The 288,358-nt window shown below is 40.4% G+C and overlaps 5 protein-coding genes and 4 pseudogenes across 21 annotated transcripts; 5 read left to right on the top strand and 4 right to left on the bottom strand.

Annotated features, from left to right (window-relative positions):
* Positions 1-28,516: 28,516 nt before the first annotated feature.
* CCDC112 (coiled-coil domain containing 112) lies at positions 28,517-59,850 on the top strand. The gene is made up of 11 exons (XM_055436034.2): positions 28,517-28,566; positions 29,831-30,155; positions 40,464-40,585; positions 44,059-44,180; positions 48,359-48,448; positions 50,870-50,945; positions 51,436-51,826; positions 55,586-55,996; positions 57,415-57,510; positions 58,688-58,806; positions 59,035-59,850. Exons 1-11 carry the CDS (start codon positions 28,517-28,519, stop codon positions 59,063-59,065), a joined length of 1,833 nt encoding a protein of 610 aa, XP_055292009.2. The 3' UTR covers positions 59,066-59,850.
* LOC148776593 (small ribosomal subunit protein eS27-like pseudogene) lies at positions 44,518-44,759 on the top strand (annotated as a pseudogene).
* Positions 59,851-63,594: 3,744 nt separating the features above from the next.
* PGGT1B (protein geranylgeranyltransferase type I subunit beta) lies at positions 63,595-119,255 on the top strand. Of its 4 annotated transcripts, none has more exons than XM_088839858.1 (10): positions 63,595-63,763; positions 74,013-74,153; positions 76,107-76,225; positions 88,513-88,580; positions 92,505-92,656; positions 94,031-94,163; positions 101,735-101,780; positions 110,626-110,810; positions 115,386-115,494; positions 118,957-119,255. In XM_088839858.1, the coding sequence occupies exons 1-10, from the start codon at positions 63,624-63,626 to the stop codon at positions 119,136-119,138; spliced, it is 1,275 nt and encodes a 424-aa protein (XP_088695984.1). In that variant the 5' UTR covers positions 63,595-63,623; the 3' UTR covers positions 119,139-119,255. The 4 variants fall into 4 exon arrangements, with proteins under 4 accessions (XP_088695984.1, XP_055292010.1, XP_055292011.1 ...); XM_055436036.2 differs by lacking the exon at positions 74,013-74,153 and adding an exon at positions 65,250-65,380 and having other exon boundaries at positions 63,628-63,763; XM_055436035.2 differs by lacking the exon at positions 74,013-74,153 and having other exon boundaries at positions 63,599-63,763.
* Positions 88,569-177,866, bottom strand: LOC129562658 (MAM domain-containing glycosylphosphatidylinositol anchor protein 2-like). Of its 8 annotated transcripts, XR_016038252.1 has the most exons (6): positions 177,519-177,866; positions 166,373-166,500; positions 157,100-157,185; positions 156,175-156,251; positions 154,934-155,039; positions 151,514-152,028 (listed from the first exon to the last, which is right to left on the bottom strand). XR_016038252.1 is itself a non-coding variant. In XM_055436040.2 (5 exons), the coding sequence occupies exons 2-5, from the start codon at positions 166,392-166,394 to the stop codon at positions 151,943-151,945; spliced, it is 300 nt and encodes a 99-aa protein (XP_055292015.2). In that variant the 5' UTR covers positions 166,395-166,500; positions 177,519-177,657; the 3' UTR covers positions 151,514-151,942. The 8 variants fall into 8 exon arrangements, 1 of the variants encoding a protein (XP_055292015.2); XR_016038251.1 differs by lacking the exons at positions 151,514-152,028; positions 156,175-156,251; positions 157,100-157,185 and adding exons at positions 88,569-89,178; positions 102,165-102,372; XR_016038253.1 differs by lacking the exon at positions 156,175-156,251.
* LOC129562655 (transmembrane protein 62-like) lies at positions 177,753-239,973 on the top strand. 7 transcript variants are annotated; one of them, XM_088839860.1, is made up of 12 exons: positions 177,753-177,873; positions 203,770-203,884; positions 205,174-205,311; positions 214,098-214,222; positions 214,365-214,484; positions 219,124-219,279; positions 223,074-223,233; positions 227,419-227,532; positions 230,205-230,289; positions 236,287-236,347; positions 238,391-238,437; positions 238,683-239,973. In XM_088839860.1, the coding sequence occupies exons 3-10, from the start codon at positions 205,309-205,311 to the stop codon at positions 236,304-236,306; spliced, it is 783 nt and encodes a 260-aa protein (XP_088695986.1). In that variant the 5' UTR covers positions 177,753-177,873; positions 203,770-203,884; positions 205,174-205,308; the 3' UTR covers positions 236,307-236,347; positions 238,391-238,437; positions 238,683-239,973. The 7 variants fall into 7 exon arrangements, with proteins under 7 accessions (XP_088695986.1, XP_088695990.1, XP_088695989.1 ...); XM_088839864.1 differs by having other exon boundaries at positions 177,759-177,873; positions 203,773-203,884; positions 219,229-219,279; XM_088839863.1 differs by having other exon boundaries at positions 177,759-177,873; positions 203,773-203,884; positions 219,160-219,279.
* A 7,551-nt stretch (positions 239,974-247,524) lies between these two features.
* On the bottom strand, positions 247,525-251,533 carry LOC148776592 (protein 4.2-like; annotated as a pseudogene).
* A 2,674-nt stretch (positions 251,534-254,207) lies between these two features.
* On the bottom strand, positions 254,208-257,402 carry LOC148776591 (uncharacterized). Its single transcript, XM_088840205.1, has 3 exons — positions 255,315-257,402; positions 254,767-255,212; positions 254,208-254,505 (listed from the first exon to the last, which is right to left on the bottom strand). The coding sequence occupies exons 1-3, from the start codon at positions 257,400-257,402 to the stop codon at positions 254,208-254,210; spliced, it is 2,832 nt and encodes a 943-aa protein (XP_088696331.1).
* A 24,935-nt stretch (positions 257,403-282,337) lies between these two features.
* Positions 282,338-283,294, top strand: LOC148776590 (olfactory receptor 11G2-like; annotated as a pseudogene).
* Positions 283,295-283,840: 546 nt separating this feature from the next.
* Positions 283,841-285,149, bottom strand: LOC148776589 (GTP-binding protein 10 pseudogene; annotated as a pseudogene).
* Between the last annotated feature and the right edge of the window lie 3,209 nt (positions 285,150-288,358).

Below are 288,358 nucleotides of genomic sequence, written 5' to 3'. Positions count from 1 at the left end.
CAGCCCAGCATTTCGCATGATGTACTCTGCATATAAGTTAAATAAGCAGGGTGACAGTATACAGCCTTGACGTACTCTTTTCCCAATTTTGAACCAGTCCATTGTTCCATGTGGCTGCTAATATTATAGTTCTTCCATGAACTGCCCAGATGTTCACACATACCCAGGCACAAGTGCCCCCAATAGCCTGGAGACCACAGGTACACCTCAAATATCACATAAAGGACACAGTGTGTAGTGACTTGACAGGTCCTCCAAAGCACTGTGCTGATACAAGCATAGTGCTGTTTGCTTCATCACATTCCCCAACACTTTGTTCTCTGACAGTCCTGTGAGGTAGGCATCTTATAAAGAATCCAGATAACCTGTAAAACTTGTTGATGGAGTCTGTAGATGGCTAAGCCCAGGGCAGGTCCTGGCCATGCCACACTTGAGGTGACGCTATGCTCAGTGCCTAACGTCATGCTGTGTGGGTGTGAACTTCAGCTCTAGGGTATGAGCTGTGCCATCTATATGACCTCTCTGTGCCACAGTTTATCTGTAAATTAAAGGGTATGATCGTAGTGCTTTGAAGATCAAGTAAGTTAATACAAGTAAGTCATTTAGATCGGGGGCCATCAAGCTGTGTCCTGTGAACCTCATCCAGCCCCACCCCTGTTTGGGAAAATTCAGTGTCGCTAGAACACAGCAGTACCCGTTCCTTCCCTCTTACCTCTGGCTGCCTTCTCACTGCAACAGCAGAATTGAGCTCTGCTTGCAACAAGACCATCTGGCCCACAGACTGAAAACATTTTGTGTTTGGCCCTTTACAAAAGTTTGCCAACACCTGAGTTGGATGAATGCTTGGCAAAAACTCAGGGTTCCAGAAGTGGTGACTGTTGTCACTTACTAAACTTGACACAGAAGTCTTGGAGCACAGTCTCTCGCCATCCATTGAGGGCCTAGTGCAGTTCAGACTTCAATAGTTTATCCTTCAGTCATCATTCTGAAGCCTCAAACACTACCGAAACCCGTACAGCTGGCCATGTTTTAGGCCTCTGTTACAGGCCTGTGTCATGAAGGCAGTAACCTGATAGAACTGGTTCCTACTTTCAGAGAAAACTGCAGTCACTCTGATTAATTGAGTATTAGCTGACCTGTCAAAAATCCCTGGGTCTTGGCAGAGATGCAGCATGGCTTTCCCAGGTCAGAAAAACAGATGTGTTTGCTAGGAAAGCATGAGGCAGCGGACTGCTTCTCTCCTGTTAGATGCTGATGGTCGTGTCCTCTGGGGATGGGAAAGGTTATCACCTAGAAGGCCCTGCTATTTCTGGAGGTCAAGCCTAAAGATAAGGAGAAAGAGAAACGAATCCGGATTTGCCAAAAACAGAAAATAAAATGAACAGCCCTTTCACTGACCCCAGGAGAACTCCTACATGAATTGGTATCCGTCCAAATCACAAAGCTAACATAGATCCATTTGTCACACAGCATGCTGCTCCATCTGTGAAGACACAGACCAGATTATGTCCCTCCTTTGACTAAAATCTTCCACCAGCTTCTCATTTTAACCTAAAATCAGAATTCTGCGACCCCGCTCTGCGACTTCTCTGACCTCAGGTTGCCACCCTCCTCCCGCCTGCTCACTGGGATCCGTCACGTAAGCCTCCTTTCCTTCCTGGCATGTCAGGCTCTCCTGCCCAGCTCTGTGCCTGCTCCTCTCGCCCTTCTGCCCGTCTGGCACACCGTGTCCCCGCATCTCCATGGGCTGCCGCGTCCTGCCCTTGTGTCGGATCTCAGGTCAGACGGCACTCCTCCAACCTGTGTTCTCTCTAGATCTCCCACTCGGGTTCTCCGTTGCATCTTCCTATTCCATTCTGTGCAGAGCCCTCACTACTAACTGAAATTATCTTATTTGCTTATTTGATAGCCATCTTCCTCCATGAGTACATGAACTCTGTGAGAACCTAGAATTTCCCTGGTACGTGATTGGTCTTTAATAAGTAGTTGTTTGATGAAGAATGAATGAGTCAGCAAGGTTTTTACCTCACAATTTAGCAAAAGTCTGAGGTGAACGGTAAAACAGAAAACAAAACAAAAAAACCCACATAAATAAAAAATAAGAACTTTCTAGGGAAAATTAATTTGGGTCAAAGAGCAAGGTATAGTTGGAGTGTTGTTAGTATAAGGTGGCAGAGACTGTGTCAGGCAGAGGTCTCCCGGATGTACTTCCAAAAGATGATCTTCGGATAGGCTCATCCTGTCTCCTGCCGCTTAGGCTGGACTTTCCTACTTGAAAAGTGTATGGAAGTGTGTTTTAAACTAGCAGTTTCGTTCCTCCTTGTTAATCTTCATCAAAGTGCCATTAAGGCCAGCAAACAAATGAAATTTCTCTGAGTGCTGAGTTCACCAAAATGTCTGTATGTAATTTTTTCCTTCCAGGTAGTTTTTCCACTAGCAGCGTGGTCAAAAGGTCAGTCAAGTCCCTCTTTCAGAAAAGAACAAAAATCACTTATAAACACTTTTGAACTTTTGGTTAATGGTTCCATTTCCAGTTTAAAAACAAAAACAAAACCGTAAAGTGTTATTAACATATAAAAGCCCATTAAGGAAAATCATGTTGTATGTGAGAATGCATGCCCATTCGCTCAGTCATGTCTGACTCTTTGTGACCCCATGGACTGTAGGCCCCTCCGTCCATGGAATTTTCCTGACAAGAATACCGGAGTGCGTTGTCATTTCCTACTCCAGAGGATCATCCTAACCCAGGTATCAAACCCACATCTCTTACATCTATATTGACAGGCAGATTCTTTACCACTATGCCAGCTAGGAAGCAACCTACATATGTGAGAGTAGTTCTCTCATATTTTCACAAAAACTGAAACTGGGTTTGTCATATGGAAGAAATCATGTCATTAACTCTTGGAAAGAACTCAACCATAAGTTCTTTTGCCATTATTACCAAAATTAGACAAATATTCCACACAGAATGTGAGATCTAAACAGCCCCTTAAATTATCTATACTGCCAAACTAAGACTACCACGAAAGCAGGCATCTGTTCTTCAGGAATGTCTCTTAGGACCAAACATGTCTAATTCATCTGTCAGTAGTACATGGATATTGTCATTGAAAATGTATTTAAATCTGCATACTAGGTAAAATATACACAGTTCATACATGTGAAAAGTTCTAGATAAACTTTAGAAATGAAAAACAAGGAAGAGTTTAAAATAATTTAATGAAAAGAAAAACTGCATGTGATATTCTGTGAATATGAAAGAAGCTTAGCCTAGTACAGATCTTATTTTCTAACCCAGATACGATTTATTCAGTTGTGTGGCATAAAGCTTACTGGTTCATTCAACATTCATTCATTCACTCAGCAGTGATTTATTAAGCTCCTACTATGTACCAGGTGAGATTTTAGAATAGAACTTATATACTAGTGAAGAAAGACAGACAATTATCCAAAAAAAAAAACAACACAGAACTTACATACTAGACAATTATAAAAAAAAAAATTCAATTCCATATTTAAATCCAGAAGTTTTAAATGTCAAGCAAATGATCTGAAAATGTTATAGTCTTGACCAAGCTTTAATATTCTTCATGTAAATTATTGAATGTTGGTCTGAACGGACTTAAGGAATATTAACTCTAGAAAGAATTCTGAATTTCTCATAGACACAGGTTTGAGTGAGAATTTCAAAGTGGGACCGATGAGAAGTGTGTCTTCTAGTAGGATTTTATTTTTAATGAACTGAAAGAGGATTGGCCCCTGATTTTACTGAAGCAAATTAAATATTGGGCATTTGCTCTAATCATGTAACAAAATGCATTTTCTAAATAGAGTTTATAAAATGAAAAAAGGTTTTCATCTGTTCGGTGGCTTAGAAAGGCCAGTCTTTCCTGGAACCACACATTTTGCTTTCTCCACAGAGTGCTCCTCTGAGAGAGGTTTAGAGGGAAGCAAGTGTGTGTAGGAAAACAGGGCCTGGGGCTCTTGCTGGGCTCTGCCAGGGTGCAGACAGCTCTACAACCTTATTTAAACCATCACCTTATTTAAACCTCACAAACAACCCACCCAGACACACAAAGAAAATGACCCGAAACAGTTAAGTTTGCCCAAGGTCACAGCTAGTGGGTCAATGGGAGAATGTAGGTTTGAATTTAGGTCTGACTCAGGACTCAATCCTGGAGGAGGGCACGGCAACCCACTCCAGTGTTCTTGCCTGGAAAATCCCATGGATAGAGGAGCCTGGTGGGCTACAGTCCATAGAGTCCCACAGAGTTGGTTATGACAGAAGTGACTTAGCATGCACGCACGTAGGCAAGAGTCCATAAACCCTCAACTACTTCACTGGGACCTCTCAGTTGAGAAATATCTGGTGAACTAGAATTTGAATCGAGACTGCCTTGTGGGCCATTTGACTATTTCCCTAAAGTGACCTGCTCAAGGCCCCTGGATAAACTCCTGGCATTTGACAGGCTTGTTTTCATGATGCTGGTCAAAGATATTTTGTCCCAGTGCTTCTGTTTTTCCCTGTGGATCTTCACAGTGGGTTTTGCCTTAAATTTTTGATTCTTAAGTTTGTTAATAAACCTTATCAAAAGGAAATTCATGACATAGTTAAATGCTAAGAGACCAGGGGACAAACTTAGGGCTGAAAATAGTGACCTGGTTTCTCTAGATATTACAGTAAAATTACTGATTTATAGGTCACTGTTTTTTTTTTTTCTACCAGAAGTGTTTGACTAAATTAGGTTACAGCCTGTAGGCCCTTCACCTGTCTCTCACATAAATAAAATTTCCCAAGAGTGGCCTCTCAGCCCTGCTCATTGGATGGCTGACACAAAAACATTTAAACTAGTAAAAATTACCTTTTGTTTGTTTGTTTCAGGAGAAACTCATTTCCCTCAAATGAGTGTGGTTATGATATGAAGATCTGCTCAAAGTCAAAGGTAAGTGATAAAATGTCTCTGAAAGGATCATTCTATGCCTAAGACTCTTCAATTATAGGATATGGAATTGAAATTAATGAGGCATGTTTCACATAAATGAGCAGATCTAAGATTAGAAGTATGTCATGATTTAAAGACAACTCCAAATTTGTTTTTAGGCTACATGAATCTTTCAAGGTTCCTGAGTTAAAAAAACACATACTCTAGTTAGTTTAAGCAAAAAAAAAATTTTATTAAAGGTTTTAAGAAGTTCTCAGAATCTTGGTGAGAACAAGCAAATCAACCATGGATGCTCTGAGACCAGGAGCTATGTGCCAGTTACATAGGAGGATGGCTCTAGAGGACAAGCCACTGTCCCTCTCTCCCTAGGTCCAGACAGCCCATCTCCCACCCCCAGTGCTAGAAACTAAAGGCTCCTGCTAGGACCTCTGGCCATGGTCTCTTAGAAGGTGCTGCTTCTCCGTCTGCCTGTCATGATGGATTCTGTAAGGTACTGTGCTCACTTCCCCATGGAGTTCTCAGTCAGGTGGGTCTGATAAGGTGCCAAAAGAGTTTATGACTTCTCTGGAGAGCAGACTCTTAAATTAGTACATTCTCCAAATACGAAATGAGCCCAAAGGTAATGAGTAGCCAAATAACATGACAAATACCCACTTCAGTGAAGCAGTATGACCTCAGCTTCCCCTCCATGCCTGGGGAGACTGAGTCATGCCTTACCAGGGTAGTTAATGCTCCACAGGGCAGACTCATAACCAGTGGGAAAATGAAGAGTGGGAAAGAGCTAACAGATAAATTCCTTCCCTTTCCCTTCCCCTGATTGGCTGCCTTGAGATGCAGTAGCTTATCTGGTCTTACTGAACACATCCCATGAGATGGAGCTTAACTCTGCTTGTTACCAACCACAGGCTCACTCCAGCCTCCCTCACTGCATGTCCCTTCACTGTTGCTTTCCTGACGTGGCATCTCCTTAGAAAGTGGCAGCTCATCAGCTTTTCCTGTAGGCTTCTTGCAACCCAGACTACAAGAGCATCTCTTGCAGATGTAATATATTCTCACTAGAGTCAATTATTTTCTCTAGAAAACTGGTAATAGCAGCTTGTGCTGATTTGTAAACCTGTGTTTCCTGTAACTGCCACTCATTTTGAAACTTTTCTATTATCTCTATTTTTTCTCATGTGCAAAAAAAATTTAAAAAAGGAATTATTCACTGGGTGGGATTGGGTTGTGAGAGTGGCAGTGGAGGAATAAACTAGCTTCTAGTTAACTGTCTTCTAGTTCCCTAAATAAGCCATTGTGTCTCATTTCTCTGTGCCCTCTCTCCGATTATTTTCTCTTCTAAAAAGTTGTTTGCCCTTTCTTTGTCCTTGAAAACTAAGCTTGGGTGTCTCCTCTTTAAGAAAACTGTCTTGAGGACCTCTGATCCCAAATATAATTTACACTGGGTTGGGTATTCGCATAATATAGTGTACATCATATTTATGTGGGCCATGCTGGACTTCACTTGTTGGTTTTCCTTGAACATCTGTCTTCCCTAAAGGATCATAAGCATTTTAGGGGCAAGGACATGTCTCATTTGGCTTTGCAGCCCCAGCTTAAATCAGTGTAACTGGCACTTAATGATTATTCAATGAAGCAGCTGCTGAATATGTGATTAATACTTATGGGATGACTCATGGGATAACTCCATCCATGATCCCTATGCCACGTTGTGGCAGTGCTTGGGAAAGTCCCCCATCCAAGCTCTTTCCTGGCTGGAAGAGCTGTTCTACCCTTGCACCCAGCTAAGAGGTGGTAATTGCACTGCAGTGTCCTACTTGACAAACCCCAGTAATTTCTGCAGGAAAGAAGAAAACCCTATGAAAGGATTTAGTGTCGTATCTGTACTTGATTCCTGAGTGAGTGAATGAGGGTGATAAATTCCTACTGAAAAAAATATAAGTGTAATTTCACCTAAGAGTTGCTTCATAAATGACCAGTGGTTTTGTTATCCACATACCACTTGGCCAGTGGACAAAAATAGTTGTTTAAAAAAAGACATTTAATTGCTCTCCTATTTGGTAACTGTGTCTGAAGTTAGTCCTCATTTTGTATATGTGTCCAAATACGTTCTGATTTTCTGTTTAGAAGAAGAGGGAAACAGGAAGATGGACAGGGCCACAAAATGCAGGGTTTGTAGGTCATTTAAGGAGTCTGGTCACACACAATGGGGAATAATAGATGATCAAAGAAGAATGAAATTATTGGTAAACATTAACTTGTGAATGTCAAAGTTATAAGTCTCGAGTCTTTTGGTTTATATTCTGAAATAAGTAGTTGAGTTTTTAACTGTTTATTTCATATAGAAATTAGTAGTATTAAAAACTATTCTAATAATTTTCACTAAAAAGATGACTTAGATTTAGTATAAAATTTGGAAAAGTGAAATCTGTTTGAGAGACTGAATGTCAGTTGAGAATCTGAAGATGAGAGTAAATGTTTTTATTCTCCTGCCTGGATTTTAACTGGTATGTGCCTTCATACCCTAAATGCTGATATAGCCTAAGAAGAACATTCTAATTTTCATGCATAAAAGATGAAAATTCTTTCCTTTTGTTAAGAATCGGTCTCTCTACTGTTGTTTCTTGTTTCTCGGGTACCATCTGGTGGATAAAAACTAAAATGCAGTTTTCTGTTTAGGAATGAGAAAGATGAGGTTCTGAAATTTCACTGGAAATCATTAAAGAATATGAACTGAATTGGTTGAAGATTAATTTTGCTTACACTTTTGGTGTTCGATTTTCTACATTAAATAGGCATTCTGGGGTCAGATGTAATGGAGAGAACATGCTCGTGCTCTCCTGGATTTGGTAGGCTTTGAGTTCTGCTCAGATTTCTGACAGTAAATAGCAAGATGATTTGCTTTTGTTTTTGCTTTTCTAAAGCGCTTCCAAGTTAAAGGACGAGATTAACTATAGATGGAAGAGAATCAGATTGTTCCTGGACTTCTCAGGGGCAATACTGAGTAGAATAGAAAAGAGAACAGGATCTTCAGTGTTTCTGAGGGAGAATTTCTTTCTTTCTCTCCAGTACTCTACTGAGCCAGGCTCTCTCCTTCAGGTACATGCAAAATAAAAGCACTTTCAGACATACATGGGTAAGAAAGTTATCCTTTCATATAAGTTCTCTCTAAAAGAGTTACTAATTTCAATGTCATCTTTGTTAGGCCCTGTGTTTCAGTTTAACTTTAGATATTTTCCTTTTTTGCTATTGCAATTTTGCTGTTTATTTCTTTTCTTTTTTAAATTGGCATATCCATGATGTCTTCTGACTGGTTGTATAAATGAAGGCAATTCATTCTTGCACACTAATCTGGTATCCATCCATATCATAAGTTCTCATATTGTTTACAACAGATTTTTAACTGAGTTTATTGGGTTTTGCAGGTATACAGTTATCTATGAATAATAATAATGTACCACTCTTCCAGTGTTTTTACCTCTTATATATTTCTCTTGTCTAATTGCATTGGTTAAGCCTCTAGAGTTATGCTAAATAATAGCGGTGACTGTGGACATAATTGTCTTGTTGTTGATTTTAATGGGAATACTTCTGGTGTTTCCTCACTAAACATAAATATTGGCTTTTAATATGGATCTTTCCTATGTTGTGAAGATTTAAAAAATTAATTATGGATGTTGAAATTCATCAAATGCCTTTCCAGCATATTTGAAGAAAATTGTGTACTTTTTCTCCCTTTCAACCTATTTTATCAGCCTGAGTTCACTTGTAGAAAAGTGAAAGGGATTTAATACAGGGAATAAACTGCTTATGAATCAGTGGAGGGCTAGAGGTGCAAGCTTCTCCGGGAATATCGCCCAAATCCATACTGTAGACCTGGCCCACCAGGAGACCTGCTCCCCCTGCCACAGTGGGAAGTCACGCCTGCACGCTTAGCTCCAAGAGCACACTGTCTTCATGTGGTCTGGGAACAAGAAGTTGCTACCAGAATTCTTACCTGCAGGAACGTACCTTCTTCTCTCTCATACCTCTGAATAAGGAAACTAATGCTAGAATTGGCAGCTGCAGGGTGTTACTACGTCTGTCGTGACGTGCTCTGGAAAAATGTGCCTCACCACTGTGTCTTCCCCTGCTCAGTTGAGTTCTGAAATGGAATTTCACACAAATGCATCTGATTAGCAAAATAGATTTTACTTTGCGAACCCTAACTACAAGGGAGCCTGGGAAATGAGGATTCTGAGCTTTTCTGTCTCTGCAGTATAGATGACACACCAAAAAGAAGCTGAAATAGATGCTGGGTGAGCCAATGGATGGTACCCAACCACTTCGTAACATAGGAAATAATACTGAAACATTCTTACGATACTGGGTAGGGGCAAAGTAGTTTTCTTTTAATTCTTCCAATATGTTACTGGATTCTGTTTGCTGAAACTTGGTAAACATTTTCTGCATCAATATTCGTAACTAATTTCTTTTTTGTGCTATTGCTGTCAGTTTTTGGTAACAAACATATGCTGCTATTAGAATTTGGAAGTTTTCCACTCTTTATCTCTGCTCTGGAATAATTTAAAATGCATCAGAGGCTGTTTGTTCTGTTAAGTTTCATGATATTAGTCTATGAAGTCCTCTGGGCCTGGTGTTCTTTGGGAGCCTACCATTTTATTATTTTTTCCTTTGTCTTAGGTTTTTAATATTTAATTTAGATTTTTAATTTTCCAACTGTAGTGAATTATATTTTCTTAGAGAAATGATCCATTTCATCTGGATTTTCAAATTTATTTGCAGACAGTTGTGAGCAAAGTTGCCTCCTGTGATTCTTTTTTTTTTTTTTTCATTTTTCTTATGTATGTTTAGTGGGGCTTTCTTGATTTTAATTCTTGATCAGGTTAGCCAGTGATTTATCTGTCTTAACTGGTTAAATTTATTCATTAGAATTGTCATTTCCCTGTTTTTTATTTTATTTTTTTTATATTTCTTAATTCATTTCTCCTTTTTTCCTGTTTTGATTATTGATTTTTTCCCCATCTTCTTGAGTTGAGTGGTTAGTTCATTTATTTTTATTCTTTCTTATTTACTAATATAACTACTGAAATTGCTTATTTTCTTCTGAGGATGGATTTAGCTGTATTCCATGGGTGTTGGTTTGTAGTGTTACCAATGTATTTTAATTGGATTGCAGTTTTAGTTTTCATATTTTCTTTGACTTGGGAGTCTTAAATATTTATGTAATAGAGTCTTTATGTCTTTTCAGTTTTGTGTATGAGGGTGTGTGATCAGAGGATCATATCTGCATTGTTTCTGCTTTTTGACACTTATTGAGGTTTTGGTGGCCAAAATATATGGTCGTTTTTGTGACAAAAGTGACCCACTTCATGAGTGTTTTTAAAAAATTATAATCTATGTTTTCAATGAATACATTTCAGGATATGTCAATTGGAATTATCTTATCAATCTATCATCTAATCTACTCCACATTGAAAGCTCCTGTCTGTGCCCTTCTTCATATAGTCTCCCCATGGCCTGACAGCCTTAAGGAAGGAAAACAATTCTGCAATAGATGTCTGATAGCTACAATCCCAAGCTCTGCCAAGTAAGTGATCATCCCTGCCTCCCAAGCTAAGGACTAGCCTTTGCAGAAATATTGACAGACAGAGGAAGCAAATCTTATTCATTTACTCTGACAAATAGCCAAGTCAATCACACACTTGGCTGTTCATATTTGTTCAAAACGAAAACCTTTCCTTTTTTTCTTCTTTCTCATTTGATTCCACTAAGGTTTCCACCAAGCACTTCCTGCAGACAGATTTATATCACCCTCTGAGCAATCTTTCAGTGCTGCCTACTTCCTTGCCCAAGTCAGGGTGGGCTGTCCACTTCCTTGTATTTTCCTGTCCTTGGAAACCTAGTTTGATATCTATAGTCTTTCACTGATAATGGCCCTAACACTTATTGTTTTTCCTTCCAATGTGAGCAAGTCATATAGTATCTTTGTGTTCCAAATTATGTCTATCAATAGACATTTCCTTTCTGTTATATGTTATAAGCACTGGAGAAGGAAATGTCAACCCACTCCAGTAGTCTTGCCTGAAGACTCCCATGGACAGAGGAGCCTGACAGTCCATGGGGTCGCAAAGAGTCCGACACCACTGATCATGCATGAATGCTTAAGCACCATCTGGGGCTTCCCCTGTGGCTCAGCAGTAAAGAATTCACCTGCAGTGCAGGAGACAGAAGACACGGATTCAATCCCTGGGTCAGGAAGATCCCCTGGAGGAGGGCATGGCAACTCACTCCAGTATTCTTGCCAGGAAAATTCCATAGCCAGAGGAGCCTGGTTGGCTATGGTCCATGGAATTGCAGAGTCAGACATAACTGAAGCGACATAAGCACCAGCTAGTATTAAAATGTTAAGATTATCTCAGTCTATGTGTAACAAAAATTCAAAAAACACTGGTTTAAAAAATAGTTCTTTTTCTCACAGAAAAAGAAGCCCAGAGGTAGCCAGTATATAGCTGCTCAAATTAATATATGTAATTGTAAATAGACCTCAAACATTACAGAAGTCCCAACCATTCAGTAATATTTTCTGTATCATTTTCATGATGTACAATTTCTTAACTTCCACATTTATATGAAGAAATGTTTTTGATTTAAAATTCTTGAGTAAGAGTAAATACGTCATTGAAAATTTATTGTGTACCTATGAGCTAGGAGTTCCTGACATTTTTTTGTATAAATCCAAGGGAATATATATATATATATATATATATATATGATACATGAGTTTAATTTTCTATCCAACTGTAGAAGAATGATCCTGTGACAACTTCTGAAATTAATTTTTAATGGTAAGTTCATGTTCATCAGATGGGTTTAAATTTTCAGGGAAAAGTGCTCTATTGGGATTAAGGGGTGAAGTCATAAAACTGTCAACCATACTAAAGATTTTTCATTTCCTAAGGCTGATTTGAAAGATGTAAACCTAGGACCACCCGAAAAAGAATAATCAATATCCATTCAAACACAAGTGATTATCTTTATTTTTACTTGTCTCCCAGGAAAAAAATAATTTTCAAAAGAAGAAAAGAGACTTAGAAGTTTTTTGTTTGTTTTTGTTTTTGGTTTAGGAAAATAAGTTTTAAATATTAAGTCAGATCCAAGTCAGATCCAGGCTTGATGCTTGGCTCTGCTATATTCTATCTATATTATCTTAGAAAGTTTATTGACTGAGATTCTCAAACTTCATTTATTTATAGCAAAGAGTAGTTATGTGTGTTTTTTTTTTATTTTTGAAATTTTAATTGGAGGCTAATTACTGTACAATATTGTATTGGTTTTGTCATACATTGACATGAATCCGCCCCAGGTATACATGTGTTCCCCATCCAGAACCCCGCTCCCACCTCCCTCCCCATATCATCCCTCTGGGTCATCCCAGTGCACCAGCCCCGAGCATCCTATATCATGCATCGAACCTGGACTGACGATTCATTTCAAATATGATAATATACATGTTTCAATGCCATTCTCCCAAATTGTCCCACCCTCGCCCTCTCCCACAGAGTCCAAAAGACTGTTCTATACATCTGTGTCTCTTTTGCTGTCTCGCATACAGGGTTATCATTACCATCTTTCTAAATTCTATATATATGCGTTAGTATACTGTATTGGTGTTTTTCTTTCTGGCTTACTTCACTCTGTATAATAGGCTCCAGTTTCATCCACCTCATTAGAACTGATTCAAATGTACTCTTTTTAATGGCTGGATAATACTCCATTGTGTATATGTACCAAAGCTTTCTTATCCATTCGTCTGCTGATGGACATCTAGGTTGCTTCCATGTCCTGGCTATTATAAACAGTGCTGCGATGAACATTGGGGTACACATGTCTCTTTCAATTCTGGTTTCTTCGGTGTGTATGCCCAGAAGTGGGATTGCTGGGTCATATGACAGTTCTATTTCGTTTTTTAAGGAATCTCCACACTGTTCTCCATAGTGGCTGTAATAGTTTGCATTCCCACCAACAGTGTAAGAGGGTTTCCTTTTCTCCACACCCTCTCCAGCATTTATTGCTTGTAGACTTTTGGATAGCAGCCATTCTGACTGGTGTGAAATGATACCTCATTGTGGTTTTGATTTGCATTTCTCTGATTATGAGTGATGTGGAGCATCTTTTCACGTGTCTGTTAGCCATCTTTATGTCTTCTTTGGAGAAATATCTGTTTAGTTCTTTGGCCCATTTTTTGACTGGGTCGTTTATTTTTCTGGGATTGAGCTGCAGGAGTTGCTTGTATATTTTTGAAATTAATTCTTTGTCCATTGCTTCATTTGCTATTATTTTCTCCCATTCTGCAGGCTGTCTTTTCACCTTGCTTATAGTTTCCTTTGTTGTGCAGAAGCTTTTAACTTTAATTAGGTCCCATTTGTTTATTTTTGCTTTTATTTCCAATATTCTGGGAGGTGGGTCATGGAGGATTCTGCTGTGATTTATGTTGGAGAGTGTTTTGCTATGTTCTCCTCTAGGAGTTTTATAGTTCCTGGTCTTATATTTAGATCTTTAATCCATTTTGAGTTTATTTTTGTGTATGGTGTTAGGAAGTGTTCTAGTTTCATTCTTTTACAAGTGGTTGACCAATTTTCCCAGCACCACTTGTTAAAGAAATCGTTTTTTCTCCACTGAGCCTCCTTTGTCAAAGATAAGGTGTCTATAGGTGTGTGGATTTATCTCTGGGCTTTCTATTTTGTTCCATTGATCTATATTTCTGTCTTTATGCCAGTACCATACTGTCTTGATGACTGTGACTTTGTAGTAGAGCCTGAAGTCCAGCAGGTTAGTTCCTCCAGTTCCATTCTTCTTTCTCTAGATTGCTTTGGCTATTCGAGGTTTTTTGTATTTCCATACAAATTGTGAAATTATTTGTTCTAGCTCTGTGAAAAATACCGTTGGTAGCTTGATAGGGATTGCATTGAATCTGTAGATTACTTTGGGTAGTATACTCATTTTCACTATATTGATTCTTCCAATCCACGAACACAGTATATTTCTCCATCTATTAGTGTCCTCTTTGATTTCTTTCATCAGTGTCTTATAGTTGTCTATATATAGGTCTTTTTTTTCCTTCCGTTTCGTTCCGTTCAGTCGCTCAGTCGTCTCTGACTCTTTGCGACCCCATGAACTGTAGCCTACCAGGCTTCTCCGTCCATGGGATTCTCCAGGCAAGAATATTGGAGTGGGTTACCATCTCCTTCTCCAGGGGATCTTCCCGACCCAGGGATCGAACCCGGGTTAGGTAGATATATTCCTAAGTACTTTATTCTTTTCGTTGCAATGGTGAATGGAATTGTTTCCTTGATTTCTCTATTTTCTCGTTATTAGTGTATAGGAATGCAAGGGATTTCTGTGTGTTGATTTTATATCCTGCAACTTTACTATATTCATTGATTAGCTCTAGTAATTTTCTGGTGGAATCTTTAGGGTTTTCTATGTAGAGAATCATGTCATCCACAAACAGTGAGAGTTTTACTTCTTCTTTTCCAATTTGGATTCCTTTTATTTCTTTTTCTGCTCTGATTGCTGTGGCCAAAACTTCTAAAACTATGTTGAATAGTAGTAGTGAGAGTGGGCACCTTTGTCTTGTTCCTGACTTTAGGGGAAATGCTTTCAGTTTTTTACCATTGAGGATAATGTTTGCTGTGGGTTTGTCATATATAGCTTTTATTATGTTGAGGTATGTTCCTTCAATTCCTGCTTTCTGGAGGGTTTTTTTAATCATAAATGGATGTTGAATTTTCTCAAAGGCTTTCTCTGCATCTATTGAGATAATTATATGGCTTTTATTTTTCAATTTGTTAATGTGGTATATTACATTGATTGATTTGTGGATATTGAAGAATCCTTGCATTCCTGGGATAAAGCCCACTTGGGCATGATGTATGATCTTCTTCATGTGTTGTTGGATTCTGATTGCTAGAATTTTGTTAAGGGTTTTTGCATCTATATTCATCAGTGATATTGGCCTGTAGTTTTCTTTTTTGTGTCATCTTTGTCAGGTTTTGGTATTAGGGTGATGGTGGCCTCATAGAATGAGTTTGGAAGTTTCCCTTCCTCAGCAATTTTCTGGAAGAGTTTTAGTAGGATAGGTGTTAGCTCTTCTCTAAATTTTTGGTAGAATTCAGCTGTGAAGCCTTCTGGACCTGGGCTTTTGTTTGTTGGAAGATTTCTGATTACAGTTTCAATTTCTGTGCTTGTAATGGGTCTGTTAAGATTTTCTAATTTCTTCCTGGTTCAGTTTTGGAAAGTTGTACTTTTCTAAGAATTTGTCCATTTCTTCCAAGTTGTCCATTTTATTGGCATATAATTGCTGATGGTAGTCTCTTATGATCCTTTGTATTTCTGTGTTGTCTGTTGTGATCTCTCCATTTTCATTTCTAATTTTATTGATTTGTTTTTTCTCCCTTTGTTTCTTGATGAGTCTGGCTAGTGGTTTGTCAATTTTATTTATCCTCTCAAAGAACCAGCTTTTGGCTTTGTTGATTTTTGCTATGGTCTCTTTTGTTTCTTTTGCATTTATTGCTGCCATGATTTTTAAGATTTCTTTCCTTCTACTAATCCTGGGGTTCTTCATTTCTTTCTTTTCTAGTTGCTTTAGGTGTAGAGTTAGGTTATTTAGTTGACTTTTTTCTTGTTCCTTGAGGTATGCCTGTATTGCTATGAACCTTCCCCTTAGCACTGCCTTTACAGTGTCCCAGAGGTTTTGGGTTGTTGTGTTTACATTTTCATTCGTCTCTATGCATATTTTGATTTCTTATTTTATTTCTTCTATGATTTGTTGGTTATTCAGCAGCGTGTTGTTCAGCCTCCATATGTTAGCATTTTTAATAGTTTTTCTCCTGTAATTGAGATCTAGTCTTACTGCATTGTGGTCAGAAAAGATGCTTGGAATGATTTCAATTTTTTTTAATTTACCAAGGCTAGATTTATGGCCCAGGATGTGATCTATCCTGGATAAAGTTCTGTGTGCGCTTGAGAAAAAGGTGGAATTCATTGTTTTGGGGTGAAATGTCCTATAGATATCAATTAGATCTAAATGTTCTATTGTATCATTTAAAGTTTATGTTTCCTTGTTAATTTTCTCTTTAGTTGATCTATCCATAGGTGTGAGTGGGGTATTAAAGTCTCCCACTATTATTGTGTTATTGTTGATTTCCCCTTTCATACTTATTAGCAATTGTCTTACATATTGTGGTGCTCCTACGTTGGGTGCATATATATTTATAATTGTTATATCTTATTCTTGGATTGATCCTTTGATCATTATGTAGTGTCCTTCCTTGTCTCTTTTCACAGCCTTTGTTTTAAAGTCTATTTTATTTGATATGAGTATTGCTACTCCTGCTTTCTTTTGGTCTCTCTTTGCGTGGAATATCTTTTCCCAGCCCTTCACTTTCAGTCTGTATGTGTCCCTTGTTTGAGGTGGGTCTCTTGTAGACAACATGTATAGGGGTCTTGCTTTTGTATCCATTCAGCCAGTCTTTGTCTTTTGTTTGGAGCATTCAGTCAATTTACATTTAAGGCAATTATTGATAAGCATGATCCCATTGCCATTTACTTTATTGTTTTGGGTTCGAGTTTATACACCCTTTCTGTGTTTCTGTCTAGAGAAGGTCCTTTAGCATTTGTTGGAGAGCTGGTTTGGTGATGCTGAATTCCCTCAGCTTTTGCTTGTCTGTAAAGCTTTTGATTTCTCCTTCATATTTGAATGAGATCCTTGCTGGGTACAGTAATCTGGGCTGTAGGGTATTTTCTTTCATCACTTTAAGTATGTCCTGCCATTCCCTCCTGGCCTGAAGAGTTTCTATTGAAAGATCAGCTGTTATCCTATGGGAATCCACTTGTGTGTTATTTGTTGTTTTTCCCTTGCTGCTTTTAATATTTGTTCTTTGTGTTTGATCTTTGTTAATTTGATTAATATGTGTCTTGGAGTATTTTACCTTGGGTTTATCCTGTTTGGGACTCTCTGGGTTTCTTGGAGTTGGGTGATTATTTTCTTCCCCATTTTAGGGAAGTTTTCAACTATTATCTCTTCAAGTATTTTCTCATGGTGTTTCTTTTTGTCTTCTTCTGGGACTCCTATGATTCGAATATTGGGGCATTTAACGTTGTCCCAGAGGTCTCTGAGATTGTCCTCATTTCTTTTAATTCGTTTTTCTTTTTTCCTCTCTGTTTCATTTATTTCTACCATTCTAACTTCTATCTCACTTATCCTATCTTCTGCCTCCATTATTCTTCTGTTGGTTCCCTCTGGAGTGTTTTTTATCTCATTCATTGCATTATTCATTATATATTGACTCTTTTTTTATTTCTTCTAGGTCCTTGTTAAACATTTCTTGCATCTTCTCAATCCTTGTCTCCAGGCTATTTATCTGTAATTCCATTTTGTTTTCAAGATTTTGGATCATTTTTACTATCATTATTCAGAATTCTTTATCAGGTAGATTCCCTATCTCTTCGTCTTTTGTTTGGGTTGTTGGGCATTTATCCTGTTCCTTTACCTGCTGGGTATTTCTCTGCCTCTTCATCTTGGTTATATTGCTGTGTTTGGGGTGGCCTTTCCGTATTCTGGCAGTTTGTGAAGTTCTCTTTATTGTGGAGTTTCCTCGCTGTGGAAGTTGGACGGGTGGCTTGTCAAGGTTTCCTGGTTAGGGAAGCTTGTGTCAGTGCTATGGTGGGTGGAGCTGGATTTCTTCTCTCTGGAGTGCAATGAAGTGTCCAGTAATGAGTTATGAGATATCAGTGGGTTTGGAGTGACTTTGGGCAGCCTGTATATTGAAGCTCAGGGCTGTGTTACTGCATTGCTGGAGAATTTGCATGGTATGTCTTGCTCTGGAACTTGTTGGCCCTTGGGTGGTGCTTGTTTTCAGTGTAGGTATGGAGGCATTTGATGAACTCCTATTGATTAATGTTCCCTGGAGTCAGGAGTTCTCTGGTGTTCTCAGGATTTGGACTTAAGCCTCCTGCCTCTGGTTTTCAGTCTTATTCTTGCAGTAGGCTCAAGTCTTCTCCATCTGTCACTTCCAAGGCGGTTCCCTCTGTTTTGGCTTCTTCTGTTTGCTGGTCTCTTCAGTGTCTAATTTCTGCCCTGACACAAGGGGGCGGTGGTGGTCACTTTTTTAGGCTCACTTGTTCAGTCGTGCTGTGGGGAGGAAGGAATGCTGCAAACAAATATCACTGGCGTCTGTGGGGAGTGCTTGCAGTGTCTCGGCCACACTGGGTTTGCCCCCGCTCATGGCGTGTGTACTTTCCTTGTCTATACTGCTCAGGCTCTAGGTTGCTCTGCCAGGAACTGTCTGAGGTGGGCCCTGGGTTGTGTGCACTTCCTAGGTCTAAGCCACTCAGGTTCACATTCTCAGGTACTCCACAAAGGTTCAGACTTGGTTGGGCCTGCGTTTTGTGCCCTTCCCCAGTCTGAGCCGCTCAGGTGACCAGGTGTTTGGCAAGCGCGGTTGCTGCGACTTATCACTTCCCCTGTCCCTGCCACTCAGTTTTCTGGGTGTACAACCAGTGCACCTTCTCAGGCGGATTTCGACCGGCCAGAATCCCAAGAAGTCTTGGTTAGCAATGAAGCCTATTTGCAGTTTGGTATCGGATGCCTCTCTGGGGCCACGATTGCCCCCTTCAGACTCTGGCTGCCCTCCCCTGCCTGTCTCGGTTGGGGATGGGCTGTCCGCAGCTGGCTAGCTCTAGTCAGTCCTTTGCTCTGTGAGTGGGCCTAGTGGTGTCTTCAGTTCAGTTCAGTCACTCAGTCGTGTCCGACTCTCTGTGACCCCATGAATCACAGCACGCCAGGCCTCCCTGTCCATCACCAACTCCCGGAGTTCACTCAAACTCATGTCCAGAGTCGGTGATGCCATACAGCCATCTAATTCTCGGTCGTCCCCTTCTCCTAGGGCTTTTCATAGGGTAGCTACCCTACAGTCTGCTTTGCTATCTCAAGTTAGCTCCCTCAGATTGCCCTTGGGGCATTCAGGCCCAGTCCTTACTCTAAGTAATGCAGCCAGTGCCTCCCTGCCCAGTCCCTGCTTGCTAGTGATGGATGCGGGCTTCCACGCTGCTTCTCTGCTGGGAGTTACTATTGGGCGAGTAGTCTGTGGGTTTTAATTATTTTATTTATTTTTCCTCCCAGTTATGTTTTCCTCTGAGGTTCCAAGGCTTGCCACAGACTCGCCAGTGAGAGTGTTTCCTGGTGTTTGGAAACTTCTCTCTTTTTTAAGATTCCCTTCCCGGGACAGATCTCCATCCCTACCTCTTTTGTCTCTCTTTTTATCTTTTATATTTTTTCCTACCTCCTTTTGAAGACAATGGGCTACTTTTATGGGTGTCTGATGTCCTCTGCTGGCATTCAGAAGTTGTTTTGTGGAATTTACTCAGCGTTCAAATGTTCTCTTGATGAATTTGTGGGGGAGAAAGTGGTCTCCCCGTCCTGTTCCTCCGCCATCTTAGGACCGCTCTCCAGTTATGTGTGTTAATAAGAGTGTTTGGCACCAATAGGCCATCAAAAGTGAGGATTATTATTTTTAAAGTAAATATTCACGTTTTTCCCTTTTATATAGAACTACTTTCAAATTGTCTTAACAGTTTCATTTGATGTAAAGATCCACTGTTGTTGCTTTGGCTGTTGTTGTTTTTTTCAACAGTAAATAGTTTTGGCCCATCCCTAGGGAACTGACAGCCTGTTGAAGAGTATATGGTTAAGGAACTCTAACATTACCAAGGAACTATAAAAAAAAAAAAAAGCTGAAAGACTGGGAACTCTCTAAATCACTTTCTCTTTTCAGTTTCTAGAAATATAACTGTTTAAACAATCAGAAAACAAAGATCATGGCATCTGGTCCCATCACTTCATGGTAAATAGATGGAAAAACAGTGGAAACAGTGTCAGACTTTATTTTTTGGGGCTCTAAAATCACTGCGGATGCTGATTGCAGCCATGAAATTAAAAGACGCTTGCTCCTTGGAAGGAAAGTTATGACCAACGTTGATGATATATTAAAAAGCAGAGACATTACTTTGCCAACCAAGGTCCGTCTAGTCAAGGCTATGGTTTTTCCCATGGTCATGTATAGATGTGAGAGTTGGACTGTGAAGAAAACTGATCGCCGAAGAATTGATACTTTTGAACTGTGGTGTTGGAGAAGACTCTTGAGAGTCCCTTGTACCGCAAGGAGATCCAACCAGTCCATTCTAAGGGAGATCAATCCTGGGTGTTCATTGGAAGGACTGATGCTAAAGCTGAAACTGCAATACTTTGGCCACCTCATGAGACGAGTTGACTCACTGGAAAAGACTCTGATGCTGGGAAAGGTTGGGGGCGGGAGGAGAAGGGGACGACGGAGAATGAGATGGCTGGATGGCATCACCGACTCTGTGGACATGAGTTTGAGTGAACTCCAGGAGTTGGTGATGGACAGGGAGGCCTGGTGTACTGTGATTCATGGGGTCGCGGAGAGTCGGACACGACTGAGCAACTGAACTGAACTGAAACAATTGAACATTTTGCATGGGGATAGTCATTTAAAAGTTAGTGAAGGAGTTCAGCTGTTTTTACTTGAGAATGAAATGAAAATTGTGGAGAAGTTATCATCTCTTACATAGGTAATAGGGCTTGCCTGGTGGCTTAATAGTAAAGAATCTGCCTGGAGTGCAGAAGACCCAGGTTCAATCCCTGGGTTGGGAAGATCCCCTGGAGAAGGAAATGGCAACCCACTCCAGTATTCTTGCCTGGGAAATCCCATGGACAGAGGAGCCTGGTGGGCTACAGTCCACTGGGTCACGACTGAGTGACTAACACTACAAGGGTAATATCTGTTAGCTTGTATTCTAATTTCTGAAGTCAATATGAGACAACCTTATTCTAGCCCTTCAGTTTATACTGATGAATTCTATAGCCCACCATACAATTATCCATTTGTTAGTGTTTAAGAAGATAATACAAATATTTTGTTATTAATTAAGTCTTATATAAAAGAATAAATCTGGTGCCCAGGCATAAGAGTATATGTGATTTTGCTTAATTGTCTGGAGCAGTTCCACACATTTTCAGCATATTATTCTGTGACTTTGGAATGGATCATAACTGTTTCATCATGCAATAGTGATCTCTACATAATTTTTAAGACAAAACACTTGCCTCTTCTAAGTCCTTGTTTCTTATCTCTTCTTGCTATTCTTTGGAACTCTGCATTCAGATGCTTATGTCTTTCCTTTTCTCCTTTGCTTTTCGTTTCTATTCTTTTCACAAAGGAGAAAAGGAAACATATAAGCATCTGAATGCAGAGTTCCAAAGAATAGCAAGGAGAGATAAGAAAGCCTTCCTCAGCAATCAATCCAAAGAAATAGAGGAAAACATCAGAATAGGAAAGATTAGAGATCTCTTCAAGAAAATTAGTGATACCAAGGGAACATTTCATGCAAAGATGGGCTCGATATAGGACAGAAATGGTATGGACCTAACAGAAGCAGAAGATATTAAGAAGAGGTGGCAAGAATACATAGAACTGTACAAAAAAGTTCTTCATGACCAAGATAATCACAATGGTGTGATCACTGACCTAGAGCCAGACATCTTGGAATATGAAGTCAAGTGGGCCTTAGAAAGAATCACTACGAACAAAGCTAGTGGAGGTGATGGAATTCCAGTTGAGCTGTTTCAAATCCTAAAAGATGATGCTGTGAAAGTGCTACATTCAATATGCCAGCAAATTTGTAAAACTCAGCAGTGGCCACAGGACTGGAAAAGGTCAGTTTTCATTCCAATCCCAAAGAAAGGCAGTGCCAAAGAATGCTCAAACTACCGCACAGTTGCACTCATCTCACACGCTAGTAAAGTCATGCTCAGAATTCTCCAAGCCAGGCTTCAGCAGTATGTGAACCGTGAACTCCCAGATGTTCAAGCAGGTTTTAGAAAAGGCAGAGGCACCAGAGATCAAATTGCCAACATCTGCTGGATCATGGAGAAAGCAAGAGAGTTCCAGAAAAACATCTATTTCTGCTTCATTGACTATGCCAAAGCCTTTGACTGTGTGGATCACAATAAACTGGAAAATTCTGAAAGAGATGGGAATACCAGACCACCTGACCTGCCTCTTGAGAAACCTATATGCAGGTCAGGAAGCAACAGTTAGAACTGGATATGGAACAACAGACTGGTTCCAAATAGGGAAAGGAGTACGTCAAGGCTGTATATTATCACCCTGCTTATTTAACTTATATGCAGAATACATCATGAGGAATGCTGGGCTGGAAGAAGCACAAGCTGAAATCAAGATTGCCGGGAGAAATATCAATAACCTCAGATATGCAGATGACACCACCCTTATGGCAGAAAGTGAAGAGGAACTAAAGAGTCTCTTGATGAAAGTGAAAGAGGAGAGTGAAAAAGTTGGCTTAAAGCTCAACATTCAGAAAACAAAGATCATGGCATCTGGTCCCATCACTTCATGGGAAGTAGATGGGGAAACAGTGGAAACAGTGTCAGACTTTATTTTGGGGGGCTCCAAAATCACTGTGGATGCTGATTGCAGCCATGAAATTAAAAGACGCTTGTTCCTTGGAAGGAAAGTTATGACCAACCTAGATAGCATATTGAAAAGCAAAGACATTACTTTGCCTACAAAGGTCCGTCTAGCAACTAGTCAAGGTTATGGTTTTTCCAGTGGTCATGTATGGATGTGAGAGTTGGACTATGAAGAAAGCTGAGCACCGAAGAATTGATGCTTTTGAACTGTGGTGTTGGAGAAGACTCTTGAGAGTCCCTTGGACAGCAAGGAGATCCAACCAGTCCACTCTAAAGGAGATCAGTCCTGGGTGTTAGTTGGAAGGACTAATGCTAAAGCTGAAACTCCAATATTTTGGCCGCCTCATGCGAAGAGTTGACTCACTGGAAAAGACTCTGATGCTGGGAGGGATTGGGAGCAGGAGGAGAAAGGAACGACAGAGAATGAGATGGCTGGATGGCATCACCGACTCGATGGACATGAGTTTGAGTGAACTCCGGGAGTTGGTGATGGACCGAGAGGCCTGGCATGCTGTGATTCATGGGGTCGCAAAGAGTCGGACACGTCTGAGCAACTGAACTGAACTGAAGTCCTTGTTTCATGATCTAACTTCGTGCTAGTTGCTTCAGTTGTGTCCGATTCTGTGCGACCCCATGGACTGTAGCCCACCGTGCTCCTCTCTCCATGGGATTCTCCAGGCAACAATACTGGAGTGGGTAACCATGCCTTCCTCCAGGGGATCTTCCTGACCCAGGGATCAAACCCAGGTCTCTTTTGTCTATTTCTTTGGCAGGTAGGTTCCTTACCACTATCCCCACCTGGGAAGGGGTACCCAAATTGACAGCCTTCTTCTGTCTTCCTGTCTGGAGTAAGTGTGAGAAGTAGAAAGAAATGGATAACATTATCTCTATTTTCAGCTAATGTAATTGTATAAAGAGAAACCCTAATGTAAAAATATAAAATTAGGAAGTAATTCTTAATTGTACAACCAAAATTAACAGAATTGATTAAAGTAGCAATATAAAAACTAACAAAGAAAAATCAATAGTGTTTATATATCTAAAGAATAACACTAGAGGGTAAATCACACCTGTAGTTGCAATAGAAAATTCTTAAAACCTAGGAATAAGCTTAAAATATTCATTCTTCAAAGGTGCAAAAGTGGACTTGAACAAATGAAAGGCATACGTTTGTTCACGGGTAGGGCAGCTCTACATCATACTTATGTAAATTCTTCCCAAGTTAAGAAAAAATTTAATGTAATTCCATTAAGAATATTGAGATTCTTCTCTTAAGGTAGACTCTTGATTCTAAAGTTCTTTTGGGATCAGGATAAGGCAGAAAAAGTCTATAAAGAAGAACAATGAGAGGAACTAGCCCTGTATGATACTAAAACATTTTATTGTTGCCCTATAAATTAAAAAAGGCATGTTCATTGATACATAACTAGATATACAGAATGACAGACTAGAATAAAAAATTTAACGTAGAACAATTATATGGCAAAAGTGATACCTCAAGTCACTGGTGAAAATATACTGTTTTTAATAAATGTTTTTGGCATAATTAGAAAATATACTGTTTTTAATAAATGTTTTTGGCATAACTAGCCATTTGGGAAAAGTAAAATTGAATCCATATTTCACCCTGGATACCGGAATGAAATCCAAATAATCCAGATAGTTAAATGTAAAAAATAAAACTTCATGAGAAAACAATGATTCATTTCTTTACAAACTGGAAGTGAGAAAAGCCTTTCCAACTATGATTATCAATCCAGAAGCACCAAAGAAAATACTAAAACACCGACAGACTTGACTCCATAAAAATAAAGTTTTTCAAAGCAAAGGGGGGAAAAAGCAAAAGTCACTAATCAAATTAAAATCCAGAAGAAAATATTTGCAATTTATATCAAATAATTAAATCACAGTCACTTAAGTGATAAAGAGCTCTTAAAAATGGAAAGAGAAAGACCAAATACTGCCGGGAGCCAGCGAGGGAAATTCTACCCGTGGCAAAGGTCAACGGGGGAAGAGGCGTGACGGGCAAAGGCTAATCAGGACTCGAGGAGCCCCCTGGACTTACCTGAGCATCTACCCCAAAGAAAACCGGAATCTGACTGCTTTACTGTCTTACGCCTCTTACCAAGTCCTCTAATACTTACGGGGGCTTCCCCCCAACCACCTTTCTCTGAAAACATTAATTCAGAGCTGTAGTTTAAAAGTTCTCCTCGGCTTAATAGGAGTGTTCCAATCCAAGCCCCTCTGATAGCTTTCTAACTTACATGACAAGTTTGTCCGGGCTCTTACAACTATGAGTGTGACTGTTTATAGCCTCCCAGCCATGAAGGACAGAAAGCCTAATATTCTAAAATACAGGAATCTGTTGAAGAAGTTAAAATCATTAGAGTAGTACTAGAAAAGATTTCATTGTTGAATCAATGCTTGCTGCCGTTTCCTCTATCTATTGTATCCTTGGAAATATATTAATCACATATAGAGAATATAAGTAGTAGCCTTTGATTTAACCACATCAGATCTTAAGTTAATAAATTCCTTTCTTGCAGCTCACTACACCGGTGCCTTATAGGAATGTAACTTTGTTATGTGTCTACCACCTAACTTTAGGAAAGTCACCTTAAAAGAAAAGTCTTTTACTTGCTAACTAACCTATTGTCAGGAGAGAGGGCCATAAAACTGTTAGCAGGCCCCCTGGCCAGAAGAGGATGTAAACCACCTAAAACTTTTATCACGAGATACACAAAAATAAGCCCTGATCCTGATAAGGGTCAAGACTGCTGACCCCACATGATTTTGGTGTGAACCTATACCTCCCTTTCTCTGTTTCTTATGCGCATAACTTAGGGTATAAAAGCAGCACTGGAAAATAAAGTTTTGGGCCTTGCTCACTGAAGCTTGGTCTCCCCGTGTCGTTCTTTCTCTTTTTCCATCCTTTTCTCTATTCTCCTTTTTCTGGTTGAGATCCTTGGAGCGCTGGGCCCTCTGAGTTTACTTATCTGCCTGGGCTTCTAAGACTCACTCGAGGGGGTGCCCTGGTGGGGTGCCTCCAGTGATTCGAGAGGGCGCCTGCGGCCTACGTAAACAGAGCAAGCCCCGTGCTGGGGTTTTATTGGTTTCCAGCGTAAACCAAGGAATCATCAGCCCCTGTCTCTCTCTGTTTCTCTCTCTCTCTCTGACGCCGACGCCGTTCATCCCGAGGATACCCTGGGTCTTATTGGGGCTGGTCCCCGATAAAATACCATTGAGGAAAGATATGAACAGAATTTAAAGAAAAAGTCGATGTCCTTCAACTTGCAAAAAAGAGCTTCATTCATACCAAGAGAAAGGCATTTTAACATTACTTACACATACTATTTCTCACCTATTGAGACTGTCTAAAATACAAAAATTTGAAGAACTGTGATGGCAAATAATAAGGGAACAGGCACCCTTAGGCAATGCTAGTGGGAGTGCAAAATGGTACAACTTTCTATGGAAGGGAATTTAGCAATATCTAACTACATTGCCTTTGCATTTATCATTTGACTCAGCAATTCCACTGAAGGTACACTTCCCCAAATATGAAAAACTAATGATCATTCCTTGTGATGGAGTTCAGGGCAGGCCAACCCAAAGTATGCTACTTTGACATATTGATTGTTTTGAATTCAAGTTGAGAAACAGCCAGTGCAAGAAGGACATTCTGACCCTGCCCTCTTCCCCCTGAAATCAGGATGTAAATCTCCCACCCAAAAGGCAGCCTCTGAGCACCAGGGCATGGGACATCTTTATGTCCAGGGATAGAAAATCCAAGACAGAGACAACTCTGCTTTGTTTCTTCATCATTAATACCCAAGCCTAAGTGTCCTTGTCAGTTCTTCACAAAGAAATCTATTGTTTCTTTGTCTAAACAATATAAAAGCTGCCTGCTTTAGTCATTTCTTTGAGTCTCATATTTCTGTGAACTCCCATAATGTGTGGAGTTAAAATTCGACCATTTTCTGTTAATCTGTTTCATGTCAATTTAATTATTAGACTACAAGAAGAACCTAAAAAGGCAGAGGAAAAAAATTTCTTCCCCAACACTGTAACTGCAAAAGACTGGAAATAACCTATCCTCAGTTTGTCAATAGATGACTGAAAGTGAAAGTGTAGTTCCTCAGTTGTGTTCAACTCTTTCCATTCCATGGACTGTACCCCATCAGGCTCCTCTGTCCATGGGATTCTCCAGGCAAGAATACTGAAGTGAGTTGCCATTTGTTTCTCCAGGGGATCTTCCCAACCCAGGGATCAAACCCAGGTCTCCTGCATTGAAGGCAGATTCTTTACTGTCTGAGCCACCAAGGAAGCCAGATAGATGACTAGCTGAGTAAAATACGAGCATTGTGGTGGTTGTTCCGTCACTAAGTCGTGTCCGACTCTTTGTGACCCCATGCTTAAATTCATGTCCATTGAGTTGGCGATGCTATCTAACCATCTCTTCCTCTGCCACCCCCTTCTCCTTTTGCCTTCAGTCTTTTCTAGAATAAGAGTATTATGCATTCATTTTTTAAAAATAAGGACTATTTCTGTGAACTTACTTCAAGGAGTTACAGAATCAGTTTAGTCTTTCAGTCATGTCCAACTCTTTGTGACCCCATGGACTGCAGCACGCCAGGCTTCTCTGTCAATCACCAAGTCCCAGAGCTTACTCAAACTCATGTCCAATCGAGTCGGTGATGCCATCCAACCATCTCATCCTCTGTCATCCCTTTCTCCTCCTGCCTTCAGTCTTTCCCAGAATCAGGGTCTTTTCCAGTCCAGGAGACTCTCAAGAGTCTTCTCCAGCACCACAGTTCAAATGCATCAATTCTTTGGCGCTCAGCTTTTTTATAGAGTTACAGGATATATTAAGTTAAAAAGTGTAAGGTGTAGAGTATTATATGTGTGCTATGAATTGAATTGTGTCCTCTAAAGAGATATGCTGAAGTCCTAATGCCCAGTATCTCTGAATGTGACCTTATTTAGAAACCAAGTCTTTGCAGATGTAATCAAGTTAACATTAGGTCATATGGGATTAGAAAGAACCATAATCCAATGACTGGTGCCCTTATAAGAAGAGGGAAATTTGGACACAGAGACACAGACACACAGGAGAGAAGGCCATGCAGCCATACAGGCGATGACTGGAGTAATGTTTCCACAAGCCAAGGAATAATACTTCAGGTGACCAGAGATGCTAGGAGAGAGGCATGGAACAGATTAACCCACTCTGAGTAGGGAGGAACTGAGGAACCAGGATCAAAGCCTGGCTCAGATGGTGGAGGAGATAATGAAGGTTATGAGATTCTTAATTGTCTTGTTTTGGGGAATTTTGCATCCTAACAAAACAAGAAAAATCTTAAAGCAGGTATTTTGCTTATTGTTACGGGGACGACAGAGAATGAGATGGCTGGATGGCATCACCGACTCGATGGACATGAGTTTGAGTGAACTCTGGGAGTTAGTGATGGACAAGGAGGCCTGGCGTGCTGTGATTCATGGGGTCGCAAAGAGTCGGACACTACTGAGCGACTGAACTGAACTGAACTGAACCATAGTCCCTTAAGAGTATCCAGTGGCCTCCCCATTGTCAAATCTAACCATCAGTTCTGTTTTCATGTCACTCAGCCTCTGGGCAGCAGAGCACAGTTGATCATCCTTTCCTTCTTGAAACACTGCCTCCCACAGGATTGCGGACCTCCCCCCTTCTTACAGACCTCTCCCATGTCATCTATGTTGGAGAGTTCTAGGCCTCACTTTCCAGACTCCAGTTTGTACTCTTCCTGAGCGGTCTTGTTAGGTCTTTTAAGATATTTTCTACATGGAGATGAAGACCAAATTCATATCTTTAGCTCCAGTCTTTGTCCAGGGCTCCAGAAGCATTTATCCATCTGCCTGTTTAACATTTCTACCCGGATGGTCTCTGGAGTCAGGCCACCCAAGCTTGTATTCTAGTTCCCACTTGTATGATCTTGTGTTACTTAACTATATCCGTGCGATGAAAATGATTATAGTACCTACTTCTCTAGATTATTTAGAACAGTGCTGGTACAAGGTAAATGTTCAGTAAATACGCCGTTTACTTGTTTGAAGTCACTGCTAGAAGTTTGGAAAGAAGGAACCTTGTGTGTTCACCTGATTCAACAGTTAATTTTCCAGGGCTGGCAGCAGGATATTGATTGCATGAATGATTTGATGAATGGATGAATCCATTCCTTTAAAGAAAGAAAATGCAAGGTATTCGCAAACTAGCTGAATTGCGACTTGTTGTCCATGCCTTGACTGGAGAAGTCATCTCTGCCTTTTCCCCCACCTTCCCAAAACTGTATCTTTGGAATTTCTCTTCTCTTTGGCCAAGTCCTTGGAGTGGGCCATTCCTGCTTCTGATATATGACGGTGTGGGGCATGCTCTATTTTATTTGAAAATGTGAAATATCATTTATTGTTCAGACTCATCAATCATGTTTTTTCATTTCATACTCCGTTTCACCATAACTTAGTAGAAACCTAGAAAAAAGGTCTATTATGAAAAGTATCTATCTTTGTTTTTTGGTGATGTTGCTCAGTCGTGTCCGACTCTTTGCGATCCCGTGGACTGTAGCCTACCAGGCTCCTCTGTCCATGGAATTTTCCAGGCAAGAGTACTGGAGTTGGTTGCCATTTCCTTCTCCAGGGGAATCCTCCTGACCCAGGGATCGAACCCAAGTCTCCCGCATTGCAGGCAGACGCTTTACTGTCTGAGCCACCAGGGAAGCCCGAAGTACCTGTGTCTATGAATATAAAGATACCTATATATATATATATAATATATAATATATATATATGACATGAATAAATTTAAGTATGACAATGAAAGTGAATTTTCCTGGCAGTTAGGGAAACGGGGGCGGGGAGAAATATCTTCGCCAAGTAAAAGTAGATACATGGACGGTGATATCAATACCTCCCCGCCACACAGCACGGCACACCCAACCGCCCCCGCGCCCCGCCCCGCCTCCGCCGCCGCCCCCGCCCCTGCCCCGTGCCGCCCCCGCCCCTGCCCCGCGCCGCCCCCGCCCCTGCCCCGCGCAGCCCCCGCCCCTGCCCCGCGCAGCCCAGGTTCCGCCCCGCGCCCCGGCCCCGCCCCGCGCCCCGGCCCCGCCCCGCGCCCCGGCCCCGCCCCGCGCCGCCCCCAGGTTCCGCTCCCGCACGCCCCGCGCCGCGCCCGCGCCCCGCCCCCAGCCCCGCCCCGGCCCCGCCCCGCGCTCCAGCCCCGCCCCTGCCCCGCGCCCCGCCCTGGTTCCGCCCCCGCCCCGGCCCCGCCCCGCCCCAGCCTACGTCCCGCGCTCCGGCCCCGCCCCGCCCTGGTTCCGACCCCGCCCCGCCTCGCCCCGCGGCCCGGCTCCGCCCCGCATCTCGGTCGCGCTCTGCATCTTGGTGGAAGAGCTCCGCCGCCCCGGCAGAGCCCGGGTCTCCGCACGCCCGAAGCCCTCCACCCCAGACCCGGGTGGCCGCCGCTGGAGAGCGCGGCGCGGCGTGAAAAGATGGCCGCCCTGACGACGGTCGTGGTGGCGGCGGCGGCCACCGCCGTAGCCGGGGCTGTGGCGGGGGCGGGCGCGGCCCCGGGAACCGGCGTGGGAGCCGCGGTGCCGCAACAGGTAAATAAATGGAGGAGGCAGAGGTGGGCCTGAGGGGGCTGCGGGCGCAGGAGGCGCGGGACGGGTCCCGGGCTGAACAGGTGTCCTCTGCAGCGCGGCCGGGAGGCGGGAGCCGCGGCCGTTAGCCTCCCTTCGCTCGGGGCCTGGCGCTTGCCAGCCTTGTGCTTTGTTCGCCCGTGCATTTTCAGCTGCTGTTACGGAGCCCCCTCCCTGGTGGTTTGGGAGTGGAAGAAGGTCTGGGTGGAAACCCTGGCTCTGCGTCTGTGATAGGAACACACTTAACCTCCCGTGATTCCGTTTCTTCTCTAAGCGTTGGATCTGATCATACGCACCTTCCTGAGCCGTGCACCTTGTCTGGGAAGCCCCTGGTACAGTGCTTTTTTAGAGAGAGTCAGTGCCCAGTGACTGATGGCTGCTCTATTATTGTGTCAGCGCTGGGGACACAAGGAGGAATCAAACTGGGATGGTCTCCGAGGCAGATGCGTTTCCAAAGATCTCCTTGGGACCCCTTTCTCTGCAGTAAGGAGTAGGGCATTCCCGGAGGAGAAGCGTTGGAGCCAACAGCTCTTGTCAAAGATCGCGACTCCTCCGCATTCTCTCACAGCCCACACCCAAAGCACAGGCAATTCCTGTCTGCCCTGCCTTCAGAATAAGTCAAGAATCTCACTTCAAGCACTATTACCCGTGTCCACACCATCATTTCTCCCTTAGCAGAAACACTTTCCTAGTTGGTTTCTCTTCACCCACTCTTGACTTCCTGACATATTCACAACAACCAGACCCTTCAGGAATGACACTTGTCTGCCCAGATCCCTCAGAGTGAAAGCAAACGTTTTCACCATGTTCTACACCTTAGACTCTACAGGGCCTCTGAGCTGCCCCCAAGATCTCCCTGTCATGTCATCTCCAGTCCCCTGTTCGGGGTCTGCTGCAGCCATACTGGCTTCTTGTGGTCCTTCAGACAGGTGAGCACACTCTAACCTCAGGAGCTTTGCGATTGTTGTTCCCTCTGCTTGGAATGCTCTTCCTTCCTGGTCTCATGGCCAGTTACATCTTCACCTTCAGATATCTCTGTTCAAATGCAGTCAGCTCAGTGATCCTTTCCTTGACCTCCCCAAACTGACTCCCTTTACCTAGCACACCGTTCTCTTTTTAGGTTTTTTCTATAGCACATATTACCCTATAATACACTACATATTTTATATTCATTTTATTGTGTTGTCTTTCTCCACTCCATCTGGGAATGTAAACCCTGCCCTCTATGAGGGAAGAAACTTTTGAAAATTTTATTCACTGTTACATCCCCAGCACCAAAAACTGTGCTGCTTTAGTCCAGAAACGTAGTAGACACTCCCTAAATATTTGTGGATTAGTCCAAACCTGAAGGATGGCTGTTATGAGCTGAGGATAGCTTCCATCGTTTTCTTCCTCTAACGAGATACAGCGTCTTTACATATTTCCAGAAATTCCACTTCATCCTGGTTTGCATTTCTCACAAGTTGCTTAATATTGTTACTGACTCACACTCTTGCCCACTACAGTGATTCTCAGAGGTTTGCCTTCCTCAGTGTTGGATCAGAATCACCTATGGAGCTGTTTCAACTGTTCCATCAGCCCCTCACATTTAGCAATGTTTTGAGACAGTTTGGGTTGTCACAGCTGCAGGTGGACTGTGGAGAAGGCTGTGTGTGCTACTGGCATCTAGCCGGTACAGGCTGAGGGACAGCCCCCCACAACAAAAAGTTCCCTGGTTCAAAATATCAGTAGGGATGAGGTTGAGACACCTGATTTTATATGCTCTCACCAATTTAGAGAAGGCAGAGCCTCATGGTTGACTATCCTGGCAGTAGTGAGGTAGAAGTTCTAAAGGGTGTTTGGGTTTTAAAAAGAATTAGAATCTCTAGCATACTGTGCGGAGAAGGCAATGGCAAGCCACTCCAGTACTATTGCCTAGAAAATCCCATGGATGGAGGAGCCTGGTAGGCTGCAGTCCGTGGGGTCTCTAAGGGTCGGACATGACTGAGCGACTTCACTTTCACTTTTCACTTTCTACTTTCACACATTGGAGAAGGAAATGGCAACCCACTCCAGTGTTCTTGCCTGGAGAATCCCAGGGACGGGGGAGCCTGGTGGGCTTCCGTCTATGGGGTCACACAGAGTCGGACACGACTGAAGTGACTTAGCAGCAGCAGCAGCAGCAGCAGCAGCATACTGTGACTTTTCAGGAGTTTTGTGTTATCCCTCTTTGTACCCCCCCAAATACCACATATATATAAATATATATACACACACACACATATATACAAACACATGCACATTATAGACTCAGATTCTGTCGCCCAGCCCTGGACTTGAATACTTGTCATAGGATTTCATGAATCTATGACCCTGACAGTGAAACAGCTAACGTTTTCCTGAGAAGAGGTCATTTTTCTCATGACGGCCTCCTTATATTGGAGGTATCTGCCAAAATAGCTAAGGTTCCTAGATTAGCCTGCCCGGGCTTCCATAACAAAATACCACAGACTGAGTTATTTAGATTACAGAAATATATATATTTTTTTACACTTTGGGAGGCTGAAAAGATCCAGCCGAGATCTTGTCCAAGGTGAGGGAGCCGTCGGGGGTTGGTTTTTGGCTTGCAGACAGTTGCCTTCTTGCTGTGTCCTCACGTGGCCTTTCGTCTGTGCACGTGCAGAGAGAGAGTTCTCTGGTATTCTCTTCTTATAAGGACACCAGTCCTGATGGATTAGGACCCTATCCTTATGAGCTTATTTAACCTTAATTCCTTCCTTAAAGGCACCACCTCCAAATCTAGGGCCTCCACATGTGAATTAGGGGAGTGGTAATTCAGTCTATAACAGTTCCCTTAAATTATTTTGAAACAATTATCTTTGAAGTTTTAGAACTATTTTATATTGTATTTTATTTTATTTTATAGCCTCCAGAGAGTGTGAAATCTTCTCATTCATCATTAGGAAAAGTAATAATGTACCCTATATATGTATTTTAATGTTTGTATATTATTTGTTCATAATTCCTCTCAGCCATTGCTTTTCAAGGCCAAAGACTACAAATTTCTTGATTCTCCTCTTAGATGCCATCCCTCTTGATCTTTTTAGCACGTTGAATTACGACTTTTTTGAAGTATCTCTGGCTGTATCACACGAGTGTATGTCCCAGTTTTGCTCCAGAGTAGGGCTGTGTCCTCTCTTTGCCTCTAGTGCCCTCTCTGTGATGACCTATATTTAATGGCATTCGGCTGACTGGAGTGGTCCTTCAGTAATAACCACATTACTTTTCTGACTTTACATAATTGATCAAAATGGATTTCCTCTAGGAGATCACACAATTGAATAGGGCTGTGTATATATCCAGGTGTGGCAGAGTGAAGAATTCCCCCCCACACACACCTTTTTTTGGTCTTCTTTTGATATTTCCTTTAATGTTGTTATACAACAAACACAAATAATACACAATAAACACAAATAAGGGAGGGGGAAATCCTTTGTTATTAATATGTTTTTACAAGCAAGCCTGTCCCAGACAGCTGCTTGAACAATCTTCTACCCCATGTCAGTCATTTATTTCCATCTGCCTCAGACACAGCAGATTCTAAGCTAGTGTGCATCCTTCATATCACTATGTTCCCTCAAGGATAGTCACATCCTAACCCCCAGCACCTGTGAATGTGTGACCTCATGTGATAAAAGGAACTTTGCAAATGTGATTAAGTTGAGGCTCTTGAGGTGGGGAGTTTATGTGGGATTATCTGGGTGGGCCAGTGTATTCACAAGAGTTCTTGTAAGAGGGAAGCAGGAGGATTAGAACCAAGAGGGGATGTAACAGTGAAAGCACGAGGGTGATGCGATGTGAGGAGGCGGTCATGAGCCAAGGAATGAAGGTGGCCACTAAAAGCTGAAAAAAGGGAAGGGGGTGAATTCTCTGCATCTCCAGAAAGAATGCAGTCTTTTCAACACCTTAATTTTAGACTTGACATCCACAACAGTAAAAGAATAGATTTGTGTTGTTTCAGTTCAGTTCAATCGCTCAGTTGTGTCCGACACTTTGCGACCCCATGAATCACAGCACGCCAGGCCTCCTTGTCCATCACCAACTCTCGGAGTTCACTCAAACTCATGTCCACAGAGTTGGTGATGCCATCCAGCCATCTCATTCTCTGTCGTCCCCTTCTCCTCCTGCCCCCAACCTTTCCCAGCATCAGAGTCTTTTCCAGTGAGTCAAGTCTCTTAAATTTGTGGTAAATTGATTTTTTTGGTAAGTTTGTTATAGTAGTGATAGGAAATGAATGCAACCAGAGAAAGCCAAGAAGGCCTGATTTCTCATCTTTGGCTGACCTTGAAACTGTGCAACAGGAAGTGAAGGCTAAAGTGGAGTTGTCAACTGCTTGCCCCAGTACTGATGCCATGTTCCAGCTTGCACACAGACCCCTCCTCAGCAAAATGTGGGGACTTACAGGTTTAAGACCTGTAAAAAAAAAAGAAAAAAAAAAGAAAATCTTTGACCAACCAATCATTCACTGACAACTAAGCTAACAAAGCAGAGATTTCAGTGCCACACAAAGAATCCAGACTTTACCTAATTAGTTCAGAAAAATGACTGAAAAAAAACGAGCAATAACAGCAGACCATGGAAAGAGGGAAAAACATCTCATTTTTAGTGTTGCCACATTATATATTATTTAAAGTGTTAAGTTGCTGACAAATTATGAGACACGCAAAGAAATAAGAAAATATGGTCCACACGCAGAAGAATTAAAAAAAATAGTAAAAAGAAACTGTCACTTAAGATGATGAAATGTTGGACATAATAGACAAAGATTTTAAATTATTGATTTAAACATTGTCAAATAGCTAAAGAAAACCATTTCTAAAGAAATAAAAGTATGAGAATGGTGTCTCACCAAATAGGAACTATCTATAAAGACACTGGAAAAGGTGAATTTTCAATCCAATCCCAAAGAAAGGCAATGCCAAAGAATGCTCAAACTACTGTACAATTGCACTCATCTCACACTCTCGCAAAGTAATGCTCAAAATTCGCCAAGCCAAGCCAAGCCAGGCTTCAACAGTATGTGAACCGTGAACTTCCAGATGTTCAAGCTGGTTTTAGAAAAAGCAGAGGAACCAGAGATCAAATTGCCAACATCTGCTGGATCATTGAAAAAGCAAGAAAGTTCCAGAAAAACATCTGCTTCATTGACTATGCCAAGCCTTTGACTGTGTGAATCACAACACACTGTGGAAAATTCTTAAAGAGATGAGAATACCAGACTACCTGACCTGCCTTCTGAGAAATTTGTATTCAGGTCAAGAAGCAGCAGTTAGAACTGGACATGGAACAACAGGCTGGTTCCAAATCGGGAAAGGAGTACATCAAGGCTGTATATTGTCACCCTGCTTATTTAACTTATATGCTGAGTACATCATGAGGAAAGCTGGGCTGGATGAAGCACATGCTGGAATCAAGATTGCCGGGAGAAATATCAATAACCTCAGATATGCAGATGAAACCACCCTTATGGCAGAAAGTGAAGAACTAAAGAGCCTCTTGAAGAAAGTGAAAGAGGAGAGTGAAAAGTTGGCTTAAAACTCAACATTCAGAAAACAAAGATCATGGCATCTGGTCCCATCACTTCATGGCAAATAGATGGGGAAACAGTGAGAGACTTTTATTTTGGGGGGGCTCCAAAATCACTGCAGATGGTGACTACAGCCGTGAAATTAAAAGACGCTTGCTCCTTGGAAGAAAAGCTATAACCAACCTAGACAGCATATTCAAAAGCAGAGACATTGCTTTGCCAACAAAGGTCCGTCTAATCAAGGCTATGGTTTTCCCAGTAGTCATGTATGGATGTGAAAGTTGGACTATAAAGAAAGCTGAGCGCCGAAGAATTGATGCTTTTGAACTGTGGTGTTGGAGAAGACTCTTGAGAGTCCCTTGGACAGCAAGGAGATCCAACCATCCCATCCCAAAGGAAATCAGGCCTGAATATTCATTGAAAGGACTGATGCTGAAGCAGAAACTCCAATACTTTGGCCACCTGATGCGAAGAACTGACTCATTTGAAAAGACCCTGATGCTGGGAAAGATTGAAGGTGGGAGGAGAAGGGGACGACAGAGGATTAGATGGTTGGATGGCATCACTGACTCAATAGACATGAGTTTGAATAAACTCTGGGAGTTGGTGATGGACAGGGAAGCCTGGAGTGCTGCAGTGTATGGGGTGGCAAAGAGCCATATACGACTGAGCGACTGAACTGAACCGAACTGATAAAGAGAAAAGTTATAGCAGAAGAATGGAATAGAAATTTTGGAGTTAAGAAGTACAAAAATGCAAATGAAAAATTCGCTAGAGAGACTCAGCACTACGTATGGGCTGGCAAAAGAAGGTCGGTCAATTTAGATGGTCCAGAATGAGGGATCTAAAGAAAAAAAGGAAGAAAAGTGAACAGAGTGTTAAAGACCCGTGAGACACCATCAGATGCCACAGCTAATGAGAGTCCCAGAAGGAGAGAGAGGGAAAAGTGGGGAAAGAAGGTTTGAAGAAATGACGGCTGTGGTATTGAGCTACACATTATTAGAATTCAGTGGACTTCAAGATCCATACCTAGACATGTCATAATCAAACTGTAAAAAAGAGACAAAGAAAATTCTGAAAGCACCAACAGGGAAATCAATTCAACACATATTAGGCATTCTCAATAAGATTAACAACTGATTTCTGAAAGAAACCTTGGACTTCAAAAGTATGGGATAATACGCGTGCATGCTAAATTGTTTCAGTTGTGCCTGACTTTTTGCAACACTATGGACTGTAGCCTACCAGGCTCCTTTGTCCATGGGATTCTCCAGGCAGGAATACTGTAGTTGGTTGCTGTGCCCTCTTCCAGGGGATCTTCCGGACCCAGGAAGCGAACCCATGTCTATTTCTCCTGCATTGGCAGGTGGATTCTTTACCACTAGCAATGGCAAACCACTCCAGTACTCTCGCCTGGAGAATCCCATGGACGGAGGAGCCTGGTAGGCTGCAGTCCGTGGGGTCGCTAAGGGTTGGACACAACTGAGCGACTTCACTTGCACTTTTCACTTTCACACATTGGCGAAGGAAATGGCAACCCACTCCAGTGTTCTTGCCTGGAGAATCCCAGGGACAGGGGAGCCTGGTGGCCTTCCGTCTATGGGGTCACACAGAGTCGGACACGACTGAAGTGACTTAGCAGTAGCAGCAGCAGCATCTCCTGGGAAGCCCCATGGGATAACAGACATAGTCAAAATGCTGAAAGAAAAGGACTGTTGACCAAGAATTCTGTGTCTAGCAAAATAATTATCTAAAAATGAAGTAGGCTACATCAAACTGAAAAAATTCTGCCCAGTAAAGGGAGAATCTTTTCAGTTTGATGTAGCTTCCTTAGGTAGGCTGCAGTCCATGGGATCGCTATGAGTCGGACATGACTGAGCGACTTCACTTTCGCTTTTCACTTTCACACATTGGAGAAGGAAATGGCAACCCACTCCAGTGTTCTTGCCTGGAGAATCCCTGGTGGGCTGCCGTCTGTGGGGTCGCACAGAATCAGACACGACTGAAGCGACTTAGCAGCAGCATCTGTAAAGGGAATATCAGCAAAATGAAAAGATGACCTACGGAATGAGAGAAAAACATTTGCAAATCATATTTTTATATGGATATATCTAAAAATATAAAACTCTTAAAACTCAAAAAGACAACCCAGTTTTTAAAATTGGAAAAGATATAAGTATTCCTTCAAAGAAATAGCCAATAAGTATATGAAAAGATGCTCAGCATCATTAGTCGTTATGGTCTAATCAAAGCCACTGTGAGATACTACTTCACATCCAGTAGGATGATTATAGTAAAAGAGACAGACAATAACAAATGTTGGTGAGGATGTGAAGAAACTGGAACTCCCATATCATGCTGATGGCAATATAAAATTATACAATGATGCAGCCACTGTGGAAAACAGTTGGATAGTTCTTCAAAAGTTCAAAACTTCTGTGCTTCAAAGGATATTATCAGGAAAGTGAAAAGAACTCAGAATTGGAGAAAATACTTGCAGGTCATTTATCTGATAAAGGACTTACAGGAATGCTTCCATGGTAACAATAAAAAAAAACACAAATGGGAAAGTAAAGAATTACCTGTGATTCAGAAATTCCACTGCTAGAAATACCCAAGAAAATTGAATTCATACTAAAATTTGTATATAAATGTTCTTAGTAACATTATTCATGGTGACCAAATAGTGAAAGTAGCCCAATTGTCTGTCAGCTGATGAGTAGATAAACAAAAGTATGTTAGAGTCTTGTGGAATATTACTTAGCTATGAAAAGGAATGAAGTACAGATTCATGGTACAACATGAATGAATCTTTAAAATATTAAACTCAGTGAAAGAAACCAGACATGGAAGGTTGTATATTGTATGATCCTGTTTAAGTTAATTGTCCAGAAAAAGCAAATCCATATAATCAGAACATAGATTAGTGATTACCAGGAATTGGGTGGGAAAAGGGTTTGGGAAGTGACTGCTTAATGAGTGCGAGCTTTCATTTGGGTATAATGGAAATATTCGGGTACTAGATAGTGTTGACGATTGTACAATTTTGTGAATATAGTAAAAAACACTGAATTGTAAACTTTTTGTGCACATTCTATGGTATGTGAAGTAAATCTCAATTTTAGAAGTGTTAACTGAAAATCATTACTTTATTCTTGCTTGCTCGTTCCTCGAAATTTGAAGGCTTGGTTCCTTTATTTTTTTTTTTTAATGTCTCAGGCTGTCAGCACTTCCTCTTGGTTATACCTTCAAGATACACTTAGGCTTCTTACTTTTAGTCTCCACCATCATGCTGGTAGAGCTGAATACCGTCATTCCTCGCCTTTGTTGCTGCATCGCCTGTCTCATTGATTCTCCTGCTTCCAGCCTGGCCTCACCTCTTCCTCCACCTCCCCGAATTTGTTCTTTAAAAAACAGAAAGATTTTCTTTAAAAATTAAATGTATCATGGCATTCTTCTACTCTAAACCCTTCAGTAAAATTCAGACTCCTGTAGTGACTTAAAATGCTGGTGTGATATGCCACTTGCCTGGCTCTATACCCTCATCTCCTACAAAGCTCTGCACTTCTCTCATCTTATGTCACAATTGCCTTTGCTCTACTTGAAACAGCCAAGCTTTTTTCCTGCTAGAGGGCTTTTGGACATGCTGGTCCCTCTGCCTGGCACACCTTTACCTGCAGCTTTTGGCCTGGCTGGCTGCGTTCTTCCTTAAACATCATCCCCTCAAATAGACCTCTGTGGCCATTTTAACTGAAAAGAAAAAAAAAAAAAACCCTTGGCCCCCTTATCTTCATTTCAGCACTGTTTATTTCCTTAATAGCCCTTATAAATGTATCGCTTATTTACTCTTTTCTTCTTAAGTCTGTTTCCCTTTCTAGATTTTAAGGCAGAGGCCCTATTATCATGGGGGCTTCTACAGTGGCACTAGTGGTAAAGAACTCGCCTACCAATGCAGGAGACGTAAGAAACATGGGCTCGATTCCTCAATCTTCTGGGTTCAGAAGATCCCCTGGAGGAGGGCATGGCAACCCACTCCAGTATCCTTACCTGGAGAATTCCATGCACAGAGGAGCCTGGCAGGCTGTGGTCCCTAGGGTCACAAAGAGTTGGACACAACTGAAGCAACTTAGCATGCAGTGCACATGCTATCATGGACCATCTTTGTTTCCCTGGTGTCTAGGCCAGCACCTGTCACAGCATAAGTGTTCAATGCATATTGGTTAAGTGACTGAATGAATGAAAGAATTAGAGATTTTTCTAAAACTCCCTGAAGACTTTACATTTCTCACTAATTTAGCATTTTAAAACACATATTCCTTCTTCCACAAGCTGTATTTTTAAAAATTAAATAAGATTGGCCCCAAAATTATCCCCTGAGAAACTCCATTATTGATGTTTTATCTCTGAAAAAAGGGCTTCCCTGGTGGCTCAGACAGTAAAGAATAGAATCCACCTGCAATACAGGAGCCCTGGGTTCGATACCTCGGTTGGGAAGATGCCGTGGAGGAGGCATGGCAACCCACTGCAGTATTCTTGCCTGGAGAATCCTCATGAACAGAGGAGCCTGGCGAGCTCCAGTCCATGCGGTCGCAAAGAGTTGGACACCACTGAACAACTAAGGACAGAACACACTCTGAAAAAAAGTCCACGTTCTTCTCCCACCATTTTTATTATTGAGGATAAATTTGTTTTTGTTTTCTCTTCAGAATGATGGCTGTCTTGGTACTTCAGGTGGAATTCGTCCTTTTCAGCTTCAAAACTGGAAGCAGAAAGTTAGTCGAACTAAGAAAGCAGAATTCATACGTACAGCTGAAAAATTTAAAAATCAGTAAGTATAAGAACATTATCTTCAAGGAACATTACTCATCATTTTATTATGAACAATATAAAGTTGATTCTCCTCCGCTCTATCTAATCCTGTACCAAAGACTAGTCACTAGTCTTTCAAATGTAAAACAAGGGACCCGTGAGAAATGTGAAATATACAAATGATAGTAAACTATTTAATATAAAGTTAATTTTAAGTAGAGTTCTTTAAATTTTAATTTCACTATTTTGAATCAGTGTATATCAAGGAGAAAAAGATTTCTTTAGATTACATATATCAAGTAACAGATTGAATACATCTTGACTTAGCAAAGTAAGCACTTGGTAAATATATTTGAGTGAATAATTTTAATGAAGAGTCCTACTGTATTCTTGAGGTATTTTTTTTATTGGCCTTTTAATTGGTCTCCCTTCCTTGATCTCTACCTCTTTCAGATCCACCCTGTACATTATGACTGGAAAAGTTGAGAGGTGGCATTTAAGTTTTAGTGTTTATGTATTTTTTAAATAACCAGTGGTATTTACTGAATGTTCAACATTGTTAGTAGCACCATATGATTTAATAAATATAGTGAGTAAGAGTAAAAGAACTAGAGCTCAGAGCAGCTAACCCTCTCCTATAGTTGGAGGCTTTATAAAACACTGCTCTGAATTTATGCAGTATCAATTTGCTGAAGAACCAAGAGAAAAGGAGGCTTTTGTAAGAAATGATCTCTGGACCAGAATTAGTGGCAGTTGTCTGTTTAGAAATTCTACCAATAAATAGTGTACTGTTTGAATTTTAACAAGTTATACCATAGTGCAGCCTTGTGAGACTGAATTCTGACTGTATTGGTTTAATTCTTTTATTTTTAATACTCAGAATTTGATAAACTACAGTTTTTTTAAAATTTATAAAATGCATTATCTTAGATAGAAGTGGACTCTAGGTTAAGATTTCTGGTTTATGTTTCTTTCTAGATAAAATAATCTACCAGATGATTAATGTACATAAATATAGCAAGCCAGTTAGATTATGCCAGTATAGATAGGTACCTCATCTATGTATAGGTTTTATAAGTCTGATTAGGCTTTCTTCATCTGTTAAAAGGTTTTGGAAAAATTCATTGAAAGAGTATTAGAAAAATCCATTGAAATTGAATCCAACAATTTTTATTGACTATAAAGGGAAGAACACCATTTGTAATATTTTTATTTTCAGAATAGGTTATATATTCACATAATTCAAGAATTAATTCATATCAAAGGATCCACAGTGGAAGGTCTTTGTTTCACCTGTGACCTGTATCACCCTTTTCCCCATACAACCACTATTTTTAGTTTCTTGTGTATCCTTCCACAGGTATTTTATATGCTTTTTTAAGTACATAAAAATGCTTATTCAGATGGTTCCTTTTTTTTTTAATAAATGGTAGTATACTGTATACATTGTTGTGCATCTTGTTTTGTATTTTTAACTTAAGAGTATATCCTAGATACCAGGAAGTTATTGACTTTGTTCAGGCATGATAATAGTATTATAATTATACAAATCAAATACTCGTAATCTCTAGAATGCACACTGAAGTATGTTGGGGTGGAAGTACATAATGTATTGGATTTCCTTTAGAGTACTTAAGCAAAAACAGAAGAGGAAAGAGAAGAAAAGGTAGATGAAAGAGAGGAAAAAGACAGGTAAAACCACTGAGTTAGAGTGATACGAGGTATACATCATATGAAACGATATGAGGGGAATCAGCTTACCATTCTCTAGTATGTCTTAACATTTTCATATAAAACTTTTGTTAAAAATGAGTGTATCTTGGCGATCTTTCCTTATCAGTACATAGAACATGGTACTGCATTGTATTCCAGTGTATGCATGTACCATCACTTATTTAATCTGCCCCTTAGTGATAAACACTAGATTACAGAAAACGTTAAGTTATAGTAAATAAATGCTTAATTAATTGGAGCATCCATGGAGGTTCATATCATTTTGCACATCTATGAGTGTATCTTTAGGAAAAATTCCTACAAGTAGAAATGCTGGATCAAAGGTATATGAATTTGCGATTGTAATGAATAATTTCTGATTATTCATGATTGTGATGAATAATGAATAATTTCTGAATTGTCCTTGATAGGCCATTTATGATTTCACCAACAATATATGAGAGGACCCATTTTATCATCAGAATATATTAAACTTGTGTTTTCTCTTTCCCGAGTCTGATAGATGTACCATGTTACCATGGTATAGTTTCAATTTTGATATCTCATGTTATGAGAGAGTTTGAGCGTCTTTTTTTGTTTGGCAGTTTACCTCCATTATTACATTTTGAATATCTTTATGGGTTAATATTTCTAATCCAGGAGTAGCAAAGCATAACTTACTGTCATAGCATAGCCTGTATCCTGATGGGCATTTCTGTTTGATTTTAGTACCTTTCCCCACACCAGCTAGAGTCGAGATGGGCTGGAGCTCTCAGTGCAGGACTCCAGGAGCTGCCCTCAGTCTGTTAGATTGAGCTGCAGACTAAAATCTTTTTGATGTCTCTGTTCTCCCCCTTCCTTCCTCCCAACATAGGTTGAAGTTACGACTCCCTGAAGCTTGGGGCAGCCAGGTGGGGCCTGTGGCATTCTCATCTATTTACCTCAATGTGCCTTATGCTTTAAATTCTTTTCTTGGTATGGCAAGCGAAAAAGATTGGGAAACTCTGCCTTATATAGTTGCCCCTCAGAGTAGAGGAAAGGAAATCAGTGACCAGAGATACTCCACTACTCATTAAATTCAGGATTAGTGGAGAAGTATTTGTATTAATTTCCACCTTGTGAGAGAAAGAAAATAGATATTGAGAAAATAAATTTCTTTGTCCAACCGAAAAAGTTTCTTGATGGTAAATTGTGTTGTTTTACCCCGGGGTTCAAGCTAACATTAGAAGTCCTTACTGGTAGATGGATTAAAGCCAAGGAGCAGGGATGAGATGAAGAAGCTCTGAAGTAAATGTAGACCATATCCCATAAAAACACTAAAATCCCTGCCTTCTTAGATTGTTTGCCTTTTGAAGTTTTAATTTTACTGGTATTAATAACTTGCATTTGTATAGTGTATTTTGCTTCCCTGGTGGCTCAGATGGTAAAGAATCTGCCTGTAATGCCAGAGACCCAGGTTCGATCCCTGGTTGGGAAGATTCCCTGGAGAAGGGAATGGCAACCCACTCCACTATTCTTGCCTGGAGAATTCCATGAACAGAGGGGAGCCTGGCAGGCTACAGTCCGTAGGGTCACAGAGTCGGACATGACTGAACGACTAGTATACACACACACAACACTTTCCTAACTACTGTTTTGATTCCATAGCCTTATTGATCCAAGTTATTTTATTTTGAATCCTTCAGTGAATTAATACAAAGTACGGATTGTAAGTATATTCATATTTTAAACAAAAATGTAGTTAAATCATATTTATACTATTTGTTTCTTTCCGTGAAGGGTTATTAATCTAGAAAAAGACAAACACAGTCATTTCTACAACCAAAAAAGTGACTTCAGAATTGAACATAGTATGCTGGAAGAATTGGAAAATAAACTGATTAACAGCAGGAAAACAGAAAGTAAGTTGAGTTCATGATGAACAAAACCCACTGAGAGATGTAAAGTCATAGTTTTGCCCTGTGCTTTGTCCTTGCACGCTGACTGTTACAGTCTCTATCGAGATACGTTCTAGTGGGTGTAATGAGTTTACCTTTTAAGGATATGTATTTATTTTGGGGGGTCACTATTTAGTCTGGATATTTATAACTGGATTGTTTCCTGTGTATCTTTCATCTTAATAGGGAAAAGAGGGTTTTGTTTTCTGGTTGTCAGATCAGTTAATGATACTACATTATTTTAAAGTAAAGAAAGGGTGCTTTAAAGATCTGCACAGGATGGGCTTGCAAAAGGATCAGCATGCCTTTAGCTGGAGATGTACTGTAGCCTTCCTTGGAAGAGGAGCAGAAAAAACATAAAAAGACACAGGTGGTTCAGAGTCCAAATTCTTACTTTATGTATGTAAAATGGCGAGGTAGCTGCAAGATTACTTACAACCAGGCTTACACAGTGTTTGGTGTAGGTTGTTCAACTGTTGTGCCAGCCAGTAGGAGAAAAGGCCAGACTCAGAAGGATGTTCATTTAGAAGAAAGCAATACTAATGATCCACACAGTTTCCTGAATCTGTGTCCTATCTCAGAAAGCCTTTTCAGTTCAGTGATTCCAGTTAATCTACCAAGATAATGTGATTATGTTTAATTTTGCAAGGTTTGCAACAGTGCTCTCATATTTTGGTGTCAGTTTTTAAATAAAGCTTTGATTATGGGCAACAAACTTAAAAAATAAAGGAAAACTGATTACTGGGTGTCTGATCCTAGCTCATCACCAGGATCCTATTGACTGAATCCCAGACTCAGTAGGGATCAACAGATTCAGAACCTGTATGACTGTTAAAGTGCTCAAGTCATATAGTTGCTTAAACCTGAGTTTACTTGTCTGTGATATATTAATAAAACCTGCCATTTCTACCATAGGAGAGCTGTCTGTGCATCTGATGAAATAGTACTGGGTAGGCTCAAAGCTTTGTTCGGGTCTTTCTGTAAGATGTTATGGAAAAACCCAAACGAACCTTTTGGCCAACCTAATATATAAGAAAATGTTAGAGATTGTACAGTGAATATGTTCTACTGCTTGTTATGAATATTAATAATTATTAACTGTACTAAATGTTGGCCTTAAAAAAGAATTTTACAAGAATATCTAGTTTCCTTGTACAGTAAATTTTTTAAACTGCAAAGTCCTTATTTTATAGTAAAAACACTTCTTAACTTTGATTAAAGGAAAAGTAATGGTTTTCAGGGGCTTCCCAGGTGGTGCTAGTGGTAAAGAACCTACCTGTCAATACAGGAGACATAAGAGATGTGGATTTGATCCCTGGGTCAGAAAGACTCCCCTGGAACAGGGTATGACAACCCACACCAGTATTCTTGCCTGGAGAATCCCGCGGACAGAGGAGCCTGGCAGGTTATGGTCCATAGGGTCGCAAAGAGTCAGACACAACTGGATTGACTTAGCACAGCACAGCAATGGTTATCAACCAACTGAGCTTTATAAAATATTAAGATTTATTACACAGAGATTATACTGCTCATGAGACACCTTTATAGTTAATTAAAAGAAATTTTTAGTAAGTTTTTCCTTTCAGAATATAAGATTGCACTATTTTAAAAAGTCATCTTTTGTCAGACGGTGGCAAGAATCATTCTCTCTCTTCTGTTGGATTGGTGAGACCTAACATAAATGCCAGATTTCCAGTTCTCCTCTTTGATTCATAGAAGGATCTGAGCATCCCTTGTTTAATATTGATGTTTCTTAATAGCCCTCAGTTCTTTTACAGACAAAAAGGCTGATCTTTCTGTCTCTCCATCATGCCATTAAGTAGAGTATCTCCATTCTGTGCATTTTAAGTCACTTGATTTTCTCCCTTTTAAGGCACTTTATTTTTGTTTTCTAATTTCCCTTTGTCTACAGTTTTGCTTCTCTTTGTTCACACTTTGTGTTTATCTTATCTTGGAGAAGAAGGAATGCATTGCATTAGTATAGGATATAGAAACTTCCCTTTCACATGTTTCAGCTCAGAAGCATTAAATAGCTATGCTTTACCTCAAATATTGTGTCACATTTTAGCATGCATTTATGTAATGTTGTACTTGAATACTTTGCCTATAGTGCAGAATGTCAGTTCCAAATGAATTAATAAAAGATCATTTTTCCTATAGTGGTATCATTGAAGCTGTTCAAACTATGGCAAATGTGAAACAACAGAAAACACTTTCCTGATTACTAGGAAAGTTTCTTGACCTAAAATTCCAAAAATGAGTAAGACCCTATAAAATACATTGGGTAAAGTTTCTACTTTTATAGAACTCTGGGATTTTAATAAAAAATGGAAAAAGCCAAAGTCATATATGCATATTTGGGTTTGTTTTGAATATTAGCACTGGCTTCCAGCCTAAAGATAAACTTTTTAAAAAATAATTGTTTTTAAGGACTTTTGAACAGATCCTTTTGGTGTTTCATGTTCATTTGTGGAAGAGTTGCAAAAAAAAATAAGGGGGAGGTACATAAGTAAAATACCCAAAGATGATGATCAAATGTTATTATATAAATTTATAAATATGAATATTTGACTTTATCCTCATAATTTAAGTAAATATGACAGTAAGGTTACTAGTTCAGAAGGGAAGTATGAAAGAAGAATCCAGTCTTCCTGCTGATGGTCCAGAGCATCTGCAAATGGAATTGAGACCCTTTGCTCCTTGGGCTTTTATTGTGGGCCTAGCACCTCACTTTAGACTGGCCCTGTGGCTGCGCTTGGCAACCTGTAGCACAGCATGGCAGTGCCAGTCTCAGCCGTGTCCGAATCTCTGCGCGCCCACAGACTGTAGCCCACCAGGCTTCTCCGTCTGTGGGATTCTCCAAGCAAGAATACTGGAATGGGCTGCCATTTCCTTCTCCAGAGGATCTTCCTGACCCAGGGATCGAGTCCAGGTCTCCTGCACTGCAGGCAGACTCTTTACCCTCTGAGCTACAGGGAAGCGTCTAGCATAGACACCAGTAAATGGTGCCTGAGCCATCTCCTCAAGGCCATGACTATGACACCAGTGGGTGTCACCAGGCTGTCTTAGGTGGTGTGGTTAGATAAAGTTAATTCTCAATGGGCAGTTTGTCAGTATTCATAGCATTAATATTGGCTATACAGTTTTAATATTCTAACAATAGTTCAGATCAACTCTATGTCCATTCAGTTCAGTTCAGTCGCTCAGTCGTGTCTGACTCTTTGTGATCCCATGAATCACAGCACACCAGGCCTCCCTGTCCATCACCAACTCCTGGAGTTCACTCAAACTCATGTCCATTGAGTCGGTGATGCCATCCAGCCATCTCATTCTCTGTCGTCTCCTTCTCCTCCTGCCCCCAATCCCTCCCAGCATTTGAGTCTTTTCCAGTGAGTCAACTCTTCGCATGAGGTGGCCAAAGTATTGGAGTTTCAGCTTTAGCATCAGTCCTTCCAATGAACACCCAGGGCTGGTCTCCTTTAGAATGGACTGGTTGGATCTCCTTGCAGTCCAAGGGACTCTCAAGAGTCTTCTCCAGCACCACAGTTCAAAAGCATCAATTCTTTGGCGATCAGCTTTCTTCACAGTCCAACTCTCACATCCATACATGACCACTGGAAAAACCATAGCCTTGACTAGACAGACCTTGGTTGGCAAAGTAATGTCTCTGCTTTTTAATATGTCCATAAATTACAGCAAAAAGGAAAAAACTGTTAAAGAATAAAACATGACTAAAATTATGCTACTGATCCATGTATTGGAGTGTCCAATAACTCAGTTTCCAGAGTTAAAAAAATATTTCTAAGGCTATTTCCCTGGCACAGGTTATAATAAGACTTAACCTATTGTGCCTTAAAATATTAGAGGAAATTAGATGCTTTGTTTAGAGCAAGAGTTGGTTCAGCATTTTACCACTCATGCTGCTGCTAAGTCACTTCAGTCGTGTCCAACTCTGTGTGACCCCATAGACGGCAGCCCACCAGGCTCCCCTGTCCCTGGGATTCTCATAAACCATCTTTTGTTCTTTAATTGTTCTTCACGTAATTTACTAGGTGAGGGTGATCAGTCTTGTATGAAGAATCCTGAATTGGTAACCACATTTGTCATAGAGTTATTTTAAAGTACATCCTTCTTCCTTACAGGAGCAAAAATCCAGCAACAATTGGCCAAAATATACAACAATGTAAAGAAACTTCAGCATCAGTTAAAAGATGCAAAGCCTACACCTGATTGTAAGTAAATTTACATTTTCTATTTTTTCTTATGTATTAGTTTTTTCTATTGTTCATTAGAAAAATATATACTTTTTAAATAAATTTTTCTATTTGGCATTAATGGAGGAGCTTAACCCTACTTTTTGTTAGGGATTAATAAGGAAACCTTGGAAAACTGTAATATCTGCTGTTTATGTATTTTTTTAATCTTTAAAATGCTATCAAACTCTTATAAATTATGAAGTAGAACGGATATTAATGTCATGTATAGGATGAATAGGGCTTCCCAGGTGGCACTAGTGGTAAAGAACCCGCCTGCCAATACAGGAGACATAAGAGATACAGGTTCGATCCCTGAGTTGAGAAGATCCCTTGGGGGAGGGTATGGCAACCCACTCCAGTATTCTTGCCTGGAGTATCCCATGGACAGAGGAGCCTGGTGGACTAGAGTCCCTGGGGTTGCACAGAGTCAGACACGACTGAGGGACTTAACAGCAGCAGCAGCTTCAGATAAAGAATCTGTGGTATGCAAAGATTCAGGTTCAGCTGATAAAGAGGAAAAGATTCTTGATTCTTTGCCTACTATTTTCCCATCATTTGCTTTTTGAAATTACTGCCTTTCAGAGACATTTCAAATACTTGAGGGAATGCCTAAGTAGTATTAGGGCAAATTTTAGTCATTTGTGAAAGACAAAATCGTGTCCTTACCTCTTTCCTTATACCAACATTCATTCCTGAGAGATCAAAGCAGTATAGTGAGGCTCTTAAAGCGGTACAAAGCACTCAAGATGTATGGACTTAAGAATCTGACATGCTGAGTCAAATCTTTGAATTGTCGGGTAAGTGGCTTTAGGCAAGCTACTCAATCTGTTTGAACTTTCACTTCCTGAGCTCTGAGATAGACACAGTCATGCAGCCTAACTCAGAGCTATGGGAATGAAGTCAGACTGCATGTAGAGCACTTCTGTACTCCTTATAGCATGCTGCTGCTAAGTCGCTTCAGTCGTGTCCGACTCTGTGTGACCCCATAGACGGCAGCCCACCAGGCTGTCCCATCCCTGGGATTCTCCAGGCAAGAACACTGGAGTGGGTTGCCATTTCCTTCTCCAATAATAAGCACTAAAATTAGTCAATATCCGAGACCATTAAAAATGTTAGAAAAGAACATGGGTTAATATTTTTATGATTATATTATAATTTATAAGAACGACAAAAGTCCGAAATCATAAAGAAAAAAGTGGACATAATTGACTATTCAAAAATACCGCAAACCTATCAGAAAAGTTGAAATACAAATTAGGATAATATCAGCAATATATATGTAACTTAAAAAGCTAATATCCATAATGTGTAAAGAGTGACTACAAATTCAAGCAACAAAGGTAACAAATTAAGAGAATGGGCAAAGATTATAAGTTGCATATTATAGCCAAACAAACACAAAACACATATGGGAAAGTACTCAGGCTTATTAATTATTATAAAAATGTCAGTTAAATCAATGATAATACATTTTTTATTATTTTGGAAATGGCTGGAATTACATGAGAAGGAGCACTCTCAGGAGCTGTAAATAGGTCGAGCCTCTTTGAAGGACAGTGTGACAGTATTTTACATACTGTAAAGTGGGAATACTTTTTATAGCAATCAGTTACCCTCCAAAAATACTTATTTGAGGGGGGAGGGATAGATTGGGAGTTGGGCATTGACATGTATGTACTGAAAAATAAATAGGCAACAGGGACCTACTGTATAGCACAGGGAACTCTGCTTGATATTATATAATAATCTGAATATGAAAAGAATTTGAAAAAGAATAGATACATGTATATTTGTAACTGAATCACTTTGTTGTACACCTGAAACTAGCACAACAGTGTTAATTGAGGATACTGTAATATAAAATGAAAATTAAAAAATAAAAATACTTATTTGAGCATCCAAAAATATGCAAAGATAGTTACTACAGCATTGCATCTATTTAAAGGTTCATCAGTTGGAGAATTAATGATTTAGGGTAGCGTTCAGTTCAGTCGCTCAGTCGTGTCCGACTCTGTGACCCGGTGAGTCACAGCATGCCTGAGCATTAGACAACGAAATGCCATGTAGCCATACAAAGAATGAAGTACCATATGTATGTGATATGGAAAGTTAATTACAACATATTGTTAAAGAAAAAGTGCTAGTCACAGAAAACATATGTGATATAGAAGTTTTTTTGGAAAAAAATAATTTTTAAGGTATGTATGCTTAGGAAAAAAATCTGTGATCAAAAAACTGGAATCATAAAAATTTACTTTTTAAAAGTACATTTTTTTCTTATCCTTTAGGCTGAGAAATGTTTTGTAATTAAGAGAACATTCTAATTTTCTTCCTAATTTTTAATTCTTAGTCATAATAAAATATGACATAATTTTTCCTTTTTTTTTGTTTTTACAGTTGTTGAAAAGCTCAGAGAAATGATGGAGGAAATTGAAAATGCAATTAATACTTTTAAGGAAGAGCAGAGGTTGATGTATGTTTTAAACACATTTTAATTTAAAATTATTTACCTTTATTTTTTAATAACTCTTTACTAGGTGGTTGTATGTAAAATATTTTATTGTTACAAATTTAATACTAGTCTTACACAAAAGCAGTATAATACCTCTCTTCTGCTTTAGGTTTTAGACTGCTTTTCATGTTTAAAGTGAATTTTCATTTATATTTGGAGTCTATAAACTCTCAAGAAAAAGCAGTATAATACCTCTCTTCTGCTTTAGGTTTTAGACTGCTTTTCATGTTTAAAATGAATTTTCATTTATATTTGGAGTCTATAAACTCTCAAGAGTTTGAAAGATTGTTTTTTCCTCTGAGGAAACTCTTTGAAGGCTTAGATTTATAAATGTTAATAATGTGAAGTGGAGAAGATATCAAAAGAGTTTGGAATAATAAAATTTGAAGGAAAACAAATGGTTATATGGATTTTTTTGTATCTTTTCAAACTTTTATTTTTAAAATTTTAGATATGAAGAGCTTGTTAAAGAAGAGAAAACAACTAATAATGAGTTGAGTGCCATATCAAGAAAAATTGACACATGGGCTTTGGGTAATTCAGAAACAGAGAAGGCTTTCAGAGCAGCATTGAGCAAAGTTCCTGTGGACAGAGTCACACCAAGTGCTCTTCCAGAAGAAGTGGTAGAGTTTGAAACGTTCCTTCAGCAAACAGGAGGGCGCCAGGGGGGCTGGGACGATTACGACCACCAGAACTTTGTGAAGGCGAGAAGCAAGCATAAAGGGAGGCCAGCGTTCATGGGAGAAGTTTTGGAGCACCTTCCTGGAAGAACGCAGGATGATGTTCAACAGCATGAGAAATGGTATCAAAAATTTCTGGCCCTAGAAGAAAGAAAAAAAGAGGTAATAAGAATTGTAATAGCTAATATTTACTGTATATTTCTGTGTTCTAGGACTGTGCTACACTCTTTAACATATATTATTAACTTTAGTGCAACCCTATGAGATATGTTAACAGTTTTCCCCAGTCTCATAGTAGCTGAAACTGAGGCATTGAGAAGTTATTTTAGTGGAACTATAGTTGACATACTCAACATCCAGCGTAATCTACGCTAAGAAAGAATACAGTGAGTCAGAAATCATCTGAGAATGGTCAACATCCTGTGTCCACTGGAAATGGGAAATTCAGATTTAACCAGGCTTTTGATAAAAGTCATCTTACTAGTGAAGTCCACGTTATTTTCAACAGAAAATAAAGAGGGCAGTAGGAAAAAAAAATTCTTTGACTCAAAAGTTTCTAAATAGTTTTGGAACTTTGGTTGTATTCAGTTCAGTTCAGTTCAGTCGCTCAGTCGTGTCCGACTCTCCACGACCCCATGAATCACAGCATGCCAGGCCTCCCTGTCCATCACCAACTCCCGGAGTACACTCAAACTCATGTCCACAGAGTCGGTGATGCCATCCAGCCATCTCATTCTCCGTCGTCCCCTTCTCCTCCCGCCCCCAACCTTTCCCAGCATCAGAGTCTTTTCCAGTGAGTCAACTCGTCGCATGAGGTGGCCAGAGTATTGGAGTTTCAGCTTTAGCATCAGTCCCTCCAATGAATATCCAGGATTGATCTCCTTTAGAATGGACTGGTTGGATCTCCTTGCAGTATAATTACTTACTTTAAAAGACTCAAAGTTTTGGCAACCCCAGAGTAAAGAGTAACTCTTAATTGTAGCAAATACCTAAAAGGTCCCATTTTCACAAAACTATTATTCTGGCTCTGGTTTAGGTTAGGATTTCTCAGCACTGGCATTGTTGGCTGTTTGGACTGGATGATTCTCTTCTGTGAGGGCTGTCCTGCACACTGTAGGATGGTGAGCAGCGTGCTTGACCTCCACCTGGTAGATGCTAGCAGCCCCACCTGAAATGTGAGGATCACAAATATCTCCAGATGTTACCATATGTCATCTGGAGGGTAAAAACTGCCCCTGGTCAAGAACCATAGGCTTAGATAGTCCTAAGTTTGTTTGTTTGTTTTTTTTGTAGACTTGAGCGCAATAAACTTTAATTCAATTTGGTTTGACAAGAAAGATATGACGGTTCAGCAGGCAACATACCCAAGAAGGAGCATTAAAGAAATACTTGATTCTACATGTAAAGTATTAGAGGAAATAGATGGTGGTTTGTTGTTGCTATTGTTTCTCTCCAAAATAAGTTGAATGTTCATAAGGTCGACACTTAAAACATTAAGAAAAAAATTTGAAACATAAGTCACTTTTAAAAACTCAAAATAACAATCTAGTAAGAATTATTTGGACTTCCCTGGTGGCTCAGACAGTAAAGTGTCTGCCTACAATGCAGGAGACCCGGGTTCAGTCCCTGGGTCGGGAAGATCTCCTGGAGAAGGAAGTGGCTACCCAGTCCAGTATTCTTGCCTGGAAAATCCCATGGATGGAGGAACCTGGTAGGCTACAGTCCATGGGGTCACAAAGAATCAGACACGACTGAGTGACTTCACACACAAGAATTATTTGGGATTTTTTTCCAGGGGCCAGCAAAGTGGTCTGGGGACCAGCAAAGTCAGCATCACCTGGGAACTTGTTAGAATTTAGCAGGGTCCAACCCCAGACCTAGTCTGAACTCAGGGGGTGGGGCCCCAAAATCCGAGTTTAAATAAAGCCTCTAGGTTATTCTGTTAACAAGCTCGAGTTTCAGAACCACCTGTTTAGGGTGAAGGAACAGACTGTGCTCCTTGACTGTGCTTCTTCTAATAAAGGTAAACCACCTAAACTCTCTCTGTGTTCCCAGCCACTCTGTTTACTGATCCCTGAAGATTGACTGAATGTCGGGGTGATATAGGAAAGAGTGTGAAAGAGGAGGTGCCATTCACTGAAGCAGGACATGTTTGAGGAGAAGTGGGAAGTTTGGGCGTATAGCATCAGGAATGCAGTTTTGTATTTTGGGGTTTTTTTGGTTGCACTCTGTGGCATGCAGGATATTAAGTTCCCTGAGCAGGGATCAAACCCATGCCCCCTGCGGTGAAAGCATGGAGTCTTAACCACTGGGTGGCCAGGCAAGTCCAGAAATGCATTTTAAATCTGTTGAGTTGAGAAGATTGAGTAGAAAATTTACCATTCTTATCTCCCACTTCCTTTAATATATCCTATGTTTTGCCTAAATGAACATACTTCTTTTCAGACGTTCCAGGAACTTTCTGGTCCACGTCCCCTTGCTTATCTTGTTCTCACTTTCCTGAACCTCCTTCTTTCTTTCACCCTCCACTGCTAACTTACCTACATCTGCCCAGATCATATGCCGCTTCCTTTTGCCTACTCACCCCTCAGAATTTCACTAGCACTTGTTTATATGTCTTGTGTGCTATGCAACAGCATGTTCTAAAATATGTTCTAGTATTTATGCACATGTCTTATGTCACCTAGAGCAGTGCTGGTCAAACTTGGTCCGTGGACTAGATGTTAGTTTGCAAACTATTTCTGGTCTTCAGTGAGTTATTGTGATTATACAAGAATCAGCTACCCAGTAAGTATTCTATTTAGTTCAAGTGACTGTTTTTTTGTAGAAACCTTCCTGGTTGGAAGAAGCAGTACATTGGTTTACCTTCTGGCATGAATCCCTGATACTGTTGTGGACTGGCACTTAAGAGTAGCGCTGGGCGAGATGGCATTTCGCATTGTTTGAGTCACCTGTGGCTCCTACTCTCATTGTCTCGCGTGTAGTACACACAGCATAAGAATGTATTTCCTGAAAATTGATGACATGCCATGAGGAACTTCAGGGGAAAGTAATTCAGTTTCCTTTACGGCATAGAAAAGGCTGCTAGAATTTTAAATAATCTTTACATACCCACATATAAACATATGAAGCTATTTTACTTTTTTTTTTTTACAATTTTGAAGCACTATGTGCCAGGCACTGACTCATTTAAACTTCAGAACAACCATATTTGAGAAATGCTACCTACCACTTACAGATGAGCAAAATGAGGCCAGAAACATGTAACAACTCATCCAAGGTTACATCCAGTAAATGGCAAAGCCAGGATTTGGTCCCAGGTACCTGGCTTCGGGGCACATATCCTCACCTACCTCACTTTTAACTCCTTTTCTGAATTTGACCAGAGATGGGTCACTCAGAAAGGATTCTAAGCCTAGAACGAGAATTGGAAGCAGAAGTGAAATGATGGGAGGAAAGGACTGTTTCCCCCGAACATGAAGGAAGGCGGTAAAGGGGAGGAGGAGCCTTCCTGAGGCGCAGTCCTTGTGTGCCTGGTGATTCGAAGAGGGAGAGAAAGGCCAATGGAATGGCCGTTATTTAGTGCTTTAAAAGATACATTAAATTTTTTACAAAGAGAAGTAGAAAAAAATTGCATTGGTTTAAAAAACCACTTTTCAAACCTAAGCAACAAGCATACTGCAGTCACTATGTAGAAAGAGATACGGATTTGAGGTTGTATTTTTAAATGCTTTTGGCGGGAATTTCCTGGCAATCCAGTGGTGAAGACTTGGTGCTTTCACTGTCGAGGCCCAGGTTCGGTCCAGGTTGGGGAACTAAGATGCCACATGCTTCACAGTGCAGCCAAATAAAAATAAAAAATAAAATGCTTTTGGTTATTAAATTTTTTTTTCTTGCTATCATTGTTTTTTAACCACATAGTCTATTCAGCATTGGAAAACCAAAAAGCAGCAAAAAAAGGAGGAAATTTTCAAATTAAAGGAAAAAGACAGCATACAAGTACTTTCTCATAATAAACAGGAAGATAATCAAAAACAAAAAGAAGAACAAAGAAAGAAGCAAAAATTGGCCATTGAAGCTTGGAAAAAGCAGAGAAGTATAGAAATGTCAATGAAAAACGCTTCCCAGTTAAAAGAGGAGGAAGAGAAAGAGAAAAAGCAGCAGAGCGAGCGCCAGCGCCAGTGTAAACTAAAATTGCTGCTAGAGACTCACACCCAACAGAAGAGAGAGCAGGAAGAGTTTTTGAGACTTGAAAAGGAGGTACGGGAGAAGACAGAAAAGGCAGAAAGGAGGAAAACTGCTGCTGCTGAAATTTCCAGGTTTCAAGAAAGAGTGAGTAATATACTTCCTGAATAATTTCTCAGTGATACACGTGGAGGCATTACTTCCAGGCTCAATTCAGCAAAAATTAACTGAGTGCTGTTCATGTGTCTGGCCCGGAGCTAGCATTAGCATGCCAAAGTAAGGCTGTGCGCCCTGCTTTCCAGTAGGCTATAGTCTGTCTAGTGGGGTGACTGGTGTGCAAATAGGGGACTTCAGTGTGATATGGTAAATAGTTTGGTGCTTGAGGTGCGGACAGACAACTTTGGGAGGTGGATTGCATGGAGGGAAGCTTACCACAGCTGTGCGAGACAGAACGTGATCCTTCAGTCTTGAAAGAGAAGAGAGGGAAGCAAAGGGGAGATCCTTCCTAGCAGAGGGAACAGCATGAATGGGCAGCTTGGAGGAGCGTAACACTAGCTTATGGGGGAAACTGTAAACACTTCAGTATTCTTCGGGGGAGACGGAAGCCAGCAGAAGACAGACTGAAAAGGCGCCACAGTCCAGGCCATGAAGGTCTTGTCTGCTCTGCCAGACTGGCTGGGTTTGCCCCGTAGGCGATTTGCTTATTTGGTCACTGTCCAGCTTCCTACCATAGTGTAAGCTCTATGAAGGCAGAGATTTTGTCCTTTTTGTTCATGCTTTACCCTAGGGTCTAGCACATTATACTCAAGTGTATACTTAAAGGAATCAAGGTTATTGCTGGGAGATAGGATTATAGTGATTTTAAAACAAATGTATACAAGAAAAATCCTAATCAAAGAAAGAAGTTGCAGTCTCATCAGATAGGGAGGAATTCAAATACATTAAAAAAAAGACAAGGAAGGGTACTTTAAAATGAAAAAGTACAAATGAGAGAAAACTTATGAATTGCATCAAAATATACATGCAAATATGGGCAACACTCATAAAGCAAAAAATAAGGGAAGTACAAAGAAAAATAATAAAAAAAAATAGGCAAAAACACATTACTAATGGTATTTCTTTTGGCTCATACATAAAAATAAAAATCTCCCTAAACGACCAAAGATCCATTCCCCAAAAGGCAAGAAAGTCACATAATAAAAGACTTAGAAAAAAAGAAAACCTTGTATTATACAGGGAGTATAATGCAAGAGATCTAAAACCAGACATCTCTGTATTGATAACTGAAAATTTTACCCATTAAAAGAAAGGAAGTTTTAGACTGACCCATAAAATAAAACAAGAAACAGTTGAAAGAAAGTGATTCAGAAAGGAAGTGCATGTGTTACATTGATATTCAGAGAAAATAAAGCTCTTAGGTTTTCTTTTTTTGGAAAAAGTTGATATTAAAGGTGTATTGCTATTTAAAGTAATTTAATTTTACATGCAAGCAACTAAACTTTGAAACAAATTCTAGTTAATTTTACTTCTTAATGTTATCTTTTTTGTTGGTATATGTCTTTTAGGATTTACATAAACTTGAATTGAAAATTCTGAATAGACAATTAAAGGAAGATGAGAAGGCAGAAAAACAAAGAAAACTGGCAAAATTAAAAGAAAAGGTACTGTACACTGAGATTAATTTATTTTCATTGTTCATTATCATAATTCTTTGATTTGTAAGGATACAAACATAAAGTCCAGTTCTCTTTTATCTCCATCTCCTTTATTTCATACTTATTTACAAATTACAAAGCAGCTGTTTTAATTCTACCATTTCACATTATAAGCATCTTGTTTTCTTTTACCCTAAATTCCTTCTCTCTTCCTGCTCTTTGTTCTTTTCTTCATTCTTCCAATGTGAAAAAAAGTGAAAGTGTTAATTGCTCATTTATGTATAACTCTTTGCATCCCCATGGGCTGTAGCTCACAAGGCTCCTCTGTTCATGGAATTCTCCAAGCAAGAATACTGGAGTCGATCACCTTTCCCTTCTCCCAGCCCAGAGATCGAACCCGGGTCTTCTGCATTGCAGGCGGATACTTTATTGTCTGAGCCACCAGAGAAGCCCCCATTCTTCCTATATGAGCCTGTATTTTAGATCTATAGCAGCTATAAGCATTGTTTAATTTCATTGGTGATAGAGATACTAGTGACTCTCACAGATGAAACAAAGGACTACTTACTGGTGGTTATTTATCTTAAATTTATTGTCCGTCATAGTTTGCTGCATTACATTTCCTTTATGCTGCTGCTGCTAAGTCGTTTCAGTTGTGTCTGACTCTGCGACCCCACAGACGGCAGCCCACCAGGCTTCCCCGTCCCTGGGATTCTCCAGGCAAGAACACAAGTGGGTTGCCATTTCCTTCTCCAGTGCATGAAAGTGAAAAGTGAAAGTGAAGTCACTCAGTTGTGTCCGGCTCTTAGCGACCCCATGGACTGCAGCCCACCAGGCTCCTCCATCCATGGGATTTTCCAGGCAAGAGTACTGGAGTGGGATGCCATTGCCTTCTCCGATTTCTCTCATGAGAGAAATACAAAAAAATACAACAGCGGAGGTAGAATAAAGTAACTAGAAAAAATAAGTTAACATTTTATTAGTAGATTGATATAATCCAAATTTTATGTTAGCTGTATGAGCACAATTAGAAGTTTACTGAAGAGGTTATTAACAGTTTTATTTCTGTCTGGGGAATATTAGATATTTTTCTTAAACCTGCTTTCTGTTACTAAGGATCTTAGAAGTACAAACTGAATCGTTCATATAAATTAACTGGCACTCATTTTACTTCTGATTACAGGTTGAAAACAATGTTAGTAGAGATCCCTCTAGACTTTATAAACCTACCAAAGGTTGGGAAGAACGGACCAAAAAGATAGGACCAACAGGCTCTGGGCCACTTCTACACATCCCACACAGGTAAAGAAGGACTTAGAATGGGCGTGTGCTCTATAATGATCTAATAAACTGTAAATGAGCTGTATATATTTTATGTAATTTATATATATTTTATAATAAAGTTTATTATAAACTTTTTAAAGAGTGTATAGATAAAACAAATTTATATACTTTTTAAAAGTTAACATTTAATCAAGACTTTAAAAAACTACCCTATATATTTATACGCTCTTTTCTTCTTCTCCTTAGGGCTATTCCAACCTGGAGACAAGGAGTTTAGAAAATATGGGATCATGAAATTGGCATTCAGTTGATGAGAATGCTAGCATATGGAGTTATCGGAGGAGAGAATGACCATGTCCTTAAAATTTTATTAGCCTCTTCAGATTGATTATTGTGTTGCATGTGAATTGGCAGGTATTAAGTTCTACAACGCATTGTCATTAGTATTTCCTGTTTATACTAAGAGGGTAATTAATATATGTTGGCCTACTGATGTAACAGTTCTTTGAATAAGTTTATGTTAGAAACAGTATTTATTATTTAAATACTTAAAACATTTGAAAGATTTTTTTTTTGTCATGGCATGGCAAAATGAATTGAGACAATCATAGAATGACATTTTTAAACCAAGATTTTGTACCATTTATAACTTGGAACTAAATTAACTTGAGTAACAAAAATTTAAAGTTTTTTCTTTTGAGTTATGAAATAAGTTAGAACTTTTTCTAAGTTTAACAAATTGATAATTTGTCAGTTACTACATTTTTGTGTAACAAATATTTTGTATTTGTTTGAAGCATGCTTTGTTTTATAAGGAAAATATTTATTTTAAAAATATACCTCTCACCTCATACATATTCTGTTATTTGCATTATTGATACATAATCTTACTGGTCTCCTTTAGCTATTCCACGTCTCCGTTCAGCCTTCCTGGGCCCCACACGTTTATAAACCTGTGTCCTTCACATCTTCTTCCTGGACCAACACGTTTATAAACCTGTGTCCTTCACATCTTCTTCCTGGACCAACACGTTTATAAACCTGTGTCTTTTACATATTCTCGGCTGATGCAGTTTTCTTTGTGCTTTGTTTGCCTCAAGATATGAAAGTTTTGTTTTGTAACAGCATCTGAAGTAAGCTGACTTTAATGTACTGTGATATTTCTTAATGGTATTTAAAATGTTTTTAAATTGCTAGACTAATATGTTTGGTCAAAAGAGTCAGTTTTAAAATTTCCAAACTTTTATAAATGAAAACACAATTTAACTTCATTCAACTCAATTTTATGAAAAAAATTTTTTTAAATCTTAGTTCCTAACTTTAAGTAGTGCCCATCTTACAGAAAAGGCATCACATACATGATAAAATAAGAAACTTCATCTCTTATAACTTTTATCTCAGAGTATTTTAATTATAATTTGATCATTTAGGTCAAATGATTTAGATACAAATTTACTAGGAGTAGTGTTTGAAACCTTTTCTTATTCTGTAGTTAATATTCAAAGTAAATGGCTTCCAGATTTTCGAAGCTGAATTCTATTTATACAATTCTTGGTGCAAAAAGAGAGAATTAATATAAAACAGTTACTCAGGAATGCCCATTTTATCTGTTGCACTTGTTCTCCTTAACTTTTTAAAATGATTTGAGGTGGTTTAGAAATAAAATACAAAGAATAGGACAAGAGAATTTAAAAACAGAATTGAATAACAGCAAGCTAGAGCAACATAAAGGTTTCTTATGCATTGCTTTCTAACATGTTGCTTTTTTGTTGTACACAAATACAGCTTTCTGTTTCCCACATTTAAGGTAAGCCTATTGTAATGGGTGAGGTGATTCTTACAGTTTTTGTTTATTTTTGTTTTTTTTTTTTATAAAAGAAAGCACAGTATTTTGAAGAAACTTGTCCTTCTAGTTGTATCTGAAATAAATAAGGAATCTATCATACAGATCCTTTGTATAAAGGATGTAGAGTCAACATAATAATTAGTCTTCAGTTACAGACTCATGGAGATGTCACATAAACATTTCTTATACTGGATTAAGAAACTGAGGAAAAAAGACTAAAGGAAAAATGTTATGAAGCACCCACAATTCTACTACTCTAAAGGTAACTTCTTCTGAAAATATACCTGCTGCTGCTGCTGCTAAGTCGCTTCAGTCGTGTCCGACTCTGTGCGACCCCATAGACGGCAGCCCACCAGGCTCCTCTGTCCATGGGATTTTCCAGGCAAGAGTACTGGAGTGGGGTGCCATTGCCTTCTAAGCTAGTCTTAGAATATATTTTAGATACTACACTATCATCACTTTGCATTACATCACGTACATTTTTCTGTGTTTCTATATAATTCAAACATTATCATTTGATAGCTAAATAATATTCAGTTTGATAGATACTCTGTTATTCCTATACTTTGAAGTATACATTTTTTAGCTAATAAAAGTGACATTCTATGTGAAGGGTTAGATTCTGTCACGTGTATGTCAGAATTCTTGTCAGAATCACCTATGAAAAGGTGGGTGATTACTTACCTAGGAAGTATATTCTCTCTCAGTGAGTCCACCATAGAAATATTTTCTCCATTTGGATCATATTAGTGGTTCTTGAGCTGAGAATCAGATGAAATATTTGGCTTCCCTCGAAGAGCCAGCTTGAATAGATTGTCTTTCTGTCTGAGCTTTGAATAGCTTCAGCCATTTGGTGCTGTATATGTGCAAGTGAGAAAAATCTTCATTGTAATAATGGAATGAAAACTCCTCTAGACTGGGCATACCTATGGACAATGACTCTTGGCCTCCATATTTGTACAGAGGCACCAAGGCCAGCCCTCTGCCCATACCTGGCAGTTTGTTAATGCAGTATTTGTTAAAGACATGTAGGAATACCTGGAATAATTAGTTACTACTCTTGCCTAGAAAATCCCATGGATGGAGGAGCCTGGTAGGCTGCAGTCCCTGGGGTCGCTAAGGGTCGGATACGACTGAGCGACTTCACTTTCACTTTTCACTTTCACACATTGGAGAAGGAAATGGCAACCCACTCCAGTGTTCTTGCCTGGAGAATCCCAGGGACAGGGGAGCCTGATGGGCTTCCGTCTATGGGGTCACACAGAGTCGGACACGACTGAAGTGACTTAGCAGCAGCAGCAGCAGCAGCAGTACCTAACATTCGGACAGGGAAATGGCAACCCACTCCAGTACTCTTGCCTGGGGACTCCCATGGACAGAGGAGCCTGGTGGGCTGCAGTCCATGGGGTCACTAAAGGTTGGACATGACTGAGCGACTTCACTTTCACTTTTCACTTTCATGCACTGGAGAAGGAAATGGCAACCCACTCCAGTGTTCTTGCCTGGAGAGTCCCAGAGATGGGGGAGCCTGCTGGGCTGCCTCTGTGGGGTCGCACAGAGTCGGACACGACTGAGGCAACTTAGCAGCAGCAGCAGTACCTAACATTATGCAGGGTGCCTGGGATTGGTGAAAACTCCAGCCCACATGGTGCTTTTTAAGAAATACATTTTCTAAGAAGGCTAACAAAATTATGCCCAAACGAATTAGCTGACTGTAAAAACTGAGTTCAGACCAGATCCTTGCGTGGATATTTTCCCCTAAGATTACCTCATAAACTTTTAAAGGGAAGAATGTATGGCTGAAGCAACTGAAATCCCTCTTTTTGAAGAAAATTAAAAAGAAGCTTATGCTATTTCATTTTCTAGCATATGCATATTTGGAGAACACCTAGCATTTATTTGCTGTTGCAAACTGATACATTACTGATGCTGGATGGCACACTGACTTAAAGAGCAAAATCTCTGGTCTCCAAAAGAAAATGATACAAACCCTCGTATGCAGATCAGCAGTGGGGTGTGTGATACAAACCCTTGTGTGGGAATCGACTGTCGTGCGTGTGTGTGTGTGTGTGCGCGCGGATGCACGCACATGCAATTCCTGGACTAGAGGACTAGAAACATCTCTTGTGTAGCGTCGATAATGATTTAATGAGCATTTAGTTATCTCCGTATTAGTTTTGCAGATTTTCTCCATTCAGCTTAAAACTGTGGCCCTCCAAAGATGAATCTGTTGGCAACTTTATACTGACCTTTTGAACTGTGGTGCTGGAGAAGACTCTTGAGTGTCCTGCAAGGAGATCCAACCAGTCCATTCTAAAGGAGATCAGTCCTGGGTGTTCATTGGAAGGTCTGATGCTGAAGCTGAAGCTCCAATACTTCGGCCACCTCATGCGAAAAGTTGACTCACTGGAAAAGACTGATGCTGGGAGGGGTTAGGGGCAGGAGGAGAAGGGGACGACAGAGAATGAGACGGCTGGATGGCATCACCGACTCAATAGACATGAGCTTGAGTGAACTCCGGGAGTTGGTGATGGACAGGGAGGCCTGGCGTGCTATGATTCATGGGGTCGCAAAGAGTCGGACACGACTGAGCGACTGAAATGAATTGATTTCGGTTTTCGTAATACCATCTTCATGTTGTTTAGGGCCCTAATTTTTTCAAAACGACCTTGAAGCTGTTGACCTTGCACTTCTTCCTAAATATCGAACGAAGATAAAAATTCTGGAAGGATTTGTGGGCTGAATTTTACAGGGTTTGAGAGGTGTTTCCAAAGCTTTGGGCTTAGAGTACAAAAGGGCAAGATCGTGCCCCACCAACAGGGAAATCTGAGGGAGAAATTGCCGCTTAAGGCCTTCGGCTGAGAGCGTGTAGTTTCGATCGCCAACTGGGGCGGGCGCGCGCGCGCCGGCCGGGTGTCGCCCCTCGGGTTTCTTTCGAACCGCGCGCCAACTGCTTCCGGGTCGCCGCGGACGTCGTTTCCGTAGCACTATGGCGGCCACGGAGGATGAGCGGCAGGCGGGGAGCGGAGAAGGAGAGCGGTTGGATTTCCTGCGAGACCGGCACGTGCGGTTCTTCCAGCGCTGCCTCCAGGTTTTGCCTGAGCGCTACTCTTCGCTCGAGACCAGCAGGTAATTGGTAGCTCACAGTCAGCGGGGCCGACACGGGGCCCGGCCCCTCGAAAGGCGCTGCGGAGCTTTACGGCTTAGGGGGCGCCCGCAGGGGGCTGCGCCGCCGCCCGCTGGGCACTGCCTCCGCTCCCGGGCCGTGCTGCGGTCCCCATTGCTCCCGCGAGCTGAGGCCAGAGGGCTGGGACGAGCTGAAGTCGTGGGCTTTTGGAATCTTCAGGTTCCGCCCTGTTTCACTTCCCAAACATTTTTTTCGTATCAACTCGGAGTTGCTTCCGCGAGCCTGTGAGTCACTTGGCCTCACTTCTGAGTATAAAAAGAGCATTTGTCGTCGTATTTTAACTAATAATCTCTCTAGTGCTTTCCTTGCCTCCCTAAGGTCATTAACTCTTCATTGAATGTCTGTATGACATGTCTGTATGACATTCAATGTATAGGAGCGGCAAAGAGCCTCTTTGGTTTCCGTAGATAAGAACTTTCCAGGAATTATAAATCTAATGATAGGACTGGCGTAAAAGATGCAGTGTTGGTTGGAGTAGCCTGTTAAAGTTTTATTTGCAGTAGCTTTGTGAGTTGGGGTTGTCTGAGGACTGTGATCTGGCAGAGGCTAAGAAACTGAATTAGCTTCAGAGTAGAAGTCTGGGTATGAGAAGAACGAGAGGAGGAGGCGATCTTTGCTCTGCATTGCTGTATTTCAAAGTGAGATTCCAAAGATGCCTTGGACTGGCTTGGAAGAGAAAGCAGATTGGTTTTGCCTAATCTCTTTCCGTATTTTCTTAACTGCTGCTGCTGCTGCTGCTAAGTCACTTCAGTCGTGTCCAACTCTGCGTGACCCCATAGACGGAAGCCCACCAGGCTCCCCCGTCCCTGGGATTCTCCAGGCAAGAACACTGGAGTGGGTTGCCATTTCCTTCTCCAATGTGTGAAAGTGAAAAGTCAAAGTGAAGTCGCTCAGCCACATTAGACTCGTAGCGACCCCATGGACTGCAAGCCACCGGGCTCCCCCGTCCATGGGATTTTCTAGGCAAGAGTACTGGAGTGGCTTGCCATTGCCTTCTCCGTTTCTTAACTGAGCCTGCTGTTAAACGGTTTGGCCGTTTCATGACTGGGTCAGTTTTGGAAGTTTTATAGATTACTTCTGCATACACGGTCAAGAAATATTATATAGGTGCTGGAGGACAGCTGAACAAGACATGCAAGTAGTTTCAAAAGAGCTTTCAATAGGTTCCTAAACCAGATTTCCTTAGACTTTCCCTAATCACCCTTTTCCTAAAGAGACTACTTCCAGTCACCACCTGAAATTATGTATTGATTGATTGGTTTAATATCTTTCACATAGGATTGTAGACTTCAGGAAGGCACAGTTTTTGTCTTTCTTGTTTACTTCTATAATACCTGGACTGCTACATCCAAATTGGTGGCCATATTTAGATATTTAAATTTTAATTAAAGTTAAATAAAATTTAAAAATCACTTCCTCTGTTTGCAGTAGCTACCACACTTCAAGTGCTCAGTCACCACATTGGCCTGTGGCTTTTGTTTGTGTTTCAACATTTCCGACATCTCAAAAAGTCCTACTGGACAGCACTGCACTAGATCCTTGACTAATCTGGCATAAAGGTAGGCAATAAGTACATAATTTGTTGAGTAATCATTCTGAGCTTAGCCCTGAAAGATGAGCAGATTTTTGCTAAAGAAGGAGTGAAGCATCATTTATATTCCTTTCTCCATCCATGTGTATTGATGGACTAGTAGAGCCCATGTCTTGACCTAAATTAAATTAGCATTTCCAAAACTCAGTCAGTTCATTGTGATGGTATGGGATGTTTAGAAATATACTGGTAAATCCCATTTATAGTTTATAATGATTAATTTTATGTGACTTTAAGGCATTTGAATTAAAAATATCCTGTTTTGACTGTTTAAGCAGTTGAACTTTGCCTGTAGCTATCACAGGTCTGTGGTTGCCTTTTCAAAATTCCACTATGTTTGATCTCTCTAAAATTCAGCAAGTACAAAACCATATAGACTATGTTGGCGGTAAACTTTAATGTTGCTCATAGCAAAAGTAAAGCAGCAAAAATTCTCTGATTAAATAATTAACAATTGATTTGATAGCCATATAATCTTAGAATTTACACCAGGCATTGTATATTAGATAACAGATGTGTAGTATCACTGCACTAGTAAAGAAGCATTAATTATATTCTTTTTATGCTTCATGTTTGTTACCTAATCATTTTGGATTCTTTTAAATAGCTCAGTTAATAACCACATTTAAGATACTCTGCACATACTGGTTTTTGTAGTGATTTTTTAGAAGTTTTTCAGTATTTCTTGATTCAAACTTTTTCCTTCCCTTCAGTTCAGTTCAGTCGCTTAGTCGTGTCCGACTCTTTGTGACCCCATGAACCACAGCATGCCAGGCCTCCCTGTCCATCACCAGCTCCCGGAGTTCACTCAAACTCATGTCCATCGAGTCGGTGATGCCATCCAGCCATCTCATTCTCGGTCGTCCCCTTCTCCTCTCGCCCCCAATCCTTCCCAGCATTAGAGTCTTTTCCAGTGAGTCAACTCATCGCATGAGGTGGCCAAAGTATTGCAGTTTCAGCTTTAGCATCAGTCCTTCCAATGAACACCCAGGATTGATCTCCTTTAGAATGGACTGGTTGGATCTCCTTGCAGTCCAAGGGACTCTCAAGCATCTTCTCCAGCACCACAGTTCAAAAGCATCAATTCTTCGGCGATCAGTTTTCTTCACAGTCCAACTCTCACATCTGTACATGACCACGGGAAAAACCGTAGCCTTGACTAGACGGACCTTGGTTGGCAAAGTAATGTCTGTGCTTTTTAATATGCTATCTAGGCTGGTCATAACTTTCCTTCTAAGGAGTAAGCGTCTTTTAATTTCATGGCTGCAATCAGCATCCGCAGTGATTTTGGAGCCCAAAAAAATAAAGTCTGACACTGTTTCCACTGTTTCCCCATCTATTTCCCATGAAGTGATGGGACCAGATGCCATGATCTTCGTTTTCTGAATGTTGAGCTTCAAGCCAACCTTTTCACTCTCCTCTTTCACTTTCATCAAGAGGCTTTTTAGTTCCTCTTCACTTTCTGCCATAAGGGTGGTGTCATCTGCATATCTGAGGTTATTGATATTTCTCCCAGCAATCTTGATTCCAGCTTGTGCTTCTTCTAGCCCAGCGTTCCTCATGATGTGCTCTGCATATAAGTTAAATAAGCAGGGTGACAATATACAACCTTGATGTACTCCTTTTCCTATTTGGAACCAGTCTGTTGTTCCATGTCCAGTTCTAACTATTGCTTCCTGACCTGCATACAGGTTTCTCAAGAGGCAGGTCAGGTGGTCTGGTATTCCCATCTCTTTCAGAATGTTCCACAGTTTATTGTGATCCACACAGTCAAAGACTTTGGCATAGTCAATGAAGCAGAAATAGATGTTTTTCTGGAACTCTCTTGCTTTCCCCATGATCCAGTGGATGTTGGCAATTTGATCTCTGGTGCCTCTGCCTTTTCTAAAACCTGCTTGAACATCTGGAAGTTCACGATTCACATATTGCTGAAGCCTAGCTTGGAGAATTTTGAGCATGACTTTACTAGCATGTGAGATGAGTGCAATTGTGCGGTAGTTTGAGCATTCTTTGGCATTCCCTCTCTTTGGGATTGTAATGAAGACTGACCTTTTCCAGTCCTGTGGCCATTGCTGAGTTTTCCAAATTTCCAAATTTACTTTCCTTAGTTCAGCATTAAATCCTTTTGTGGTGTATGTGATTCATAATTGACTTTAAGATGCTTGTGAAAGAAGCTTCAACTTTTTAAGCAAAGGTGACCAGTCACAAAATTTTTACTTAAGATAAAAAGCATGTTAACTAAGTCATAACTGTTAGCTGGTATTGTAGTTAAATTCCACAAGCATTTATTGAGGGGCTGCCATGTGTCTGGGTTTGAGGATATAGTATAAAGCAGCAGTACCCAGCCTATTTGTCACCAAGGACCAGATTCGTGGAAGATGATTTTCCACGGACGGAGAGGAGAGGGGAGGGTTTCGGTGCTGGATTCAAGCACATTACGTTTATTGTGCAGTTTATTCCTATTATGACATCAGCTTCAACTCACATCATCAGGCATTAGATCCTAGAGGTTGGGGACCCCCAGAAAGTAGTGATTCAGGTGTTCCTGTGTTCATTTCTTTTTACTGATAGATATGAAGCAGCTGACTCCTAGGAAGGCTACTCCTAGGAAGGCTACTCCTACTCCTAGGAAGTAATTGAACTAGACATGTAGACTCTTATTTTTAACACATCATTTTGGCAAAATCATCTCTCTCTCTCTCTTAGACTGACCAATAGAATAATTTTTCTAATAGTGGCTTTATGAAATCAAAAGGTTCACTCAAGGGTTTCCTTTTATCTTCTGAAAGATGGTGGTTATTAGGCAACTCAGGTGAATATAAACCTTGGGTTGTGAGCTTTATCAGTGAGCAGGTTTCCTTTCATGAATGGTTTAGAGAGTGGTTATGTGACATTGTTGCCATTTGTGTTTGGGCAGTGAGCATTAGCATAGGCCTTTTTAAATGGAGAAGCAAAATATTGACCATTTTCTGTTATTTTTACAGACCCAGCTCTTCTAGAAGGGTTTAGACAATTTGTTCTGTTTCCAAGACATTTGCAAAGTCTTTCTAGTCTGGCGTCCTCCATATCTCCTGTGTATCCTGTGATGTAACCACTGAGCGACCTACCAGCTGGCAGCGTCTCTGTCCTTTGGTTCCCTCCCTTATCTGAAGCACATCACAGTCTGACATTGTGTCTCTCTCAATCAGTGATAATGGGGTGCTTATAAAAGTACATATACCTGAGGCCCTCCCCAGATCTGCATCAGACTTTCTTATGGGCTTGGGAGTCTAGCAGCACAGTGAGCATCCCAGGTGGTTCTCGTGCCCACTAAAATTTGAGACAGTTTGCCTGATAGAAACAAAAGTACAAACAGATGATTACAGCAGTGCGCCCCAACTTGAACATGCATGTGGCTCACTGGGAGTCTTGTCAAAATTCAGGTTCTCAGGGTGTAGGTCTTGGCGGGGTCTGAGATGCTGCGGTTGCGACAGGCTCCCAGGTGAGGCTGAGGCTGCCGACCCCCCTTGCTGCCCTACTGTGAGTGTGTTTGCACAAAGGTTGTGATCGTCACCGGGCATTCTGGAAGCACCTGTGTAATTACACCCAAAGAGAGACTCAGAGAAGAGTCTAGTCTGAGGCTTCTTGGAAAAAGGTAACCCTGGAGCTAAATATTAAACAGTGTGTTGCGTTTTCAGGTAGGTGGGTGGATAATAGGCAAAGGACGATAAAGACAGTAAAGATAGGTAGGCGAGTGTCGAGCAGAGCGTCGTCAGTCAGTTCTCTCAATAGTGGTTCAAAGTGTAAGGCAGGTGTGATCAGAATTTAGTATGCAGGGGTAGGCGTGGACTTTGCCATGTCAAGAAGCTGGGAACTAAATATTATACGAGTGATGGGAAGTTGCCCAGCAGTGGGTCTTCCTGGTTAGATAAGCTTTTCAGAGTGATCATTAGACTTTAAATAGATCATTTTCTTAAGTGGGACAAGACCAGAACCAGAGTCATCCATAGTGACTGAAGCTGTTGCAGTCATCCAGGAGCCAGGTCTTGGGATAGCTGAAATAGGAATAGAAAGGAGAGGATGAAGAAGGAAGGAGGAATCCCAGAATTCTAGGGTTGAAACTGCCAACTAGAGAACACGAGGCAGAAGTAGCAGGTTTAGAAAGGAATTAGATGATTTCTATAGTAGCACTTATACCGTATAGCTCCTTTGTAATCCCCGCAGATTTAACCTGCTTAAGTTTAGGATGTTTGTCTTACTTATTTTTGTCATGACATCTAGTCTGTAGTTGTAAAGAATCTACCTGCAATGCGGGAGACCTGGGTTCGATCCCTGGGTTGGGAAGATCCCCCTGGAGAAGGGAACGACTACCTATTTCAGTATTCTGACCTGGAGAATTTCATGAACTGTATCTATAGTCCTTGGAGTCACAAAGAGTCAGACACGAATTTCACTTCTAGTCTATAGTGGATATTCAGTAAACATTTCTTATTAAAAATTAGTTCGCAGGAGAAATTTTATTTTGCATGTTAAATAATTCCAAAAATGTGTGACTCTTCTTGAAAATATTTATAGGCTGAGTCAGCTGTTTCAAGATATTGTGAATAAAGAATAGGCTTAAAATTCTGGAAATCATGAATCTTTCCACCATTCATTCTAAGTTATTTATTGGTGCTTCTATGTACTATGTATTTTAAGTTCATGATTCTTTCTAATGTATACTATAAGACTCTCCATTTCCACATTTAATTTTATCCAGCAGCTGTACTTCTATATCTTAATGTAACTATTTGTTTATAATTTTAGAACTCTTTTGCAGTATGATTTTGGCCATGTTGTTGTCGTTGCTAAGTTGTGTCTGACTCTTTTGCGATCCCATGGACTCCTGCCTGCTAGGCTCCTCTGTCCATGGGGTTTCCCAGGTAAGAACACTGGAATGTGTTGCCATTTCCTTCTCCAAGGGATCTTCCTGACCCAGGGATCGGACCCTAGTCTCCTGCATTGGCAGGCAGGTTCTTTACCACTGAGCCACCAGGAAAGCCCTGGTTTGGCCATAGCCCCACCTTAGATCTAGGCAGGAATGCAGTCTATCGTTGAAGATGCTGGTAGATGTCAGTAAAGAAATTTGTACTAAAAAGTAGCAGAGCAAGTGAGCCAAAATTTGAGAATCTAGTCAATTCCCATGAATAGAAAGTGAAAGTTGCTCAGTCGTGTCCAACTCTTTGCGAACCTGTAGACTATATAGTCCATGAGATTCTCCAGGCCAGAATACTGGAGTGGGTAGCCTTTCCCTCCTCCGGGGGATCTTTCCCAACCCAGGGATCAAACCCAGGTCTCCCACATTGCAGTCAGATTCTTTACCAGCTGAGCCACAAGGGAAGCTCAGGAATACTGGAGTGGATAGCCTATCCCTTCTCCAGCAGATCTTCCTGACTGAGGAATAGAACCGGGTTCTCCTGCATTGCAGGCGGATTCTTTCCCAGCTGACTTACTAGGGAAGCCCTGATCCCTCACTCCCATAAGTCAGTGTTCCTGATATACTCCCAAATGATCATTCACTTGCTCTGACCTGATGGTTCAATATTCAGATAGTAGCATAGGAAAATCATATCACAGCTGATCCTTGAGCAACTTGGGGCTTGGGGCCCAGGGTGTGCAGTGGAATATCAGAGGTCAGGCTCCCCTTACCAGAGGTTCCACAACTTCAGATTGTGTGTAGTACACTGTAGTACATATTTACTGGAAGAAAAATCAGCATATACGTGGACCCATGCAGTTCAAGCTTGTATTCAAGAGTCAAACTGTAGTATGGCTAGATTTTTTTTCCCCCCACTGCACAGAATGTTTTTCCTTTTTTCTTTTGGTTCTATTCAATTCTTATTTCTTTTGTGTTGTTTTCTAACCCTGAAAACAGTTTTTTTTAAGTTTAAAAAATTTGAGGCCTTTTGGAAGCATCATTTAGCTTATGTCTCTTACCTGCAAATTGATCTGCTGGTGAAGGAACTTGATCGGGATCAGGGGGAGTGGGGTGGAGATGTGACTTTTTCATCCATGTAAGATAAAGTTTTTATATGTAATGTTCAGAGTAGGAGAAGGGGCAGGAAGACATCACTCACTTTGGTTTTTCAGGCTGCAGACTCAGAGTTCAAGTCTAGGGCAAAGAAGAAAGGAAGAAAGCAGACAGATGCACTCTGAAGAAGTAATAGAGTAAAAATCACTTCACTGGCCTCACCTCAGGCTCATGGACAGTCACCACTCTCGATGCCTGCGCCAAGTCAGGCTGCCTGGCGGTCTGTGCCCCAGGCACCATAAAACCTCACATTATTTCTCCCAGAGGCCCCCAGCCCAGAATTCCTTTTTATTCCTTAGGAATTATTTAATTCTCTCACTCTCAGAGTTTTAAGACTGCTTGAGAACTCTGCAGCTGCTGCTGCTAAGTCACTTCAGTCGTGTCCGACACTGTGTGACCCCACAGATGGCAGCCCACCAGGCTCCCCCGTCCCTGGGATTCTCCAGGCAAGAACACTGGAGTGGGTTGCCATTTCCTTCTCCAATGCGTGAAAGTGAAAAGTGAAAGTGAAGTCGCTCAGTCGTGTCCGACTCGTAGCAACCCCATGGACAGCAGCCTACCAGGCTCCTCCATCCATGGGATTTTCTAGGCAAGAGTACTGGAGTGGCTTGCCATTGCCTTCTCCGCTTGAGAACTCTAGCATGGTCCAAAAAAGAATATTTTCTTATTATCTTATCTTAGTGGAAGGTTGGATGTTTGCTCCAAAGAGCAAACTTGCTTCTTAGTTCTCTTCTGCCAGCCACTGCTGGATGCTAAGTTTGATAAACAATTATCCTATTAACCTTAGTCAAAACTGCTATGGGTTGAAAATGCTGGACTTTGAGAAGCCTTTAATAATTAAGTATATAAAGTTTTAAAATAGTTTACTGTCAGATGACTGATTTCCATACCATAGTACAATTTTAAAAAAGATCATTCGGTTAACACTTGCATACAGATAATAGTATGACTTGAGAGCAGAGTTTCTAGACCTCAGCACTTTTGACATTTTGGTCCAGATACTTCTTTGTTGAATGGTGCTTTCTTGTGCATCATAGCAGCATACCTCGCTTTTACCAACTAGATAGCAAAGAGCACCCTTCTCTAATGATGAAAACCAACATTGTCTTCAGAATGGCCGCTTGGGCGCAGTATTGCCCCAGTGGAACACCACTGTGCTTCTATAAGCCTTGCTGCCCACTAGAATCACCTGGGAAGCTCACTGCTTCCCATCGCAGCTCACCCAAACCCCAGGTTCCAGACCCTACCTTCCATCTAGAATTTCTGATTTCTTTGCTGTGCGTGAGGTCTTGGCCTCCAGGTTTTGCTGGTGGTGTATTGTCTTTAAGCCGATTCTAATTGCACCATACTTGAGAAATACCCCTTTGACTCAGAGCCACTTCAGTAGTTTTCCGTTGGTTATCTATCATTGAAATCTGATGTAAGTTACTTGAGTTCTTTGGATTTTATTATCTTGAGCTAGAAAACTAAAGAGATGGAGTGGATGACTAATGCTTTTAATTTAAAAAATAATACCTACTTATTTTTACAGCCCCTTGTTTATGTTTTTCTGTAACATATTTTAGTAATGGAAAGATCATTGTTTTATCAACATTTTCATGTTGTCTCTCACTTATATCTCTCTTCATCTTGCTTAAAGACTCCGCCAGCAATGCGGTCTAGGCGGGATGAGTCCCTGCATGGGGAAGATCCCCTGGAGGAGAGCGTGGCAACCCACTCCAGTATTGTTGCCTGGAGAATCGCATGGACAGAGGAGCCTGGCGGGTTGTATAGTCCTTGGGGTCACAAAGAGTCGGACACGACTGAGTGACTGAGCACATAGCAATGATTTAATAAACTAAATTATTAGATGTCTTATTTTACCCAACTGTAGTCATTCGCTTTATAGATTTTAGCACAACTGAACCCGTGATAGCTCTCCAGGAAGGTTAGATGTAATATTACATGTCCTTTGTTAGTTAATTCTGTACATTATTTGACTACATACCATGCACAAGGCAGACCTTATCTCATGAAACATAATTTTCACCAAGAGAAGTGACTTTCAGATGTGGGTACTGTTAAGTAGAAATTTTCCCCATGTCTAAAGCATTTTGTTTTAGAGAAGAGTGGTTGGGGGTGGGGGGATGGTGGAGATTGCCAACCAGTGAAAAGGCCTGTAGTGTTAAGACTGTGAACGTTATGCTGTCCCTTCAAATCAGGAAATAGCAGTAGTAATTGCTTCTATTTATCCAGCGCTCGCTTGTGAGCAGGTGAGCACAGTAACTGTGTGAAGTGAAGGATTCACAGGCGAGGGAGCTGACTTAGGAGAGACTTAGAAAGCGCTCAGCGACTTAGCCAGGTCACCGACGGACGGAATTGGCCACCTGAGGATCTGACTCCAGCTGGTTTCACTGCGGATCTGAGCTCTCACCCATTGCTTCCCCCATAAAGGGGTTCCACTCCCCTGCATTTAGTCCTGATCTCACGCAGGTCATTCACCTCTCTAGTTCAGGTGGGTTTCAGTGACTTGTTGGAATTAAACTGAGATAATAAATGAGATATTTTCTAGGTCAGTGCCTGCTGCTGCTGCTAAGTTGCTTCAGTCGTGTCCGACTCTGTGCGACCCCATAGATGGCAGCCCACCAGGTTCCTCCATCCCTGGGATTCTCCAGGCAAGAACACTGGAGTGGGTTGCCATTTCCTTCTCCAGGTCAGTGCCTAATACATAGTAATAATATCTCAATGGGCTTCCCATTTGGCTCAGCTGGTGAAAAATCCACTCGCAATGTGGGAAACCTGGGTTCAATTCTGGGTTGGGATGATCCCCTGGAGAAGGGATAAACTACCCACTCCAGTATTCTGGCCTGGAGAATTCCATGGACTGTATAGTCCACAGGTTCACAAAGAGACGCGACTGAGCGATGTTCACTTTCCACTTTCCAGTCTCTCGATTATGTAAGTCTCCCAGGATGTCTTCTTGAGTATACCAGTATCTCACTAGTTTTAATTTTTGCCTTTAAGCTTTGGTTGAAATTAAACTGCTGATTTCTCCTCCTGTTATCTAATGGATGCCAGCCTTTTCAACCAGGGATTAGAGAGAGATTTATACCCTTTAAAAAAAATGAGTGACTGTTTTTCCATTTCTCCTAAAGTTGGTAATACCATTCTAAATGCAGAGAAGAGAAATTAATTATATATAGTGATTGCCTTAGTGTATTAAGGCTTAATTTTCTCTTGGGATCTCTATTTAAAAGGTTATAGAATGCATTGAGTGGCTCTGCTAGCAGACTTTAGGCCAGGTAATTTGAGGTACTAGTTTGTCAGTATTAGTCACAGGAATTATTAGAATATGGAAATGAGATATCCATGTTCAATCAGGCAACACCGGAGAAGGCATCTCAACAGGAAAGGAACTGTATATCTAACAAACTCTTCATGTGGAAAGCAACCACTGCGGGGACCAGTTATATATGAGAGCCCAAGCTTAGCTTTCTGAGTCAGTGCAGTCTTGGAGGGGAAGGGTTTGTTTTAGAGTGTTCCATTTCGTCAAAGACTGTTCATTTCTAGGAAATGGGAGTTAAAATGCATTTGCATTTTTATTGTTCCTTGTTCCCCCTTTTTTCCCAAGGGGTCACATTATTTATAAACAAATTTGAATAATGATAGATTTATTCTAACATCCTTAAAGATTAAGCACCACGTATAAGCATAACTGCAGATGGTGACTGCAACCATGAAATTAAAATGCTTGCTTCTTGGAAGAAAAGCTATGACCAACCTGGTTAGCATATTAAAAAGCAGAGACATTACTTTGCGGACAAAGGTCCGTCTAGTCAAGGCTATGGTTTTTCCTTCAGTAGTCATGTATGGATGTGAGAGCTGGACTGTAAAGAAAGCTCAGCACTGAAGAATTGATGCTTTTGAACTGTGGTGTTGGAGAAGACTCTCCTGAGAGTCCTTTGGACTTCAAGGAGATCAAACCAGTCAATCCTAAAGGAAATCAGTCCTGAATATTCATTGGAAGGACTGATGCTGAAGCTGAAACTCCAATACTTTGGCCACCTGATGCGAAGAACTGACTCTTTGGCAAAGACCCTGATGCTGGGTAAGATTGAAGGCAGGAGGAGAAGGGGACAACAGAGGATGAGGTGGTTGTATGGCATCACCAACTCAATGGACAGGCGTTTGGGTGGACTCCGGGAGTTGGTGACGGACAGGGAAGCCTGGTGTGCTACAGTCCATGGGTTGGCAAAGAGTTGACTGAACTGATAAATTGCTCTTGGCGAATCAGTGAAAATTGGGATTTCTATATATTTTCCATTTTCCATCCTTTTGGCTTTATATATTACTGATTAGGTGCATGGAATTCTTTCTCAAATCTACTTTTAGCCTTTAGGTTGCTTTTAACCTTGCTTCAGTGAATTCATGTATACTTCAAATGAGTAGGATTGAGTTCTTAAGCCTTAAACGTCCCTTTATTAGAAATTAAAACAAAAGTTTGATTGATATTATTAAATTATAAGAATAAATTGGGTTTTTCTGTTTTTACAAGTTGGGGCTATTGTTTAAATTATTGTAAAGTTAGAATGAGTTTGTTATTTTTCTGAAAGAGAAAGACTTCATTGGTTTGATAAGATGGAATTTTATATTTTTTTCTTTTTAGGTTGACTATTGCATTTTTCGCACTCTCTGGGCTGGATATGTTGGACTCCTTAGATGTGGTGAACAAGGATGATATAATAGAGTGGATTTACTCCCTGCAGGTCCTTCCCACAGAAGACAGTGAGTGAGTTTTTAGCATTTTATTTTTAGTGTGACTAGTTGTACCTAGCGTAACACGTGTGTTGGACTCGGAAATCTTCGTGTATTCACAAGCCATTAGCATATTGGGTTGGCTGAAAAGTTCGTTCGGGTTTTTCGTAACATCTTACAGAAAAACACGAACAAACTTTTCGGCCAACCCAGTATTTTATTCATCTGCGTTTTCCTTGAAATGCGACTCTCCCTTTCGTTGTGAGCAAGGTGCTGACCAAGGTAGGCATCGTTCCTGGAGAAGACTGCTCTGAGGTTGAGCGGGATTCACAGTTGTGCAGCATGCTGCTGGGCACGTCCACCCTGACGGCTGCTGCTTGACGACTTGTATCCACGTTTATATTTGATCGGTTTTGTAGCATTCACTCTGTTTTTCATTCTTAGCCATTCCTCTTGTCTCTTCACTGAAAAACTCCTTGCCGTCAAAAAGTTTCATTCCAGCCTCCTAACTATTTTCCCCGCTACATGTTCCATTAGTGTTTCTTTAATGGTTTCTTAGAACTCTTGGTTATACTTCAGTCATTTTTATGGTTCTTAAAACTTTATATATTTTGATCAATTAAATAAATTCTCAGAATTCACAAATTACTGATCAGCTAAATTCGCACAAGTTTTATAAACTCTGTTGTTCACTCCATTAAGTTTAAAATATTGAATATTGATTTAACTTATAAATGTTAGAAATTCTAACATTGAGTTGAATTAGATCAAGCCCAAATAAACTCCCAGAAACTCATGCACTTGTTATATGTGATCACTGCTTACCTTTATTTTATGAGTCAGCATTTATAATTTAATAATGTGGTTCATTGGTTGGAGTAATCTCACCCAGGTAAGCTTTGGGGAAATAATAAACCAAAACTTTATTTAGAAAGAAAGCTTTAATCTATTAGCAGATACCATTGGACATAGTTTGAACTTTCTACTGTATTATTCTTGAAGTTTGTAGCATTTGTTTGTAATTTTAAAGTCTTTGCCTGTTAATGAATTCTTGTTAAAAAATGACTAGGCAGTTTTAGATCTTTCAGAATTCTAATATAAATAACCATGTTTCACCAATGACATGAAGCAGCGTATGTGATATACTGATGAGTAGTTGTTGATTCTAACATGTTGCTGAGTAGTATTTATTGAATGTTCTGCTGCTAAACTTGTATAGAGGGACTGCTGTAAATTATGAGATATGGTTCTCATTCTCTACGAGCTCGTGGCTGAGATGAGGTCAAGTTCTAGTCACCTGCAAAATGGAAGTAATTTGTATTTTCCTTTTTAATCAGAATTTTTTTTCACTAGTCTGAAAGTCTGGAAGTTTTTAAAAAGTTAGATATTAATATTAAACAAATGTAAGGTAGTTTTGTTACAGATTATGTGTAATTTTTATTTCTTTACTAATAATACATGTCCTAATTATAAATTGTTGTTTCCTAAATATATTTCATATAGTACGGATAAGAAATTATACACTGTGGTAAGTAGCAAAGCTATTCTATAAGAAGTTTTTGCTAAAATATATTAATTTTAGACATTACTTATGATACTCATTTCCTTGGAATAAAATAGCTATGGTCTCTCTAGAAATGTAGGAAACCCATGCAATAGCTTGCAATTATCAGAGCACTAGCCATTTTTTTCATTGTGCTTCCTACTTTCTTTTATATTTTTATCTGCCTTTAAGGACTGTTTGCTGGCTTCATGATTGAGCTAATTAATACCGTATTCTTTTTGAAGGCTTCTTTCTTTTCTCACTATTTGATCTTTTGTTGTGAGAGCCTTGCCAGCTGTCATCTGAAACTGTCACATCATCCCTGATAATTGTGTTAGCTGTGCACTCACTAGACTGACCAGGATGAGAGAGGTGGAGAATAACAGATGTTGACGAGAATGTTGCACATCTGTAACACTATTTTATAGCTACTGTTTGGCAGTATTTACTAAAACCGAACAAATATACTTTCTGTGACAGCAATTCTGCTCCCTAATATGTACCCAACCAGAAACAAAAATATGCATCCTCCAGAAGATATGTGCTAGAATGGTCATTCATCGCAGTATTTTCATAGCCCGGAGTAGGAATATGCAAACTACCCATCATTGGTGGTGTAGATCAGTGATGTATCGGAATTCACACACTGGATCACTCTACAGTAATGGGAAAGGACAGTTTAGACCTACATACAAAAATTTGGATGAATGTCACAAACATATTCTGTGATAAAGAAATATATAGTATATTATTCTATTAATGCAAAGTAAAAATGTCAGTAAAGCCAATCTGAGCCTTTGGGGAGTGCCAAGAAGGAGCAGGACGGGCGTCTTGGGTGCTGGTCATGTACTTTTTCCTGAGCAGAGAGCTGGTTATACAGGTAAGTTTACTTTGAAGAAGTTCATTAAGCTGTTTACTACACTTTGATGAAAGTTAAAATTTTTTTTGAATTTGGATGTACTTACCATCTCTTTTGGAGAAGGCAATGGCAAGCCACTCCAGTACTCTTGCCTAGAAAATCCCATGGATGGAGGAGCCTGGAGTCCGTGGGGTCACTAAGGGTCGGACACGACTGAGCAACTTCACTTTCACTTTTCACTTTCATGCATTGGAGAAGGAAATGGCAACCCACTCCAGTGTTCTTGCCTGGAGAATCCCAGGGACGGGGGAGCCTGGTGGGCTTCCGTCTATGGGGTCACACAGAGTCGGACACGACTGAAGTGACTTAGCAGCAATAGCAGCAGCACCATCTCTTTTGATCCATCAAAATTCTCTTTCCCATTGTACTTTCAACTCCGTGTACTGCATAGATTGAAGCCCATTGCTAATTTTTTACTTTTTCAGTCATTGCTGCTTAACTGTTGCTTAAGGTATTTTTGCTTACGTTTGAAATGTAGACTTCTGGAGGGCATTGAATGAACCTGTCTTAGATTTTTTTTTTCTCATTTCACGTGTAGTGAATCATTGCGTATCAGCAGTTGTTGGACTGTAAATGACTTATACCTTTTCTTATTTTTTTTCTTTTCTATATTTTTACATTTAGCCTACAGCATCCTCTGGCTCCTCAAATACTTTCACATTTATATGGCATTTGCAAGCTGAATAGAATGCTTTCTGTAACTCATAACTCTCTGTTTGTCCTACTTTGTGATATCACATAAAATCCTAGTGGACTTAAAAATCTTAAAAGTGTTAAACAGAACCCAGAGACCATAAAGGAAAAATCTGGCAGATTTGATTAAATAAATATTTTTAAATGTGACATAGGGAAAGATAAAGTTGGATAAATAACAGACTTGGAGGAAATTGTGGCACTGTATATACTAGACAAAATATTAATATCAAAACTGTAAGAAGTTGTTAAAAGATTGAGGAAAAGATGACACATTGCCATTTAGAAAATGACAAAATTTGTGAATAGATACTTCACAAAAGAAGTACATATACTCATTAAATACATGAAAAGAGGATCAACTGATATTAGAAATTAGGGAGATGCAGTACAGACAAGAATATTAACATTATTTTTTACCTAACACATCAATTTACCAAAAAGTTTTTTAAAGTTGGTAAGAATGTGGGGAAAGGAGCACTTTAATACTCTATTGGTGGAAGTAAAAATTGTAACCTTTGGAAGGACATGTTAGAAGTGTGGCTTTTTGCCCTCACCTATCCTTGTGTGTGTTGTATCTAGTTAAATAATGGTCCCCCAAAGGCATGTGCACCCTGAATATCAGAGGGTGACTACATTGGGAAGGAGGGTCTTGGCAAGCATAACTAGGGTAAAGATCTCAAGAAGAGTGACTGGTGTCCTTTAGGGAGAATGGAAGGGAGTTACTTTCCGGAGGACAGGCCCTGTGAAGACAGACGCAGGGCTCAGGGGTGGGTCTGCGTGGTAAAGAGCATCAGGAGTGCCCACCAGAAACTGAGAGGGGGTATACACTGGGCTTTTCCCTCAGAGCCCTTGAAAGGATCCAGCCTACCGACAACTTGATTTTGAACTCCTGGGCTCTACAGCTATGAGAGAATACATTTCTGTTGTTTAAAGCCGCCAGGTTAGTGGTAAGTTGTTGCTAACCTCAGGAAACTAATGTGCACAGAACTCTGTGTAGAGGGATGTGTTGGCATTGTTTGTTACAGTAATACGTCAGAAACAGTTACATATCCACCAAAAGCGAAACAGTTAAATAAGCTGTAGGCCAGTAAAGAGTACTACCTGGTAGTAAGGTGATTGAGGGAGATCTGCATATGTACTTACATGAAACTTCATCAAATGCAGTTAAATGATAAATACCAACATGTATGGTGGTGTTTTGTTTTAATAATCTATTAACATCAATGTATAGGAAAAGCTCCAAAGCATGCATAGACAGCCTTTGTGGAGGAGGAGGTAGATGAGAACAGAGGTAGGGGATGGCTGGATAAGGTACTTTAGTTTTATTCTATATTTCTGCCTTGTTTGAATGCTGACAATAAATATTCTGTATTTTAAAATTTTAAGTTAAAAAATCTTTATCTCAGCCTCTCTTCAAAACACAACACAAATAAACAAAAACTAAGCCAATTTATATGATTATACACAAATATTGACATTTTGCGACTGGTGGGAACAATTCAGTGCCTTATAATATTTTGTAGTTTTCAAATGCGTCATTACATTGTTCTTCCCTCAGTCTGCCTTTCCCAGAAGCAGGGCAGACGTTGAGAGGAAGAGTGAGTGAGAGGCCTGCCCGAGGCCACACACAGATATCAGTGACAGAGTCGTACTGGTACCCCTGGCTTCTGAACCCAGGTCCCCATGCTGCTGTGCTAGTACATATAGTCCCTTGTGGAAACGGTCCTGTGTGGCAATTAAATGCATTGTGAATATTTAATCACAGTTATCCCTGGCCTTCCATTTAACCCTAGGGTTGTAAATACCCCCATGGTATCCTAGAAATAAGCGTGCGGTCAGACCATTGGAGGGTTGGGACCCTTCTCATCAGTGTCAGGAAGTATTTGGGAAACCCCAGGGATCAGCCTAGGGACTTCATTACCCTCTCTGACCAGGGGCACAACCAGACAATTTTGGAGCTAGAACAAAACAAGGAGTATTCTAGTCCATCAGTTTACAGGTGGACGTTAAGATCCAGAGAGAGTAATGATCTGTGCACAATAATATAACTAGTTAATGCTAGAGGCAGAGTTAGAATACAGCTTTCTGTTTCTCATTTTCAGCTCTCCCTGGATTGACCCCATGCATCGAGTGCGCTTTTTATCACGTGTATTTTTCTGTGAGATGCAGATTTTTTCATGAGAACTCTGAGGCTGTCTTATGTGTCTAAAGGAAAATAAATCTGGTATCACTTCCTTTAATAGAGCTCATAAAAATTAGAAATAAGTGTTTGGAAATGTAGATAAAGTGGTTTAACATTAAAAGGTAAAATGTTCAACAATTTCAATTTTTTAGTAGACTTTCAGTGAGTTTGCTTCCTTTTTTAATTTTAAACAACATGCTGGAAATGTAAGTATAGTTTCATGTGGCTAAACTGAGCGTTAAAAATCTTAGAAATTATAGAACACTTGTTTGGGAGGCATTGAAGATCAAGAATTTTGTGTAAAGATAGTGTCCCAGTCATGGGTTGGTTTCTGTCCCCAGCGGCCCTTAGTCACTTATCTGGTATGCTATGCCACAAGTCTTTTCACAGCCCACCTGCAGTTCCAAATTCTCAACTTACTGTTTTGTTGGATGAAATGCTGTTAAATATCAAATCTCTATGAAAGAAAATCCCCCACCTGCCTTCTCTTTAACTGGTCTAGGTCCTATTCTAAAACTAATCTGTGGAATTTAGGAAATAGATATAAAAAATTTTTTAAGCTATATTTTATTTACCTTGTGTGGATCTTTCTTGACATCCTGAAACAGGAGTCATATAAGATATGTTCTTTTACTAAGAAGCCTTGTGTTTCTTGAGACCTGTGAAAAGTTATTTCTATAGCCATAAAATGTAAATATCTACTTTTACATTAACAATATCACCACATTCACTTAAATTCTTTTTGCATAGTACAATAACATAACTTTGAAAATGAAAATTAGAAAGTTAAGAACATAACCAAAACAAGGTTTGGATTATGTTTAAGCAGTGCAAAACCACTAGTAATGTGGTGATATTTTAGCTCGAGTTATCTTTTATTGGGAACATTTAAATATAATATTTTATGTATTTTTATTTTGTCTCAATAAAATTTTCTCTTAAAAGAGGGCAAATGCATTTTCTTGTGAAAAGCAAAGTAACTCTGCTTACTAAAATAAATCTTTTTAAACTCTCATTAAAGTTTTATATTTTGTGAGTTCCTTTGCTTTTTAGAGAATATCTAAGTACATTGTTTTTATGATGCTTGGCATATGGCTGGTGTTTCTATGAGTTTAGTAGTCAAATCCTAAGTTGTAATTCAGATATGACCCAGTCATCAAGCAGAAGTCAGCTTTGTAGCTTAATACTTATCTTTAATGTGCAAGCATGCAGATAAAGGGATTGTCTTTCTTTATGGATGATAGCTAAACATGTTTTATTCTTTAATATATCTCTCTACATAGTTGGCCTTCCTTGGTGACGGAATGATAAAGAACCTACCTGCCAATGCAGGAGACATGGGTTTGATCCCTGACTCAGGAAGATTCCCTGAAGGAAGAAATGGCAGCCCACTCCAGTATTCTCACCAGAAGAATCCCAGGGACAGAGGAGCCTGGTGGGCTACAACCCATGGGGTTGCAAAAGAGTTGGACATGACTTAGTGACTAGACAACAGCTGCATATTCACACATAAATACCCATATGTATATTGCACCCCTTCGTGTGCCCATTTTTGCTGATGCTCCTTTTTCTTTCTGTTGACCCAGTTTCATTTTTTAAGTAATCTGGGTTTTTATGATGCATGGCTGTCTAAGCTACTTCCATGTAACAAGGTAAACTAGTTTGACTTTATGGATATATTCACCAAGTCAGTGGTTCTCAATTCTGGCTGTGTAATAAGGCAGGGATTATTTTTCTTTCTTATATGTATTAATTCAGGCCCTACTCTGAGGGTTTTGATGTGGGCCGAGGTTACAACTCAAAAGCATCTACATTTTTCCGAACTAGCCTTGATAATGTTCATCAGCCAGACCACATTTTATTTGCTAGTACTGAATAGGAACACTGGAGGGCGCTATCTAAAACCCTCCAAAGAAGTTTAAACTTTATCCTGAATATGCATTCAGTTGTAAGTTTGGAATAAATTGCATGTTTATACTTGAATAGTTATCATAAATAGGATTATAAAAGAATTCACAGTAGCAGACAAATCTTGACAGGAACCAGAAAGAATGGCCTGATGAATTTTTTAAGATGATGTGTACTCCCTTTTGAAAATGGAAGAAAAGATATATTTATTTTAAAGAAACTTTCCTTTATTAAGCCCATACTATATATCAGCCTCATTATGAAATTGACTTAGTGGGGGCCCCAGAAGGTTTCTTAAGGAAAGTATAAACTCAGACCTGAAACATGGAATCAGAGCTTTCTTTCATCAAAAGTAGAAATAGGATTTGATTTTCATAGAGAACTGTCAGCTTGAAAGGACAACTTTTAAAAAGGCAATCCAAAGGGAAAAAAGAAAAAGCTGATTGCAAAAGTTTAAGTAATAATAGTAAAGCATTTTAGGGTTCAGATAAAATATAGGATCTAGGAAAATATATTGTTTAACATTGCCCCTCACCCAATTCAAGATGGATTAAAACAAATGACACTACAAGGATAAAGGCACTCTTAGCTTGGTAAGGAAGGGATAATTTATTTTTAATTCAAAAAACACAATGTTACTTCCAGTTTGGAGTATGGAAAGAGTATTAGGCAGAATTCTGAATATGTCACCTCCTCTCCTCCCGTAATTCCTGTTCCCTGGTTTTCCAGTCAAGCGCTGATCTGGGTACTACAGATGCTGCAGATGAAGTTAAGGTTGGTAACTAGTTAATCTTAAAACATGGAGGTTGTCTATGGCTGTTATACATACAGTCACAGTATAATCACATAAGCCCTTATTACAGAAGACAAAAGAGAAAACTGCGGGGAAGGAGGACAAGAGAGATGCTGCAGAAGGGGAAACCAGAGAGAGTCTAAGCATGAGAAGGATTTGGGCCCATTGCTGTATTCTGAGATACAGGGGCCCAGATGCAGGAAATGGCAAGAGTGCCCTCTGCGGGGTAAGGGCGTGCCCTAGCTGACACCTGGCAAGGGAATAGAGACCTTGGTCTTACAACTGCAAGGAACTTGGTTCTGCCAAACAACCTTAAATGAACTCAGAGGCAAATTGTTCCCCAGAACGTCCAATAAGGAATGTAGCCCTACAACATAAAATAGTTATTTTAGCCTGGGGAGACCTACCTTGGACTTCTGACCTTACAGAACTGTGGGACAATAAATGAGTGTTGTTTTAAGTTGCTAAACTTGTGGTAATTTGTGATTACAACAATGACAAATAAAGACAAAATTCATCTTTATTCATATCCCACAAAATATTTATTCCCTTTGAAGCTTTGATGATAAGTACACTTCACCTAATTATAAGCATAATACACTTATATTTTTGTATCCTGCTTTTCTCTTAACTTGATCATGTATATTTCTCTGTGTTACTATGCAGTTTTCCCAAATCATTGCTTTTAATAGAGTAAATACATTGCTTTTCTTTGAGTAGATACAATATGTTATATATTTAACCCACTGGACTTTTGTGTCACTTCAAAATTTTTACCATCAAAATAATACCCTGAGTGTTTCTGTGCATATGGTCATCTCATATTTGAAGTTACTGGAGTGGATATTCATCTGCATCATTACCAAGTCAAAGGGTATGAGCCTTTTTATGCCTCACAGTGTATTAACAAGTCTTCAATGGCTTACCAGTTTAAAAGTCTTTAGCAAAAGTAAGAGAACCATGTTGATCAAAATCATTATCAGCGTTAGATAGTATTCGTTTTTAAGTGATTTTTGTTGTTGTTAATAGGGGAAGATTCTTGGTGCAGAGTTTTAAATTTAGGGAAGAAGTTTCCTAAATTGCTTAGAGAATTGATGTATAAGCTACTGATGTAAGTGTTTCAGGAGACATAAAACTGAAGAGTGTGAAAGGGAGAGTCACTCAGTCGTGTTTGACTCCTTTCGACCCCGTGGACTGTACAGTCCATGGAATTCTCCAGGCCAGAATACCGGAGTGGGTAGCCTTTCCCTTCTCCAGGGGTTCGAACCCAGGTCTCCCACATTGCAGGTGGATCCTTTACCCTCTGAGCCACGAGGGAAGCCCAAGAATACTGGAGTGGACAGCCTATCCCTTCTCCAGCGGATCTTCCCGACCCAGGGATCGAACCAGGGTCTCCTGCATTGCAGGCGGATCCTTTACCAGCTGAGCCACGAGGGAAGCCCTGTTATAGTGTCTAGGACCTGAAACCAATTATGATTAGTCGTGCATCAGTCAGAAGGGATGTGAAACTAGTTCCTCACCTCAGAACCAGTTTTTAAGTCAGCTTGATTTTTTTCCCCAAACTTATTTTTTTTTAACTTACTTGTTTTTAATTGAAGGAAAATTGCTTTACAATATTGTGTTGGTTTCTGCCATACATGAACATGAATCAGCCATAGGTATGCATGTGTCCCCTCCCTCTGGAGCCTCCCTCCTGCTTCCCCCTATCCCCCCGGTGTCACAGAGCCCAGTTTGAGTTCCCTGAGTCATACAGCTCGTTCCCATTGGTTATCCACTTTACACACGGTAGTGTCCATGTTTCCATGTTACTCTCTCCATTCGTCCCTCCCTCTCCTCCTCCCTCCCGCCCACATCCATAAGTCTCTTCTGTATGTCTGCATCTCCATCGTTGCCCAGTAAATAGGTTCATCAGTACCATCTTTCTAGACTCCATATATATTCATTAATATACGATATTTGTTTTTCTGACTTACTTCACTCTGTATAATAGACTCCAGGTTCATCCACCTCATTAGAACTGACTCAGATGTGTTCCTTTTTATGGCTGAGTAATATTCCATTGTGTATATGTACCACAACTTCTTTATCCATTCATCTGTCGATGGACATCTAGGTTGCTTCCGTGTTCTAGCTATTGTAAATAGTTTGTCGGCTTGATTTTTTTTTTTTAAATAACAATGCATATACAGTCTGTCGGTATGACATTCCTACCTTCTATCTTGCCGATTTTCTATTAGTTCTTAAAACCACACTTATCTTTTTAATGTGGTTATGACCATTTTTTTCGTTTATATTTTTAAATTTCTTTCCAATATTCTGGAGATATTACTGACATATATGTAAGTTTAAGGTGTATAGCATGATTATTTGATGTACGTGTATACTGTGAAATGATTACCGCAATAAGGTTAGTTAACAGCTCCATTCCCCTCACAAAATTACCTTTTTGTGTGTGTGGTGATAAAATTTAAGTTCTGCTATTTAAGGTCTTATTAACTTGCAAGGATACAGTAGAGTATTGTTCAGTACAATCACCATGCTGTATGTACATTAGATCCCCAGAACCTATTCACCTTACAGTTCAAAGTTTGTATCTCTTGGCCAACATCTTCCCTGCCAGCCCTGGCAACTGCTGTTCTCTTCTCTCTGAGCCCAGCTTGTTTGGATCACTGCGTGTAAGTAAGAGCACGCACTGTGTGTCTTTCTCTGCCTGGTTTATTTCACTTAGTGTGATGCCCTTTTCATGCTGTCCATGAGGTTCTCAAGGCATCACTTTGCCAGCAAGGTTCGTCTAGTCAAGGCTATGGTTTTTCCAGTGGTTACGTATGGATGTGAGAGTTGGACTATAAAGAAAGCTGAGCGCTAAATGCTTTTGAACTGTGGTGTTGAAGTCTCTTGAGAGTCCCTTGGACTGCAAGGAGATCCAACCAGTCCATCCTAAAGGAAATCAGTCCTGGATATTTATTGGAAGGACTGATGCTGAAGCTGAAACTCCAGTACTTTGGCCACCTGATGTGAAAAGCTGACTCCTTTGAAAAGACCCTGATGCTGGGAAAGATTGAAGGTGGGAGGAGAAGGGGACAAAAGAGGATGAGATGGTTGGATGGCATCACTGACTCAATGGGCATGAATTTGAGTAAACTCTGGGAGTTGGTGATGGACAGGGAAGCCTGGCATGCTGCAGTCCATGGGGTCACAAAGAGTCAGACACGACTGAGCAACTGAACTGAACTGAATGCCTTTTAGGCTCATCCATATTGTTGCAAGAAAAACTTCCATCTTTTGATGACTGAGTCATACTCCCTTGTGTGTGTGTGTGTGACATATATATATATATATGACATATATATTTGTCTATAGATACCTCACATTTTTTCCTATCCATTCCTCCATAGTTGGACATTTATGTTGTTTCCATGTCTGGGGTATTGTGAATAATGCAGTGAACATGGGAGTACAGATAATCTGTTTGATATAATGATGCCATTTTAATATATATACCCAAAAATGAAATTGCTGGATCACATGGTGGTTCTAGTCTTAATTTTTTGGGTGGCTACAACAATTTACATTCCCATCAGTAGTGCACAAGAATTCCTTTTCATGGTAGCTATTTTCTTTCTTAGGTTCCCAGTTATATTCCATTGATATCTTGAAAAATAAAACATTTTAGGTAGGAAAAATATCTGTGTGATTAAACATGCTCTGAATAAGCAGATACCAAGTTCTAACTTCAGTCTTGTTTTGTACAAAGCATTGTACTTAGAATGAAGGACTATCTAATCCTAAAATGTAAAGTACATTTATTTTCCGCAGCTGTAGAACAGTTTATGCCTAAACCTTTCTCCCCTGTAAAGAAGCTGTGAGTTAAAGTTAAAAGACGTTGGTTGGGACTATTTGTGTTGCTAACCAGCTAGTACTCTGAACGTGTCACTTATTATCAGTGCGTCTGCTTTCGGTTCTGTAGCATGAGAGGTTGAATATGTTGATCACATGAAAAATCGTCATTCAGAAAAGGTAGGAAAACATTTTGGACTCAGTGACATAGGCTGAAATTAAAAGTATCTGGTGGGAAGTCATATTTTGGTTTGGACTGGTTTGGAAATTAAATGAAGAAATCCGCGTAAACCTCTGAGAGCAGACATTCAGCATTACTAGTATGAAAATGGAGATCGTGACAAAGCTTTGGAACTAAAATATGCTTTTTCTGAGAGATTGTATAATTGAACTGCATTAGAATCTGTGTGAAAATAAGGTACATGTTTTTATTTTCCAGGATCAAATCTAGATCGCTGTGGTTTCCGAGGCTCTTCATACCTGGGTATTCCATTCAATCCATCAAAGGTTAGTTCTGTTTGGATTAGGAGGAAAGAGAGGGGGAGTGTAGAGATTTTAGTAAGAAAACTAAGAAAGTAATAGAGCCAGGTTTCCAAGTTTTAGTGTAGCTGAATCAATGTGTTTTATGAACTGTAACTTTTTAACGGAAAGCTATACCCACCTTACTTCCTGAGATAATGCACAGTATATAAACCCACAGGAATTCCTATTTTTAAAAAAATTATGTTTTTGTTGCTATTGCACCTGCATGTGTGTACAGATTATTAGTGATTTCCTGGAGAAAATGGAACTAAAGTACTCGAGTACATTTGTTCTCTGAGAAACCTTCCATGTGTTACAGTGGGACTTTATATGTGGTTCACACTTCTTAGGAATGAAGGAAAACATTCTTGCTAAGGCACTGATTCGAGGCCCACATAGGGATGAATTATGATGACCTTCATGACAAAGGCAGGTTGTCTCCAAGGTTTCCGGCAGGACTTTGGTACTAGTACAGGCAGGTGCAGAAAATCTGTGAGTCCTGACAGAAGCTTTTTTTCTTCTTCAAAGAGGTAGACCCCAAACAAGCTTTTGTAGGTATTTCTTCTGTGTACAAAGTATTTTTCTACAATAGAAAGCAGAGAAAAGCTTCGTCATTTTGTGGAAGAAGACCTCACAAAATAGAAACTTTTTCCTCGATGGGATCAGCCTGCTATATAATGGTTACAAGCCAATATCTGGCTACACTGAGTACATCAAGATTTGTATCTGGTTCCAAACTGAAGGTAAATGGCATGCTACCAGTTTTTCCATACTCTGCTTCAAAATTTTGGAATAAATAGCAGTGATTTTGGAGGAGGTGACATGATTTGACAGAGGCACCACTTCTGCTTTCTTCCTTTGCCTTAAGCTGTAGACAAGCATGCCTATGTGAAAGTCATATGACTTTGCTTAAGTATCTTCAATCATGTATGCTCATTGCTTTTATTAGAGAATCTAGGAAAAAAGATCCATAAAAATTGTTCTTTTTATCTGATGCATAAAATACTTTGCAACTTAAGCCAGTGCTAAATAGAGATAACTGTGCATTTAGTCATAATGGACAGGATATCTGTAAGTCATGGCCCTGATAATAATGACCGTTATACAGGACTATACCCTGTACAGATGTATGCCTACACTTACTGGAGTAAAACAGTTCTTTGATAACATTACTTTAAGGAAACAATTTCCTTTCCTCACCCCACTCCCAAAGCATATTTGAAATAACAAGAATAAAGTTTAAGAAGAAACCTTTTTTGCCTTTGGTTCACAGAGTCTCCTAACACCCATTTATGGCCCTAATTCATCAAGACCTAGGCATTTTCTCGGGAAGCTGGGTCCCACTCCATTCTGTGTTGCATTAATCTGAATGTTAAATGACAGAAGCAGCTAGAGGCTCTGGTGGAATCATACGGGCCCGCGAGTTGTCTGTTAGGGTGGTGGCTGAGGATCCAGGAGAGGGGTGAAACCAGAGAGCCTGAGAGAGCAATGAAATTTCCTAATATAGTCTATAAATAAAATAATAGCATCAATGTTTCTTCTAAAACCACCTGTAGGCCATTGGCTTACCTGAAAAATGACCAGGGCCGCTGGTGGCCATAGAACACGTTTTAAGAAACACTGATGGAGCCTCTCAACCCTCTTTTCTCACTGTTTTTCTTCCAACAAATCCCATATTCTCTTTGAAACTGTGTACTGTCCTTAACACATACTGCATAGCCAGGATTTTTCCTTCTCTGCTTTATTTTTACTTTTCCTCCTACCTAAAGCCCCCTCTTCATCTGTACCTGACCACGCTTCTCTCATCCTGCAGAAAAAAATCTTTTATCCATATATTATTGCATTTCCATCATGACACTTATTGCATCCTGTTTTGTACTGTACTTATTCAAATAGACCTCTCTTCTGCCTTCAAGATTAAGGTGTATGTTTGATTTATGTTTGGATTCGCCACAGAGCTTTTAATGTAGCAGATACTTAGTTTAAGCAAGCTCCAATACTTTGGCCAACTGATGCAAAGAGCCGGTTCATTGGAAAAGACCCTGATGCTGGGAAAGATTGAGGGCAAGAGGAGAAGGGGGCGACAGGATGAGATGGCATCACTGACTCCTGGGCATGAGTTTGAGCAAACTCCGGGAGATGGTGAAGGACAGGGAAGCCTGGCATTGTGCAGTTCGTGGGGTCTCAGAGAGTCAGACATGACTTGGCAGCTGAACAACAGCAACATCCAAAAAAGAATTCTGAGAAGTCATTTATAAATGTGGAATGGAATATTCAGGCATATTAGAGCTTAAGTTCTAAGGAGGAACTCAGAATGAAAGAGATACCACAACGAAGATTTGCTTGTCGCATTTGTGAGACCATGTAAGGAATTGTGTAAGTAAGACTGGATAGGTGGGGCGAGCACAGGTTTAGAGCGTACTTGAACACCTTGCAAACTTATTCTGTAAAGAACTGCAGAAGGTCAGTGTGCAGGTAAGTGTTCTGACTAAGTCACTGGTGGTTCTAAGACCCTTGGGTTCTGACTCTGAAGAAGTAGTGGCCCTTTTGATATTTGCCTTGCACTTGCATCATCAGTAAGATAACTAGCATCTGTATAGACAGTAACGTTATTTAATCTTCACAGTAACCCTGTGAAGTGGATACTAATATCTCCATTTTTCAGAATGAGGCAAGCCAGGGAATAATAGAGCCAGGATTTGATGCCTTTCAGTAGTGTAGAGGTTAACATTTATTGTAGAAAGCAGTGGAGTCTATTTTAACCAAAATCTTTGTATAAGATTCATTTTAACTTTGTAGTATTTTGAGCAGTTATTCAGGTATTTGAAGCAGTTATTGATGAGCCCAACTAAAACAGAAGGAAAGCCTATGAGAAAGATGAATTTAAAATGTGCTCTTAGTCTGTCAAAACTTTCTTAACAGAGATAAATTAATACAACGTGAAATTTTGCATTTTTAAAGTGAAATTAGCTTTCTAAAATAACTAGTTAATAGGATTGACTATTTGAAAATAATTATAAAACTTTAAGTGCTTTGTGTATTGTGCTATCTTAAGTTACTTGGCTTTACATTTTTACTTTTATTTTAATAAGTTTTTAAGTTAATTTTATCTATGTCTGTGCCCACTGGAGTCTACAAGGTTTCCTACAAGGAGTCACATATTTCATAAACCTTAAGAGATTTTTGATAACTTTTGTAGTTTTGTTGGAACCATCAAATCAGTGAAACTAATTCAGTATTTTGGTAATATGAGTTTCCTAGTTTGACTCCCCAGCTCTGCCTGGGCAATTACTAGTCTAACAGTCTTCACAAAACACTTTACAGTCAATACTCATTTGGGATCTAAACTTTAAAAGTTAGATTATTTTATTCTAGAGAATTTTTCAATGTTACTATCTTAAGCCTTTGCATTTTTTTGTTATTTGCTATTCTAAGTGTTAATGTTATTAGAAAGTCAAATAATTCAACTGTATGAGAATAGGAAAAAATTTTTCAACTATATTGTTTTGTATTATTTTTAAATGGTAATTACTACTGTGGTACTCAATTTGAATTTGCATGGCATAAAATAATTATTTCTACATGCTTTTCTAACTTTATAAGGTTTAAATTATAATTGATCTGGTTGATCAAATGGAATGTTTAAATAATAGTTTGGTTTATTTGAATATCAGATCTACTTCCATAAATCTTGAGGATAAATTTTAAAATTACGTGCCTGGATAGTATGCAGTAATACTTATGTTGAGACATACATGAAATTGAGTTTTATTTTTCTCTACCAGATGTCTATACAAGTCAGTAAAAACGTTTGATTTTACTGTTTACTGAAACTTCTTGTCAAATTGTATAATGGAGTAAGATTTCATTTCAGTTTTCTAATTAACATTATATTAATTTTGAATCTAGAATCCCGGAACTGCTCATCCTTACGATAGTGGCCACATAGCAATGACCTACACTGGCCTTTCATGCCTAATTATTCTTGGAGACGACCTAAGCCGGGTAAATAAAGAAGCTTGCTTAGCAGGCTTGAGAGCCCTTCAGCTAGAAGATGGAAGGTACAGGTCATTTTTGGTTACTTGTCTCTCTCTCTCTCTCTCCTGTTTTGTTTTTTTTTTTTTTAAAAGAAAAACCTTTTGAAACTAAAAATGAATATAGTACTATAGTAGACCTATAGAATTTGTCATAAATTCTTATTCCAGCCACCTAAAAGTTCACTGTATAATACGGTTTAAATGCCTGATCAATGAAATATTTCTTATGTGAATGAAAATAAAAATAATCACAATAATAGAACTCCATTTTTATTTCTTTTTTTTTTTTAAGAAGACAGTAAGTGATCCATAAATAAGTGGTTTAATAGTTTCAGGATTAGGATCTACTTTAATTTACCTTCTGGGTAAAAAATTAACATTTTGAAGCAGACATACATTTAGTCTCAATGTTTTAAAAGTTTGCTTAGTCTAAACTTTTATGCCTTAAGGTGGTTATAGAGGGAAATAGGGATGAATGTTGAATATTATATTATAGTGTAGGTAGTTTCTGTGATATTTTTAAAGGTTAGAAAAAGAAGTGAGTTCATTAATATTTGATGATTTGAGTCATGGGTCTAACAAAAAAGTTTTAATGTGAAGCATTTTTTTAAATCTTGGAAGTAATAAAGCAGTAGTGATTCTGTCGAAAGAAAAAACTTGGCACACAAATCCTGCCATATTATATCTGTGTTATGTCTACTATTGTCTCTGTTTTCCTGTCATTATTTTAAAAACACTGCTCTTGATGAGGGGAAAATTAATGGAAACATGTAAGATAAATTGATGTTAATTGGAAATACTATAAAACTAAATACTTAACTCAGCAAGTACATGTCACTAATTTCTCAGTATTTCAGTATAGTCTTTGGTTACTGCTATCTTACACTTGTTTATAAATAAAAGAATAGATATGAAACACTATTATATACTTCTCTAAAACTAATTATAGGTAAAAGTTAAAACAATATGATCAGTTATCATATTGGTTATCTATGTATACAGTGAGAAGAAATTTTACATAGGCAAAACTAACAGTTCCCAGGTATCACCTGCTCCTGTTTCTCTCATGAATTCTCAGACCACTGTGCCACAGCTTTCCATGGCTGAGAGCAGATTAACTTACTCTGAAGTGGTGGCGTCTGGAGAGGAGTAGCTGCGATCGTGGGTTAAGCTACCCAGACACCAGAACTTTGGAGCAGAGTGATGATTTAGGGGTCGTTTTATATCATTCAAGTTAATAGTCCTATTCTTTACTGATCAATACAAGTAGTATGTGATTTTTAAATCCATTATTAGAGATAGGTTTTTCTGTGAGTGAAAACATGAAGTGGTTGTCTCTAAACAGCCCCCTGTACAAATAAACAAATTACAGTATAGTAAATCATATTGTTCTTTCAGTTTCTGTGCAGTACCTGAAGGCAGTGAAAATGACATGCGATTTGTATACTGTGCTTCCTGTATCTGCTATATGCTCAACAACTGGTCTGGCATGGATATGAAAAAGGCTATCAACTATATTAGAAGAAGTATGGTGAGTTATGTTGATAGTGAATCTCTCCTTTAGTTTTTATTGCTGATATAGGAAAGCTGGGAGGAGAAGGGGATGACAGAGGATGAGATGGATGGCATCACTGGCTCAATGGACATGAGTTTGAGTAAGCTCCGGGAGTTGATGGGACAGGGAAGCCTGGCATGCTGCAGTCCATGGGGTCACAAAGAGTCGAACACGACTGATGAGAGCTGGGGCATGCCTCATCTCTTCTATTAATAGCAATAATTTGGAAATAGGGTATAAGATTGCTTTCTAGGTACATCATATATCAGAATCAGTTCAGTTCAGTTCAGTCGCTCAGTAGTGTGCGACCCCTTGAATCGCAGCATGCCTGGGCCTCCCTGTCTATCACCAACTCCCGGAGTTTACCCAAACTCATGTCCATCGAGTCGGTGATGCCTTCCATCCATCTCGTCCTCTGTTGTCCCCTTCTCCTCCTGCCCCCAATCCCTCCCAGCATCAGGGTCTTTTCCAATGAGTTAACTCTTCGCATGAGGTGTAGCCATGTAAAAATAATCTTCAAGGACAGATTGACTCTTCAGCCATTAAAATTTAAATATAATCTGATTATATCCAAAGAAACAGTGGAAAGAAATTGGTCAGCCTTGGAAGCAAAAAACAGTAAAATCTCAAAGTAAATGTTGATAGCCTATCCTAGTAGGGGTCCTTGAAAAGTCGCAGTCAAACATAAAGAAGAATTATGGTGCCCTTGGTGAGATTATTCTTATATATTGGGTGTGAGATGTGGGTTCCTTAAGCCATTTTAAGTAGCATGATTGGGCTGACAATAGATTTTTGGGGCACTTTTGGTTTCTAAATAGTTTTATGTGTGGGTTTGTTTGTTTTTTTTTTTAATCTAAGGTTTAAGGAGAGTATCCACTAGAAATGTTATTCTTTCACACAATATAGTTTTTTTTTTTATCAACAATAGTAAGGAAACCTTAGTCTCAGCCGGAAATATCATTTGCTCTACTTTTTAGTCTTTTGTATAAAATTAAGAGTAATAGAAGTGCTGCTTCCCAGGTTTATTTTACTTACTAAATATGAAATTTTTATTTTATAGATTAAAATATTTTAGGCTGTTAATTCAGCTTTTATTAGTCCATATTTCAGAGCAGAAATGTAAGTTCTTAGAGGAATAGAGTTATTTTTAATTAAATATGTAAGTCATAATATACAGAATATGCAATAGCACAAATTTTTAAAAGCCTTGGGAGGCAGAAAGAACAAACCTTTAAAGAAGTTTTAAGACAAAAGGAGTTCGATGTTATAGACAAAGATGGGTGATTGTTTTGCCAAAAGTTTTTTACTTTTGTTTTCAATTCAAAGGATTCGTTAGCCAAAGAAACCATTGTTACACACATAAACAATTTCAATATTTTATAGAGGAAAGATAATTTGGAAAGAAATATAAACAATAGAGAGAAGTAACAGTGTATACATCACCAAATTGGGCTGAGCTACATCCAGACTTGAACAGTGCTAGAAAGTCCCTTGTTAACAGCAACCTGGAGGCCCAATTAGGAAAGGGTCCAGGGGAGCATGGTGCGTCCACCCACCAGTGAGACTTCAAATCGCAGTTTCGGGGCTCCTGCTTATAATCCTAGGCCACAGCTGATATCATTATCATTTTGTATCAGTTTGTGTGCATAAATGCGGTATGGTTCTACTTTAATCTTTCTACAATGTGGAAAGATTGGTTTCACCTTATGAGTTACAGAATTTCTTTAAATCCTCCAGAGAGGGGACGGGGGTTGCCCAGACCATCAGGGGCTCAAGAATTTCACAACGAACTCCCTTTCCCTTTCTAATCTGAAGTGCGCTGTGCTTGCCAGCAGGCATGGAATCCAGGTAGTATCCACACAGGTCAGAGGGCTGCTCTCCTGCTTCTGAAGCCTGAACAAGACTTTCCCCTATTTCCCTAACAGTGATAAGCATTGTGGCATGATTATTGCAGAAATAATACCACGTTCTTCTTAGTACTTTGTATTTGGAGGTACAACTTGTTGATACACCTAATTATTGGTGATGTTAACTTTGATCACTTGGTTAAGGTGGTGTATGCCAGATGTTTCTCTGTAAAGTTAGCATTTTTTCCCTTTGTGATTATATTTAGTATCTCATAGTGAGATACTTGGAGACTATGTAAATTTCCTGTCCTTCATCAAACTTTTATCCTCTAGTATTAGTATGCATTGATGATTTTCCAGCTCTACCATTCATTCTATAATTGTCAGTTAAAATTCTGCTGTTCCAAAAGGTTTCCTTTCACCTTTATCTATTTATTTATTTATTTAATTTCAACAGGAACTCTAGATTCTTGTTAGATTCAATGGGTTATTATCTGTAACTGTCACTCATTTGAAAAGACCCTGATGCTGGGAAAGACTGAGGGCAGGAGGAGAAGGGGACGACAGAGGATGAGATGGTTGGAGGGCATCACCGACTCAATGGACGTGCGTTTGGGTGGACTCTGGGAGCTGGTGATGGACAGGGAGGCCTGGCGTGCTGCAGTTCATGGGGTTGCAAAGAGTCGGACATGACTGAGCAACTGAACTGAACTGAACTGATCATTTATTTTGATGCTGTCCCAGATTCAGCCAGCAAAAACCCCTTCATGCAGGCTCTTATGCCCTTTTGACGTGTCCCATTCATTTTTGAGCACGTCCTTTTTCTCTGTCACAAAATATTCCGGGTTCATAGTTTAATTTCACAGCCTCAGTTCTAAAATTGGTCATTTCCTCAAGTTCTTGTTCTTCTTTTTTTTGAAGGGTGGTGGGTGGTGTTTAGAAACCAGGATTTGGGCACAAAATGTGCTCATTGGTACTAGGATGTCATTGCTTCTAGCCCCTCTCTCAGAGGTAGGAAAGGTATGTATGTATACACAGACATCCCCCTTACATTCACACATTTTTATCTATTTATCAAAAACTGTGAAACGATGAAAGTCGCTTAGTCATGTCTGACTCTTTGTGACCCCATGGTCTGTAGCCCGCCAGGCTCCTCAGTCCATGGAATTCTCCAGGCAAGAATACAGGAGTGGGTAGCCATTCCCTTCTCCAGGAGATCTTTCCCACCCAGGACTTGAACCCAAGTCCCCTGCATTGCAGGCAGATTCTTTACCATCTGAGCCACCAGGGAAGCCCGAGTTCATACTAATACCTCATTTTATTTATTTATTTTTTGATTGATTTTTTTTTTAATTGGAGGTTAATTATTTTACAATATTGGTTGGTTTTGCCATACATTGACATGAATCCGCCCCGGGTGTACATGAGTTCCCCTTCCTGAACCCCCCTCCCACCCTAATACCTCATTTTAATCCAACACCATTTGTTCAGTCGCTAAGACTCTTTGCGACCCCATGGACTGTACATGCCAGGTTCCTCTGTCCTCTGGTATCACCCAGAATTTGCTCAAATTCCTATTCATTGAGCCAGTGATGCTATCGAACCATCTCATCCTCTGCTGCCCTCTTCTTCTGCCTTCAGTCTTTCCCAGCATCAGAATCTTTTCCAGTGAGTCCACTTTTCTCATCAGGTGGCCAAAGTAATGGAGCTTCAGCTTCAACATGAGTCTTGTCGACAAATATTCCTTGCATTCTAAGGGACTCTCAAGAGTCTTCTCCAGCACCACAGTTCAAAAGCATCAATTCCTTGGCATTCAGCCTTGTTTATGGTCCAACTCTCACATCCATACATGATTCCTGGAAAAAACATAGCTTTGATTATACAGACCTTTGTAGGCAAAGTGATGTCTCTGCTCTTTGACATACTTATCTAGCTTTGTCATTAGCTTTTCTTCCAAGGATCAAGCGTGTTTTAATTTCATGGCTGCAGTAAACATCCTCAGTGATTCTTGTGGGCCCAAGAAAAGAAAATGTGTCACAGCTTTCACTTTCCCCCTTTCACTTTTCCCCTTTCACTTTTCCCCCTTTTCTGGTCCCCATGAAGTGATGGACCGGATACCGGATGCCATGATCTTTGTTTTTTTAACTCCATTCAGTTCATTTAATCTTCCTCTTTTCATTTGTAACTTCCTTCTTGGACAGTGACAAACCTGACTCCTGTTATCCAGAATGCATTGGTTCTTTTTGCTTAGAGCCCACGGGTATATTGTCAGAATGTTATATTTAAAAAACACTTGGGTTTTTTTTTCATTCCCTCCACCACCACCTTACCCCCAACCTTTAGTATGTTTATGTTATTTATTTGAAATAGAGTTGTTTGTTTGGATTCTACGTTAGGATCACCCCCCAACTTTGTTGATTTTATTTCCTTAATATATGATGTATGTATTACCTTGCTTCTGAAAGTCATAATTTAGGCTCAGAACTGTGTAGCTCCCAAGGGCTCCCATACTTCCGTCTCCCTCCTCTGCCGAACTCCCGTGCTTGCCGCCAGGTTCCCGTTCACTCTGCAGGTGAATGTTCTCATTAGTTTCTGGTTCATCCTCCTCTCTCACTCAAAAGAGTACTGTTTTGCATTTTGCTTTTTTCACTTAACAGTATAGCTTGAAAACTGCCCTGCATCAGATCAAAACAATTTTCCTCATTCTTTGTTTTTTTTTTTGCAGTTTTGTAGTACTCCATTATGTGCACATCATAGTTTTTCCCGACTATTCTATGTATAGGGTATGTATTTTCCTAAGGCAAACAGTGTTGAAACTAATCCTTTCTGCATGTATGCTTATGTATTGTTGGGAATATATTTTCAACATAAATTCCTAGAAGTGGAATTGCTTGATCAAAAAGTAAATGCATACATAAATTTTCATTTTCACTCCAAAATTATGAAGCAGTTTATATTCCCACCAGTGTGTGAGAGTGCCTCTGTCTGCACAGACTCACCAATAGAATGTTGTTGCAGTATTTTTACCAATCTGGTGGGTGAAAAATGATACCTTGGTGTGTTTCCAAGTTTGCGTTTATTTTATTAGGATTGAGATTGGCTGTTTCCTTAACTTCAGGGCTATACAAAACAAGCCTCAGGCCAGGTTCAGCCTGCAGGCTCCAGATGACTGACCCCTACTTGTAGTCCATTATGTTTTCTTTTTCTTTAGGCATTTCAGTTTTGTGTAATTTTCTTTCTTTGCTCATCTTTCTTTTCAGCCACTTTCTCTTCAACTCTTTTTACCTACTTCTTTATCTCATTTTTATTCTCTTGGTTGTTTTCAGCCTTTCTTACATGCCCCTTAACGTCTTCCTGAAATCATTTAATTTTCTTTATTTCTTCCTACTGTTTATCCTTTTCATTTTTTAACTTTAAATCTCTTTTCATTTCCCAAGTGCTATTTGAGGATGTACAATTGAGTTTGGGGTGCTTTACTGTAGTTTTCTTTTGCTTTTCACCACACTTTAGAGGTGAAGGCAGATTTTCCTATACGGAGATGTTTTCATTCTGATCACCGTGTTTCCATCTCAGAGACTGAGAGTTCCTTTGTGTAGATTTGTCTTTTTCTGTTTAGTCGTTAGTGGATTTTTTTTTCTTACAAGAATTCCTAGTTTAGTAAGAGTGCCGTCTTTCCAGTGCAGAGAAACAAAGTATGATTTTTTAATTTAGAGTGTGTTTTTGTTTGTGTAGTGATTGGGGAAGGGTAGTGAGTTCTATGATTTTCTGCTGGGAGAGAGTTCTATTTTTGTGTCCTGGGTTTTTAAAGTTTGCTCCTTAGTTTCCCTTTATTATCTGACCTTCAAAGGGCCCTTCTTTCTTCCTTTTCCTTCTGCCTTCGCCAGAGTTAAGCCCTTTGAACGCTGCCGCCTTGACTCGCATGCCCTCCTCAGCCTCTTTCCTGTGGCGGGTGCTGAGGACTACCAGAGCTCCTGCAGTCCAGACATCTTCACTTTGACTGGTAGCCCCAGACTACAGTGATGACTGTGCTGGCTGAAACCATGCAAAGTGATCTTAATCATCAGTGGGAAAATGACACTTGTTCTGTGACCTTTATAAATTTTTTGCCAAAACATTTAAAACTATTAATGTTACTATCAGTTATAAATGTATAGAGAAATTTTAATGGTAAACCATTTGTTAGTACACTGTAATTTAAAACGTTAGCAATATTGAAAAAGTGTAGGAAATTCATAAGGAGTCATTTGAACAGCATTCTGTGTCTTCTCATTACATAGCTTACAGTATGGAGCAAGCATCTTTTCTGTCTTGGTAAACGATTATACTCCTTTCTGAGTTTGTATCAGCTTCCGGCATTTCGTCCTTGGCAGTGTCATTGTTGTGAAATACCTGAGAGTTCCTTTTATGTGAAGGGTTTGCCGGCATCACTTCTCTGGAGCAGCTTCCTGTTCGTGACAGCGACTTTCTTCATTCGTGTGGACATCTCACCTTCACCTGGTGTCTCTGCCTGCGTGTCTAGCCGCAAACAGCCGGCACTGTCGTGAGGACTCTTCCTCGGTTACTCTGTTGGATCTCAGTCTCACTTTCCGTGCTGCTGCTTTTCGTTTCTTTACCGCACTGTTATCTTTGGTGGCCAGTCTCTTCCTGGGTTATGACTTTTTGCAAACATCACGTTGGTTATTCATTACAGTACAGAGAAGCAGCACAACCACATACGTTGCTGTGCTGAGTATCATGCAGTGACCAGTTACAGACAGACTGTGAGAAAGGTGATGTGCGTGAGTGTTCATAGCTCGTGATGCACATGTTATTCATGTAGTCGTCTGTGGACTGAGGGACTAGCAGCAAGTGTGCACTTGCTCAGTTACTGTACTGATGTCACTGAAATGTGAGGCGTGCTGTGCTGTGGGAATTTGTGTAGATTGGAAGAGTGCAGAGCAAGGCTTTCCTGTGATTTCACACTTAAGGAGGCCCTTCTGCGCCAGTGATTGTAGGTAATCTTAGACAGCCCCCCTCCTCGCTCTTCCTCGCGATTTTCCATGCATTGCCCCTGCTCTCTGCAAAAGTGTATTCGGGGTGTGAGACTGGATGTTTCTTTTTCTGTAGACAGGTAATTTGAAGCTTCAGCATGTCTTCTAGCTTTAATAGAGTTTCAGTTCTATGTAGTTGTATTATTCTTTTTAAAAAAATATTTATTTATTTTTAATTTAAGGATAATTACTTAGTTGTATTATTCTTATTCTGTTTTGATTTTGTGGGATATGTGGGGAAATTAAAATTTTAGGTAGGACACCATTATCCTCTACCAACCAAAAGCCTCAAAACAGATTTGTTTTGTATATATAACGTTATATATATGAGTATGAAATCCTTACATTTTCCTTAAACTCGTACCTCTTGCAAGTGGGAGAGGAATAAAGGTTGAGCGTTTTTATTGGGTAAAGATTAAATATAGTAAGTGCCATCTTTGAACAGTATTCACAGAATGTGCCTAGTGTATACAGTCACTGATTCAGCTTGGTGAATAAGACAAGATCAGGTATTTGAAAATGCCTAGACGTATTTTACTGTGGGAAAGAATACATATTTTGAAAGATAAAAGGGAGAGATAAAGTTAGATCAAGAAGAAAAATTAGCACCATGACAGCATATTTATTTATTATTATTTCAGTATTAACTGAATATGTTTTTCTTTTTCAGTCCTATGACAATGGGTTGGCACAGGGAGCAGGACTTGAATCTCATGGTAAGGCATCTTAAAATAAGTGGATGTGTGCTTTCTTTCGTTTCTCTAAATAACATCATGGCATCTTCAACATGTAGGACCTCAGAAGTTTGTCTCAACCCTTGATGCAGCCTGATTATCTTCTTTCCTACTTCTCCCTGTTGACACTGTCGTGCCAACTTGAGCCTCTTCTAGGTCAGTAATCATTCAGAGATTATTCAGACCAGAATGTTCAAACAGTATTTTCTAGTAATCTTTTCAACTGTTAGCTGCATGAAAACATCTTGGGAGGATTTAAGAAACTGTTAGAAAACAGCAGGTTTCTTTTTTGGAGAAATACTAAAAAACTAGATACAGAATATTGAACATGAATCAATGAATTTGTGAAGAAAAGTTTTATTTTACCTTTAATGTAATTGTACTAAGTCGTAGTGATGAGACAGTTTTCTGCACGGCATAAGTTCTCTGCGGACACTCATACAGTCTCTCTCACATGTCTCCTCAATTTTGGCAGAGCCAGAAGAGTGAGCAGTAGTCAGTCTGTCAGCACATCAATAGCCTGAACTCTTCAAGTGGAAAATTTTCATGTAGAAGAAAATACACTTCCATGCTCCTTAAAAAAAAAAAGAGCTCAGATCAGGGAGGCTTTCTGAATGAACTGCTTATTTCCTCTTTCCCATGGCTGTGCTTTTGTGCTCACTCGGCTGTCCACCCCTCTGCTAGCACGATGGAGTGGACAGAACACATCCATATTCAGGTCTCAGCCCTGACGCTAGCTGTGCAACTTAGGCTTCTCACTGAAGGGCTCAGAAGGTTGCATCTTTCTTTGTTAGCGATATGAGGGAAACTGGTTTGTAAACCATAGAACAGGTATGAAAGTGTTTTAAATGTAATGCTTGTGCTTCCCCTGGGACCCGGCCTCCCGGGTCTCTCCTCCTCTCTCAGGTTTTCATGCCATCGTTCAGTGGCGTGTCCCTGAGGGGCATATAGAGCACTGTCTGGGATTTTCCTCTGAAGCCATCCTGTAATTCAGTTCAGTTCAGTTACTCAGTCGACTCTTTGCGACCCCATGAATCGCAGCACGCCAGGCCTCCCTGTCCATCACCAACTCCCGGAGTTCACCCAAACTCATGTCCATTGAGTCGGTGATGCCATCCAGCCATCTCATTCTCTGTCGTCTCCTTCTCCTCCCGCCACCAATCCTTCCCAGCATCAAAGTCTTTTCCAGTGAGTCAACTTGTCGCATGACGTGGCCAAAGTATTGGAGTTTCAGCTTTAGCATCAGTCCTTCCAACGAACACCCAGGACTGATCTCCTTTAGAATGGACTGGTTGGATCTCCTTGCGGTCCAAGGGACTCTCAAGAGTCTTCTCCAACACCACAGTTCAAAAGCATCAATTCTTCGGCGCTCAGCTTTCTTCACAGTCCAACTCTCACATCCATACATGACGACTGGAAAAACCATAGCCTTGACTAGACGGACCTTGGTTGGCAAAGTAATGTCTCTGCTTTTTAATATGCTGTCTAGGTCGGTCATAATTTTCCTTCCAAGGAGTAAGCGTCTTTTAATCTCATGGCTGCAGTCAGCATCTGCAGTGATTTTAGAGCCCAGAAAAATAAAGTCTGACACTGTTTCCACTGTTTCCCCATCTATTTCTCATGAAGTGATGGGACCAGATGGCATGATCTTCGTTTTCTGAATGTTGAGCTTTAAGCCAACTTTTTCACTCTCCCCATTCACTTCCATCAAGGACATCTTAATTCTTATGTGTGCCTGAGTCTCTATGAGACTGGGGTGGCAGCTGCAATTGTGTCGCTGGTCATCACCCCTTGGTAAGGAGGAATATGCTTACAGTTGCACAAAGAGGAAACCTGGCATCTGTAAAAATGTCTCAGGAGACGGGTCTGAGCTCTCTACTAAAGGATGTTAGTAGGCATCCTGGCTGAGGAGATAGTCAGCAGTGCAGGAGACCTGTGGAACAGACACCAGAAAATGGTATTATGTTCTCTGAGATGTGAAGCAGAGATGGCTGCTCAAACCTGATACTCTCTGATGGAAATAAAAGATCTTGCTGAGTCACACAAGTAGTGATTTTGAGTCCATTTGACTCAAGTAGGCTCTCAACCAACAAGACTATCACTGATGGACTGTGGTTCATGCCTAAAAGCTTACATCGTCCTTTTCCCTCTTTTTGGGTTGGTAGTTTTCAGGACTAAATCTGTAGAGGGGAGGGCTTCCTTCTCAGGGTGCCAAGGTACAGGATACGCTGCAGAAGGGTTATAGACCTGCCAAGCTATTGCTCACTTGCTCCTTCTCACTCAGCTTTTGGGCCAGCCAAGACATGGGTGTCTAGAGCTCCTCAGGGCACCACTGAGTGTCCTACAAATGTGAGATGACTTAATGTTCCTGTGTGCTGTGAGGCTATACGGGCTGAGAAGCACTGTTCTGGAAGGCTGTGGTATAGCCTCCCTTCCTTGTCTTATCCCTGTCTACCTATACTGGCAGGAGAGACCTCTTTCTGAAAGCTGGCACTGCAGTTTGGGCTCTCTGTGAAGTCGTTGTGTGTGTTCTCCTTTCTTTCCATCAGAGAGTATCAGGTTTGGCGGCCCTCTCTGCTTCACATCCCAGAGAATGTCATCTCCTTTTCTGGTGTCTGTTCCACAGGTCTCCTGCACTGACTATCTCCTCAGCCAGGGTGCCTACTAACATCCTTTAGTAGAGAGCTCAGACCCGTCTCCTCAGACATCTTACAGATGCCAGGCTTCCTCTTTGTGCAACTGTAAGTGTATTCCACTTACTAAGCGCTGATGACCAGCTACACAGTTGCTGTTGCCACCCCAGTCTTCACTTCACACTCTCCAGGTATTGGCTCAAACGCTGTTTTTGGGTAAGCCCCTATTTAAAATCGCAAACCAACGACAAACACAGCTCACTTTGAGAATTGCAAACCAGCCGTATCTACATATCCTGTTCTCTATCTGGAGATCTTTCTCTCATTTGTGTGCGCTTTAATATTCTCTTACTCTTACTCTTACTGCCTTCAATAAAGAAGGTTATTTACTTACATAACCTTCTTCAACTCAGGCATAAGGAACAAAGGTTAGAATGTGGATCATTATTATGAGAAGCAGTTCTTAAATTGTACTTTAATATAATGATGGGATGTTTTCAAAATTTTTTGAAGCTTGCAGGAATCATTGCCCTAATCCTTTTGATATTTAGCCTTAAAAGCATATTGTAGTTGAGTTCTCGTGCCTGCTCTTTTAGTATTGTTTCTTAATATACTTACTGTCAGAATGTTATCTGTCTTTTGCTGTTTTTATGTCTGCTTCTTATATTCTTCTAACATGCTACTTTTAATCCAGGTTTTTAGAACTGGTTTTTTGGAATTGTTTAGACAGGAACCTCTTAGGAATAAATGTTGATAAGTGAGTTTTAGCTTAAAACATAGACTTTGTAATAACTGTTTGGCTCTTCAGAGTCCAAACTTACTTCAGAAGTTGTTGTTTTCAAAATCTGGTTGTTTGGGCAAAGTAAAGAGTATTTTTATTTTGAATTGTTCCGGTTTGCTTTAAGAAATTCCAACAGTTATTTTGGAGAGTAGCAATTAAATACCTCTTTATTTCTTGGTGTAGTTAGTTTTAAAAATTATGTACTTTCTGTTAGAGGCTTTATATTTAATGATGTGTAATACTTGAAGTCATGGGCCGCTTCATAAAAGAGAAATTGAAACTAGTAGGTCATTGAAGGAGGAATAAGATTGATAGTTGCTGAATAGAAATTAATCTAAAAGGTTATGATATATTTGTTTTACTTTTGTTTTAATACACTCATTGCTAACATAGATCTTCCTCTTTTTTTTTTCCATTGGGAAAAAAATCTGAAGACTAAATAGTTCTTACAGTTGCTGCTGCTGCTAAGTCACTTCAGTCGTGTCCGACTCTGTGTGACCCCATAGACGGAAGCCCACCAGGCTCCCCCGTCCCTGGGATTCTCCAGGCAAGAACACTGGAGTGGGTTGCCATTTCCTTCTCCAATGTGTGAAAGTGGAAAGTGAAAAGTGAAAGTGAAGTCGCTCAGTCATGTCCGACCCTTAGCGACCCCACGGACTGCAGCCTACCAGGCTCCTCCATCCATGGGATTTTCTAGGCAAGAGTACTGGAGTGGCTTGCCATTGCCTTCTCCGACAGTTACCCTTTATTTATTTATCTGTTTGTTTTTATTTTTTGACAGTGACCATTTTTTTGACCTTACATTTTCTAGAGCTAATGCTCACTTTTCCTTTGCCAGAGAATATAACCAAGATTTGTAACACCAAAAAGAGAATTGCAAAATGAGGCATGTTAGGAACAATCTTATTTAAAGAGCTAGAATTAGTAAAAATCTGTAGATGAAGCTGTAATAAATTGGAAATATGGAGTATTTTCAGATTGTTTGGAGTTGACAACAGATAGTGCCAATGGAAAGTGGTAGAGTTTGTTGTTTGTTGTTTCCTATGTGGAAAAATATTGACTTTTCATTTCCCAAGGAAAGTAGTTACCCTTGTGACTGTATTGGTTCTTGTGACGCTATGACATTTTAATCAACTTTGCGGTGTAAGACAATGCAGATTTGTTCTCAGAGCTCCAGAGGCCAGAAGTCTGAACTGCATCTTACAGGGCTTCAGATCGGGCTTCAGATCAAGCTGTCAGCAGGGCGGGTTCTTTCTGGAGGCGCCTCTTTCAGCTTCTGAGGACTGCTGACATTCTTTGGTTTGCCGTCACATCGCTTGAGTCTCTGCTTCCATTTCCTCCTTTTTCATTGTAGTTTAGTCTCTCTGTGTCCCTCTCTTATAGGGAGTCTCCCACCCAGGATAATGTCCCCATCTCAGATCCTTAACTTCCATCATGTTTTCATATCCCTTTTGCCATATAAGGAAACACACCCGTGTCCCAGGGATCAGGACCTGGGTGTCACTGGGCAGTGGTGGAAGGTGGGGTTGGGCGTTTTTCAGTCTAGCATAGTGAGCATGGATATGTATTGTACATCTACTTCCAGATACAGTTTTCTTCTCCACCCCCAACACACACACACTCTTTCCCTTTCCCTTTTCTATTCCTTTGTTTAAGGAACTTTTCTCAAAAGCTGGTTCTTTGAGAAGGTAAATAAAATTGACAAACCACTAGCCAGACTTATCAAGAAACAAAGGGAGAAGAACCAAATCAATAAAATTAGAAATGAAAATGGAGAGATCACAACTGACAACACAGAAATACAAAGGATTATTAGAGAATACTATCAGCAATTATATGGCAATAAAATGAATAACCTGGAAGAAATGGACAAATTCCTAAAAAAGTACAACTTTCCAAAACCGAACCAGGAAGAAATAGAAAATCTGAACAGACCCATCACAAGCACTGAACTAGAGGCTGTAATCAGGAATCTTCCAGCAAACAAAAGTCCAGGTCCAGACGGCTTCACAGCTGAATTCTACCAAAAATTTAGAGAAGAGCTAACACCTGTTCTACTCAAACTCTTCCAGAAAATTGCTGAGGAAGGGAAACTTGCAAACTCATTCTATGAGGCCACCATCACCCTAATCCCAAAACCTGGTAAAGACCCCACAAAAAAAGAAAACTACAGGCCAATATCACTGATGAACATAGATGCAAAAATCCTTAACAAAATTCTAGCAATCAGAATCCAACAACATATTAAGAAGATCATACATCATGACCAAGTGGGTTTTATCCCAGGAATGCAAGGATTCTTCAATATCCGCAAATCAATCAATGTAATACACCACATTAACAAACTGAAAAATAAAAATCATATGATTATCTCAATAGATGCAGAGAAAGCCTTCGACAAAATTCAACATCCATTTATGATAAAAACCCTCCAGAAAGTGGGAATAGAAGGGACATACCTCAACATAATAAAAGCTATATATGACAAACCCACAGCAAACATTATCCTCAATGGTGAAAAACTGAAAGCATTTCCCCTAAAGTCAGGAACAAGACAAGGGTGCCCACTCTCACCACTACTCTTCAACATAGTTCTGGAAGTTTTGGCTACAGCAATCAGAGCAGAAAAAGACATAAAAGGAATCCATATTGGAAAAGAAGAAGTAAAACTTTCACTGTTCGCTGATGACATGATCCTCTACACAGAAAACCCTAAAGACTCTACCAGAAAACTACTAGAGCTAATCAATGATTACAGTAACGTTGCAGGATATAAAAACACTACTGAAAGTAATCAAAGAGGACACTAATAGATGGAGAAATATACCATGTTCATGGATTGGAAGAATAAATATTGTAAAAATGAGTACACTACCCAAAGTAATTTATACATTCAGTGCAATCCCTATCAAGCTACCAACGATATTTTTCACAGAACTAGAACAAATAATCTCACAATTTGTATGGAAATACAAAAAACCTCGAATAGCCAAAGCAATCTTGAGGAAGAAAAATGGAACTGGGGGAATTAGCCTGCCGGACTTCAGGCTCTACTACAAAGCCACAGTCATCAAGACAGTATGGTACTGGCATAAAGACAGAAATATAGATCAATGGAACAAAATAGAAAGCTCAGAGATAAATCCACGCACCTATGGACACCTTATCTTTGACAAAGGAGGCAAGAATATAAAATGGAGAAAAGACAGTCTCTTTAACAAGTGGTGCTGGGAAAACTGGTCAGCCACTTGTAAAAGAATGAAACTAGAACACTTCCTAACACCATACACAAAAATAAACTCAAAATGGATTAGAGAGCTAAACATAAGACCAGACACTATAAAACTCCTAGAGGAGAACGTAGGCAAAACACTCTCCGACATAAATCACAGCAGGATCCTCCAAGACCCACCTCCCAGAATATTGGAAATAAAAGCAAAAATAAACAAATGGGACCTAATTAAAATCAAAAGCTTCTGCACAGCAAAGGAAACTATAAGCAAGGTGAAAAGACAGCCTTCAGAATGGGAGAAAATAATAGCAAATGAAGCAACTGATAAAGGATTAATCTCCAAAATAGACAAGCAGCTCCTGCAGCTCAATTCCAGAAAAATAAATGACCCAATCAAAAAATGGGCCAAAGAACTAAACAGACATTTCTCCAAAGAAGACATAAGGATGGCTAACAAACACATGAAAAAATGCTCAACATACCTCATAATCAGAGAGATGCAAATCAAAACCACAATGAGATACCATTTCACACCAGTCAGAATGGCTGCTATCCAAAAGTCTACATGCAATAAATGCTGGAGAGGATGTGGAGAGAAAGGAACCCTCTCACACTGTTGGTGGGAATGCAAACTAGTATAGCCACTATGGAGAACAGTGTGGAGATTCCTCAAAAAACTGGAAATAGAACTGCCATATGATCCAGCAATCGCACTCCTGGGCATGCACACCGAGGAAACCAGAATTGAAAGAGACACATGTACTCCAGTGTTCATTGCAGCACTGTTTATAATAGCCAGGACATGGAAGCAACCTAGATGTCCATCTGCAGACGAATGGATAAGAAAGCTGTGGTACATATACACAATGGAGTATTACTCAGCCATTAAAAAGAATGCATTTGAATCAGTTCTAATGAGGTGGATGAAACTGGAGCCTATTATACAGAGTGAAGTAAGCCAGAAAGAAAAACACCAATACAGTATACTAATGCATATATATGGAATTTAGAAAGATGCAAATGATAACCCTGTATACGAGACAGCAAAAGATACACAGATGTATAGAACAGTCTTTGGGACTCTGTGGGAGAGGGTGAGGGTGGGATGATTTGGGAGAATGTCTTTGAAACATGTATGTTGCCATATGTGAAATGAATCACCAGTTCAGGGTTGATGCATGTTATAGGATGCTCAGAGCTGGTGTGCGGGGATGACCCAGAGGGAGGATAAAGGGAGGAGGGAGGTGGGAGGGGGGTTCAGGAGGGGGAACTTATGTACACCCAGGGCGAATTCATGTCAATGTATGGCAAAACCAACCAATATAATATTGTAAAAAATTTGCCTCCAATAAAAATAAATTAATTAAAAAAAAATAAAGTAATACTTGATAGGCAAAAAAAAAAAAAAAGGTACTTTTCTTCCTTAAGATAACTTAAGGCTTCTCTTAAGATAAACTTTAAGGGTTTCCCTGGTGGCTCAGCTGGTAAGGAATCTGCCTGCAATGTGGGAGACCTGGGTTTGATCCCTGGGTTGGGAAGATCCTCTGAAGAAGAGAAAGGATACCCACTCCGGTATTCTGGCCTGGAGAATTTCATGGACTATATATATAGTTCATGGGGTTGCAAAGAGTCAAACACGACTGAGTGACTTTCACTTTGACTTTTTCTTCCTTAAATTTCTGAAGCTGACTGCATATAAGCCTCTAGTTTATGTTATATGTAAAGGTTAGCCTATAGCTTAGGTAGATGGGACCTTAGTTCATAAACAGTACACTGTCATTTTTAAGGGAATTAAAATCAGACTCAGGTGTTTAAGAGTGGTAGACAGGAAATAGTAGTCCTAGACTTTAGTTTCAGCTCTCCCATTAACCACAAAATTTTGAACTACTTTCTAAATCTTACATTTTTCATTTAAAAAAATGATTCTTATACTTTTAAATTATTTAAATTTTTTTTCTGTTTCATCAAGTTCATATTGAAGACTTCAGTGCCTAGTGGTTATTTTAAATAGTGAAATTTAAGTAAATAAAATAGTAATATAAAAGTAAAATTATCTTTTAATTTTACTTTTCTTTCACTGCTTTCTAGAATTACTTAACCATTTTTTTTTCTTCAATCATTTTCATATTACTTTCCTAGACATCTAATAAGTTTAAAGTACTGTGTGGTTTTAATTAACAGGAGGATCAACTTTTTGTGGCATTGCATCACTGTGCCTGATGGGTAAACTAGAAGAAGTTTTTTCAGAAAAAGAATTAAACAGGATAAAAAGGTGGTGTATAATGAGACAACAGAATGGTTATCATGGAAGGCCTAATAAGCCTGTTGACACCTGTTACTCTTTCTGGGTGGGAGCAACTCTAAAGGTAAGAGAAATAATAAAAATGAGAAACTTTTACTCTTTGTTAATAAAAACTGGGTTTAAAGGGTTTGATCTTTTTAATGTTCATTAAATATTGTTAGGTTAAAGCCAAAAAGTTTTTCCTGTTGCTCTGGCAAAACTGGTCTCTGTATGGTTTTTCCACAGAATTCAGTTATCTGTTCTACTACTTAAAAATGTTTTTTCTTATAAAACTCTAGTGTCCAGAACCTATGTAAGAAACTAGGTATAGTGTTATAAAAAGCTTCTAACTGAAACTTACCAGTAGTCCACCTGGATGGAAGATCTGTCTGAAAATACCAGTAAATGATTTATGGGAAAATACCTTAAAAGATAAACCATGGGTAATTCCTTTAAAAACCATTTAAAGTTTTTGGTTTTTATTCATTTATTTGTATAAGCCTTCTGAAATATATTCATTAATATGATCATATATTTTCCCCATCTCTGCTACCTTTTGATATATATAAATCCAGAAGATTATTAGCCATTGAGTACCCACAAGTTTTCTGTATCCTAAAATTGCAAGTATCACCTAGGCCTGATATTCTGGAATCTAACAAAAGTATATTCATCATCTGTATAACATGTTAATTTTTTCTCTTAAAATTTATACATGTTGTTGAAATAAATAAAGAAAATAGAATGTTTTTTCTGTTCTCCTAACTTCTAGTACCATTCATCTGGTGCACCATTTTAATTATTTTAATTACAGAAAATTTCAAACATAGTGAAAAGAGAAAATGGTGTATAATGAACACTTAATATGTTCAGTAGCCAATTTCAGCAATTCTCATCTCAAAGCCAGCCTTCATTCATTCATACAGCTACTCACTTTCCTCCTCATTGTATTATTTTAAAGCAATTCCTAGATAACCCCTTTTTACTTTATCTGGAAATTCTTCAGTACAATCATTAAGCAAAGATGGCTTTTTAAAGAATGGAGATGTGATATTCTGTCTTATAAAAATTCAGCCATAACTCCTTGTTATCATTAAATATCAAGTCAGGATGATGTGTATTTCCTATTGCATCACATCAAGAGGAATATAATATAATCAGTCTCTGGTTGTCTCTCCTTTCTGATCTAAGGGCTCCAGAGTTGTCAAAGCTGATTTATCCATTATAAAGTTCCCCATCAATCTGTTTTTCTTCACTTTTTCTTATGGTGGTAAAATATATGTAATGTAATATTTATCAGTTTAACTATTTGTAAGTGTACAGATCAGTGTTGTGTAATCATTACCATTATCTATACCCCAAACACTTTCATCACCCTAAACATAAACTCTGTTTATTAAACAGTAGCTTCCCTTTCTCCCGTTCCTCCAGCCCCTGGCAACCTCTTTTCTGCTTTCTGTCTCTATGAATTTGCTTATTCTAGGTACGTCATATAAGTAGAATTATGTAATATGTGTCCTGTGTCTGGCTTATATTTCCCAAGATCCATCAATATTGTCATATATATCACAATTTCCTTCCTTTTTATGGTTGAGTAATATTCTGCTGTAGGTATATACCACATTATGTTTATCTTTTCATCTGCTGGTGGACACTTGCATTGTTTCCACCTTTTGGCTATTGTGAATAAGGTGGTTATGAGCATTCATATAAAATATCAGTTCAAATCCCTGCTTTCATTTTTTCCGTTTAATTAACTAGGAGTGGAATTGCTGGATTATATGGTAGTTACGTGTTCAACCTTTTGAGGCCCCAACAAACTGTTTTTCACAATGGCTGCACCATTTTACATTCCACCTGGTGATGTATAAGGGCTCCAGTTTCTCTACATCTTCACCAATGCTTGTTTCTTCCATTTTTTATAATAGCCATCCTGATGGGTATGGACTTGAATTTGAGCAAGTTCTGGGAGATGGTGAAGGACAGGGAAGCCTGGCATGCTACAGTCCATGGGGTCGCAGAGTCAGACACGACTGAGCGACTGAACTGAATAATGAGTGATATCAAGCATCTTTTGATGTGCTTATTGACCGTCTGTATATCTTCTTTGGAGAAATGTCTGATTTATCTATTTTTTCTTTTGTTGCTGGGGCTTTTGGTTGTTATTCCATGAAATCATTGCCAAATCCAATATTATGAAGATTTTCCCCAATGTTTTATTACAACAGTTTTTAGTTTTAACTCTTAAGTTTAGGTCTTTGATCCACTTCGAGTTAATTTTTGTAATGGTATAAATCAAGGACTTCAGCTTCATCTTTTTACATGTGGATATCCAGCTTTCCTAGTACTATTTATTGTAAAGACAGTTCTTTACCCATTAAGTGGTCTTGACACCTTTGTTGAAAGTCATCTGATGTTGTATGTAGAGTTTATTTCTGTGCTTTCCATTGTATTGCATTGGTCCTTACTATTTAATTACTGTAGCATTGTAAATTTCATTATCAAGAAGTATGAGTCCTCAACATTTTTCTTTTTAAAGATTGTTTTGGCTCTTTAGCCAAAACAACATTTTTCTTTTAAACATTGTTTTTGCAATTTCACACGAATTTTAGGATTGGCTTTCCCATTTCTTAGGAAAAAGGCTGTTCACATTTGTATGGAGATTGCATTCAATCTACAGATTGCTTTGGGTAGTGTTGACTTCTTAACAGTGTCTTCCTATCCATGATGATGGGATGCTTTTCCATTTATTTAGATCTTTAATCTCATTCACCAGTGTTTATAGTATTTTGAGTACAAAGTTTTTACCTCCTTGGATAAATGTATTCTCAGGTATTTAGTGGCTTCTTTTAGAAGCCATTATAAGTAGAATTGCTTTCTTAGTTTCCTTTTGGATTGTTTGTTGCTGGTGTGTAAAAGCTTCATCATCTTCGTACAGAATGGTTTTAGCAGCCATTGAGCATCATTTCTTAGATTCATTATGTCATTGGGGGTTGTTAAATGGTGATATTCTATCATTTCCTGTAAATTTACTAGCTAGTATCCTTTTGTAAAGAATTTCACTTAAGATGTGGTTGTACAGAGAAAGATGATTATTTATTTTAATTTTAATAATGTTCATTCCGTCCATTGAGTTGGTTCTCTAGCATCCTCTAAAGTTTTCCAATAAAATAATTGGATTGGGTTTTTTTCTTTTTTACCCTTTGAGTACCATTGTGAACTCATAGATTTTAATATGTTTTATCTGTTTTAGTCCATTACATTGTTCTTGTTAATGCTCAGATTGTCCCATCTCTAACCAGTACGAGCCCCTTCAAGTTCGTTCTTGAGTCTTTTTGTATGATTTTGGTGGCCTTTGACAACTTTCTAGAGGCAACTTTAAAAAATTTTAATTCTTATGGATAACTTTAAATAACTTTAAACATGCTGATTGCTTAACACATTTAAATGTTATCTTTGATTCCCAGCTGTGAAAAATGAAGATTTGGTCTCCCTTTTTTCCAGCAAATTTTAGTGGGTTTTTTTGTTTTTGTTTTTTTTTAAGTTCTGAACCTTTTCTCTTCCTGTTCCTTCTAAATCTGTCAGTTTACCTTTATTTGTATAATGTCAAGTTAGGTAACATGCGTATTTTGCTCAGAAACAATGATCAGATATTTTATGCTTTGCCTGTAGGTTAATTTTAAAATTTGAAAAGTAATAATCACTTACTGCTAAGTCTAGAATTGTGTAAATATTCTTTATTGCTTAAGCAAGTAAGATTATAGTTTCTTCTTTCTATGTAATGACCCATGTGCCACTTGATACTAGAAAGTGTTTCTAGTATCGGGAGTCTAAAGAATCTCTGCTTATATTCTATTAATTAAATAAAAATGAATGGATAACTTTACTTCTTATCAGTGCCTTAACTTTCTGATTGGTTTTGTTGTGCTCTTGAGACACGCTGCTGCTGTGTTGGTCTTCGGCGCTCCCTGCTGCTCTCTGACTAATATTATTAGCGTACCTTCAGCTGCTTTGTGACACTTGAGCTTTCTCAGGCGCTCACCACCCCGACCCTTTTCTCTTCACAGTGTGATTTATCCTTTGTTGTTTCTGTTTAATAGCATCTTGGGAGAAAGAACAATACATGTCCTGAATCTTTAATCTACTTAATTTTTTATGCTAAAATTGTATTTGTCTCACCTTTTCTCTTTCTTAATTAAAGAGCTTTAATTTTTTCCTATTCTCAAAACTGTCTTTAGCATGTGGCTAATAATTTTTATTGTCCTTTTTTTGGAAATATTTTTACTTACCATTACTGTAGTTCATAACGAACAGTTCAGAAATCTATTACAAGAGTTAGAATATGGGTAAATAAAATTGCCCTTATAGAAATGACTGGTTAAGTTGAACACATTGGCAAGTTGTGTTTTGAATATGTTGCAGAGAAGTCATTTGGATCTATTTCAAAAGAAAGAAATAGTGAATGGGTCATGAAAATGAGAGCAGATGATTTTTAAAAAGTTAATGTGGTTGGTAATTTTAAATGTTCAAGTCGCTTAGGCTTGCTTTGAGAGCCTTAACTAGAGAAAAGCATTTTTAAATTATATATATCTGAAAATTGAGCCACAGGTTGATATGAAAGTTTTATGCCAATAATTTATATTTGTTACTGTTGTTTCAGCTTTTGAAAATTTTCCAGTATACTAACTTTGAGAAAAATAGAAATTACATCTTATCAACTCAAGATCGCCTTGTTGGGGGATTTGCCAAGTGGCCAGATAGTCATCCAGGTAATTTATTTTTTGTGTAAATCCAGAACAACCTTTGTTTTATTTATTGAATAGATCTTTAAGCATTTGTCAGAAAGGGTATATGATAGAAAATATAGCCACAGTTATAAACTTACTTTAAGTAAGGTTTTTAAGAAGGTAAATTATTTAAGTTTACAGCAGATTTAGGATCTTCAGGGTGTAAAGGAAGGGTCTGATTATCAAGATACTGGTATAGTTTGCCTTTTTTCCCAAATATTTCACTTAGCAATGTATTGTTTTATTGAAGACAGTAAGACAGGTGGTCTGAATGGTCCCAATTCAAAATATAATAATTTGGTTCATCCAAAATCTTCAGGAGTATTAGCTGTCACTTGAGCTATGTGTAGAATGCTGCTGCTACTGCTAAATCACTTTAGTCGTGTCCGACTCTGTGTGACCCCTAGACGGAAGCCCACCAGGCTCCCCCGTCCCTGGGATTCTCCAGGCAAGAACACTGGAGTGGGTTGCCATTTCCTTCTCCAATGTGTCAAAGTGAAAAGTGAAAGTGAAGTCACTCAGTCGTGTCCGACCCTTAGCGACCCCACGGACTGCAGCCTACCAGGCTCCTCCATCCATGGGATTTTTCAGGCAAGAGTACTGGAGTGGCTTGCCATTGCCTTCTCCGATGTGTAGAATAAATTACTCTTAAATCCAAAAGAGAACTAATTCTTATTCTTTTCAGAAGTCATTCTCCTAGCTACTTTCCCCTCCCTCTTAGGTTTCGCCTCCAGTAAGATGATCTATTTACAGCCTCCAAAATCTCAATTCAAGAGTTTGTTAAAAATAAGTCAGAACGCTGACACTTTTGATAAGCAGATTGACTAAGTATTAGCTATAAATACATGAAAACTAGATTCAAGAAATGATTGCTTTTACAACATTGCAGTATCATGGTTTTTATTGTTAGCCTAGAACCTCTTTACCTCATCTGTTGTCATAGAACTGTTATGGTCAGAATATGTACCTGAATTGAAATACAAATAAAGGGCTCATGGAATCATATTTTTGTACCTGAAGAAAGCAGGAATATTTCCTTATATCCATATTTACTTGTCTTTTCATGCAAAATATGCTTCTTTTAAAAAAAAGTACAGTGCTTTTTATTTCTAAGTGTTAGAAAGTGTTGGTCCAACTTTTTGTGACCCCATGGACTGTGTAGCCTACCAGGCTTCTCTGTCCATGGGATTTTCCAGGCAAGAATACTGGAGTGGGTTGCCATTTCCTACTCCAGGGGGTTGTCCCAAGCCAGGGATCAAACCTATGTCTTTTGCAACTCCTGCATTGGCAGGTGGATTCTTTACTACTAGTGCCACCAGGGAATATTTAGAATTTTTTGGCATCTGTAACCCATAGTTGTAAATATATTTTAAAAGTCCCTGAAGAAAACAGTTGTTTTGGTATTAATTCCGTTGTTTTCAACCAGTACATGGTACTATTTTAACAAATAATGAGAATAGGGCAATGACACTCTTGAAAAGCATTTCTTATGTAAGCATATTGAGATACATTTTGATTTTTTACAATAGCTTTTTTAAAAGAAAGTTCTTAGAGCTTTTTTGTGGAGAGGTCAATTGCTCAGTTTAATATTTGTGTAAATACTTGGTTGTAATATTCTTTATAGATATATTGCAATGTCTTCCGATTCTATACATTACAGAGCATAGAAATCATTGTATGATAAATTGAATTTATGTGGAAAAGATTTGTTTCCCTGTTATAAAAATTATTTTAATAGGATTTTTAAAAATTAGTTTATTGACAGATTTGACACAAAGAGATTTTATATATATTAACAGGAAAAATTTATGAAAGGAATTAAGTTTTACTATGAAGAAAATGTATATTTCTACATCTAAAGTGCTCGAATACGTCACCACCTACAGATGAGATTATTATTTATTTTTAAGGTTTGAAATGTTTAATTTCTATTTCATTAGCTATTATAAAAAATCCTTTTGAGGAATAAAAATTTTAACATTACCTGGAACGTGTAAGATCCTATTTTACATTATTATGAGTGTATTTTCTGTTGCAGTTTTTTCCTAGAAAAGTTTTCTCATTTCTAGACAATAAAATTTAATGTTGCTTTGTGCCTTTTGTAATTTAACATAACCACTCCATTACTATTGCCTAGAAAATCCCATGGATGGAGGAGCCTGGTAGGCTGCAGTCCGTGGGGTCACTATGGGTCGGACACGATTGAGCGACTTCACTTTCACTTTTCACTTTGACACATTGGAGAAGGAAATGGCAACCCACTCCAGTGTTCTTGCCTGGAGAATCCCAGGGACAGGGGAGCCTGGTGGGCTGCCGTCTATGGGGTCACACAGAGTCGGACACGACTGAAGTGACTTAGCAGCAGCAGCAGCAGCAACTGGTGAAATAAAGAGTCGGACACGACTGAGCGACGGAACGAACGAACGAACTGATGAATAACTTTTTCACAAATAACACTGAATAAATACAACTATCTGTCATTGCTTTTATGAAAACTAAATGATATTTATGTAAGTAAGCCTTTGTCTTTAATTCTTTTGATACACTTTGACTTGGCAAGATGTTTTGAACGTTAATAGCCCATGAAGCTATAAATAATGACCAACGCAAAAATAGAAAAAAATTTTGACTAGTACAAAGTATCTATTTTTTGTAAGTGTTCCCATAACGGCAGAACTCTGAGCACTTTTGGGACTCCATATAAGGCTGTCATGCAGGCAACAGCCATGTGATCCCAGTGGTCATTTAATGGAAGAAAGGTACTGCCCCTGAAAGACGGGAAACTAGTGAGGTCAGTCCAAAATCGTTCTGGTGTGAACAGTCACATTATTACAACCAAACAGAATGTCTGAGTTTGTTTTTATTATCAGGTTGGATATTTTTAGAGTGGCTGACATTACTTGAAATAGGAAAATTAAATATAGTACAGCATTCCAGAATGAGTTATTTTGCTCAGGTTTCTTTCATTTAACACAGCGTTGGCATTGTGTGGTTTAGGAGTTGTCAGAGGTAAAACTTAGTGGGGAATGCAGTGCTACTTAGACTCTGAGGTTTGTTTTATTTTCATTTTTAAGAAGAAAAGTTCCTTTTATGATAGAAACATCTTTGTTTCCATATTCTGTTGTCAGCAAGAGAAAACCCATCAGAGTGAGCAGCCTTTGCTAGTACTCTTCCTGTTTATCCTTCAGTCACAGAAGATGTTGGTGGACTCACTTCTTAAGCCAGGAACTGTTTTCCTTGTTAGTGATATTTTCTTGAATATCATCTGATTTTGATCATCTAGTTGTTAAAAATTTGAGGTTTGAAACTTTGAGAAAGCAAATATTTCAAAACTGTTTAGTATTTTTCTGAATTTATTTTTAATGTAGTGATGGGCTGATGAGTAGCTAAATACTTTGTACAAATAATAATGCCTGTTGTGATAAAAAAATGTCTTATTTTCAGATGCTTTGCATGCATACTTTGGAATTTGTGGCCTGTCACTAATGGAAGAAAGTGGCATTTGTAAGGTTCATCCTGCCCTGAATGTAAGCACACGGACTTCTGAGCGCCTTCGAGATCTCCATCAGAGCTGGAAAACCAAGGACTCTAAACAGTGCTCAGAGAATGTACACATCTCCACATGACTAACTTTAGACAGGGGGGTGGTGGGGAGGATTTGTAGCCTAACTGTAGCTCAAGGTTAAAAGCCATGTGTAACCAAGTGTGCTCTTTTTTAAGAGGTGGTCTTACAATCAGATCTTGTGCCGATGTCACTTTGGGATATGGTCTTGAGCCAGTAATCTTTGTACTAGGTTTCAAGACAATCTTTGTTGAAGTTTGAACCACAGTGGACTCCATCGTGGTTCTTAAATGTTTATACTGTATTTCTAAGTTCTTTGAGTCAAATTAACTGTATGTATGTAGGTTATCTTTTTTAAAAAAACAAAAAAAACTTCAGTACAGAATTGTATCATATAAAATGGACATGAATCTTCAAAAGAAGTTTACAGTTCACATAGCATTAGTAATCTTTGGGTGAGCACTTAGTGATCATTTAGAAAGCTTGACTGCTTATGGTGGAACATTGCTTTAATGAATTAAGTATCTAGGGTTATTCTTTGAAAACAGATGATCCCATAATTCTTAAAAGAAGAATGACTTATTTTGTCTTATTCTTAAGTAAAACATGCCAATTAAACTTTTGTGGCCTACACAAATGAAATTAACTTACATAGAAAGAATGATAGGCTTAACTAATACAGTAATTTCCTAAAGGGAGATTGCTATAAAAAGACTGTTATATAACAGAGGAGAAGGTAATTTAACTGTATGTGATTGTGAATGGGAAAGTTTTGTGCTGTGCATCTATTTTAGATGTTGCTGGGGTAAATAATAGTTATGTTTGATTTTAATCTCGAATCATTAGTTGCTTTTTTTTTCCCCCTTTCTGCAGAGAAAGCCGTCTTACCTAGAGGGAAGAATATTTAGTGGTTTTGTTTCTTTTTCTGAGATAAATTTTAAACTGTATTTTTATAACTGAGTTATATTTAGCCATTTGTTTTTTGTTGTTGTTGCTCCCAGTGTTTTAGCTTTTCTGATTTCAAACTGATGGTTTTCTAATTTTTTGAAGCTAAATAAGTAAACATTTAAGTGAAAAAAAATAGCACCAGTCAATTAAATTTAATGGTATAGCTCCATACACAGTCATTCATATTTTTGTAATATTTTCAGGTAAGTGGAAAGGTAATGTATCCCTTAGAGGTTAAAGACTGAGGTTTCCTTTTCATTGTTCTGTTTTCTTCATTCTGTGACCTACCTGAATAGTAAACGAGTGGTGTAAAAACTTACCTTTATTAGTAATCAGTTTATCAGTGAATCACACCCATCACCATTTGCTCAGTGACAAAGTTACGAGAGTAGTTCTGAAACGGAGAAGGAAATCACTTCACCAGAGGGACTAGGTTTAAGTTAAAATCTTGGTGAAAATAAATGTTGGATTTTTAGGTTTACAAATGAAGTATCAAGATAAAAACTAAATTACTAGTATCATTGTTTAGGTATTGTAATATCTAAATTTTTATTTTTTAGTGGTGGGAAAAAAGTACCCTTAAATAATGATCCCAGGGGAAACCTAGTATATACTTGACAAAATGATTCATTTATTATTGCATGCTTAGTTTAAACCTCAGTTTGCCAAAGTCAGCTCTTTTTTTTTTTAATAGAAATATAATCAGAGAACTGATGGTGGGGAAAAAAATAAACCTAACAACGAATGTCATCCTTCCATGAATTATTCCAGTTTGCACTGGTTTAAATCCTGAGAAATTAAGAAACCTACATCTCAAACTAAGACATTTCTTAGGCATCAGGAGTTAAAATGGCATATATGTAATGGCTTTAGAACTATATAAAAAGCCCCATTTTTTTTTTCCCTGAATTGCCATTAGTGGTTGGAAGCTTCAAAAAGTTAGTATCTATATTCGTATGAAGTAGAATTCCAAGGTCAAAGTATTTCATAAAACTGCTAAGTATTTTCTAACTCCTTGTGTAATTTAGTAGCATAAGATTATATATTACAGTGCAATTCTAATTAGCATGCTCTTGAGAGGCGTTCTTAAGAAACTGTCGCCCAGTGACTGTTCACCTCCACAACAGCACATTGACCAAAAAAACCACCAGGCCATTGTGAATTGTGGAGAAGCTATTCCAAACTTTTTCTAAATAGTTACTTACAGGAAAGTATGAATAAAGTAAATTATAAGCACTATTTCATATGTATACTTGATCTTTAGCGGTGGGATTATGAAGTCTCAGTCAATCTGTTCCCTATGCTCTTTCCCCACCTCCAATATGGTATTTTTTTAAACTGGTAGGAGAACCCTTGTTTTGGACATCTGCATGAAAACAAGGTTGATCAGGTCGTTACAACACAATTCAACCTATTTATCATCTACAAGTGCTTTTAGACTTGACCTATAATATGTGTACATTTTAATTAGTTCTTTGAATAGTCATTTATAAATATTTAAACTCAAATAGAAATTTTTTCCAACAGGGGTACATCGTTTGAAACTACCGTTTGTTGGGTCTGATAATATTTGAGTGTCATTATCGTAAAGAGGTGCTCTGGGGTCATATGACGGGTTTAAATCCAGATCTGCCAGTTCCCCAGTGTCATCGTGGACCCTGACTTCCCCTTTGGTAAAGTGAGGTGAGGGGCTCTAACCAGGCTTTCTGAAGGTCAGATGCGCACGTGCTAAGTCGCTGCAGTTGTGTCCGACTCTGTGACCCTCGTGGATTGCAGCCCGCCAGGCTCCTCTGTCCAGGGGATTCTCCAGGCACGAATACTGGAGTGGGTTGCCATTTCCTTCTCCAGAAGGTCAGATGAGATAATACATATTAAGTACTTAGCATACTGCCTGAATACAGTAAAGTCCTAATGATAATTTCTGTTATAACCATCTTCAAATTGTTTTAAAGCCTCTCTTTTCTATAATGGAGATCCACAGAACTGAAACTCTAGGAAGACGATGGCAGCAGCGTAGTTTTTGAATCTTGCCATTCAAGCCTAGAGTAACTAGGATCACCACAGACCCCGATCTACAAAACCAGATGACAGGGTGTCCCCGTGAACTTCAAAATACAGTGCTGGACAACCCACTGACCAGCATCGTTTCAGCATCTGTGTGGGAGGGTGTGAAAGGCAGGCAGCTGGTTTCTGTCAGCCGAGAGAACAGAGCTATAACACTGCCCACAGTTTCCTCACTAGAAAGTGCAGCGGGCCTGTCTGAGAGCAAAAGCTGGAATGGAAGGGGTCGCACAGGTCCCCACGTGCACGCCAGTGTTAGATCAGTGTAGTGTGGTCTGATAGTTGTGCGGGAGCAGCCTGGGCCCTGTCCTGTTGGCATCTTAAACCTAATGAGACAAAGCCCCACTCGAGTTAGAATCCAAAGTGGACAAAGAGAAGAGAGAGGCCAGATATATAGGCGGAAAGGTCAGCATACATAGACACACCACATGGACATAGATGACCACCCTGTGAAAGCGAAACAGGAACTTACAAGGCCAGAGAACAGAGACAAGGCATCCTAGGGCACTGCTTCCCCGTGAAAGTGCAGGAAAACTCATTTTGCCGAAAACAAAACCTGAGGAGTACTGTCAAATCCTATTCAAAATTATCTTAAGGACTAGGAGAAGAGCCCAGTCACCCTCAGACAGTGAAAGCACACCAAAAGGACATGACCACAAGACTATGAAAAAGCTATGACAGGAAATGTATAGTTCCAGAACAAGATCAATAAAAACGTGAAAAGCTAAGAATTACATAATCAAGGCTTAAAAACTGGAGGAAAAAGCAAACCCAAAGGAAGTAGAAGGAAGGGATTAATAGAAATGGGAAAGTGGGAAGACGTGATAAGACAAACAGCCAGACTTTTAACAAAAAAAGGAAAAGTTTCAATAGCAGGAGAAATAACCATAAACCAGGAAATTTTTCAAAATTATAATACTATGTAATTTTATATGATAAATTAGAAAATAATAACTTTTCTTAGAAAAATGCCAGTTGCCAAGATTACCCTAGTTGATACAGAAATTTGAAACAAATGGGCTTTTTACCAAAACAATATCAGGCCCAGATTGTTTCAAGGGTATTTCTACCAGACTGTCAAGAAATCCTAATATTGTTTAAACAATTCCAGGGGCAATTAAGAGACCCTTGAACCACAAAGGGTAAGAAAATACAAACAAAAAACTTCTAAATTCATTTTGTAAAGTGAACATGATGGCATTGTCTTTTAAAACCTAACAAAGATTGTACCAAAGAGAAAATTATAGACCGCTCTTACATGAATAGATCAGTGCATAAATGTTAACATTAGCAAATAATTCAAAAGCACTACTTTTTTCTTTTTCTCCTATTTATTTTTTAATTTTATTTTAGAGGCTAGTTACTTTACAGTATTGTATTGGTTTTGCCATACATTGACATGAATCAGCCCTGGGTGTACATGTGTTCCCCATCCTGAACCCCCCTCCCACCTCCCTCTGCATCCCATCCCTCAGGGTCATCCCAGTGCACTAGCCCCGAGCACTATTAAGTCATGATTAATTTGGGTTTATTATAGGAATGCAAGAATAATATTAGTACATTATGTTAAAGAGTTAAGGAAAAAAGTAATGATTATCTCCATCTTTGCAGAAAAGATACTTGACAAAGTTGAGCATTCATTTATGTTAAGTATACTCCATAAGCAGAAACTGTTGAGTAATTCATTTTACATTGTACTTCTCCCCAGAAGCCAGCATGTTAATGTTGATATGAGAGGCTTTCCAACTAAAGTCAGGAACAAGGCCTACTTCCTCCTCTACCACTTAATTTTGTGTTGGAGGTTTTAGTCTATGAAATTATATGAAAGACGTGAACTGAAAAGATAGAGGGAAACTATTTGCAAATTTGATTTTCTGTCTGGAAAACCTAAAGGAATTTGTTGGAAAGCTATGAGAACTTAGTAGCAGTTGCTCGCAGCTAGTACGTAAATATCAGTAGCTTTCACCAGGCACAGAGGAGTGCATGCTCTGATGCCATTTAGATGAAGTTCAGAATGGGCAGAACTGATCGTGAATGGCGTCAGAAATCAGTGCCCTTGCTTAGTCACTACCTCACTTAAATGTGAGCACTGTCATGACTTAAATCACTGTCATTTTTTGAACTTTTTCTGAGAGGGGCCATAGTGGACACGTTAGTTTGCATCTGGTTTCTTCTGCCCCATAGGGCCTGGACCAGCATATGCAGAGCGGGCAGTGCTGGTGATGTTCCGCTTCATGATCTGGGTGCTGGGTACATGGGTGTGTTCACTTTATGAATATCAAGCTGGACAAAAATTTGTGCACTTTTCTGTATGTGTAATTATAGTTCAATAAAAATGTCTACACTAAACAGAATTTAAAACTTTACATATAAACCTAAACTAGTTAGAAGGTGTGCTTAAAGAGAAGATTCCTCTTAATGATTGCAAGAAAATGAACAGAAACCACGTATCTATAAACTCAAAATGTCCAAAACCTTTATGGAGAAGATTGTAAAACTCTTAAAAGCCCTTCAGGTGGCTCTGGTGCACACTAGAATGTTAGAAAAAGTACCTCGGGAGGAGGAAAAAGTTAGAACCCCATAATTATTTGCAAATTTAAATTGTAAATGGTTTTCAGTAGCGGTTGAGTGTGATTCAACAATGTGGTCTTTGCTCCCACCCTAAAAAGGTTAGTATGATCTTAGTCTGTGGTAGCAGGGTTGAAATGTAATGAAGGCTCAGTGGTGCTAAGAAAATGCCCATTTTCTCAAATGGACCCAGGCTTCATTTGCCCACGTCTTTGTCAAAGGGTAGAGGAGGTTAAGGAGCAGGACCATTTAAATTTGTCAGCTGAGTGATCTCACTTTTCTGATATCAGTGTTTTGTTTTGTTTTTTCCTTCTCCTTGTTGTCTGTCTGTATGTGCCCGCTGGCAGTTCGTGGGGGGAGTGAGGGGACTCTTGCAGGTTGCTGCCCTGGTGTGGTGCCTACTGGGTGTCTGCTCCTGGTCTAGTACGGCCTTTCCAGGTGGGTTTCTGCCCTTTGCTTCTGATTACACGGTCCCAGGGCTGTGGCCTTTTTGCTCTAATCCCAGGTCACCACCAATCTCCCTGATTTTAGAGAGACTTCTCTGTACCCACAAGTTCCCTACACACATCATCCCATCTCTTTGCCCATGCAGAAACTCCTGGGTCTTTATTCCTGAAACATAGTCTTCATTAAGCAGCAGTAACCTCCCCGTCCACGTCAGTGTTACTGAGCCACCCTGGATGCAGAGGTAAGTGAAAACTGTTTCTCCTGGGACTTCAGGTCACAGGGCCAGCACATAAGCTATATGTCTACATATTTTAAGAGTTAGAATTCATGCTAGGGAATTACATTCTATTGTGGCTCAGTTGGTAAAGAATCTGCCTCAATGTGGGAGACCTGGGTTCGATCCTTGGGTTGGGAAGATCCTCTGGAGAAGGGAAAGGCTACCCACTCCAGTATTCTGGCCTGGAGAATTCCATGGGACAGTCCATTGGGTCCCAAAGAGTCAGACACAGCTGAGCAACTTTCATTTTTCAAACTAACAAATATGTCATAATGACAGATTGGGGGTTGGGCAGCAAGTGATGCAGAATAATTGTGAATAGCTTAAGTGCACGATTAATTTCACTTTCTGCTCCAGGCCACGATTTGGCAATGACTGCTGCTCGTTTGAAGCAGAACAGGCAGGCAAAGGGAAAAGGCATCCAGCCCTGGCTCACCGCCATGGTTAGGAATAGCAGAATACGCATCCACTTTTTTTTCCTACCCCAAACCTGATCTCCGTTCCCTGCACCTCTTCCTTCCTAGCACAAGGTTGCTTCATGCAGTCTGAGCCACGTGAGCTTTGCCCACATCGTGTTTCCAGACTCCTTACCCCCCAGTGTCACCCTGTCAAGCATCTCAAAGGAAACAGGCTGAAATCTAGAAATCTTGGCCTCCTCAGGGATCACAGCCCATGGCCAGCCCTCTCCCCAACGTAGGCACCCTCCCACACCTTGAAGGGCTGGCTCCCTTATGCTTGTGACAAGATACATATCACCTCCAGCTCCCCCGGGCAGCTGCTCCGTCATCACACCTCGGGCCCCAGGGTGCACACACACACTGGCAGCACAGTCCAGAGAAGCACGTGCAGGTCCTGGAAGTGGGCTCTCGGAGTTTCATGATCCCTGGTACCTGGGAGAATGCTCCAGAAAGGGGGCCCATCACTCTCACGGGGAGCACTGCAATGGGGCCTTCTTGCCCAGATCTAAGGGCAGTACTGACAGAGTGCCAGCCTCTCTGTCCTAGGTTTCCTGCACACCTGTCTAGACCTTGCTAGTAGGCTGTCCACACACCTCCACTCCATCTCTCTCATCCTCTGCACTTCCCCAGGGCTGAGAGTAACATGATTTCTCATCTTTGTGTGTAGCAGGGACTTCTTTCTTTGTTTCCCAGCTTCTGTCTACCATTGCCTTGATATGTTAACTGGAGTTTAATTTAGAAAATTCTTTCTCAAGTGACAGAGGCTGGCTTTATGATTTTTATTTTGCTGCAGACTCTAAAGTTGCTTATTACTTCCCTTTCTCTTTGCTGTAATATACTAAACCTCTCAAGGTAAATGAGTGCCTCTGGTGGAACGGGAAATTCTAAGGCGAAAACAGCACCAGGTGTTCAGTTAGTGCCCTGCCTGCTGAAGCATCCCTTTGGTAGAAGCAGGGCTGCTCGGCTGAAGGAGGTGATGACACCACCAGGCTCTGTACTGCCAGTTTCACGGGACCACACATCAAAATGGTTAGAAGTGGGAAGATTAGGTTTTCCAGGGGGACAAGAAGAAATGGGCCATGTATATCATATTCAAATCCTTGAGAGCCATTCTGTGGAATAAGGTTTAGATTCGTTGCCAACTCCAGAATGTATTTAGTGGGGGCTTAGGGAATGGCCATCAGGAAGAAGGTGAGGCCTAGAGGACTTCCTTGAAGCTGATTTGCGTGTCACCAAACACTTTGTTTAATGTATTTATTTGAGCTGGCTTCAGAGAGCAGGCGAGGATTGGGGGTTAATCCTTGTGTATACCCCTCGTTTGTTGCAGTCTGGCTCCACCAGGAACTGCACCACTCAAATCTTTAAACATGTAAAACAATATTTTTTTGAATAATGGAATTGATGAATCACTACATGAGAAAGATAAAGAACTTTGCAACATCAAAGCTGCATGAAGCTGGAATGAAATCAGTCAGCTCCCTGCCCCAGAGAGGGGGAGCTCAGCTGGAAGGCAGGAACTGAGCAGAGGCTCACAGGCTGGCCATGTGTGGCTAACCTTGCTTTTAGATTATGGTCAATTTGGACAGCAAAATGTCAAACAGGAAAACAAACACTGATTTTAGAGCATGACTCCATTTCTAAAGTCAGCATTCCTATTGCCTGTTCTTGAACAAACTGCATTTTCAGAGTAAACAAGTCCTAATTGATGTGGGAAATTTCCTCTTTTCAGAAAAAGTCTCAAAAGGAGTGATGGGGGGGGGTGGGTTTGAAAAGAACTGTTTTACAAATTCTCATGGATTCTAGGCAAAAATCATCAGTGGATACTGAAGCCATTAGGAGAAAAATTGATGGGAAACTATAAAATGGAAGTCTCAGATATACCACAATTGAGTCCAATGATCACTCCTGCCGTTTCTAAAAGGAGGATAATCAGTTCAGTTCAGTTGCTCAGTTGTGTCTGACTCTTCATGACCCCATGGACCACAGCATACCAGGCCTCTGTGTCCATCACCAACTCCCGCAGTTTACTCAATTCATCCTCTGTCGTCCACTTCTCCTCCTCCCTTCAATCTTTCCCAGCATCAGGGTCTTTTCAAATGAGTCAGCTCTTCACATCAGGTGGGCAAAGTATTGGAGTTACAGCTTCAGCATCAGTCCTTCCAATGAACACCCAGGACTGATCTCTAGGATGGACTGGTTGGATCTCCTTGCAGTCCAAGGGACTCTCAAGAGTCTTCTCCAACACCACAGTTCAAAAGCATCAATTCTTCGGTGCTCAGCTTTCTTTATAGTCCAACTCTCACATCCATACATGACCACTGGAAAAACCATAGCCTTGACTAGATGGACCTTGGTTGGCAAAGTAATGTCTCTGCTTTTTAATATACTGTCTAGGTTGGTCATAACTTTTCTTCCAAAGAGGAAGTGTCTCTTAATTTCATGGCTGCAATCACCATCTGCAGTGATTTTGTAGCCTCCAAAAATAAAGTCTAACACTGTTTCCATCGTTTCCCCATCTATTTGCCATGCAGTGATGGGACCAGATGCCAATATCTTCGTTTTCTGAATGTTGAGTTTCAAGCCAACCTTTTCACTCTCCTCTCACTTTCATCAAGAGGCTCTTTAGTTCCTCTTCCCTTTGTGCCATAAGGTTGGTGTCATCTGCCTATCTGAGGTTATTGATATTTCTCCCAGCAATCTTGATTCCAGCTTGTGCTTCTTCCAACCCAGCGTTTCTCATGATGTACTCTGCATATAAGTTAAATAAGTAGGATCACAATCTACAGCCTTGATGTACTCCTTTCCTGATTTGAAACCAGTCTGTTCCATGTCTAGTTCTAACTGTTGCTTCCTGAACTTTATACAGATTTCTCAAGAGGCAGGTCAGGTGGTCTGGGATTCCCATCTCTTTCACAGTTTTCCACAGATTGTTGTGATCGACACAGTCAAAGGCTTTGGCTTAGTCAGTAAAGCAGAAATAGATGTTTTTTTGGAACTCTCTTACTTTTTAGATGATCCAGCAGATGGTGGCAATTTGATCTCTGATTTCTCTACCTTGTCTAAAACCAGCTTGAACATCTGGAAGTTCACAGTTCACATATTGCTGAAGCCTGGCTTGGAGAATTTTGAGCATGACTTTACTAGCATGTGAGATGAGTGCAATTGTGCGGTAGTTTGAGCATTCTTTGGCATTGCCTTTCTTTGGGATTGAAATGAAAACTGACCTTTTCCAGTCCTGTGGCCACTGCAGAGTTTTCCAAGTTTGCTGGCATATTGAGTCAGCACTTTCACAGCATCATCTTTTAGGATTTGAAATAGCTCAACTGGAATTCCATCACCTCCACTAGCTTTGTTCGTAGTGATGCTTTCTAAGGTCCACTTGACTTCACATTCCAAGATGTCTGGCTCTAGGTGAGTGATCACACCATTGTGATTATCTTGGTCGTGAAGATCTTTTTTGTACAGTTCTTCTGTGTATTCTTGCCACCTCTTCTTCATATCTTCTGCTTCTGTTAGGTCCATACCATTTCTGTCCTTTATCAAGCCCATCTTTGCATGAAATGTTCCCTTGGTATCTCTAATTTTTTAAAGAGATCTCTAGTCTTTCCCATTCTATTGTTTTCCTCTATTTCTTTGCATTGATTGCTGAGGAAGGCTTTCTTGTCTCTCTTTGATATTCTTTGGAACTCTGCATTAAAACGGGTATATCTTTCCTTTTCTCCTTTGCTTTTTGCTTCTCTTTTTTTCACAGCTATTTGTAAGGCCTCCTCAGACGCCATTTTGCATTTTTGTATTTGTTTTTCTTGGGGATGGTCTTGATCCCTGTCTCCTGTACAATGTCATGAACCTCCATCCATAGTTCTTCAGGCACTCTATCAGAATTAGTCCCATAAATCTATTTCTCACTTCCACTGAATAATGGTTAGGGATTTGATTTAGGTCATACCTGAATGGTCTAGTGATTTTCCCTACTGTCTTCAATTTAAGTCTGAATCTGGCAATAAGGAGTTCATGATCTGAGCCACAGTCAGCTCCCGGTCTTGTTTTTGCTGACTGTATAGAGCGTCTCCATCTTTGGCTGCAAAGAATATAATCAGTCTGATTTCGGTGTTGACCATCTGGTGATGTCCATGTGTAGAGTCTTCTCTTGTGTTGTTGGAAGAGGGTGTTTGCTATGACCAGTGCGTTCTCTTGGAAGAACTCTATTAGCCTTTGCCCTGCTTCTTTCCATACTCCAAGACCAAATTTGCCTGTTACTCCAGGTGTTTCTTGACTTCCTACTTTTACATTTCAGTCCCCTATAATGAAGAGGACATCTTTTTTGGGTGTTAGTTTTAAAAGGTCTTGTAGGTCTTCATAGAACCATTCAACTTTAGCTTCTTCAGCCTTACTGGTTGGGGCATAGGCTTGGATTTCCGTGATATTGAATGGTTTGCCTTGGAGACGAACAGAGATCGTTCTGTCATTTTTGAGACTGCATCCAAGTACTGCATTTTGGAGTCTTGTTGACCATGATGGCTACTCCATTTCTTCTAAGGGATTCCTGCCTACAGTAGTAGATATAATGGTCATCTGAGTTAAATTCACCCATTCCAGTCCATTTTAGTTTGCTGATTCCTAGAATGTCGACATTCATTCTTGCCATCTCCTGTTTGACCACTTCCAATTTGCCTTGATTCATGGACCTAACATTCCAGATTCCTATGCAATATTGCTCTTTACAGCATCAGACCTTGCTTCTGTCACCAGTCACATCCACAACTGGGTATTATTTTTGCTTTGGCTCCATCCCTTCATTCTTGAGTTATTTCTCCACTGATCTGCTGCTGCTGCTGCTGCTGAGTCACTTCAGTCGTGTCCGACTCTGTGTGACCCCATAGATGGAAGCCCACCAGGCTCCCCCGTCCCTGGGATTCTCCAGGCAAGAACACTGAAGTGGGTTGCCATTTCCTTCTCCATTGTGTGAAAGTGAAAACTGAAAGTGAAGTCGCTCAGTCGTGTCTGACCCTTAGCGACCCCACGGACTGCAGCCTACCAGGCTCTTCCATCCATGGGATTTTCTAGGCAACAGTACTGGAGTGGCTTGCCATTGCCTTCTCCGTCTCCACTGATCTACAGTAGCATATTGGGCACCTACTGACCTGGGGGGTTCATCTTTCAGTTTCCTATCTTTTTGCCTTTCCATACTGTTCATGGGGTTCTCAAGGCAAGAATACTGAAGTGGTTTGCCATTCCCTTCTCCAGTGGACCACATTCTGTCAGACCTCTCCACCATGACCCGCCCGTCTTGGGTGGCCCTACACGGCATAGCTCACAGTCCTTGAGTTAGACAAGGCTGTGGTCCGTGTGATCAGATTGACTAGTTTTCTGTGATTGTGGTTTCAGTCCATCTGCCCTCTGATGCCCTCTCTCAGTGCCTACTACGTTACTGGGGTCTCTCTTACCTTGGACGTGGGGTATCTGTTCACGGCTGCTCCAGCAAAGTGCAGCCACTGCTCCTGACCTTGGACGTGGGGTAGCTCCTCTCAGCCACTTCTGGCTCCAGTGCTGCACAGCCGCTGCAATGACCTTGGACGTAGGTCCAGACAGTACAGCCTCATGATTGATGCCCTATGAAGTACTCTGTACTATCTATAAAGCATCCTTGCCAAAGATGAGGCTGGGTCTACTCAGTCTGCTAGATCTGACACGTAGATCTCACCAGTGAAATGGGGAAAGTAAAATGGCACCAGGAGGAAGCAGGCATGACAGAATGTGGTCCACTGGAGAAGGGAATGGCAAACCACTTCAGTATTCTTGCCTTGAGAATGCATGAACCATGTCAGAGGTTCAGTTCTGTCGCTCAGTCGTGTCCGACTCTCCGCGACCCAAACTCGTACCACATGCTAAAGACAAATCTGGGTTCTTCAGGGAGCCAGTGGCATGAAAAAATGGAGGGGAAGCGATAAGGTGGACCATTAAAAGAAATGAGAGACATAACACATGCACCTAATTTGAGTTTGGGTCCTGATTTGAACAAACTAACTTTCAAAAGACATTTTTGAGAGGACTAGGAAAATTTGATATAAACTAGGTATTTAGTGATACTAAATTTTTTAATTTTGTTGTGATAATGGTTTATGTTATACAAATTTTTTCTTCTCATATTTTAGAGATTCACTGAGAATTTGGATTGATAAATTCAGAGCTGCACTTTTAAAGAACCAGAGTGAGGCTCACCTCCAAAGCTTTTTCATTCAGAAGGTTATGGTAGACAGGAATATTTAAATACCACAGGTAATTCTGATGAGAAGCTAGGTTTAGGAGTTTATATTAAGTAATTCAAAGGGCATTTTAACATGGATTGTAGATGATGTTCGGAGAAGGCAATGGCAAGCTACTCCAGTACTCTTGCCTAAAAACTCCCATGGATGGAGGAGCCTGGTAGGCTGCAGTCCGTGGGGTCGCTATGGGTCGGACACGACTGAGCGACTTCACTTTTACTTTTCACTTTCACACATTGGAGAAGGAAATGGCAACCCACTCCAGTGTTCTTGCCTGGAGAATCCCAGGGACGGGGGAGCCTGGTGGGCTTCCGTCTATGGGGTCACACAGAGTCGGACACGACTGAAGTGACTTAGCAGTAGCAGTAGCAGCAGTAGATGATGTTCAGACGGATCAATGTATGTATCTTAAATAATAGCTCCAAGCAGGGGACTTTAGGAGGCAGTCCAAGTACATCTGTGTACCTCCTCCTGCCCTGCCCCACACACCCGTACCCAAAAGTTCATCAGTATTGAGAAGCCTGAAGATTTGGAAGAGGGGAAAATACAGGTAAAGGATACTCGTAGCTCTTGATTTTCTATGTCAGACCTAGCTGTAGGAGGCTAAGCTCCAACACTGGAAACGGAAGATGTTTCTACTGAAAAGATTGAGGAAGTGAGGTTTGGCTCAATGTTAGCTATTATATTGAAATATTTTAGCTCAGTCACCCACAGATGAAACCAAAAAATACAGGAAGAATTTCTAAGTGGAGGACCTATTAATATGTAAATAGAAAAACGAGTTTTAGGAAGTACCGCCTGGCTAAGTTTTTTTCAAACATTGTGCTGCCTCCTGTAAGGAGAGGGAACACAGATTACAGAAAATAATGCTCCAGACCGAATTATTCCAGCTTTTATTTCTACAGCAGGCACGTACCAACTTTACTTTAGTGTTTAAATGGCTTCAGAGAGCTCACTCCAATTCACTAAAAGGAGATTTTATTTAAGTCAGAGATTGCAAACTGGGTTATTGTAACTGTTGAATGTTTAATACTGATAGTGTCTATGGAAGTAGCTTCTTCTCTGCTTATAAATATATAATACCATAATGGAAATTATCCATTAAATTTTAACAGTGCAGCATCTACATGGAATGTGCTTTTTCCCAGAGTTTTGTGATAGTATATGTGGAGGAGACTAAGTGGTAGGAAGGGCATGAGTGATGAAGTTAGCCTGTGTTTAAAAATGAAAACATGCCTTTCCCTCCAGTTCATTTTTATTTTGCAACCTTATGGCTCATTTTGATTTTGTTCCACCGTTGTCTGAAGAGAAGGCAGAAACTGTCAACCAAGGACAAAGTTGGAAAAAATTCTGACTTAACAGGGAATTTATTTCAAAGATTTATTTCCTTAATAAATTACTCAGGCCCGGGTAACTTAGCTTCAGGAGACCTGATGACTTTCATTTTTTCCCCTGAAACACACAGAACAAGAAGATCTTTAAGACAAGATGATTTTTACTGCCCAAACCAGCAGACTAAAGGGTGTGGCAAATGTCATCATGCTTTTCAACCATGGTGACCTGTCTTCGCTACTCTTTTTTTAAAGGTAAGCGATCATATCAGAAAAATTTTAAGCAAGACCACACCGACATGCTGACCCCATCCTGCAGCAGCCCTCTGCAGAGGCAGCACGTGTGTCCAACTGCTAGAAATGGACCTGCAGACACAGCCACAGCCATATGAACATTTATACCCACATGCTTACATACAATGGCGACCGCAAGACCAATCTACTCAGCAGAAACCCGATTTTCTTTTATTTGACAGAGCCTGGTAGATTGATTTTCCATGTTTCTATTTCATTCCTGAGAATATTGAGGAAGTGGGGGCTGGCTCAATGTTTGTTACTATATTGAAACATTGATATTTTATAAGAAAAAAATGGTCAGTTTTATCATCTATGTTATATTTTTAGAAAGGACTAAGGGATGACTTAAAATCTCTTATGAAAATAATTAAACAGTAGTAACTGGGAGGTCATAGAACAAGATCTTGTATTTTTAGTTTCCGCTGCTCCTTTGCCGCCTCTGTGCAGTGGCAACTTTGAGCTCGGTAAAGTGGGGCTGTTGCCGACACCACCACAGGCTGGATGACCCGTCTGCTGCAGAAGTGAACTGGAAGCAAAATTTCAATCTCCTGACACTTAACGCTGGGGCCATGCCAACAACCAGTATCAGCCGCTGAGGGTAACTGGGGTTATTTGTTGCAACACTGTGGTTTCTCAGTAGAAAACCAGACTGCAGTTCTTACAGCGAGACCTGCTTGTTTGTACCGGCTCGGTTTCTCCACCTTCATCACACCAAACACATAAAAGATTTTGAGTGTAAGGCAGTCAGCCCAGGAGGCAGCTTTCGGTGGCACCCAACACCCTGGAGGCTTTGTTGCCCAAGTGTTGGTTGCTCAGTCGTGTGCGACTCTTTTCAACTCCGTGGACTGTAACCCACCAGGCTGTTGGCCCAGGTCCTACCCTGGACCCTTCTTCTCAAAGGATTAACGGTAGCATATCTTAGCACACAGGGGATCCATTCCAGCTACTGGAATTGGTGATTATTTGCTACCCGAGTGAGGCCTGAAAAATACTGCAGCGGCAGCATCACCTGGTGCTTGTTGGAAAAGCCGACGCTCAGACCTGTCCAGTCAGCATCTGTTTTAGCGAGCTCCCCAGTAAATCTTGTGAACATTACAGTCTGAGAGGTGGAGTCCACGGGGTAACCATGTACCTCCTTAGCAAGCTGGATAAGGCCCTGGTGAGCTGAGCCCTGCCTCCCTTTGCAGCACTGCCTTTGGTCCTTCCCTTCTCTCCAACCCTTCAGACCAGAGGGCACTCTGCTCTCTCTGTTCTTTCCCTTGCATAGACTGCCTCTCAGCCTAGAACGCCCTTTATCTGCCCTTCTGAACTCTTCCTCTCCTTTCAACAGTCAACTTAAAAGTCGGGTTTCACCCGCCCAGCTGAATTAGGCAGAACAAGATGCTGGCCTGTTTCAGACTTTTGCTTCCACCCTGTTGCTCCCTAGTTCTGATTATGTGCCTCTGCTAAAGAATTTCCCACGTTGGACAGTAATTACCTGTTTCCTCAAGCAGACTGAATGCTTGGTGTCAGCAGCTTTGGTTTATTCATCCTTGAATAGTGGTAGGTGTGACCGTCATGCTCACTGGATAAATCAATCAGTGAATCTTGTTGGCCGTTTTTACAAGAAAGCTATTTCCCTAAAACAGTAATGTATATAATATTTATAAGTCATTTCAAAATAATTCCATTTGTATCCCTCTGATTTGTGGCTGGTTTTCATGAAATGCAGGCTAGCACGTACCCCATTTCTTATCCTTCATGCCAGATGTACAATTATGCTCTTTTTACGATTTAATATATTTTAACTGTAACAAAGTTGTTACAAAAGAAATTAAATCATATCAAATAAGTTATAGATGAACACATCTTCTGATATGACTACTGTCTAGTAAACCACCATTCATTGCTTATTTTCCAACAGTGTAACTCTCAATACTGATTACTATCTTTTCTTTAAAGACGCTGAAAAAAAATCCTGATTCCTAGCTGGTCTGCATTCACTTTAAAAATCACATTCTCAGAGTGTATCCTTTTATTCCACCTGGGTATTGTGAACTTATGTATGTATCCCCACATACATCCTCAGCCAGCCTTTTAAATGCACCATTTTTAAAATCCAGCTCTGGGTGTGAAAGAAATTTTACTATTAGGAAGACTCATAAAAGGAAGATGTTATAAAAGACCAATTTCCCCCAAAGGCTGAACAATTATTGCGGTAATTTACCAAAGAAGTGCAGCCTGAGAGACCACAGCAGTGACAACACCAGCAAATAGTCAGTCTTTCCTCTTCTGGCTTTAGGGAGAGGAGTATGAAGGGAAGGATATTAACTCTCTCGGGGTAAGATGTGGCGTTGGCTTTGAGAGCAGGAACTTCTAGGACAGGCAAGAGGGGCTGGTGGTGACAGAGGCTCCAAGGAGGGATGGAAGAGGGGCCCACTCGCTGGCTGCTTGCCACGTTCAGAGAACGTGGGAAAGGAGCACATAATTTCACAAATATATAAAATAAAACTAACAGAGATAACTGATTTGAGACCTCCCATTTTTGTACCGTACCTCAGGCCGCGGCCTAGAGGAGCACAGAGTTACCATGACTCCTCGCATCTCCCACAGGGAGGAAACGGACCAGGAGTGGTTCACAGCCTGCGAAGACCTGCCTGCGCCCTGCTGTCAGAGGGTGTAAGAGCGCCGCAGTAGTCTGCGTGGTCCTGACTAGCTAATCACTAGAGGCACAAACAGAAAATTCAGGCTGTCGGCACTCTCCTAGGAGTGCCAACATACCTCACAGTCCAGAAAAGCCTGCACGATTTCCCTTCTCCATTTATACTTCAGAGACACAGGAGGGAGCCACGTAAATTGGACAGTAGCTTCTTTGCTGTTTTGCCATTCGTGTCTGTCAGAGCCCTTCCGTGTTCTCATGAGATCTGGGTCACTGAAAGTAGGAGCACTGCCCTTCCAGAAAATGGGCTGCAGCGCTGCAGCCCCACTCCTGCCTCCACGTGAGCCTAAGAGGAGCCCTGAAGAGGGCTGAGAGGCCAGACGCGGCAGGACCCCTAACGAACTAAGAAACACGTTTTCCCTAAGCAGGCCTCACCTGCACTTCAGGCTGAGATTCTTTTCCTAGGACTAAATAGCCACCTCCTTCCTGGGGGAGCCTTTCCTCTCAACTCCCTCCCTGCTCTTCGCTTGTCTGCCTTGGCACTTAGCTCTTGTGTTGAAAATAACTGTTGATCTATTTCTCTCTCCCCACCTGCACCATGCAGCCTTTGATCTGGGAGCACCTCACTCAGCTTAAGGCCAGTACTCGTGGGTGCTAGCTGATGTCGATCTCCCTGCCTAGCCTGCAGGGGTACCAGGAGAGGTTAGCAGTCAGGGCTCCACACCCAGCTCGGCTCCCATCCCGGTGACTTTTGGCAAGCCATGCCTGTGCAAGATCTCATGACTGCATAACACGGGGATCATAAAATGTGCCTCATCAGTTCAGTTCAGTTGCTCAGTCGTGTCCGACTCTTTGCGAGCCCATGAATCACAGCACACCAGGCCTCCCTGTCCATCACCAACTGCCTCACGGATAGCTCCAAATAATGAAAACTAAGGTGTCGCTCTTCATAAATTGCTCACAGCTGTTCAGACAACAGGGGTGTTGAGTTCCGTAAATGAAAGAACAGTATGTCAGCCAGCTCAGCAGATTCTCACATGTGTGTTAGGACTTGATGATATTGCCCATGTTTGCTCCAAGTTAACAAGCTTTTCATTTTCAGAAGTTTTAGATTTACAGGAAAATGCAAAGATGGTCCAGAGAGTCCCCAAACACTCCTCACGCAGTTTTCCATATTATTAATACCTTACATTAGCAGGGTATGTTGGCTGCAATTACTTAAGCAATATTAATGCATTCTTATTACTATTAGCTCTATTCAGATTTTCCTTAGGCTTTGCTTGATGTTCTGTTTTTGTCTCAGGATCCCATTCAAGATACCACATTACATTTAGTTATGCCTTCTCTTGACTGTAAGTTTTTCAGACTTTTCTTCATAACCTGGACAGTTCTGAGTACTGGTCAGGTATTTTGTAGAATGTATTCAGTTGGGATTTGTCTGATGTTTTTCTCTTTATTAGACTGGGGTTATGGGTTTTGGGGGGCTTCCCTGGTGGCTCAGTGGTTAAGAATCTGCCTGCCAGTGCAGGAGACATGAGTTCAATCCTTGGATTGGGAGGATCCTCTGGAGAAGGAAATGGCAACCCACTCCAGTATTCTTGCCTGGAGAATCCCCATGGACAGAGGAGCCTCGTGGGGTATGGTCTGTGGGGTCATAAAAGAGTCGGCCGTGACTCAGCGACTAAGCAACAACAACAATGGGTCTGGGGAGGAAGATCACAGAAGTAAAATCCACTTTTACAGCTTTCTGCTTTTTAGAAGTTCTTTCACTTCCTATCTCCCCCCACCTCGGCCAAAACGCTGTTAACACATTGATAATGCCAGTTAGTATCAAGGAAACAGGCCCTATTCTTGCACGTGTTACAAGACATCATTCTCCCCAGTTGGATATCACTAGCAGGAATGCCCCTGGAAAAATGCCCCCGGAAAAGTGGCCTTGGAGCCACGGACCAGAAGTTCCTGTGGGCTTTTGATAATGAACTCAGATAAACGACCAACGAAGGACAACAAGCCCCCAGCACAGAAAACAGTACAGTCCTGGTATTGATCTTGTGGAAGTGCTGCCTGAGAGATTTTATCATCCTTTGTGAGTAAAGGAAGAGTGGAATAACCAGTCATAAAAATACAACTACAATTAAAGGCACTAGGTCAAAGAGTCACACCTCCGCCCACCCCTCGACAGGGGCTGAGGCTTGACGAGCCGAGGCAGAAGTGGAGAGTTCATGACCAAAACGGACACTGTGTGCAGGCTAAGAGCGTGGGCTCTCCCCTCGCTCTGCCGCTGCTTCTCCCGGGGTTGCTGGGCAAGTCACCCCACTGTTTGTGGCTTAGGGCAACCTTCTCTGGATATAGGGGATATGGTAATAACTGCCTTGCAGAGTTCTGTGGGGATCAAATGGGATGATATGAGTTAGCACTTACAATGGTGCTGAGTCAGAGTGAGTGCCTCAGTACATATCAACTGTCATCATTTTTATATTGAAATTGGAGTGAAGCTAATCTGAGAGGCACTCTAAAGTTAAAACCCTAAGGCTCAGAAGCCTTCTAAATAAGCCAGATGGAAAAAAAGATTTCTGAAAAAGATTCCGGAAATCACTCTTAAAAAAAAAAAAAAGCCTATTACAACCCACGTGCTCCTGCTGGCAGGTGGAGAAAGCAGTTTCTCCAGCATGGCTGAGTTGCTGCTGCTGCTGCTGCTAAGTCACTTCAGTCGTGTCCGACTCTGTGTGACCCCATAGACGGAAGCCCACCAGGCTCCCCCGTCCCTGGGATTCTCCAGGCAAGAACACTGGAGTGGGTTGCCATTTCCTTCTCCAATGTGTGAAAGTGAAAAGTGAAAGTGAAGTCGCTCAGTCGCGTCCGACCCCTAGCGACCCCACGGACTGCAGCTTACCAGGCTCCTCCATCCATGGGATTTTCTAGGCAATAGTACTGGAGTGGCTTGCCATTGCCTTCTCCGATGGCTGAGTTACACGCCCACATGTCTTCTCCCACACAACTGAAACTTGGAATCCTGTTCAGAGGGCAATTAACCAGGGTTAAGTACACAGCAGTCTAAGGCCATGGAATGGAACCAGCCAGCTAGCCCTCACTGGAACGGTGAACTTGGGCTCCGGCCACTGACCCTGCCAGCTAGTGACCTGCCAACACAAACGAGCCTCAGCATTCACCTTCAGCTCAGCACTCTGCTAAAGCCTAGAGGAACTTGGTTATCTGAAGGTGTTTGCGAATCTCTAAAGTGACTGTAATTGAGAAGCATGCATTATTGTATTATCAGGGTTCTGTTAGGCCCTTTGCCTAGGTCTCTGACTCTGAAGAATGCAGCAAGAAACAAATTCCGTGAGTTTGCCTCTTCACACACACTCTCCTTTCATATTTAAACTCCAAGTATGGTATTATGGATGGTACAAGTGCAGAATAGTGACAGACAGGATTCACTGAGTTAAATTCACCCATTCCAGTCCATTTTAGTTCGCTGATTCCTAGAATGTCTACGTTCACTCTTGCCATCTCCTGTTTGACCACTTCCAACTTGGCTTGATTCATGGACCTAACATTCCAGTTCCTATGCAATATTGCTCTTTACAGCATCGGACCTTGCTTCTATCACCAGTCACATCCACAATTGGGTATTGTTTTTGCTTTGGCTCCATCCCTTCATTCTTTCTGGAGTTATTTCTCCACTGAGCTCCAGTAGCATACTGGGCACCTACCGACCTGGGGAATTCCACATTCAGTATCCTATCATTTTGCCTTTTCATACTGTTCATGGGGTTCTCAAGGCAAGAATATTGATGTGATTTGCCATTCCCTTCTCCAGTGGACCACATTCTGTCAGACCTCTCCACCATGACCCGCCCGTCTTGGGTGGCCCTACACGGCATGGCTCACAGTCCTTGAGTTAGACAAGGCTGTGGTCTGTGTGATCAGATTGACTAGTTTTCTGTGATTATGATTTCAGTGTGTCTGCCCTCTGATGCCCTCTCGCAATACCTACCATCTTATTTGGGTTTCTGTTACCCTGGTCGTGGGATATCTCTTCACAGCTGCTCCAGCAAAGTGCAGCCACTGCACCTTACCTTGGACGAGGGGTATCTCCTCACAGCCGCCCCTCCTGATCTTGAACATGGAATAGCTCCTCTCGGCCTTCCTGCGCCCGCACAGCCTCAGCAGTGGCCACAGGACTGGAAAAGGTCAGTCTTCATCCCAATCCCAAAGAAAGGCAATGCCAAAGAAGCTCAAACTACCGCACAATTGCACTCATCTCACACCCTAGTAAAGTCATGCTCAAAATTCTCCAAGCCAGGCTTCAGCAATCCATGAACTGTGAGCTTCCAGATGTTCAAGCTGGTTTTAGAAAAGGCAGAGGAACCAGAGATCAAATTGCCAACATCTGCTGGATCATGGAAAAAGCAAGAGAGTTCCAGAAAAGTGTCTATTTCTGCTTCATTGACTATGCCAAAGCCTTTGACTGTGTGGATCACAATAAACTGTGGAAAATTCTGAAAGACATGGGAATCCCAGACCACCTGACCTACCTCTTGAGAAACCTGTATGCAGGTCAGGAAGCAACAGTTAGAACTGGATATGGAACAACGGACTGGTTCCAAATAGGAAAAGGAGTACGTCAAGGTTGTATATTGTCACCCTGTTTATTTAACTTATATGCAGAGTACATCATGAGGAACGCTGGGTTGGAAGAAGCACAAGCTGGAATCAAGATTGCTGGGAGAAATATCAATAACCTCAGATATGCAGATGACACCACCCTTATGGCAGAAAGTGAAGAGGAACTCAAACGCCTCTTGATGAAAGTGAAAGAGGAGAGTGAAAAGGTTGGCTTGAAGCTCAACATTCAGAAAACAAAGATCATGGCATCTGGTCCCATCACTTCATGGGAAATAGACGGGGAAACAGTGGAAACAGTGTCAGACTTTATTTTGGGGGGCTACAAAATCACTGCAGATGGTGATTGCAGCTATGAAATTAAGAAACATTTCCTCCTTGGAAGAAAAGTTATGACCAACCTAGATAGCATATTAAAAAGCAGAGACTTTACTTTGCTGACCAAGGTCCATCTAGTCAAGGCTGTGGTTTTTCCTGTGGTCATGTATGGATGTGAGAGTTGGACTGTGAAGAAGGCTGATCGCCGAAGAATTGATGCTTTTGAACTGTGGTATTGGAGATGACTCTTGAGAGCCTTTTGGACTGCAAGGAGATCAACCAATCCATTCTAAAGGAGATCAGTCCTGGGTGTTCATTGGAAGGACTGATGCTAAAGCTGAAGCTCAAATACTTTGGCCACCTCATGTGACTAGTTGACTCACTGGAAAAGACTCTGATGCTGGGACGGATTGGGGGCAGGAGGAGAAGGGGATGACAGAGAATGAGATGGCTGGATGGCATCACCGACTCTGTGGACATGAGTTTGAGTGAACTCTGAGAGTTGGTGATGGACAGGGAGGCCTGGCGTGCTGTGATTCATGGGGTCGCAAAGAGTCGGATACGACTGAGCGACTGAACTGAACTGAACTGAACTGGATTCACTGAGCGTTCAGTCTGCTCTGGTTACAATTCTAATCACTGTACATGTATTAGTTCATTTAATCCTTATAATGATTCTCTGAGCCAGTCCTGTTATTGTGCCCATTTTTACAGATGAGTAAACTGAGATACAGAAAAGTTAAATGACTAGCTAAAGGCCAAATATCTATGATGTGGTTCTATCAGTTGGGACTATATTTGGTTGCATGTAACAGAAAACTCGGAGAAGGCAATGGCAACCCACTCCAGTACTCTTGCCTGGAAAATCCCATGGGCGGAGGAGCCTGGTGGGCTGCAGTCCATGGGGTCGCTAAGAGTCGGACACAACTGAGCGACTTTACTTTCACTTTTCACTTTCATGCATTGGAGATGGAAATGGCAACCCACTCCTGTGTTCTTGCCTGGAAAATCCCAGGGACGGGGGAGCCTGTTGGGCTAATGTCTATGGGGTCACACAGAGTCAGACACAACTGAAGCGACTTAGCAGCAGTAGCAACAGAAAACTCAAAAAGAAAGAAAGTGAAGTTGCTCAATCGTGTCTGACTCTTTGTGACCCCATGTACTGTAACCCACCAGGCTCCTCCGTCCATGGAATTGTCCAGGCAAGAGTACTGGAGTGGGTTGCCATTTTCTTCTTCCAAAAACATAGTTTAAATAAGTTAGAGTTTAATTTTCTGTTGAGTAAAAGAAGACGGGGGTGGGTGGGGGGTAGGTCGTCTAAGGCTAGAACGGAAGCCCCAAGATTCCTAGAGAACTGGACTCTTCTCTTTTTTCTTCTCTAGTTGTCCTAATACATGACTTCTATCTTCAGGGTGTCCTCGGGAGTCTGAGGTGGAGGTTGGAGTGCCAGGCATGCATCAGAACTGTGTTTCAGTTAGGAGAGAAGAAAGGAGAGGGCACGGGAAGCAGCACCTAACAACTTCCGGTGACATCTCATTGACTACCTATAGCTGCAAAGACCGCTGGGGTTTTGTTTTTATTTCTCTATGCTGGGCTCATTGATCAAGGTTCTATAACAAAGAAGGGGGAGAAAATAAATTTGGAACTTAAGGAATCTAAACCACAGGAGGAAGAAATTAACCCTATACAGGCAAATCCAGTCTGAGAACAAGAGGTGGTGCTGGAATGTGAGAAGGATCTCTTCCTAGAGAAAGAGTTAACAAAACAGTGTTCCTTCTCTTCTCTGTGTTGTAGAGTTTTAAGGCTAGAAGAGCCTGCAGAAATTATTTAACCCTAGACATCTCATTTTACATGAGGAGACTGAGGACCAGGGTGCTAAGTGGTCTGCTCAAATATTTGCAGATAGCCAGCAACGGAGCTGCTAATGGACCCCAGTTCTTCTGCTCAATCTTTTTTATCAAGCTATCTCCTATCACAAAGTCTCTTCGTAAAACTCCCATTTTTGTGCTCTAGGGCTTCCCTTAGAAGAGCGCTAATTTGTAATCATGCCAGAAGCAGTAAAAGATGAGTGTGTTTCTTAACATACACTCAAGACCAGAGATCTGTGTGCAGTATGACAATAACATTTGACACATATCATTTGCAAAGTATCTCTGATTCTGGAGCTTCACAGAGGGCATTATCCACATTTCTCCTAGAGAAGAGAAAATGGAACAGATGATTAGACTCAAAAAGATATGTGGAGTCCAGAAAGGAGTTTGGGAAAGAAAAGAAAAATGCCAGTTGTATTAGGATAATGCTAGTTGTCAAGAAAATAAGGCCCTAAGAGGAGCAACCTGTTGAAAAGTCATGGGTTAATTATATTTGCATCTGTAAGTCTAAATTGAGCTGCTGGCTCTCATGCTCAATTTGTGTGCACTAAACTGCATGGCGCAACTCAAAGTGACACTGAAACCCCAGGCTTTCCAGTTTTAAACCTGACTTTGCCAGTACTGGCAGCTTCCTGGGTGGTTCAGTGGTAAAGAATCTGCCTGCCGACGCAGGAGATATGGGTTCGATCCCTGCATTGGGAAGATCCCCTGGAGGACGACCTGGCGATCCGTTCCAGTACTCTTGTCTGGGTAATCCCAAGGACAGAGGAGCCTGGCAGGCTACAGTCCATGAGGTCACAAAGAGTTGGACATGACAGAGCGACTGAGCATGCACACACACACTGGCAACTTGAGACATGAGAAACGAGGCTGTTGCCAGACAGCTGAGTGAGGTCTCTTTAGAGCCTGGCCTCACTCTCACCTGTTACTAACCAGAAGTCAGCTACATGAAAGAGTCAAGTCAAGCTCCATCTCTTGAAGACAAATGCACTTTAAAAAAATAGTGGGATGCAGATTTTATTTAAAGCTGTGTCACCTACTGGGTGACAAAGTCTGATTCTCTCTTCAGCAGGTTAAAAAAAATCCGTGATCTCAAACTCTTGCTTTTCCTTAAAAAAAAAAGCAAACTGCTATCAGAGCTATTAAGGGGCAAAAGTGTACGTTACAAAAAGAGAGAAAAAAAGATTAGAGATCAATGCAAGCTCTCCCTGAAATACCTGCCTCAGTTGAGAAATGAATATGAAGATACTATAAATAAAAGGTAAAAGATGCTATGCCTTTTCGAGTAAAATATGAGGCCAGTCACAATATGATGTATCAGGTTTAACCAAATTAACCCCCTGGGATAAACTGGGACTTAGATTCTGCTGCATTTGAAAAATGAACTGATATTTAAAAAAAAATAAGCTTATATATGAAAAAAAGTCATCCAGGGGCTCAAAAAGGAAAACGCAGCTTCTTTCAAGTAGTCTCTCTCAGACACCTGCACGAGATTTGGAAAATGCTTTCCCCTGGGCGACAGAAAACAGAGCAATCGTTCAGCATTCTGCAAAGGTGCACCAGCTTATCCTATTGGTTGATGTGGTAGCTCGAAGCTGTGTTTAGGGGATGGATTATTTTTTGCATTTCATTCTATAACCTTCGCTCAGAAAATATGCTTTCCATTAGGATGTACACAAATCATTTTCTAATATATCGTTCATTAGATTAATGTTAGTATTAGAGCTTCATAGAGCACATATGTGTCTTGGGCATTTTTCCAGAAATGCATTATGTAACACATGGATTTCCAGTTCATAACTGCAAAGGTTTCAAACCTTGAGCTTCAGACGAGAAGCAGGCTAGCTGCAATGAATTTTTCACTCCCTTGCCTAACTAGTCTTCCTGAATTGTGTGCCGTTTCCAGGAAATGAGATCAAAATAAAAATGAAATTTTGTTCAGTCGAAGCGATTACTTTGATCTGTTGAGATTTTTCCACTTTTTCTCTAAGTCTGTTCTATATAGGCTCTTTTTTTTTTTTTTTTTGCATGTTTTGACCTTCTCTATAACCCTGAAAGAATATAGATGGGCTGGGTGACTCACAGCACTTTTGGAGTACTGAGCTGAATTATTTAGCATAGGCAATGGGAGAAAGTGGAGAAGTAAGCAGGGAGAAATAATTTTAAATTATATCTTTAGCTGGAGGAAAATTGGCCTACCTACACAAGAGTAAATATGGCATATGCAGTGATTCAAATACTCAAAGATGTCTGTTTTAGCAATAAAGACCGGATCTGGACACAGTCCCTGGCAGAGTCAGACATACACCTGCACGTTCACTATATCAAAAGAACCACAGAAGTGTGTTGAAAACTGCTTAAGTAAGAGAGATGTAAACACAACTACAGATGAACAGACAGGAATTCAAGGTTTTAAATGCTGGACTGCTGGCAAAGCAGTCAGCAGGGTAAGCTCAAGCCAATTTTCAGTTGTGAGACACTAGGTTCACATTGCAGGCATGCTGGCAGGTTTGTTCTTCCTGCCCAATGTTTTCGGGAGGATAGTAAACACCCCCGTTAAATGCCGGCAAGTGATTGCCAGAGTGAAGCTTTTGAGAATGACGGCTGTGATCTTTAATAGGGTTGTGGCTTTGTCAGTCTCACTCAGAATTTCCAATGTGATTTTCAGTTCAAAAATTTTTTTTTGGATGATATATATACAGTGCCTCCATGAAATATGTGATTAAAACTTTCATCCTGGAAAATAGTAGTACTGTTAATCTGTAGTCAGTTATTTCACATACTATACAGAAGCCCACAGTTACTAAATTGAGCCACCATTCTTAAATCACAGTTTATTCAGGAAAACTTTAGTGCCTACTTGTTTAACACAATCTTATAAATGATCCCTCAGAAAGGATGCAAAAATCAACACATATCTTTAATGGGCTAATTGTGCTTCACTGCAGTGTTGAGTCTATAAAAGCTATTCAATGGTGAGAGAAATGATGGCATTTTCATCTTAATTTGAAAATATAATTACTATACTAAATATCTTTTTGTTTCTAACCTAAGTGCTTATTAAGAGCAGAAATTTCCCCCAAAACACTAGAATAGTATTTAACATAATTTCATTTATTGAAAGAAAATCCAAGGGAAGATTACATACAGCTATCTGCAACTATTAGCAGAAGGAAAATATCAAAAGGAAAAGTAAGTTAAATCTAAACTTTGAGATCTAAAATGTAACTAATATTCGATATGAATTTAACACAGCATATATTTGATTGAACGTATACATTTCAATATACTGATGCCTCAAGAAATAAAAACGGTATCCTGGAAATCCAGGACAACAACTGAGAGCCATACTAAAACAAACTGAAACTAATAGGCTAATCCCTATTTCATAGAATTTTCCATCACTTTATTGAAAAATAAGATGACATTTAAACTCAACTTATGGAAAATTAGTACAATGGAAGTTAAATTCATCAGTTGTAAATGTTCCTTTAAGAAAAACTATTTCAGTTTCTACCCAGAGTTTAACACTTGCCTTATTCAAATTTTGAATTCCAATTCCTTAATTCCAATATACTCAATGTAGATTCAGAGTAATTAAATCACCAATCATGATTTATTAAGCCTTATATTAATGTCAATAAAGTAGTCCATATACAAATATATGGAATATTTATCTCTCCCTAACCTAACTTTCACTTCTGTTTCCAAACAGACATATACATATGATAGACTGATTCTGAACTGGCATATTTCACATTAAAATTTCGTTTTTAAGTCTTACTTTTTCTAGGTAATAACATACATATTTACTTATAAATATTATGGATATCAGCAGAGACCTTTTTATACTATATTTGAAAAAACGTTCTGATCATTCTGCAGTAGCTTTACTAGAAAATGCCAGAGACGTTGCTTTTTAAAAATAAGCACTAAGAAAACTAATCAAGCCAGTTAGTCACACAGGGAGCATTGTAGGAAAGGAAATAACTTGGGATTGAACCCTATGATTTTATTGTTTTCACAGAAAATGCAATAATTCTTCCTTGACATCAGCTACCCAGTTGCAAGAAGAGTATACCTTCTGCCTCGTTGAGATGCAGACGAAGCAATTAGTAAGAAGTAGCCATCACCCAGGAGAAGGCAATGGCAAGCCACTCCAGTACTATTGCCTAGAAAATTCCATGGATGGAGGAGCCTGGTAGGCTGCAGTCTGTGGGGTCGCTAAGGGTCGGACACGACTGAGCGACTTCACTTTCGCTTTTCACTTTCACACATTGGAGAAGGAAATGGCAACCCACTCCAGTGTTCTTGCCTGGAGAATCCCAGGGACGGGGGAGCCTGGTGGGCTTCCGTCTATGGGGTCACACAGAGTCGGACACGACTGAAGTGACTTAGCAGCAGCAGCAGCCATCACCCAAGAAGAAAATGCATTCAGAACAAATTTTTTCCAGTTTAAATGTCTGTTGAGAGGCTCTGATCTTTGAAAGGCACATTAAAAAAAAAGTTTGTTGATAAAGAATATGCATTCAATAGAATCCTTTGAAGTCATTCTATCAAAGTCTGATTATGTAGTCTATCAGTATCCTTCAATTCACTAATCAAAACAAACAAAAATTGATCATGAAAAACACCACAGCCAGTTTCATACAGTCAGAAGTATGGAACTAAATTAATTGTTCTTCAAATTACACATTTTGACAGATAAGTTTATTATAAAGTCTTTAAAATAAAAATGCATGTTTGGTGAAAAGTTATTACAGTTGTCATTCATATTTTTAAAATATAAAAGTAAAGAATTTTTTTTTTTTTTTTTACCATTTTTAACATGATGTAACTTGACCAGCTGGTTTGCATTTCTCATTATTGTAATTATCACAATCCATTCATTGCCATGCCAAAGTCGATGCTGTGATGTAGGTGAAATGAAATACCATTAGTTTAGCCTATTACATGACATTGTGATGCACCATGCATTTTTCAAATCTCTGAAATAAATTTAATGGCAGGCCAAACTTCTAACACATTGAGTGCTATGAATCACATAAAAACAGAAAACATTTTAATCCAGGGGTACGTGGCATATTGTAATTCATGATAGAACTAAAAAATAGGTAGTAGAAAAAAAAAAGAAAGCAGGACTAGGTTTGTATTATAATGTATGTAAGAAAAGACTCAGATTTTTTAAAAGCACAAAATTAAAGTTATGTTAAATAATGTGTATTCAATAAATAATATAAATCCTACAAATACGAAGTGGCTATTATTTCTATTGAAAAGTAATAACACTGGGCAGGATTTGAAACTTTTGGAAACTTTGGTGAATTTCAATAACTAAGATGCCATTGTTTTTAGGATGCACTCTTATTTTATATATCACGACACAGAAATGCTGCTAATTGTAATGAAAATACGCCTGATTGCAGAGATGTTAAAATGTGGATAAACAAGCATCTTTGAACTGATGAAACAGAGTAATGCTTCTTATTAACTAGGATCAACTACTGGCAGTAGATTATATGATATAATCTTTCTCCCAAGAAATTAAAAGCTCCATTGCCTAATGCCTTCCTATGAGAGAAGAACAACACAAAATACTGGCATCAATTACACTTAAAAAGTATCAAAAATGAAAAGGGGGAATACATGGGAGAGTTCAACTCATATACAAAAGTATTAGGAAAAGGAAGGCAGTTGGTAAACAGATTAAGTGCTTTAGAGTTGTCATTATTATAACTAATATTAAAGAAGGGAATACCTCACAATTTACATTCCCTGTATGCCAACCTTTTAAAAATTTCTGCATTTTTATCCATTGCCTTTCAATTAAAGCAACTAAACATTTGCTCTGAGTGAAAAACATTGATTCTATGTTTGTTGGTTTATATAAGCAAGCTAGAAACCACTTGAGTTATATATTTTAATTTATTACCATACCAATAAAGTTGATTGATTTGCAGTTCTGATTACTCTTTTGTTTTTGGCACTCATCTGCAATTTCTCATTTAATCAAAATTACTTTTTGGAGTACCAGCCAGTTCTCATGAACTTCTGAAGCCTTGTGTATTCTTACTGTGTGAAAGGTTATAGAAAGACTTTAGTACTTTGTGCATGTTAAGTAGTAGAACTGTATCTTTTTCTGACAGCAGTTTCTTTGTGCAGGGTGACTTAGGAGAAAAGACTTGATTCTTTTTCTGGGAAGGACATATACATATCCAAATATTCTGAATGTAGATTTTGTTTTGTTGTGATTTTTGCAAAAGCCTCACTCAAATAAAGATCAAGGAAAGAAGGCCAGGTGCAATGAGTTAAGCCTCTCTTTTGATCTAGAATATTTTTATTGATATTATCAGAAATGAATATGCAGAAATCAATTGAAAAATATGATTTGCTAATATGGGAGAGTGGAGAGAAGTGGTTAGTTGCCACATAAAATGGAAGTCAAGGTGAAGGGAGATTTAGTAAATATGAAGTTAAGTGCCTCAAATATTGTTTACTTTAATTTCTCTGGTTTGATAAAACAGATAGGTGACTATAATTTTGAAATTTTTTTCAATATGCCTGATCTGTTCAAATATGTTATTAAATTCATCTGTTTATTCTGCTTAATTTAAAGAACTTGAGTTAGCTCGATTCTATTACTACTGGAATATTCAGACTGGTCCCCTCTTTAACTATGAAAATACACATTAAATTCCAAGTTCATATTTGTTTCATATTTTACTTTCAAAAGTTTGCTTTCTTTTTTTAACATGTATTACATATAAGGGAGAGTGCATCAGAGATTCCCTGTCAGAATTTCTTCCTGCAGACATTACAGTATATGAAGCACTGAAGACCTATCCCATGGTAACATAACCAGTAAATTGTATAACTAGTCTCATTTTGGTGATAAGGAAGCACTGTTCAACAAACACACATACCGCTTTTCATACCTTTCCTGGAAAGAGGCTTTACTGAACACAGCTGTAAAATTATCTTTTAAGTTGAATTACTGAATTTGCACAAACATTTCTACAGAATTTTCTTTTAAAAAAATCAAGCTTTGTCATTTTTCCACTACATTTTGTTGTGCTTTTTATATTAATATTTGCAAATGTTATAATTTAATACTTATATCCCAATTACTTGCATAATCAGTTTTTTAATCCTGGGGTGTTGAAAGAACATATAATAATAGTATTCTTCTTTAGACAAAGTTTTTTTAAATGAAGTTGAAAGCTGAGATAATTTAAGGAAAAAGATCTTCAAATTTTCATAACCAACAGGTTTAAGTGAAATTTACAATGCACTGGAAAACTGGCTGGTTAAAGGTATGATTTGTCCTCAGGTAGCTCAAAATCTTTTTTACAGGTTTTTGTTTTTTTTGTAAAAGTGTTTTTTAATCTTGGCAAAATAATAAAATAATATTTCACAATTTGCACAGTGTCTGATTAAAGGGCAGAGGCATTTTACCCTCAGTGTTTAGAATAAAGCCAGATTTTTCAGGCCCAGTTCCACTGTAGAGTTTGCATGCACTGCAATAACAGACATTTTCTTGTTCCCTCTAAAGCTAGGGCCAATTTCATTTCAAATGGAGGTCAGAGTAAAAAATCACGCTTGTGTTTTACCACCTTCTGCGCTAATTATTATCTTAACAACCTTTTGTTCTGGTTGACCCATTTAATAACCTGGAAGAAAAAAATTGTTGCTCCCATGTCTGGTCTCAATGGAAGTTATTTTCTAATGGACAATAAGCCAAAAGGCCATGGCTGTCTAGAAAGTCAAACAACAAATATCTCGTCTGCATGGGCTTACGCAGCAGCTTCGGTCCTTTCTCTTCAGAAGCGGCTTTGTTGTCTTGCCTGTAATTTGCACATTTAGGCTCTGTGGTTTGTTTATAAAATAGTTTTACACAAACCACTCTTAGCAGTGCAAACTTCTGAGTCGAAAATTATTCAGGGTTGTCTCATTGAAGGCACTTGGTTTCCATGGCAATTTATGAAAGATGGTGGTTTGGTTTCTTCGTTGGAACAGATGACTTAGTGTTCACGTGGCCTCAAGCAAACTCTGATAAGCCTGTGTCATGTGTAAGCCCAGCTTTACCATCCTGGATAGTAGTGCATGCAAAAAGAGACAGCATACAGTTATCTAGTTTAGCCATGGGAGGAAAACAAATAATAATAATAAAGGTGGGATCGGGATAATAAGGTGGGGAGGAAGAAGAATGTTTTAAATAATTCTGAGTTTGGGTTATTGTCAAGGAAGGGTAACAACCAAAGGTAAAAGGGCCTATATTTATTAATTCTCTATGCAAAACCTTCTCAAAAGGAAAATAAATGCCAGCTCTTCACGTACCCTGTTTACAGTGAGGTTTTCGTTGGCAGGCCATTAGGTTTCCATAGTAACAAGCAAACTATTCATTTGAAACAAAACCAGCCATGACTTTGTGCTTTGACAAGGATTTCTATAGCTTTTTTTTTTTTCCCGAGTTCAACCAGATGACCAGATGATGCTGTATGTAATCTTTTTAGCCACAGAAGCACCTGAAGGTCTCTTCTCTACTCAGGTCAAGATTTTCTTTTATTTGTAGTGCGGAATAAGTTATATTTCCATGATGTCTTTTTATCCCCAGTGCTTAAAAAATTTTGTTTTTATTATTTTATTTTTGAGTCAGTAGTCAGTGGAGGAATCTTTGGTAGTTTGTTTTTTCAGTGTCCATTTACAAAGACTCTTTCTTCATGCTAGTGCCTGGTGAATCTTTTATAGCCTCTGCCAGGGTAAGGTCACCGAGGACTTAAGATAGAGATGAGGACGATAACCGGAAAAAGCCATATATGTACTAAAATTCCAACAGCACCATCAACGGAATCTAAAGACAAGGAAATAAATGCCAAGAAACAAATGGAAAAGGAGACTAAGTACCCCATGAAGCTACCAATATACAACTTTAGTGAACTAACAAAACAATTTTAGTATACAAGATATTTTTGAAAAACATTTGCTGTTTTGGTTTGGTTTGTTTCATTTATCAGATTCATTTCCAAGACAAGTGAAAAGGAAAATAACTTGAATATATGCCTAGAAACTTGATAAAATTAAACTATTTCAGATTTTTGAATTGATATGATATGCTACAAAACCTGTTCAGAAGATATTTATATGAGTTTGTGGCTTAGCTCAACCTCAGAGTTTTGCTGGCCACATGAAGGCATGCACACAGAGAAAATTCTCAAAAATCTAAAAGGTCAGCTTTTTATTTTTAAAGTTTTCCAATATGTTTAAGCTTAAAGACCACTGAGAGAAAATCTACTGTATGAAAACTAGCTAGGGATTATTATGGGTAAAGGAATTAACTACTGCAAATAATGGATTATATATATTTAGATCAGTCAATTATCTGTAAATTAGGTAAATCATTTTCTCCTTAGTGTAATTTTTTAAAGTGCTATGAAGTCTGATCTAACTAAAAATTGTTTCACCGATCAGCATTGAGATGCCTCCTGTAGCTGGTAATTTAAGTAAATTTCATATCCAGATGATACCTCTTAGAATGTGTAGTTTACCTAGGAGGACTCACAAGGACAAACCCAATAATTCATTAACCTGTCTTAAGTTACAAAATGGGTCTCACCTAGGAGTGAGCTGGGGTTAGACAGGGACACACAATCTCAGCTTCTGATAGCGTGGTCAGAGTACTATATCAACTACTGGAGAGGGGTTGGGAGCCTGAGCAATTAGGAAGAGGCCTTTGGCCTCCAAGCTGGTTTGCACTTAAAAATTAATATAAATTTAATATTCATCCAACAGTTTTCATCAAAATGAACTTAAAAAGTGATGGTTAAAGAGAAACAAATATAACAGAATATTATCTCATAGCAAAGAAATTTTTTCCTTCAATTAGATTTATTTTCTCTGATTTACAGAGGCTAAAGCTGAAACTCCAATACTTTGGCCACCTCATGCGATGAGTTGACTCATTGGAAAAGAGTCTGATGGTAGGAGGGATTGGGGGTGGGAGGAGATGGGGACGATGGAGAATGAGATGGCTGGATGGCATCACCAACTCGATGGACATGAGTTTGGGTGAACTCCAGGAGTTGGTGATAGACAGGGAGGCTTGGCGTGCTGTGATTCATGGGGTCGCAGGGAGTCGGACACGACTGAGCGATTGAACTGAACTGAATAGAGGCTAAATAAAGATACTGCCAATAAATATAGATATCTTACTTAATATAGTCACACATTTTTCTGGATTTAGTAGTTTAGGAGAAGAAAACTGATTATGAAACTGTTCCATCATATAATAATAAAGTGCCTATGGGTTTTCATGGTCATTTCACTGTGGCTACATTTCTCCTTTCTCCTTTTGGGAGAGTAAATTATGTTCTCCTGCTTTCCTCATTTGGAAAGTGTATTTGATTCATAATAATTTTCATTTAATCATCAAAATGTAAGATTTCTGTATAAGATGGTAACTATCTTCAGTTAATATAATGTTACTGTCTTGGATCCATCTTCTGAAATTCAAAAGAAATCTGTTTTCCCTCTGAGAAGAACGCTTGCTTTTCTGTGTATTTGATAAACCTATTTCATTTGGATTTAGCTACTGGTTTTCTAAAGCAAAACTAACCAGATACGAGGAGAAATTTTTACTAAAATTGTTACTTGAAATATTAAGTGTCATGACAAGAAGGTGAAAAAAAGTGAGTAAAATGGCTCATTGTTATACACAATCTTAATTTTTGTCCCTTAACAATATTCAAAAATGGAGTCAGTTCACTTTTTATGAGCAATCAGTTGACAGTTGTATAAATTTGACTTTCAACATCCAGACTGATATAATTTCTCACCAAATATACTCAATTCACAAAGACTCTGATTTGCTCTAGACTTATACAAAGTGGATTTTCATGCTCTTTTTGTGTTAAATAATTGATGAGTTATTTGTATATATTTAGTTTGATTGCCACCTCTTTAAATAACCACAAAATTAAAGATTCCAGATGGTTCTACGAAAATCCTTCAATTGGAGGAATTTTTCATAAGAATAATTTTAAATTTCTCACCTTCACATGAATAATATAATGAGGATTAAAAAAAAAAGCCCAATACATAACTCTGATACTTTTTGCATTATTTATAATTTTCTATATAAATCTCTTTCACTAAAACTGAATTTTTGGTGAAAAAAATACAATTTGAAGATATCATTATATCATAATACTCAAACCAGAATAAACAGTGAAACCAAATTACTAAACAAGATTGTGATGCACGTAGGAGATTAATCATACCAGGAAAAAAATCACGCTACTCCATTACTTTGTATAAGATTGAATCTGTTAAAATGGTTGGCAAAAGTCAGACCTAGAAAATACATTCATAAACTTAGGGGAATAAAAATAGCCATGGCTATATAAATGTAGGTTGATTATTTGGATTAGCCAGATACTTTAATAATAGTTTAAATTTCCTCTGAAATTAATAACAAACAAAATACGTAAAACCTTAATTAAAAATCAAAGTGTGCATGCCTTATATGAACCAAAATCAGAATTACTTTAATTTTAGGTCAAATAACTGAAGTCTAGTGTCTACCACTGGATTTAATAATTTGATTTTAAAATATGTTTGAAATTTTAGAGTTTCATGCATAGGAAATTTTTGAATAAACAAACTAAAAATAAATTCATTTTAACAATTAGACCATATTAGCCTAATAGTCATTACTTTACTTTAACATCGCACCAATAGATTCAAGAAGAGACACTTACTCTTGGTCGGTAGGTCTTGTTTTGCACATTCTCCTTCTGCAACTGATACATCATCAATGGCAATGTCACCTTCTATGCCAGGACCTCGAATACCTTCAAAAATGAGCTACAAATATGAATGAAACAAACCTAAATGTAGAACTTTGATTTGCAGATTTACTGAGAAATAGAGGAGCCAAACCTAAAATTGACAATCCTGGTATCATTTATTATTGGTGGTCTTCAGAATTCTTGCTTGCACAAAAACTTTCTCAACAAAGCCAATAATAGGATCTTCCTTGTATAGCAGTTTTCCATTTTATAAGCTCTGTGTCATTTTAAAACAAAACTAAACCTAATTGAATAATAGAATAAAAACAGCTACATAAAACAAATCATATCACTTTTTCTGTTCAAGGCTAAGGAAATTTTTTTTTCTCTGAAATAGATTCCCTCCAATGTTCTCTATACATATCTCAGTTCCATGTTCATTGTGACAGTACTATGTTTACTGAAGCCCAGAACAAGTGTTCACACAGTGAACAAGTTACTCATATTCGCCATATGCTTTGTTTTTAAATACTTGAAGATATTTATGGGCTTGGTGGCAGATCTTCAAACTTCCAGTATCTAGAACAGTGGATGGCATTAAGTCTTAAGACATTAGTGTTGAAAGAATAGATGAATGAACTCAATCTACATTTGTTACTAAATTCTGGATACAAAGCCAATGTAAGGACAATTACCAATTTTTAATTTCATTTTTATAGACATAAGACTCTTCGTAAATTTTCCATCTTGTCTCACAAATTCTCCTTGCTTCCAGTATCCTTTGGTAGAAAAAGTAACCTATGCACTTAGTGACCATATTCCCAGAAAAATTTCTATGTACCAAAATGAATTACTTAGTTTGTTCTTTCTGAAGAAAAATTAGCTTAATAAAGAGCTATGTTCAACATCAAACTAATGTGTGTAATTTAATATGATCTCTAACCTTATTTCATTGCAACAAATTAGAGCAAAAGTCTGTTTTTATGAATACAAAGATTTTTGTTTCTGTCTTATCTTAGAGTGTTTAATATGACTCCTTAAAGGGAAATTTGTGGTGAATTTTCTGTGGACTTTCCTTTCCCTACTTAAATATGGTCTACAAGAATGAGGATAAGTTTCATGATTTTATAGGATAAAAAGATTTGAGAAGTTTTTTTATTATTATATTTAATTTAGAATTAAATTAGGTATGGAGAGGATTTCTTGCTTACCTCTTTGGAGACAAGTATTATACGTTAATAGTGTCCAAAGCCATTTCTTTGAAAAGCATCCAATTTGTCTTATATCACTGAGGCCAAAATAAAATGGCAGACCAGAGTTAAAATATTTAGAACCAAGTTGGCAGTGTAGAAATGCTTCATCCTCAGACAGAATCAGGACTGAAGCCTTAGTTTGGCTGCCTGGGAATGATAATTTGCATTTGACTTAGGGTGGTGTTTGGGAAGATATCTGCTACTGCTAAGTCACTTCAGTCGTGTCCGACCCTGTTTGACCCCACAGACGGCAGCCCACCAGGCTCCTCCGTCCCTGGGATCCTCCAGGCAAGAACACTGGAGTGTGTTGCCATTTCCTTCTCCAATGCATGAAAGCGAAAAGTGAAAGTGAAGTCGCTCAGTCGTGTCCCACTTAGCGACCCCATGGACTGCTGCCTACCAGGCTCCTCTGTCCATGGGATTTTCCAGGCAAAAGTACTGGAGTAGTTGCCATTGCCTTCTCCGATATCTGGGTAGTGGCTAAAAAACCCTCAGAGGACTATTTAAATTCCAAGAGAGAAGATTTAAATAAAAAAGTCAATGGTATAAAAATTCAACATCACTGAATATGGAAAAGGAGAAGTCATTTTAATAGCGGCAGAATAGTCCATGTTATTGATAGAACAAAATGTATTTAATCAGTATGTATTGTTATTGTTAGACAATAAAATTATTTTCAGTTTTTCTGAACAAGGCTGAAATGAATATATTTCACATAATTATTATACACAATTATTTGGAACACATGGTTCTTCAGGATCATTTAAAATTGCCCCTATCAGCAGCCTATCTGTGAGAAAGTACTGCCTTTTTCCTAACCACGGGTTTTTAAGTAATGGGACTTTTTTCCTTTTTTTTTTTTTTTTTAATACATGCTGCTTACCTGGTAAAAAATCAATGTTAAGAGTAAATCAATGGTTATTCCCACCCCCTTCTTAGTTTCAGTCATGTGATGCTGAGTCTTCTCTCCTAAAGATAACAACATGAATGAAATGTTATCTTGGAGAAAGTCAGAACTCAAAATTCATGCTATTATGAGTCTGATTCCACAAAATCAAATATTTTCCACCTCGCCCCCAAGACAAATACTTTCCTGAATAGAAACAGGATGTCATCATCACAATTTTTTCTTTTATGAGTGTATTTTAAAGATTGAATGAATGGAAGAAAGTGTAGATTTCTGCCTCCCAGTCAAATTTTAATCCTGGAAGGATGCATGAACAAGGATGTATTATGCAAACTTTCCTTTTCACCAACCTGGCCTTATATTGACTTTTAAGCAGTGAGCGGCTGGACTCCACCTTTCAGTAAAAGAATGATCCTGCCATTGCTCAAAGCATTTCATAACTTCTGTTACTGAGTTTAAAGTATTAAACACTTCTATTTTTCCTATTCGGAGAAGGCAATGGCAAGCCACTTCAGTACTCTTGCCTAGAAAATCCCATGGATGGAGAAGCCTGGTAGGCTGCAGTCCGTGGGGTGGCTAAGGGTCGGACACGACTGAGCGACTTCACTTTTTCCTATTAATTTTCTTTTTCTTCCCCTCTTTCTGCCTCCCTGTATAGCTTGATCAAAAACACAAGATTGAACCTAGGTTTGTGCTAAAAATAAAGCTCTCCAAGCAGCAAGGCTGTGAAGGATGCTGCCACCCTTCTTTTCTGGTCAGATTGAGAGGGAGTGTTGGGGAGCCTTTTATGGTAAATGTCAGGGAGTAGATTGACTGATGTATTTTAATATGTGCACTGCTTGCCTACTGGCAAGGTTGACCACAAGTGTGTAGCTGGACGAACAGCAGAAATACAAATCAGCAAAAAGGTGAATTGTCATATGCCCAGAGGACTGCCTCTATCTAGAACATTCTTTTATAGGGATATTTCATGGTGATCCTAAACGAAGTAGTAAAAACTGATTTGTAAACACTGTTTACATTTATCTGTACAACTATAGATAATAATACAGTTTGTCTCTGAATAAAGTTAATTACTTTCCATATAAGTGTAACAGTATTTTAGTTATCGTGTGGAAAAGAAACCAGAGAATTAGTAGCAGTTATTACTGGAATGATAAAAATAACTTTTAACTATCAAACTCTTGGTACAGTTATAACTGGTATTTTTAATATTTATTTGAAATCTTGTGATGACAGGGAGATCCAATCTAACAGGCTAGAGAAACACTGTAACCTTCCTGATGGTTCTGTTTGGACAAGAAGAAAGAAAAATACACTGCGCAGTGTATTCATTTGTTTCCTTTAATTTCCATAGCATCTTTGTTATTGGGAAGATATAGATTGTATTTTAACTCACTGGACTCTCACAAAGAAATATTTATTACATTATTCTCTTTATGCTCTGAACATCAACTACAATGCTATCTGAATTATTATGACACGTAGATGCTAATAGACTTATAAATGGCTTTGAGACAAAGACCTGGAGGGATACTTTCTCCTTTATATTGTATTTGACTATGACATAGATAACAGAGATACAATGTATATGTATTAGATTTAAATAATGTACCTTGGCCAAACTTTCAAGTGCTTTTAAAAATAAATCCTTGGTGACAAACATCATTTTTCCTCAAATACAAAGATGAGAAACTATAATAGTCCATTATAATATGATGTATCTCAACTTGGAAGGTATGATCTGTATGTAACGAAAACAGTCTGAATTATATTCACTCAGAGACGAAATGCTCTCTAATTTAATAGGTTCAATTATGTCATATTTTAATTAAGTACCATCACGATTCTGACTACTATTACAAGGATAAGACTATGTTCCTTTCCTCTTCAATACTTCTGACACATTTGGCTTAATTGTTTTCAAGAAGGAATTAATGGCATCTAGATTCTCAAGGAGAGAATGTTGACATTTAGGTTTCCTGAAAGAGGGTTCAAATTACTCAGAGCCTGTTCTTCACACAATCACACTGATCTTATTTAAAATGGTTTCCCTTAAGTGACAAATTTAAAATGGTAATATTTTCACAGTGTGTGCATGCAATTCAGCAAACTTAATATGCAAGAAATACTGCATGATCAGAAAATTAATTCCTAGTGAGGAAATGCTGCTGCTGCTGCTAAGTCACTTCAGTCCTGTCCGACTCTGCGACTCCATAGACAGCAGCCCACAAGGCTCCCTGTCCCTGGGATTCTCCAGGCAAGAACACTGGAGTGGGTTGCCATTTCCTTCTCCGATGCATGAAAGTGAAAAGTTAAAGTGAAGTTGCTCAGTCGTGTCCGACTCTTAGCAACCCCATGGACTGCAGCCCACCAGGCTCCTCCGCCCATGGGATTTTCCAGGCAAGAGTACTGGAGTGGGTTGCCATTGGAGTTCAAAAAAATATATGTGAATTTCTGTATTAGAACTACACTACTTAAAATTAATTTAATTCATCGATTGACAGTTTCTTACATTTATTTATAATGCTTTAAAGCATAAAGACAGTGATATCAATATGTAGGAAAATACAGATGATGCCATTCGAGCTGATGTTCAAATATAATTTATCAGAAAAGTAGGAAGAGCTATATGTAGCATTAATGAGTAAAAGCAGATGGGGAGTCAAAGATTACAACATAATTCTGATGATCTGACTTCAACATGAATGGTGCCTTCTGCAAATGTTTTCTTTCTGATGAGATATACTGGTTCTGATCATTACTGCTAAGGCAAAGTCAAAGACTTGGAATGCAGTTTGAAAACTGACAGTGTCCATCACTTGGAAAAACTTCAGGATGTGACTAAATTTGAAAAGAGCTATTAACATTAATAATTTTACCTTCATTTTATTACTGGTTCAGTAAATAATTAGACTATCCTTCCCCCGCCCCCCTTTTTTTGATAGGTAACGTGGATTTATTCAGATTCAGAGAGAAGTACACTCCACAGAGTGTGGGCCATCGCAGAAGGGGAGTATGGCCTTTTCCCCACTTCTTATGCGCACAGAGCAGGAGAACTATCCATAACTAATACAGAAGAGATCTGAAGAGAGGTCACATAACAAACAGTACAGGACAGGGAGGGCTGGCATGCTGCAGTCCATGGGCTTGCAAAGGGTCTGACATGACTGGGCAACTGAACAATAACAAAAGCAACATAATAAACAGGTGGGTAGCCTAAATTTTGATTTTTTATTTTTAGGCTTTTTATTTTTTTTGGAGAAACCACATAAATATTAACACTGAGTGTAAGTTCTCAAGACTATGCCGGTCCAACTTGCTGGATAAATGTCAAAGCTTCTAATCTCAAACAATAACATGAGATTTTGACTGCTGGCAAAAACAGAAAGAACTAGATGGCAATATCAACTTCAATTAGAAAATGTTTTCAAGTTCGTTACTTCAGGAGCCATCATCACGTCTATAACTGCCATGGGACTTGGCTTAAAATGTCAGATATATATCTACATAAGCATGCAATGTCTACTAAGGACAACATTTTCAGGATTGTTATTATTATTCTTAGATAAATATAAAAGCAGAATAATGTGATGAGAGCATTATAATCTCTTTTCCAATCCCTATTGAATGTTAAGGATTTGTGTGATTTAAGATAAACTGTCTCAAAGCCTACTTCCAAATCTTTAAATGAGAGTATAAGAATAGAAGATCTCCAGAATTCTTTTTGTCTGTGACTAAGAAAATGTGAAGTCAGTCTCATAATGTCTCTATACTTTTCCCTCAGAAAATGTCTGAAATGTACTGTGAAAGAAGTAAAGGATTAAACAGGGCAGTTAAATATTTTCCTAGGTGTAGGATATAAAACAAAAGGGACATTGTAAGACTCACACCGCATTAATTTTACTTTTTTAGAAACTTTTCCACCTAATGATTCTGAATATAGCTAAATAAGTTTTCATTACAAGCACTGATTATGCTAAATTAATTCTAGAAAAAGAGCCCCAAAGAAATTTCAGTAGGAGAAAATTTCTATTTGCCTGGAAAAGTACTACACAATAATGTTATTGTTAGCTGAGCAAATATATTGGACAGACTTAGACAAAGTACTTTGCAAGTGGTATTTTTTTCAAGAGTTTATGATGAAACTAATCTGAATGTATACAAACTCCTAACAAAACATAAAACGTGTCAATGTTAACAGAGGCTCAGAATCACTTATTTTTCATTTAAAATTCCAAGAGGTAAGAGAAATCCTATCCACTCAAATTAAAGACATCTTTAGATGCCACAAATCGACATGTGAATAATATTAAAACTTCTCACAACTTAATTTATATGGCAATATATTTCATACTATTTTTTTTTTGCCATGCTTTTATGGTAGGCATCACACGCCAAAGAAAGATTTTTGAGAAGCTTGATAGTTTATAAATGATTTTTGAGGAAAAAAATAGTTGGAAAAAAAGTTGACAGCAACAAGAAACTTGAAAACAAAATTTAATTTAAAACAATGGGGTAGGATGCTGCAGTTGTGTTTCCTTGAACAATCAAAATATATGAAGTGAAGTAATCCTTAGCCAATAGAACTTGAAATGTCTTGGACATAGAAGAACCTAGAGAGCCAATATAAAAAATATTTTATTTCTCTTCATTTCTCATTAGTAATTTAAATAGCTTAGAAATCCATTGATTCAAAATCTTCATTTTTTGATTGGCTTCCCTCCAGGACAGAGTAACAGAAACCAGATTTATCCTCCCCACTGAAACAGGCAAAGAACTTGACAAAAATTCTGAATCAATGTTATTGAGAACACTAGACAACATTAGGTAATTAAGAACAGTGAACCCTGAGTGATAGAAGTCAAGCAAGGTTTGCTCTATGACTGCCCTATACAGAATTTATAGATTATGAAGAAAGTAGGACAAAGGTAGAGCCTACTAGAAAATCTGGGTTGAAGAGAGAGGCCTGAGAGTCCAAGGCAGCTAGAGTATGTAGGGTAGAAAACCATCAAAGAAATAACTGGAGAGAAAGATACTTCTGCAGAGGAACCCCCTGAAGTTCTCAGCAAAGTCCCGATTGGGACTCGAATGAAAGAAAACTACCTAAGGCTGGGAAAGGCCCAGAGGGATGCAATTAAGGGATTAGTGTCCAGCTAACACAGGACTTGGAAAAATCTCATAATTCATGGGTCCTTGGATAGAGAACTCAGAAGACTTTTGTCTCAGTACTAAGAAACAATCAGCCTGCTATCAAAGACTATTCTAATCTCACCTAACAAATCTTTAAAGAAAGAACAAAAATTATCAAAATTTTTCTGAATATTAGTATCTAAACTACATCCACAGGGCTTTCCCCGGTGGCTCAGTGTTTAAGAATCCACCTGCCAATGCAGAGGACAAGGGTTCGATCCCTGATGCAGGAAGATCCCACATGCTGCAGAGCAACTAAGCTCCTGGGCCACAACTACTGAGTCCGTTCGCCTGAAGCCTGTGCTCTGCAACAAGAGAAGCCACAGCAATGAGAAGCCTGCACACTGCTTACTACTAGAGAGTAGCCCCTGCTCTCTGCAATTAGGGAAAGCCCACATACAGCAAAAAAGACCCAGCAGAGCCAACAATAAAGTAAATATTGAAAAAAAAAAAAAAAAGCTACATCCACAAATAAGCTCCAAAATAAATACAAAAAAACCCAAAACCCATCACCTATCAAGGTAAAATTTACAATGTCTGACACCCAGTCAGACTACCAGACATGTAAGGAAGCAAGAAAATAATGACTTGTAAAGATGAGAAAACATCAATCAATCAAAACCAACCAAAAACTGACACAGATGATATTAGCAGACATTAGTTATTTTAACTGGATTTAATATGCTCAAAACATTAACTTAAGATATGAAAAGGATTTTGTAAAAAGACTCAAACTGAATGTAAAGAGATGGAAAGTGTAATAGCTAAGATGAAAATACTCTGAGTAGAGTTAAAAGTAGATTGCGTGCGTGCTAAGTCGCAGTCTTGTGCATGGGCTGGAGCTCGCCAGGCTTCTCTGTTCATGAGATTCTCTAGGCAGGAATACTGGAGTGGGTTGACATTTCCTTCTCCAGGGGATCTTCCCAACCCAGGGATTGAACCTAGGTCTCTTATGTCTCCTGCATCGGCAGGTGGGTTCTTTTACCACTAGCACCGCTTGGGAAGCCCCTGAAAGTAGATTCCGTTCCGTTCAGTTCCGTCGCTCAGTCGTGTCCAACTCTAAGCGACCCCGTGTACTATAGCCTACCAGGCTTTTCCATCCATGGGATTCTCCAGGCAAGAATACTGGAGTGGGTTACCGTTTCCTTCTCCAGGGGATCTTCCCGACCCAAGGATCGAACCCGGGTCTCCCGCATTGGAGGCAGACGCTTTAACCTCTGAGCCACCAGGGAATGAAAGTAGATTAGATATTGCAAAAGAAATGATTAGTGACTGTGAAGAAAATTAATTGTGAATAGTGAAATAATTCTAGATAAGATGGTGGTTTCCTAATTTCCTTACCACCTTATGCATTTCTTAAGTGGGAACTCGGTAAGGACCAGTCGTCTGGACTTGACCTGCTTTCCAGTTTGAGAATCACAGTCTTCAAATTCTTTGGGCACCAAACTTTCCTGGATCATCTTCTTTGTAACTCTAAAAAATACTACTTAGGATCAAGCTGTTCTTCCACAGTTTATTGTTAATTATTGGTTTTCATTCTATGTGGTTCCACTGTCTTTAATAACTGTTCACACATGTACACTTTTCCTTGGAAATATCAATCATTCCCATAGTTTTAGGCAGTGCATAAAGCCAATGACTTACACACGTTTGTCCTCAAAGTTTCCGAAAAATATATACATTATCCCTCTCCACATCGTTAAGAGGACATTCCACAGGCGTGTTATATTAACATGTCCAGAATAGAAATAACCCTAATCATCCCGGAATCTTTTCTCTTTTCCTCTCTTTGTTATTTAAGGTAATGGGTAAAATAATAGGCATTACTCAAGATTCTCTAGTTAGAAACTTCTTGGTCATTCATGGCTACTTCCCAAATTCCCAACATAAAAATGTTCTGCGAGATTTATACCCAAGTATATCTTGAAATTATCCTCTTTTCTTTGTGCCACTTCCCTGGTTTGTCCCTTCAGTATCCCTTATGTGAATTTTACAAGTGTCCTACCTGGTTTGCTGGTCCAGTTTTACCTCCTTGAATCACCTTCCATACAACCACCTAAGTGATGCACCATCCCATCCCCTGAGGAAAATCTTCCATGACTCCCCATGCCTATGCTCTTGAGGTTCCTTAATGTCATCTCACATCAGTCTTTGTTTTTGTACTCTAAATTCCAGAGAAACATCTCCATGTTTCTCTGACAAATCCTGTGATCTATGACCTGCATGTTTTGTTTACTCTGAACTCTGCATCAATATTAATATTAGCCCCTTTCCTGAGTTGCAATCCCTCTCTTCAGTTCAGGTTTCACCCCATGCCACAGGCTCCTCTTGCTTCTCCTCCATACTCTTCTTGTTCATTATGTGCCCATAGAAACTTCTGCATATTTTATTACTGATATTATTACATTGTGTAATGCATGTATTTAGATATGTATTCCCACCAATCTGAAGTAAACAATCATTATTAAATCTTTATGCCTAGCAATGTGCCTGACATACAGTACTAGCCCAATAAGTATGGAGTTGTTGTCTGTGACAATAAATGATTGTCTTGAAGGTGTGGTGGTGTTGGTTTAGTTGCTTTAGTCATCTCCGACCTTGCAACCCCATGGACTGTAGCCTGCCAGGTTCCTCTGCCCCTGGGATTTCCTAGGCAAGAATATTGGAGTGGGTTGCCATTTCTTTTTCAGGGGATCTTCCCAACCCAGGGGTCGAACCCAACTCTCCTGCATTGTAGGCAGATTATTTACCACTGAGCCACCAGGGAAACCTATCTTGGAGGTACTCAATAAATATTGAATAAATTGATGTCTATAGCAACAAGGAATTATTCTGAAGGAAACATTAGCATAACTATTCCCTTAAATGCTTCCTGTGTATCTATTTGATTTTATAATTTTGTGTTAATTAAGGCAGTGATATAGAAAGCAAAAATATGTCCTTTTAGAAAGATGTTTTTGATGCCTATAGAGGTATGCACATTTTAATATTACGGTTACTTCTATCAGTAATGTTTTGGAGTTCCATCTTCCCAAGTTTCATTTGGTTTAATAATATGCTGCCATCTATTCCATTTTACTATTTTATTCTTTTTCACAGAAAAAAATTATTAGGATCTATGATTTGAGTTGCTTTTATGTGTTTTTAGATAATCAGCTAGACTTACTCCATTATTCTTTACCAGAGTGAACAACTGAGTGCATTTTTATCATCTTGGGAAGTTTTAGAAATGCAATTTCTAAATCAAAATCATTGCGACTTTGTAGATTAGGTGACCAAAGAGGAGTATTCCACCCATTAAAAGTTACCATAACTGATGCTGTCTGAACTTCCATACCCTTCCTAAATGCCATAAAATGCAATTAAGAACTCCCCAATATGAAAAAAACCTCAACCTGAGTATATAAAACACATATATAAAGTTATTAAAATCAGTAAACTACATTATTTTCTCCATTAAAACAGTTTCATGATAAATTGTTTCTAGCCATGATGACCACTAGTATAATCGCTAAAATATTTACTATATATTTGCAACTAGTTCTTCCTCTTAATCCTATCTAAGCCTTTCTTTTCTACATAAAAACAAATAAAACAATTTGTTTAAAGCTCTCTGACATTGAAAATCAAAGTAATAAATTATTAAAATGACAGACACATTTTGTTGAAGCATACACATTTCCATCAAGTAAAATTCAGACTGAGAATTGATGATCCAGCTTTTGTTATATAAGAATCTGTGTTATTTGTCTTCAAGGAACAAAATATACACATATGATTTTATAGAAATGGATTACATTTTCTCCAGGCAAATCATTTGAATTCAGATAGACCATTATTCAAACATATTACTTGAGAGATGTTACTTAATAAAATAAAAAGGCATTGTCTCTTTATAACACTGCTTTTACAAGTAAAGGGAAACAATCATGTGATTTTTGTGATGCTTATATCAGAATTTTTACATACTCTTTTTCTAATTTTGCTCAAGTTGTGCCTTTAACATTATGCTCAGGTGCAACAATCTATCCACAGACATGACTGTTCTTTTCTTACCTGAAATGAAGTAACTGGACATGTATTAACATGCGCCTCATTCCATCGTTGTCCTCTGTTCCCGCCTGAAGACCACAGTGGATTCTCAATGGTTGTCTGTCCTTTCAACGCAGATAGACATTTAACACCTAAAAACAACAGTGGAGTTTTATTCTGTGTGTTTATTTTGGCTTCACACTGGTTTCTCCCTAACCGAGCGCTTGCAAACGTTTAAAACTGAGATCTCATGGATACTCCCGTGCCTCCTCTTCTCTTCCTCTCTCATCTCCAGTCGTGCTCTTAGGACACTTGGCAGACACGGTGGGTCTCCAGAGGTGATCACATCCTAATCTCTGGAACCTCTGAATGTTATGTTATATGGCAAAGAGACTTCGCAGATGTGATTAAGATTTTTGAGACGGGAAGATTATTTCAAATAATCTCAGTGGGCCCTATGTTTAATCACATATATCTTTTTTTCTAAGACGGAGACTTGATATAGGAGAGAAGGTCATGTGAAAGAGAAGATGCAACACTGCTGGTTTTAAAAATGAATGAAGGAGCCACAAGCTGAATGCAAGCAGCCTTTGGAAGCTAGAGATGACAAAGAGACGGATTCTCCCCTAGAGACTTCGGAAGACAGCAACCCTGCAATCATCTTGATTTTAGCTCCATGATACTCATTTTAAATTTCTGTTCTCTAGAACTTTAAGATGACACGTGTGGTTGTTTTGAGTCATGAAGTGTGTGGCAATTTTTGTACAGTGGCAACAGAAAACTAGTACAGCATGTAATCATGTACTGACTATAATGGTCAAAGTTTATTGAATTTTTCATCATTATTTAACATCAGTCTCAGTTCATTTTCAGTTTACTTTTCATCCAAATCTCTTTTTGCCTAAAAGAATTGTTTCAGGAGAAAATGAAGACAGGTTTTGTCTCATGATTTGATGTATCTCAACAGTCTCATGTCCTGCACATAGTACTAACAGTAATGATGATAATAATAATATGATATGTTGAACACTTCAGGTTAGAAATGAATCCTCTCAACAATTCTATGAAGTACTTAATACTGTTATCCTCATATTATAGATAAGAAAACTTAGAGTGATTCAGTAATTTGCCTCATATCATACAGTAAGAAAATAGCAGAGGCAGAATTTGAACCCATAGAGTTTTAAAATCTGGTATCTTAATGCTAAGCAATCAGTATTTTAATAGATGCAATTTAAAAAGTCAGATTTATTGAGATATAATTTACATGCAATAAAATTCATTTTAAATGCACAAGTCAATACTATTTGATCAACATATATTATAGTGTAAGCATCATTTCAGCCAAGATACAGAACATGGCAGGTCTCAGTGTCCTCACTATCTCCTGGAGTTTTCCCAAGTTCACGTCCATTAAGTCGGTGGTGCTATCCAAACATCTCATTCTCTGTCATCCCCTTCTTCTCCTGTCTTCAATCTTTCCCAGCATCAAAGTCTTTTCCAATGAGTCGGCTCTTCACATCAGATGGCCAAAGTATTGGAGCTCAAGCTTCAGCATCAGTCCTTCGAATGAATATTCAGAGCTGATTTCCTTTAGGACTGACTGGTTAGATCTCTTGCAGTCCAAGGGAATCTCAGGAGTCTTCTCATCGAAAGAATTGAAGGCATCAATTCTTCATTGCTCAGCCTTCTTTATGGTCCAATTACCACATCCATACATGACTACTGAAAAAACCATAGCTTTGACTATATGGACCTTTGCTGGCAAACTGATGTCCCTGCTTTTTAATATACTTTATAGGTTTGTCATAGCTTTTCTTCCAAGAAGCAAGTGTATTACTTTCATGGCTGCAGTCACCATCTGTAGTGATTCTGGAGCCTAAGAAAATAAAGTCTGTCACTGTTTCCATTTTTACCCATCTATAAGGAGAGATAGGAAAGCCTTCCTCAGCGATCAATGCAAAGAAATAGATGAAAACAACAGAATAGGAAAGACAAGAGATCTCTTCAAGAAAATTAGAGATACCAAGGGAACATTTCATGCAAAGACGGGCTCGAAAAAGGACAGAAATGGGATTGACCTAATGGAAGCAGAAGATATTAAGAAGAGGTGGCAAGAATACATAGAGGAACCTTACAAAAAAGATCTTCACGACCAAGATATTCACGATGGTGTGATCACTCACCTAGAGCCAGACATCTTGGAATGTGAAGTCAAGTGGGCCTTAAAAAGCATCACTACGAACAAGCTAGTGGACGTGATGGAATTCCAGTTGAGCTATTTCAAATCCTGAAAGATGATGCTGTGTAAGTGCTGCACTCAATATGCCAGCAAATTTGGAAAACTCAGCAGTGGCCACAGGACTGGAAAAGGTCAGTTTTCATTCCAATCCCAAAGAAAGGCAATGCCAAAGAATGCTCAAACTACCACACAATTGCACTCATCTCACATGCTAGTAAAGTCATCCTCAAAACTCTCCGAGCCAGGCTTCAGCAATACGTGAACCGTGAACTTCCAGATGTTCAGTTCAGTTCAGTCGCTCAGTCGTGTCCGACTCTTTGCGACCCCATGAATCACAGCACGTCAGGCCTCCCTGTCCATCACCAACTCCTGGAATTCACTCAAACTCATGTCCATTGAGTCGGTGATGCCATCCAGCCATCTCATTCTCTGTCGTCCCCTTCTCCTCCCGCCCCCAATCCCTCCCAGCATCAGAGTCTTTTCCAGTGAGTCAACAAGCTGGTTTTAGAAAAGGCAGAGGCACCAGAGATCAAATTGCCAACATCCGCTGGATCATCAAAAAAGCAAGAGAGTTCCAGAAAAACATCTATTTCTGCTTCATTGACTATGCCAAAGCCTTTGCCTGTGTGGATCACAATAAACTTTGGAAAATTATGAAAGAGATGGGAATCCCAGACCACCTGACCTGCCTCTTGAGAAACCTGTATGCAGGTCAGGAAGCAACAGTTAGAACTGGACATGGAACAACAGACTGGTTCCAAATAGGAAAAGCAGTACGTCAAGGCTGAATATTGTCACCCTGCTTATTTAACTTATATGCAGAGTACATCATGAGGAACGCTGGGCTGGAAGAAGCACAAGCTGGAATCAAGATTGCCGGGAGAAATATCAATAGCCTCAGATATGCAGATGACACCACCCTTATGGCAGAAAGTGAAGAGGAACTAAAGAGCCTCTTGATGAAAGTGAAAGAGGAGAGTGAAAAAGTTGGCTTGAAGCTCAACATTCAGAAAACGAAGATCATGGTATCTGGTCCCATCACTATGGGAAATAGATGGGGAAACAGTGGAAACAGTGGCTGACTTTATTTTTGGTGCTCCAAAATCAGCGGATGCTGATTGCAGCCATGAAAGTAAAAGACACTTACTCCTTGGAAGGAAAGTTATGACCAACCTAGAGAGCATATTGAAAAGCAGAGACATTACTTTGCCAACCAAGTTCCGTCTAGTCAAGGCTATGGTTTTTCCCGTGGTCATGTATGGATGTGAGAGTTGGACTGTGAAGAAAGCTGATCGCTGAAGAATTGATGCTTTTGAACTGTGGTGCTGGAGAAGACTCTTGAGAGTCCTTTGGACTGCAAGGAGATCCAACCAGTCCATTCTAAAGTAGATCAGTCCTGGGTGTTCATTGGAAGGACTGATGCTAAAGCTGAAACTCCAATACTTTGGCCACCTCATGTGAAGATTTGACTCATTGGAAAAGACCCTAATGTTGGGAGGGATTGGGGGCAGGAGGAGAAGGGAACGATGGAGAATGAGATGGCTGCATGCCATCACCGACTTGGTGGACATGAGTTTGAGTGAACTCCGGGAGTTGGTGATGGACAGGGAGGTCTGGCGTGCTGTGATTCATGGGGTCGCAAAGAGTCGGACACGACTGAGCAACTGAACTGAACTGAACTGATTTATCATGAAGTGATGGAACCCGACGCCATGATCTTAGTTTTTTGAATGCTGAGTTTTAAGTCAGCTTTTTCACTCTCTTCTTTCATCTTCATCAAGAGCTCTTTAGTTCCTCTTAACTTTCTGCCATTAGGGTGATGTCCTCTGCATATCTGAGATGACTGATATTACTCTTGGCAATCTTGATTCCAGGTTTCACTTTATCCAGCCTGGCTTTTTTCATGATATCCTCTGCATAGAAGTTAAATAAGCAGGGTGACATATACAGCCTTGAAGTACTCCTTTTCCAATTTGGAATCAGTCTGTTGTTCTGTGTCCAGTTCTAGCAGTTGCTTCTTGGCCTGCAAACAGCTTTCTGAGGAGACAGGTAAGGTGGTCTGGTATTCCCATCTCTAAGAATTGTCCATTTTTTTGTGATCCACATAGTGAAAGGCTTTAACATAGTCAATGAAGCAGAAGTAGATGTTTTTCTAGAATTCCCTTGCTTTTTCAGTGATCCAATGGATGTTGGCAATTTGATCTCTGGTTCCTCTGCTTTCTCTAAATCCAGTTTATGTATCTGGAAGTTCTCAGTTCATGCACTGTTGAAGGCTACCTTGAAGGATTTTGAGCACCACCTTGCTAGTGTGTGAGATAAGCACAGCTTATGTACAATTATATGTTATGAAGTAATTTATCCCTCAGATTTTTAGAGCAATTTTACCTAATTATTTATTCATAAGACCACCTGTATTCATATTATACACAAATGAATGAATACGAACACCTAATTTTTAAATAAGAAAAAATTGCATTCTTTCCATCATAACTCTCACTTTCTAACTGGATGAGCCTGATGTGGTCTCTTAATCTCTCTGCCTTAATTTCCTCATCTGGTAAATGATGATGATGAGAGTAACTAGCATAAGTTTTTTGTGGAAACTGTAATTAGTTATAGTATATAAACCATAAATTGTCTCAAGCATTATCTTTAGTATATTTTATCTGTCAAGATATCAAGTACTACCTATTTCTCTCTCAATGCAATAGATTACATCGGTATACATTTCTTAATGTTGAACTATGAGTATACTACAGGAATAACTTGGTAACAGACTACTATTTTCTTATTAGGTTTGATTCGATTTGCTAGTATAGTCTTTAGAAATAATGCATCTATATTTATTCATAATATCATCCACTTTTCTTTCTTGTTTTACCTTTCCATGTTGCATGTTCACTTTTTGCTTCAGAATCTATCATCTTTTTTTTTCAATCAGTGTAAGAAATAGTCACAGGCTTGTCCTTCATAGTACAGTACTGATTCATTTTCCACAATTTGGATTCTATCCTTCTGCTCCTAATATCATCTTGATCCAGCTGTATTATTTCTGATGTTACATTCTTTTCTGATCTTATCAGATTCACCTTAATTTTGGCCCTTTATCTAATTCCTTCTTCTCTTGTTCCACTGTTTTATCATTCTTATCTTTTCTTGTTTCATACAGTTCATTTTACACTTTCTTGAAAATATAAATGGTCAGTAATTCTTCTTTGACAATACGTGCTTATTTTACTGTGTACATATTAGCCTCTTTTTACACCATGGGATCAAGCCTAATTTTCTCTCTCTTTCTTATCTTCTTCTTCTTTATTCTCCTTGATGCTAAAGCTGAAACTGCAATACTTTGGCCACCTCATGCGACGAGTTGACGCACTGGAAAAGACTCTGATGCTGGGAAAGGTTGGGGGCGGGAGGAGAAGGGGACGACAGAGGATGAGATGGCTGGATGGCATCACCGACTCTGTGGACATGAGTTTGAGTGTACTCCGGGAGTTGGTGATGGACAGGGAGGCCTGGCGTGCTGTGATTCATGGGGTCGCGGAGAGTCGGACACGACTGAGCGACTGAACTGAACTGAACTGAACTGAATCCTGTGCCATATCCCTAAAACCACTAATGGGGCTTCTTTTATATGCACAGCATGGGTGTGGACTGTTAGATCCTCCTTTAAAACTTAAAGCTATAGGCCAGGTGCATGTGAGGTTTTACTACTATATAATGATTCAACAATCGAGAACAAATGGAAAAGCATTTGTACCTCTGAGCCTTTTAAGAGTTGAACCTTCTGGGGTTTCTCCCCAATACTCGGTGAGCAATTGTAACAGGGAGTAGCTTTCTAAGTTCATCTTTGCTAGACACTCAGTGAGGCTCAGTTTTTCTTGCTGGCTGGTGGTCGTCCCTTGTGCATCAGATATGCAATCTTATACCAAAAGGAAAAGTCACCACAGCACATATTTCTGTGTGTCACCTACTGAGACAGCGATAACAAAACTTAATCTGCCTCCTTTCTTTGCCCTCCTCGAACTTGGTCTTTCCTCACAGTATATGACAAAGGCATGGTCATGAATGCTTAAGTCAAAAACTGGGGATCCAGATGTCATGTTTCTTTTCTTCCCTTTTCTCTCTTTCCAAATCCATAAACAAATCTTTCTATTTCTACCATACTTCCAAAATCTCTCTCCAGTCCATCCACTTCTCTTCATCTCCAGTGACACTGCTCTGGCACAAGCCACCGTCAGCTATGGCTTGGTTATCGTAGTTGCTTCTTAATTGCTCCTCCATCTGAAATGCTTTTCAGACATCCAAGTGGATATATCAGGAAGGCAGTTGGATCTGTGACTGTGGTGATCAGAAGTGAGATGACCCAGAGATATAAATTTGGGAACTGAATGAATACAGATGGTATTTAAAGCCATAGAACTGGATGAAATCACATGGACAGAGGATGAACACAGGGAAAAGGACAGAGTTTAGTACTGTATCAGGAGGCATCTTTACAGATAGACTAATAAAGAAAATCCAGTTAATGAAGACAGAAGGCAGAAGTTCTGCCAGACCACTCCACATATTATAAATTCCCAACCGTTGTCAGTCTTCACTTCCTAGACCCAGTAAACCACCATCTCTCAGAAACTACCCTCCATGACACGGCACTACTCTCATCTCCTACCTGCTTGGCTGCTTCCTTTCTAGGTCCTTCTCCACTGCCTATCCCTGAAATTTAATCATTCCTGTCTCCCTCCTCTTCTCCCTCACTTCCTCCCTCTCTCTCCAACTGTCTCTCTCTGTGTACGTACACACACACTTCTCAAAGATCTTATCCATCCCCAGAACCTCAACTATCAACTCCATACTGAGAACTTCCAAATTTTTCTGGCTAAGGCTTAACTTTAAGTATGGCCCACAGACCAGGACTTCATTCAAAGGGCATGGCATGCTTGGAAAAATGAAACTTCTCGGACCCCAGCCCAGACCTACAGAATCAAGTTCCCTAATGATTCTTAAGCAATGGCTCATCTAATAAACATCCAATAATTCATACTCATTATTTCTAATATTATAAAATTCTGTGAAAAGATGAGAAGCAAAAAGCAAAGGAGAAAAGGAAAGATATACCCATTTGAATGCAGAGTTCCAAAGAATAGCAAGGAGAGATAAGAAAGCCTTCCTCAGTGATCAATGCAAAGAACTAGAGGAAAATAATAGAATGGGAAAGACTAGAGATCTCGTCAAGAAAACTAGAGATACCAAGGGAACATTTCATGCAAAGATGGGCTCGATAAAGGACTGAAATGGTATGGACGTAACAGAAGCAAAAGATATTAAGAAGAGGGGGCAAGAATACACAGAAGAAGTGTACAGAAAAGATCTTCATGATTCAGATAATCATGATGGTGTGATCACTCACCTAGACCCAGACATCCTGGAATGTGAACTCAAGTGGGCCTCAGGAAGCATCACTACAAACAAAGCTAGTGGAGGTGATGGAATTCCAGTTGAGCTATTTCAAATCCTAAAAGATGGTGCTGTGAAAGTGCTGCACTCAATATGCCAGCAAATTTGGAAAACTCAGCAGTGGCCACAGGACTGGAAAAGGTCAGTCTTCATTCCAATCCCAAAGAAGGGCAATGCCAAAGAATGCTCAAACTACCGCACAATTGCACTCATCTCACATGCTAGCAAAGTAATGCTCAAAATTCTCCAAGCCAGGCTTCAGCAATAGGTGAACCATAAACTTTCAGATGTTCAAGATGGTTTTAGAAAAGGCAGAGGAACTAGAGATCAAATTGCCAACATCTACTGGATCATTGAAAAAGACAGTTCTAGAAAAACATCTATTTCTGCTTTATTGACTATGCCAAAGCCTTTGACTGTGTGGATCACAATAAACTGTGGAAAATTCTGAAAGAGATGGGAATACCAGACTACCTGACCTGCCTCTTGAGAAATCTGTATGCAGGCCAGGAAGCAACAGTTAGAACTGGACATGGACCAAAAGACTGGTTCCAAATAGGAAAAGGAGTACGTCAAGGTTGTATATTGTCACCCTGCTTATTTAACTTATATGCAGAGTACATCATGAGAAACGCTGGGCTGGAAGAAGCACAAGCTGGAATCAAGATTGCCAGGAGAAATATCAATAGCCTCAGATATGCAGATGATACCACCCTTATGGCAGAGAGTGAAGAACTAAAGAGCCTCTTCATGAAAGTGAAAGAGGAGAGTGAAAAAGTTGGCTTGAAGCTCAACATTCAGAAAACTAAGATCATGGCATTGGGTCCCATCACTTCACAGCAGATAGATGGGGAAACAGTGGCTGACTTTATTTTTTTGGGCTCCAAAATCACTGCAGATGGTGACTGCAGCCATGAAATTAAAAGACGCTTACTCCTTGAAAGGAAAGTTATGACCAACCTAGACAGCATATTAAAAAGCAGAGACATTACTTTGTCAACAAAGGTCCATCTAGTCAAGGCTATGGTTTTTCCAGCAGTCATGTATGGATATGAGATTGGACTGTAAAGAAAGCTGATCACTGAAGAATTGATGCTTTTGAACTGTGGTGCTGGAGAAGACTCTTGAGAGTCCCATGGACTGCAAGGAGATCCAACCGATCCATGTTAAAGGAGATCAGTCCTGGGTGTTCACTAGAAGGACTGATGTTGAAGCTGAAACTACAATATTTTGGCCACCTGATGTGAAGAGCTGACTCATTTGAAAAGACCCTGATGCTGAGAAAGATTGCAGGCAGAAGAAGGTGACAACAGAGGATGAGATGGTTGGATGGCATCACCGACTTAATGGACATGAGTTTGGGTGAACTCCGGGAGTTGGTGATGGACAGGGAGGCCTGGCGTGCTACAGTCCATGGGGTTGCAGACTCGGACATGACTGAGCAACTGAACTGAACTGAACATCTAATTGCATGTTATGTGATGTCAGAAATTTGAGAAACTTCATGTCTATTGATAGCAATATGACAAAAACCAAACTTTCTAAGAAGCAACTATGATATAAGAAAAATAGAAATAATAATGCCCAGGGACAAGACTCTAATGGAATTGATACGATTTCTTAAACCTTTGTCACTGTCCCACATTTACTATTTTTGTTTTCCCCTGCCTCCCAATGGCGATTTAAATTCAAATTATTCAAATGTTAAAGAATCTCTGTGCCTGTTTTGCTTAATGAAAAAGAATAAGTAAACTGGAAAGCTTGTATCTTACTCCACAGTCAGGATAAAATTGAAGATGGTATTTTGAAAAAGAACAGGAAAGTAGGAAGATGTCTGGCGTCCTAAAGTAGGTAGACAGATCCAAGCCAAAAAAGTAATCTGGAGGCTTACCAGTCACAGGTCTTCATTCACCCTCTCTTGTACTAAAATTTGAGCACTTACCAGTGTCTCTAGAGTGTGAATAACCTGAAGCTACTACATTTCCCTTGTCATCTACCTACTATCTTGCAAAACTCAAAGTCTTGCCCAAAGAAATCTAATGTATCTTGAAGAGTTTGCAACATAATTCCAGCTGGACTCCTGTACTCTACTGTGCTAAGTAAATCCAGTCCAGAATGGTGAGGTTTTATTGCATCACCTGCAAGGAATTAACATATCAAAGCTTTAAATAAACGCTTGTCATCTTTAGCAACACAAAACTACAGTAACACTTCCGATTACTGCACAGTTTCTCCACTCCTTCGAAGATGTAAAATGCACAGGTTTACATTATGACCAGATGTTTCAGCTGCTTCTGAAGTTTCCCTATCTTCTCACTTCTCATCATCCCAAACATATGCTTCCTCCTTTAATAGGGTGAAAAGAGGTTGAACTGCTACTTGGGTTAGAGGATGGTTGCAAGCACTGCCCTAGCTGATGGCCAAACCCTTATTCCAACTTCTTCCCCACCTGATTTTTATCTTCTAGCCAGTCTCTGCAGTCCCTGAGGTGGACTCTTATTTCTGGAGCTCACTCTGTTCTCTCATAAAACAAAACTCAAGTGTCTGCAGGGGTAAAATACTTTAAAAAGTGCTTTTATTAAAACTGCAAACCAAAGAAACATCAGAAAGAAGTGCACATCCCACACTTTTCTACATGCACTAATAAAGGCCAGTCAATAAAACTCAACATCAAGCAGTGACCAATATTTGGGTATTTTCTATGTTATCTCCCCACTAGGTGCCTGGGGGCATCCAGAACATTCCCAAGTGTTGCCCCCTACCTCTTATCCTCCTCAGTCAGCTTTCTCCCTGTAGTCAGACTATTGACTCAAATTTACTATCTCTGCCTTCTCATCCCCCCCGCCTCAATATAAGGGAAAAGTGTAGATGCCGATATTAATTAATGGTATCGCTCTGACCTGAAATGTCTGAACATCTCTAGTTCACCTTTAAAAAACAACGGCAGAAGATGGGTTTCTCTACTGAGGACTGGGCCCGGGTTCTAAAGATACTACGGAGATGTGCTACCCACCGTATCTTGACATGAGTTGACAGTGGCAGCATTCCCTGCCACTATCAGGCCCCACCCAAGCAGCTATGCAATACAACACGACGTGCTGCGTCCTGGACTCCCATCGTGGGGAGGGGTTAACACTGCGTCTATCGGAAAATGACTCGTCCTCCAAACCCCCATACCAGATCATCTGATAACATTACTATTTCTCTCCACGTCAGGACAGAGACATGCTTGAACTTGTCAAGGCTAATAAATTACAAAGTCATTATATTCCAGTGACCTGGCCGGCAGGAAGGTGAGTGATGACTAACTTCTTATTCTGTGGCTTCCATCCAGATCAATCCATACGACTCCCCGTTCCCGTAGCCACCATAAAGGGAGAAGCCCCGCATCCCCGTGAGCGCGGTAGGAAGGGACTGGGGCGGGGGTGGGGGGAAGGTCACAAAAGGAACTGGCCTTCAGGGACTTACAGACGCCAGTAGCTGAGGGGTCTGCGGCAACTCCGTGCTGACTTCCATCCTCTCTGTGTCCCCAGGCTCCTCGTCCGCCATCTTGAGGGAAACTGACGCCCGCAGTTCCAGACCCCAGCCAAAGGCGAGTGGAAACCTGTGGCCGGTCCCAGAGACGAGGGACGACACTTTTACGACGGCCCCTGAAGTTGGGTTTGACGCAGAATCGAAGCGCGACTTCCGGTCCGATTCCCGGAAGCAGGCGTCACGGCTGGTGCGGCTGGAGGCTTCTCCTGTTTTCTTAGTCACTGGGTTTGGTGGCTGAGTGAGTGAGTGTACTGCTGCTTTCGAAGCTGGGAACTGTTGCATCTAGGAGGTAAAAAGCAAATTCAACGTCCATTATGAAAGGAAAAAAACAAAACAAAACAAACTGTAGAAGCTAAGTGAGAACCCGCCATGGGTCTCTTTCTGGTCGGGTTGTTCTGGGTGTGTTTTGCTTCCCGAAGTACCTGCACTGGTTCCCCAGAGCGCACAAAAATGAAAAAAAACAAACAAAAAAACCCCTCAAAAGTTAAGCTGTCTTTAGGAATGTAACCTGTGGGCACTTCCACGTGCGCGCAAGAAAGCTTGTACCCCAGCAGTTCTTGGGAGAGGTGGAAGAAATAACGAAAAATTGGAAACGTAGTCATTCATCGGTAGAGGAAAGACCAAATAAACGTGGTGTGTCTGCATTATGGAACATCATGTAGCTCTTAAAAAGAACAGAGTAGCTCTATGTGATACGGTAAAGATAAATGGGAGGGGAAAGCAAACAAGTTGCTGCAAACCACGTTTTGGCGCTTAGCTACATTTAAATAGCTACATTTTAAACGCGGAAGAAACAGTGTTGAAAGGGAAGAGACCAAACTATCAACGATTCTGAGAAACAGGAGAGTCTTCTGTAGTGTACTAAATTGTTGACAAAATAAGTAATTTTAAAATTATTTTTTAATAAAAGGAAAAAATAAAGTTTCTAACGCTCTGGAAAGAATAAGTAGTAATTATTTGGGAAAAGATTAAATCAGATCTTTATCCCACATAGTATATAAAAACAACTGAGGTGTTAACTGCTTTAAGAAAGTAAGAAGTAAATACATTTTATAGTATTGGGATGGAGAAGGCTTTTTAAAGCATGACAGAAGAGGCAGAAAATATACAATATAGAAAATATTAAAAGGCAGAAAATAGAGACAAATAATATAAAAAGACTGGGTGCATGCATGCATGCTAAGTGGCTTCAGTCGTGTCCGACTCTGTGACCCCGTGGACAGCAGCCCACCAGGCTACTCTGTCCACGGGATTCTCCAGGCAAGAATACTGGAGTGGGTTGCCATTTCCCTCTCCGATTTAAGCACTGTCACGTATAACTATTTGGAACCCCATGGACCATAGCCCAGCAGGCCCCTCTGTCCATGGGATTTCCCAGGCAAGAATGCCATTTCCTTCTCCAAAAAGACTGGGTAGGTACTTTGAAAAAAGATAGGCAACTTCATCAAAATTAAAAATTTACACATAAAAATAAACAAATTTTAAAAGTGAACAAAAACCTGGGTAGAAATTCCTACACACTCATAACAGACGAAGGATACAGTCCCAAGAAGGCTTCCAATTTTGAAAATGGACAACATACATAAATACTCATCAATTTCTATAAATATATGAAAAAAATCTAGTAAGTAAATAAATGCAAATTAAAGAAAAATGGGATTCACTTATTGCCTGTAAATTTGGTAACCTTTTTTTTTTCCTTAAAGATAATCACCATTGTTGATAAGTGGAAGGGTACTTCTATATTGTTATGTAAAATGCAAGCTTAAATTGGTATACCTGCAGGAAAACAATGTGGCAATATTCAGGATTCTTTTTTGTTTTAAATGTGTACTCCTTGGCTTTGCAATTCCATTTTTAAGACTATATCATGGAGAAATAATTCAGGATGCAAGTGAAGTTTTAGCTACATCATTATTGGCAATGGAGAAAAATTACAAATAACTTCAGTTCAGTTCAGTTCAGTCGCTCAGTCGTGTCCGACTCTCCGCGACCCCATGAATCACAGCAAGCCAGGCCTCCCTGTCCATCACCAACTCCTGGAGTACACTCAAACTCATGTCCACAGAGTCGGTGATGCCATCCAGCCATCTCATTCTCCGTCGTCCCCTTCTCCTCCCGCCCCCAACCTTTCCCAGCATCAGAGTCTTTTCCAGTGAGTCAGCTCGTCGCATGAGGTGGCCAAAGTATTGCAGTTTCAACTTTAGCATCAGTCCCTCCAATGAACATCCAGGATTGATCTCCTTTAGAATGGACTGGTTGGATCTCCTTGCAGTATAAGGGACTCTCAAGAGTCTTCTCCAACAAGGACACTGGCTAAACTATGGTCACACGTACAATGTAATACACTGCAGCCTTTAAAAGTACTGTAGAACGTTGGTTCTTAAAGTGTGGTCCACAGACCCCATGAGTGTTCCTAAGATTGGGAAAGTTTGTGAGGTAAAAACTTTTCGTGGTAATGGTGAAGAAGTTATGTGCCTTTTTTTTAGAAAAACATGTTGGTATTTGTAATTACTGTTGCAGAAGCAATGGTGGGTGAAACTGTTGGGCACAGCACAAAATAAAGGGAGTGATACCAACAGCAACTAGTCACTGAAGTCACTAGTCATTTCTTCACCACCTTTCTTTCACTTGCTTAAAAAGGATGGGGGTGGGGAGGGTGAGGAGCCCGTTTCCCTTAACAATGTTCTTGATGCAACAGTAAAAATTACTAATTTTGTTAAATCTCAATCTGTGAGTCTTCTAATATTCTGTATAACGAACAGGGAAGTATACATAAAGCTTTTCTGCTATATCCAAAGTGTTATGGTTGACTTGAAGAGAAGCACTTCTGTGATGGAGTTGCTACCTGAACCAGCCACCTTTATCATGGAACACTATATTTATTTAAAACAGCTGACAGATAATCTACCATTATTCCAACTTAGGTATTTGGCAGGCATTTTCTCAGATATGAACACATAAGCCTTTCTCTTCAAGAAAGATATTTTTTGTCTGCAATAAAATTCTAGGTTTCAAGTGAATATTTTGTGGAGAACTTGTATCTGGACTGTGAATTTGACAAAGTCTTAGTGAATTTGGTGGGATATTAAAATATTGTGTAGTATTGTATAATGAAAAGTATTGACATTTGGAAGATCCATATAAGTCAATGAACCAGTATTTTCTAAATGACAAATACAGGATGTTATGAAATCCAGCAGGGTAAAAGATCTGTTCAAATTACTAAATAGATGAATAGAATTCAATGTTATGAAGTACAAAAATTTTAGATTCCACATTGAATTAATCCTTAAGATTTTGCTATTGGACCAGTTCTGGTGTAGCTTCAAAGAGTAATAACCACAGTTATCTGAAAACACACTCCTTTTTCCAACTATGTATCTGTTTGAGGCCAGAGTTTCTTCTTATCTTTGAACAAAAACAACATATTACAGTAGATTGAATGAAGAAGCAGATATGAGAACCCAATTGTCTTCTATTAAAAAGATTTCCAAAAATGTAAAACGTGGCCACACTTTTTGTTTGTTTTGGAAAACCTGTTTTTCATTTACAAATGTTATTTAACACCGATTGGCAGTTTATTTTAGACAAATTGTTATTTGTAAATTTTACTCAGTTTTAGTTTCTAATATACTAGATATCAACAGACCAACATCAACAGAAAAATTTTGAGTTACCTAAATTTTAAGAGTATAAAAAGATCTTGAGTCCACAATTTGAGAGCCACTGTCATAGAGGCATTCTTATTGACTTGGGATGATATTGGCCCAACATATTGTTGTGTGGACAAACCAAGTTGCTAAAATAGTATGATTCTATCTTGGTAAGACAAATGCATCTGGATATTTAATGAATACTAATCACCAAAATATTAATCTCAGTTACCCTGAGTTGCAAAATTGTGGAAATTTTATTTTTCTACTTTGCGTATTTTCTTATTTTTCTTAAAATAAGTGTTTATTATTTGTTTAAAATTTAAATCTACCTCTTTTTTAAGTTAGAAAAATTGCTGAATACCCAGCTAGCTAACTAGATAGTAGATATAGATACCCAGTCTGTCCAGATCATAAATCTCCCTTGCTAATGTCTTCCCTGATCTAGCCCACTGTGGTGGGGTCTTTGCCTCCTCTTAGAGGAACTAGTAGCTCTACAGCTCTAACCTGTTAGTTCCTTAAGTGCAGGAACCAAGCCATATGCATAGAAATGTCAACTACTATGTTAAAGGTATTGGTGCATGTTAAAGTATAACTTTTGGGACGTCCCTGGTGGTCCAGTGGCTAAGAGTCTGTGCTCCCAATGCCAGGGGCCAGGATTCAGTCCCTGGTCAGGGAACTGGATCCCACACGCCACAAATGAGAGTTTGCGTACTGCAGCTAAAGATGCTGTGTGCCACAACCAAGACCCAATGCAGCCAGATAAATGCATAAGTAGATATTTAAAAATTATATACAGACTCTCAAAATCCTATAATATTGTTCTGTTATCACCATTGTACAGTCAAAGAAATTATAGCTTGAACAAGGGACGTTACTTGTTCAAACCTGAGATCAGTATGTAACAGAATGTAGATTCAAAACCTAGGTCCAGGAACTTCCTTGGTGGTGCAGTGGGTAAGACTCTGCCTGCCAGTGCAGGGGACACAGCTTCAATCCTTGGTCCAGGAAGATCTCACATACTGAGAAGCAACTAAACTCATGAGCCACAACTGAAGCCTGCAAACCTAGAGCCTGTGCTCCACAATGAGAAGCCACTGCAAAGAGAAGCCCACGTACCGCAATGAAGAGTAGCCCTGCTCTCCACAACTAGAGAAAGCCTTCACAAAGCAATGAAGATCCAGCACAGCCAAAACAGAAAACAAAGAGCCGAAAACCTAGATGTGACTGGCTTCAAAAATTGTGCCTTTGAACTCTTCAGTCTCCTACCTCCTATTTAAGAAAGAGATAAGAAGAAGGAAAGAAATAAAGAGGGCAGAAGAAAGAAACTTAAGTCTCTTTTACCACTTTCTGTGTTATAAATGTCTTCATTAGGTATCTGGCACATCCTAGTGCATTTACATAAGACATTTTACAGGGCATAATAAATCACAAGTTATATAAACTTAGATTTATCATTGCTTTTCTGATCTAGACAAAGGTGGTTTGGCCTCGTTTAGAATACGATTTTGAATTTCTTTGATTCTTGTACAGAGACATACTTCTTTTTCTAATTAATGTCAGTTCACAGTAACTTTTGTGAGTAAATAAGCTACACAGTCATTTTTTAGGTCCCGTTTTACTGTTTGAGGTGTTATCAACAACTGGTACTTTCTGGATTCTCCAGGATGACATAGTTGGGACAGCCATGCTCAGAGTGGTTTTCCTTAGATTCCTCATTTACGGGTTGTACTAGAGGTTTCCAGCCGTGGTTACACATTCAGTTCAGTTCAGTCACTCAGTCTTGTTCGACTCTTTGCAACCCCATGGACTGCAGGCTTTCCTGTCCATCACCAACTCCTGGAGCTTACTCAAACTCATGTCCATTGAGTCAGTGATGCCATCCAACCATCTCATCCTCTGTCGTCCCCTTCTCCTCCTGCCCTCAATCTTGCCCAGCATCAGGGTCTTTTCCAGTGAGCCAGGATTGGTTCCACATTAGGATCTTCCTAATGCCAGGCTTTATTCTAGTGATTTTGATTTAATTAGAAAGGGGTGAGACTGGAGTGTTCATTTTTTTAAACCTCTCCCAAGTGAAAGAGGAGAATGAAAAGGTTGGCTTGAAGCTCAACATTCAGAAAACAAAGATCATGGCATCTGGTCCCATCACTTCATGGGAAATAGATGGAAAAACAGTGGAAACAGTGTCAGATTTTATTTTTTTGGGCTCCAAAATCACTGCAGTTGCTAATTGCAGCCATGAAATTAAAAGACACTTATTCCTTGGAAGGAAAGTTATGACCAACCTAGATAGCATATTAAAAAGCAGAGACATTACTTTGCCAACCAAAGTCCGTCTAGTCAAGGCTATGGTTTTTCCCGTGGTCATGTATGGATGTGAGAGTTGGACTGTGAAGAAAGCTGATCGCCAAAGAATTTATGCTTTTGAACTGTGGTGTTGGAAAAGACTCTTGAGAGTCCTTTGGACTGCAAGGAGATCTAACCAGTCCATTCTAAAGGAGATCAATCCTGGGTGTTCATTGGAAGGACTGATGCTAAAGCTGAAACTGCAATACTTTGGCCACCTCATGCGATGAGTTGACTCACTGGAAAAGACTCTAATGCTGGGAAGGGTTGGGGGCGGGAGGAGAAGGGGACGACAGAGAATGAGATGGCTGGATGGCATCACCGACTCTGTGGACATGAGTTTGAGTGAACTCCAGGAGTTGGTGATGGACAGGGAGGCCTGGCGTGCTGTGATTCATGGGGTCGAAGAGAGTCGGACACGACTCAGCGACTGAACTGAACTGAACTGAAGTGATCTTATTGAGCAATCAGGAACCCTTCAGTGATTCCATTATATATGTATGCATTTTTTAAACTTTAAACATTTTGTATTGGGGTATAGTCAGTTAACAATGCTGTGTTAGTTGTTTCAGTGAACAGCAAAGGGACACAGCCATATATACACACGTATCCATTCTCTCCCAAACCCCTCTCTCCTCCAGGCTGGCACAACATTGAGCAGAGTTCCATGTGCTATACAGTAAGTCTTTGTTGGTTATCCATTTTAAATATAGCAGTGTGTATGTGACCTTCCCAAAGTCCCTAACTATCCCTTTCCCCATAAGTTCATTTTATGAGTCTGTGAGTCTGTTTTGTAAGTTCATTTCTTTTTTTTTTTAGATTCCAGTTACAAGAGATGTCATGTGATATTTCTCCTCTGTATGACTTACTTCATTATGACACTCTTTAGGTCCATCCATGTTGCTGCAAATGGCATTATTTTATTCTTTTTAATAGCTGAGCAATATTCCATTGTATATATGTACCATATCTTCTTTACCTATACTTCTGTTCCCTGCTAGCTCAGAGGTAAAGAATCCTCCAGCAATGCAGGGTGATTCTGTTTTAATGACCTCATTCTCTGGGATGTTTTCTTATATAGAATGATAGTAGCACCTGCATGATTCCTCCTGCCTGATACAAACCCTTGCTATTCCTCATTGAGATTAGGGAAGAGCAGCCTTCCTAGTTGGTCTCCTTAATTCCTCTTTGATCAGATTTATATTCTTAAATCTAAATCTGATCATGTGACTTAAACCTCAGTGTATTAGGCAGCTGCTCTACAGGCTAAAGCCTAACCCTTAAGCATGACATTCAAAGCCTTTCTCAAACTGGCTTGAAATGATTTTTGCTAGTCTTGCTTCCCTGGCACCACTCATCTTCAACTATCTGCACTGTGTTTCCCACACACTATACAGTCTCATGCTTTCTGTGGTTTTCCATAGGTTAGTTCCTTGGCCTAGAGTGCCCACCTCCTTCACCACAACAATCTTGTTACAGATTTTGGTTAATTCTTTAGTGATCAGTTTATATAAGACTCTGTCTGAGACATTTTCTGATTCAGTCATTCTCCAGCAGGCATAATTCTCCCTCTGTGTTTTCATTGTACTTTAAATGGCTCTGCGGCAGCACTTACCGTGTGACAGTTATTTAGGTGCCTGTTGACCCTGCTCGACTGTGAGATTCTTGAGAACAGGAATTCTGTCCCAGCTTTGTATTCTTTAGCACACAGTGGCTGCCTGCCATATCGTGGATGGTCAAAACTTACAGAAGAATCTCAGACAAGATGAAAATACTGCATGATGCAAATTACTATGATTTATAAATGGTTCTTAAAATACAATCTTAAAAATCAACTCATATCCATTGACAGATGAATGGATAAAGAAGTCGTGGTACATATACACAATGGGATATTACTCAGCCATGAAAAGGAACGCATTTGAGTCAGTTCTGATGAGGTTGATGAACCTAAAGCCTATTATACAGAGTGAAGTAAGTCAGAAAGAGAAAGATAAATATTGTTTACTAGTGCATATCCGAGTTAAATTCACCCATTCCAGTCCATTTTAATTCACTGATTCCTAGAATGTCGACGTTCACTCTTGCCGTCTCCCGTTTGACCACTTCCAATTTGCCTTGATTCATGGACCTAACATTCCAGGTTCCTATGCAATATTGCTCTTTACAGCACCGGACCTTGCTTCTATCACTGGTCACATCCACAGCTGGGTATTGGTTTTGCTTTTGCTCCATCCCTTTATTCCTTCTATAGTTATTTCTCCACTGAGCTCCAGTAGCATACTGGGCACCTACCGACCTGGGGAATTCCTCATTCAGTATCCTATCATTTTGCCCTTTGTTACTGTTCATGGGGTTCTCAAGGAAGTATACTGAAGTGGTTTGCCGTTCCCTTCTCCAGTGGACCACATTCGGCTGTGGTCCATGTGATCAGGTCGACTAGTTTCCTGTGATTATGATTTCAGTGTGTCTGCCCTCTGATGCCCCCTAGCAAAACCTACCGTCTTATTTGGGTTTCTCTTACCTTGGTCGTGGAAAATCTCTTCACAGCCGTTCCAGCAAAGTGCAGCCGCTGTACCTTACCTTGGACGAGGGGTATCTCCTCAAGGCCGCCCCTCCTGACCTTGAATGGAGTAGCTCCTCTCGGCCCTCCTGCGCCCGCGCAGCCACTGCCTGTTGGACGTGGGGTAGCTCCTCTAGGCCGCCGGCCCTGGCCTTAGGCGTGGGGTAGCTCCTCACGGCCGCACCTCTTTGCGTGGTTCGTTGCGCCGGGGCCGGCTTCTCTCGCGTCGCGTCTGCGCCGCCGGGGCCGGCGTCTCTCGCGTCGCGTCTGGACAGAAATGGTATGGACCTAACAGAAGCAGAAGATATTAAGAAGAGGTGGCAGGAATACACAGAAGAACTGTACAAAAAAGATCTTCACGACCAAGATAGTCACGATAACGTGATCACTGACCTAGAGCCAGACATCTTGGAATGTGAAGTCAAGTGGGCCTTAGAAAGCATCGCTACTAACAAAGCTAGTGGAAGTGATGGAATTCCAGTTGAGCTATTTCAAGTCTTGAAAGATGATGCTGTGAAAGTGCTGCACTCAATATGCCAGCAGATTTGGAAAACTCAGCGCTGGCCACAGGACTGGAAGAGGTCAGTCTTCATTCCAATCGCAAAGAAAGGCAATGCCAAAGAATGCTCAAACTACCGCACAATTGCACTCATCTCACACGCTAGTAAAGTCATGCTCAAAATTCTCCAAGCCAGGCTTTAGCAGTATGTAAACCATGAACTCCCAGATGTTCAAGCAGGTTTTAGAAAAGGCAGAGGCACCAGAGATCAAATTGCCAACATCCGCTGGATCATGGAGAAAGCAAAAGAGTTCCAGAAAAACATCTATTTCTGCTTCAGTGACTATGCCAAAGCCTTTGACTGTGTGGATCACAATAAACTGTGGAACATTCTGAAAGAGATGGGAATCCCAGACCACCTGACCTGCCTCTTGAGAAACCTGTATGCAGGTCAGGAAGCAACAGTTAGAACTGGACATGGAACAACAGACTGGTTCCAAATAGGAAAAGGTGTACGTCAAGGTTGTATATTGTCACCTTGCTTATTTAACTTATATGCAGAGTACATCATGAGGAACGCTGGGCTGCAAGAAGCACAAGCTGGAATCAAGATTGCCAGGAGAAATATCAATAACCTCAGATATGCAGATGACACCACCCTTATGGCAGAAAGTGAAGAGGAACTCAAAAGCCTCTTGATGAAAGTGAAAGAGGAGAGTGAAAAGGTTGGCTTGAAGCTCAACATTCAGAAAACAAAGATCATGGCATCTGGTCCCATCACTTCATGGGAAATAGATGGAAAAACAGTGGAAACAGTGTCAGACTTTATTTTTTTGGGCTCCAAAATCACTGCAGATGCTGATTGCAGCCATGAAATTAAAAGACACTTGCTCCTTGGAAGGAAAGTTATGACCAACCTTGATAATATATTAAAAAGCAGAGACATTACTTTGCCAACCAAGGTCCGTCTAGTCAAGGCAATGGTTTTTCCCGTGGTCATGTATGGATGTGAGAGTTGGACTGTGAAGAAAGCTGATCGCCGAAGAATTGATGCTTTTGAACTGTGGTGTTGGAGAAGACTCTTGAGAGTCCCTTATACTGCAAGGAGATCCAACCAGTCCATTCTAGAGGAGATCAATCCTGGATGTTCATTGGAAGGACTGATGCTAAAGCTGAAACTGCAATACTTTGGCCACCTCATGCGACGAGTTGACTCACTGGAAAAGACTCTGATGCTGGGAAAGGTTGGGGCAGGAGGAGAAGGGGACGACGGAGAATGAGATGGCTGGATGGCATCACCGACTCTGTGGACATGAGTTTGAGTGTACTCCGGGAGTTGGTGATGGACAGGGAAGCCTTGCGTGCTGTAGTTCATGGGGTCGCGGAGAGTCGGACACTACTGAGCGACTGAACTGAACTGAACTAGTGCATATATATGGAATCTAGAAAAATGGTACTGAAGAATTTATGTGCAGGGCAGCAGTGGAGAAACAGACCTAGAGAACAGACTTACGGACATGGGGAGAGGGTGAGATGTATGTAAAGGGTACCATGGAAACTTACATTACCATGTGTAGAATAGAGAGCCAATGGGAATTTGCTGTATGTCTCAAGAAACTCAAACAGGGGCTCTGTATCAACCTAGAGGGGCGGGAGGGAGGTTCAAAAGGGAGGCGATATATGTATACCTATGGCTGATTCATGTTGAGGTTTGACAGAAAACAACAAAATTCTGTAAAGCAGTTATCCTTCAATTAAAATCAACTCATAAAACATTCAGTGGTCCCACAATAATTTCCAAATCCAGCTTAGAAACTAGCACTTATATATTTATTTCATCATTAAAGGCTTCTTTCTAGGAATCTGAGAGTTTTCAGTCTGAGACCTTCTTACTTGGAGAAGGATGACTTCCTATCAGTTTACCATTTGGTAGAGCTCAGTTTAACAGATGCCTGAAATTCACGTTCTATGAATTGTACATGGTGTTAAGAGGTTGGGTTTCAAAAGACACTGACTCTGAAGCAGAGATGATTATACAGGTATGTTAGGGAGATCAACACCTGTAGGAAGGCGAAAGAATGGGAAAGAGACACGATTAGGCTGAGGGAGAAGCTGACCTGCAATGCAATCTGAATGCAGGCCTCAGCCAACTCTCTGCTGATTTCTGAAGCTGAACTCATTCTTCAGAGTCAGGACCAGGGTGAGTAGGCCTTTATATCTTCACATTGGTCAGTCATTAGATGTGGTCAGCCCTGGCAAGAGGAGTTGCCTTGAGCAAGGCAGGCCTCTTCAGCAGAGGCAATTACTCCCTTCCCGCGAGGCACTGCAGCCAGCAGCACTGCTAGCAGTGAGCGAAGTAAGTCCTTTCTTCCTGAAAGGGGACCTGGGTGGCACGTCGCGGTTGCCAACACAGGAATTGTGAGAGAGCACTGATCAGTTCAGTCAGTTCAGCTCAGTCGCTCAGTCGTGTCCGACTCTCCGCGACCCCATGAATCACAGCACGCCAGGCCTCCCTGTCCATCACCAACTCCCGGAGTTCACTCAGTCTCATGTCCATCGAGTCGGTGATGCCATCCAGACATCTCATTCTCTGTCGTCCCCGTCTCCTCCCACCCCCAATCCCTCCCAGCATTAGACTCTTTTCCAGTGAGTCAACTCGTCGCATGAGGTGGCCAAAGTATTGGAGTTTCAGTTTTAGCATCAGTGATTCCAATGAACACCCAGGATTGGTAAAAGACAGCTAAAAACGCCCAAAGGCAAATCTTACCTTCTTCAGTTTAGCCTATGGCCTTGGGAACCTGTGTGACACATGGAGACTGTGGGAACTCCAAATGCCTGGGGTTTGAATCCTGCGTTCACCACTTCCCTGGTGGCTCAGTTGGCAAAGAATCTGCAATGCAGGAGACCAGGGTTCAGTCCCTGGGTCAGGGAGATCCCCTGGAGAAGGAAATGGCAACCCACTCCAGTATTCTTGCCTGGAGAATTCCATGGACAGAGGAGCCTGGTGGGCTATAGTCCATAGGGTCACGAGTCAGACACAACTGAATGACTAACACTTTCACCACTTCCAACCTACAAAGAATTAGGCAACTCTAACGGAGTCTCTGAGTCTCAATTTTCTTATCTATAACTGTGTTGCAAAAAATTTCCCTGTTGGTATGGCATGAAGTAAATAAGAAAACATATATGACACTTTGTCACTATCAAGTGTCATACAGATGTATCCTGTTGTTACAAATGTTTGATTTGTTGATTAGTTAAGAAACTAAGTATCTGTTTATCTGTTTAAAAAGTAGCAGGTAACAGAGAGGTCGTACAACTCTTGTATCCTTTCCTCTTTAGCTCTTGCTCTGTATGCTCCATTGATCCAAGAGGCTTCCAAGCTATCTACCTTAAGGGTTTTTTTTAATACTATATTTTGATGCAGTCAATTCCTTCCCTAAGAATGCATATGAATTTGGTAGTATTATCTTGGGCAGGAGGAATTTGAATTATATGTGAGCTATTTCTGTATTAATGTCTTACAGGGACATAATTTATGGCCTTTATATATGAAGCTCTAAAGATGGGAGCTGATGATCTCAGAACAGAAGGCAGCTTAGGCCCTCAGGAGCAGAATGGCAGAGGACAGATACAGAGGAGCTTAAGCTTTTGAGAGATGTGGGAAATGACAAACCTGAGCTGCTGATGATTGAAAGGGCTTAGGCTGTGAACCCATGAGAAAATCCATTAACCCCAAGTGTATTGACTCAAGTGCGCTTTAAACAGTTTTGAGAAGCAAATTTTGCTACAGTTCTCATTTTAGAGATATCAGTGGGTCAAAGAGGTTTTTAGATTTGCCTAGTCAATAAACAGTGACAGAGCTGACTGCAGCACAGATTTCTCTGAGGTTCTTAGCCACGAGACTATATTGCCTGAAAAGTGTGACTTCAGCCTGAAACCAACGGGTACTCCTGGAGAAGAGATTGTGACAAAGGAAAGGCAATAGTGGAAAATAACTCTGTGAATAAAGTAATAAAAGAAAGGACAGTGACTTAAAAGACCTGGGTAGGTGGGGTGAATCATGTGAATAAAAAACCAGGGAGACCCCAAAAAGGCTGCACAGGATTTAAATGAATGTGTTACCTTTACCGAGAATTTTCCGAAACTGCTTTATTGTTTCAGTAAGGCTACAACTGAAGATAGAGGATGAAAAAGATGAGAACACAATAATGTTTTTGGGGGGGAGAAAAAAGAAGAATTGAGTGAAAGAAGTGGAGATGAGGCATGAAGAAAGCAAGGACTTTTGACCTGCGTTGAAGGCAAATGGAGTTGGATTACAGAAGAGTCTAAAGACCTTCCCGGCACGAGCCAAAATAAGAAGGCAAAATGAGCAGACAAGAAGGTGAAGTGAGCAGACTAGTGAAAGGAAAAGGGGGATTTAAGAAAATTAGTGGAGATAGAGAAGATAAGCTCTTAACAAACTCAGTAAGACATAAAGTAGGATAGTGGCTGTTAGTGGCTCAGGGGTAGGGAGGGAAGAAGGAGGAATTAATGTTTAAGGGCTACACATGTTCAGTTTGGAATGCTAAAGAGTTGTGAAGAAGGAAGGAGGTGATGGTTGCACAACACAGTGAATGTATTCAATGCCACCGAATTGTACACTTAAACTTGTTCAGCTGTGAGCTCACTCAGTCATGTCCTACTCTTTGTGTCCCCATGGCCTGTGGCCTGCCAGGCTCCTCTGCCCATGGAGTTTTCTAGGCAGGAAGACTGGAGTGTGGTGCCACTTCCTACTCCAGGGGATCTTCCCGACCCAGGGATTGAACCCGTGTCTCTTATGTCTCCTGCATTGGCAGGCATATTCTTTATCACTAGCACCACCTGGAAAGTCCTTAAATATTGTTAAGGTGTGTAAAACAAGGAATGTTACCAACCATTCCAGTCTGACAAGGATTAAGTTGCAACCCACTGCAGTTTCCAACCCTGAAGGGAATTTAAATGGAGAAAAATAGGAAGCATTCTGTGCTTTGGATATAAGGCCACCTAGATAGTTGAGATGCATATCTAAGGAAAGCTTTCAGTGACCCCAGATTCTTGCATTTTCCCACATGTAGAAAAGCACTAAAATCACTCCCTTGAAATATCTGTTCTTTGTGATTAGCAGTGATCTTTGTATGCCTGACTACATGTTTTTCACAGCAAAACATTCGCATATATACTGACTACTTCCTTGCTTCTTCACAGCAGTTTCTTCGAGCTATCTGAGATGCTGTCTCCTGGGCTATGGTTCTCAGCAATGTCTCTGAATAAAACTGAGACTTACTGCTCTTAGGTTGTTTGAGTTTTTCAGTCAGCAGATATATAATTTGTTCAGAAGTCCTGGGTTCAATCCCAGGGTAGGGAAGATCCCATAGAGAAGAGAATGGCTACCCACTCCAGTATTCTTGCCTGGGAAATTCCATGGACAGAGGAGCCTGGTGAGCTATATTTAATCCATGGGGTCACAAAGAGCTGGACATGAATGAGCAGTTAACATATGTATTTTGTCACAGTTTTGAAAACAATTAAAAATCTTTATCAACACAAACCTCTTTTGATTATACTACTTTAACTCTCTATGGAAATTGAAACCATGCCCCACAGTGACAGGAATAGAGTAATGTAGTTATACAGGTAGTTGTAGACGTCCCAGTAGGGGTCTATAGGTAGAGAGGGAAACCGAGGGAACTTTGGGAGACCACTGTAAGTTAACGACAGCTCAAGAAAGGTATTGGAACATTGTGGAGTGAAGCAGGCTTGACTAACTGTAAATCCATAAATCAAAGCATGAGATATATCTCAGGTCATTAGGCAAAAGAAAAAAATGTTACCACCCTTTGATTTGAATCTGCATGATGATAGTCCTAGTTTGACCTCATCGGGTCAGACACTCTCATGCCCAGTATGAAGGAGGAGCTAGTGATGTAAACCTGATGTCTGTCTGAAGAATGAGGAAGGCAGTCTTTTCCCCTACCCTGTTTTCCTTTGATTGTAAAATTGTAGCGTTTGCCTGGAAAATCCCATGGGCAGAGGAGCCTGGTAGGCTACAGTCCCTGTGGTTGCCAAGAGTTGGACACGGCTGAGCGAGTTCACGTTCACTTTCAGTTTAGCTGGATAGATCCCTTGCCTGCCCACTTGCGTCTCTTACAAGCTTCCTATATTAATAAATCTACTTCTTGCCATCATTTTGCCTCTTGCTAAAGTCCTTCTGCACTGAGAATCAAAGAACCTGAGTCTCAGTAAGTCCAAACATGAGGTGAGTGATTCTAATTAAAAGACCATGGGTTCAAGTCCCAGTCTGGGTTTAGACTGGGTTTGAGTCCCAGTCAGAGATGCACAGTTTCAATAGAGTTCACAGAAGTGGATAACTGATAAAAATTGTTGAGCTTGTCTTATGGAACAGCAGATGGGGTAAAACTGCTATGCTTATAAATGGCCTTCATTGATTAAAGTCACTTTCTTTCTTGTTAATTGCATACTCTCCTAGCTTCACACAGCCCAGTTGTTTTACAGGAACTTGGAGTTAGCTCTTGCCCAGTGCAAGCTAGCCCTGGACTGGTTAGGTCCATTGACCTTTAAAATTCAGGGTGGGCAAGTGTCTGATAAATAGCTTCTTGATATCAGAGGGGCGGAAACTCCACCTTCCAATCATGCAAAGCAGTTCCATTTTCAACATGCAGACACATGTAACCCAGATGTAGCTGCACAGAATACATATTACCTCACCTTTTCCCCTACCTCCAACCACCTTTCCCCATGCTTAAGACCACCCTGCTAATCCCATGATATCACCGCCTCCCCCCTCCACCCCTGCCTTTGTGAGGCAGATCTGAGACTTGTTCTCCCATTTCCTCACCTGGCTGCATTGTGAACAAACTCTCAGTCATAAACCTCAGAGCCTCAGTGTTTGGCTTACCGCGTGTCAAGCGAATGGATCTCATTGAGTAATAAGATGACTTCGAAAACAATGACTTAATACAATTTCAGATTTTAAAATAAGGTTAGTTTAAGAAACAGTGATCTGATGATAATTTTTACAACTCATGTTTATGAGTCACATAGTTCAACATGAGTATTGTTGACAGTGTATATTGTATTGTGAAATACCCAAGTGATAAATTTTCCCTTGACTTTAGTTCTAGGAAATTTTCTTTTCATGGTGAATTGCTGCTTGCTCACTTTATGAGATTACAAGAAGTCTAGCTTTCTCCTTTTGCTATCAGGAACTGAGAACCAACTTTTATACTACTTTGTAGCGATTAGCTGGTCAAATCAGTGTCTCTGGAGAATCATTTATCATCCTTAAATAAATAAATTCCTGTTTCTTGTTAAAATTAACTTCACTTGTTAAAATTAATTTTTAAAGAATGAAGCAAAGATGAATACTTTTAATGATAAAAGGTACACTTCTCAGAGAAGATAGACATCCTAAGCCGTTAGACACCTAACAACAAAGAAGCATAGCTACATAAGGCAGAAATCAGAAGGAATGTAAGGGAAAAGAAAAAATATATATAATCATAGTGAGACACATTAACATTTCTCTGAGAATATCAAGTGCAGAAAAAATAATAATAGGAGCATCTTGAGTGATATCATCAATAATTTAAATATAATAGATTTGTACTTATATTAATCATATTCAACATAAAATATTTAAAATTTTGTATCTTATACGTTATTTGATGTGCCTAGGACATTTAGAAAAACTGGTAAAAAGATAAACATTACTACATTTTGAAAACTGGAATTCTTTTGTGTGTGTGATTCAGTTACATGTACACATATATTTGAAATTATTTTCCATTATAGGTTATTACAAGATATCGACTGTAGTTCCCTATGCTATACAGTAAACCTCTGTTGTTTGTTGCATATCAATTTTTTTAAAATTAGGAATCTAGCATACTGTTCACACTGAGTCAAACAAGTGAAATAAAAATGTCATAAATTTTTGAGTTAGGCAAAAATTCTTAAGTTTTCTAAAATATATATACTATACATAGTATATATGTGTATACAAAAGCTTTTCTACTATGACTGATAAAGGCTTGAGAAAGAACATCAAAAAGAAAAAAAAGAAATGGAGAAATTGGAACACATAAACTAAATGAAATGGGAGCACTGAATATGAAATAGAACAAGTGAAACAAACTAGATAAAAGATTCTCAAATAGTCCAGTTGTTTTTAAACATGGCTGTCCATTAGAAACATATCTGGAGCTCTGGCCAAAAAAACACAACACCTGGGCATTAGTATTTTTCAAAAAATTCCAAGATAATTTTGATATGCATCTGGATTTTAAAAAGTGATTGCTGGTTTTTCTATTAAATGATAGTTTTGGTGATAATAGAATTCTATTATTTTTCTGTTGACCAATCATGATAAATGGTATTAAGTGAGTAATAGTTACATAATCACAATAGTAAAATGTGTTTATCAGTTTTCACAATCAATAGACAAGAAATAAAAGATAATTATAGTTGCAAGCATAGTGGGAACATGATTAACCTAGCAATATAAAATAATCACCTACAGTGTGGGGGGTCAAGCGGAGTGATGTGGTAAGTGGCGGTGCACATGTGCACTTGTTCAGTCTAAGCCAGTCTGTGTCTTTGGTAGGTGCACTGAATCTGTTTACATTTAAGGTAATATCAAAGTGTGTAATCCTAGTGAAAGTGAAAGTGTTAGTCACTCAGTTGTGTCCGACTGTTTGCGACCCCATGGTCTGCTCATGGAAATTCTCTAGGCAAGAATACTGGAGTGGGTTGCCATTCCCTTCTCCAGTCTATCTTCCCCACCCAGTGATTGAACCTGGGTCTCCATTGCAGGGAGATTCTTTACCGTCTGAGCCACCAGGGAAGCCCCCTGGTAATAATTTTATTACTGTTTTCTTAATTGTTTTGGGTTTATTTTCTGTAGTTTGGTCTTTTCGTTCTCTTGTTTCCTGTGTAGAGAAGTTCCTTTAGCATTTGTTGTAAAGCTGGTTTGGTAGTGCTGGGTTCTCTTAACTTTTGCTTGTCTGGAAAGCTTTTGATTTCTCCATCAAATATGAAGGAGAATCTTGCTGGGTAGAGTATTCTTGGTTGTAGTTTCTTCCCTTTCATCACTTTAAATATATCATGCCATTCTCTTCTGGCTTGTAGAGTTTCTGCTGAGAAATCAGCTGGTAGCCTGATGGGCATTTCCTTGTATGTTTTTTTGTCATTTTTCCCTTATTGCTTTTAATATTTTATCTGTGTCTTTAATTTTTATCATTTTGATTTCTATGTGTCTTTGGTGTGTCCCTCCTTGAGTCTGTCCTGCCTGGGGCTCTCTGTGCTTCCCGGACTTGGTCAACTATTTCCTTCCCCATGTTAGGGAAGTTTTCAGTTATTATCTCTTCAAATATGTTCTCAGGTCCTTTCTCTCGCTCTTCTCCTTCTGGGGCCCCTATAATGTGAATGTTTGTGTGTTTAATGTTGTCCCAGAGGTCTCTTAGGCCATCTTCATTTAAAAAAAAATTTTTTTTTTCTATATTCCATTCTGAAGCAGTGATTTCCACCATTCTTTCCTCCAGGTCACTTATCCTTTTTTTTGCCTCAGTTGTTATTCTGCTGTTGTGGATTTATTTAATCCAGAGGTTGCACTGCACTCCTTCCCTGGTAGTTTTTTTGGTCTGAGGTGACCCGGCCCCCATGGTCACCATGGTTGGGTTAATGGCAACCTCCAAGAGGGCTTATGCCAAGGGGTACCTTCCCAGAATGCTGACTGACAACTCCACAGGAGACCCTCCAACACTAGCAGGTAGTTTTGGTTCAGTCTTCTGTGGAGTCAGTGCCCCTTTCCTGAGTTTTGGTGGGCGCAGGGTTTTGTTTGTGCCCTCCCAAGATTGAAGTCTCTATTTCCCCCAGTCCTGTGGAAATCTTGTAATCAAATCCCACTGGCCTTCAAGGTCAGATTCCTTGGGGATTCCTAGTCCCTTTGTTGGATCCCCAGGCTGGGAAGCCTGACATTGGGTTCAGAACCTTCATAACAGTGGGAGAACTTCTTTGGTATTATTGTTATCCAGTTTGTGGGTCACCCACTTGACGGTTATGGGATTTGATTTTATTGTTGTTGTGCCCCTCCTGCCATCTTGTTGCAGCTTCTTTGTCTTTCTAGATGGGGTAACTTTTTTTGGTAGGCTCCAGTGTCCTCCCGGAGAAGGCAATGGCAAGCCACTCTAGTATTCTTGCCTAGAAAATCCCATGGACGGAGGAGCCTGGTAGGCTGCAGTCCATGGGGTTGCTACAAGTCAGACATGACTGAGCGACTTCACTTTCACTTTTCACTTTCACACATTGGAGAAGGAAATGGCAACCCACTCCAGTGTTCTTGCCTGGAGAATCCCAGGGACGGGGGAGCCTGGTGGGCTTCCGTCTATGGGGTCACACAGAGTCAGACACGACTGAAGTGACTCAGCAGCAGCAGCAGCCAGTGTCCTCCTATTGATGGTAGTTCAACAGTTAGTTGTGATTTTGATGCTCTTGCAGGAGGATATGCGTGCATATCCTTCTGCTCCACCATCTCCTAACTCTGTTCACTTTTGTTACTGAACAAATTTCATATTCACTGATGCACAGTGAGGCCAAGTAAATAAAAATATTGGGACTCGGAGCAGAGAAAGGATTATTGCAGGGTCAAGCAAGGAGAGTGGGTGACTCATGCTCAAAATCCCTGAACTCCCTGTTGGTTTGGGGGGAAGAGTTCTTATAGGCAAAATTTGGGATGAGGGCTGTAGGATGTGTGGTTTCTTCTGATTGTTTGGTGGTGAAGTAACAGGGCAGTATTCCAGGATTCTTGAGCTCCCATCTGAATTTACCATCCTCCACCTGGGTGGGAGCCTTAGTTCCTGCAGAGGAACTTAAAGGTATTGTTATGTATGTATTTCTTCATGAGGAACCATGACCCTGGAACTCAGGGGAAGTCAAGGAGGCCAAATGGAGCCTGACCGAAAACAAGAAACAGACACAGAAAGCTTTTGTACCCTAGAGAACCCCATAAGGTCTTGCTCAGTTTCACTTCAAACACCTTGAGTGAAGCAGCTTCACTCAGTGTAATTCAGTACCTGAAATTCAAACTGCTGGCCTTTGTAACTTTAAACCATGTTTCTCTGTCTAAAATGTCTATTCCTATCCATCATATAACTTCTTGTTGTATTCCATTTCTCAAAAATGATTTTCATATTTTTGAGGTCTTGTTGTTCAATCACCCAGTCGTGTCTGACTCTTTGCAACCCCATGGACTGTAAAAGCTCTCCAAATGCATTTTTTTGTATACCACATTGCCTGTATTTTAAATCAGATGATCTGAATCATGTCTTCCAAATTTGCTTTAAAGATGTCCATCTAGATGTTTTTCAGTAGAGCAGTGTTTTGTGTGTGTGTGGATGCTCAGTCATGTCGGACTCTTTGCAACCCCATGAACTGTAGCCCACCAGTCTCCTCTGTGCATGAGGTTTTCCAGGCAAAGAATATTGGAGTGGGTTGCCATTTCCTACTCCAGGAGATCTTCCCTACCGAGGAATCAAACCCACGTCTCCTGTCTCCTGCATTGGCAGGCAGATTTTTACCACTGCACCACTTGGGAATCCTCTAAATGCTGTTAGTTAAAAGTCACACAGTCTATGATATTCTGTTATAGCAGCTTGAATGGACTAAGACGTCCATGTTGTGTATGTGTGTGCTCAGTTGTGTTCCACTCTTTGAGACCCCACGGACTGTAGCCTGCCAGGCTTCTCTGTCCATGGGATCCTCCAGGCAAGAATAATGGAGTGGAATACTGTTTCCTTCTCCAGGGGATCTTCCTGACACAGGGATTGAACCTGCATCTCCTCTGTCTCCTGCATTGCAGGTTGATTCTTTACCACTGAGTGCAGTGTTAGACAAAATAAAAACCTTTATTCATATATGTCTTTACACACACAGTGTAGCCCTAGTTTTTTCATCGCTAAAATTCCAAATTTCAGCACAACTTTTAATTGTCTTCTTTAACTGTTCTTCCTTCAAATAGCCAACTGAAACTGTGCAACTCAGATTGGGACTTGAACCCACGTTCTTATGACTGAGATCACACACTTGGTTTTAGGACTTAATGAAGCTCACCTTCTTGATGTCTCATGGCAGAAATAACTCAGTGAGAGACAAAATAATAGGTAGAAATTGCTAGGCAGTCAGTGTAGGACTCTGAGATCTCATTCTTGTTTTCAAAACACATCTTGCTCCATTAACCTAAAGTTATACCCTTTGTCCCGAATTCCTGGAATGTGTCCTTGGTCTGATAAATTATCAACACTCAGATCCAGGGAGGGGCAGTAATTAACTTCCCATATACCTGAGGGAAAAACAACTAGTGATCATTAATCCTTAGCCCACACATCTGGTCCATTGTAAAATGGCTGAAAGTGAAAGTCACTCAGTCATGTCTGACTGTTTGCGACCCCATGGAGTATGCAGTTCATGGAATTCTCCAGGCCAGAATACTGGAGTGGGTAGCCTTTCCCTTCTCCAAGGGATCTTCCCAACCCAGGGATCAAACCCAGGTCTCCTGCATTGCAGGTGGATTCTTTACCAGCTGAGTCACAAGAGAAGTCCAAGAATATTGGGGTGGGCAGCCTATCTTTTCTCCAGCAGATCTTCCTGACCCAGGAATTGAACTGGTGTCTCCTGCATTGCAGGAGGATTCTTTACCAACTGAGCTATCAGGGAAGCCCGTAAAATGGCTGCTGCTGCTGCGTCACTTCAGTCGTGTCCGACTCTGTGTGACCCCATAGACGGAAGCCCACCAGGCTCCCCTGTCCCTGGGATTCTCCAGGCAAGAACACTGGAGTGGGTTGCCATTTCCTTCTCCAATGTGTGAAAGTGAAAAGTGAAAGTGAAGTCGCTCAGTCGTGTCCGACCCTTAGCAACCCCACGGACTGCAGCCTACCAGGCTCCTCCATCCATGGAATTTTCTAGGCAAGAGTACTGGAGTGGCTAGGGTGCATGAAAAAGAGAGACAACTTAATATGAGGATCAGGAGAAGCCATAAAGATGTTAAGCTAAACATTGTGACTTTTAAACTGATTGGTTAAAAATGATGTATTTTAAGCACAGGAGTCAACCAAAAATGTACAGATTAATACTGCTAAGGATATTAATCTGGGAGGCCAGGCCTCCCTGTCCATCACCAACTCCCAGAGTTTACTTAAACTCATGTCTGTCGAGTCTGTGATGCCATCCAATCATGCCATCTATCGTCCCCTTCTCCTCGTGCCTTCAATCTTTCCCAGCATCAGGGTCTTTTCCATTGAGTCAATTCTTCACATCAGGTGGCCAAAGTATTGGAGTTTCAGCTTCAGCATCAGTCCTTCCAATGAATATTCAGGACTGATTTCCTTTAGGATGGACTGGTTGGATCTCCTTGCAATGCAAGGGACTCTCAAGAGTCTTCTCAAACACCACAGTTCAAAAGCATCAGTTCTTCAGTGCTCAGCTCTATTTATAGTCCAACTCTCATGAAAAGACCCTGATGCTGGGAAAGATTGAAGACGGGAGGAGATAGGGATGACAGAGGATGAGACGGTTGGATGATATCACTGACTCAACGGACATGAGTTTGAGTAAACTCTGGGAGTTGGTGATGGACAGGGAGGCCTGGTGTGCTGCGGTCCATGGGGTCTCAAAGAGCTGGACACGACTCAGCGACTGAACTGGACTGAACTCTCACATGCACACATGACTACTGGAAAAACCATAGCTTTTACTAGATGGACCTTTGTTGGCAAAGTAATGTCTCTGCTTTTTAATATGCTGTTTAGGTTGGTCATAGCTTTACTTCCAAGGAGCAAGCGTCTTCTAATTTCATGGCTGCAGTCACCATCTGCAGAGATTTTGGAGCCCCAAAACAGAAAGTCTGTCACTGTTTCCACTATTTCCCCATATATTTGCCACGAACTGATGGGACCAGATACCATGATCTTAGTTTTCAGAATGCTGAGCTATAAGCCAACTTTTTCACTCCCCTCTTTTACTTTCATCAAGAGGCTCTTTAGTTCTTCCCTTTCTGCCATAAAGGTAGTGTCATCTGCATATCTGAGGCTCTTGATATTTCTCCCGGCAATCTTGAGTCCAGCTTGTGCTTCATCCAGTCCAGCATTTCTCATGATATATGCATCATTACTCATAATGTACTCTGCATCATCACTCATGATGTACTCTGTATTAAATAAGCAGGGTGACAATATACAGCCTTGACGTACTCCTTTCCCAATTTGGAACCAGTCTGTTGTTCCATGTCCAGTTGTAACAGTTGCTTCTCGTCCTACATACATATATCTTGGGAGCCTGCTCAGGTGGTTTGGTATTCCCATCTCTTTAAGAATTTCCCACAGTTTGTTGTGATCCACACAGTCAAAGGCTTTGGCATAATCGATAAAGCAGAAATGGATGTTTTTCAGGAACTCTCTTGCTTTTTCAGTGATCCAACGGATGTTGGCAATTTGATCACTGGTTCCTCTGCCTTTTTTAAATCCAGTTTGAACATCTGGAAGTTCATGGTTCAAGCACTATTGAAGCTTGGCTTGGAGAATTTTGAGCATTACTTTGCTGACATGTGAGATGAGTGCAATTGTGCAGTAGTTTGAGCATTCTTTGTCATTGCCCTTCTTTGGGACTGGAATGAAAATGACCTTTTCCAGTCCTGTGGCCACTGCTGAGTTTTCCACATTTGCTGGCATATTGAGTGCAGCATTTTAACAGCATCTTTTAGTATCTCCTAAAAGATCTTGGACCTAGTTGTTTCTAATCAATTTATGTCATGTCTTGGGGCTATGTCAGTACTTGTAAAGGTTGTTCCTGCCCACTTCCTTCTTGTTTCACAATCAGTCAAATTCTGTAGTTTCTATCTTTACAATCCTTCTTTTCTAATCTCTGTGTCCCACTCTTTCTGTGTCAGGACTTTGTAATTACCCGCTGCCTGGATGTCTTGGTCCCTTCCCCAGTGACTCAGCAGCAAAGAATTTGCCTGCAATGCAGAAGACACAGGAGACACAGGTTCCATCTCTGGGTTGGGAAGATCTCTGCGAGGAGGAATTGGCAACTCATTCCAGTATTCTTGCCTGGAAAATCCAATGGACAGAGGAGCCTAGCCATCTACAGTCCATGGAGCTGAAAAAGAGTTGGATATAACTTTGCGCGCACACACACACACCACGGTTGTCTTTGTCCATTCTGGCTGCTATAACAGTATCACAGACTGAATTGTTTTTAACTAACAAATTTATTTCTCACTGTTCTGTAGGCTGGAAATTTAAGATCAGGATGCCAGCTTGGTCATGTTCTGGTGAAGACACCTTCCAGGTTGCAGACTGCTGACTTCTTGCTGTGCCCTTAAACTTGGGTGGCCACAGTCCACAGTGGCTTCAAGCAGGACTTTGGTTCCTTAGCCAGGAACTGAAGTCAGGGTATGGCAGTGAGAGCCCTGAATCCTTGCCACTAGACCAGCAGAACCAGTGGCCAGTAACAAAGCCTTGGCCAGTTGGCTTTGTAGAAATGAATTTCCACAAAGAGATGGAAAGTAGTGAAGCAAGTACAGTGTTTAGAGAGGAAAGAGTACATGTGGATAGACACACACGAGTGGTCTCAAAGAGAGTCATGCCCTCCTGGTAGTTTGAATCACTTATATGGGGCATGTCTTCCCATTTCCCTCTGGCCAATCATCTTGCTTTATCTGGGTTTGAGTCCATATTTGGTTTACCTCAGGGTCCTTCCATGTGTGGAGTTTCCATGGTGGTTCAGTAGTAAAGAATCCACCTCCACTGTCAGAGATGGTTCAATCCCAGGGTTTGGAAGTTCCCCTGGAGAAGGAAATGGCAACCCACTCCAGTATTCCTGCCTAGGAAATCCCACAGACAGAGGAGCCTGGTGGGCTACAGTCCACTGGGTTGTAAAAGAGTCAGACACTACTTGGCGCCTAAGCAACAATACCTAGCCCATAAGAAGTATTTTTAAATGTATTAAATGAATGGCACACCACCGTTTTAGAGCATTACGTAACCAAGCGCACATGAAATCAGTTTAAGAAAAAATTTTTCTCACAAAGTATATGGATGAAATCTACAGAAAACTTACAGCGACGTTGTTGATAATCAGAAGGGACCAGAGGAAGCCACCTGCCACTTTGTACAGCGATTTAAAAAGCGTCCTCATACAAACACAACAACCCTGAAAAGTAGGCTCTGGAGGTATTCTTAACTCTGGTTTGCGAGGAAACCGACCACCTAGGTCCAGCGTGGTTGACTAAGGCGGAGCCGGGACGCTCGCCTCCGCCTCCCTGACCCAGGATCCTTCCCTGCCGCGCCTGGGCAGCCGCGAGTGGCGCTGGGGGACTCGGTTTCCTTTTCGTCCCGTGTCACGTTTGCACACCGATCCTAAAGGCGCGGCCCGCCGGCAGGTGCACGGGCAGGTGCACGGCCAGGCGCAGGTGCAGGCAGCGGCCGAGCAGCCCAGAGTCCGGAAGTGCAGCCACATCAGTTCCCTGCGGGCGCCGCTGGGTCCCAGCCCCGGCCACGCACACGAGGGCCGCGCTCCGGCGGGCTGAATGGTCACAGGGCTGGCCGTCAGGGGGGTCGCCGGACTGGCGGCCGCGGCCTTGGCGGCAGTGTCCTTGGAGCAGCACTACGGCCTGGCCGGCCGGTCTTCACCACTGCCCCAGCCCCGCACTGCCCGGAGCCCACACCCTGCGCCGGGTCCGGAGCCAGCAGCATCTTCAGGGGTCTGCAGGGGACGCAGCGGGCGCCCAGGCTGGGGAGGTGATGGTGGTGGTGGTGGTGGGACGCATGGGGTTTCAGAGCTGGCACCAAGCGGTATGAGACGCCAGCAGTTTCCACGGGGGCGCTACCCGCTCCTGTTCCGGTCCAATCTCTGCGTTGGGGGCGGGGTGCTGCTGCTGCTGCTGCTGCTCGTGCTTGGTCCCCCATGGGGGATCGTGGATACTCTGAGTGTTTGCCTTTTTCTTTCCGCCGGAGAGAGCCCCTGGGTCTTCTCGGTCTGTGCCGCCTCTTCCTGACTCAGATCTCTCTGTTCAATACCCGCTTTCAGCAGATATCCGACATTCAACTGAGCAGGTTTCGCGATCCAGGCAGAGCTGTAGACTTAGAGAAGTTCTGTTCTGAAACTGTTGACATCATTCAACCAGCTTTCGTCCTAGCAACAGGTAGGGACAATTGCCATGCTGTCCTGTTGTCCTGTGGTCCCAATGGTAGAATGCAACCCGTGCTGCAACCTTTTAACTGAGGTACGTTAGGAAAACTTTAGCTGCAGCCTCAGGTGAGCCCCCTTCCTGTAGAGGAGATGGGATATTGTAATTTCCTTTACCTGTGGATAACTGAGTCAAGATCAGGGCTGAATGACTTGCCATAGCAAGGTTTCCACCTAGCGGTAAAAGCAAGGCACGTGATTCTCACGTTAGTGTTCTGTCTGCTGTATCTGTATCTGTTTTGTTGTATTTCTGGATTTGAGAGAGAATTAAGGAAAGGCCTGTAACCAGGAATGAAAAGTTCTCATCTTCTGCTTATATTCTTGTTCTTCTTTTTAAATTAAACTTCTCCATTTTCTTTGCAGTATTAATCGATCTTATACCGTCAGTTGTTTGATGGACCCCTTTTTTTTTTCACCCCTTCCTACTTCTGTGACTTGGTTCCCTGGAGTGTTCAAACCCCAAACCGTTTGCTCCCAACTGTGTTGAAGAAGCAGCTAAAGGAGCGTCTATCCTGGCCCTTGGGAAATTCTTCTTCCACCTACCTTACAGAAACATCTCTGCGGATATGATGAAGTCCTCATTTTATGGATGATCTCAATTTCAAATGCTTAATTTCCTAGAAATTTTCTATTTCATTTTCCAAGCTACACCTTCCAGATTTTCTTGCTGTAAAATTAATACTTTGTGAAATCACATTTCCTGATTGGGGGTTTGGAAAATTAGGTTGCCATAGATATTAGGCAACTGCCCAAAGTGTTCGAATTTATTATTAAAGAGTTTTCATTTTATCAGAGTTTCAGGATGCATTTTGACGGCTCTCTTTAAAGGTATAATTTTCACAACCCATTTCTAATGTAACAGGAGGTTAAATAGGCACTTCTTGACCTTACCTGTAAGAAACAAAAAATCCATGCTGAGAATCTTGCTTTATTTTTTTTTTTTAGGCTGCACTATGTGGCATATGAGATCTTAGGTCTCCAACCAGGGATGGAACCTGTGCCCCCTCCATTGGGAGTGCGGAGTTTTAACCACTGAACTGCCAGGGAAGTCCCAAGAATCTTATTATTTTTTCTGAGGATCTTAATTTAGGTGACTTGCTTTAGATGCAGGTGGATTCATAATGGTTATCCTTAAACATGTTGAGTACTGTGAATATCTTTGTTCTTCAGTGTGCATTAAAAAAAAGTTGAACCCCAGTCCAGCTTTACTTTGCATGGTGATTACCTTCTTTTGTACAACTATAGGAGACTTGACAGATGCCAAAACAAAGGAAAATTTGGGATCCATGTAGCAAGAGGTAGAATGGCAAACTTACCAGAGTATTCTGAAGAAGACAAAAGTCATGGAAAAAACCAAGTGGCTCGATATCAAAGGAAATCATGGTAAGACTGAAGTCCCACTTATAATTAAGACTAGATCTTTATAGGAGCCCAGATTCTACAATTTAAATAGTAAAATTATAAAATGGGACATTGTAACATAAGTTTACATACACTGAAGACCACAGCTAAGAAATACAATTGTAATATGTGATTTTAAAACTTCAGATGTCACTATTAGGCCTTGAGGGGGAAGTTGGTATGGTTTCTTTCTTCTTTACATGGAAGAAAAGCATATAGCAAAATCCATGGAGGAGGATGTTTAAAAAGATATAATTTTGCTAAGTGAAAGAAGCCAAATCCATAAGTCTATATACTGTATAATTTCATTTATATGACATTCAAGAAAAGGCAAAACTATAGACAAAAAACAGATTGTGGTTGCCAAGGGTTGGAGATAAAGAGGCTGACTACAAAGAACCATCGTGAGATAATTTTTGGGGGTGAAGATACTGTTCTGTGTCTTGAGTGTGCTGGTAGATACATGACTATGTGCTTGTCAGTATCTTTAGAACTGGACATCACAAAGATTGAATTCTGCTATATGTATTTAAAAATTTAAGTGACAAGTATATCCACATATGCGTAGAGAGAAATGGAGAACTCCTTCCCAATTTTTTAGATTGTGATTTTTACGTTAATAAGAAAATGAGCTATTTTCCAAAGTCCTGATGGTAAATTTGTTTTTTTCATAAAGGTTGACTTTCTTTTTGGTTATTTAAGTATTTCATTTATCTGCTTCATTTTATTATTCATTTCTGATGAATACCTATTTATATATTTTTTCAAAAGGTATATTTATAAATTCTATCTGATGAAAAACACAGCTATCAGTTAGATCAGAAAATGCTCTCTATAAAAACAGCTGATCCTTTGCTCACGGCAACTGGAGAAAGCCCATGTGTACAACAAAGAAGACCCGGTGCAGCCAAAAATAATGAACAAATAAATATTAAAAAAAAAACAAACAGAACAGTTGACCCTTGAACAATGTGGAAGTTAGGGGGACCAACTACCAGGCAGTTGAAAATTTGGGTATAATTTTGCAGTTGGCCCTCTGTATCTGCAGATTCCACCAACTAAGGATCTGTAGTACTGTGATATGTATTTATAGAACAAAATTCACATGTAAGTGGATTTACATAGTTTGAATCTGTGTTGTTAAGTGTCAACTATAGTTCTTACAAATCGGCTAGAAATTATAATTAAAGATAGGGTTCTGGCTTACAACTTTCTCTGGTATGTTTACATTCCCTTTTTTTTCCTGATCTTAATTAGGGGTACTGGTCAAATTCTTTTGCAATAAAAAGCAAATCTGTGTATATCAAAGTTTTCCAAGCCAAACTACTAACGTATTTTAAGTAACAGGTATCAAATGGAGTTTTGTGATTAAATAATTTGGATAGTCTTTTGGAATTCAGAATCATTTAATTTGACTTGTATAGGCATAAATGCTAATGGTATATATATGTGTGTGTATGCATGTATACACACACACACACATAGATACACACACATAAATCTTTATTAAGATTTAACTGTAACAGGGAGTTCCTTGGTGGTCTAATGGTTATGATTCAGCGCTTTCACTTCTGTGGACTGAGTTCAATCCCTGGTCTGGAAAAAGATCCTGTAAGCCATGCCATGTGGCAAAAAAAAAAAAAAAGATTTAACCGTAACAGAGTTGTTCTCTTAAGCAAGAGGATTACATACATGATAATGTTTCTTTTGGCCTAAATTGAATTTACAGCTTATTGAATTTAAGTTTATTAGAAGTGTAGTGGATTCTTGGAAGTCAAAACTGATAAACAATTTTAGCTATTGCAATCAAGCAATCAAGCTCTATGAAATTCTATTTCCAGATAAGTATTCTATGATGTCCTTAACCTTTTTGCTTACCATTATATAACTTCTTTATTACTGAGTCTTTTTTAAGATTTAAGAAGAGAGGAGCTTTGGCCCTATTATCAAAGTCATCTGCTGTTTAGAAATCCTTGACATGGATCTGTGTATCAGCCATGAATCCCGTCCTTCTTGACTTCCAGAGTCACATGATCAAAATAATAGCAACAGTGGTTCAGTCTTACAACATCAAATTGTGAGTAATCATCATTTATTGTGAGTAATGCATAATTCAAAGTACTTCTTCTTCTTCAATATACTAGATGCCTTAAATAAGTTTCCAGATAATCTGAATTCTATTAAGTTATCAAGTTCTAAAAATTAGAATTAATGCCAGTCTAATTAATTGGCATCTGTCATCTGAAGTGTTATTGAAAGAATTGTCATTTTTCTTCAGTCATTAACATGTTTGCATTTTTCTTTTTAATATAGGTGATGTTTGCTCTTTTCTTTTTAATTAGATGCATTCAACTTTCCAAGTCTGAAGGGTGTTGAGAATTATTACAGGTACTGTAATGAACAGAAGATAGACAACAATGTAGTGTTTGTGTTACAAAGAGGGTACAGTCAATTCACTTAATGGGTGATAACACTTTTTAACCGAGAAAAGAACCTCTGATAATTTAAAAATGGAGCCTTTTAGTTGTTTATCATTATTATTTTGGTGATTCATTTTTGTTTGTTTGCTTAGATCGCCCTTAATTCTTTTCATTTTGTATAATTTAATGCTTTTTGTTGGTTAGTGGTACTATTAATATTTTATACAGACTTTTTTTTTTTTTTTGCTGTTGATATACAGCAAAAGTCATTTAGACCAGACCTTGTCAATCAGAGTACTGTGGACTTGAAGAATACTAAGCTACTGATTCTCTTAGCCTCTGGGGTGGCTGAAGAGCCCAGTTGGTCACTTCTGGGTGCTTTGTCCAATATGTCATACAAATTTTCTTTTAACTTATGTGCATGAAAATGAAAAAGGCAATGAATATGAAAGGATCTTTGAATCAGAAAGCCAATTTTCTTGTTTCAATATATTGGAATTCTTCTTTTGGCTGTAATTTCACTTTTTGTTCCTGTAGCTTTGTTCTACATTGTCAATTAGTCAAGTAGCGAGTCTTAAGAGTCTATCATTAGTTGGCTAGCATGAGAGAAACAAATATGCCCTCTATCTTCAAGTGAGTCTAGCTAAGGTAGATGAAAATTGTTTAGGAAATGGTTAGAAAAGAACATAAAGGAATGGCTGATGAAATGCTAGATTATTTGTTACACTTAATTATCACTATGAGAAATCAGAAAAGGCAGAAATCAGCATGGGGTAGACATATAGCAGACTTCATTTTCCATTTTTGTTTTTCATTGAGATATAATTGACATATAACATTATGTAAGCTTAAGGTGTGCAGTGTGTTAGCGTGATTCATTTATATATTGCAACATGATTATCACATAAGGTTAGCTAATATCTCTATCACTTCACATAGTTATTGTTTCTTTTTTGTGGAGTAAACAATTAAGATCTGGTCTGTTAACAACTTTGAAGTTTATAATACAGTATTTTAAAATTATAATAACTACACTGTGCATTAGATCTCTTTATCTACTAGTTGCAAGTTAGAAAAGACTTTGTAAAAGTAGTGAAAATTGTGTCCAGTCTTAAAAGATGGGTAGCCTTTGGAGGAGTAAGAAATTCTGAGGGATATATTTTAGGCAAAAGGATGAGTATAAACAGAGCTTTAAAAACTAGAATGAGGTTTTGAGTGCAGTAAGGACTTTGATGCTGGGAGGGATTGGGGGCAGGAGGAGAAGGGGACGACAGAGAACGAGATGGCTGGATGGCGTCACCGACTCGATGGATGTGAGTCTGAGTGAACTCCGGGAGTTGGTGATGGACAGGGAGTCCTGGCATGCTGTGATTCATGGGGTCGCAGGGAGTTGGACACGACTGAGCGACTGAACTGAACTGAACTGAACTGAAGGAAATTGTTATCATCAGAATAAAGGTTCATTTTGAGGATTGATACAACATTGGATAGAGTGTAGAGCCAGTTCATGGTGGTGTCAAGTGACAAGCATAGAAATTTAGATGTGATGGTGTTTATAGTCCAGTATAGATTCCCAAGGAGATTAGCAACATAGGAAAATAGTATTTTATAAAGGGCAGATACATAACAAAATAGAGATAGGGATAAAAAGGAAAAGGGAGAGATTGGAGTTGTATAGACCAAGTAGAAAAATTCTCCAGTAGTCTAACCATCATAAGGAAAAGGTTGGAAATGAGTAGAAGACCTGTCTGAACGAGGATCATGGATATGGGGATGGTGACATGAATCTGAGGATGAGAGCTGGTTAACGGATAGAGTCACCGTAACATAGAGGAGGGGGTTGTCCTCTTTTGTTAAAGTGAGAAAAGAGAAGGACAGAGATGCCATCTCCCACTTCTTATGAACTGTTTGTATCTTTGATGGTGATTATGGGAATGGGCTTAAGAGACATTTCCAAATAATTAACAGGATTTAGGATCACACAGAGTCGGACACGACTGAAGCGACTTAGCAGCAGCAGCAGGTTCTGATTAGTAATTGGGAAAAGTCAAATTATTAATCACTTTAAAGTTTCTTACCTTTATATTTTTGTTTCTAACCATTAAACTTTATCTGGATTTAATAAATGACATTTAGCTAGAGATACAGGCATTATGGAAGTATCATATGAAAGGAAGGAAAAAAATGGAAGGAAAAAATCTTGAGGTTAAATCGTGATCTCTAGAATGCCTGAGAGATGCCAAAATCCAGAATTCAAAGACTATTGTATATTTTAACCTCTGCTTTCAAATACCTGAATTTTATTTTAGATTGTTGGATTTTAATATGTCAAAAATGTATGAAAGGAAACAATACATATGAGATTATAAGATCTTGAAGAATAACTGAAAAAACAGGAAAAATATCAATACAAATTTTAATGAGGAAAAAACCGTGGAATAGAAATTTTAAAAATATCAGGAAGAGAGGTAATAGAACCAATTGACTATCAATTGTAATATCTACGACAGTATGTTTATAATATATTTGATAGTTGTTGTTGCTTAAAAATAGCTCCCTGATGGCACATTAAATTTCAGAAGTTTATTTGTATTTCTTTCACATGTACTGTTAGGTAAAATATCATATAAGACACTCAGATATTTTCTTGTAATGTTCTGACATTTGGATAATAAAGGTATGCTCCAAATATTGGAGACGGAAATGGCAACCCACTCCAGTATTCTTGCCTAGAGAATCCCGTGGACAGAGGGGCCTGGTGGGTTGCTGTTCGCAGGGTTGCACAGAGTCGGGCATGACTGAAGCAACTTAGCAGCAGCAGCTCCAAATACAATCTCTCGTTTCTTTCACGTTTATTCAACAGACACTCACTGTCCACTCACTGTACACGCTGTTACCCATCCTTTCTCCTTTCTCTTCACTCTCCAACTTACTGGACTCCTGAATACTGTTGATACTTGAGGTGATGAGGACTTTCATTACTGGATGTGGACCCTGTGTATGTTTTCAATGTATTTTTAGAAACTGAAGAAAGATTTACTGGTTCTGACTGAACATTTTTCTCCTGCCTCAAGAACTTCTTCTTTGCAAGGCTTTATTGTGACTTAAGCCTTTGCACTCCCGTTTTAAGAACGCAACGCTTTTGTATCTCACTACACCAAGAATTCTAGGTACTTAGGAGCCCCTCACTACAATATTTTTTGGCTTACCAGGTGGTGCTAGTGGTAAAGAACCCATCTGCCAATGTAGGAGATGTAAGAAATGAGGGTTTGATCCCTGGGTTGGGAAGATCCCCTGGAGAAGGGAATGGCAACCCACACCAGTATCTTTGCCTGGAGAATCCCATGGAGAGAGGAGCATGGCAGGCTACAGTCTATTGGGTCTCAAAGAGTTAGAAACAACTGAAGCCACTTAGCACACATGCACTACAATTTTTAATGATTGATAAGTACCATTTCCTTGGATTCTGATTTCTCTCTTTTAAAATGTTTAGTGGACTGCTTAAATTAGCCACCTACTTTTATACTTTGCTTGGTGACCTTGTGCTTGGTTGCTGATGAATATGTTTGCCTGCCCCTTTGGAGACAATAGGGAAAAAAATTTAATTGATTTATCCATTGTGGGTCTGGTATCTAGTTTTGTGTATTTCTCTGTCAGATCATGGAAATTTCCTTTACAAAGGGAGTCAAAATATAGTGTGATAGTAGGGCAGGAATTTAAATGCATTCTGTCTTATGATTGCACTACAGCTTTCTTGTCTTGTATTTTTTTAGCAAGTATCCTGCCGTACGGAGGGATGACTCTTTTCGTTATGTCCACAGTACTCCCTTCAGCAACTATTCTTTCATCTCTTTGATGCCACCCTTAATCCAGGGCCTAAGAGACCTTTTAATTTCTTTGGAATTTTAGATCAGGTACAGTAAAAATCCCACTTCCCTTTGCAGCTAACCTATTTTATTTTTTTCAGATACACGCGGCTCACTTAAAGCTATCCTAGGTAAACAAGTTCTTATCTAGAAATGCTTGAGAAAAATTCTACTGTGGTTTTGGGTATGGCTAGAAGAAATTATTGACTCCTTCAACCCTATTATTGCTATCCCTATTCTTGATCCAAAACCTGGGAAAGGAATAACTCACATTTTATGTCATGAAATTAAAAGGCGCTTGCTTCTTGGAAGGAAAACTATGACAAACCTAGACAGCATATTAACAAGCAGAGACATCTCTTTGCTAACAGAGGTCCATCTAGTCAAAGTTATGGTTTTTCCAGTAGTCATGTCATGTACAAATGTAGAGTTGGATCATAAAGAAGGCTGAGTGCAGAGGAATTGATGCTTTTGAATTGTGGTGCTGGAGATGACTCTTGAGAGTCCTTCGGATTGCAAGGAGATAAAACCAGACAATCCTAAAGGAAATCAACCCTGAATATTCATTGGAAGGACTGATGCAGAAGTTTAAACTTCAGTGTTTTAGCTACCTGATGTGAACAGCCAACTCATTGGAAAAGATGCTGATGCTGAGAAAGATTGAAGACAAGAGGATTAAGGGAAGAGGAGAAGGGGGCAGCAGAGGTTAAGATGGTTACATAGCATCAGTGTCTTGATGGACATGAATTTGAGCAAACTCTGGGAGACAGTGGACGATAGAGGAGCCTGGCAAGCTGCAGTCCATGGGGCTGCAAAGAGTTGGACATGACTTAATAACTGAACAACAGCAGTAAACATTGATTGAATAGGTACTAAGTAGAGCATGAAATTTGCAAGGTGCAGGGCATACAGCTTTGTTTACAATATGGTATATTCCCATATCCCCACAGTTGCCATTTATAACTAATGGTCTATGTTTTTTTTTGGTGAGAGAAGGGCAACCATTGAAGTCAATACGTTTCTTTTAAAGTATCTTTTAGAAGCTTGGTGAAAATTGTTGCTGGGTTGAAACTGGATGGAAAGTCATATCTGAGAACCTCTAATTATGTCTTGGTACAGCAAATGTCAACTCATTAATGATTATGTTCACGTATGTAAGACATATGTGCCCATATGTAGGGGTGATAAGATCAAGTCCTTGGCCTCTTAGAATATGTAATCTCCTGTTAGGGCTTAAGACCTGTGTCGAAATAACTATAATGAAAAGCAGAATTGTTAAATGCCGAAAGATTCAAAGTGGTATGAGGGTTCAAAGGAACTTGAACAAAATATTGTTAAATGCATTGTGTTTATTAGCCATTTTATGAAATGAAAATGTATTTTGTTGACTATCTACTGAGTGTCTTCAGACAGTCTAGAGTTGATTAAGCCTACCCCGTAGAATAGTGTTTTTTAAGGTATGATTCGATAATCTGCATGAAAAACAGCCATTTTGTAAAATGCAGATTCTCAAACTTTATCCAAGACTTATCAAATTAGAAAACCTGAAGGTAGGACCCAGGAATTCATTGCTATAAGCACTTCACAGGTAATATTAATGTATATTTATATATGTACAAGTTATTTCAGAAATTATCTTTATGAGTGATGATTTACAAAGAATAAATGCACTCATTTTGAGTATTTGAAGGATTTTGACAAGTGTATGTACTGATATAACTCACTACAATCACGAGAGAACATTCCATTACTATAGAAAATTCTGTTGTGTTGTTGATCTTCACCTGCGGTTCTGGGGAACCACTGCTTGGTTTTCTGTCAGTATAGATTAGTGCTGTTTGTTCTAGAATTTTATGTAAATGAAATCATACCGTATGAACTCTTGTGTCTGGCTTCTTTTGCTTAATGTATCTCTAAGATTCATCCATATTACTGTGTTTCTGCTTTTTTATTGCTGAGTAGTATTCCATTGTACATATATGGATATACTGCAGTTTTTTGATAGTTTCTAGTTTTTGACTATTATGAATAGAATATTGTGAACATTCTGGTACAAAGCTTCCTTTGGATATATGTACATCTTATTTTATAAGCTTAGTTTTGATATCCTCTTTATTTATTACACTGTGGTATACAGGGCTGAGAAGATTAGTGGTTCTTCTTTATTTCCATGAAGAAATTTAGAAGTAAAGAAAGAAATTTATGTAATTTAAAGATTATTCTTTATTTCTGTTTCCTTATCTGTCAAATGGGAATAATCCCTGTCCTAGTTAGTGCAAACTTATTTTTAGGATCAAATGAATTATAATGTATGTTTAAACAGTTTGAAACTTACAGAGGTCCATACAGGTCAGTGATTAGTCAAGTTTAAGCCTTAGACATAATATACCTATGATAAAACCTCAAGGGAGTTGTATAATCCATTGACTAGATTTCAGCCTGAGCCCTCATTAAAGCTCCTCCTACTTTTCTCTGATTTCAGAAACAGATGGAGGCGCTTTTGTTACTGGCCAAGGAAAGTAGCTGGAGCAACCACAGTATTTGCTTTGGACACTTTACAACATCCACTGTCCTTTCTCCATCACCAGGACTTCGGTCAATAATGAGGTGAGACAGGCTTCCAAAATCAAGATTGTTTTTAGGTCTTTTCTGTTTTCTACCTATTTTGCTTTTCTAAAGAGGTATTTTTATTAACTTGGCATTACAAGCTATCTTTGTTCATTTATTTCATTTGCTTTTTATTGGTTAGTTTGGCTACAGCTTATTTGTGTGGGCATCTTCATACCCTTGGACTCATGCCTGTTTTGCACACTCGTCACTTCCAGGGCACTTTGGAACTTGACCTAGGAGACTGGAAGGATAACAGAAGGTAAGGGAACTACCCCACAAAATACAACTTATACGTGTAAGTTTTGCTAAAGCAATAATAGTTTTCTGATCACGACCATGAGTGATCCCAGTTAAGGAAAAACTTGGTGATATTTCTCTGTTTTTGAAAGGAAATATTTATCTGGCAGTCTTTATCCTTATGCAGAAACCTTGTTGCGGCAGTTATGTTTGCCATTGCTATGTTACATTGGAGTTTCAAATGCATCCTCTCGGAAATAGTTTTCAAACTGCAGTGTACACAAGCTCTTAGAAGAACTTATGAAAAATAAAGATTACCAGGCCCTCACTCTAGAGATTTTGGCCATGTTGGTCTGGGTTAGGACACAAGAAACTACTTTTTTTTAAAAGTCTACCAGGTGCTCAAGAGACTATACTTTGAGAAACATTAGGGCTAGAAATATGTCATCTTTCCCTAAATTTTGTATTTGCCTTTCTAGTTACTGCTGCAATATATTAGTGATTTAAGTTCTTCAAATAGATTACAGTTGGTTTTTATTAAGGTTAGTCTTTTAAAAATTATTATTATTAAGCATGTTTAAAATTGTAGTATAGTTGTACAATATTATATAAGTTACAGGTATACAATATAGTGATTCACAGTTTTTAAAAGTTATACTCAATTATTATTACAAAATATTGGCCATATTCCCTGTGTTGCACAATATCCCATAGCTTCCTTTATATGTAATAGTTTGTACCTCTTAACCCCTTGCCTCTATCTTGCTCCTCCTTTCTTTCCTCTCCCCACTGGTAACCACCAGTTTATTCTCTTTATCTATAAGTCTGTTTCTTTTTCATTATATTCCCTAGTTTGTTGTAGTTTTTAGATTGCACATATAAGTGATCTTGTACGGTATTTGTCTTTCTCTGTCTGATTTATTCACTTAGCATACTACCCTCCAAGTCCATCATTGTTACAAATGGCAAAATTCCATTCTTTTTTATGGCTGAGTATTATTCCATTGTATATATACCATATCTTTATCCATTTTTATGTTGATGGACACTTAGGTTGCTTCCATATCTTGGCAGTTGTAAGTAATTCTGCTATGAACATTGGGGTGCATGTATCTTTTCAAATTGGATATATACCCAGGAGTGGAAGTGCTGGATCATATCGTAGTTCTAGGGTTAAAGTGTTTTGAAGAGAAACATAACTTATTCATCAAAAGCATACAGTATAGTTGAATGTATATTTATTGAGAAGAATGCAGTATATGTTTGAGAATAACTATTTAAGTGCAAATATAGATAACTACCATCTCATTGTTTTATATCAATTGCTATTTTACTTTGTTAAACCCAGTGCTATGAAGATATTCAGTTCAGTTCAATTCAGTCGCTCAGTCGTGTCCGACTCTCTGCGACCCCATGAATCACAGCACACCAGGCCTCCCTGTCCATCACCAACTCCCGGAGTTCACTCAACTCATGTCCACAGAGTCGGTGATGCCATCCAACCATCTCATTCTCTGCCGTCCCCTTCTCCTCCCACCCCCAACCTTTCCCAGCATCAGAGTCTTTTCCAGTGAGTCAACTCGTCGCATGAGGTGGCCAAAGTATTGCAGTTTCAGCTTTAGCATCAGTCCTTCCAATGAACACCCAGGATTGATCTCCTTTAGAATGGACTGGCTGGATCTCCTTGCGGTACAAGGGACTCTCAAGAGTCTTCTCCAACACCACAGTTCAAAAGCATCGATTCTTCGGCGATCAGCTTTCTTCACAGTCCAACTCTCACATCCATACATGACCATGGGAAAAACCATAGCCTTGACTAGACGGACCTTGGTTGGCAAAGTAAGGCCTCTGCTTTTTAATGTACTATCTAGGTTGGTCATAACTTTCAGATGCTCAGTAAATATTTGTTAAGCTGAATGCTATCTTGCTAGCTTTAACTACAGTTGACCTTTGAACAGCACAGTCTGAACTGTGCAGGTCCACGTGTACTCGGATTTTTTTCACAAAGTACTTACTACAGTACCTCACAGTCTGTGGTTAGTTGAATCCATGGATGCAGAACTGAGGTTATGGAGGTCTGACTGGGAAGTCATACTTAGATTTTCGACTGCTTGGGGATTGGTGCCCCTAACCCCTGCATTGTTCAAGGGTCAGCTGTACTTCCGTTAATCAAAAAGCAGTTTTATATCTTGGAAAGTACTTACTCATTTCAGTTGGCTTTTCTAGAAACTGTGTAAGAGCTAAGCTTGAAGCATCTAATTATTTGGCAACTGTAATTACTTTGAACTGAGACCTGCCTGTTCATGATGGTGAGGCTGTGGGCTGGACTAGAATTGCTTTTTACCAGGTCGCCTTCCTAAACCTTGTTCAACTTCTTGATTTCTTATATATGCTACAGTTACAAGTTGCTGCTGCTACTGCTAAGTCACTTCAGTCGTGTCTGACTCTGTGTGACCCCATAGACGGAAGCCCACCAGGCTCTCCCGTCCCTGGGATTCTCCAGGCAAGAACACTGGAGTGGGTTGCCATTTCCTTCTCCATGTGTGAAAGTGAAAAGTGAAAGTGAAGTCGCTCAGTTGTGTCCGACCCTTAGCAACCCCACGGACTGCAGCCTACCAGGCTCCTCCATCCATGGGATTTTCTAGGCGACAGTACTGGAGTGGCTTGCCATTGCCTTTTAAGTCATGTTAATTATGAAACCATTTCCTTTCTTTCTCTTCCCACCTGCTCTCCTGTGTTCCACCCTAGGGTTTTACCTAGCGTTTGTCTTACTGAAAGAAACTAACCTTTATCTGCCCTTATAAATATTTAAGTTTTATTATGTATTATTCAGTCACTCAGTCATATCCAACTCTTTGTGACCCCATAGGCTGCAGCATGCCAGGCTTCCCTGTCTTTCACCATCTCCTGGAACTTGCTCAAATTCATGTCCATTGAGTCAGTGATGCCATCCAGCTGTCTTGCCCTAATATTATGTATTAGTACAATAGAAGAGTTTTGTTTTTTTTTCCCCCATTTTCACTGTGCTGCTTGTGGGATCTTAGTTTCCCAACCAGGGACTGAACCTATGCCCTCAGCAAAAGAAAGTGCAGAGTCCTAGCCATTGAACTGCTAGGAAATTCCCTGGAAGAGTTTTTAAAAACAGTTAGTATATTAGTAATATTAGACTAGGCTTTGTTGTGTATGCAGATACATCTAGAAATATCAGTGGCTTAACCCAACAGATGTTAGTTTTTTTTTTTTTTTTTTTTCATTTTTGTAAACTCATACTGGGAGTATGACTCATAGTATGAGTCAGGGAAATTCACAGCCACAGGGTAACTCTGGGATTCAGACTTCTTCCATGTTATAACGTGACTATTTCAACACCTCAATTCCAGGGCAGGGAAGAGAACATGGAAAACTCATATCAACTCTTAAGTACTTTGGACCAAAAGTGTGATACATGTCACTTCTGTTCACAGCCCATTGGCCAGAACTAGTCACATGGTCCCAACCTAATACCAGGGAGACTGGGAAATGCAGGGGAGCACGTGGAATATTTGGTGAGCACTATGACCAGCCTTGATAGTATATTGAAAAGCAGAGACATTACTTTGCCAACCAAGGTCCGTCTAGTCAAGGCAATGGTTTTTCCCGTGGTCATGTATGGATGTGAGAGTTGGACTGTGAAGAAGGCTGACCGCCGAAGAATCGATGCTTTTGAACTGTGGTGTTGGAGAAGACTCTTGAGAGTCCCTTATACTGCAAGGAGATCCAACCAGTCCATTCTAGAGGAGATCAATCCTGGATGTTCATTGGAGGGACTGATGCTAAAGCTGAAACTGCAATACTTTCGACGAGTTGACTCACTGGAAAAGACTCTGATGCTGGGAAAGGTTGGGGGCAGGAGGAGAAGGGGACGACGGAGAATGAGATGGCTGGATGGCATCACCGACTCTGTGGACATGAGTTTGAGTGAACTGCGGGAGTTGGTGATGGACAGGGAGGCCTGGCGTGCTGTGATTCATGGGGTCGCGGAGAGTCGGACACGACTGAGCGACTGAACTGAACTGAACTGTTTCAGCCATAGCTAATCATTTTTCTCCTCAGTTTTAAAAGTTAGAAAGTACAAAACATTGCTTACTCTTTAATGAGTAGTTATACCTTTCAATGTGCATTTAGAAAATCAAAACCACTTAACTTTTGCTATTTTCTTTGAAATTATAGAAATAAACGTTTTAAAGAAGAATTAAAGGTTTCTAATTGTGCTCATTTTAATATTTTATGTAGCATTGTTGATAGGATGAAGAATGTTAGATGTTAGGCTTATGATGAATATTTTAGGTTCAAAATAGTCTTAAAGTATAGAAATCAAATTATTTAATTCAATAAACATTTATTTAAAAATTAAGAGTACATGCTATATACCAGGCATTATTTTAGGACACAGTGAAAATTCATTGTTTCAATCAGATTCCAGTTGTGACATATGTCACGTATGACAAAATGTAAAAGTGAAAGGCGCAAGGAAAGAAACAGGGACCATGTTATTTACTCTGCATTCCAATAAGTCATCTCAGAAAGTATAATTTTATATTTTTACCTTTGTTCTGTTTTTATCCTTCAGTCCCTCTTAAAATATGAAAGAGTAAATTACCCCATTGTTCTCTGGTCTCTAGGTACCGGTTCTTTGCTTTTGATCATGACCTCTTTAGCTTTGCAGATTTGATCTTTGGCGAGTGGCCTGTGGTTCTTATCACTAATCCTAAATCACTTCTCTATAGTTCTGCTAAACGTGAACCGCTAGAAAGACTCCTTCACTCAACACACATCAGGTATGTAGCAATTTTTCGGAATTTACTTTTAGCTTGTTATTGATGGAGAATAAGTCGTTGTGATTGCATTCTCATGTGAAAGCTGTGAGATGCCCCACTTTAGTTTTATCAACAATCTAAACATTATATACATTGCCTACTATTTCATTCCCATTCAGTTAAAAAATACATAGTTTTTAAGCTGCTGAAATTTTAAAAAAATTCAGAAACCCACAATTCTACCATTATTGTTTCTGTCTTTTATTCCACCTTTTGAATATGCATGTTTTTACACTGCCATAATCGTAATGTATCTATTCATTTGTATCCTACTGTAACAAATTTTTATCATATATCAGAAATATATATTTTAACATTTTGCTGCATAGCCTTTCATAAAAGCAAAAACTGTATAAACCTTATGGAATTGAAAATTCATTTGGCATATGAATTTGACAGTATATGTCAATGGAATATTTTTTCTTTTTTAATTTTTTCTGGCTCTGCTGTGCAGCATAGGGGATCCTGGTTCCCCAACCAGGGATTGAACCTATGTCCCTTGCAGTGAAAGCATGGAGTCTTAACCACTGGATGTCCAGGGAGGTCCCAACTTATTTTTTATTGAAGTCTAGTTGAATTACAATGTTGTGTCAATTATTCCTGTACAGCAAAGTGATTCAGTTACACATTTATATACATTCTGTTTCATTTTCTTTTCCATTATGGTTTATCACAAGATATTGAATATAGTTTCCTGTGCTGTACAGTAGGACCTTGTTGTTTCTCTATTCTATATATACCAGTCCAACCCTCTCCCACTCCCCTCCCCCTTGGCATTCTATCTCTATGTCTCTGATTCTGTTTCTGTTTCATAGATAAGTTCATTTGTGTCATGTTTTAGATTCCACATATAAGTGATATCATAGAGTATTTGTCTTTATCTTTCTGACTTACTTCACTCACAGTGATAATCTCTAGTTTCATCCATGTTCCTGAAAATGGCATTATTTTGTTCTTTTTTATGGTTGAGTAGTATTAAATAGAATCGTAATGAAACATTACTATTCCTTTTGGAAAGAGACTTGTAACCTTTTGCAAACATAAGGACACGTATTTTAATATACTTTTTAAAATTTTATTTTGCAAAGTAGCATGACATAATTTTTGGAAAATAGGATAATGGGATTATATGTGTATTCCTGTCCCATCCCCCACCCCCTAATAGAACTATTGTTAACATGAGTTTTCTTTCTCAGACATTCTCTTTCAGGCATGTATTTACATAGTCATAATCATAGAGTACAGTGTATTCTAATTCCTACCTTTTTTCTGTCAACAGAGAGAGTGGATCATAGTATATATAACTATTTTCCTATCTTCCTGGTGAACTTTTAGATTTTCTTCTAGTTTGAGGATGAACATCTGATGCATATAGATTCTTCTTCATTTGAATAATTGCTTTCGATAGAGTTCTAGAAATGGGATTCCAGCTGAAATAGTTTGAATTCCTTTGTGACTGTTGATAAAGGTTTTCTAACTACTTTATTTTTTTGCAACTAAAATCATTACTCTGTTAAAAAAATTTGGTAAAATATACATAAAATTTCCCATGTTAACCATTTTTAGTGTACAGTACTTTCATATTGTTGTACAACCATCACTACCATTTGTTTTATCTTCCAAAACTGTAACTCTGTACCCATTCAACGCTAACTCCCTATTCTCCCTCCCCGCAGCCCCCAACAACCATTATTCTACTTTCCGTCTCTGTGAACTTGACTACTTTAGGTACTTCATATAGGAGAATCATATATCTGGCCTTTGGTGACTGTCCTCTTTCATTTAGTGTAATGTCTTCACCCTTTTTTTTTTTTTAAGATTTATTTGTTTCTTTCTGGTTGCACTGGGTCTTCATTGCTGCATGGGCTTTCTCTAGTTGCAGCGAGCTGGGACTGCTCTCTAGTTGGTGACGTGCAGGCTTCTCACTCCAGTGGCTTCTCTTGTTGCGGAGCACACGCTCCAGGTGCACAGGCTTCAGTAGTTACGGCCTACAAGTTGTGTAATGGCTTAGTTGCTCTGAGGCATGAGGAATGTTCCCAGACCAGGGCTCGAACCCGTGTCCCCTGCATCAGTAGACACATTCTTATCCATTGTGCCACCAAGGAATTCTGTCTTCACCAATTTTGAAGCATGTGTCAGAATCTTCTTGCTTTTTAAGGCTGAATATTATTGCATTGCATGTATATACCATATTTTGTTCATCCATTCATCTGTTGAGGTGGCTCAGTTGTCAAAGAGTCTGCTAGCAATGCAGGAGACCCAAGTTTGATCCCTGGATCGGGAAGATCCCCTGGAGAAGGAAATGGCAACCCACTCCAGTATTCTTGCCTGGAGAGTCCCAAGGACAGAGGAGCCTGGTGGGCTATAGTCCATGGGGTTGCAAAAGAGCTGGACACGACTCGATGGACATGAGTTTGAGTGAACTCCGGGAATTGGTGGACAGGGAGGCCTGGCGTGCTGTGATTCATGGGGTCGCAAAGAGTCGGACACGACTGAGCGACTGAACTGAACCGAACTGAACTGAGCAACTAAACCTACCAGCCTATTCATCTGTTGATAGACACTTTTGCTTCCACCTTTTCACTATTGTGAATAATGCTATGAATGTGTGTATAAATATATGTGTTCCAGTCACTGCTTTCAGTTCTTTTGGGTATATATTCAGAAGTGGAATTGCTGGATCATTTGATAATTCTATGTTTAATTTTTTGAGAAACTGCCACACTGTTTTCCATAGTGGCTGTGTCATTTCACATTCTCACCAGCAGTGTACAAGGAACCTGATTATTTTTTAAAACAGGTACTAATTTATAATGTTACCAAGAAATAGGAGTGCAGATTTTACAGAACTCTTATCATTATTGGATACTGTACTTTTAAAAATATTTACTCATTATTCTGGAAAAAAAGGGTACCAAGCCGTTTTATTTCTTTTGATTACTAGGTAAGTGGAACATATATCTCTCGGTTATGTTTCTTGATAGGAGCTGGATATCAGATTTAGATTTAGAGTAGTTTCTAATTTCTCACCTTTTCAGGTTTGCTGAGTTATACAACTCCAGAAGCCACCGTTTAAAAAGAAATCAGATCATATGAATAGCGTCGTATGAACAGTTGCAGAGTGTAATGGTCTATTTTACAGTTGCCCTTCAGTATCTCTGCGAGATTGATTCCAGGACCCTCTGCAAATACCAGAGTCTTCAGATGCTCAAGTCCCTCATGTAATATGGTGTAGTATTTGCCTATAACCTATACTTCAAATCTTACCTAGATTACCTATGGACTTTTCTGGTGGCTCAGTGGTAAAGAATCTGCCTGCAATGCTGGAGATGCGTGTGCAATCCCTGGGTTGGGAAGATCCCCTGGAGAAGGAAATGGCAACCCACTCCAGTATTTTTGCCTGGGAAATCCCATGGACAAAGGATCTGCTGGGCTATGTTCCATGGGGTTGCAAAAGAGTTGGACACAACTTAGTGACTGAACAATAACAGATTACTTAATAATACCTAATACAATGTAACTTCTGTGTAAATAGTTGCTGGTGCAAGGCAAATGCAAGGTTTGTGAAATTTTCCTTTTTTGAATATTTTCAATCCGTGGTTGGTTGAATCCACAGGTTCCACATCTCAGGAACCTGAAGATCAACCGACAGAAGGTTTACTATACTTACATCTTTTCAGCTTATAACAGGGTTATTCTTCTTTATAGAAACAATGGCAAATACCTAAAACCATGCATTTGTGCTTTCATTTTAGAGTCTTGGCCTTTTCCTTATCCTCCATTACTTCAGTTGCAGTTAAGATTGATGGAGTTCATTTAGGGCAAGCTAGTCATTTGTCTGGTCCTATTTTCATACTAAAGTGGAACCCGAAAAACTACAGTAATAAGACACATAACATAGAAGTAATCGTTCAGGTAAGTTAGTAATTTTCAGCTTGGTATGTAAATGCTTAGTAACCACATTGAACTTTGATTTTTTTTTTAGTCAGTTGATTAAGACGAAACTAAGTAAAAAATTTTGAATACAGTGGATTTAATGTGTTCTGAACATATCCACTCAGGAGCAATTCTGCTGTTAGACTGAAAACTGGGCAGAGAACATGAGTGTGCAACTACCAACTACAGTTCCCTCTTTTAATCCCAGGGAATCATTCTTTCGCTTTCTTCCAACTTTGACCAGAATTTCCCCGATATATCTAAAGAGAATAAGTCAGAAAACATGTATTTATGTGTCCACACCTTTGATTGCTGTACTCATGGGTAGGATGTGGAAGGAGGGGATGCTCTCCTTAATGTCTTTCACGTTAGAAGTTGGCTTATTTTAAAATGACTTGAAGATATAAGTACACATAGTAAAAAAATTAATTTTGCTATTTTGAAAGCCTAGGATAGAGAATTTTCAAGGCATCAAAGAGATTTTTTTGGGGGAGGAGTGGGCATTGATAGGGTGTGCAGTGACTGCCTGCCTATCCCTTTTGTGATTCAGCCTGTGGGGCATTTAATTCAGCAGACCTGCCAGAGTAGAAAGTGATCATCATTACCAAAATAGAGCAGTTTTATCAATACACTGAAACGCGTTAGGTGATAGACTGTGCTGAAAAATTAGTTTCTTGAAAAAAAACCTGTCAATCTCTACCACACTATGGTTTGATGACAATTTGAAGCTGATCTTTTAATGTTAAATCTTAGTTTGAAGATTGCCAAGTAATCCTTCAGAAAACACATGTAATTAGTCTCATCTTTTTTATATGTGTGTCTCAGAGAAGGATTTTGAGCAGGAAGGAGCTATTTACTGAGCTTCTTTTTCTAAGACACTTAGGATTTTTATTTTTACTAAATCCATGTAGCAATGTTCCATGATGTAAGTTTTATCCCCAGTTCATAGATGAGGAAACAGGAGAAGGCACTTTGCAGTGCCACCCATCTGCTTAGAAGGAAGAAGAAACTCATGGGTAGGATGTGGAAGGAGGGGATGCTCTCCTTAATGTCTTTCATATTAGAAGTTGGCTTATTTTAAAACGACTTAAAGATTTAAGTACACATAGAATAAATTGTTCCCTATCTTTACAGTCACGGGGAAGAAGTGAGAGCAACCACAGGAGACCTGCTCCTTGTAGGAAGGTAGAACTCCCAAATCTTTGGATTGCTTGTTTTATAAGGAAGAAACCATAGTTCACTTTCCTCAAAACATTCCTGCCTGCTTAGTTGAATCCTTAGTAAAAATGTGAAATAACATATATTTTTATATGTTTCATATTTCTTACATTTTTGAGATGTAATTTATATTTAAAACCCATCTATTTAAGAGTACAGTTTGGTGAGTTTTGACTTGCACATCCTTGAAACCATTCCTACAATCAATACCATCTGTCTCCCTCGAAAGTCTTCTTATGTCCTTTTGCAACTGCTTTCCTTCTACCCCCATTTAAGGCAACCACTGATCTGTTTTTTGTCTATATGAATATAATTCTAAGAAATTAGTCTACTGAATACTAAAATAGGGAACCTAGTCCCCTTATTCATCAATGAGAAAATTCTGTCCTTTTACATGCAGATTTACATATAGTTTACATATAGATAAGTTTATGTATAAGTTTATATAGTTTACATATAGATATTTGTATTTACAAATATAGTTTACATATAGATAAAGATAAGTCTGAGAGAAAACTTCATGGGAGAAGACACTGATTTATTTTATCTATCCATGTATTTATTGAATATCTGTACATTTCCAGGCAACCTAGTACCAACTAGACCTTTCAATCAGTTCTCAGTGTGCTTCCTGAAGTAGTAGCATCAACATCACCTGGAAACTCATTAGAAGTCCCATCTCAAACCTATGAATCAGACACTCTGGAGATGGAAGCTAACCCTATGTTTTGACAATCCCTCCAGGTGATTCTGATGTGCATTAAAGTTTGAAAACCAGAATGTAAGATTATTGTGCCTGCTTTGCCAATTTAAAGAGTAAACTCTAGAAATCTCTCTCAAAGAGAATCCCTGCATTAAAATAAGAACTTAAAAAAAAAAACCAAGAATATGTAATTCAGAGTAAGAACATTTGAGAAATAAAAGTTTGATAAACACCAGTGCAAGTTCTTTTTGCTGGTTTAAAGCTTTTCACAATAGGGAATTTTTTTAAATAAGTGCAAGAGATAATACTATAATGAATTCCCAACTTTAACGAATCGCCCAACTTTAAAGCTTATCAACTCATGAACAGTCTTGTTTCATGTATACCCCATCTACTTCTTCGTGTACCACAATGTTATTTCATCTGTGTAAATATTAATATGCTAGTATGTATCACTAAAAGATAACTGTTTTAAAAAAGTAATGATAATACCATATCACACCTGAAAAATTAACACTTATACCTTAATTTCAAACTATTTAGCTAATGTTCCAGTTTTCTCATTTTGTCATTTATATTGCACTTGGTTGGTTCAAATCAGAATTCAGACAAGGCTCAAATATTGCATTTAGCTGATTTGTCTTTTCAGTTTCTTAATCTGTAGGTTACCTTTCCATCCTCCTTCCTTCTTCCCCCTTGCAATTTGTTTACTTTGGAAACTGGACCTTTTATCCTCTAGTGTTTCTGTATTCTAGACTTTTGCCGTTTGTATCCATGTAGTATTATGTAGTATGGTTCTCCGTCCCTCTAGTTTCTATAACTGGTAGTTATATTTTAAGGTTTGATCATATTTGAGTCTGTTTTTTGGCAGGAATACTTCCTTTGGTGTTTTATGCTTTTATCAGAAGTCTATAATATCTGGTTGTCTCTCTTTTAACAATATCAAAATTGATCACTGTATGTAGATATTGTTGACCCTACACAGTGGTGTGCTGGTAAATGTTTAACTACTAACTTGGGGCATGTTTGAAAGGAGGAACTTGATTTATCCCAATTTCCATAGTATAAATATTCCTCCTGTAGCTGGTTTTAAGCTACCAACACATTAGCTGGTCTGCAGTGTTCCTGAACATGTAGCAATTGGCCCTTGTCAGACAAGTCAGTGCCAGCACATTGCTGGCTTATCCTCCATTCATTATGAAGTACCCAACCAGCTTTTCACTGTGGGAATTCTAGCACCTACTGAGAATCTGAGACTAATACATTATTTCATTGGAGTTATAAAATGGTGATATTCAAATGGCCACTCTTAATTATATGAGTATTAATTAGAAGATTCCCATAAAGAAAAAATTTGCCTCACCTATTTGATCCCCAGATACAGAGTTCATACGGGAAAGGCAGGATAGAGTCTTCATTCATCCTCCACCTTCCCTTTTCTAAACCTGCTTTCAGAATAATGAGTTCTCCACCGTCTGCCAAAGGTCACCAAATGAGTCTTTTAGTATCATTATGAAGTCATACGTTAAAAAAACGTGGTTGGTATGTTTCACTCCATTGCATTTATTTATTTATTTTTTTTGATGCTCAGTCATCCCATCTTTGGCTGGTAGGAGCCTCTTTAAGTTGGCCACTAAGTCCTCTGATACAATTCTAATAGTCCTTGTTACATTTTCTTGCTTTCTGGTACAAAGATGTTCTAAGCCCTCATGCGTTTCTTACTCAAAAATTAAAATAAATAAATAAACTTTTTAAAAAATTGGAATGAGCTATTTCTCTAAAGACCATTGGTTTCATGTAGTGGGAAATTTTATTTTGAGACCAAATCTGGGCACTAGCCCAGCTAGCTCATTACTGTTTTTGTCTTTTCAATAAACAAAGGGAAATACAGATGTTTTATCTAAGACTACTTTGTGATATACACTGGTATTTCCAATTCAAATCTAGAATTACAAAGTTTAAAAGAAGTTTTATTTGAAGTGCTCATATGTTCACCTGCAACTACCACAACATTGTTAATCAGCTGTACCCCAGTACAAAATAAAAAGTTTAAAGTGAAATAAAAAATAAAGTACGAAGATAACTCTGGGAAAAAAATCAAGTTCTTATAGGAAGACTCAAAAGTAAATGAAAAAAGGTGTCACTTATTCTGAGATAATGGACGAGAATTGTTGGAAACTTAATCCTGGGCCGTTGTACATATTTGCACGTGAGGGCTGCTTTCCTATTGTGCTTATTACTAGGATTCTGCTGGAAGAAGTAAGAGTGTTCACCACATATTTTCAGCTCGAGAGGATATTCATCTCAGATTTGATCCCCTGGCATCATTTATTCTCTTTACTGACCATTGTACTGTGGTGAGTAAATTCAACTTAGTAGTATATATGTTTTTACTAGACTTGGTAGGTCTAATGTCATAAATAATATACTCATGTGATGAGAAAGCAGAACCTTATCAAATTAAAAGTTTAGTTGTTTGTCTAGAAGAATACAATGGCTTTAAATTGATTTGAATTAAAAGAAGAGGAGACACGGACATGTAGTACCTGTTCTGGAATCTGGTTCTAAGTAATGACGTAAAACAAGGATCACTAAGGGAATTATAGGAACTGGGCTAAATTAGGATATTTCAAAAATATTCCTTCCCACATAAATAATACATGCTTAATACAGAAAAACTGGAAAATTTAGAAATAAAGTATAATGAACCCCACATCATTCTTTTATCACACTAACCATTAGAACCATTGTATTTCTCCTTAGAATACTATTTGTTTATTTTTCTCTTATTTACATTTGGATATAAGTTTTTACTATAAAATGATAATATACTTTTCATTCTCTTTTTCCATTTGATTTCTTCTACTTAGGAATTTGTTTTGATAATTTTCTTACATCAGATTTCTTTATAAATGTTGCTTATTGGCTGTATTATATTGTCATCCGTTCCGTTCAGTCGCTCAGTCGTGTCCGACTCTTTGCAACCCCGTGGACTGTAGCCTACCAGACTTCTCCGTCCATGGGATTCTCCAGGCAAGAATACTGGAGTGGGTTACCGTTTCCTTCTCCAGGGGATCTTCCCGACCCAGGGATCGAACCCGGGTCTCCCGCATTGGAGGCAGACGCTTTAACCTCTGAGCCACCAGGGAAGCCCATTATATTGTCATAGATATACCTTAATTTATTTGACCATTTCCCTATTGTTGAGCATTTGTTTCCAATTTTTCCCTCTACTGTAAACATATTGCTTGTTTCTGCATTTAATAGTTTTTTTGGAAATTTCTAGAAATGAATTGTTGGATCAAAGAATGGACACATTATTCTACATGCTTCATTTATTTATTATATAATTTATATAATTACACAGGTTTTAAAATTATTTATTATATTTGTTGTTTTTGGTCTCTTCTCCCTCACAAAAAGATAAGTCCCATGAGGGCAAGAATGTCTTTTTGGTACGCCTAACACAAATAGACCCTCAAATAAGTATTTCTTGAGTGAAGAAATTTTTTTGTTGTTTTTTTAGTTTTTAATACACTGTCAAACTGTCTTTCAGAGAATCTTTGGCAATTCACAGTCTAGTTTCCTCAGATCTCCCTCTCCTGGCTATTAACATAAAGTGCACTACAATGTTGAGAAGAAAATTTAAGCCCCTTTCATTTCACCTTCCAAAGATAGCTTAATATCCTCTTATATCCTCACAGACTTAATGTGCATTACTTATTATTTTAATATACTTTTATTTCCTGTGTGATTGAACATTAAAAAATACGCCTAATGGGCCTTTGCATCTCATTTTTACAAATCATTTATTATTTTTTCTTTTTTTGGTGATTTTTAATAGTCACCTAGATCAGGCTTTGAAAACTTTGGAGTACTTATGCTGCTGCTAAGTCACATCAGTCGTGTCCGACTCTGTGTGACCCCATAGACGGCAGCCTACCAGGCTCCCCTGTCCCTGGGATTCTCCAGGCAAGAACACTGGAGTGGGTTGCCATTTCCTTCTCCAATGTGTGAAAGTGAAAAGTGAAAGTGAAGTCGCTCAGCCGTGTCCGACTCATAGCGATCCCATGGACTGCAGCCTACCAGGCTCCTCCATCCATGGGATTTTCTAGGCAAGAGTACTGGAGTACTTATGAATCACCTGGAAATGTGAATAAGAGGCTGATTCTGATTAGTAGAGCTGAAATGGGGCCTGAGACTCTGCATTCCTAAGAGGCTCAAGGTGATTCCAGAGATGACCTGGGGCCCGTCCTTGGAGAACAAGAACCTGGACTACATGTCTCTTTACTATGAATTCATCTTCAAGTGAGTGATTTCCTGGTGGAGAAAGCATAAGGAAATGCAGTCTCTGTTCATTCAGCTTGTAGTGTACTGCATACTGGGTTTTTTCTTTTTCCACTTTTATACTTTTTAAAAGAACTTTTTATTTGATATTGGAGTGTAGTTGATTAACGGTGTTGTGATAGTTTCAAGTGTACAGCAAAGTGATTCAGTTATACATTTACATGTATCTATTCTTTTTCAAATTCTTTTTCCATATAGGTTGTTACATAATATTGAGCAGAGTTCTCTGTGCTATACAGTAGGTCTTTGTTGATTATCCACTTTAAATACAGCAGTATGTACATGTCCATCCCAAACTACCTAACTATCCCTTCTCCCCTTCTGCCCTCCCCCTGTAACTGTAAGTTTGTAACACTCTTTTAAGACTTTAAATAAAACAGCACAAAGTATGCTTAACCTAGTACACTGAAAGTGGACTATTTTAATTTGATTTTATGTAACTGTATGAGATTATTTAGTTTCAATGTTGGTCCAGGTATCCAAATCTTAAAAGTCAAATGCTGTGGCAACTTATAATTATCTTCTTTGCTGCATCAGATTTTCAATTCTCTTTGACTGTATATTTTTCTTAGATAGTCATTTCTCCTAATGATGTCATTTCCATTTGTGTTAAAGGGGCTGTTTATAAAAACTGAAGATGTAGCCATATGTCTGTTCCATATTAATTTCTCTTTGTCTGCAGGCCTGGGTCATATCTGTGATGATTGCGCTGATGCGGCTCATTGTTCGCATTATTTTTCGGTATCGAGCATATGCAGAGCATAACGGTTAGTCACCATGGGTTCCTTTTATTCTTAGAAGACCTTACTTTTATGCATCCCATAATCTCCTGACTAAACAAATACCAGTGCAGACTGTCTTTGCCTGAACTCTGTGAGGTGCATCCTTCAAACTATCGTGTTCACTTCAAACCCCCTTTTCCGTACCATTTTCTCCAACCATTCCAGGTCATAATGAACTTTTGTGTCTCTGAATGCCAAGAGTCCTTCCTAAGGATTAATTCTGTACTTAACCAGCCAATCACCTTGTTTTCATCACCACTTCAAATGTATATATTTTCTCCTCAATCAGACTCAAGTTCCTCAATATAGGAGTCCTTGTTTAGTACTTCTTTTCTGTTTTCTACAGCACCCAGCTCTGAGTTTGTGTATTACAGACAATAAACATTGACACTTGTTGAAGTAAATGTTCCTTATTCCTTCCTGGCTTGGATGAAATCCCAGGAACTGATTGTGGGGAAGGGGAGGACTGTAGTAAAGATTCAACCATAAGATGGTTAACTGCATAGGTAGTATTCATATCCTACTGAATGTTTTCCTGCTTATATATATATTTTTAAATTCGGTGAAAAAGTTCAAAAAGCATTATTGCACAAAATGTAAATAAATAAATATCTGAGGGAGGCCTCAGCCTCATGTGGGACTACCAGTATTTTTGTACAGTTATTTAAAATTCACAACGTATTTTTACTTACATTATCTTAATCTTACAACAATCCTGTGAGGTAGGTATTATTGTTTCCCATTTAAAGACTAGAAAACTGAGGATTGCAGAGTTAATGTAGGTTATCTAGTGTCTTACAACTAATAAGAGTCTGACTCCAGGTCAGTTCTTTTCTGTAAACAACACTTCTCAATCTGACTACACCTTAGAATGCCCTGGGGAACTTTTAAAATCGCAGTGTCTACACAGTACTTTCAGTGCTTACACAGAATGTCTGCGGGTAGGACCTAAGCATCAGTATTTTTTAAAGCTCCTCAGATGATCCCAGCGTGTGGTAGGGCTGAGAAGCACGGCTCTGTCCAGAGCAGTATTTCTCAGTCCTGCTGCCTAGAATCCCCTGGGTTGCTGCCTCAAGTCCCCTCTTTCCCAGGCCAACTAAATCAGAATCTCTGGAGGGTGAGACTTGGGCATGAGTCTTTTCTAAAAGTTCCCCCAGGTTATTCTAATGAATGGTCCAAGTAGAGAATCATTCCTTAAAATGTAGAGCATAGCTGCCTCTCAGGCTAAAGAATGCTATATTTAAAATAAATAAACAATGATGATGGATGGATACGTGGATCCGTCCCCTGAGGAGTACCAGGCGAGAGAGGAACTATATATATATATATATAGTTTTTAAAAATTCATTGGAGTACATTTGATTTATACTGTTGTGTTTCAGGTACACAGCACAGTGATTCAGGTAAACGCATGCACGTGTCCATTCTCTCTCAGGCTCTCTCCTCATGGAGGTCATCACAGAACATTGAGCAGAGTTCCCTGTGCTGTACAGTTGTTGCTGTTCAGTCACTCACTCCTGTCCACTCTCTGTGACCCTGTGGATTGTCACACGCCAGACTTCCCTCTCCATCACCAGCTCCTGGAGCTTGCTCAAACTCATGTCCATTGAGTTGGTGAAGCCATCCAACCGTCTCATCCTCTGTGGTCCCCTTCTCCTCCTGCCTTCAATCTTTCCCAGTATCAGGGTCTTTTCCAGTGAGTTGGCTCTTCACATCAGGTGGCCAGTATTGGGGCTTCATCTTTAGCATTAGTCCTTCCGATGAATATTCAGGACTGATTTCCTTCAGGATTGACTGGCTTGAACTCCTTGCTGTCCAAGGGCCTCTCAGGAGTCTTCTCCAGGACCACAGTTTGAAGGCATCAGTTCTTCAGCGTTCAGCGTTTGTTATTGTCCAGCTCTCACATCTGTACATGACTACTGGAAAAACTATAGCTTTGACTACAGACATTGGTTGGCAAAGTAATGTCTCTGTTTTTTAATATGCTGTCTAGTTTGGTCATGGAGAAGGAAATGGCAACCCACTCCAGCGTTCTTGCCTGGAGAATCTATGGGGTCGCACAGAGTCGGACACTTAGCGGCAGCAGCAGCAGCAGCAGGTTGGTCATAGCTTTTCTTCCAAGGAAAAAGCGTCTTTTAATTTCATGGCTGCGGTCACCATTCACAGTGATTTTAGAGTCCAAGAAAATAAAGTCTTGTCACTGTTTCCGTTGTTTCCCCACCTATTTGCCATGAAGTGATGGGATCGGGGGTCATGATCTTAGTTGAGTTTTAAGCTAACTGTTTCACTCTCCTCTTTCACCTTCATCAAGAGGCTCTTTAGTTCTTTGCTTTCTGCCGTAAGTTTGGTGTCATCTGCATATCTGAGATTATTGATATTTCTCCCTGCAATCTCGATTCTAACTTGTGCTTCTTCCAGCTCGGCATTTTGCATGATGTACTTTGCATAGAAGTTAGATAAGCAGGGTGACAATAGACAACCTTCATGTACTGTTCTCCCAATTTGGAACCAAAGCTGCTGTACAGTAGATCCTTGTTGATGATCTGTCTTATACATAGTGTGTTGGAATAGGAAATGGCAACCCAGTCTGGTATTCTTGCCTCGAAAATTCCAGATGGATGGAAGAACCTGGTGGGCTATAGTCTGTGGGGTCACAAAGAGTCAGACATGGCTGAGCACACACGCATGCACACATTTAGCTTGTTTCCATGTCTTAGCTATTGTAAATAGTGTTGCAGTGCACCCAGAACACTGGGTGACCTTTGACTTACTTTGATATAACTTTTGGAAGTTTCTACATTCGGATACTAAGTCTCATGGAAACCAAAGACTTGATCATTTTTTGAGCACAGAATATTTATGTGTGTGTGTGTGTGTATGTGTGTGTGTGTCTTGCAACTACACCATTGCTTTGAACTTCTCTGTAATTCTAAGTGAAATGGCTTACCAGAATTCCTGCCAACTTCTGATTTAAAGTCAAGTCATCCATATTACAAATGATTTGCTGTAGATGTAGTAGATAGCCATTGGAAGTCTTCTAGAAAGTATTTTAAAGAACCTGAACTTTGAATGTGTTTACTGGAGTTTTCAAATTTATTCTGTTTAGGACTGCCGGGATTTATAAATTTGACGTCATTTTCCCTTCATGTCTTGAGCAAACTAAATCTCTCCTACTATTCTGTGTTGTTGCTGACCCTGTATACAGGGCTGGGTAAGTCATTTAGGAAACCTGAAAGTTGTGGAGAATTCTGCCCAAGAATGTACTGAGAATTTTCACATTAGCCATTTAGGCTCTGAGGAGCACGATGCCTGGCACGTGGCTTCTCCATTTCCTGGGGCGTGATCTGGGGGATACAGATGTCCTAACTTAAAGCACATTCAATCAACACCACGCTAACTCAAGGGTGCCGAGAGGACCGTGAGAATTAGTATTTGGGTAGAAACTTAATAGAAGACAGGAGTTCCGTTTAAATGTCGTCTCCTCAGAGCAGCCTTTGATCATATGAAAGTTTTGTCCTCTAGTTCACCACACTTTATTTCTGTCATTACTTTGTCAGATTTTGTGATTATCTTCTGTGTATGTCTTCTCTCCCCTCATTAGAATATCGACTGATGTCTTATCTATCCTGTTCCTCTCTATGTGCAGCAGTAAGCACAATGCCTATTATGGAGTTGAATGACTCTTTACTACCATGTGACTCCTAAACACTCAGCTCAAAAGAGAGAGAAGCCGAGATAAGCAGTGAGTTCAGGCATTTGAGCTCTTCTCATATTAATTATTACACTCAATACGGACAAAAATCACTTTAGTCATTTATGGAAACGGAAAGTCCTGTGAGTCTCTTTTTAAAACTTTTTACAAATGTTCTTTACTAAGAGTCATTTAGGAGTTAATATATCTTTAGTCTATATTTTATACGTTTAGTCCATCTTTGGACTTTTATTTCCTCATTAGTTACTCTCACCAGAGAACATAAAGTAGTTAAATAAAATATGACCCTTTACAATTTTGTATAACAAGCTATGGCAGATTCCCCTTTGGAGGTCGGTTTCCTTGTTAGAAGATGGGTTGAGGCTGTTTCAGACACTTGTTTTCCACTAGGACCAAAGCAAGTGATTTGTTTCCTGACTGTAAAGGGAAACATTAGAAGAGGAGAAGTTGTTTCATTTTTAAAGGTTAAAACTTAAACTAAGATGTATCTAATGGAGTATATATAATATATATCTGAGAAAATTACCTGTGACTTTTTAAAGTTGAACTCTACTCTTACCAGCAAATGATAGTATTGCATTTTGAGAAGGGAAATCCGACTGTCTCTTAATCACTCCTGACAATATAGTAGTTCCAGAAGCCTGCACATTGAGAAGGAGCAGTAAATAATCACAGGGAGTAGAGAAAAGTCATTCTGGCATTGCAGCTGAAAATTTAAAGAAGTGAGTTAAGCTCAGTTCAGTTCAGTTCAGTCGCTCAGTCGTGTCCGACTCTCCGCGAACCCATGAATCACAGCACGCCAGGCCTCCCTGTCCATCACCAACTCCCGGAGTTCACTCAAACTCATGTCCACAGAGTCGGTGATGCCATCCAGCCATCTCATTCTCTGTCGTCCCCTTCTCCTCCCGCCCCCAACCTTTCCCAGCATCAGAGTCTTTTCCAGTGAGTCAACTCGTCGCATGAGGTGGCCAAAGTATTGCAGTTTCAGCTTTAGCATCAGTACTTCCAATGAACACCCAGGATTGATCTCCTTTAGCATGGACTGGTTGGATCTCCTTGCAGTCCAAGGGACTCTCAAGAGTCTTCTCCAACACCACAGTTCAAAAGCATTAATTCTTCAGCGATCAGCTTTCTTCACAGAAGGGTTAAAGAGTATTGTAGTGAGTACCTGTACTTCCGTCTAGATTCACCTGTTGTTCACTTTTTTTCCTGTATTGGTTTATTTCTCTGTAATTAGATGTGCCTTTTTAAAAACTGAAATAGATGTGCTGTTTTTATCCCTGAAGCATTTGTAAGTTGCAGACATAAGTGACATTTTCCCCTGAATATTTCAGCATGTATTTCCTAAGAACAAACAGTTTTAGTATTACATTTCAGAAATTTACATTGAATATGTGTTTGTGTGTGTTAGTCGCTTAGTCATGTTCTGCTCTTTGCAACCCCGTGGACTGTAGCCTGCCAGGCGCCTCTGTCCATGGAATTCTCCAGGCAAGAATACTGGAGTGGTTTGCCATTCCCTGATGATAAAGGGAATATCCCAAATTGTCTCTAAAACGTCTTCTATAGCATTTTTGTTTGTTTGTTTAATTCAGGGTTCTGTCAAGGGGTCATACTGCATTTGGTTGTCTTCTCTTTGGCATCTTGAAACTAAAGCAGTCCCTGTCCTTTTTTAGCTTTTTTTGTTATTGACATTTAAAAATTTTGTAAATTTTCTTGACATTTTTAAAGAATCCAAGTCAGTTGCATTGTAAAATATCCAGTAATCTGGATTCGTGTGGTTGTTTTCTCATAATTATATTTGGGTTAAACATTTTTGGCAAGAATATCACTTAGTTGAGTGTTTCATGCTTTTCATTGCATCATATCGGAAAGGCACATGGTATTAGTTTGTCCTCTTTTTGGTGGTACAGCACTAACTTGATTGCTTGATTAAAGTGGTGCCTCCTTTAATGGCATTCAGGGATGAACCCTGCCTATATCGGTTATTAAACTTATGGTTTCAGATCCTAAAATTTTTAACTGAATTAATAATATCCCATCCTACTGGCCAAGGGAGTTCCCCCCACCCTCAACTTCTTAGTAAAACAGGGTATGTATGTGTTCCATAAATACCAGTTGAATTGGTTATTTATTGGTTGCCCAGAATAAGGAACTGATGCATTTCTGGGAATTATTTCCTCACTCGTTGCATTCTTAGTTGTATCCTGGAGACCACCTAGTTGAGCTTTGTTCCTTCTTGGTTAATGGTTATTTTTTCTTTCTCCCTTTAGTGTGGATGATTTGGCTCTGAGAATTTACCCACCTGTGTGCCCTTTGACTGTGTGAAACAATGTAAGTACTAGCTTTGAGGGAATAGCTGCAGACCTAATTGGTAGAATTTCAGGAATCACTGGTATTTTCTTAAACTGTGGGGAATATGTTTATTTGTTACACTTGGATGCAAGTACAATAGTAATGTCACAATGTGTTTGTGCCTGATAAATAGTTGTTGAATTTGAATTCTGATAGCAATGAGCTCTGATAGTACTCTCTCTTCCATAACCACTTGGGTAATCGTTTAGAAAAAAACCCAAAGACCTTAGAGGGGCTTCCTAGGTGGTGAAGAACGCACCTGCCAATGTGGGAGACGTAAGAGACATGGTTTGATCCCTGGGTCAGCAGGATCCTTTGGAAGAGGGCATGGCAACCCACTCAAGGATTCTTGCCTGGAGAATCCCATGGATGGAGAAGCCTGGTGGGCCACAGTCTATAGGTTCGCAAAGAGTCAGACACAGCTGAAGTGACTTAGTATGCACGCACCCAAAGACCTTAGATAACCATGCCTTGAGAGAAATTAGTACAGTGCTTTAGGATTCTTTCACCGTGAAGTTACAAGTTTCTCATTTCCAGTATTGGCCAAAATAGGTGAATAGTCTAATAGAGAATACTCTAATTTAAAATATTAGAATATGTTTAATATCTAATTCTATATCTATTCTCTATTCTAATATCGACATATTATGTGATTTAACCGTGAGTGGTCATGAAGGGTTAAGCTCTTTATAAAAATCTGATTTTATTGTTTTCTTTGAACTCCTAGGTCCTGTGCTAGAGTTCTGTTCTCTTATTTTTTATAAACTTTAAGTTATTATGTCTCATAGGAAAGAAAAATAAATTGTGGATAGCTTATATTTTACCATCAGATGTATCAGTTCTAATAATATTTGGTAAATTTGTGGAAATTATTAATAGAGTCATCAAATGTATCTTCACAATGTGGAAACACCTTGGAGTAGAATTAGGATCCTTTTGGACATTAACTTTTTTTCCACATTCACTTTTTAAAAATTGACTTCTGAAGAAATAAACATGCTCAGTAATACGCCATGTCAGTTACCTAAAAGCAGTTTTAAGGAATGCGTGGTATGTTGGTAGGATGCATACATCCTCATGTTACCTTGTTATTGGTATTCTTAAAATTTTAAGTTTTTTAAAAAATCCCAGTTGTTTCTGCTGTATATATCCTGAACTATCAGCAGTTAGGACAAATTTAGGTTATATTTTTCCTTTTTTTGTTTTCTTTAAAAAAATTTTAAATATAAAAAAGCTTATAAAGATACTATGGCAGCAGTATTAATAAGATTTTGCTAAATAGAAAAGAGTCCATGATCTGGCCACCTAATCAACATTTTTATTTTTGACTGTTTCCTCCAAGGGTTTTTTTTTTTATGACTTATTGAGTATTAAAATATTGTAATATTTTAACTCTCCTCCTTCCTTTTTTCTCACTTTCACTTTTAAAAAATTGACTTCTTGTCCCACCTCTGCTGATAGTTCAGGATATGTATAGCAGAAACAACTGTTTTTGTTTTTTTTAACTTACAGAATTTTAAGAATACCAGTGACAAAATAACGTGAGGATGTATGAATGCTACCAATGTGCATTCCTTAAAATTGTTTCTAGGGTAACTGACATGGTGAAATGCTAAAGATGTTTATTTCTTCAGTCCGTTTTTAAAAAGTGAATGTGAAAAAAAAGGGGAAGAGAGCTAAAGTATTAAATATTTTAATATTCAAGTAAAATATTTTTAGCTCTACTCCCCCCCCCCCCCCCGCTTTTTCCTCCTTTCCTTTTATTTCCCCTAAGTATCTGTTTTGTTTGGCTGTGCTGAGTTTTAGCTATTCCCCGAGGTATCTTTGGTCTTTGTTGTGGCATGCAGGATCTTTTAGTTGTGGCCTGGGGGGTCTACTTCCCTGACCAGGGGTTGAACCCAGGCCCCCTGCACTGGGAGCTCAGAGACCCAGCCACTGGACCTCCAGGGAAGTCCCCTATCCTTTCCTTTTTGTGATAGGGCTCAGAGTGAGTAACTTCTCTTGTTTTCTTTTTTTTTCTAGTCTGCAAAACTTGTATCCATTTTAAAGAAGGCACTCGAAATAACAAAGTGAGTATGAAGATTTATCCTGAAATAGCTTTTTGAGAATAAGCCTGAACAGCCATTCTCAACTCCCAAACCCCCATCTCGAAGCGTCGAGAGTGAATGTGGTATTTTCTCTCAGCTTTGCTTATGGAGCAGCTGAGACCCTTGCCCTCTTTTACTGTAGTTTTCCCTGTGTCCCCTTTTGAGGATAGGTCTTTCGCTTGACAGTGTAATAAATTTAACTTCTCCTTTCCCCATTGCATTTGCAGATTAAGTCATGTGACCCCACAGCCAGAAGATAATTGGATTCCTTTACTCATTAATGCTGTTGACCATTGCATGAACAGAATCAAAGAACTCACTCAGAATGAAGTTGAATCATGAATTTTAATCATGGTTCATTTGAACTCTCTTCTCTTTCTTACTGTTACAGCCAAGCTCTGATGTCTGCTTTGAGAATAGAGCTAGGATGCTTTCTGGATTAGAAGGGAGTATCTGTACTTACTAAGAGACACAATTACCAAAGTTTGGTGATTAGGCCAAACTGGCAATTATTTATAAACCATATATTTTTCTGTGCTAGATACAAAAGACAATTACATGAGTTTTTGTGATTGAGTTGCCTCTCAGAGATCCCTGGGGAAGCTGCCGTATTCCCTATTCAATAAAATGTGTCATTGTCAAAGGTATATTTTAGCATGTTGCTGAATATTATTCTTACCAGCAAGTTCTTTTGAATGTTCTTCCAGTTTGTTCCATTACTGTATTGTTATTGAAGGGCTTCCCCAATGGCTCAGCAGTAAAGAATCTGCCTGCAATGCAGGAGACACAGGAGACAAGGTTCACTCCCTGGGTTGGGAAGATCTACTGGAGAAGGAAATGGCAGCCCACTCCAGTATTCCTGCCTGAAAAATTCCATGGACAGAAGAGCCTCACAGCTGAGCACACAAGAGAGAGTTCTGTTGGTGTTGAGCTTGTGAAAATTATTAAGTGTGTTAGTCGCTCAGTCATGTCTGACTCTTTGTGACCCTGTAGACTGTAGCCTGCCAGGCTCCTCTGTCTTAGCGATTTTCTAGGCAAGAATACTGGAGTGATTTGCCATTTCCTTTTCCAGGGGATCTTCCCAACCCAGAGATCAAACCCGAGTCTCCTACGTCTCCTGCATTGGCAGGCAGTTTCTTTACTGCTAGTGCCACCTGCGAAGCTGGAAAATCAATAAAGTGAAACCTTATTTAAAATGGAGTCGAGAGGCCAGAAGGAGGAGCTCTCACACAGTATTACTCTAGGTAAATAACAGGAAGGATTGTCGGTTATAGACAGGACTGGTGTACATTTTATCTCCTCCAGGAAACTGACCCTAGCTACTAAGCTAATGAGAACCCCTCATCACCCTGAACTCTCGCTTTCCTCCATGAAATTTTGTTCCAAACAACTGCTCCCAACTTCCTCCCTTTGCTTCCTTCCTTTGTGGAACTTGGCTGTGGTTTTTACTGTCGCTGGCTTGACCCTAATTGCAGTTGTTTGTTGTTCCCGAATAAACCCGTTTTGCTGGTAAAATAACTGGCTGTTTCATATTTTAGGTCAACAAGCTCAGTTGTTAGGTGTGTTCACTGTATTGAACAGACTTATTTTCCTTATACATATTTATATTGTTCTCTGTTTTGTATTGCCTGTCCCCAAATGTAAGTACAAAATTTTTATAAATCAAAAAATTTTGAATGTATAAGATTATAGAGTTTATGTAGTATTAAGGGCCTCTTCAGTTAATCCTTTTGCAAAACCATCACCGGTTAATTATATTTTTGCATCAGTCTGGAAGATCATGTATTGGAAAGCAAGGTAAACCTGGAAAGTAACATCTTAGAAAGCAGGGTATACAGTGCTATACCTGACAAGGCCTCATGCCTGTCCTACAGGTCTCCGCACTTCTTCTGGGCGTCCTTTGTCTTGTGTAGATGTTCTTCATCACATCAGCCCATCTGACATCCCCATGGTCTCTCTAGGTGCACTCAGCAACAGTCGCTGTCCTGTGTTTTATTCCCACCACCCCTTCTTTTTTGTAATGTTCACTAATTTGTTATATTTTTTAGATTCCACATGTAAGTGATATCATACAGTGTTTATCTTTCTCTGTCTGACTTATTTCACTTAGCATAGTAGCCTGCAAGACCAGCATCCGTTCTTTTGAGAGAATACTGTGTACTTGAGGCTGAAATTCTTTGAGTCGGGAGTTTTACTTTACTTTAATAAAGTGCCATTCTGTACTTGTTCACAAGTATTCCAAGGAAAAGGAACTAAAACTGAGAGTATCAAAGCAAAAAAATGGAAACAATGAAACAAATGTTAACTTTGTACAAAAGGAGTCCAGTTTTTTTTATAGGTCCTATTTTCTTTATACTTAATAACTGCATATTTCTCTACTGGACCAAATTCATGTTTTTAACATGACACTTAATTGTGGAATATTTACGCTTTTATAATATTCAACTCTAATAAGGACTTATCCATAGCTAAATACTGAAGATCATTCTCCACTCAGGTCTTATGCTGTGTATTTTATAACTTTCTTTAGTCATCTTTGGATCTTTAAGGATAATGGTCAGGGATGGCATTGACCAGTATAATCAGGATTGTCTAAAAATCATATTTTTATTTAATATTGTCCCATTTCATCAGAAATACAAGAGTGCTTTAAATGTTAGGTTATTTTCCTTACCTATAAATTAATGTATGTATTGATGAATTAGTAAATGGTTATGAAAAACCCTGAACTCAAAAAAAATCTTAATTATCTGAATACCTTTATAAAGGCTTTTTAAAAAAATTCCTCGAGCCCAATAGTTTCTATTTTAAGACAACTAGTCTTCATAGATGCCTTGAGCTGGGGTGACAGAAATGAGTGTTTTTTCTGTTGATTTCTGAGACTATAAGTTTTTTTGAGGCGGGGAATCTGGTTTTGTTCTTGGTCCTTTCCTGCTTAACCTGAGCAGAGAATCATTTGTCTGATAAGCAAAGTTTCTCTTCCCAGCATGCTTGGTTTTAGATTGTAGATTGAGGAGGTGGTTGGGGAACGTGATGCGGGAGCTGGAAGTTTAAGCTGGAGGCTCAGGGGCTACCACCGTGACAGTTCGGAAGTTGGTTAGGTTCTGGAACATGTTGCAGTCCATTTCCACAGTGAGCCTCTGGTGCCCCACCTTCATTGGCATGAACTCGAGTTGGGTGCTCAAAGTGTTTCTGGGCTGCACCGAATTCACTCTGAAATAGAAGAAAAGAAACGTCCTAGTTCTGTCTCAGGGCCATTCCTTTGCTGGTCCCAGTGAATCTGATGCTTACCTGCTTACAGACCCTGAAGAAATAAACATGTAAGTACCCAGCTGTTAAAACAGAGGAGGTTGGAAGGGGGTGGAAGGCAGGAGCCTCCATGGTGAGCAGCTGTATGGTTGAGAAGAGAAACATCCTATTCCAAGGGCTTCCAGGTTGCATCTGTTGTGTCATCACCTGTGACTTCAGTCTGGTCCCATTCTTGGTAATAGTAGGCTTGTGAAAACTATGGGTTTAGAATCCTCGTTGCTAACTGCAGCGGGTGTAGTGGGCATACTGAGATGTCAGGATGCTGGCAGCTGCTGTTTGGAGGCCTATCAGCAGCTTTCTTGTCTACCTGTGGACCTTCATATGGTGACCGAGCACATAGTGCAGATTTCTTTTGAGAAGCTTTATCTTACAATCTATCTGGGAGACCACAGAAGTCTGGTTAAATGCTGGCAGTCCTTCCGTCAACTTATGGCCAAGAGTGACTGACTGAGTTTCTTGAGGCTGAGGTGGTGGCTCAACAACCACACAACCTGTCAGGGACCTCGGGGTTGTAGGAATAGGCGTCGTGAACTCTCAACTGTATGTGTGTATTTAGTGGAGGATGCTGTGGACCTGACGAGAGAAGGAGCAATGATTAACAGAGATACTTGCAACATCTAAAGCCAACAAGGTGCTAATAACCTAGATTATACAGGGTTTGTGTGTATGAATATATGTGTGTATATATATACCCACAGATCAACAAGGAAAAAAGGAACGGCAAAAAAAGTGGGCAAAGTTAAGGAACTATACAGAGGAGGAAATGGAAAAGGCTAATAAACATGAAGAGGTGCAAATTAAAACAATGATGAGATGTTATTTTATTCCTGTTAGACTGGATTAAAAGAGAAAACTGCGTATTGCCAAGAATGGAGGAATGGTAAGAATATAGAAGCTGTCAAGTACTGCTGGAGGGAACTGCAGCTATTCTACAAACCAATCTGGTAGCATGTGGTCAAACCAGGTCTTATCCCATGTCTCAGCAACTCCATTCCTGTGTATTTACCCCCCGACACACAAAGTTTCAAGCAGGTGTATAAGGGAATGTGTGTACTTGCGGTGTCTGAGAGTTGGAGGCACTGTGGAGTGGTGTGGTGGGAAGCAGGGGTATACGTGACGGAGTAATTTGTAACAGAAGCAATGGACGACCTGTGGGTGAGTGAAAAACTGTTCTGAGTGAAATGAATTAGACCTGACATTTATATAGTTTAAAAATACAGGCTCGAGAAGCAACAGTACACATTGTACACATACTAAGACAAGGATCTGAGAGAATGGGAGTAGGGAATAGGAGTAAAGGGATGTGGAAATGAAATCCTGTGCTGTGTTCTCACTGGTAGAGTGCAGCTCCTGCCTGTGATGTTCCCTAACCCCCTCACCTGCGTTCATCAGGAATCCCCAGGCCCTCTCTGCATGACCAGGGCCTCAGCCAGCATCAGGTGCCCAAGGGGCACAGAGCCCCCCTCTCTCCTGTACCCAGTAAACATTGGTGGCCCCAGGGTGAGAGAGGCCCTGATCTTTTAGTTCAACTCTGGCAGGTATTTGCTCTGTCCTCATGGACATAGCAAACAGAGTGTCATCAGTCCTGGGTTCCTGCCATTCTTTACTATTTGAGCCACCAGGGAAGCCCAGGTTCTCGCCTTCCTGACAGGGTGAGACACTTCTGTGGGAGGAGAAGCTTGTGGTCTCTTACCTGTAGCTCTTCTCTGTGAATGAGCCCCCTTCCGAAGATGGAGACCACACAGTCTTCCAAGGGAACATCGAGGGGCTTATGGATGCTGACCAAGGCCATCAGGGGCTGATGTTGCTCTGCTGTCTCTGGCATCTATGGGGGATCCCAAGAGCACAGAGCTGTAGTCACGCCTTCCCCTCCTGGCTACCGTCCTGAACCCTTTCTTGGTTATTCTCCTATCTCTACCATCCTCACCTAAACTCAACTGCTGACTTCCCTCCCCTCTACGTGGTCTTCTGAATGTACTCTCAGCCTTGATCCATCACTGACAACACTGATGGTGCCTTTCCTTCACTTGGAAACCTTGGAAGGTTTCGCATTGTCTTCAGAATTCAGCTTTGATTGGCCTTCAGAGCCTGTCAAAATCTAACCCCAATCTATCCCGGGCTCATCTGTCCTACCCGACTCCACCCTAGCCTCTGTGGACAGTTTCCCAGCCCCAGCACAGCCCTCAGGCTCCCTTCCTTTGGGCCTCTTTACTCAGTCTTCCATCTGCAATGGCCTTCTCCCTCCTCTGCACTGAAAGCTCACCTATTGTTCAAAGCCTGACACAAATGCCACCTTCTCCATGAGGTTTTCCCAAACCCCCAGCCGGAAATAGGCCTCTTTACTTCACTTGTGCCAGAGTGACTTTGCTCCTCTGAAAGCTGTTACATAGAAGACCACATGTGGTGGCACCCTTGCCCAACTGTAACCCCCTCCAGGGCAGAGACCAAGTCACATTCATTTTGGTCCGAGTACACATGTGGAAAGAGGACTGGACTAAGAGCCCTAAGCCTCTAAGACAGGCCATTTTTAAGATTTGTAGGCATGATGCTTTCCTCATCTGAATAACGGTAAGAGTTCACCTCCCAGGGCTGTTGTATTCAAAGAAGTAAAACGTGAAAATACACTGGTATTGTATAAAGTGCTAAATGACCGTAGGCTATTATCTTTGTAAGTTTGGAGGCAGCCACTGAGAAGACTCCGATTTTAGAAACCTTTACTTAAAGTGGAAAGATTTAAATCTTAGTATCATCTATAAGAAATCATCTCTTTCAAGAGAAGGAGCTCTCAACCCAGCATTTCCTGATAGTTTCTTCAGCACGGTCACCTGCTCTGAAGCTTGAGGGGCTCTGTTCTTTCTGAATAGCAGCAAACACAGCGATTTGGGGAAGGACCGGTGCCTACCTCGATGGCAAGGTGTGCTCTGCAAATGGTGATGTCTTGCTGGGCGAAGCAGGTAAGGCTGGAGTGCGTTGCCATGGCAGTGAGTCTGAGGAAGCTATTCTCTGGCAGGCTTTGTTCAAAATTGGAGTTGAACAGGGATGTAGAGATTTCCTTAGCTGAAACACGTAACAGGGGGAGTCAGGGACCAGGAGTGCCCCAGAGACAAGCAGTGGTTTCACACATGACTCCCAGGAATCAGGGCCTCACTGACGCCAGAAAGATGCCTTCTTCCTCACAGCAATTTCAGAAGGAACTCGCTCAAGAACCCACCCAAAAGGACTTGGCTGGCGGTCCAGTGGTTAGGACTCCGTGGTCCCAAGGCAGGGGGTCCAGGTTCAACCCCCAGTCAGGAAACAACAATTCCCACATTCCACCACCAAGAGCCCGCATGCCGCAACTAAGACCAGGGGCAGCCAAAATAAAACAACGAGCAACCCATCCAAGACCAGCATCAGCACCATGGGCACAACACTCCTGGCAGACCACCTCCACAGGGCTCTGGAAAGGGCCCTGTGGACGACAAGTGGAGCCTCAGTCCCCTTGTCTAGTAGTGACACCTACCTGGCGGGGTGGCTTCTGGTTCATGAGGCAGTTGTTAAGTGCTGGCCTCAGACCTGCCACCCAGTCATGGCTGGATATACGCTTGCTTGGTCCCCTCCCCTTCTCTGCTTCTGTTCTTTCCCGTTTGCAGAGAAAAGGAAGCCAGCTTCCCTCCTCGCCACTGCCTCCAGGGCGCGGCCCCGCTCTGTGCGCAGATCCTGTCCTCTGCTTTTTAGATCAGTGCTCCATCCCAACCCCACCGCTGCTTAGCTGTGTGACTGTGGGCACTTTATTTAACTTTCTGTGTCTTGGTCTCCTCATCTGTAAAGTGGGATGATAATGGTTCCTGCCTCATAAGGTCATTATGAGGATAAATGAGATAATGCATACAGAACACTTAACATCGTGTTTGCCGAAAATAAGTGCTCAATAAATGTGAGCTATAATTATTCTAGTTGTGTCTCATTTCCTCAGAGGTTGCACCATCGATTATAACCCATCTCTCCTGAGGCTTTGTCTTTTTCTCTCTATTAATTCTTCTTCAGCATATAAGCAGGTTCTGCTCTCTGTCATCTTAAAAGAAAGAACACCTTCCCTCTCCCGAGTGTCCCCGTCTGCCACCCAGCCTCTCTTCTTTTTCCATCCGTTCTTCCAGGAAAGACTGCGTACCTTGTCTCACCTCCTCAGCTCTCGGTCAGTTTAAGCCCCAGGATCCTACTGCTTCTCCACCGACCTCCCTGTCAGTAGAGGCTTCCCCGCCTTGACCTCTCCCAGCCCCTCCGCTGGCCGTGCTGGGCTCCCCCTCCTCCTCTCTGACTTAGTCTCCCACTCTAGGTCTCCCTGTCTGCTGCCTGCACGCTGGTGCTGCCTGGGTTTCCTCCTCACCCTCTCATTTTCTCAGCCCTTCCCCACTCGCCCCTGCCCCCATCCAGGACTTTATCCAAAATACCAGGTTTAGGTTTCCAGCTGCCTACTGTCCATCACAGCTCAGATGTCTTCTGGGATTTCAAACCCAACACGCAACAAACAGAACGCGTCATCTTTCTCCCCAAACCTGTTCTTTCCCATTGGCCCTACTTTAGAGGCTCATCCAAACTGGAAGCACCTTCTAGCCGCATACCCAAGTTCAATCTAGCCCACTTCTATAATATGACTTCATTTGAAAAGTTTTGCTAGTTTACTTTGTCCTTCGATTTTTTCAAAACCTTCCAACTTTAATCTGTGGTTGTTGGATACACATTAGATACACATTAGAATCATATGGGAAGCTTTAAAAATTCCCAATGCCAAGCCACACCCCAAGTCAATTAAAACAGACTACGACCGAGAAACCTAAGAATCAGTATATTTAAAATTCTCCAGGTGATTCAACATACAGACAAGGCTGAGATACATGACTCTAATATGACCCCTTCCATTCCATTCTACCAAAAGTTCTTTTTCAAAAATGAATTTCTAATCCCATTGACTCCTCTGGTTAAAACCTTTTACCAGCTCCGCATTGCCCAGAGAATAAAACCCAACTCTTGAGCAGCATCTACAAGCCACTTCAAGATCTGGCCCAGTCTGGCTCTCACGCAACTCCCCCACTCCACTCCTCCCACTCTTGGAAAGGGAACAGGGTGGAAAGACTGGAGGCAGGGGGACCAGTCAGGAGGGAGCTGCAATCATGTAAACAAGCTCTATTCCACTGATTCTCTTGCCTGCACATTGGAGTCACCCAGGGACTTAACAATATTTTTGATGTTTGGGTCAAATTGTGGAGTTTCTGACTTAATTGGTCTGGGGTGCAAGGTGAGCATCAAACTTCCCCCAGTTGGTTCTTACATGCAGCAAAGTTGGAGAACTTTTCCATGAGAACTAGAGCAGAACTAGCTGCTCTAGTCCAGAGAATTTCAACCCTAGAATAACACAGGGAGCTCTGAAAAAAGTCCAGTGCCTGGATCCGGCTCCAGATCAATTACATAAGATTCTCAAGGAGGAGGAAGAACCTGGGCATATGTCCCTTCTGCCTGGAAAGCCCATGACTCACTTCTCTGTCTGACACTGCCTTACTCATCCTTCAAGACCCAGGGCAGCCTGATTTACCTGGGGGCAGCCTGCTCCTGCCTGGGAGAGATGCTAATCCACCATTGTACTGTGCTTACTTCGTCAAACACTTCTTACCCTGCTCCACAGTCTGTTGACTCAAACGACTACAATCAGAATTGTGGGTTTTGTTTTTCCTGTGTGAAGCTCAGTAAATATGTACTGAATGAGACAGAGAGCGAGCGAGCCCATCAGGAACTAGAAACCATGTCCTCAAATCTGCAGGGGTTGCTGGATGGCTGCTGCCATACAGGTGGGAGCTGGGTGTGTAGAGTGTTGGGAAGGGGCCCCAGAGCGTTACCTGAGTTGGCACTGAGTGTAAGGACAGACTTCTTCCTCCAGAGCTTGGCAGCAAGGACGCCATTGTAGTACACTGCCTGCAGCCCAACTGCCAGCTACACTTCCTTCTCCTGGTCCCTGGGCTTTAACAAGTTCACAGAGAACTCTACATTCTTTCCCAGGGCTAGGGAACTCGGTGCTTTCAAAAAGAGATGTAGAGGATCATCAGTCTCACAACAAGGAGGATAGATGGCACCATCTTTCTTGTGTTTCATTACGTATTTCTGGACTTCCTCCAGCACCACTTTTTCTTGAGAAGATCCTGAAGAATGGAATAAACAAAGCAGGCCTCTTACCCAGCAGGTATAGACTCTTCTAATAAAAGCTCAGGATTAAGGTTCATTGACCCACTACTGCTCAAATTGCCCAAGGCCACAAGAGCCTTGCAAACCTCTTGCGCCACGTGTAGTTAAAAGAAAGGTTTGTGTTAGACAAACTCACCACAGATACAGTGTGTCTCTTCCAAGTCACTCAGGGGTCAAGTTCTTCAAGTACTGTGAATTTGCCCCTTGAACGGTGGGAAAGCTAGTTTTTGCCCAAGTTGCAGGAACTTGTATTTTCCTAAGTGAGGGAGTTTGGACTTATTCCAAGGGAAATGGAGGCCATGGAATATTCTGGAGCAGGAATATTCTGTCACATAAACATATCTGTGTCCTGGGAAGCTCACTCTGGAAACTGTAAGTTAGAGATGGAATAATGATGGGGAAACTGGAGGCAGGGGTCCAGTTAGGAGGCTACTATAATCCTCTAGAAAAGAGATGATGAGGCCCTGAGTGACCTGCAGGCAACGGGGAAGGAGATGAGGAGATGGGGGTGAGGGTGCCATTGGGCGGCTCAAGAACAGTGCAGGCCTTCTTGTTTGGACAAATGGGAGGACAGGGCCGCGGGGCACTCTAATAACTAATATGGAGGGGAATCCACAGGGAGGGTGGGGAGTGTTGGAATACAGCAGGAGACAGAGAATATTTCCTGGCAGCTGGGCTTGGTTTTTCTTTTGTCTTTGGCCATGCCACATGTGACATATGGGATCTTAGCTTCCCAACCAGGGATTAACCCCCTGCAGTAGAAGTGCAGAGTCTTAACCACTGGACCACCAGGGAAGTCACCTGGGCTTGGTATTAAGTATTCTGTTCTATAGCAGTAGTTCTCAGCTGGGGACAATTTTGCCCCCAGGGGACATTTGGAAATGTCAGGAGACATTTCTGGTTGTCACAACTGGTGGTGCTGGTTGAGGAGGGGCTGGCATCTAGAGGAGAGAGACCAGGAAGGCTTCTGAATGTCCCAGGTCGCACAGCCTCCCAGAGAGCAAAGATATCTGGTCCAAAATGTGAGTAAAGTCAAACAAGGTTGAGCAGTCCTGTTTTATGTGATGGGGAGCGGACAGCACGTCTCCCTGACCTGCATGTGTCTGGCCCATTCCTTTCCCTCTGTTGCTGTTTGGGGCCCTCTTCCACCTGGTGCGTGCATACTAAATTGCTTCAGTCGTCTCCAACCCTTTGCAATCCCACAGACTGCATCCGTTCAGTCTGTCCAAGGGATTTTTCTGGGCAAGAAAACGAGTGGGTTGCCATTTCCTACTCCAGGGGATCTTCCCGACCCAGGGATCGAACTGGCATCTCCTGCATTGGTGGGCAGATTCTTTACCTCTGAGCCACCTGAGAGGACCCCCACTGCCTGGTACCTTCAGGATACTTGTAGTTCTGTGTGATGTCCTCACGGCGGTCACCGTCCACATTCTCGGTGCTATTATTGCCAAAATCCTTAGGGTTGCAGTCAGTCAACTCCAGGGTCCCGTCCTCACGGCACCTCCAGACCACACATGAGGCATTTATGGAGGCAAAAATGTCTGCTGCTGCAGGCTCAGCTGCACTATCCCCTCCTTGACCGCTCTGACTGGGACCAGATCACAGGCCTCCAGGACTGAGGGAGAGAAACGTCAGTGAGTGAGAGGAACCACAGCCAGACCTTGGCTTCGGTCAGAGCAGCCAAACCTCTGTCCCCATCCTAACGCCCTGTTGCCCCTCTGCTGGAATCAAGGTCAGAGGTGGGCACTAGGCAGGGTTTCTGAGGGCACAGAGGAGGTGAGGCTCACTTGTAGTGACAAAGCTTTTTGGTCATGGTCTATGGCAGGCGCCCTCTCAGAAGCTGGACGAGACCTCAGAGTTACAGAGGACATGGGAGCTCCTAAGCCAGCTTGAGCGCAGACATGACAGGAGCAGGCTGCCTTTGTTGAGCACTTCCTGCGTGCCTGGCTCTGTGACTGTTCTGTTCCTGGGGGGCCTTGGGCCGGCATCCCACTGCTCACCATCAGTCCTGCCACCCCTTCTGTTTTAGGGGCTGCAGACCCACTATGGAACACCTGCTGCCCCTGCTTCCTCTCCAAGGGACTCCCTGTACTCTTGCAGCGCTGTGTAATCCAGGGGTCCTAGGCCCACCCCAGGCTTTACCTTCACCTCCTTTAAGAGCACTTGGGTATAGAATCTGCCATCCGTCATAACCCTCAGGCAGAGCAGGCCGGGCCATCCAGCACTCCGTGGAAGTCTGGAAGATCCTGAAGCAAAGGGAACAATACAAGTTGGGGGGGGGGGAGTCCGGAAGCAGCCCTGGAGATGACAGAGCTGATACTGAGTGGCTGGGAGGACACTGCGGACGAGTGGTTCCCACACTCCCAGGAAGGGGCGTGCATCTCACATTCACCCTGACCTTCGGAATCCTGCCTTCCAGAATCCGGAAGGCCTATTCAAAGCAGGGCTGCTTGGGGCGGGGAGTTCCCGTGGATGAGAGCCTGCGGGTTTGGAGCCCTTTCAGGTCTGGGACGTCAGGCATCCCCTTTGGGCTTCTCACCAGGCTCTGCCTCTGTTGCCTTCTCCATTCCGCCGCCTCTCCTCGTTGTAGTACTCGTCTACCAGCAGGCCCCCGCCGGTGCCCTGGGCGGAGGTGAAGGCGGTCACGACACGGGCAGGGATTCCCAGGCCTCGCAGCACTGCGGGCAAGCGGGCAGAGGGTCAGGGCACCAGAGAGGCCTGGGACGCGGGGGATGGGGTCTATGGCTAGCGTTCTCAGTGTCTCCTCTGGACACCGGGCACTTTCATGGTCCTAAATGCCAGGTGACATTGTGGAAAGAAGGGGCACGGGAGCTGACACCCGCCCGACCTAGGCTACGTGCAGGCCAAGTAATGAGAAACAGACAAGATACACAGCAGGTGGAGTGGACAGCGGGGGGCTTCAACAGAGCGCTGGGACTGGCTTTTCCGGGGCAGAGGCAGGCAGGAGCTTTGGGGAGTTTGGGAGCAGAGCTCGCCAGATGGGCCCAGCTTTGCTGAATCTGGGAAAAGGAGCAGAAGTTGGTTGGGAGGAGTGGCTGGGGAAAAGCCGTCTTGGCCAGATGGCGCATGGGAAGCAGGCACAGGTGTGGTGGAGGTGGGGGATGCTGCGGAGTGGAGGCAGTGGCTGCTTTTGGAGATGTCACGGGGCAGGGGGGACCGGGCAATGCAAGAAGCAAGGCAGACACTCTGTGCGGTAGCCAAGGTGACTTGCCTGGGTGTGGCAGGCAAGTCTGCTCTGTACCTGTGCAAGCAGCAGCTGCCAACACCCAGGCCTGACCCTCGTACATGGGCCTCCCATGACCAGTGACCCTCTGTCGCAGGATGGGCGCACTGTCCCGGCGCTTGTTCAGCAAGGCCCTTTCCTCCATAGTCTGGATCTTCGCAGTGAGCAGGACGAACTTCTCCTTAAGAACGTGCAGCTGTTTGGGGAAATGTGTGGATGTTTATGGGGGTGAGTAGGGAGGGCTCCGGCTTCTCAGGTGGCGCTAATGGTAAAGATCCCGCCTGCCAATGCAGGAGTTGAAAGAAACATGTGTTCAATCCCCGGGTGGGGAAGATCCCCTTGAGGAGGGCATGGAAACCCACTCCAGTATTGCCTGGAGAATCCCACGGACAGAGGAGCTTGGTGGGCTATAGGGTCGCAAAGAACCGGACACAACTGAAGTGACTTAGTACGCCCGTAGCAAGGGCTCATCAAAGTTCTCCAGGCATGGTGAACAGATCACCTGTATGGAAATCACCTGGAACTTGTTAAACCTGCATGTTCCTGGGCTCCACCCTCACCCACTGGGATGGTGTCTGGGAAACATTTGTAACAAGTCCTTCAGAAGCAGGGGTTCGTGAGCCATGAAAATGAAAGTGTTAGTCGCTCAGTCGTGTCCGATTCTTGTGACCCCATGGACTGTAGCCCCCCAGGCTCCTTTGTCCATGGGATTCTGCAGGCAAGAATACTGGAGTGGGTTGTCATTCCCTTCTCCAGGGGATCTTCCTGACCCAGGGGTTGAAACCTGGATCGAACCCAGGTCTCCCGCATTGCAGGCAGATTCTTTACTCTGTGAGCCCCCAGGGAAGCCCATAGTGGCAAATGAAACTCAGGACACGAGAGCAGCAGGAGGGCTGCCCCTCGCTGGAGGCTTTCACTGTTCCTTGGTCTGCCTGGCCCTGATTCTTCGAGTGTTTGCACCTGGGGCCTTGAGGCCCACGTTTCCTCCTCCTCGCAGGCTAGCGCTGTCCCTCACCACCTCCTCAGAGGAGAGGGTTGAGCCACATGAGGAAAGAGAGAACACATTACTCCTGTGAGAGAACTTTTGAAGGACAATAGGAAAGGACCAGGCCACCTTCATGGGAATAATTTAGAAATGAAAACAAGTTCCTTTGACTGCCTTATCCCCAAACCACAGGTAAGATGGAACTGACCCCCTTCTTCCCAGGGACCTAAGCTACCTGCCAGGGCTGGGGGTGAGGAGGCAGGGAGAGGGAGGTCTCAAGGAAACCCAGGTCAGTTTTAGTCCTCGCTGGCTTGTGACCTGAGGGAGGACCCCTTCCTGTCATTTCTCTCCCCGCTGGATGCTACTGTCTGCCCCTCCTCACTCAGACCCTCCTCCAGGGACTGTCCCCTGCACTCTGGGAGGAGGGGACCATTCGTGAGTAAAAAACTTCTGGGGCCCTAGACGGGGGCAGCTCTGGCAGAGGACTGGAGACGGTAGCTTGCTGTCTGCAGTACCACATCAGGCCCACTGTTGATGGGACCTGCAGCCTCTATGGCTGGTGGGAGTTTTGGGGTTGGTGTGAATGCCCTAGGCCTCACTTATTCAGAAGCATCTGGCCCACCTAACTTTTGGACAGAACTGTGTGGGGCACCCAGCACCATTAGTGTTCCTACTGTGGGCCAGATCACCTGGGGGCATCTCAGTGCAGCATGGCTGCTGCAGTAGGAAGGGCAAGCCGCCCTCCCAGCATCTGGGCACATATCTGGTTCTAACTTGAATCCAAATGCCTGGGGTCTACCTGAGCCGAATCCAGGTGGTAGAGTGATGGCAGGGGACACTGCCATCCTTATGGTTAGAGGTTAGAGGTCGGGGTGTTACCACTTCCCATCGCTGCACTCAGGAGCCACCTGAGTGTAGAAAAGCTACAGTTACAAATCCCATCACCATAGAGGAGAAATTTGTGTGAAGGGACAAGTACCAGTGTCCAGTACCAGGCACTGTGGTATCCTCTCCAAAACCAGTAGTAGCAGATACATACCTGGGGAAAATATCTGAGTTGTACACAAAGGCCGGCTGCATGTTGATGGTGGTGGTCTCAGACAGGGGATCTGGCAAACCTGAATCCATTATGCTTCTTCTGGGTAGCTGGACTGCAGAAGAGGTTAGCTTTTTATCTTGTGCTAGGGCTAATGGGTTTCCCAGTGGAATAGACTTGTTAGGCTTCTTCCTATTGTTGGCCCCAGATGTGGGCTAAAGGGTGAGTTCTGAGTCCAAGTTTCTGGGTTTCAAGCTTCACTTGAAATGTGGGTACCTCTGATGACCAACTCCACAGGTAAATAAGTCGAGGCTTGGGTCCAGGCATTGCTGCCACTGGGTGCTGTGTTCTCACAACCAAGAACAGCCACGTGATATGGGTAGTGGTTCTCCTTGGAGTCAGAGGTAGACTGGAAAATAACAGTCTGAGGAGCAGGTGTGGTTTCTATAGCATCTGTGTCAAAGACTGGTTTGGCATCTGTCGCGATGCCATCTGCTGGAGCATAGATAACTGCCAAAGCCATAGGTGGGGGCTGGGGAAAACAGGAGCTGAAGCCATAGATGTGGGGTTGGGGAAAACAGGAGCTGAAGCCATAGATGTGGGGCTGGGGAAAAAGGAACTGAAGCCACAGATGTGAGGTTGGGGAAAACAGGAGCTGAAGCCATGGATGGGGGGTTGGGGGAAACAGGGGCTGAAGCTATAGTTGGGGGGCTGGGGGAGGCAGGACCCAAAGTCATAATTTGAGAACTGAGGGAAACAGCCAAAGTCCTAGATGGGGGGGGGATGTGAGGGAAGACAGGACACAAAGCCATAGATGGGGGGGGGGGGTGAGGGAAGACAGGACACAAAGCCATAGATGGGGGGGTGAGGGAAGACAGGACACAAAGCCATAGATGGGGGGGTGGGACAGGGGAGACAGTGGCCGGACCCAAGAGGGAGGGATGGGGAAGACATAGGCTGGAGTTCTAGATAGTGGGCCTGGGGAAACCAGGACCCAAGGCCGCAGGTGGGGGCCCGGGAAAGACGGCAGCCGGAGCCCCAGACGAGGGCCCGGGGAACACGGCAGCCGGAGCCCCAGACGAGGGCCCGGGGAAGACGGCAGCCGGAGCCCCAGACGAGGGCCCGGGGAAGACGGCAGCCGGAGCCCCAGGTGGGGGCCCGGGGAAGACGGCAGCCGGAGCCCCAGATGAGGGCCCGGGGAAGACGACAGCCGGAGCCCCAGATGAGGGCCCGGGGAAGACGGCAGCCGGAGCCCCAGCGCGGCTGGAGACCATGGGCACAAATGAGAGTGTCGTGCGTGGTCTCTGTGCAGTGTATGTCTGCTGCACCCCAATCCCTGGGGGAGACCGAAAAATCATAGCTTTAGAAGGGGGCGTAGTGTCCATGGCTGTGATGCCCGGATCTGAAGAAGACGGGGAGGTCACACTTCCAGATGCCGGGACTGTGGTGGGAAAAGGGACGGCAGTAGCAGGGATGGGCTGCACAGTTAGAACAGAGAAGGCAGCCGGAGTCCCTGATGAGGGCCCGGGGAAGACGGCAGCCGGAGCCCCAGATGGGGGCCCGGGGAAGACGGCAGCTGGAGCCCCAGATGAGGGCCCGGGGAAGACGGCAGCCGGAGCCGCAGGTGGGGGCCCGGGGAAGACGGCAGCCGGTGCCCCAGGTGGGGGCCCGGGGAAGACGGCAGCCGGAGCCCCAGATGGGGGCCCGGGGAAGACGGCAGCCGGAGCCGCAGGTGGGGGCCCGGGGAAGACGGCAGCCGGTGCCCCAGGTGGGGGCCCGGGGAAGACGGCAGCCGGAGCCCCAGATGATGGCCCGGGGAACACGGCAGCCGGAGCCCCAGACGGGGGCCCGGGGAAGACGGCAGCCGGAGCCCCAGACGAGGGCCCGGGGAAGACGGCAGCCGGAGCCCCAGCGCGGCTGGAGACCATGGGCACAAATGAGAGTGTCGTGCCTGGTGCAGTGTGTGTCTGCTGCACCCCAATCCCTGGGGGAGACCGAAAAATCATAGCTTTAGAAGGGGGTGTAGTGTCCATGGCTGTGATGCCTGGATCTGAAGAAGACGGGGAGGTCACACTTCCAGATGCCGGGACTGTGGTGGGAAAAGGGACGGCAGTAGCAGGGATGGGCTGCACAGTTAGAACAGAGAAGGCAGCCGGAGTCCCTGATGAAGGCCCGGGGAAGATGGCAGCCGGAGCCCCAGATGAGGGCCCGGGGAAGACGGCAGCCGGTGCCGCAGGTGGGGGCCCGGGGAAGACGGCAGCCGGAGCCGCAGATGATGGCCCGGGGAAGACGACAGCCGGAGCCCCAGATGATGGCCCGGGGAACATGGCAGCCGGAGCCCCAGATGGGGGCCCGGGGAAGACGGCAGCCGGAGCCCCAGATGATGGCCCGGGGAAGACGACAGCCGGAGCCCCAGATGAGGGCCCGGGGAAGACGGCAGCCGGAGCCCCAGGTGGGGGCCCGGGGAAGACGGCAGCCGGAGCCCCAGATGAGGGCCCGGGGAAGACGACAGCCGGAGCCCCAGATGAGGGCCCGGGGAAGACGGCAGCCGGAGCCCCAGCGCGGCTGGAGACCATGGGCATAAATGAGAGTGTCGTGCCTGGTGCAGTGTGTGTCTGCTGCACCCCAATCCCTGGGGGAGACCGAAAAATCATAGCTTTAGAAGGGGGTGTAGTGTCCATGGCTGTGATGCCCGGATCTGAAGAAGACGGGGAGGTCACACTTCCAGATGCCGGGACTGTGGTGGGAAAAGGGACGGCAGTAGCAGGGATGGGCTGCACAGTCGGAACAGCGGGGGCGATGGGAGGGTTTGGAAGAGGGGTGAGTGAGGATAAGGGAGGGGGAGGATCTACACACATGGGTGTTGGGGATTCAGTTCTGTAGGAGGGTGGTGGTAAGGAGAGGGTTGGGGTGCTCAGTGGTTTGGAGAGGTCAGAAGTAAAAGGGGGTGCTGCTCTGACTGAACACCGAGTGCCTTCATCCTTCTTAAGGTTCATTCCCATAATGGGATTGCAAACTGGAGGAAGACGAGCACGTGCAGCAATAGCAGCGTGAGAGTACACGGGGGCTGTGTATCTTGCCCCCTGATCCAGACAAGTCGTCAGGCAAGGTGGACGGCCAGCCAGACTGAGGAATCTGGAGTTCCGGTCGGCCAAATTGCTGGTAGCAGGAGGGACCGCCAAAGTGTGACTGACCGGAATCAGGGAGCCTGTCGTCCCTGGGGCAGGCGGAGGGACACTGTGGCGTCGCATGGCCTTCCTTGCATCTTTCAGGATTTTGTTCCGCTGACGCTGCATGCTTTGTTTCAGGGTGCCCCAGGTTTTGGCGAGAGTCATGCCTGGAAGCTTCGGAGGAGGGGGAAGGTTGCTGCGACCCCACGGCAGAGGCAGCGGTGGTGGCAGTGGTGGCAGCAGTGGCGGCAGTGGCAGAAAAAGCGGCACGGGTGTCTTCCGCTTGACGGGGTGCCTACTGCTGGCAGATCCCAGGGGCGAAGAGCTTCTCCGTGGGGTGTCTGAAGGTTGTTTATGCTGCAGCACCTTCCCGGAAATCAGTGACTCTGGGGAGCTGGGTCGGTGGTCTTCTCCCAGCACCTCTACTGGCCTCTCGGGCAGCAGGTTGCAGCACGGACCTGGGGCAGACAGCACCGTGGCCAGGGGCCCAGGTTGCAAGGGAGGCTGGCCGTCTCCACCAGTGCTGGCTGAGCAGATGGCGGGGCTTCCGGAGGAATTCAGCCGAGACCCCTGGGCTTTCTCACGGAAGCTGCCTTCTGGGTGCACCGGAAGGAGGTTTGGAGGCTCAGGACTGCACTGCAGGGATGTGAGGACCCCGCTGGTCTCCTGGGGCCTGGGTGTCGCTGTCACATCCCCACTGTGGTACAGACCATCGTCCTGTCCTTCGGCCTCTGCGTGGCCTTCCTCCTTTGTCATGCCTTCCCTGGGCTCTTCTTGGCCCATCACCTCTCTCTCCTTTGCGCAAGGAAGTGGGAGGTGACTGGTTGGTACCAGCTTCCCAGGCTTGACCACCTGAGCAGGTAGCTCAGGTAGTGAACTCAGGAGCGTAGTTGCCCATACAGTATTGATTGCACACCAAAACGCCAGAGAATAGAGTGTGAAACTGGGAGAGTGCCTCCCTAGCTTCTGACTCCTCTCGTGGTCAAGCATGCACTGGAGGGGGGAGTCCTCAGCCTGGCCTTTGTGATGAGTCCATGGTATATGTGTCACAGAGAAACTGTGCTGCGCGCGCGTGGGTGTGGCAAATTACAGGGCAAAGGGCAGGGCCCCAGCGCATGACCCCTCCCAGGCTCTCTAGCAGCTGAGACTTCCCACTGTGGGCGGCAGGTGTTTGGCACCAGAGGGGCCACCATGCAAAGACTGGTAAGGACTGTGGGGGCCTCCTCCTCCAGAGCTCATCCTGTCTAGCACCTCCTCATGCAGCCCCCTTGGTGCCTGCATTTGTATCGGTCAGCCCTTCCCTGCCTGTGTCTCAGAGGCCTGTGCAAAGCTGAGTGCAAGAGCCACCCATCCTGTCGGGGGGTGGTCCAGCACCTATGGGGACCTCCCCAGCTTCTCTGCGAGACCTGGAACCAGGAGCACCTTCTCCACTGCTGCTCCTCTGCCATCATCACCAGCCGGCAGGGAATGCAGAGCCCTCACCTGGCCGGATGCTGCCCCCCACAACCTCCCTTCCTGGCAGGTAAGGCTCTTCACGTCTTTTTAGAAATTTGGTACAACAGTTCAACTTTAGACTGGTCTTCAGGGTGTGCAGAGAGTGATGGCTTAGCCAGGATTTGAACCAAGCCTTCTCTGGGCTGTGTGCCTCCTGGTCATACATGCTTCATGTATGACTGTTCTTTTCTTGTACTCCTGATGACAATCAGCCCCAAGTGTCATACCGATAATGAGCCTATATCCTACCCTGTAGAGGTTTTCTTTTGCTCAGTTCATGAGTTGATCACCTACCGCACTGGGTTCTGATCTCAGAAGATGCAGGTGAGGGACCACCAGTTGTCAGCAGAGCACCAGCGGAGGTTTTCCCTTTGGTCTAGTTTGAAGAATCCAGATGTGTAAAGATTATAGTCTAGATAAAGCGTGGGCTTTCCTGAAAGAAATTTACCAGTGAATTATTCTGTATGGATTAGAAGCCAATTTCTATGGATGGCCTTCCTGGAGTATGTTCAGTGTGGCAACTCATTCATGTCTAGAAAGCAAACACATAATTTATTGCAGCTTCATAGCGGAGCACTGTGTCAGTTTAGAATAGTACAATTTGGTCACTGTGAGCATGTCAGCTTGGTCCACTCTTTACTACTATATATAATTCTAGAGATTCTTATGCCCAGGAGAGAAGACGCACTCTTGTGTGTCTAGAACAAGGGAAACATGTTATTATTCACAAGGTAGAAGCTTCAAAAGAATGGGAAAGAACTGAAAAATCCTAGTCTAACATGGCTTTATTGAGTTTAAATCTTGTTTCTTTGGCTTACTTCATTGGAGTGTTTTCCTTCTCCTGGGCTGACATGTGGTTACACATTAGGCATGTGACATGTAGAGGTTTCAGAACCCAGAATTGTATTGATCAGTGAAACTTGATTTATATATTTTCATTTAAAATATATTTAAAATAACACTGGATATAATTCATATATTATAAATTAGTTTTGCCCTCTGCTCTTGAGATTCTTTTTCTAGTATGTCAGAGTAAATTTGGACTTCCATCCCCAATAAGACTTGAGATTGGAGGACACAAAAGGTTTTTCTCAGACCTAAATTATGTCTGAAAAAAGCGAGAAATGTCATAAGCCCTATGTGACCTCTCTAGGACCAGAAATGATTTACAGCCGTGGCATTTAACCATAATTCCTTGATCTCGTTTGAGAAGAGTTCAGTAAGGAACAACCTCTTGATTTTTGTTTCTTCCCTGTTTCCTTGTCTTGCTTACCAACAATCCATTGTAATCCATGAATTAATATGACATCAGGCTGAGTGGTCTCTGGAGCTCATTCGAGTAACTTTTTTCCCTAAAATAACTTTAATTTCCTTGTTTTTCAGTTCCTCTTGTCTCCTTGCCCTTTACTAAAACCAGAATTCACCAAAAGCTGACTGGCTTTGTGCAGACCCTTCTTAGGACAATCTTTCCTTAATTATTTTACTCATCACTCTGTTTCATTTTTTGCCTTCTAGAAATATGTTGAAAGCTTTCTGTAGTTGATGACTTCCACAACCTCTTGGCTTTTATTGGCTTGTTAATTTTGGTATTTTTACACTGTTATTTAAATATGGTTTCAGAAAGAAGAGAAAGTAAATATGTGTTCTAGTCTGCATCTTGAGCTGAAAATCCCTGTCAGTTCTAGCATCCAGCATTTCCATGCGGGGGGGGGGGAGGTGGGGGGGAAACCTTGGCATTAATAGGTGTAACACTCAAGATTTCAGCTTTTCTTGGGCAATCACTAAGGACTTAGTATGTGGTAATTTCTAATGCTTCTGCTGCTGCTAAGTTGCGTCAGTTGTGTACTGACTCTGTGCGACCCCATAGTTGGCAGCCCACCAGGCTCCTCCGTCCCTAGGATTCTCCAGGCAAGAATACTGGAGTGGGTTGCCATTTCCTTCTCCAGTGCATGAAAGTGAAAAGTGAAAGTGAAGTCGCTCAGTCGCGTCCGACTCCTCGTGACCCCATGGACTGTAGCCTACCAGGCTCCTCTGTCCATGGGATTTCCCAGGCAAGAGTACTGGAGTGGGTTGCCATTGGGTTGCCATTGCCTTCTCCAAATTTCTAATGGGAAAGTAATAATAACTATTTCATGGATTATTTGAGAATTACATTAGATAATGAAGATGCAAATGCTTTCTAAAGTTTAAAAGTCCATACAAATGTTTTTGGTTATTGATTTGTTGCTACTTCAGTTTTACTTGACAGTGATTTATGACCTTGCTTATGTGAGAAGATGCCTTCTGATTTGTTGTTTTGAAAGTTAGATTATATTTTTCAACAGCTCAATGAAAATAGCACCATTTCTGAAGGTTAAGGGTGAAACCGTGAATGTCTCTTGACACCTGTCACTTTACAATATTTTCAGCAGCTAATTCACTCATGGATTCCTCCTCCCAGTTTTGTTGTGGACCTACTACCAGCCCGATGATTTCCATCAGGTGTTGGAAAACATTTTCTGGAGTTTTACATATGTATCTTAGACTCGGTGGGCCGCATACAGTTTCTGTAGCTTCTCCTCCTCCTCTTTCTTCAGCAGCCTTTCAAAATGTGAGGTTCAGTATTAGCTCAGCAGTCATAAAAGAACAGGCTGAGCTCACAGTGATTTGTGAGCAATTATTTGCCAGTCCCTGCTCTACATTGTCACTGAATAAGAGGTGCGTTTTTGAGTAAATCATGTCTTTGAGTCAACTCTTGGTCTTCCGGAGCTTGTCCTTACTCTCTTGCAGTTTCTAATCAACAGGGCATTCAGAGAGATCCTGTTAAAACGTAAATCGGGTCGTATTGCTCAGATCTCTTCAGTGACTTAAAAAGCAAAGTCCTCAGAGTGCCTCCACAGGCCTAGAAATCTGGGCCTCTGTTTCTTCCTGACTTGTTCCTTCTCCTCTCTGCTTTGCTCACTCTATTTCCCACGCGCTGACACCCTTTCTGTCCTTGAATACTCTAGGCACATTCTTGCCTCCTCCTCTTGCCATCTGACTGTTCCTTCTGCTGGGAATATTCATTCCCCAGATATGCACCTTGCTCCCTTCCACAACCACCTTAAATTCCTTGATACATTTTATCTTCCCCATAAAGCCTTCATTTATTACTTAATTTCAAGTGGCAGGTGCCTTCTATCAGCCATCTCCATCTCCCTACCATGCTTTCTATTTTTTCCCTAGCACTTACCTGATATACTAGTTATTCTATGCATCTATGTAATTTTTATTTACATATTTATACTTATATTTTTTTATATTTGCTTGTTTATTTTTGTCTGCCCCCTCAATTGGAGAGAGGGTATATTCATCTGTGTTGATCACTGCTGTGTCATCACCCTACAAAACATACTGAAGAATGGTGCCTGAAATTTGATAAGGGATTAAGAAATTGGCCACATCACTAAATAGGTACACAAATTAATGAACAAATCTCCAGGGCTTCTGGATTGAGGGCTAATGAAAAGAGGAAGGAAAATGGTTGGGACAGGGTACTACAAGAAGTAGAATTTGGAATACTCTGATAGCTATCCTAATAGATAAGGTCTTGTTAATTTAGAAAGTTTTTTTTTTTTTTATTTGACAATATTATATTGGTTGGTTTTGCCATACATTGACATGAATCTGCCCCGGGTGTAGAGAGCTGGCAACTAGGGACACACAGCATCAAGATTTTTATAATATATTGTGTAGAGTTCTTTTTAAGTGTGCACAGATATCACTGAAAATCTATGCATGTGTGCATGCCTCTATTACTTTATTTAGTGCTTTACAAGAGCCCCTCAAGGGCAGGGTTATAGTAAGTATCAGTATCTTTCCTTTATGATGAGGCTGAATTTGTTCAAAATTATATCATAATTTATTTGTGTCTGTGAAACTAGACTTAGTTTTTGAGTAGACCCTCCCTAGAAATCTATGACATTAATAAAACCAACAAACATGTGTTCAGCTTCCAGTGATACACATACTACCGACTCAATTATGGGCCATCCATTTTAATGAAGGCAAGAAGTGATTTAACAAATACAGAGCAAAGAGAGTATTAAGTTTTGTCCTCTGTTAATATTAGTAATGGATAAAGAGGGCTCTAACACCTTCAAGATAGCTTGAGACCATCATCTCTGTGTCATGGCAGAGGGATGTTCAGCCAGGATATTGTTCTCTGTCACTCAGAAAAATACCCATAATGGATAATTATACCTACTGAGTCGGATATGGGATATCTGGGTGATTAGGAGTCCTTGAGCATGATTCTTTCAGATGCCTTAACTACAAGATGAAGCTAGCAGCTTTGGACACTTTCAGCAGTGAAGAGTTTGGATGTTCATTTTTGTGCTGAATGAAATGAGCTTATTTCTTCTTGGAAAGCCTCCCACATACCATTTCTAACCTCTGTTTTCTGTTTGGAAAGACTTTTAGAAATTAAAGATCAAGATCAAGATCTTTCTTGGGTGGAAGAACTCAAGACCCCAGCATGGATGGTATGGTCCCAATCACATTTGTAAAAAGCAAAAGGAACCATCATCTCTGAATCTACAAGTAATTGAGAACAGGCTTCTTCTAAGGATGGGGGATATTTTTGTTTATGGGGAGAGGGTCAGGTCAGAGGGAGAATGACAGTGACTAAAACACCATTCAGTTCAGTTCAGTCGCTCAGTCGTGTCCGACTCTTTGCTACCCCATGAATCACACCATTACACACCCTTATATTTTTAATCTTTATAAGAGAAAATAAAACAAATCTTACTCAAAAAAAAAAATCAAGATAAAAATAAATCGCAACTTAACTGATACATGGAATATTTTTCTGACTTAAAAGACCATGCAGAATTAAATATGACCAAGTTCAAATCTGAGCTACTAGGGCTTCTCTGGTAGCTCAGATGGTAAAGAATCTGCTTTCTATGCAGGAGACCTGGTTTCAATCCCTGGGTTGGGAAGATCCCCTGGAGAAGGAAGTGGCAACCCATTCCGATATTCTTGCCAGGAAAATCCCATGGACAGAGGAACCTGGCAGGCTACAGTCCATAGGGTCACCAAGTCAGACAGGACTGAACCGACTTAGCACTAGCACAGTTCAAATGTTAATTTCATTTTCATGTGTATAATGGAGTGAAATCTTCAAGGTGCCAGAAAACAAGAATTCACCCTACCTACTTGAAACTGCAGCACAGCACACACACTTCAGTTACCAGTTCTGTTCATTCCACAGAATTTTCATAAAACATAGTGTTCTATATACCTGGGCTGTATCTCACTTATTTTTAAGAATTTCCAGATAACTCTTCATACATAGTGTTACAATTCCAATCTTGCCAAGTCCTGCACCAGTTACATAGAACACAGCACATTTATTCCTCTGGGTTGTTCAGATCCCAGTGAAAGAAGCATGGAGTGGGTCAAAGAGATCAGGAATCTTGTCCCAGATTTACCATAAAACAATTGTGTTCTCAGGAAAATTGTAGTTATTCTAGACCCCTTTCCTTTTCTTTATTTCCACAGAGTTGCACTAGGTGACACCAAATAACATCCCACTCTTTGCAGTGATAGCTTCGATTTTATTGGTATTCTAAACAAATGAAGACAATGACAGGTGAAGCTGTGCACCATCTCTGTAACCATGTTTTCAGAGTTGCCCCTATTTTAAAAATGAAAAGATGGCTGAGCACAGAAGTAGATGTTTTGACCAGAGGCTCCAAAGTAAATGCAACTAAACCACAAGTTTTCTTCTTTCCCGAAGCTCACTTAACGGAAACATAGGCTGCTGGATATTAAGCTGTAAAGCATATTATCAGTGTATTTTAAAAGAAGCTATTCTTCTAGAATTTCTAATTAGTAGCGGCAACCCACTCCAGTGTTCTTGCCTGGAGAATCCCAGGGACGGGGGACCCTGGTGGGCTTCCGTCTATGGGGTCACACAGAGTCGGACACGACTGAAGTGAAGCAGCAGCAGCAGCAGCAGCAGCAGCAGGAAGTTTTGAAATTCTTAAAAGATCATCTGATCTTGTGAGATTTACAGATCCATTTTCCAGTCAAGCAAGTTGAATTAGAGCATCTGAACTTCTGGATGCATCTCAGAACTAAAATTCTGAACCTCTTGAGTTTTTCTTCATGCTGTCAGAAAGTCATGCTAGATAATCCTTTTAATAGGGAGTATGGATGGACTTGTATATTTTCATATAAGAAAGCACTGTGGTGAGTCAGGATGGAAGTGGAAGTGAAGCCCTCAGTCTCAGAGGGGTATTGAGCTCCTGGTGAAACAGTGTCATCATTTCTTCAAAAGAGAAAAGCAGTTATCTTAAGTTATTAACACCAAATAACTATTGATACATTTATTTGTGATCCATGTATTTACTGTACCAACTAGGCGTGTTCTCTTTGGGAAGTAAACAGCTGTTTGAGACACGGATTGTTTATTTTTGTTTGTTTTCCCACAAAGACCTGACCTTCTGATCAGGAACATCTATATTTTACTAACTTCTGGAACCACCAGCTAACACAGTGTCTAAAATGTAGCCAATGAATAGGAAATCAATGAACACATTTTTAAAGTATGGGCCAGGGCATGGGCAAATATAAATTTTTTGTTTTCAGTCATAACGTAATTGAAACATGTAAATGATACAGACAACAAGTGCTACAATATTTCAAAGAAGGCATAGAACAGATAACCTGTAAGGATCTATTGTATAGCACAGGGAGCTATGCTCAATATTTTATAATAACTTATTAATGGAAAAGAATCTGATAAAGGATGTATATTTAATCACTGAACTGTATACCTGAAACAAACATGGCATTGTAAATCAACTAGACTTCAATTTAAAAAACAGACGACAGCAAAAGACACCAAGAAGTCATAGACATTCTTATGATATTTCCATAAAGAAGCCAAATGAAGAAGAGAGAGATAGCTTTTGAATTAACCAGAGGAGGAGTCACAGAGAACCTAGGCTTGGACTGGAACTTGAGTTTACATTAAGATTGCAGTGCAGGTACAGATGTAGGTGATCACATACTCTCACTATACTGAGACTCGCTGAAGTTATGAGTCTTGTTCAAGATCCTAAAGCAAGTACATTGTGGAGTCAAAATTTTAAGTGACACCTAATACACTAAACTCCAACCAGTCCCTCCTAAAGGCAATCAGTCTTGGTGCTCATTGGAAGGACTGATGTTGAAGCTGAAACTCCAATATTTTGGCCACTTGATGCAAAGAGCTGACTCATTTGAAAAGCCCCTGATGTTGGGGAAGATTGAAGGCAGGAGGAGAAGGGGATGACAGAGGATGAGATGGTTAGATGGCATCACCAACTCAATGGATATGAGTTTGGGTAAACTCCGGGAGTTGATGATGGACAGGGAGGCCTGATGTGTTACGGTTCATGGGGTCACAAAGAGTCGGACACGACTGAGTGACTGAACTGAACTAAACTGAATACACACACACACACACACACACACGACTGAGTGACTGAACTGAACTGAATACACACACACACACATGACTGAGTGACTGAACTGAACTAAACTGTACACACACACACACACACAGACACACAGACACACACACACACACACACCCCCCAAGCCCTTTCTGTGATACTGTGTTGTCATTGAAACAGTTTTGTTTCTTTTTGGTAGATTATAGTAGAAATTGGTTCTAGTATTTCCTGCAGTAATTACTAGTTCTGTTTATCCCCTCTAGAGTTGATCTTCAAAATTTCCATTAGAATGGTTTTGCCAAAATGAAACATACAAATATTCATGATGCCTATATCCAAGTATTTCTTCTGCTGCTCCCTGCTTCTCTTCTAGGAGTATATGAACAATTCACTCTCTTGAATTATGCTTTTCCCTTCTCGAAGAATTCTCTCCTCCCTATTGGGCACCTGGAAAACCTGCTTCATTTCTGAGTCAAAACTCAGTTTACATATTATCTCTTTTGTGCTGTCTTCTCTTTAGTGTTGTGATCACTTTCCTTTTTGCTTCCATTACACTTTTGCATACCTGATTGTTGCACTTGTTTACACAAAGTTGGATTTTTTACATATCTCGGGCTTCTTCTGGGCAACATTCCTTGGGGCCGGGACTACCTTTTCTTCATCTGTTGATGCAGCCTTAGCATGTTACTTGGCATGCAGTAGTTAATATAAAAATGAGATTTGAACAAATTTGAAAAGGTAGGTACATATGATTTATTATGACTTTCCAGACATTACAGGAAAAAACATTACTGTTGGTGCTGAATGTTCACTTCTACTGTAGTGAATGGTGGTGGTACTTGACTCCACTTATAATGTTTTACCCACTATTTTATGTATTTGTACCTGATATCTCTTCTTTATTTCCATCTATATATTTTTTGCTTATCCAAGTAAAGCAGGAATGAGGGTAGGGCTAGGCTACACTTGGCTGGAATAGTAAAGACATTGTGTGATTTTTGGTGAGAAAATCTTGACACATAAGAGGTCTACATCTTTCCTTTGAGGCATATGGAGACTCTGCCTCTAAAGAGTTTTATTAGCAACTAATCAAGATGTTTTTGCACAAGACTCCTGATTAGGTATTAGTAATACTAAGAGTGAATCAGAACTAAAGAAGTTTCTGATTTGTTTTACATTGTAAGTGTAGGTTATTATTTTTTAATGCTGGGGGTGGTGGTGGTGGGGAGTGAGGGAATGGTCTTTTTCCCATCTTGATGTTTCAATCCTGTCAAGAGAGATCTTAGGGTAATTTCAGCCCTGCTTCTTTGCTTACTCCACCCCAGGGTGATCAAGTGACTTATATAGGAAGCTTGAAAAGAATTAAGTGGGCATGTTTGTCTTAACTAACTCTGTTCTCTCCCTTGAGAGTGAGAGTTGGTATCTTCTGTTTCTGTCATCCTGTGTATTACTAGTTCAGTTATGGACTAGTAATTTCTGGGGTTCAGTTACGGGATCATTTCATTCAAACTGGAGTCGAAGCCAGGGTTAGATCAGTACCAGGAATATTTGGACCTCCATCTTCGCTCTTTCATCTTGTTTCTTAATTAACTCCATTCAGTTCAGTTCAGTCACTCAGTCGTGTCCGACTCTTTGCGACCCCATGAATCACAGCACGCCAGGCCTCCCTGTCCATCACCAACTCCCAGAGTTCACTCAAACTCATGTCCATCGAGTCGGTGATGCCATCCAGCCATCTCATTCTCTGTCGTCCCCGTCTCCTCCCACCCCCAATCCTTCCTAGCCTCAGACTCTTTTCCAGTGAGTCAACTCGTCGCATGAGGTGGCCAAAGAATTGGAGTTTCAGCTTTAGCATCAGTCCTTCCAATGAACACCCAGGATTGATCTCCACCTAGATGTCATTAAGGTGTTGTATCTGTTGTACTTGCACAAATGCATCATTTGGTGTGTTACCTGGAAACACTGAGAAATAAAAAGAAAGGAGCAGACTTTTTGGAGAGGAAAATGTCCACATGGGAATGTTTCGGTGCTTCCATGCAAGGTAGTCTTGTGCCTTGGTCTTTAATGTGTGGTGGGATGTTGGGACCTTTGGCTATTTGAAAATACTTAGGCTTATGCAGTTAACTGCAGAAGTCGAGAAAAGGTTTAATGTGTGCTGTGTTAATTTCCAGTACCTGCTGTAACAAATCAGCATAAACTTGGAGGCTTAACATGATAAAAATGTACCATCCCACAGTTCTAGAGGTCAAAAGTCTGATTTCAAGGTGTCAGTAGGGCTGCACTCCCTAACGGCGTCTCCTGGTCTCTTGAGACGAGGTGCACTCCTTGTCTCTCTGAGCTTCCGTGGTTAGCAGCTTCCTTGGCTTGAGGCCCCATCACTCAGTCTCTGTTTTCACTCCCGGTGTATGTCTGTATTTTTCTTTCATCTGGTCCAAACTGCCCTCTGCCCTTCTTGTTTAATAAGAACAATTGTCATCATATTAAGAACCCATCTGATTAATACAGGATGGGAATCCCATCTCAAGATCCTTAATGAAACTTGCAAAGACCTTTTTTCCAGGTGAGGTAACAGTAGAATTAGAACATGAATATATCCTTTCGGGGGTCATCATCAACCCACTACACCAACAATAAGACTCTGCAGTTGGCTGCAGTTTATTGCATGAGAGAGTGGCTGTTTCTGTCAAGCCACTTAAGTAAAGGTCTGGCATAAAGAAAAGGGGCCCTAGGGAATTGCAGGTGGCTGAGCGAATGCCTGGAGCAGAATGAATAGGGCGCCTGGAGGGTCTTTAGTATACAGAGAACTTTACCCGGCTCTTAACTTTGGGGTGGGCAGAAGTTTACAGGGCAGGAAATACTCAGGCAGCTGCTCACCTTGGCTTACTCTTCAGGTAGTTTTTTCCCAAGCAGGCTTGACTGAGACAAAGACGTAGTTGTAAGGAAAGTATATTTTACAGAACTTGTCAGCATTGACACATATGGTTACCATAGGCTCAAGTTAATCCCTTTACATGTGGATCCAAGCTGACATGGAATTTGTCAGTTACCGTGGAAAAAGAACTGTTCTCTAAAAGGCAGGCTTCTTTGGTCTATGCAGTTTCATAGCCAGAGGCAGTGAAAATGGCTATCGTGCCATAGGACCATAGAATCTACACATCATAACTGGAGGTAAAATGTTACTGGATAGAACCCATAATCAGGTCAGTACTGCAGGGTGAACAAGATCATCAGAGAGGAAGGATAGCTCAAGAGTCTATGCGTGATAGGTGCTCAGGGCTGTGCACTGCACACGGCAAATTCATAGCGACCAATCAACCTTAGGCCAGAAAAGTCCTCCTGGTTCTAAGTTTGCAGGTCAGGAATTTCAGATAAATGGCACAGACTGATGGACATCCTAGTGAGGCTAAAATCAAAGAGACTTTATCTTTCTTTCCAATGCCATTGAGTTTCTGCTATGTTCTTTGATAATTTCTGTACTGGATTCTGGGAATGAAAATGTGCCCAGTTTCATTATTCTCGGAGTGGGGACTGGCTTGCTTTTGAGATTTTTTAAATTGTGGGCATAATAAACTGATAGAACAGCCAAGATCCTGAGAGACCAGGCCAATGTCAGTGACAGAAATCCAAGCTGTAGATATGGAAGGATCCCTCAGGCCACTGAGACACTGAAAGCCCTACCACTGAGAATGAATTAAAACAGACATTTGGGAGGATTATTTCTGGACATTTAAGGACTTCAGATTTTTTACCTAGCATAACAAGGAAACTTGATTTAAGAAAAAAAGTGAGGTCTTCAACTTTGTTTTTCTTTCTCAAGATTGCTTTGGTTATTGAAGGTTCTGTGTGGTTACATATACATTTTAGACTAATTTCTTCTATTTCTGAAAGAATAGGGGATTTTGATAGGTATTGCATTAAAATGTAGATAGCTTTGTGTAATATGGACATGTTAACATATTAAGTCTTCCAATTCGTAAACATGGGATATCGTTCCATTTATGTCTTCCTTAATTTCTTTCAATAACATTTTGTAGTTTTCAGTGTGCAAGTCTTTCATGTCTTTAGTTAAGTTTTTCCATATTTTATTATTTTTGATACTCTTGTAAATGAAATTGTTCTCCTGATTTCTTTTTTAGATTGTTAATTGTTAGTGTACAGAAGTACAAGTAATATGTGTATTCTGGTTTTGTATTCTGCAAATGAACTGCTAAGTTTATTAGTTTTACTAGATATTTTTGTGAAATCTTTAGCATTTTCTGCATGTTTTTTCAGTATGTTCACTTTCAGCCGAAGTGTATCCTTAATTCTAGCTGACATTTTCACTTCCATCTTAGGTTTTCATCTTTTAAAAAATTATTTTCCCATTAATTTTTTAATTTGTATAATCATATTTATATTTTGGCTGCTCTGCGTCTTCATTGCTGGGCACGCTTTTCTCTCGTTGTGGCACAGAAGTTACTCTGTCCGCAGTGCGTGGGCTTGTTGTGGAGCACGAGCTCGAGGGCGTGTGGGCTTCAGTCGTTGTGCTGTGTGGGCTCAGTTGTTGTGGCTCAGGGGCTTAGCTGCTTCGTGGCATGTGGGATCTTCCCAGACAGGAATCAAACCCAGGTCCCCTGCACTGGCAGGCAGAGTCTTTCCCACCGAGCCACCAGAGAAGCCCCTTAGCCTCTCACCTTCATTCTCAGTGTATTCAGGCTGAGTTGGGGATCTCTCTTGCTCCTCTTCCCTGTACCTGACCATGCCTAGAATAGGAGGTGCCTCTACGAACCTGTGTTGATTTATTTTAAATGACATAAGTGCATGGATATGTTCATTTCCCTCTGGAAAAGGGGGTTCCATTCCATAAGATTCGAACATCAAGTCTTTAAACTTCACTGAACCCATAGATTAATAAATAGTTGCATAATTATCCTCCTCTCGGAGAGTCGGACACGACTGAGCCACTGAACTGAACTGATACCACTCTAAGATAATCATATCGAAGTATGGTTATTAATTAATTGCAAAGAAATCATAGGCAAAGAGAGAGAAATTGATTCTCAAAAGAAATTCTTCCACCAAAGTAAAGACTAAAGGTCAAAAAGTCAAGTTAATGTGGTATTTGTGACTATTCTAAGTGATACAGAACTCTGACAAGAAATATTGCAGTGCTGATTGCTAGTATCATCTTTTCACTCTCCATTACAGTTGTTTATATTATTCTCATGAGGTTTGACTTCAGTTACCAAGATTTTTATAATCGTCAAATTATAAAAACAAAAACCAAAATATCTTGAAATGCCAATACAAAGAAAAATGAGTCAGAACATGAAAAATGTTTTAGACAAGTTGACAACGTATATTCTTTGCTCATTTCTTTTTGAGACAAGTTCCATCTTATTCACACCCACATGTACAATACACTGAATAAAATACAACCAGTCACCCTATGGTGATGAAAAACAAAAGACAGGATGGTTCTAGAAATTTCTTCTGTTTATTCCTAGTATCTCATTGTATCTGGCAAAATAAGCATGTTGAAATGTTCTCTGAATTTTTGTGTTTTATAATAATTTGCTTATTTATCTTAATGTAAATATTAAAAATCTTGAAATATTTTAACAGTTGGCATAAGATTTCCCCCACCTATTTTCTCTAATGTTCCCTTTGCCTCCTATAATGATCTTTTAGGATAGCCTGCATATACCACTCACATACTCCCCAGACTCTACAGCCCCATACATGTGCAAAAATAGCTTCTAGGGATGGATTCGAATACATTGGATTGAATTAGGAAGGCTACAGAATACATAGTTTTTCATCTCAATATTTCAAAAATACCTTTGGAAATTTTGCACTCAAGTTTGAGTGCAAATTTCATCGACTTCCAAGTGCATTTCAGGTATACTTAGGTATGTCCAATAAAATGGTGGGCTCTATTACTGGGGGACTATTTAAATGAGCAAGCGAAACGATATCAGCAAAAGGATATATTATAACCAAAAGGCAGATATCATGGGTCAATCAAGCAATCCCAGAAACATATCCACACATATAGGACAGTTAACTTACAAAGCCAGTTTAGAAGAGAAAGGATAATCTTCTTGACAAATGGTGCTGAAAACATAGTACCTGGGTAATATCCATAGATATCCATATGCAAGACTATGAGTTTTGATCCCTACCTCACACCATATAAAGAATTAACTAAAAATAGATCAAAACATAAATCTGTTAAACTTGGACAAAATCTGTTTGACCTTGGTTAAGCAAAGTTTCCTAGAGATGACACCAAAAACAAGATCCATAAAAAAAAAAAAAAAAGTGATAAATTAAGTTTCATCTTTGAAAGACATTATTAATCAAAGAAAAGCTGCAGATTGGAAGAAAACATTTTCAAATTATAAATTTGAAAAAACTTATATCTGTAACACAAATAGAACTCAAAACTCAGTGACTAGAAAATTTAAAACAAAATGAGCAAAAATATTTAAAAAGAGATCTTGCCAAGAAGATGTATGGGTGTCAAACAAGTACATGAAGTTGCTCAATGTAATCAGTTATTAGCTAAAAGAAAAAGCCACAGGACATAGCACTGCACACCTGGTATACGTGCAGTGGCGTGCACACCTGGTATGGCTAAAATTAGAGTCAAGCACACTGAGTACTGGGGAGGCAGTGTAAACATTGGGAGTGTTACACCCTGCTTGTTGCTGCCGTTGTTGTTCAGTCACTAAGTCATGTCCAACTCTTTGTAAACCCATGGACTGTAGCACGACAGGCTACTGTGTCCTCCGCTGTCTCCTGAAATTTGCTCAAATTCATGTCCGTTGAGCCAGTGATGCTGTCTAACCATCTCACTCTCTGCCTCCTTCTCCTTTTGCCCTTAGTCTTTCCCAGCATCACTGGGGGTGGTCTTGATCCCTGTCTCCTGTACAATGCTGCAAACCTCTGTCCATAGTTCTTCAGGCACTCTATCAGATCTAATCCCTTGACTCTGTTTGTCACTTCTACTGTATAATCATAAGGGATTTGATTTAGGTCATCCCTGAATGGTCTGGTGCTTATTTTCTTCAATTTGAGTCTGATTGTGGCAATAAGGAGTCCACGGTCTGAGCGACAGTTGGCTCCCGGTCTTGTTTGTGCTGACGGTATAGAACTTTTCCATCTTTGGCTGCAAAGAATATAATCAATCTGATTTCAGTATTGACCAGCTGGTAATGTCCATGTATAGAGTCCGGAGATGTCAGGTGAGCAGCAAACTAGAAGGGCCATTACTAGGTGACAGTCTCACCAATGGATTCAGGAAGGCTTTTTCAGCTTTGAGCTCAACACAGAAAGTGAAACACATTTGGGGATTGAATTATTTACCGTGCTTGTCCCTGCTGCTCCTGAGAGGCAACCTCCAGGGACAATATTGGGCCAGAAAGCAATGCAAAATAAAAGGAAGAGAGAGTTTCTGGACTCTACTCCATTTTTAAAAAATTATATTTATTTATTTAGCTTTGGCTATGCTGGGTCTTCGTTGCTGCATAGACTTTTGTCTAGTTGCCGCAAGCAGGGACTACGCTCTAGTGCGGGCTTCTCACTGTAGTGGCCTCTCTTGTTGTGGCTCCCACCTTCAAGAGCACAGGCTGAATAGTTGTGGCACATGGACTGAGTTGCTCCAAAGCAGATGAGATCTTCCTGAATCAGGGATCAAACCCATGTCACTGGCAGGTGGATTCCTTACCACTGAGCCACCAGGGAAACCCTCTATCCATTTTTGTATAACAGCTAAAGAGGATCTTCTGTGAAGACCAACCTGTATCAATGCTGCACTAGGAATCCAAAATCTTGGATACCTATGACTATTTAGAAAGTTTAAGTATATGTGAGAGCCCTTTGACTATCCTGATTCACTGTTCACTTTGTTGTAAATGTTGCTAACAAGAGACCATGAATGTTATTATTTTATCTATAAACATTTTTAATTAAAAATAATTTTGTTGTTTTTAATTAAAAATAATTTTATTCACTTTTAATCCCATTATAAATGTTTCTTTTTTAATTAGTTTTTACTGGAGTATAGTTGATATACAATATTGTGTTAGCTTTTGTAAAGTGGATCTGTGATACATAGACATATATCCACTTATAGAAAAAGAAGTATAAACAATAACACGACATTCTTTTATAAATTCACATACAGTTTGCTTGGCCTTCCAAGAGAATACTGGAAATATTTTCTTGAAAGTCATGCCAGAGCCATTTTAGCTACTCTTTGTTTCCTATTATTTTTCAGATAACATGACAAAATTTAGTGAGTTTGGATTGAATCAGAGGATTAGCAACTGAACAACAACAACAAATTAAGATTTTAAATTCCCTGTACCTAAAGAGGAAAACTGAAATTGCATTACCAGATGAAATGCACAACAAGGCAGAAACAGAATGACTTCAGTATTGAGGGCATGAGGAGAAGGGGACGACAGAGGATGAGATAGTTGGAGGGCATCATCAACTCAATGAATATGAGTTTGAGAAAATTCCAGGAGATAATGAAGGACAGGAAAGCCTGGCATGATACAGTCCGTGGTCGCAAACAGTCAAACACAACTGAGTGACTGAACAACAAAAACTTCAAAATGATAAACTTAAAACAAGTGAGCAAACTGGTTCTCAAATAAAAAGGAGTCTGTTCTTTAATAGGATTTGAAGGAAAGATAATATCCTCAGACATGGGATCATGTTTCATTCCATAGGAAGGAGACCGGATGCCAGAAATGGAAGGTTTTCAGTGTCATCCAAGTCCACTCAGAGGCCCCTAGTCCAGGGTTCAGCATCCCGATCTGTTTTGGTTACTGTCATTGTTCAGTCACTAACTCAGGTCTGACTTTTTGTGACCCCATGGACTGTAGCAAACCAGAGTCCTCTGTCCTCCACTCTCTCCCAGAGCTTGCTCAAATTCATGTCCATTGAATTGGTGATGCTCTCTAACCATCTCTCATCCTCTGCTGCCCCCTTCTCCTTCTGCCTTCAATCTTTCCTAGCATCAGGGTCTTTTCCAAATGAGCTGGCTCTTGGTATCAGGTGGTCAAAACATCAGAGCTTCAGCTTCAGTATCAGTCCTTCCAATGAATATTTAGGGTTGATTTCCTTTAGGATTGACTGGTTTGATCTCCCTGCAGTCCAAGGGACTCTCAAGTCTTCTCCAGTACCACAATTCAAAAGCTTCAGTTATTTGGCACTCGGCCTTCTTTACGGTCCATCTCTCACATCTGTACATAACTACATGATACATTACTGATCCTATGTATATAATAGAAAACCTAGGCTTCTCAGGTGGCTCAGTGGTAAAGAATCTACCTGCCAACACAGGAGACGCAGGAGATGTGTGTTCAATCCCTAGGTCAGGAAGATCCTTTGAAGTAGGAAATGGCAACCCGCTCCTGTATTCTTGCCTGGAAAATTCCATAGACAGAAGAGCCTGGTGGGCTACAGTCCATGGGGTCACAAAGAATTGGACATGATTAAGTAACTGAGCATGCACACACAAATGAGAACTTCTATACAGCTCAAGGAACTCTACTCGGTGCTTTCTGGTGACCTAAACAGGAAGGAAATCCTGTTAAGAGGGGATATTTGTACATGTAGAGTTGATTCACTTTGTTGTACAGTAGAAACTAACACAACATTGCAAAGCAACTATACTCCAATAAAAATTTTTCATAAAAGAAAAACAAAATTAAAAAAAAAAAAGACAAAAATAAAACATCTGGCACAGAAGATTAATTCAACCACTGTCCTGGATATGATCCTAAAGTAACCTTTCATTTGGCTCCTCCTCCGCCCTGGCACAGTGTGGGAGCAGTTCTGCCTCCCCAGGAGCCTGGTGGGATGTATGCATATAATGTCATCTAATCTAGGACAAGGGCACCAGGAATATATAACGGGAAAAAGATAGTCTCTTCAATGAAAGGAAAAGGAAAGTTAAGTCGCACAGTCGTGTTCGACTCTTTGCGACCCCATGGACTGCAGCCTCCCAGGCTCCTCCATCCATGGGATTTTCCAGGCAAGAGTATTCTTCGATGAATGGGGTTGAAAAACTGAATACCCACATGCAAAAAACTGAACTGGATTCTTTTATTATTCCATGTATAAAAATCAAGTTGAAATGGATTTATATATATCAATTCAGATCAGTTCAGTTGCACAGTCATGTCCAATTCTTTGAGACCCCATGGACTGCAGCACGCCAGGCCTCCCTGTCCATCACCAACTCCTGATGATGCCATCCAACCATCCCATCCTCTGTCATCTCCTTCTCCTCCTGCCTTCAATCTTTCCCAGCACCAGGGTCTTTTCAAATAAGTCAGCTCTTCGCATTAGGTGGCCAAAGTATTGAAGTTTCAGCTTCAACATCAGTCCTTCCAATGAACATTCAGGACTGATTTCCTTTAGGATGGACTGGTTGGATCTCCTTGCAGTCCAAGGGACTCTCAAGAGTCTCCTCCAATACCATAGTTCAAAAGCATCAATTTTTCGGAGCTCAGCTTTCTTTATGGTCCAACTCTCACATCCATACATGACTACTGGAAAAATCAAAGCCTTAACTAGATGGACCTTTGTTGACAAAGTAGTGTCTCTGCTTTTTAATATGCTGTCTAGGCTGGTCACATATATATATACACATATGACCTGATATTCCTGAAACTGTAAAACATAGAAGATGACATGGGAAATAAGTTCCTTGGCATTGGTCTGCCAGTGCTGTACAAAGCAGCAAAAGCAAAAATAAACAAGTGGGACTACATCTAACATAAAAGCTTCTGTACTGTGATGAAAAATTAACAAAATGAAAAGGCAGCCTATGTGATAGAAGAAAATATTTGCCAACCATATACCTGATAATATCTAAAATATAAAAGGAACTCATGTGACTCAAGAAAAAAAGTAACAAATTTTAAATAGATATTTATAGATGTATTTCCAAGAAAGGTATAAAAATGGTCAACTGATACATAAAAAGGTGCTCGACATCACTAATAATCAGGGAAAACACAAACCAAAACCAAGAAATATCATCTCACACCTATTAGAACAGCTATCATCAAAAAGACAGAAGATAACAAGTGTTTGGAAGGATGTGGAGAAAAAAGAATCCCTGTGCACTATTAGTGGAATGCAAAGTGGTACAGCCACTATGGAAAACAGTGTGGAGGTTCCTCAAAAAATTAAAAATACAGCTATCATATGATCCAGCAGCCCCACTTCTGAGTATATATTCAAAGAAAATGAAATCATTATCTCCAAGAGATATCTGAACCTCCACGTTCATTGCAGCAATTTTGACAATAGCCAAGAATGGAAACATCTAATTGTCCATCTACATACCAAGGGATAAAGAAGATATGATATATATATATATGGTAGAATATCATTCAGCCATGAGAAAGAAAGAAGTCTAGCCATTTGTAGCATCACAGATGGACCTTGAGGGTATTGTGCTTTGTGAAGTAAGTCAAAGACAAATACTGCATTATATCACTTCCATTTAAAATCTTAAAAAGTTAAACTCAAGAATCTAATGTACATCATAGTGATTATTGTCAACAATTTGAATTATATACTTAAATTTGCTGATAGAGAAGATCTTCAATGTTCTGGCCACCAAAGAAAAACAGTAATTATGTGAGTGGATGGAGGTGTTAGCTAATGTTATGGAGGTAATCATTTTGCAGTTTATAAGTGTATCAAATTAATACACTGTATATTAAAAAGCAGAGACATTACTTTGCCAACAAAGGTCCATCTAGTTAAGGCTATGGTTTTTCCAGTGGTCACGTATGGATGTGAGAGTTGGACTATAAAGAAATCTGAGCACCGAAAAATTGATGCTTTTGAACTGTGGTGTTGGAGAAGACTCTTCAGAGTCCCTTGGACTGCAAGGACATCCAACCAGTCCATCCTAAAGGAGATTAGCCCTGGGTATTCTTTGGAAGGACTGATGCTAAAGCTGAAACTCCAATACTTTGGCCACCTCATGCGAAGGGCTGACTCATTTGAAAAGACCCTGATGCTGGGAAAGATTAAGGGCAGGAGGAGAAGCGACAACAGAGGATAAGATGGTTGGATGGCATCACTGACTCGATGGACATGGGTTTGGGTGGACTTCGGGAGTTGGTGATGGACAGGGAGGCCTGGTGTGCTGCAGTTCATGGGGTCGCAAGGAGTTGGACACGGCTGAGTGACTGAACTGACTGACACCTTAAACTCATACATTGTAATATGTCAATTATATCTCAATAAATCTGAAAAAGAATTTAAAGAGTACGTGCATGCTAAGTTGTTTTGGTAGTGTCCAACTCTTTGCAACCCTATGGACTGTAGCCTGCCAGGTTCCTCTATCCATGGGATTCTCTAGGCAAGAAAACAGGAGTGGGTTGCCATGCCCTCATCCAGGGGGGTCTTCCCTGGAGGGAACCCACATTCATGGGATCGAACCCACGTCTCTTATGTCTCCTTCATTGGCAGGTGGGTTCTTTACCATTATCACCACCTGGGAAGCCCTTAAAGAGTACAGTGAAGTACAGAAGTGCATAAAGATGAAATAGAGACAATAGAACTGGGTGCTAGAAAGTGGTCATCTCTCCAGTTTATGCTACTCCAGCACACTGCCCTCACTGCTCTTCCTCTGACATGCTAAATGTACTCCTATTCTTCTTCCTGGCATTAGCTGTTTCTTCTGTCTGAAAACTCTCTCAATCTCCTCTTGGATTTTTCCCACATTTTTTTCAAGCTTCTGCTCAAATGTTAAGTTCTCTGATAGGCTTTCTTTTAAACCATATTTAAAATTACAAGTCCTACCCCGCAGGGGTTAATAGTCAACCCACCTGTTGCTCTGGCTAAGCCATGAGAAACTCACCATGGGAAAAGAATAAAAGCTAAATATAGCAATACAGCATAACCCAAATAAAAGTACATTGGGTTGATTAGTTGGGGTCGTCATACCCCGCTAAGCTAAGGAAAAACATAGTGTGGAACTTGGAACGCTGGGTCAGCGCAAGTTCAGAACACTGCTTGTGCACACACTAAGATGTTTTCCTAAGGTATATGCGGGTCTATGACCTCCAGCTAGGTGATAATCCTTGTACAAGAAAATAACAAAGATAGCTTAAAGTAATCAATAAACGGGAAACGTGACTGGGGACACAGGAGAATGACATCGTTGTAACACAACAGATACTTTCTGCTTGCCAAGACACTAAATAAAAGTGATGAGGCCCCAAAGTGCCCCCCAGTCCCATCTTTAAAACTTTAATTCTGTCTCTAGTTTCTTTTTCCCAAACTGCGCGTGGACCACTTTTAATCCCTACCTGTTGTGCTTGCCTCAGCACTACTCCATTTATAATCCGTCCCACTTCCATGTTTCATTTTTCTTGAATGAAAAGAAAAAGTTAATATTTCAGTTATTCACTTACTGATTTTGTTTAGTTTCTGTTGCTCCCCAACCTCAATTGAATTGTTCTAGGTAGGCAGGAAATTTTTTTTCTGTTTTTAAAAACAGGCTGTATCCTTACTGCCTGTTCAGCACTTAATAAACAATTGCTTACTTGAATAACCCTATACCAGTCTTAGCCCTGAAAATGCAACTTTGCAATGACTATTATAAAATAACAGCTGAAATGTCTCTAAACAAAAAATTTGAGAATATTAGTGAGGAAAATTTGTTTTTCTCTTTCTTCAAAAGAGAAAGAGAGTCAAATGGTACATCTTTTTATTGTAACTATTACAGCAAACACTGCTATTATTTAATTATTCCCCAGGAAACTTTTGCAAAACCTGATTAGTGGAAGCTCAAGAGAAGATAAGAACTTACTCCGCAAGTGCGCTATTCCTCAAGGAACAGCAGGACTTGGATTTCATTGTAAATAAAGACAATTCAAAACCCATCTTATCTGCTGAACAAATACTTTCAAAATATCAGGGCATGGCTCCCAAATCTCAAAAGGCCATGATGCAAGGAAATGAATTTAGACAACACCTTCATCTGGGCTTTCATCTAAATATGACCCTTGAGGCTGGGGAGGAAAAACTCTTTTAAAATTCACTCTTTGCTTCTCATGACAGGTTACAAACTGGATCGGCCATCTCATCAGAAGTCCCTCACATGCTATGGGAATATTTTATTTCCCCTCTCTGACTTTTCTTCTTGGCACACATCCAAGGAGTGAGTTAAAGTTTTGCATGCCCTATTTCAAATGCTGAGATTTTTGCATACATGGATTTGCTGACAAGTGTTTACTTCTTGTTCTAAATGTAAATATCTGACTACAATAAAATTCAGACAGAGAATTTTAAAATATCAACTTTCTATTATTTTCCTGAGCTTTGGGAAATACACCTAATTTTCTGATTCCTTTAAAATACTAATGGGTATTGTTTACAGAGAGACTTGGGGATTTTATTTTTAAAATGTATAACGGTAAATTACTGGAAGTGGATTTATTACCAATATTATAATGAATTTTGTTTTTTGTTCAGTAGAAATAATATGACAAATCTCTGATTCCACTCTGATATCACAGCTCTCCAACCCACATATTGCCCTCAAGCTCACTAATTTTGTGTATCTTCCTTAAGTGATAAAACACCATTCAGCATCTGTATGCTTCCTGTTTCTTGCATTTGTAGGATATCCTTTGGATTGTGACTTTATACAGTTAGTATTCCCAAGAAATACTGTAACAGGAGACCCAAACAGGGTGAGTATTGACATTGATTTGACTTGCCACTGTTAGGGTGCCATTGCACTGCAGGCTCAGTCACTCAGTCATCTCTGAGTCTTTGCAATACAATAGACTGTAGCCCACCAGGCTCCTCTGTCCTTGGGATTTTCCAGGTGAGAATACTGGAGTGGGTTGGCATTTCCTCCTGCTAGAGATCTTCTCAACCCAGGGATTGAACACACATCTCTTGTGTCTCCTGCATTGCAGACAGATTCCTTACTGCTGAGCCATCGGGGAAGTCCTTGTCAGTAAAAATGAGGAATTTCAATATCATCAAACAGGGTTTCAAGGTATCAAGACACACATTGCAATATAAAAGACAAAAATTAAATGAGTTTTAAAAATTCAGTCAAATGAGTTATGAAGCTACCACTATGATGTGTGTTAGCTGAGCTTTTTCTTCAATAAAAGCAGCAGAATAATTTGTGGACATCTAAGGGTAATTTTGAAGCTTATTCATATGAATTGCCTCTTAATGTTATGATTTTTCTCTTTTTCCTGCGTATTTTTATTCACTGTATGTGTGTAAGTACAATTTATATGTTCTTAAGTGAAAGGCCCTCTCATTTATAGTGACAAGCCAAGATTCACTAGCTCCATAGCTTGAGTTTCTAGACAAGATGACATTTTATTCTCTCTCAGCTACTGTACAAAAGCTTCAATTGAGAAAAATCATACAATTATTCATGATAAAAATCTTAAATAATCTTCTTTTACAAATCTTGCTTCACAATTGCAATAGATCAAAGAAGACTGTCTTTGATGACAAAATACACACACACACACAGAAGCACTTGTGTGCCCCCTGATATAATGTGATTGCTATGAGAAACAAACAGATTGGCTACCAGCTTGCATTCAGACCTGATAAAATCTATAAAGCCCCATGAGCAATGAGAATACATAAATAGCTGTGCTTTCACTTTAGGTTCCAAATATGATAGCCAACAGTAGGCTTCTAAGAAAGCAAGACATGAAGCTTTGATTCGATAATTACAAACTAGGGGAAGAGGGGAGCAAGAATGGTTAAGAAAGATATTCCATGTCTCAAGATTGTCTCAATAGAAGATGCCTAGAATGAGTATAAAAATGTTTCAGAGGTTATGCATAAAAAAGAGAAAACGAGACCAAACATAGAAAGCAGCTATGAAAATAATGGAAATGCCATGCACACAAATCAAAATCTTTTCTCTATGTCACAACTATTTTGCAGCAAAATGGGCCAAGTCTAGTCACATTCAACAGGGCAGTCACTCCGAGTAGTTGCTCTCCTTAAGGTCCATCAGTCACTCTGAGTCGTTGCTCTCCTTAAGGTCCGTTGCCCCAAGTGGCATATCTAGTTCTCAAGTTCACTAGAGAGTATATCAAAATTTTCAGTATTCAGGTGCCAAAGGTTAGGGCTCTTCTCGTGCTGTGGAGCTGAATCCAACAGGCCGGACAGAGAAAACACATTTCTTATACGCCAAACGTGTTTAGTACAGTCATATAATATACCACCTGTGCTGGTACCAGAGAGGCCCTTTTCATCATTACTTAACAATATCATAAACAAGCACAAAAAGAAATATTCCCTGTATTCTTTCTTTGTTATCTCAGTGAGATAGAACCTTCTGAAATTTCATTTGCTATTATTATCAATATCACTAATTACAAAAAATTAGTTTTACATAATATTTTAGAAATTCCACATATGCTGGTTTGTGTGTACTATTCTTTTTTATGGTAAAACACACAGAAAGTTAAGTGACTTACTCTGAATTACAAATTTTACACTTAAGTGTTATCCAATATCCCAATCTAGTTTAATGATTGTGCCAAACCATGTTCTTATTTATATGATTATTTGCATCCTATCAAAATGAAGGGCTTCCCTGGTGGCTCAGTGGTAAAGAATCCACCTGCCAATGGAGGAAGAACCCCTGGAAAAGGAAATGACAACCCATTCCGGTATTCTTGTCTGGGAAATCCCATGGACAGAGGAGCCTGGTGGGCTACAGTCCATGAGGTAGCAAAAAAGTCAGACATGACTACATGATTAAACAACATCATCAAATGAAATCATACTCTTGGGCAATAGGTTATGATGATCACCATTTGGGTGCTTTAAAATAAAACTCATTGTTTATTACTTAATCTACCCAAACTGGTAACGAAACTAGGATTTTTCAGGAAGAATCAGTATACTGTGTTAAAGTTAAGTAACTTCTGTCATCCCATGTCTTCCAGACCAATGAATATGTCCAGCAGAGAAACCACCCACTTTGTTATCCACTTAATCCTCCTGGGCTGGGCTTTCCCTCAAGCCCAGAAATGCAGCTCCTCTACTTCGGGCTCTTTTCAGTAGCCTATATCCCGACCCTGATGTGGAACACAGATGTGCGGTGGGATCAGCACCTTCACACGCCCATGTACATCTTCTTGGGGAATTTCTCTTTCCTGGAAATATGTTATGTCACCACAACCGTCCCTAATATGTTGGCCAACTTTCTATCCTCAAGCAAGTCCATCTCCTTCGTGAGCTGTTTTGCACAGTCCTACTTGTTCTCTTTTGGGTGTGACGAGGGCTTCTACCTTTGCATCATGGCCTTTGACAGGTATCTTGCCATCTGCCATCCTCTGCATTACCCACGCATCATGACTAAAGAGCTCTACACTGCCATCATCATCTTTGGGTGATCCTGTGGGTTCATTCTCTTCCTAACCCCTGTTGTTCTCATTTCACAGTTGCCCTTTTGCAACCCAAATATCATCGACCACTTTATGTGTGATCCTGTCCCATTGATGATGCTGTCCTGTTCTGAAGACAGCACCACACAACTCATTTACTCTACTTTCAATGCTGTTTTCATGACTCGCACCTTTCTTCCTCCTTTGCTTCTATGTGCTGGTGATTCTGGCTGTGGTAAGGATGCCCTCAGAAGCCAGCAAACGCAAGGCTTTCTCCACTGGTGCTTCTCACCTGGCTGTGGTAATTCTGTTTTTTTGCTCTGTTATGGTGATATATGTTAGTCCTGGATCAGGACACCCAGTGAAAGTGCAAAAAATTGTGACCTTATTTTATTCTGTAATAACACCCCTCTGCAATCCTCTAATTTATAGCCTCAGGAACAGTGAGATGAAGGCTGCTCTAAGGAAAGTCTTTTGGGCTGAAATATCTGTTCTTAAAACATAAATCAGAAGTCATAGTGAACTAAGTTGCAACACAAGCTATCTGAATAAGACACGAACAGGATGGTTTTCTAGAAAATTTAATAATAATTTTGGTTAAGGAACTATTACAATAAAGCCTACTATTATCATAAAAGTCACCCACTACATGATGGATTAGTCTTTTTTTTTTTTTTTTGCTGATTATCAGTGATCTTTATTATCAGTGAATATGTTCAAAATCAGGAGTTTGAGGTTGTTCAAAAAAAAAAAAAAAGAACTATTACAAATTTAGGAGAACCAGGTAATGACAAACTCAAAAACAAACAAATAAAACCTAGTTGCTCATAAGGAACCCTGTTTTATAATCTTAAAAATTATCTCACTAGAGCCACTCCAGTACTCTTGCCTAGAAAATCCCATGGATAGAGGAGCCTGGTAGGCTGCAGTCCATGGGGTCGCTAAGGGTCGGACACGACTGAGCGACTTCACTTTCACACATTGGAGAAGGAAATGGCAACCCACTCCAGTGTTCTTGCCTGGAGAATCCCAGGGCCGGGTGGGTTTCCGTCTATGGGGTCACACAGAGTCGGATACGACTGAAGTGATTCAGCAGCAGCAGCAGAGACATACAGATAGAATACTATAGGATGTTATTACACGTGGATGGCCATAACATTATAAACTGTCATTTTTAACCCTTGGTTATTTTTTTATCTGTTGACAAACTTAACTACAAAACATCTTTAAAAATATGGTTCTTGAATGATGGTATATACAGCAGGTTAGTAACAACCAACATTCTAAAAAATGTCAAAGAGCTTTCAAATGAACACAATTTCAGTATCACTTTTCATATATTTAAGTTACATCCATTCTAGGACTAGAAACAGCATTCTTTGATGGTGGCTCACTATAAGATATTGTATTGGAAATATGTAGATTAAGCAACTGCTTCTTATGATATGCATCATTTTCCTGGTTGGCGTGTTCATCCAGAGATTTCCTTACACAGTTCTTTAGTTCATCGATTCCTTCTCCAGTAACTGCAGAGATGGGGATGATGTGTTGGAATTCCACAGTCCTCTCTGGAATCATGTGTTTTTCAAATAAATGCAAAAATTCTTTAGGATTCTGGAGTTGGTTCATTAGTACATGGAACTTATCCTGTGCATCTGGCAAGTCCATTTTATTTACTGCTAAGAGTGCAGATTTTGTCTGAAGTTCCTCTTTGTACAACTCTAACTCTTTTGAAAGCAGTATTATGGTTTCAAAAGCAGTTCTGTAATGAGTTTGGGAAGAAAGCTGAAATCCAGAAATATCAACAACAAAAAGCAGTTGTTTAGTTCTTTCTATATGCTTGAGGAATTTGTGGCCCATTCCTTTGTTCATATGTGCTCCTTCTATTAAACCAGGAAGATCAGCTACTGATATCTGTTTGAAATCACTATATATAATTTTTCCAAGTTCAGGCTTTATTGTTGTAAATGCATAATCTGCAATTGCAGGTTTTGCATAAGAAATCTTACTTAGCAAAGAGGATTTTCCAGCATTTGGGAATCTATAACGTTACCACTGTCATCAGTTACTGAAACACCCACAGGGACAGGAATTTCACAGTCTTTCCCTTTGGAGCCTTTCAGTGCACTAACTCGACTGTTTGCTCCTTCTCCAGCCACAAACCGTTTCTGAGGATATTTATCCTTAAGTTGTTTTAAAGTCATTTTGTTATGGGCTACAATCCAGATGTCACCACCTTTTCCACCTTCACCACCTAAACGAGGGTAGCCCATTCCACCACTTCCTCCCTTGGTGAAGAGTCTCAGGTTATCAATGAAGTTTCCATACTTTCTGAACAGCATGCAACTGCAGCGCACCATGCCTGCGAAGCGGATTAGTCATTTTTAAGAAATAAAATTGTCTTAAGAAAATTGAACTTGTCATCATAACCAAGCTTCTAAAAGGAAGTATAAATCTGCTTTGTGTTTCAGAATTGAAGCAACATATAAGGATTCAAGAGGATTCATAAACTTGTTTTGGTATTTACACTGCAACATCTTCTCCACTGGTAGTCACAGAATGTAAGGATTACCGTATGAAAAAAGTACAGCTGTACAGGTGTGATCTTTTTACTCTCTTCCAAAGAATAATTCCTGTTTCTACTCTAAGGATCGTAAAGAAACAAACAGCCTTAGATGCATATTAAGTAGTAAGTCAGAAAGTACTCAAAATAAGAATTAGGAACTTAGTGGCTCGTGTTTATTCAATAAAGTTAAGATATATGCTAAATGTAAAGGGCATTAGTCAGGACTTCTCTCTTTGCTGCAAATCCAGTGTCAATTGACATGCTGTAGGACCATATTTTATTTCGGTATTTTTGCCATGTGACATATTAAGTATTATCTAAAATGTGTCTAAAGATCTTTTTAAAATATATAGTTACAAATGTTGGTTTGTTTATGCATTTTATTTTCACCACTAGCACGTATTTTTTAAAGATGATTCTAAGAATATAACAGAGAAATAAAGTGTAATTTAGGGAGCCACATTTATAGCCTTCAGAAAATCATCTATTCCACAAAGTGAAGTACAACTGTAATTGGACTTCCTTTAAGAAAGACCCAAGAATCTGAGGTTGTCTGGACAAGGACGGTCAGAACTTCTGGGGGTTCTATAGCAAGTTTTTTCTGTCCTATTTCACAAAGTGGACTGAATGGGTGAACAATTGCCTGGACAAATTATCTACCTAAGTAAAAATGCTTAATTAAGAACATCATCCAAAATATCTTTAACATAAGATGCTGTTTCCCTGATTATTTTAACTATTATTTCCTTCTGGGTGCTTATGGTTTGCTCACCCTACAGTCATCTAGCTTTCTTAAAGCAGATAGGGAAAAGAGATGAGAATGTGTAGTGAATAAAATGTACTGTTGCTTCCAAAGGTGTGTGGTTTCTGCATTTGTAACCGATTTTGCGATAATAATTAACTAGGCTTTTTGCATCTCACACTTTACGTATCAGAAACACCTCGTAATTCAGGCTGCTGACACTTAAAATGGAATGAAATTAATTAATTAATTAAAACGAAATAAAATTCAAGTTTTTTAGTAACTTTTGCTTAATTCAGGACTTTATGAATTAAGGATATAGTGAAATCTAAACTTCAAATTTGTCTAGTTTATTTTAGGAGATTATTTACAAGGATACAAGCAAAGTCTATCTACTCAATAAACAATCTCTTGTTTTACCACTTCCCTCAGATACTTCCCTCAATCTCACCATCTGGACCAGTCTCACCATTTGGACATTCATTCCAAATCATAAAATAAATTCTTACCTCCTCTCATACAGAGGTCAGCCTTGCAGGCTACTTCCTTTATTTCAATTACATGTCCTACTATTTCTAAGAATTTATCAGTGCTGATCCTGAGCTAAACCACTTATGTAAACTATCTCCAAATTTACCAACATGCTTTTCTAGGAATAATCCATGTGAAGTTAATAGGAAAGGAGAAAAACTGTCTGCTCAGCTTTTTTAAGTGCCATTCTTAAATAAAGCAAGTAAAGGGTTACACCAAAGTAAGCAAATTCATGAAGTCTTCAAAACATTGTAAGTATTATAAATCTCCAAAAATCATGTACTGAAATGGAATTTTATCCAATTTTGACAAAATGACTTTATTTTCTCCCAAATCACCTGATGGAACTGTTATCACACTGAGTAATTTGAGAACAGTCACTTCATTTATTATATACATATAATATGCATTTATTTTATACATATAACAACCTTCTGGAGCAAGTTATTACCAACACTATGTTAAAAAATTAGAAAATTAACAGTTTTAGTGAGGTTCAGGAATTTCCCAAATATCACACTAGTAAATGGTAATGGAGCCAGATGTTTATTGTAGCAGATACTTTTGGTAAGCTTCTTTTTCAGCTACAGTTGTACTGAATAGTTCTACATGAATTTTAACTCATACTGGGAGAAATATCAATAACCTCAGATATGCACATGACACTACCCTTATGGCAGAAAGTGAAGAGGAACTCAAAAGCCTCTTGATGAAAGTGAAAGAGGAGAGTGAAAAGGTTGGCTTGAAGCTCAACATTCAGAAAATAAAGATCGTGGCATCTGGTCCCATCACTTCATGGGAAATAGATGGGAAAACGGTGGAAACAGTGTCAGACTTTATTTTTGGGGGCTCCAAAATCACTGTAGATGCTGACTGCAGCCATGAAATTAAAAGACGCTTACTCCTTGGAAGGAAAGTTATGACCAACCTAGATAGCATATTAAAAAGCAGAGACATTCCTTTGCCAACAAAGGTCCGTCTAGTCAAGGCTATGGTTTTTCCCATGGTCATGTATGGATGTGAGAATTGGACTGTGAAGAAAGCTGATCGCCGAAGAATTGATGTTTTTGAACTGTGGTGTTGGAGAAGACTCTTGAGAGTCCCTTGTACTGCAAGGAGATCCAACCAGTCCATTCTAAAGGAGATCAATCCTGGGTGTTCATTGGAAGGACTGATGCTAAAGTTGAAACTGCAATACTTTGGCCACCTCATGCGATGAGTTGACTCACCGGAAAAGACCCTGATGCTGGGAAAGGTTGGGGGCGGGAGGAAGGAGAAGGGGACGACAGAGAATGAGATGGCTGGATGGCATCACCGACTCTGTGGACATGAGTTTGAGTGAACTCCGGGAGTTGGTGATGGACAGAGAGGCCTGGTGTGCTGTGATTCATGGGGTCGCAAAGAGTCGGACACGACTGAGCGACTGAACTGAACTGAATTGAACTGAACAGTGTCCCACTTCAAAACCACCACATATCTTTCAAATTTCTGCCTCAGAGTGTCTCAGAAGTCACTAGAGCCAGCCACTTGATGGCAAGTTGATTACACTAACCCCTTCCTTTATGGAGAAGGGGTTTATCCTTCTGAAATTTATCCTTTCTGAAATTGCTACAAGTACTGGAGACTGGTTGTGTTTCCCTGTTGATAATTGCACACATTTTCTGTTCACAAAAACAGACATCTTTCAATTCTACATCATGTATGTTATCAATATGTAATCTCAAGATGTG

The sequence above is a fragment of the Moschus berezovskii genome, chromosome 9 (assembly GCF_049115385.1).
Source record: "Moschus berezovskii isolate FMDL1 chromosome 9, NW_MosBer_1.0, whole genome shotgun sequence".
Taxonomy (NCBI): Eukaryota; Metazoa; Chordata; class Mammalia; order Artiodactyla; family Moschidae; genus Moschus; species Moschus berezovskii.
The sequence above is the reverse complement of the archived record's forward strand: the minus strand, read 5'-3'. Positions and strand labels throughout refer to the sequence as shown.

Excerpts from the sequence above, each read along its gene's own strand:
- CCDC112 (XM_055436034.2), top strand. The coding sequence starts at position 28,517 with ATGAAAATGATTATAGTACCTACTTCTCTAGATTATTTAGAACAGTGC. Across the intron at positions 48,449-50,869 it reads TGCAAAGCCTACACCTGATT|TTGTTGAAAAGCTCAGAGAA; the intron begins GTAAGTAAATTT and ends TTGTTTTTACAG. Across the intron at positions 55,997-57,414 it reads TTTCCAGGTTTCAAGAAAGA|GATTTACATAAACTTGAATT; the intron begins GTGAGTAATATA and ends TATGTCTTTTAG.
- PGGT1B (XM_088839858.1), top strand. The coding sequence starts at position 63,624 with ATGGCGGCCACGGAGGATGAGCGGCAGGCGGGGAGCGGAGAAGGAGAG. Across the intron at positions 88,581-92,504 it reads TTCCATTCAATCCATCAAAG|AATCCCGGAACTGCTCATCC; the intron begins GTTAGTTCTGTT and ends TTTTGAATCTAG. Across the intron at positions 115,495-118,956 it reads GTGGCCAGATAGTCATCCAG|ATGCTTTGCATGCATACTTT; the intron begins GTAATTTATTTT and ends TCTTATTTTCAG.
- LOC129562658 (XM_055436040.2), bottom strand. The coding sequence starts at position 166,394 with ATGTCCAGTTACTTCATTTCAG. Across the intron at positions 157,186-166,372 it reads GTCCAGTTACTTCATTTCAG|GAGAGAAGACTCAGCATCAC; the intron begins GTAAGAAAAGAA and ends TGTTATCTTTAG. Across the intron at positions 155,040-157,099 it reads TAACATTGATTTTTTACCAG|CTCATTTTTGAAGGTATTCG; the intron begins GTAAGCAGCATG and ends TCATATTTGTAG.
- LOC129562655 (XM_088839860.1), top strand. Across the intron at positions 214,485-219,123 it reads GACTGGAAGGATAACAGAAG|GTACCGGTTCTTTGCTTTTG; the intron begins GTAAGGGAACTA and ends TCTGGTCTCTAG. Across the intron at positions 230,290-236,286 it reads AGCATATGCAGAGCATAACG|TGTGGATGATTTGGCTCTGA; the intron begins GTTAGTCACCAT and ends TTCTCCCTTTAG.
- LOC148776591 (XM_088840205.1), bottom strand. The coding sequence starts at position 257,402 with ATGCTTGACCACGAGAGGAGTCAGAAGCTAGGGAGGCACTCTCCCAGT. Across the intron at positions 255,213-255,314 it reads CAGTCCCGGCATCTGGAAGT|CAGACACACACTGCACCAGG; the intron begins GTGACCTCCCCG and ends ATTGGGGTGCAG. Across the intron at positions 254,506-254,766 it reads CCGGCTGCCGTCTTCCCCGG|CCGCGCTGGGGCTCCGGCTG; the intron begins GCCCTCATCAGG and ends CATGGTCTCCAG.